General features: G+C 48.2%; 10 protein-coding genes, 1 long non-coding RNA gene and 3 other non-coding genes across 22 annotated transcripts; 7 read left to right on the forward strand and 7 right to left on the reverse strand.

Annotated features, from left to right (window-relative positions):
* The first annotated feature begins 9,566 nt into the window (after positions 1-9,566).
* On the forward strand, positions 9,567-54,900 carry EPHA10 (EPH receptor A10). Its single transcript, XM_061122345.1, has 17 exons — positions 9,567-9,672; positions 11,841-11,905; positions 12,599-13,277; positions 19,447-19,602; positions 20,212-20,562; positions 38,367-38,500; positions 40,867-41,038; positions 45,208-45,316; positions 48,863-48,924; positions 49,483-49,608; positions 50,655-50,840; positions 51,280-51,341; positions 51,579-51,782; positions 52,020-52,169; positions 52,416-52,609; positions 53,238-53,393; positions 53,568-54,900. The coding sequence occupies exons 1-17, from the start codon at positions 9,567-9,569 to the stop codon at positions 53,680-53,682; spliced, it is 3,027 nt and encodes a 1,008-aa protein (XP_060978328.1). The 3' UTR covers positions 53,683-54,900.
* Positions 54,901-58,038: 3,138 nt separating this feature from the next.
* On the reverse strand, positions 58,039-74,062 carry CDCA8 (cell division cycle associated 8). Its single transcript, XM_061122346.1, has 11 exons — positions 73,937-74,062; positions 73,670-73,782; positions 73,402-73,530; positions 70,745-70,785; positions 68,644-68,716; positions 66,301-66,383; positions 63,598-63,662; positions 62,634-62,729; positions 61,399-61,525; positions 60,547-60,633; positions 58,039-59,326 (listed from the first exon to the last, which is right to left on the reverse strand). The coding sequence occupies exons 2-11, from the start codon at positions 73,764-73,766 to the stop codon at positions 59,282-59,284; spliced, it is 843 nt and encodes a 280-aa protein (XP_060978329.1). The 5' UTR covers positions 73,767-73,782; positions 73,937-74,062; the 3' UTR covers positions 58,039-59,281.
* A 122-nt stretch (positions 74,063-74,184) lies between these two features.
* On the forward strand, positions 74,185-102,496 carry AIRIM (AFG2 interacting ribosome maturation factor). 4 transcript variants are annotated; one of them, XR_009689264.1, is made up of 7 exons: positions 74,185-74,459; positions 74,647-74,924; positions 76,837-77,016; positions 79,128-79,246; positions 79,416-79,491; positions 100,450-100,620; positions 101,163-102,496. XR_009689264.1 is itself a non-coding variant. In XM_061122349.1 (6 exons), the coding sequence occupies exons 2-5, from the start codon at positions 74,650-74,652 to the stop codon at positions 79,451-79,453; spliced, it is 612 nt and encodes a 203-aa protein (XP_060978332.1). In that variant the 5' UTR covers positions 74,185-74,459; positions 74,647-74,649; the 3' UTR covers positions 79,454-79,491; positions 100,450-100,743. The 4 variants fall into 4 exon arrangements, 3 of the variants coding, with proteins under 3 accessions (XP_060978332.1, XP_060978331.1, XP_060978330.1); XM_061122349.1 differs by lacking the exon at positions 101,163-102,496 and having other exon boundaries at positions 100,450-100,743; XM_061122348.1 differs by lacking the exons at positions 100,450-100,620; positions 101,163-102,496 and adding an exon at positions 81,741-82,544.
* A 20,716-nt stretch (positions 102,497-123,212) lies between these two features.
* Positions 123,213-123,285, reverse strand: TRNAE-UUC (transfer RNA glutamic acid (anticodon UUC)). The gene has a single exon. It is a non-coding gene; the product is annotated as a tRNA-Glu (tRNA).
* A 4,258-nt stretch (positions 123,286-127,543) lies between these two features.
* Positions 127,544-148,354, forward strand: RSPO1 (R-spondin 1). The gene is made up of 6 exons (XM_061120091.1): positions 127,544-127,609; positions 132,161-132,557; positions 144,072-144,263; positions 146,224-146,373; positions 146,642-146,830; positions 147,540-148,354. The coding sequence occupies exons 2-6, from the start codon at positions 132,464-132,466 to the stop codon at positions 147,698-147,700; spliced, it is 786 nt and encodes a 261-aa protein (XP_060976074.1). The 5' UTR covers positions 127,544-127,609; positions 132,161-132,463; the 3' UTR covers positions 147,701-148,354.
* A 16,785-nt stretch (positions 148,355-165,139) lies between these two features.
* On the forward strand, positions 165,140-189,920 carry GNL2 (G protein nucleolar 2). The gene is made up of 16 exons (XM_061122350.1): positions 165,140-165,332; positions 167,012-167,096; positions 168,279-168,373; positions 169,946-170,085; positions 173,481-173,665; positions 176,796-176,862; positions 177,778-177,936; positions 178,485-178,598; positions 181,817-181,945; positions 182,676-182,780; positions 183,559-183,717; positions 183,936-184,049; positions 186,993-187,453; positions 187,784-187,869; positions 188,967-189,052; positions 189,730-189,920. The coding sequence occupies exons 1-16, from the start codon at positions 165,269-165,271 to the stop codon at positions 189,877-189,879; spliced, it is 2,199 nt and encodes a 732-aa protein (XP_060978333.1). The 5' UTR covers positions 165,140-165,268; the 3' UTR covers positions 189,880-189,920.
* LOC133041576 (small EDRK-rich factor 2-like) lies at positions 171,866-172,974 on the reverse strand. Its single transcript, XM_061122359.1, has one exon. The coding sequence runs from the start codon at positions 172,184-172,186 to the stop codon at positions 172,010-172,012; it is 177 nt and encodes a 58-aa protein (XP_060978342.1). The 5' UTR covers positions 172,187-172,974; the 3' UTR covers positions 171,866-172,009.
* Positions 189,921-191,444: 1,524 nt separating the features above from the next.
* On the reverse strand, positions 191,445-198,342 carry DNALI1 (dynein axonemal light intermediate chain 1). Its single transcript, XM_061122354.1, has 6 exons — positions 198,174-198,342; positions 197,507-197,652; positions 195,371-195,540; positions 194,061-194,239; positions 193,597-193,761; positions 191,445-191,714 (listed from the first exon to the last, which is right to left on the reverse strand). Exons 1-6 carry the CDS (start codon positions 198,252-198,254, stop codon positions 191,679-191,681), a joined length of 777 nt encoding a protein of 258 aa, XP_060978337.1. The 5' UTR covers positions 198,255-198,342; the 3' UTR covers positions 191,445-191,678.
* A 175-nt stretch (positions 198,343-198,517) lies between these two features.
* On the forward strand, positions 198,518-213,135 carry SNIP1 (Smad nuclear interacting protein 1). Of its 3 annotated transcripts, XM_061122352.1 has the most exons (5): positions 198,518-198,646; positions 199,454-199,690; positions 201,100-201,202; positions 209,910-210,514; positions 211,647-213,135. In XM_061122352.1, exons 2-5 carry the CDS (start codon positions 199,464-199,466, stop codon positions 211,909-211,911), a joined length of 1,200 nt encoding a protein of 399 aa, XP_060978335.1. In that variant the 5' UTR covers positions 198,518-198,646; positions 199,454-199,463; the 3' UTR covers positions 211,912-213,135. The 3 variants fall into 3 exon arrangements, with proteins under 3 accessions (XP_060978335.1, XP_060978334.1, XP_060978336.1); XM_061122351.1 differs by lacking the exon at positions 198,518-198,646 and having other exon boundaries at positions 199,415-199,690; XM_061122353.1 differs by lacking the exon at positions 198,518-198,646 and having other exon boundaries at positions 199,415-199,690; positions 212,504-213,135.
* Positions 210,529-229,533, reverse strand: LOC133041577 (uncharacterized). The gene is made up of 3 exons (XR_009689265.1): positions 229,090-229,533; positions 220,303-220,477; positions 210,529-211,085 (listed from the first exon to the last, which is right to left on the reverse strand). It is a non-coding gene; the product is annotated as an uncharacterized LOC133041577 (long non-coding RNA).
* On the forward strand, positions 228,232-252,978 carry MEAF6 (MYST/Esa1 associated factor 6). 3 transcript variants are annotated; one of them, XM_061122355.1, is made up of 8 exons: positions 228,232-228,359; positions 229,556-229,671; positions 233,121-233,208; positions 233,397-233,442; positions 245,766-245,958; positions 249,993-250,022; positions 250,810-250,843; positions 251,347-252,978. In XM_061122355.1, exons 1-8 carry the CDS (start codon positions 228,270-228,272, stop codon positions 251,353-251,355), a joined length of 606 nt encoding a protein of 201 aa, XP_060978338.1. In that variant the 5' UTR covers positions 228,232-228,269; the 3' UTR covers positions 251,356-252,978. The 3 variants fall into 3 exon arrangements, with proteins under 3 accessions (XP_060978338.1, XP_060978339.1, XP_060978341.1); XM_061122356.1 differs by lacking the exon at positions 249,993-250,022; XM_061122358.1 differs by lacking the exons at positions 249,993-250,022; positions 250,810-250,843.
* LOC133041763 (U6 spliceosomal RNA) lies at positions 247,793-247,903 on the reverse strand. The gene has a single exon (XR_009689338.1). It is a non-coding gene; the product is annotated as a U6 spliceosomal RNA (small nuclear RNA).
* An 8,797-nt stretch (positions 252,979-261,775) lies between the features above and the next one.
* Positions 261,776-271,442, reverse strand: ZC3H12A (zinc finger CCCH-type containing 12A). 2 transcript variants are annotated; one of them, XM_061122360.1, is made up of 6 exons: positions 271,300-271,442; positions 269,959-270,433; positions 265,572-265,711; positions 264,374-264,608; positions 263,766-263,872; positions 261,776-263,378 (listed from the first exon to the last, which is right to left on the reverse strand). In XM_061122360.1, the coding sequence occupies exons 2-6, from the start codon at positions 270,351-270,353 to the stop codon at positions 262,504-262,506; spliced, it is 1,752 nt and encodes a 583-aa protein (XP_060978343.1). In that variant the 5' UTR covers positions 270,354-270,433; positions 271,300-271,442; the 3' UTR covers positions 261,776-262,503. The 2 variants fall into 2 exon arrangements, with proteins under 2 accessions (XP_060978343.1, XP_060978344.1); XM_061122361.1 differs by lacking the exon at positions 271,300-271,442 and adding an exon at positions 271,017-271,210.
* On the forward strand, positions 263,416-263,487 carry TRNAC-GCA (transfer RNA cysteine (anticodon GCA)). Its single transcript has one exon. It is a non-coding gene; the product is annotated as a tRNA-Cys (tRNA).
* Positions 271,443-281,358: the final 9,916 nt, after the last annotated feature.

Below are 281,358 nucleotides of genomic sequence, written 5' to 3' on the forward strand. Positions count from 1 at the left end.
GTGTCCCTTGAGATGAGATACTCTCCTGTGGACATGAGGAATTGAGCAGCTGTGTTGAGAATCTCACATGATAAAGAAATTCAGGCTTACAGTCAGGCTTCCCTGGTGGCTCAGCGGTAAAGAATCCGCCTGCTAATGTAGGAGCTACAGGTTCAATCCCTGGGTCAGGAAGATCCCCTGGAGAAGGAAATGGCAACCCACTCCAGTATTCTTGCCTGAGAAATCCCATGGGCAGAGGAGCCTGGCGGGCTATAACCAATAGGTTCACACAAAATCAGACATGACCGAGAATGCATGCAACTATGCACACGCATAGTTGTTTACAATGTTGTGTTAGTTTCAGGGGTACAGCCAGGTGGTTATATATATATATAATATGTATATATTATATATATATATTTTCAGAATATTTTCCTTTATAGGTTATCATAAGATACTGAATATAGTTGCCTATGCTATACAGTAGGTCCTTGTTATCTGTTTCATTTATAGTAGTGTATATCTGTAATTCCAAATTTCTAATTTATCCTTCCCCGTCTCCTAGGAGTTTTGAATAAGCTAAGGGAAGATGCTATGTGGGAGAAAAGGGAAAGAAGAAGGGAGTGATGGAGAGAGAGGGAGAGAGAGGTTGAAAAATGGATATTTTAAAGACACTGCGAGGTAACTGGGAAGGTAGAAGGCATGATTTTTTAAACATAATTTTCAAATAAAGTCATATACCAAGAGAGAATATATTTTCCTCTAAGGATTTAGGGAATCTGTGTGATATACAGAGCGCTCACTAAATATTCCGTGGGCTTCCCTACATTTCCCATTCTCCTTATGTAATAGGTAAGAACCTTCATGTTCTATTACAAGTTAATCACTAAAGGGATGTTGCCTATAAGCTTAAATTATACTTAATAGTCCATCTCTGGGAACCCTGCCTCTCAGGTAATGAGTGTTAAGCTAAATTACCTTTATTTAGCTCACAGGAAACATCCTGACCAGGACCACCTGTGAATGGCTGCAGGAAGGAAGAAAAGAACACATTCACTCTGCAATCTGGCTGGAACCAGGACTAAATTCTCCTCCCTTTTAGAAGCCTGAATTCTAACTCAGGGAAGATGATTCTTTCGGACACTGGCCCACCATTTTCTCCATCTGTCGGCTTTCCAAATAAAACTGCTATTCTTCACCCCAACAATATTTTGGCCCATCCTGCAATAGGCAGTAAGAGCTTAGACTCAGTAACACTTGCAGTTAGAAAGGGTCTATGTGACTGGATCTAGCCAATGATCCATGAGCGGACATGACTTTCACTACTTCTGAGCATTCACTTGTTAAGAGTTTGTGTGTCTCATCCATCACCCTCTTTCACTGTCACATGTTTGTTCCCAGCGGTGCCGGGTCAAGGTGTCAAAGCTTCTGTCAGCCTTGTTCCCTGAGGACTGTGAATAGAAAGTCCCTGTCTTACCAGACACGTAATGAAAACTAGAAATAAATTTGCTGTCACTGAAATTTGGAGGTTTGTCTGTTGCAGCAGCTGGCAGTTAAATTACATGGATACTCTTAGGCTATGTTCACATCCCTGGATGCACTCTCTTCCACATTCATTCCTCCACACAAATTCTTTTTTTCCCAGATTCCCAGGACTCTTAGTTCATTGCTCTTCATATTGCAGACCTGGAGGTGTGATATGTATGGTGTGCTTTTATATTCTTTGAGGATACTGTGTTAGTTGCATACAAACTTAGAGTTGTTTTCTTCCTAGTTTATTGGCATTTTAGTCATTATGCAGTATCTACTGATGCTTCTTGCCTTGAAATCTAATTTGTTGTATATTAGTTTAGCTTCACTGATTTTCCTTGAGCTACTCCTTGTATAGTATGTCTTTTACAACCTTTAACATACCTGTATCCTTATATTTCAGATTTTTTTAAAGCAATAAAAAGTTGCTTTGGGGGTCTTCCTTAGCGGTCCCATGGCTAAGACTCTGCACTCCCAATGCAGGGAGACCGGGTTCGATCCCTGGTCAGAAAACTAGATCCTGAGTGCTGTAGCTAAAGATCCCATATGCTGCAACTAAGACCCAGCACAACCAAATAAATTTAAAAAATAATTAAAAAACCAGTCTAACACTTTTGTTCTTTAAATTTATTCCACTTACGTTTAAAATATGTATTTATACTTTTGAGTTTCAAAATATCATAGTGCTTGTTTTCTGCTTCTCCCACATGTTCAGTGTTCCTTTTTTCCCTCTCTTCTTTTAAATCTTTTTTGGATTGTTTTTATTATTCCATATTTTCCTACATTCACTTGTTTCACGTACAGGTATAGTTTTTTAAACTATTTTTCCATGATTGCCATGGGTGATTACAGCAGGCATCCTTAATTTGTTAAAGTTTAATATAAATTAATTATTTTACTACTTCTTGAACAATGCAAGAATCTTAAAATACTTTAATCCCATTTATCAGTTCCCACACTGTGTGCCATTTTTGTGCTGTGTTTTAATTTTCTATATGTTTAAAGCTCTATCAGACATTTTTTGCTTTATACAGTCATTGTTCATTTATTTTTACCCATAGGTTTACCTTTTATATTGTTCTATATTTCTTCCTTCATAGTCATACTTCCTTTTGGGTTTATTTTCATTCTGCTTGAAAAATTCTCTTTAGCATTTCTTTTATTTTTATTTTTTTCCATTTACTTTTATTAGTTGGAGGCTAATTATTTTACACAGCATTTCTTTTAGTGTAGGTCTGTTGATGAGCAAATTTTTTTGTCAGATTTTGATTGTCTGAAAACACACATTTTTCTTTCATTTTTGAATGATATCTTCACTGGGTATAGAAGTTTAGATTAACTGTTATTTTCTTTCCACATTTCAAAGATATCATTTCAGAGACTTCCCTGGAGGTCCAGTGGTTAAGACTCCACATTCCCAATGCAGGCCGCACAGGTTTAATTCCTGGTTAGGGAACAAAGATCCTGCATGCTGCTCGGTGTGGCCAAACAACAAACAAACAAAAAATTCCATCATCTTCTGAATTGTATCATTTCTATTATAGAGTCAATTGTTAGTCGTAATGTTGTTCTTTTGGAGGTAATATGTCTCCCCCACCCTCCAATTGCTTTTAATACTTCGTTTTTGGTTTTCAGCAGTTTACTATGAAGTGCTTACAGTTTTCCTTGCCTTTATTCTGTGTAGGACTGGGTATATGTTTTTCATCAATCAGAAATTTTTAAGCTACTCTCTTCAAATATTGCTTCTTTCTCAGTCTCTCTCATATCTTTCCAGGACTCTAATTTATTGTATTAAGGCTTTTTCACCGTGTCCCACATGTCTGTTACTCTCTCTTTTATATATATATTTAATTTATTTCTCTTTCTGTATACTTCAGTAAGGATGTTATATACTGATTTGTCTTCTAGCTCTTTAGTCCTAGAATGAGCCATGTCTAATCTGATGTTAGATCCATTTATTGTATTAAATTCATTGTTGTATGTTTGAGTCTTAGGATTGCAATTGTACTTCTTTGGCCATCACCTAGCACCCTACCACAATCCCAATGGAAATGCTTGCTGTTCTACACAGATCTATCCCACTCAGTTACATGAACCAAAAAAAAATCCATAACTTTGTTTTAGCCAGTTTTACTCAGTTTTCCAGTTACATACAACTGAAAACTCTTAAAGTGTTGGGATATTTCTCTTGATGATGTCAAGATGACTGCAGCAGCAGCAGGTGTCAGATGCAGATATGATTTAGAGAAGAAGTGGGATATTGCTGGTCATATATCTCTTTTTATTAGGAGGGAAAACCTTTTCAAGAACCCCCAATCAGAATATCTGGGTTGTGTCACATACCCATGCCTAAGCTAACCATGACACATAGAATGGGATGAAAATGATTAGCCAGTAACAATCTTTACTCTTCCCTGAATTTGGTGAGAGGGTTGGTCATCTTCTCTGAGCAAAGAACCATAGAAGATGAACATCCAAACAAAGTTGGGGCTCTCTCAACAATTAAAAACATGAGAAGAGCAAGGTCTTGGGTAGATAATCAATGCTGTTTACCTGACTAACAGATTTATGTGTGTGTGTGTGTGTACAGAAAATACCAGAGGGTCTTCCATAGAGGTCCAGTGGTTAAGAGTCCACCTTCCAGTGTGAAGGACTCAGGTTCAATCCCTGGTTGGGGAACTAAGATCCCACATGCTGCAGGGCAACTGAGCCCTCCCTTTGCAATGAGAAGCCCTCACACTGCAAACAAAGACACACTGCAGCCAAAATAAAATAATTTAAAAAAAAGAAAATACCAGGTAGAGTATATATTAATATGTTAGCATGGTTTAAATATTGAAATGGGACTATATGGGATGGAATGAATGGATATTTTCACTTTTTACTTACAGCATTTTATTAGTTTATGTTATCTTGGTTATTTAAATTTACAAGGACTGGAATTCCCTGGTGGTCCAGTGGTTAGGACTAAGTGTTTTCTAAGTGTTTGCTAGAGGCCCGTTTCAATCCCACAAGCCACAGAGCAAAAGAGAAAATTAAATAATAAATAAATACATGTAAAAGGATTGCTTTGATCTTAAAATGGGCTCTAAGAAATGGAACAAGGATTTAAACGACAAACAAACAAACAGAGAGAGAGAGAGAGAAGCATATGTTAATGGATCCCATCCCCAGCTCTGGCCCCTGTAGAGTCACTAGGAGCCAGCAGCAGGATTATTCTTACCAGGGATTTGGAGGCACAAGGTTCTCAGAGCCTGATGCCATCAAATATTTAAACTATCCAACTCCCTTCTCACACACTTTCCAAGCAGCCGTCACATCATAAATTGACTTCCTATGCACATTTTCTACAGGAGAAGAATTTGCTGGACATGGCAATGTGAGCATTCTGGCCCCCTTGGCAGTTCCATTTTTCATCGTATATTAACGCTTTTTTTTTTTTCTCAAATAGCAGGCTAAGAGCTGAGCTAGTATTATCAATTTCCCCCCACACCCCCCCACCCCCACCCAATATATGGGCTCTCTGTTTGCGCTGTTAGTCAAGTTTATGAGCTTGGACCATGATGAATTCAGCAAGGTAAATGTCACCTCTGAGGCCACTTGGCAGCTGGCTAGCCAGTCTGCCCTGATGACATTCCTGTCTCTTCAAGCACATTTCCTTCAGACGCCTGTGCCTTCTAGCCACATTTATCCCAGTCAACTCTCTGTTTCTTTATCTTTCATTCTGTCTTTTCCTCTATGACTATCTCTCTCTTCCTACCTCACACCTAAACTTCCTTTACCCTTTCCTTTTTTCCTTCTGTTTTTTTTTTTTTTTTTACTTTAATTAACCATGGAGTTGAATCATAAAATATACCAGAAAAATGTGCCAGGCACTGAGCTGGGCCACGCATGTAAAATGTATTTTGACCTCACAATAACTCTGAAAAGTGTTTTTATCCCTATTTCACAGATGGGAAAGTAGAGGCACATAAAAGCTAAGCACTTGTGTTTGATAATTTAAAGTTTTACTGCTTAATTTTCAAAGCCAATAAATTTAATGTGTTATATTCCCTTTGTCTTAGACAATAAAATTTAAACTTTATGTTTTCCTGGGTGTCCTATGAAAAATTCACCTTTAGGTATGTTTATTTCTGGTCCCATCACTTCATGGGAAATAGATGGGGAAACAGTGGAAACAGTGGCTGACTTTATTTTTTGGGGCTCCAAAATCACTGCAGATGGTGACTGCAGCCATGAAATTAAAACACACTTACTCCTTGGAAGGAAAGTTATAACCAACCTAGACAGCATATTAAAAAGCAGAGACATTACTTTGCCAACAAAGGTCCATCTAGTCAAAGCTATGGTTTGTCCAGTAGTCATGTATGGATGTGAGAGTTGAACTATAAAGAAAGCTGAGCACCAAAGAATTGATGCTTTTGAATGGTGGTGTTGAAGAAGACTCTTGAGAGTCCCTTGGACTGCAAGGAGATCCAACTAGTTCGTCCTAAAGGAGATCAGTCCTGAGTATTCATTGGAAGGGCTGATGTGAAGCTGAAAGTCCAATACTTTGGCCACCTGATGCAAAGAGCTGACTTATTTGAAAAGCCCCTGATGCTGAGAAGGATTGAGGGCAGGAGGAGAAGGGGATGACAGAGGATGATATGGTTGGATGGCATCACCAACTCAATGGACATGAGTTTGAGTAGGCTCCTGGAGTTGGTGATAGACAGGGAGGCCTGGTGTGCTGCAGTTCATGGGGTTGCAAAGAGTCAGACACTACTGAGCGACTGAACTGAACTGATTTCTTTCTTAGGCTGGAGAGTGGGAGATGGAACAGAAGAGGAAAGAGACAAACTGGAAATGTTTCTTTGAGCAGTAGGGGCCCCCACTGATTTTTGCACCTTCCCTGTCCTTTTTCTTGAGAGCAAGTCTTGACCCTGATTTCTCTGGAGCAATCTTGGTCTTCTTCATGAAGGAGACGATCTCCTCTGTTCAGCCATGACAAATGTACTTTCTGCATCCGTGTGAAAGGAAGAAATAAAAATTTCAGCCCCTAGATGTGTAGCTTTCAACAATTTGGAGATGGAAGTTGCAGGAAAGTTGGATCTGCTCCCTGGAAGACCACTTCTCTGTATTTGGATGTTGAATTAAACGTCTCAGCTCCACCAAGTATTCTCTCAGCATCCTGGAGACAGTGAGGTAGCAGTAGAGAGAAGCATCCTTGCCATCATTACCTCACATGGGGTTTGAGAGGAGTAGCAGAGAAAACTGGCGTTTCTGGAAGAGTCCCAGGACCCTCCACTCTTATTCCAGGAAGTAAGGCTGATTGTCTTCCGGAGACTTGAATATTTGGATCTTGGTAATAGGCCGAAGGGGCAGGCAGAGAGACCTGGGCTGAGAATCAGTGCAGCAGCAGAGAAGTCCCAGGTCCAGTTGAAAATGGAGGGTCCAGACCCTGGTAGGTTCAGCACCATGGAAAGAAACAAGACTGCCATTAACCCTTGGTCTCATAATTAAGTACCATGGACAGAACCCCCTGCAGCACCCCCCCCCCCCCCCGACGGAGCACTGGTTTGCTGTTCTATGGAGGGATCTAACCTGGTTCCTGGTTGACTGCCTCTAGCACTTAAAGCTCACAATAAACCACAGTTCAGTTTCCATCTGAAGCCCTCCTGTATTTCTTTACTGAGATGTCTATTCCACAGCCTCCTGGTGAGAGTGGAGTCGCCTTAGAGCGATTCTTAAGATCCAGCTGATTTGCATATATCTGCATACACAGGGGGCTTCTCCGTTCTGCTTTTATTACAGATGAATTGTTCAGATGAAGAAAGACAAGGTTTATTTCATTTCTTCTTTTCCTCTTCTTTCCCTTATTCCTAGGGTCTTGATCTGGTGATTTCCCCAAGAAGCCTGCAGGGGTGTGTGATAGGAAAGATGGGAAACAGACTCCGGACAACCAGGGATTTGTTGGGTCATTCTATGTGGTTTTCCTCGGATAATTTCCTCCATCTGCTTGACTTCTGAAGGATCCTTGTGAAGATTATAGGGAGGCTGCATTTTGTTTTAGCACATGGGGTCAGAACCTCTGGGTTGAAGTCCCTGGAGTTCAGGGAAGAAGCCGTGGCTGGAGCCTTAGAGATTGCAAAAAGGATGGGACCCCGTTTTGAAGGGAGGGATGAGGAGTGGTTGAGTGAGGACTCATTTTGAAATGAAAGGAGTCCTGGGTCTCTAAGCAGCTTCTAAAAATACCAGCTCCCAGCGCTGGGGAAAGGGGGAGGGGAAAATCGAGCGTGTGGAGAATAAAGATGGGAAGGAGGTGGGGGTGTGAGAGCCCTTCTTCAGGTAGATCTGATTTCAGAGCCTCCGCCTGTATCCAAGGGCCGGCAGGATGCCACACCTCCCTATGCTTCTTCAGCGAGCTTCGGTCTTCTGCGGTCTCCGAGCCTCAGCCTCTCCTGATGACCTTTCTTTGTACGGGCGAAGGAACTCAATTCCTCCCAGCCTCTCTTCCTACTGTTGCTGTCCAGCAAGTATGTCTGTGAGTAAGCTTGTACACATACCACACACATACACACACGAAGTGACACATGAAAGTGGCTTGTAAATGACCAGTGCTCTATGATGTCAGAAATTTTCATTCCGTTTGGTGCTCAAAGAGGTATGGACTGTGCAGAGACAGGGTGATTCACTCAGGTATTCTCAGCACAGAACATGGCACCCAGTGAGTGATGGCTGAAGGATGTGGAATACATATATACAAAACGCACAGACATCCAGGCCATGCAGGACTCACATTCATTCTCAAGGCTTCTCTGGCTAATATAGCCTCCAAAGGAGAGGGGTTAGGCCCCCCAAGAAAAGAGGTCTGAAAAGCCACTGGGTGGGTGGAGCTTTCTCTGCTCAGGTTCAGTCCAGACGGTGGCGCTCAGTAGCCGCCTCCCTCATCCTGGAGGGCTCCAGCCCTTCCCACCATCAACGCCTTAAACCCTCAGCCAGCACATAAATGACCTTCACAAGACAGAGGTCGTGCTCCACATTTCCTTTCGACTCTTTCAACGCTGGGTGAACTCTGCGAAGATTACTCTCGCTGATGCCCGGGAGTCTGGCCGCTGCTTTCTTTACGAGTCCCTGGGGTGGGCGGAGAGCATTTATAAAGGGGGAAACTCCAGGCTCTGAGCAGACTGGGGAAAGGGGTGGTCGCGGAGAGGGCTGCCTGTGTCCTGGCTGCAGAAGCAAGAACCTGGGGAACCAGTCGTTCATGCAAAATCTATCAATCGCCCATCCTGGCGTCCACATGGTTCCCCAGCCTCGGAAGAGCTGCTGGTAGGGTGGCACTGTGTCTGCCACTTTACTCTCCTTTCTCATGTAGCTCTCGGGCTCGTGCTTGGCCTCTTCTTCCCCAGTGTGTGTGTGCGTGCGTGTGTGTGTGTGTGTGTGTGTGTGAGAGAGAGAGAGAGAGAGAGAGAGATGAGGGCGGGGAGAAAGGGGGCGGGGTGGAGCCACGAGATACCCAAAGCTGCAGATACAGGAAGAAGATAAGGGCTAGGAGATAGAGGAGCTTCCCAGAGCTTGGGGTCGGGACACCGACCCCAAAACCTCCTGCAAGTCCTGGGTACTAGGGGTCTTCCAGGTTAGCTCAGAGGTTGTAAGTGTCGCTGCCTCCCCGCGGTTTGCTCCTCCTTAAGCCACGCCCACATTGCCTATTTCTCACGAATGAGAGGCTAAGATTCAGCGCTCTGGGCCACCCACGCCAGGTCATCCCTCTCCCCGTGAACCAAACCGGGTCTCAGCGCTGCCCCACCCCCCATGGTTTGGAGACTGGCGGGACCCCTTCCTTCTCCCTCTCCAATTTGCTGTTCCGCCCCTGGCCTATGAAACTCCACCTCTCCACCTTCTGCTGGCGGGGATTGGTGGACTTCCCGCGGTGGTACATAGGGATTGGTGCCCATGGATGATGGTCACCGGCGAGATCCCGCCCCCCAGCCAGCGCTAGGGTCTGGGGGCACTGCTCAGCGGTGCTGGGGCTGGCGCGGCTTGAGCCGCCGCCGCACTGACAGCTCGGTCTGCGGACCATGGAGACCGGCGCCTGCCCACATCCGCTGCGCCTGTTCATCTGCCTGATGCCGCTGTGTCTCGCTTTGCTTTTGGGGCCGGGGAGGCCCGGGACCGCCGAGGAAGGTGAGATTGGTGGCTATTTGGGAGGCTTGGATGCCAAAAGATAGAAAGCTGAAGAACTGGGGTGCTTGGGGAAGGAGTCGTACGAAGAGACTGGAGTCTGTATTGGGGTTTGAAGCAAGCGGACAGCGAGAAAGCAAAGAACTGGAGAGAGAGGAAAAGGTGGCTAAACAACGGAGAAGAGAGGAGCACTGAGGAGCTAGGGGGCTGGAGACCTGGGAGGCTGGGGAAGAAAGAGACCAGGAACCGTGGGAGCCAGAGGCGACGGTTCAGGGGCCGGTGAGACGGACAGGCCGAGCAATTGGAGGTGGGAGGTGTGGGGGCAGGGAGATGCGGAGGTGAGATTGGAGTATAAGGAGACGGGATGGAGCCGGAACAGTGGGGAGTCTAGGGGACCACTGCGTGGCGAACAGAAGGTAGAGTGCTGGTGGGGCGACGGGGGCGGGGGGCGTCTGGTGGCGTGTTTCGGAGAGGGCGTGGGGTCGGGGATTGGGGGGAAAGAGTCTGGGAGCTGTCCGACGTGCTTACCAGGGAGCTGTCCGCAGTGCTGAATTTGGCGTGTAGACTAACCAGCGCGATATGCGTTGCCGGGTTCGAGGGTGCTCGCTGTACCAGCGACCGCGTCCTGCTTCTGACTCTGAATTTGGGGGGAGCTGTACACTCAGTTAAATCCAGAGGCGTAATATCCAGGTGCAGGAGCTGGAGGAGCTGGAATCTGAGGCGTTGGCCTCGGGGTTGTTCTGGGCGCTAGATCTCTGATGCTTTCCAATATGCAATTCCGATGTGTTGTCGGTTACACCGAAATCGGGAAGCTGTCAGTGATCCTGCCCATTGTCGCTGACACCTCTGGGGCCAGCCCCCTTAAAGGGCTCACCTTGGAGCCCCACCCCCTTGCTTAAGCTCCAGATGAGTAATCTCCAAAGATTTGGAGATGGCCTGGGCTTCTGGCTCTGAGCTGCTGCTGTGCTTCTAACCAGTGTTTCTCTGGGACCGATCCTGACAGCAGAATTCAGACTGCAGTTCAGATGCCTCATGGGGGAAGAAAGTGACCACATGCATCTCTGGTTTAGAATGGGTCATGTCTTTATGTATTAAAGGAATTTTGATAATATTTCAAAAGCAGTGGAGATGACAGCCCCTGGGAAAGGGGCTGGTTGAGGAGATAAAGATTTTTATTTCTTTTGCTGCTGGCAGGGTCTCTCTACTTCGTTTTCCCCAGAGGCCCTGGGAGTCAAACTAAAAAGTTCAAGTCTCCCCTATCCCTGGTGATCCTAGACCTCAAAAGAACCCATGAGCATGACTGAATTCAGGAATGTGTATAAGAATTCTCAGATATGATCACTTTCTCCCTCTTATTGACACTCACTTATAACTTGGGGGATCTGGGAAGGTGGGGGGGGGGGTCATTGATCCCATTTTAGAGCCAGTCCTAGAACACATCATGGATTCCACGCCAGCCTGAATAATGACTCTCCAAATATTTCCATACCCGAATCCCCAGAACCTGTGAATATTGTCGTAAATGGCAATAAACTTTGCAGGTGTGGCTAAGGATCTTGAGATGGAGAGGTTACACTGGATTATATGGGTCACCCAATCACAATCACAATGGTCCTTATAAGAGAGACACAGAAGTCAGAGTTCTTCTGTAGAGAAGGAAACAGAAGTAGAGAAGGAAACAGAAGTAGAGAAGGAAACAGAGGCTGGAATGATGTGTTTTGAAGATGCAGGAGGGGACCACAGGCCAAGGAATTCAGGTGGCCACTAGAAGCTGAAGGAGGCAAGGAAATGGATTCTCCCCTTTGAACCTCCAGAAGGGACCAGTCTTTCCAACACCCTGACTAGACCAGTGAAACTGATTTTCAACTTCTGACCTCCAGAACTATAATGGAATAAAGTTTTGTTGTTTTAAGCTACTAAATTTGTGGTAATTTGTTACAGCAGTCACAGAAAACTAATACAGGCTCCCTCCCTAATCATTGTGGCTACCTTTCTTTAGACTAGATTTACTCACGCCTTCTCATGGGGACATATGAAGTGGGAAAAACTTGTCTGTATCCTTCACCACATTCTCTGTTTTCTCAGTCAGCAAATTTAAAGTGAACTCACCAAAGGTTCTCACTGACCCCTGCCCCGAACTTTCTGATATTTCTGTTCTTCCCTCTCTCTAGTCATCCTCTTGGATTCCAAAGCTTCCCAAGCTGAGCTGGGCTGGACTGCACTGCCAAGTAATGGGGTAAGTGTAAACCTTTCCCTCTCTGTCCCAAGGAGCCCCTGGTGTCTAGGACTCAGCCCCTTTATCTCCCCATGGCTATATCAGATCAAAATGCTCCTGAGATTGTAGTCTCCAGAAGCCCTGGCTTCAAGCCAGAGTGGCCTATTAGAAAATGTTGACTCTTCAGTCAGACTGAAAAAAAAAAAAAAAAAAGTGATAAGAGAACTGGGTGTGTCTAGGAACAGACACAGCATTTGGATGGAGCCAATGCTGGATGGTGCCTTGCACCCAGTAGGTCCACTAAGCAATGTTGTTGATTGATGGACTGACAGGACAAGCAAGACTTGGAATCCTAAAAGAGGCTTGGAAACTTGGGGTAATGGGGGGAGATGTGATGGTGTGACAGCAGCTTGGTGTTGTGGAAAGAGCAGGAGGTGGAGAGCCAGGAGACTCCCTACTTCTGCTATAAGAGGACGTGTCTATCCGCTCAAGTCACCTCTCTGGAGCCTGTTTCCCTGTTAACGGGGGACCTCAGTCGTCTCCAAGGTTTTTCCCAGCTCTGCGTCTTATAATTTCAGGGGTGTGTATGGGGAAGGAGGAGAGAAGAGGATGCAGAATGATGGGGAAGGGGGGCTTCAGCCCCAGTCAACGCCAGGGCTCGACTTCTTGGGAGCGCCTTGGCTCTGAGATGCCCACGTTTGCTCTCTTCCCCAGTGGGAGGAGATCAGCGGCGTGGACGAGCACGACCGTCCCATCCGCACATACCAAGTGTGCCACGTGCTGGAGCCCAACCAGGACAACTGGCTGCAGACCGGCTGGATCAGCCGCGGGCGCGGGCAGCGCATCTTCGTGGAGCTGCAGTTCACACTGCGTGACTGCAGCAGCATCCCCGGAGCCGCGGGCACCTGCAAGGAGACTTTCAATGTCTACTACCTGGAAACCGAGGCCGATTTGGGCCGCGGGCGTACCCGCCCAGGGGGCAGCCGGCCCCGCAAGATCGACACGATCGCAGCAGACGAGAGCTTCACTCAGGGCGACCTGGGTGAGCGCAAGATGAAGCTGAACACGGAGGTGCGCGAGATCGGTCCGCTCAGCCGGCGGGGTTTCCACTTGGCCTTCCAGGACGTGGGCGCATGCGTGGCTCTAGTCTCTGTGCGCGTCTACTACAAGCAGTGCCGCGCCACGGTGCGGGGCCTGGCGGCGTTCCCAGCCACCGCAGCCGAGAGCGCCTTCTCCACGCTGGTGGAGGTGACCGGAACGTGCGTGGCACACTCAGAAGGGGAGCCCGGCAGCCCCCCGCGCATGCACTGCGGCGCCGATGGCGAGTGGCTGGTGCCCGTGGGCCGGTGCAGCTGCAGTGCGGGATTCCAAGAACGCGGTGACATCTGTGAAGGTATCCAGCGCCCTGGGGGTGTGGTGTGGGAGTGTAGCCCGCAGGTGGCAGTTGGGAGAGAGTGTGTCCTAGATGAAAGAGGCAGGAGGGGGAGTGGGGAAGTCATGGGGTATGGAGCCGGGAGTCCTGACTTTTTGTGGTGCTTCCAGTGGGTGCAGCCGGGACCAGTAAGTGAAGTTAATGAGAAATGGATTTGACTCCATACAAGGAGGCATCAGGGACCTGTATTTCAGGCACCATGATAAACACCTCACACAGGCCTTCTCATTTATTCACAGCAATAATATCACCTTTATCCCTGTTTTTCAGATAAGGGAACAGAGGCTCAGAGAGATTAACACCTCGCTTGCAGTTAAGAAACAGGGAACCGAGTTTTAAATCCAGATTTGCCCAACTCTCAGGTTCTTTCTACTACACCATGCTGCCTCCCCTGTGCATAGGAAAGAAAGAACTCTACAATAGCCTAACTCTATTAGCTAGAGGCTGCTGGGATTGGTTACATTAGAGGGAGTGAACTTCCTGTCACCAACAATATACAAGTCAGAGGCTGGCAGGAGGATTCTTGAGCTGGAGAGACAGATTGGGAAGTTGCACTAGGTGACTACTAAGATCCCACCCAACTCTCTGAACTAGAGTCACTGTGCCCCCAGGGGAGATCCTTCATATTGAGGGTTCTGTTAGACTCTCTGGTCTGTGGGGGCACCAGGAACGGGTCTCTCCTTCCCTATCTGTAGCTCTGAGGACAGGGTAAGAATGGGGTGTGGACCATGTGCACTTAATAAAGAAAGACCAAGTGAGACTTTTTCTAGGCCAGGTCCTTCTCTGGGTGCCAGGGGAACAGAGATGAATCAGGCATAATCTCAACTCTTGAGAAATTCATAGTCTAGGTGGAAAGAGGTAAACATTTAAAAGTCACAACAGGATGATGTATGAGCTAACAGAGAGATTGATACAGTGGTGGGAAGACACTGGGAGAAGTGACTAAACTTGCTCTCATTTCTTTGTTCAGTCATCCATTCAACATGAGTTAAGAACACCTCACCTGCATTTATTGAGGGTGTATGATATGTTTATAAATGAATGTCACTATCTTTTCCCTGGGGCTCTTGTGGTTCAGTAACAGACTTGGAGAGAAAAACTTTCCTGGACTCTTCAGGTAAGGTTGGGATCCACTTCTGGGCCCTCCAAACCTCTATTTCTACATGGTTATTTACCCCATGGTCTGCAGTGACCCCTAGTGTTTCTACCACTTGACTAGGAACTTCTTGAGCTCAGACAATGGGTTGTATTATCTTAGCAGCTCCAGTGTCCATAATGGGACATATAGTAGGTGCTCAATGGAAATGTACTGGGTGAGTGAGAAGTTAGCATAAAGGGTGATACATATCAATAGAAATCTGAGGAATCCTGGAGACAGGAGAACCCAATTCTAAGTGTAGAGAGAGATGCTGATAAGGCCTTTCTTCCAGGCAGCCAAGAGATTTCTGAGATAAGAGATTGTGTCTATAGAAGCATGGAGGAGGGAGAGAACAGGGCATGCTTGGGGCTCAGCAAGTCAGCATGAATACAGAAGAGGGCATTTGGGGATGTGAAGGTGATGGGGCTGGAGAAGAGGAGAGGCAATTCATGAAGGGCCTTGAGTGGGGATAAAGAAGGGATAAAGAGCTTAGACTTTATGCTTTAGACCATTAGGGAGAGTTTGAAGCAGAGATCTGACAAATTCAGATTTGTATTTTCAAAAGATCACTCGAGCTGCAATTACAAAGAAAAAGCTGGAGAAGGAAGGATTAGAGGCCAGATGTTGAGGAAGAAAGATGATGTAATAGTCCAGGAGAAAGAGCACAAGTTCTGAACCAAGGCAGAAGCAGAGCTCACTGAGTGACAAGGATGGATGTAATAACAAGATCTCCACAGCACTTGGTGACCATTGATTTAGAAGAAGGAGTCCTTGTTGACTTATCTGCATCCAGAGGATGGAATGCACAGATGGTAATTCACTGGAGTAGAGAACACAGGGCATGAATGCACAAAAAGATTTGATGGTGTCTATGGTGCACTCAAATAGAGGTAGCTAGAAAGTGGGTCTGGAACTCAGCAACAGAGAGATAGATGCTACTTGAAGCTATAGGTTTGGTTGGGACAGACCAGGGAGAATGTGTGGGGAAAGAAGCAAGGCGGCCAATGATGAAGTCTCACAGAACAGCAATATACAAAGGGGAGCTATAAAGAAGACTGCAAGGCAGTGATCAGAGGCTGGAGGAGAGTGTGATTTCATGGCAGCCAAGGATGATGGAGGGCTTTCTGGGTGGCTCAGTGGTAAAGAATCTGCCTGCCAAGTGGGAAACCTGGGTTTGTTCCCTGGGTCAGGCTGACCCCGTGGAGAAGGAAATGGCAATCCACTCCAGGTTTCTTGCCTGGAAAATCCCACGGACAGAGGAGCCTGGTGGGCTACAGTCCATGGAGTCAAAAAAGAGTCAGATGTGACTTAGCAGCTAAACAACAACAACAAGAGTGATGGAGGTTCCAGGAGAGGATGGCCTGCAGTGTTGGTGAGCCGTAGGGAACACGAAGATTGGTCAATGTCTGCCTAGTGGCCCTGGTGAGAGCAGTTTCAGCTGAGTGATGGAGGTCTTACCAGCTGCAGCAGGTAAGAGGATAAGGAAATTGAAGAGCTAAAGGCAGGGAATGTAAACACTCTCTGGAGGCTGGGTTTGAAAGGGGAGAAGAGGGCATGATGTCTTGAGGAGGACATTGGGTGGAGAGAGGATTTTTTTTTTTTTTTTTTTTTACTGTAGATGAGAGAGAGCCTTGTTTATACAGGAGGTGAGGAGCCAAAGGGTTACCAAGTGTGGGGCGGCAGTCGACCTCCAGGGAAGAAGTATTTTATTACTGATGTGGATCAGAATTGCTGATGCATGCTGCTAACAAAAAGCAGGCCATGTTTTAGTCAGTTTTATTGTTTTTAAATACAGTGCCCTGCTGCCCATGCCTTAAATGGACTGCTTTTATGGCTCTACTCCCTGTACTGTTACCGGAAAGAGCTGATAGAGAAGAGAATTACCAACCCATGGCCTCTCTTCTCCCTGTGGTTTAGGAGGGGGCACCTGTACCAGTGGATAGGGGAATCTTGCTCTGCTTTACTCACCGCTGCAGCTCCAGAGCCTAGAACAGCACCTGGCTCATAGCCATGCTAAAAAATTGTTGAATGAATGGATCAGGGACTGGAGGAGGGGATTTAGATATACATTCTAGGCAATCACAGTGAGAGAGAGAGAGAGAGAGAGAGAGAGAGACTCAGGAACCCAATCCCACTTCTGACTTTGGCTGAGACCAGACAAAGGCCATTTGTAATGGCATCAGCTCTGCCTTAGGGAGCAAGGACGTGGGGAGGATGCCAGGTAAAGCTTCACAGGGGAGGTATTATTTTGAACTAGGACTTGGAGAAACATAGGCGTTTGCCAGGAGAGAAGTTGCGTAAGACATTATGGGACAAGACGCAGAGGTGGAAAAGGAAAAGTTCAGTGTGGTATGGGTGGGGTTGGCATTGGGGAGCTGTTGGAGGGTTTTTTATAAAGGGAAATGAAATGGTCAGGTTTGTATTTAGAAAGGGAAGGCCTTGAAAGTATTTTCTGTAGCTATTATAGAGCCCTCTCTGAAGGCAGACAGACAAGGAGGCATCTCTCTTTAATGACCATGACTCTTGCTCCTCTCCCAGCCACCAGAGGAATTATTGAAAGATGTGGGGTTTCCCTTGGGGGAAAAAGTCAGAGTGTATGACTCGTGTCTTCAAATCTCTGTACTGCCCTGGAGCAGAGGGACTCAAGCAGACATGCTGAGGCTCCACAGGGTACATCAAGTCCCTGCGACAGACAGGCATGAGGCGGGTTACAAGCAGGGAGGCTGATTTGGGCTCAGCATGAAGGCATGAGTGCTCAGTCGCCAAGTCACTACGTTATGTCCAATTCTTTGTGACGCCAAGGACTGTAGCCCGCCAAGCTTCTCTGTCCATGGAATTTTCCAGGCAAAAATACTGGAGCAGGTTGTCATTTCCTTCTCCAGGGGATCTTCCTGACCCAGGGATCGAACCTGTGTCTTCTGCATTGCAGGTGGATTCTTTACTACTGAACCTGGGAAGCCCCACCACCTGCTTACTGAATGCCAGTGTGAGCCAGGTGGCAACCTAACTAACAGCTGTGACTTGCTATTCCCACTCCCCCACAGCGCCCCCTACAGGGGGCAGAGGCCCGCACTCAGATCCCAGCTCTGCCTGGTACTGAGGGGCTGTGAGAAGTTACTCAATCAATCTCTCTGGACCCCCCTTTCTTCTCAGAGCTGGGGGAAAGTACCCTAGGGGGCTGATGTGAAATTTAAATGGAAGCACTTTCAAACTGCCAGCATTGTTCAGCAGAGGCCGCCTCAGAAGGAGGTGGGGTCCCACTACCAGGTATCTGAGCAAAGACTGTGGAAAGCAGCTAGGAAAGCTGCTGCAAGATAGGCCAGAGGGCGTTCAACTAGAGCACCCCTGAAATTCTGACTCTGACCGTGAGGAAGAGAGGGAGGGGGCCGGTACTCAGGAGTCCCTTCCTGAGTCTGCTCCTCAATACAACCTCTTCTAAACAGAGCCTCTCAAAGTAGACATAAGCAATGCTGTCTCTGATTGGACCACCCACCTCTGGGACCCCAGACACACATACACACGGAGAAAGGAGCTTCCCACATTCTTTCTCTCCTGCTGTGCGATCCTGCAAACACATCCCTCTCTTACTTCCCGATGGAGGTGGGCAGGCCATGCCTAGTGTTTGCATTTGTCTGGTTTGTTGAGGCCAGAGAGGCATAGGAAGTAGCAAGGCTAACACTGGAACCAAGGCCTCCGGAGTCCCAGCCTGACTGCTATTGCCCAGACCAGATGTTCGCGAGCCCTGTGCTTTGTCTCAAAGGCAGGAACTCCCAAAGACTCCTGAGCTTTGGAGGCCCTGCCCAAAGCTGCCCAAAGCCCAGGGCTCTAGGCAACAGGGACCCATTGCCAGACCTAAGCTTCCAGATAATGAGAACCCTCAGCCCCCTGCCCTCTTCTCCCAGACAGCTGGAAGTTCTTCCCAAGGGCTAGTCTACATCCTTTCTGTTGTACTATGTCTTCTTGGGGCTGGAGAGCTGCCAGCCTTCCACAAAAAGCTAAACCAGAGGAGAGGGATAAAGAAATCCTGGCAGGGTCAGGGAACCAGGTGAGGACCACCCAAGCTCTGAGAGGAGGGCCAGAAGCCTTTGCCGCCCTCTCTGGCCCAGCTGGTGAGAAATTTTTTAAAGTGGGTGTTGAGCTGTTTCCACTTTAAGCCTGTGCTGGAGGAAGAGTAATTACTAGCATTAGTGTGCAAATGTTGTCTGTACTGGGCTCAGCGGTTTGCATCTTTTATCTCAATCCTCCAACCACCTTTTTGAGGTAGGTATTCTATGCAAGGCTCAGAGAAGTGGACCAACTTGCCCAAGGCCACGCAGCAAATAAGTCATGCAATTCAGCTGCAAACCCAGGTAGATAGAAAAGCCTGTGCTTTTAACCACCGACTTCTAGGGGAGGCGAGGGAAGTGAGAGAAGCCAAGTAACTGAGGAGGTGTCAGAACCAAGGAACTTTCATGGTCCCTCTTCTCACTCCACTTGAGTGGCTGGCTCCACTCTTAAATGGGGACCAAGTGCGTCAGTAGAGGATTTATGATGCATTAACCCTCAAACAGTGGAGGTGGGAGGAAGAGCTCTGACAAGTGTGTGTGTGTTTGTGTGTGACAATGTTTTTACTGGGAGTGTGTGGGTGTCTGTCCTTGAGTAACTGGGGAACAACCCTCAGAGGCCTCTCCCTTCTGTCCTCACATCAAAACTGGAAAAGCCTGGCTCCTTTTCTTCTAGTGGGCCTTAGGGCAGTGTGGTGTGGGCTCTGAACCAGTCGGCTGCAGTTGGAATCCCTCCATTTACTAGCTGTGGGACATCTGGCAAGTTACTTAACCTCTCTGAGCCTTAGTTCCCTCATTTTTTAAAATGAGGATAAAGTGCAGATCTTACAAGTTGTTATGAGCATTCAGTGAATTACTAAAAGCAGCAACGCAGCTCCACCCCAACCGGGAAAGTGGAGAAGAGACAGGCTCTGGTGTAGCCCCTTGCTCACGTAGTTCCTCCCCGCAGCCTGTCCCCCAGGGTTTTACAAGGTGTCCCCGAGGCGGCCCTTCTGCTCGCCGTGCCCAGAGCACAGCCGGGCCCTGGAAAACGCGTCTACGTTCTGCGTGTGCCAGGACAGCTACGCACGCTCGCCCACCGACCCGCCCTCGGCGTCCTGCACCCGTGAGTCCGGCTCCTGAATGCCTTACCACGGGCAGGGGGTGGGAGGCGGTCTGTAAAGGCGGAATGGAGGCGTGGTGAGGGCAGGGGTTCCACACTGGGAAGCGCCAGGGCGCACACGCGGGCCTGCCCCCCAGAAGGCAGAGTGGTGGGAGGGGTGGTGACCGCAGGCTGGGGCCTGAGGATGGAAGAACCAGGACAACCGAGAGAGTCCAGGCGAAGGGATGAGGTTAGGCTTGTTGGGCGGTCACCCTGTGGGCCACCGGCCACCGCTCCCGCCCTCACCTCTCCTCTCTCCAGTCAGGAGGGGGACTCCCGCCCCCGTACACTCTGTTGGGTCCCCAGATCCGTAACTTCATCCCCTCACTAACGTCCACCCCCACTCCCACATCCCGCCCCTCACCGGCCCCCGCCCCGCCCCACCCCCCGCCCCTCACTGGCCCACGCCGCGCCCCTTCCCGGCCCCGCCCCTCACTGGCCCACGCCCCTCCCCTCCCACCTGGCCCCGCCCTTTACTGGTCACACCCCGCCCATTCCCCGCCCCGCCCCCGCCCCCCTCTGCTACGCGGCCACCCACCCCCACCCCTGACTGCGCCCACCCATCTCCCCCAGGGCCGCCGTCAGCCCCGCGGGACCTGCAGTACAGCCTGAGCCGCTCGCCGCTGGCGCTGCGGCTGCGCTGGCTGCCGCCGGCCGACTCGGGCGGCCGCTCGGACGTCACGTACTCGCTGCTGTGCCTGCGCTGCGGCCGCGAGGGCCCGGCGGGCGCGTGCGAGCCATGCGGGCCGCGCGTGGCCTTCGTGCCGCGCCAGGTGGGGCTGCGGGAGCGCGCCGCCACGCTGCTGCACCTGCGGCCCGGCGCGCGCTACACCGTGCGCGTGGCCGCGCTCAACGGCGTGTCTGGCCCGGCGGCCGCCGCGGGAGCCACCTATGCGCAGGTCACGGTCTCCACCGGGCCCGGGGGTAAGATCTTCCGCACCTCGCGCGCTCCCCTGTGCCACCCACCGCGAGCATGCCCACAGCCCGCAACACCCCAAATAAACTGCGATCGCAGGTTTTACACGAAGATCCCCGACCCCGGCGACCCCCACCGAAGTCAGTCCCCTTCCCGAAGGCCACGCGGGAGGGACTGAAGATGCGGATGACTCTGTGCCTCGGGGCCACAGAGGTTATGAGTGTTCAGCGAGTCTGCGGGAGCCAGTGCGCTCTCCTCTTTCCTGACCTGGAGTGAGCCTTTTCCCCACACCCAGCTCTGCAGTTACCGGAAAAAAGAGGTGGAAGATTCTGCAATCTTTTGCCCTCTCTGTCCAAAAATTTCCGTGGGAAGCCAAATCATACCTCCCTATTTCCTTTCTCAGAAAGAGGGACCCTGTGTGTCCCTTGGCCTTTACAAGGATTCTACTGCCTCACCCTCTTTCCTGGCCCTGGAAAAGATCAAGGAAGCACGGAGGGTCGGAGGGTAGGAACAGTAGAATTCACAGGCCAACACATAACAGTCCCTTTTGGGAGTCTGGAATTTAGATGAATAAGTGAAGACCTGCACTCCTTTAATATCACATCTTCCTCATTCTTGACTTTTATTAATACTTTTGATTTGTCTTACTCAGCTGGGGTACAGCTTCAAGTAATCCTCCAAGTATCCTTTGCAAGAAAAGAGTGTATGATTTCTGAGTCTTTTTCATGTCTGAAAAGATATGATCCTTTTGTGACTCTGCTTCCTTGTCTAATGGCAGCTGTGTTGCAGAGAAGTCTGAGGCCAGGGTAATTTTCGTTGTTTTGTAGGTAACTTGGATACAAATGTGTACACACATGGATGTTTTTATAATCCTTTAGCCTACTGGTGAAAATAAAATCTAACCAATATTGATTTCTTTTCATTGAGTTTGGCTATAACATCATAAAACTTTCAATCTGCGTACCTCTTTTTATTTCTGAAAGTTTTTTTCAGTTATTACTTTGACTAGAACCTCTGATAACTCCAGTCTCTCTAAGAATCTCTCTAAGCCTTGAGTTGTACGTCCATTTTTCTGATTTTCAAATCTTGTCACTTCCTTTGTCATTTTCAGCTCTCAGTCCATTTCCTCTGCCTTTTAGGAGAGGGTTCCCAACTTGTCTGGTTTTCTGGAAGAACAGTTGTTGTTGTTTTTTTTTTTTAATTATCCCTACCTAACATTTGCTATTGCATTTACATTTAACAATTTTTTTTCTGTCTTCTTTTTTTTTTTTTTTGGCTGCCCTGAGTCTTTATTGCTGTGTGTGGGCTTTCTCTAGTTGCAGAGAGCAGGGGCTACTCTTCCCTGTGGTGGCTTCTCTTGCTGAGGCAGGCAGGGCTTTAGGGCCTCGAGCTTCAGTAGTTGTGGTGCAAGAGCTTAGTTGCCCCATGGCAAGTGGGATCTTCCCAGACCAGGAATCACACCTGTGTCCCCTGTATTGGCATGGGCCTTCAGGAAAGTCCTGCATTTACATTTAAAAAATTCAGTATAGAAAATGAAAGAAAGCACCCAGAATCCTGTTATCCAGAGATAAACACAACTACTAATACCTTGGAGTATATCCTTCCACAATTTTTTCTGTATTTATATACATACTTAGAATTATCTACTATAAATCCCCCACTGCATAATATATGTAACACAAATTTTTATCTAGTATTTCCTGATAACAATCATATTATGATATAGATGGATTTAAAAATCGTGTTAAGGAAATAATCTTCTGCTCCCATTTTATTAATAAAAACACTAAGCTTCCACTGATTGAGGGCTGCTCTGTGTTGGGTACCATGCAATATGATTTTCTACATTAATTCATTTAAATTGAATTATAATCATCTTTCAGATGATAAAAGTGAAGCCTGAGAGGCCAAGTGAATTATCCGAAGTCAGCCAGAACACAGGTCTGTCTATTACCAAAGCCCTGCTTTTAGCTCTTTGGCCATATAATGCTTTTGCTTTAAAAAAGTCAGCAATGGGTGTTAATTTTACAAAATGCTTCTTAAGCATCTTTCAAGATGACCACATGTATTTTCTCCTTTGAACTTTTGATATGATGAATTCTACTAATGGATTTTACAATGTGATTTTCTGCATTCCTAGATTATACCCTGCTGCAGATGAGTGTCTTATTCTTTTAATATTTGCTGAATTAATTTGCTTATATTTTAATATTTCCCATCTACATTTATAAAAGAGATTAGTTTTTGTGTTCTTTGTCGAGTTTTAGCATTTTGGTAATGCTGGCTTTGAAAAAGGCATCAGGGATAATCTTTTCTTTTTCTCTACTCTGGAATAGTTTAAATAGCATAGTTATCATTCTTTGGAGACAGGCAGAACTGCCTGGGAAACCACTTTTTTAGTGAAAGTTTGCTGATGGCCCAGTCTTTTCTGTAACTTCCTTTTGAATCAGTTTTGTTAATCTGTACTTCCACAGAACATCTTTTGATGATCTTTTTCTAACTTATTAGTCCAGAAATGCTGATTTAAAAACTTTCTGTAGTATCTAGAGTTTACTTTCTCTTTCTTTGTATTGTGCCCTGTGATTTCTTTTTAAAAAATTATTCTTGGAAGGAATTTATTTTATTGGTTATGACAGATAACCAGCTCTTGAACTCATCAATTTCACTGCTCTTTACTTTTGTCAATTATTTTATGATTTTATCTTTCTTAACACCATCCTCCTGCTTTCCTGAGGTCTTTTTCTAGGTAAGTTCAGTGCTTAATTGTTATATTATAGTTTTAATATTTTAAGTCTAAGAAATTTCCTCTGAGAATAGCTTTGGTCACATCTAGTATGTTTTTATACATAGCACATTGTTCATATTGTCATTTTCTTTCTAGATATAATTCACATACCATAAAATTTCACATACCTTTTAAAGTGTGCAATTTAGTCATTTTTTCCTATACAACTATCACAGACTCTAATTCCAGAACATTTTCATCACCCCCAAAAGAAACCCCATTAACAGTCACTCCCGATTCCTCCCACCCACTCTAGCCCCTAATAACCACTAATCCACTTTCTGTTTCTATGGATTTTCCTATTCTGATCATTTTATATACATGGAATTATACAATGTCTAGACGTTTGTGTCTGGCTTTTTTTTCACTTAGCATAATGTTTTCAAGGCTTGTCCATGTTGTAGCATGTATCAGTATTGCATTCCTTTTTATGGGTAATATTCCATTGTGTGGATATACCACAAGTTTGTTTATTCATTCATCAGTTTATGGGATTTGGACTGTTTCTGCTTTTTGGCTATTAGAGTAATGCTGCTATGAACATTCACGTACAAGTTTTGTGGAAACATAAGTTTTCAGTTCTCTTGGGTATAAACTTAGGAGTGGAATTGCTAGGTCATATGGTGTCATAGACTGAATTATCTCCCCCAAATTCATATATTGAAGCCTTAACCCCCAGTGTGACTATATTTGGAGACAGGGCCTTTAAGGAAATAATTAATGGTAATGAGCCCACCTTTGGCCTCCTGATGGGAAGAGCTGACTCTTTGGAAAAGACCCTCATGCTGGAAAAGACTGAAGGCAAAAGGAGAAGTGGGCAACAGAGTATGAGATGATTGGATGGAATCACTGACTCAATGGACATGAGTTTGAGCAAACTCAGGGAGATGGTGAAGGACAGGGAAGCCTGATGTGCTGCAGTTCATGGGGTCGCAAAAAGTTGGACATGGCTTAGCAACTCCGGCTGCGACAGACTGCGCAGAAGCATGGCTGTGAGGAGCTACCCCTCGCCCAAGGTCAGGGGCTGTGACTGAGATGAGCTACCCCACGCCCGAGGTCAGGGGCGGCGGCCGAGAGGAGCAGCCCCACATCCAAGGAGCGGCAGCTGCGTGGGCGCAGGAGGGCCGAGAGGAGCTGCTCCACGTTCAAGGTCAGGAGGGGCGGCCGTGAGGAGATACCCCTCGTCTAAGGTAAGGAGCAGCGGCTGCGCTTTGCTGGAGCAGCCGTGAAGAGATACCCCACGTCCAAGGTAAGAGAAACCCAAGTAAGACGGTGGTGTTGCGAGAGGGCATCAGAGGGCAGACACCCTGAAACCATAATCACAGACAACTAGCCAATCTGATCACACGGACCACAGTCCTGTCTAACTCAGTGAAACTAAGCCATGCCGTGTGGGGCCACCCAAGACGGCCGGGTCATGGTGGAGAGGTCTGACAGAATGTGGTCCACTGGAGAAGGGAATGGCAAACCACTTCAGTATTCTTGCCTTGAGAACCCCATGAACAGTATGAAAAGGCAAAATGATAGGATACTGAAAGAGGAACTCCCCAGGTCAGTAGGTGCCCAATCTGCTACTGGAGATCAGTGGAGAAATAACTCCAGAAAGAATGAAGGGATGGAGCCAAAGCAAAAACACTACCCAATTGTGGATGTGACTGGTGATAGAAGCAAGGTCTGATGCTGTAAAGAGCAATATTGCATAGGAACCTGGAATGTTAAGTCCATGAATCAAGGCAAATTGGAAGTGGCCAAACAGGAGATGGCAAGAGTGAACGTCAATATTCTAGGAATCAGCAAACTAAAATGGACTGGAATGGGTGAATTTAACTCAGAATGACCATTATATCTACTACTGTGGGCAGGAATCCCCTAGAAGAAATGGATTAGCCATCATGGTCAACAAAAGAGTCCAAAGTGCAGTACTTGGATGCAATCTCAAAAATGACAGAATGATCTTTGTTCGTTTCCAAGGCAAACCATTCAATATCATGGTAATCCAAGCCTATGCCCCAATCAGTAACGCTGAAGAAGCTGAAGTTGAATGGTTCTATGAAGACCTAAAAGACCTTTTAGAACTAACACGCCAAAAAGATGTCCTTTTCATTATAGGGGACTGGAATGCAAAAGTACGAAGTCAAGAAACACCTGGAGTAACAGGCAAATTTGGCCTTGAAGTACAGAATGAAGCAGGGCAAAGGCTAATAGAGTTTTGCCAAGAGAACGCATTGGTCATAGCAAACACGCTCTTCCAACAACACAAGAGAAGACTCTACACATGGACATCACCAGATGGTCAACACCGAAATCAGATTGATTATATTCTTTGCAGCCAAAGATGGAGAAGCTCTATACAGTCAGCAAAAACAAGACGGGGAGCTGACTGTGGCTCAGATCATGAACTCCTTATTGCCAAATTCAGACTTAAATTGAAGAAAGTAGGGAAAACCACTAGACCATTCAAGTATTACCTAAATCAAATCCCTTATGACTATACAGTGGAAGTGAGAAATAGATTTAAGGGACTAGATCTGATAGAGTGCCTGATGAACTATGGATGGAGGTTCGTGACATTGTACAGGAGACAGGGATCAGGACCATCCTCATGGAAAAGAAATGCAAAAAGGCAAAATGGTTGTCTGAGGAGGCCTTACAAATAGCTGTGAAGAGAAGAGAAGAGAAAAGGAAAGATATTCCCATTTGAATGCAGAGTTCCAAAGAAGAGCAAGGAGAGATAAGAAAGCCTTCCTCAGCGATCAGTGCAAAGAAATAGAGGAAAACAACAGAATGGGAAAGACTAGAGATCTCTTCAAGAAAATTAGAGATACCAAGGGAACATTTCATGCAAAGATGGGTTCAATAAAGGACAGAAATGGTATGGACCTAACAGAAGCAGAAGATATTAAGAAGAGGTGGCAAGAATACACAGAGGAACTGTACAAAAAAGATCTTCACGACCCAGATAATCACAATGGTGTGATCACTCACCTAGAGCCAGACATCCTGGAATGTGAAGTCAGGTGGGCCTTGGAAAGCATCACTATGAACAAAGCTAGTGGAAGTGATGGAATTCCAGTTGAGCTATTTCAAATGCTGAAAGATGATCCTGTGAAAGTGCTGCACTCAATATGCCAGCAAATTTGGAAAACTCAGCAGTGGCCACAGGACTGGAAAAGGTCAGTTTTCATTCCTGTCCCAAAGAATGCTCTAAACTACCGCACAATTGCACTCATCTCACATGCTAGTCAAGTAATGCTCAAAATTCTCCAAGCCAGGCTTCAGCAATATGTGAACCGTGAACTTCCAGATGTTCAAGCTGGTTTTAGAAAAGGCAGAGGAACCAGAGATCAAATTGCCAACATCCGCTGGGTCATCGAAAAAGCAAGAGAGTTCCAAAAAAACATCTATTTCTGCTTTATTGACTATGCCAGAGCCTTTGACTGTGTGGATCACAATAAACTGTGGAAAATTCTGAAAGAGATGGGCATACCAGACCACCTGACCTGGCTCTTGAGAAACCTATATGCAGGTCAGGAAGCAACAGTTAGAACTGGACATGGTACAACAGACTGGTTCCAAATAGGAAAAGGAGTACATCAAGGCTGTATATTGTCACCCTGCTTATTTAACTTATATGCAGAGTACATCATGAGAAACGCTGGGCTGGAAGAAGCACAAGCTGGAGTCAAGATTGCTGGGAGAAATATCAATAACCTCAGATATTCAGATGACACCACTCTTATGGCAGAAAGTGAGAGGAACTAAAAAGCCTCTTGATGAAAGTGAAAGAGGAGAGTGAAAAAGTTGGCTTAAAGCTCTACAGTAAGAAAACTAAGATCATGGTCCCATCACTTCATGGGAAAGAGATGGGGAAACAGTGGAAACAGTGGCTGACTTTATTTTTTGGGGTTCCAAAATCACTGGAGATGGTGATTGCAGTCATGAAATTAAAAGACACTTACTCCTTGGAAGGAAAGTTATGACCAACCTAGACAGCATATTTAAGAAGCAGAGACATTACTTTGCCAACAAAGGTCTGTCTGGTCAAGGCTATGGTTTTTCCAGTGGTCATGTATGGATGTGGGAGTTGGACTGTGAAGAAAGCTGAGCGCCGAAAAATTGATGCTTTTGAACTGTGGTGTTGGAGAAGACTCTTGAGAGACCCTTGGACTGCAAGGAGATCCAACCAGTCCATCCTAAAGGAGATCAATCCTGGGTGTTCATTGGAAGGACTGATGCTGAAGCTGAAACTCCAGTACTTTGGCCACCTCATGCGAAGAGTTGACTCTTTGGAAAAGCCCCTGATGTTGGGAGAGATTGAGGGCAGGAGGAGAAGGGGACGACAGAGGATGAGATGGCTGGATGGCATCACCAACTCGATGGACATGGGTTTGGGTAGACTCTGGGAGTTGGTGATGGACAGGGAGGCCTGGCGTGCTGTGATTCATGGGGTCGCAAAGAGTCGGACATGACTGAGCAACTGAACTGAACTGAACTGAACTAGCAACTGAACAACAACAGTGAGATCATAAGGGAGAGGCCTGAATCCCAGGGACTTACAAGGTGTCCTTCCAAGAAGAGGAACACACACCAGAACTCATTTATGCCCTTTATCCATACACAGGGGAAAGGACAGGTGAGGATACAGCAAGAAGGTGGCTGGGAGCAAGTCAGGAAGAGAACCCTTACCAGAATACAAATATGAATCTGCGAGCATCATCTGGAATTTCTAGTCTTTAGAACTGTAAGAAAATAAATTTTTGTTATTTAAGCTACCCAGTCTGTAGTATCTTGTTATGGCAGCCTGCATAGAGCAATATATATGGAAACTTTGAAAAAATCTTTCTGAGGAGCTGCTTAACTTTTTGAGGCATGCCAAACTGTCTTCCAAAGCAACTGTACCATTTTACATTCCCACCAGCAATGTACAAAGGTTCCAGTTTCTCCACATCCTCACCAACACTTGCTTGTCTTGCTGATTACAGCCATCCTAGTCGATGTGAAGTGCTACCTCACTGGGGTTTCAGTTTATTTTTCTGTAATGACTACGGATGTTGAACCTCTTTTCAATGTGCTGGGTTTTCTTTTCGTCATTGAGTTATAAGAGTTGTTTTTTTTTTTTTGTTTGTTTGTTTAATATATCCATATATTCTGGATACCTTTGTATTACTTCCTCGGATTGCTGTAACAAATTTCTAAAAGTTGGATGGCTTAAAACAAACTTATTGGTTCACACTTCTGGAAGCGAGAAGTTTGAAATCACGGTGTCAGCAGGGCCATGCTCTGTGTGACTGTTGCAGGGGAGAAGGGTTCCTTCCTTCCAGCCCTTGGAATTAGCTGGCAGTCCTTGGCCTTCCTTGGTTCACAGATGCATCACTCCAGTCACATGGCCTTCTTTTCCACATATGTCTTCATGTCATCTCCCCTCCATCAGTGCCTGCCTCTGTGTCTGAACTTCCTCCCTTTCAGAAGGACACCAGTCACACTGGATAAGTCCCACCTAAATGACTTCACGTTAACTTGATTACCTCTGTGAAGACCATATTTCCAAATAAAGTCACATTCTAGAGGTACTGGGCGTTAGGGCCTCAACATATCTTTTTGAGGGAACACAATTCCATACATAAGAACCATCATACACATGATTTGCAAGTATTTGCTCTGTGGATTGTCACCTACTTTCTTTTTGGCAATTGAGGCATATAACTTTAATTTTAGGTGTACAACATAATGATTTGATACTTGTATATACTGTAGAGTTACCACCACAATAAGTCTAGAGCATCCATAACTGTCCATAACCACACACAGTTATGAATTGTTTTTCTTATGATGAGAACTTTTAAGGCCTACTCTCAGCAATTTTCAAATATACAATATAGTATTTTTAATTGTAATCACCGCACTGGTTACCACCCTGTACATTACATTTCCAGGACTTATTTATTTTATAACAGTAAACTTGTCCAGTTTGACCACCTTCACCCATTTTGTCCACCTCTCACCCCCTGCCTCTGGCAACTAGTTGTCTTCCACTTTCTTTTTTTGTCTGAGCCCTTGGCAGTAAAAGTATGGAGTTCTAACCATTGGATCATCAGGGGATTCCCTGTCCTTCACTTTCTTAGTACCATCCTTTGAAACTCAACATTTTAAATTTTGATGAAGTCCAGTTTATTTTTTCAAGTTGCTTCTGCTTTTGGTTTCACATCTAAGACATCATTGCCTAAATCAAGGTAGTAAAGATTTGTACCTATGTTTTCTTCTAGTATTGTCATTTTGACTAAAAGTGTTTTGGAGAATGTATTTTAACTTCTGGATGACTTATTTTGTTGTTTTTGTTTCTGATTTTACTGCTTCATGTTTAGAGAAGGAGATTTGTACAGTGTTTACATTTTTATTTTATTTTTTGCTGCACGGTTTGTGGGATCTTAATTCCCCAAGTAGGGTTTGAACCCAGGCCCTGGCAGTGAAAGCACCAAGCCCTAACCACTGGACTGCCAGGGAATTCCCTGCAATGTTTACATTTTAAAGGAGCTGGTGGAGTTTTCTTTGTGGGTTAAGATATGGTGACCATTTTAACTATTCCATGGCTACTTTGAAGCGATGCATACTTCGCTTTTTTTTGTACTGCAGTGTTCTCTCTCTCCTCATATATACTAAGTACTATATTATTCAATTTTTCTATTTCCTTCTTACTGTCTACTTGACGTTCCAAAGACTAAGAAGTTTAAGTTTCCCATTCTGCTTATGATTTTGTTAGATTCCATGTACTTATAATGACTTTTAAATATTTCAATTTTGCTAACGCATTTTTAGTTTCCCTACAAGCGTTTCTCACCTTCTCCACTTTTATCTCATGTCATCCTGTTTCTTTTTCTTCTCCATCTGTTTTCCCTTCATTGCCTTCTGCTTCTATTTCAAGAGGCTGTGTTTTCTTTCATTTTCTTGAAGATGCCAAACAGTCTCCTTACTTGTTCTTCTAACTGTCATATTAATCACTCTTCAAGATCTGTTCCTCCTGAGTTTTCAGAGTAATACTTTTTTTTTTTTGCTAATTCAGAAATGTTTTTTCATATGCCCATTTTCTTAGTTTTTTTTTTCTCTTTAATTATTCTTGAACAAAGAAATAGCTGATATTAGCCCCCAAAACCCCAAAAACCAAACCAAGACCACAACACATGAATTGTCCTTTGGATTGGTTTGTGAAGCTTTCAGCCGCAAGTAACAATACAATTCAGTGCAAATGACCTTTGACTGAAATGACTTCTTAGCTTATCTAAGAAGAGTAAAATTGGAGCTTGGTTAATTCAGCAACTGAACAGTGCTCTCAAGGACCCAGGTTCTTTCTTTCTCTGCAGTTTTCTGTCCTTATAACCTAGGCTGGCTCCCTTATGGTGGCAAGATGGATATAGCCACTCCAGACATCACATCCGTACTGTGCAGGGCAGATAAATAACTGTTTCTTCCTTGTTGGTGTCTTTTTAAGAGCAGGAAGGCTTTCCCAGGCACTTCCCTGGTGGTGTAGTGGTTGAGACTTTGCATTCTAGTGCACGGGATATGGGTTCCATCCTGGGTTGGGGAGCTAAGATCCCCCATGCCTCGCAACCAAAAAACCAAAACTTAAAAAAGCAGAAGCAAAATTGTAACAAATTCATAAACACTTTTTTTTTTAAAGTAACCTTTCCCAGAATCCCTCCTCCTCTTAGGTGATTTCTCCTTTTCTTGGCCAGAATTGGATTATGAATCCAACCTTGATCCAATTATTGGCAAAGGGAATGAGTGCCCATGAATGTTTTAGGACAATCAGAATCAACCCGAGTCATCTGAGGGGAGACAGTAGACCCTGAATCCAAAACTGGGCTTGGTCACCAGGAAAGTGGGGCATGGCTGTTGAACAGCCAGTGTCTGCTGGACTCTTGGCCCCACTTGGGTGCTGGCTGAACCGCATCACAAATGTATGGTGGGAGAGCAGGTGCTGGGGCTCTGTTTTTAGCTTCATTCTCAGGGTTTATCAGGCTTTCATCTAATGTCACTCTGCAGGGCTGAAATGGAACCTTCTTCTGTCTCTATATCCTGGCCATCTGATAACATTCAGAAGATGTAGTTTTAAAAAATGGCATTCCTGGCTCTTTCCTATCTCTGCCCTCCTGTATCTACAAGAGGTTGCACCCCTTCCTAGGATGTCTCATCACTCCTCTTCCCTTTGTGCCTGCATCTTTTCTGGGAGCTGCCATCTCCAAGTGTATCTAGGCTGAGAGGCCCTCTCAGGGGACAGCGGAAGCAACTACGCAGTGAAGTGATGGCTGTGTGCTCATTGTCCAGTCGACAAAGACCTTGCTTTAAAAAAAAAAAAAAAAAAGGGTCAGACAGTGGGAGGAAGGATAAAGGATCTTTCAAGTTATTTTTAGGATGGGAGGCAATGTCACTCTGTGGGCAGCATAGCCTGGGGGTTCACTACAATTGTATTTTTCAATCCAGTCCCACTGGCTTTATCATAGGTGGAAATATGCCACTCTACTCCCCATCCTCCCATTCTGGCAATCAGCTGTCAAGACTTGTTTATGGTGACATTTCTGCATTTTCCATATATTTGGGTTTTAATTAGAATTTGGAAGAGAGAGCAATTAATGGGGGCTGTTAGATGGTGACCATTTAAAACTGGAAGCCATGTTTATATGCTTTTCAGAAACAGCTCCTTACGCCCTTGTCTCCATTTCCTTGACTCCTTGCTACCTGCTGTTTTGTTGTTGTTCAGTCACTAAGTTGTGTCTAACTCTTTGTGACCTCATGGACTGCAGCACACCAGGCTCCTCAATCCTTCGCTAGCTCCCAAAGTTTGCTCAAATTCATGTCCATTGAATTGGACGTGGTGGTGCTATCTAACCATCTCATCCTCTACCACCCCTTCTCCATTTGCCTTCAGTCTTTCCCAGCATCAGAATCCAATGAGTTTGCTCTTTGCATCGGGTGGTCAAAGTACTGGAGATTCAGCTTTAGTATCAGTCCTTACAGTGAATATTGAGGGTTGATTTCCTTTATGATTGACTGGTTTGATCTCCTTGCAGTCCAAGGGACTCTCACAGGTCTCCAGCACCACAATTTGAAAGCGTCAATTCTTTGGCACTCAACCTTCTTTACAGTCCAACTCTCACATCTGTACATGACTACTGGGAAAACCATAGCTTTCACTATATGGACCTTTGTCAGCAAAGTGATGTCTCTGCTTTTTGATATACTGTCTTTGTTTGTCATAGCTTTCTTTCCAAGAAGCAAGTGTCTTTTAATTTCATAACTGCAGTCTCCATCCACAGCGATTTTGGAGCCCGAGAAAACAAAATCTGTCCCTGTTTCCACTTTTCCCCCTTCTATTTGCCATGAAGTTATGGGACTAGATGCCATGATCTTCTTTTTTTGAATGTTGAGTTTTAAGCCAGCTTTTTCACTCCCCTCTTTCACTCTCATCAAGAGGCTCTTTAGTTCCTCTTCACTTTCTGCCATTAGAGTGGTAACATCTGCATATCTGAGGTTGTTGATATTTCTTCTGTCAGTTTTGATCCTAGCTTGTGATTCATCCAGCCCAGCATTTTGGACTACTCTGCACAGAAGTTAAATAAGCAGGATGACAATATACAGCCTTGGTGTACTCCTCTGCCAATTTTGAACCATTCTGTTCCATGTCTGGTTCTAACTGTTGCTTCTTGACCCAAATACAGGTTTCTCAGGAGACAGATAAGATGGTCTGGTATTCCCATCTCTTTAAGAGTTTTCCAGTTTCTTGTGATTCTCACAGTCAAAGGCTTTAGCATAGTCAGTGAAGCAGAAGTAGATGTTTTTCTGGAATTCCCTTGCTTTCCACATGACCCAGCAAATGTTGGCAATCTGATCTTCGGTTCCTCTGCCTTTTCTAAACCCAGCCTGTACATCTGAAAGTTCTCGGTGCACGTACTGCTGAAACCTAGCCTGAAGGATTTTGAGCATAACCTTGCTAGCATATGAAATGAGTGCAATTGTACATTCAAAGAATGTTTGAACATTCTTTGGCATTTCCCTTCTTTGGGGTTGGAATGAAAACTGACCTATTCCAGTCCTGTGGCTACTTCCTGCTGTCTACTTCCTCTGAATGCCCTGAAGACACTGAGAACCTCCACATTGTTAAAGCCAGTGGTACTTTGAATTGTTTTGTTACCTGTCTGCTCTGCATATGACACTGCCAACCAGCATCTCCTTTTGTTGGTAAACGTGGTATTGAGTGCTTGTTCTATGTCAAGTATAGGGCTAAGCTCTTTATATGTTATTAATTCATAAAATTCTCAAAGCAAGTATGAAGAGGTCATTATTGTTTCCTATCTACATGTAAGGAAACTGAGGCTCTTGCTTGTGGACCAGTAGCTAACAACAGGAAGAGTCAAGCAGGAACCTTCCTAAATGTTCTTTTTCCTGGGTTTCTGTAGCCTCGTTTGTTCCTGGTTTTTCCTCTCCTCTCTTTAGCTCCTCCTTCCCAAGCTTCTCTTTCTTTGCCTGCCTCTTAAGTGTGGTCATTGAAGGAGTCTTTTGGGCCTAGAAAAGAGAACAACAGTCTCAAAGGCCCCTTGCTGAATCATCTAACTTCGGAGAAAACAAAGCATAACTTTAGTTCCATCCTGATGCTCCAGGCCAGTTGCATCTATCTGGGACTTATCACCCCCTGTCCGGAAACCTACCACCCCCTACACCCGCCCAGAAGACTTATCACCCCCTGCCCAACTACAAGTGTCATCTCAACAAAAGAATACTCAAAATATCCCACCTGATTGACGTTTCCCTTATCACTTCCACAAACCTCCCTATAAGTATGAAGCCTCCCTGATCCCTTTCTGCGCTCAGCCTGGTCGTTAGGCCGACTGTCGCCCCTCCTTGCCTGAATAAAGGTAACCTACTTCTGTTGAGGTCGTCTTTCCTTTTCTGCCTCGCCGGAACTATGCCTTACAGTCATTTCTTGGGCTTGTTTCCTGATAGCTTTGCCTTCTCTCCCTTTCTGTGATTGCCCTGGGCAGTTTCATCAGATCTCCTTCAAATGGCTTTCAGATCTCCATCTCCCTCCTGGGTACCTCTTGTGAGCCTTGGAACCACTTGTGTGGTTAGTCGCTCATGTCTGACTCTGCGACCACGTGGACTGTAGCCCGCCAGGCTCCTCTGTCCATGGGATTCTCCAGGCAAGAATGCTGGAGTGGGTTGTCATGCCCTCCTTCAGGGGATCTTCCCGACCCAGGAATTGAACCCGCGTCTCCTGTGTCTCCTGCATTGCAGGTGGATTCTTTACCGACTGAGCCATCAGGGAAGACCTTGGAACCACTTACCCATCCACTTTCCTAGCGTCTTCTCTTGGGAAACCCTCTGTTCAACACATATCGGAATCACCGAGAAGCTTTTTAAAAAGATAGTAATGCCTGAGTCCCACTTCACAGAAACTGATTTAATTGCTTTGGGTTGTATGACCTGAGCGTTACTATTTTTTTTTTTTTTTGTTATGGTTAAAACAGGAAATTTTATAACAGGAAATTTATCAAATTAACCATTTTTAGTGTACAGTACAGTAGCATTAACTATATGCATGTCATCTTACAACAGACCCCTATAGACTTTTTCATCTTGCAAAATGCAAACTATTAAAATAAATGCACTCTATACTCCTTGAGCAGCAACTCCTCTTCCCCCATCCTCCCAGACCCTGGCAACCACATTCTACCTTCTAAGAGTTAAGTTACTTTAGATAGCTTACATAGAAGTGGAATCATGCAATATTTGTCTCTTTGTGACTGGCTTATTTCATTCAGCATAATGTCCTCAAAGTTGATCCATGTTATAGCATATGATGGGATTTCCTTTCTTTAAGCTGAGTAGTATTCCCTTGTATGTCTATATCGCTTTTTTTTTTCTTGCTGCCTTTTTTTTTTTTTTTTTTCTTGTTGCCTTTTTGAGACATCATTGACATATAACTCTGTAACTCTAAGGTATGATGATTTGGTGCATGTGTATATTGTGAAATGATTGCCATGGGAAGGTTAGTTAACACATCCGTCCTCTCACATAATTACATTTTGTGCATGGTGTGAACACTGATGATCTGTCTTAGCAGCTTTCAAGTGCACCATGGTATACACTAGATCCCCAGATTTTATTCTTCTTATAATTGGAAGTCTGGATCTTTGACCAACATCTCCCTGTTTCCCCCATGTCCTATCTCTTGGCAAAAATCCAATCTATTCTCTGTTCTCTGAGTTTGGCTTTTTTAGATTCTATGTATAAGTGACATCAGGCAATATTTGTCTCTCTGTTTTATTTTGCTTAGCATAATGCCCTCAGGGTTCATCTGTGTTTTTGCTAATGGCAGGATTTCTTTTTTTTTTTAAATGGCTGAATAACATATCGTTAAATATATATGTATACAATTTTGTCTTTATCCATTCACCTGTCAGCAGATACTTAGATTGTTTCTGTATCTTGGCTGTTGTCAATAATGCTGCAATGAACATGAGAGTGCAGTAGTCTGTACAAAACTGTGATTTTGTTTCCTTGGGCTGTATACTCAGAAGAAGGATTGCTTAAAAAAAAAGAAGAGGGATTGCTAGATCACATGGTAGTTCTGTCTTTATTTTGTTTTTATCAATATTTTCATTGAAGTTTAGTTGATTCACAATGTTAGTTTCTGCTCTACGGCAAAGTGATTCAGTTATATACATGTAAGAAGTACTCGTTTCCGTTGTGGTTTACTGGAGGATACTGACGATAGTTCCCTGTGCTATACAGTAGGACTTCGTTGTTGATCCATTCTCTATACACAAGCTTACATCTGCTACTCTAACCTCCCACTCTGCCGCTCTCCAGACTCTCTCCCACCGTGGCAACCACCGGTCTGACTTCCATATCTGAGATTCTGTTTCATAGATAGATTTATTGGTGTTGTATTTTAGATTCCGCATGTAAGCACTATCATGTGGCATTTGTCTTTCTCTTTCTGACTTACTTAATATGATTATCTCTAGTTGGATCCTGTTTTTATGTTTTTGTAAAGACCCTCCATATGTTTTCCGTAGTGTTGCACTAATTTACATTCCCACCAACAGGGTGAACAATACACAGGATTCCAGTCTCTCCACAGCCTCACTAACACTTGTTATTTCTGGCTTTTTGTTTATTTTTGATCCTAACAGGTACGAGGTGACATCTCATAGTTTTGACTTCCATTTCCCTGATGATTAGTGATATTGAACATCTTTTCATGTGGTTATTGGCCATTTGCACATCTTTGGAGAAATGTCTATTCAAGTTCTCTGCCCATTTTTAAAAAATTTACTATTTATTATTTTTGGCTCTGTTGGGTCTTTGTTGCTGTTCACGGGCTCTCTCTGGTCGAAGAGAGCAGGGACTCCTCTCTGTTGCGGCGTGCAGGCTTCTCACTGTGGAGGCTTCTCTTGTTGCGGAGCAGGGGCTCCAGAGCGCATGCTCACTAGTTGTGGCCTGCGGACTCCAGAGCGCATGCTCACTAGTTGTGGCGTGCGGACTCCAGAGCGCATGCTCACTAGTTGTGGCGTGCGGACTCCAGAGCGCATGCTCACTAGTTGTGGCGTGCGGACTCCAGAGCGCATGCTCACTAGTTGTGGCGTGCGGACTCCAGAGGGCATGCTCACTAGTTGTGGCAGGCGGTCCTCACCGCACGTGAAGTGTTCCGGGAGCAGGGATCGAACCCGTGTCCGCTGCACTGGCAGGTGGATTCTCAACACTGGACCACCAGGGAAGTCCCTGCCCATTTTTAAATTGGGTTATTTGTGGGGTTCGGTGTTGTTATTGTTGAATTGAAGGAGTCCTTTTTATATTCTGGGCATGAAACCCTTATCAGATATGCGGTTAGTAAATATTTCCCCCATTCCATAGGTTGCCTGTTCTGTCTGTTGATTGTTTCCTTTATTGTCCAGATGTTTTTAAGTTTGTAGGGCCATTTGTCGTTTTTACATTTGCTGTCTATGCTTTTTGCTTTTTGTGTCATATTCAAGAAATCTGCCAAATTCAGTATCATGAAGCTTTTTTCCTCTATATTTTCTTCTTTAAGTTTCAGGTCTTACATTTATGTCTGTAATTCATTTTGAGTTCATCTTAGTAGGTAGTATAAACTAAGGGCCCAACTTCATTCTTTTTCATGTGGGTGTTCAATTTTCCTACCACCATTTGTTAAGGAGACTTTTTTATTTTCTAATATTTAGGAATAAACTTAAGTAACTGGGATTGCTTTCTTGATTTTCACTTCATATTGTTCGTTGTTAGTGGGTGGAAACGTGAATGCTTTTCTGTGATTTGATTTTGTATCCTGCAATTTTGCTAGCAGTTTTTTCTGTGGAACCTTTAGTGTTTTCTACATATAAGATTATGTCATCTGTGGACAGAGATCATTTTACTTCCTCCATTCCAATCTGGAAGCCTTTTATTTCTTTTTCCTGCCTAATTGCTCTGTCTAGGACTTGCAGGATTGTGTTGAATAGAAGTGGCAAGATTCCTAATCTTCAAAAGAAAGCTCTCAGCTCTTCACCATTGAGTATGATGTTAGCTGGAGCTTTTCATATATGGCCTTTATTTTATTGAGGTAATTTCCTTCTATTCCTAGTTTATTTGAGTATATTACCTCTTGACCAGACTATTAGAATAGTTGAGTAGCTTGTCTTCCTGCCTGCTGTGCTTTCTAATATCTCCAAGCCACAGAGCGTGTAGAAATAGCCTGGGGGAATTAGAACCAGCCACCTGAAGGGAAGCTGGAGTGTAGGGGGTGGGCAAGCAGCACGTGGCCTGCTACTTTCCTGCTCAGAACCAGGGAAGCCAAGAGCTGTGGAGTCAGAGCTTTCTCTAGCCTCATGAGGAGGCTATCCCTCAGGCCCCGCCCCTCAGGAGCCTCTTGCCCCACCCACAGCCCCTTTGGCCCCGCCCCATTTGGCTCCCCCCGCCCCCCTGCCCTTCCAGCCCCCTGCCCCTGCCCAAGAGAACCTCGCATTATTCAACTTTCAGCGCCCTGGGAGGAGGATGAGATCCGCAGGGACCGAGTGGAGCCCCAGAGTGTGTCTCTGTCGTGGCGGGAACCCATCCCCGCGGGAGCCCCAGGGGCCAACGGCACCGAGTATGAGATCAGATACTTCGAGAAGGTGAGTCTGGGTCTGGGAGGGACCTGGGGTTGCATTGCCACCTGTGATCTGTCCCCCTCTTCTGCCGGCTTCCCTTTCTTTACAAGCCCCTCCCAAAGTAAATCCTCTTTGCTTTGTCTCTAAACGTCTCCACTGGCCCCCTAAGCGGCCTCCCCAGCTGGAGTTTCTCCCTGGCCGCCCCTCACCGTGGACACACAGCTCTCGCTCTTTCCTCTGGTCTTCTTTCGGTAACCCGTCATCGTGTCCATTTTCACCACTAATGCCTGGTGTTTACAGTTGACAAAAAGCTTCCTCTGGGGGCTGATCCAGACTTTCTGTGGCTGATTCGGTGCATAGTTTGCAACCCTTTTAAGAAAAAGAACGCAGAGACATATTGTTTCAAATTTTATGGAAAAGTACCACTGTGGGAATATGTTGCCAGGTCTGGTGGTGTGCCAGAGCTCAGCATAAATAATATGCTGATAAATAATGTACTGATAAATGTTTAACAGCCAGCTCTCACAGCAATGAATGTAGGCATTCACGTTTTAATTTTACTGATGTGGAGACTGTGTAACCAATCATTTACAAATACTAAGAGAAAGTATACAATGTTCCTTATCGTAAACTCTGTAGGGCCAGTTGATTCTCCTAGGACACTTTTTCTTGATTTTGGCTGACTTCTTGTATCTGTGATCAGTCTATAGTTGCAGCTCAAGGGTGGTTTAACAAGTGGACTTAGGTCCAGATCCACTATCTCTTTTCTGCATAAGTTTATTGTCTTTGAATTTGATAGGTAATCTACAGTTAAACTGTTCTCACTCTGGTGCCAATTGTATTTGTTAAAGCAAAACTTTGCTTTCAATTTAGCACTACATGTGTTAGAACTTCACTCCCTCCTCAGTGACTCCAGGGAGTTCTTTGCTGAATCGGATAACAGATTTTGAAAAGAGAAATCTGGAGAGCTGTGAGGTGAGAGAGAGAGAGAGGAAGTTGGGGGCTTTCAACCCAGAGAGAGTAGCTGAAGCCAGAGGACCTGAGGGGATGGCCAAGGGAGGGGGGCTTGAATGAGAGAAGCGGCTGAGACAGGGTTCTGGGGGTCCCTGACGTCGAGGAGACCACAGCAAAGGTCACTGGGAAGGAGCCAGGCAGGCAGCAGTTGCTTAGAAAGGGCTCACTGAACTGACACTCGGGGATCAGAGCATAGATACAGCCCGAGTGCTGAGCTGGGTGGACACTCCCTGGCACACAGGGAGTGTGAATTTGCTGGGAACAAAAACCCTTGAAAAGAGGAGCCAGTACAAAGGGGGCTGTGTTTGAAAGGCTTCAGGAGCGTCTCATGGAGCCTGAGGACCAGAAGCGTGGCAGGAGTCATCAGCCCCTCATCTCTGAGTTCTCTCCATACCAACCCCACCTCCTCTGCAGGGAGGGTTGTTCCTAGCACCTTGCAGCCGCCCAGGCTGGCAGCCCATTTTCCCTTCCCTTCCCCAAGCCTGCTTATAAGTTCTGCAGCTAGGGCCTCACTGTCTTTCCATGGTATGTTCAGACGCCCAGAAGGGAGATTCTGATTGGCCCAGCTTGGGCCAGAGTCTGCCCTGATTCCTGAATACCGGGACCATAGAAGTGGGGCCACAGGTATAGGGGAGCTGCACCTTTGGGGGCTGTGAGTATGGCAGGGGCTGTCATCAAGGGGTGTGCGCAGAGGTGAAATGATGGCAGCGTGTCCAGCACACACCATTATCGGATGTGTTGGGGGCAGGATGACATAGTGCACAGAGCACGGGACCTAAAGGAATTGAGAAGGTGTCTCCCCGCCCCTTCCCTGATGGGAGCATCACCTATACAAGGAGATAGGAATGCTGGCGTGAGGACTGGAGGATGTCGGCTCCTATAGGGTCTAGCCCAGCAGCGGGCAGTGAATGGGCCCTTGGTGGGGCCCCTCTGATCCGAATTCCTTATCTGTGAATCCACACCTTGCAGGACATTGTGAAAAGAAAAGCCAACAAGGGCCGGGTGGGTGTCAGGGCTCATTTCCTTCTTCTGTCCTCTGAGGGGTCAGGTGTAGCTCCTCCTCTAGACTGCCAGGCCCCAGGGACCTTCATCCTAGCACCCCTGAGAAGGCCAGCATCTTTTCTTACTTGGAGGTGGGACTGTTCTCAGTTAAGGTACTACCGAGTATAGGTGGAAAGTTGTGGTGGAGAAAGGGGCTGGGGATCTTCTGGAAGAAAGCTGTGTGATTCCCCCCAAGGTGAGTGGAGTTATTCCAGCAGCCCCGGCTCCTCCCCTCAGGGTACCTCTGCCACCTCCCTACCCCGTCCCCCCACGTTCTCCCAGGAGCATGGGGCCAGCCCTGGGTCTGGGCCTCATGTGTCTCTGTCCCTCCCCAGGGTCAGAGTGAGCAGACTTACTCGACGGTGAAGACAGGGGCACCTGCGGTCACTGTCACCAACCTGAAGCCGGCTACCCGCTACGTCTTTCAGATCCGGACGGCTTCCCCAGGGCCCTCCTGGGAGACCCAGAGCTTCAACCCCAGCATTGAAGTGCTGACCCCAGGGGAGGGTAAGTGACATGTGCAAGAGGAGAGAAAACCCAGCCTGGGGCTGGAGCAGGGAGGCAAATTGAGGGGTTATCTGTGCAATTAAGGGAAGCTGCAGAACCGTTTGGTTACAACCTAACAAATGAATGTGACTGGAATCCAGTAACTATGGCTTCGATTTGGTACCCGTCCCGAAAGAACTCAAAGAGGAGGGATCCATGAACAGCTGGAACCCAGGTCTCAGCTGGTGTCTCCCTCCCATGTCTTGAGGACATATCCTCTGCCCTCTCCAAGATTCCTCTCTTTTCTTGGGAGGACTTTTGTTTTCCTGGTCACTTCTTGTCCTCGACCACTAAATTCTTGTTCCCATCCTGCTGCTTTCTCTCTGTTGTGACACAGACTCAAACGTGGGCACTGTCCCTCTTCCCACTGCGCCTTACAGTGTGAAGCCGAGGGGTCAGCCCAGCTTACCCTCTGGACTGCCAGGCCCTGATGTCCATCACCCCAGCATCCAGCCTTCCCTGAGGGTTGGGGCACACCAAGGGAGTGTCACCTGCAGCAATAAACCAAACGAAAACACCAGAAGTGGTTAAGACTCCGAGCTTTCACTGCTGGGGCCTGGGTTCAATCCCTGGTCAGAGAACTAAGATCCCACAAGCTGCGTGGTGCGGCCAAAGGCAAACAAACCAACAAAATACCGAGAACTGCACACTTTGAATGGGCGAATTGTATGGTGTGAGAATAATTTCTCAATAAAGTTGTTATCAAAACAAAGCAAAACAAGAACTGAACATCAGATATTCCTGATCCTAAAACAGTTCCAGCTCTTGGCCATGGTGCGGTACCACCCCTCCTCCCCTGGTTTCCCTGCCCTGGTTCCTCCTCCCCCCCACCCCCCAACTCCCCAACCCCCCAGGACCCTTCCTGATGTGCACAGAGCATCTAGTGCTTTCTTCTGGTCTCCTGCCGCTAACCCAGCCCTCAGGATCTCACCCCTATCTACCCCGAGCAGCTCATGAAAGTATTTTTCTTGGACAAAAGGCAGTTTGCCCTAAGAGGCATCCTGGCACCAGCTGTCAAGATAATAATTCTTTCCAACCTGCTACACGAGTCGAATCCAAGATAGAAAGAGTTCTGAGCCCAGAGGGAGGTGGAGATAAAGTGTTGAGGGAGTTTGCCTTCTGGGAAGGAGACAGCACTTCTTGCTCGAATGCCTGTCTGTGCCAGACCCCGGCCAGGTGCTGGTGAGAGGGGATTAGAGCTGGGTCTTGAAGGCTGGGGAACGTTGGAGTTCTCCGTGGGGAGGAGGGCAGGGAAGGCATCTTGGAGCGTGAGAGGCATCAGAACAGAGGCTCGTGAGTTGGGCTGGAGTGGATGTGGTGGAGGGTGGGTGCTGGGGGCCGGTAGTTGAAGAGGACTGATGAGTTCTGTTAATCTGGTGCTTCTCTGTTAGTGGATCCCTGGGTCTGGAAGATCCCCTGGAGAAGGAAATGGCAGCCCACTCCAGTATTCTTGCCTGGGAAATCCCTTGGACAGAGGAGCTTGGCGGGCTGCAGTCCATGGGGCCACAAAGAGTCGGACCCAAATGAGCTACTGAGCGCACACAGTCGGCAGAGCACCGAGTCGGCTGTCAGAGTCGGAGTCGGCTGAGCACACACGCTGCTCAGCGCCTGGCCTCCTCTGCTGTGGCCCTGGCTACAGAGAGCAGTTCCCCAATCGCAGAGCACTTTTTCCAGTGAGCTGTGACCCCAAGTCAAGATCACGAGGAGGACCAGGCTGCACCGGCGTACTAGTTAAACCACTGCTGTGTGGCAAATTACCACTCAACAGCCAAAAACAACCTTCATTCATCATCTCATGGTTTCTGGGGGTCAGGGATATGCGCATGGCGTAGCTGGGTGCCCCTTGGGTAAGGCCTCTCACTGCAGTCCAGGTGTCCTCTAGGGCTGCGACCATCTCCAGGCTTACCTGGGGTGGAGTGGAGGGGACCTGAGGGAAGGAGTGTGTGCTTCCCTAGTTGGGCTCTTGCTGGCTGCTTGCTGGAGGCAGGCACAAGATTCCCAGGCTTCTCCAAGGGCTGCTCGTAACCCAGCAACTAGATTCTTGTAAAGACTGTGAGAGAGAGAGGGAGCAAGAGGGCGCCCAAGACAGAAGCTGGTCTCTTGTAACCTAATCATGGTGGTGACATCCCATCACTTGTGCTGTATTCTGTTCATTAGAAGTGAATGACTGTGTTCAGCCCAGGCTCATGGGGGAAGGAACACGGAACACCAGGGTGTGGAGAATCCTGCAGGGTCATCTCAGAGGCCGCCGGCCACACTGATTTTCTCTGCATCCTCTAATTCCATGTCCACCAGGACAGCTCATTTCAAACAGTCCTTGGCAACTGTTCTATCTTCTGCCACCAGCCAGGCCCGGGACCCTATTCCCCATCTCTGAAATCTGTTCTTTGACCCTGACCTTGTTGGCCTCTGACCCTCCCTTTCTCTCCTGTTGTTCTTCCTCACTTGCTGTGTGGCGTCCTAATAGCAGCTCTTGGGATCTGACCACATCTGTCGGGCTCCCAGCCCCTCCTGGCCCCACGATCATCTCTCCCCAGCCTCCGTGGACTCTCCTGGCTGAAGCGCTCTCCAGCCCTGCTGGCCCCCGTTCCCCAGACATTATTTTGCACCCACCCCACTGTCCCCAGAACTGGATCTCCTCTATCATCCCTTGCCAAGGCTGCCTGCTAAAGTGTCTTTTTCTTTTTTTTTATTATTTGTATTTTTAAAGTGTCTTTTTCTAATCCCAGTTTATTTGTCAGGGCTGTATAGCATCTTCCCCATTCCTGACAGTTATCCCAAACCTTTATCTCTTCCAAGCACCTCCTCTCCCTCCCCACTCCTGACCCAGCAGATTCCCTCATTCCTCTCCTTGTGGGAAGGAACTCTGTCCACCGCTCTGGGCTCCCTGATACCCTCAAGATAAAGCTCATCATCCTGGCCTAGCATTCAAGGCCCTTCTGGTTCTGTCTCCTCCCCCAGTTCCCTTCATCTTCCTGCCTTCCAACTTTATCTCTTCATATCTTGCATTTCTGCCTCCGTGCAGCCTGCCTTCCAGCCACATGGGATTCCCTGTTGTTTTCCAGACCCAGCAAGTGCGTCTAAGCGTCATCAACAACCCTGTCCATCTTCCAGGTCCAGTGCAGATGATGCCTCTTCTGCAAAGCCTTCCCCATTGACTTTAGGAAGAAATGATTGTGCCTCTGCTCAGCTCTGCTCCTGTTTCTGTTTCTTTTTCCCATTGATTTTTCATTTCTGTCTCCCCTGCTGGTCGGTACACCCCTCCAGGGCAGGGATTCTGGCTCATCCATTGCTGACTCCCCAGGACCACTGCCAGCCTGGCACATGTGTTGGATGGATGGATGGATGAGTGGATGGGGCTGAGGGCCTGGGGTCCTCTTGGCTCCTCTGCTGGAGAAATAGTTCAGTGCAGAGGCTTTGGGAATCAGGTTTGAATCTTAGGGTCACTGTTTATTGGCTTTGTGACCTTGGGCAAATTACACAACTTTTCTCAATGTCAGTTTCCTCAGCTGTAAAATGGGGATAGTTCACTTTCCTGGCTTCTTGTGATGATGAAACAGGATTGTTTAGTTATGGCACATAAGTGTGCATTAAATGTTAATTCATCATTATTATTGTTAGAGAGGATGAGGTGGTTAGGTAGCTTCACTGGCTCAATGGACATGAATTTGAGCAAACTCCAGGAGATAGTGGAGGACAGGGGAGCCTGGGCGTGCTACAGCCATGGGGTTGTAAAGAGTCGGACGTGACTAGCAACTGAACAACAACAAAAATTGTTGATGGCAGTTCTAGATTGGGGTTGGGGAGCTCAGAGAAAAGGCCATGCCCCTGCAGAGCCACTGTCCTTGTGCATCTATAAGGCAAAAAGGAAGGCCCGAGTCTGCCTATCTGGACGCCCGCTCCTCTCTCTGAGCTGGGCTGCAGTAGGAGTGCCCCGCCCTGGGAAAGGACGAAGCTCCAGGTGCCACTGCGGTTGGTGGGGGCAGCCTTGGTCCCTGGCCACTGGGAGGCCGGACCGAGGGTGGAGGTGCTGTGGAAATCCTGCTGTGGGGTGAGGACAGGCATCTGTTCTGGGGCTTACCCAGGAGCCTGGTCCTCTGCCTCTCTCAACCTCGTGGTTTTCCTCCCAGCCACCTCCGGGTCCAAGGACCAGAGCCCCGCGGTCGTCGTCACCGTGGTGACCATCTCAGCCCTCCTCGTCCTGGGCTCTGTGATGAGTGTGCTGGCCATTTGGAGGAGGTAGGTGACTGGTCCCAGCCTGGCTGTCCCCTAGCGGGCTGTGTCCCTGCCCTCAGGTGCCTGTACCTGTATCTGCATTTGCACACGTGTGGATTTGCACCGTGGGAGCATACCGCCATGTAGAGACAGGCCTGACTGGTGCTGTCCTGGCCCCTCCCCCCACGCCCTGCTCCTGCTCAGCTGCTGTGGGATGAAGGGGATTTAGCTTCTTCACTCATTAAATGTCAGAAGGCATCGCTGCGGAGGGAATCAAGCTCCGGCTGCTCCGGTGTGATTGGGAGCCTCCTGAGGTGCTCAGAGGCCCCCAGCCCCTGCCCCCAAGGGATCTGGAGGCCCTTGAACACAGGCAGAGGGAAGAAAGGCAGAAACTGTGTGTGTGTGTGTGTATGTGTATGGGAGCAGGGAGAACAGGGAGGGGAACTCATATACCAGAAACCCTCAAGCCCCAGAGGAAGGAGGCTGGCAGGAGAGTGGGCAGAGAGAGGGGATGGGCAGAGGGGGGAAGATATGGAGCTTGGGTCTGGCTCAGCAAAGATAGAGTCCCTCTGGCAGAGGCACCCCAGGTGGGTTCCAGGCTGGGGCTGAGGTTGGCAGACTGGAGGGGTTGGGAAGGCCGCATGTGACAGGCTGGAGTAGGGGGAGAAGAGAAGAGGCATGAGCTGGTCCGGGAGCCACACGTCAGCATCCTGGAACTGCCTGTGGGCCGGAGGGGCAGCGAGCTTTCATCTGGCTCAGATGGGATTATTTGCTTGGTCTTAAGTGAGGCGCTGAAAGTGACTGAGGAGGAGAGGATCTGAGAGCCAGCTCTGCCCTGGCCAGGTGAGTCAGGAAAGCAGGACAAGAGTAGAATCAAGTAGAATCAAGATCAAGCTCCTTGATCACGGAGCTTAAAGGTCCATAGATGAGACCCGTTAGAAAAGCGGGAATGGACAGGAGCTGGGAGCAGCTTGTGTTGGCCGTGAGCTCGGGAGAGGATGAGGGAAGGGTGAGCCAGAAGGGCATCTTTGGGCAGAGGCTGCAAGACAGGAGCGGCTGCCCAGGAGCACCTCGGAGACCGCTGCACTAGAGCAGGCGGGGCAGGCCAGGCGTGGATTTCAAAACCTACTCAAAATCAAACGGCACCAACATGGGAATCTGCCAGGTCTAGCACTGATGGGCAGGGACACACGTCTCCAACACGCATGTCCCAGCGTCCCTCGCCCATCTCCTCTGCTCCCCGTCTCTGCAGTGCCCGGCTCTGCACAGTGGGCTCCTCACCTCCACTTGCCCTCTCAGTCGATCCTGGCTCACCCCAGTTCTCACCAGGGGGTGTCGTCCTTAGGTGGAACTGTCTCGCTTTCTCTGCCACTTCTCCAGCCACCCGGCCTTGCCCCCTGCACCCCTCCTCAGCTCTCCCGGATGTTCGTGGAAGTCCTGTTCCCACGCTGGATGACCTCACTAGCCATTGGACAACCTGCCCCAGCCCTTGGCCTCTGGGGCCTTTGACTTCGTTTCCACAGACCCCCTCTCCTGTCTCCTGGCCATCACCCCAGTTCTGCTTGTGTCCTGCAGACTGCCGGTCCTCGCGGCTCGCTCTCTCAGCCGTGTCTGCTACACCTGCTCTTTACCTGCACCGCTGAGTCTGCACACCTGCCTGTCTCTGCATCCGTCCTCTCCCTCTGTTTCTCTAGAGGAAGTGCCACCCTCCCAGCCGGGATCAGTCCTTCTACCTGAGGCTGTAACCACCCCTTCCTACCTTCTCAGGAGCCCTTACTGCTGATCACGTCCACTTCTTCCCTGTACACTGGCTGACATTTGTTGAGTGCTTAGTAAGCTCTTGGCGCCAGTGTGATCAGGCAGGGCTGTCTTGATTCTCATCTTATTAAAGAGAAAACCAGCCACCTGGTCTGCAAACAGTGAGGGGCGGTCCTAGGAGGTGGTCCATGCCATCAGATTCCAGAGCCCATGCGGGGGACCACCATCATGACCACTCCATCCTGCATGATCACCTCCGCTGGTATTGACACGTGGCCATTTCTCTTGAGTCTCCCTCACCTCTCCTCCTTGAGTCTTCACATGACCTTGCTCTTCTGATCCTGTTTCCTGTGACATCACCCCCTCCCTTCCACCCCCCATTTCCCTCCTATTTCCCTCCAGTTTCTCTGGTGGTTCTTTCACAGTCTCCTCAGTGGCTTCCTTCTCTGTTGTGCTGTTAGTTGCTCAGCCCAACTCTTTGTGACCCCATAGATAATAGCCCACCAGGCTCCTCTGTCCATGGGATTCTCCAGGCAAGAATACTGAAGTGGGTAATCATTCCCTTCTCCAGGGGATCTTCCCAACCCAGAGATGGAACCCGGGTCTCCTGCACTGCAGGCAGATTCTTTACCATGTGAGCCACCAGGGAAGCCCTCCTCTCCTCTTCCCTATCTCTAGATGGTGGGGGTCCTCAGACTTGTTACCCATCCCACTTCTCAGGTTCCCTCCTCTCCCTGGACAATGCCCCCAGCTCCAGAACTTGTATCTCCAGAGCAGACCCTTCTAAACGGCCCCCACCACCCCACCCCCGCCACACATAGCTAACTCCCTGCTCACTGATCAGCCCTGCTTATCCCAGAGGTGCTGTGAACTCAAATGTCGAGACAGGAACTTGTCATCGCTCCATCTTGGTAAATGGTACCTGCCTGACTTCACTGGGCAAGCCGGAACACTACCGTGGTTCCTACCTTTCCCCTCTCCTTTTCTGACCTCTAGCCTTCCCCAAGCCCTGTGGCCCTGTCACCTCAATGTCACTCTTACTTTTCTCTATCCATGGTCACCCCATAGCCTGAGCCATCTCCTGCCATCTCCTGTGGGGACAATAGCAGCAGCTGGGATGATCTTTCTAAAGTGCTAATTGAACCGTGGCACCCCCCTGCTCAAACCTGCCTCCCCCCGGGGCTCTCCTCTTCCCCACCCCCAGAATAAAACCAAAGTCTTTATGTGGGCCTGCAGGACCCTGCCTCAGGGGGCCCCGGATGCCAGCCCATGGCTTTGTTGATCGTGATGCAGTCCTTTGGCCCGCGGTGGCCTCGCTCTCGGGAAGCCATCCTTGATGGTCTCAACCTTGTCTCAGCTACATGATCCCACAGTGCACTGCCCTTCTCCTTTGCTCGGACCTGTGAGTGGGTTTGTGGTTCCTTCTCAAGGTCTGTTTTCTTGACTAGACTGGAAGCTGCCCATGGGCACAAGGCCTGCCTGTTGTGTTCAGCTGTAGGCAGGGAGGCAGCTTGGGCTTGAAGTCAGGGCTTGGGCTTGAAGTCTCTGAATTTGCAAGAATTCATGGAGTCTCAAAGTGAAAGTAACTAGGAATGCGGAGGGGGTGAGTGGTTAGGTCTGGGGCTGGCGTTACATGTGTGCTGGGGGGAGAAGCTTCCAGACGGGCAGGACAAGAAAATCCCTCCCCCGGGGCACAAACCCTGTTGTTTTGGGACAAAGAGGTGCTGCCCTGGGTGCTGGTGAGATGGGAAGCTGGGACAGCCTGGCTCAAAGGATGACTGTGGACACCCTCACTCCCATCCCCTACCCCAGGCCCTGCAGCTATGGCAAAGGAGGTCGGGACGCCCACGATGAGGAGGAGCTGTATTTCCACTGTGAGTTGTCTGGGCCTGGCCCGGGGCGGGGCGGGCACCACCTCACCTTACTTCCTCAGTCCTCTTCCTGACTCCCCTTGCTTCAGTTCAGTTGCTCAGTCATGTCCAACTCTTTGCGACCCCATGGACTGCAGCACACCAGGCTTCCCTGCCCATCACCAACTCCTAGAGTTTACTCAAACTCATGTCCATTGAGTCGGTGATGCCATCCAACCATCTCATCCTCTGTTGTCCTCTTCTCCTCCTGCCTTCAATCTTTCCCAGTATCAGGGTCTTTTAATGAGTCAGTTTTTTGCATCATGTGGCCAAAGTATTGGAGTTTCAGCTTCAGCAGCAGTCCTTCCAATGAATATTCAGGACTGATTTCCTTTAGGATGGACTGGTTGGATATCCTTGCAGTCCAAGGGCCTCTCAAGAGTCTCCTCCAACACCACAGTTCAAAAGCATCAATTCTTTGGTGCTCATTCCTTGTATACCGCCCCCCCCCCCCCACCGCCCCCACTGCTCCAACTGCTGAGGCCCTTTTCCTCACTCCCATCTCTTTCTCCTCATTGCCAGTCAAAGTCCCAACTCGTCGCACATTCGTGGATCCCCAGAGCTGTGGGGACCCGCTGCAGGCCGTGCATCTGTTTGCCAAGGAGCTGGATGCGAAAAGTGTCACGCTGGAGAAGAGCCTTGGAACAGGCAAACTGGGCACCCGGGGAAGCCTTGTCTGTGGGGAAGCCCTGCCTCCACCACCTGCCAGCCCTCCCTGGAAGCCCCTCCTCCACCCCACCCCACCTCTATCCTGTTAGCCTGCCTCCACCCCAAGTCCTGTCCCCATTTCTGCAGGCCTGGCCTTCATCCAGTCCCCATGCTGTCCAGGAAGCTCCCGCCTCCACATCAAGCTGGGCCTCTGCCCACAGGGTCCAGGGAGGGAGGTGGCAGAGCAATCTGTGACCCTGCCTTCCTCCCCTTTGCCTGCCCCCAAGGTCAGAGCTCTCTCCCTTCAGGCCCTTTCAGGGCTGGCACTGCAGACTGCCACTGGCTGAAGTTTGGTCCCGGGCTTTCAAGGCCCGATGGGGAGGGGCGTTTGCAAGCTTGGGGTCCAGGCATACCTGAGTTCTAGCCCTGGCTCTTCCACTGCTTCATGATGGACGGGCTCATCCGTCTTCTGCTCCGAGCCTCAGTTTCTCGTCTGTTAAATGGGTGTGATGTCTGCCTCAGAGCTGATGTGGGAGCGTCCCAGCACTCAGCCCAGGGTCTGGCTCCTAGCAGGTGCGTGCTCTCTCGTGATCAGTGCCCTGGCTTCCTTGCTTCACGTCTGCAAGCCCCCCGCCCCTGTGCTGAGATGGCAGCGCTTTCACCAGGAGCCCAACACTCTATCCCAGCACTGTCGGCAGATTCGTTGGGCAGAGGCCAGAAAGGGGCAGCGTGGTGGAATAGATGTCATGGTCACCCAGCACGCCTTTGATCTGTGGGCACATGCATAGTCCTCTCTTTGAGGCTTTGAAATTTCCCACAGAGGGAGGCAGGGAGGACTCCCCATTTCACAGAGGAGAAAACTGAGGCCAGAAGAGGGGCAGAGCAGAAGTCCACATCAGGCGGTCAGTACTCAGTTCACCAGGATTGAACTCAGGAGGCCCGAGTCCCAGGCCAGAAAAGGCCTGTGAGCCAGACGCTGCTCACCCTGCCCGGGTTGGCCGAGGCAGCGGCCTCCGGGGGGTGTCTGAGGTGCTGTTCTCCCCCAGGGCGGTTTGGGGAGTTGTGCTGCGGCTGCCTGCAGCTCCCGGGCCGCCAGGAGCTCCCCGTGGCTGTGCACACACTGAGGGAGGGCTGCTCCGACTCGCAGAGGCTCAGCTTCCTGGCCGAGGCCCTCACCCTGGGCCAGTTCGACCACAGCCACGTGGTACGACTGGAGGGCGTGGTCACCCGAGGTAGGGCCGGTGCTCCACCAGCGTGGGGGGGGGAGGAGCCCCGGCGTGGGAGGTAGGGTGCGCCGCGCATCCAGGCCCTCTCTGCTCAGTCATGGGAGGGCGCCCTGACGCGGCCCAGCATGGGGAGAGCTCAGGTCTCCATCACTGACTCACGTGGCCTCTGACTCTGCGTGATCTCTGGATGCGTGGTGACACTCTGGGGGTGCATCCCCGGTGATGTCCCCCGGCTTACTTGCTGCGCATCCTCACCTTGGCCCTGTCCCCCTCAGATGCCACCTCTCCGGCTGTTCAGCAGAAGGGGGCAGGCAGGAGGGTGTTGAGACTCAGGGAGCTGGGCCTCGGTCCTGGCCACCTTGGCGCGGGTGGGGAGTGGGGAGCACGTGTGCTCACAGAGGGCAGCAGGCACCTTAGCGTGTGTGTCCCCCCTCCCTGACCACAGGAAGCACCTTGATGATTGTCACCGAATACATGAGCCATGGGGCCCTGGATGGCTTCCTCAGGGTGAGTGGCCTGGGCCCCAGGGGCTACCGATGACCGTGGTTCTCTTGGTCCCTCACTTTTCCCTTTGGTGGGACTTGGGGTCGGCCTCATCCTCTGTAGAGATGCCCTCTGGCCAGGCTGACCTGGCAGGTGACGCGGCCCGACTGAAGCCCAGAGCAGACCAGTGAGTTCCCTGGGGTCACACAGCACCAGGGAAGCGAGGGTGCAGCCGGGCCTCCGTCTCCTCCTCCCTCCCAGCGGCATGAGGGCCAGCTGGTGGCCGCACAGCTGATGGGGCTGCTGCCCGGCCTGGCGTCGGCCATGAAGTACCTGTCGGAAATGGGCTACGTCCACCGGGGCCTGGCGGCTCGCCGGGTGCTGGTCAGCAGCGAGCTCGTCTGCAAGATCTCTGGCTTCGGCCGGGGCCCCCGGGACCGAGCAGAGGCGGTCTACACCACCATGGTGAGGGAGCCCTCCCCCGTGTCCCCCTTCCCGGCTGTGGCAGGGTCATTCCCGCCCCTCCCTCCCGCTGTCCACGCCAGCATAGGCCTCGCCTGCGGTCCCCTTGTGGGTTCTCCCTTAGATGAGCAGCGGGGGGCACGGCAGGTGTGGCTGGTTCCCCTGGCGCTCTGCGGGTGGGGAATGCTGGCTGCGACCCCGGCCCCCCTGCCCCTGACCGGCTGGCCCGCCTGCCCGCAGAGTGGCCGGAGCCCGGCGCTGTGGGCCGCCCCCGAGACGCTTCAGTTTGGCCACTTCAGCTCCGCCAGCGACGTGTGGAGCTTCGGTGTCGTCATGTGGGAGGTGATGGCCTTCGGGGAGCGGCCCTACTGGGACATGTCTGGCCAAGATGTGAGTGACCGGGGTGGCTCCAGCTCCTTTGCCTTCTGATCCTGTTGCCCTCTGACCTCAGGCCCCGGCTCCCTGACCCCTGCCCACGAACCCTTGACCTCTTAGCCCCAGGCCCCTCTTCACTGTCTGTTGTTTCCAGTCCCTGCCTGGCCACCATTTGAGTCTTCCTGGGGATGGGGTAAGTGTGTGTACTGGGGAACCTAAAACCTCCTGTCTGCCCACCACTCCCCCCGCCCCACGGCCTAGGTGATCAAGGCCGTGGAGGATGGCTTCCGGCTGCCGCCCCCCAGGAACTGCCCCTCCCCGCTGCACCGGCTGATGCTTGACTGCTGGCAGAAGGACCCGGGCGAGCGGCCCAGGTTCTCCCAGATCCACGGCCTCCTGAGCAAGATGATGCAGGACCCGGAGCCCCCGAGGTGTGCCGACACCACCGGTGCCAGGTACAGCGTCCCCTCACCCGTCCCGGGGGCCTTCCCCACTGTGCCGGTCCCGCTGGGCTCTCACCTGGCCGCGCATGCCCTCCCACCCCAGGTCCAGCCACCCTCCTGTCCTCCCCCGCCTGTGCAGATACGACTGCTCGCTCAGCTGCCCCAGGCAGATCTAATACTCCCACCCGCCTCAGGCACACACAGCTTTTCATCTCAGTCATTTCTGCTTGCCCTGGGTTTTGCCCCACGTATCCCGGGTACAGTGACCACGTAAGTAAATGTGGTGATAGTCCTAACAAATCTGTAGTTCAGATAATAGCGGTCACCTCCCCAACCTGCCTGCTATATCCTACCCCAGACCGTGCCAGACACTCCCGGTGCCTTTAGCTGGATCCTGTGCGGCCCCCTCTCTGCCTCCCCTGGTGTCGTGAACCCCCGCCTGGCTCTGAGAATACCCGGAACCCAGTGTGAGCCAGGTCTGACCCGGGACTCGGTCATCTCCTCAGATATCCTGTCCTCAGATGACCCATCTGTTATCTCCTCAGATGACATCGCCTGTCCTTTCTCAGAGAGAGTGACTGGGTCTGGGCCCCAGGTCCCTACTGTTGACTGACCACAGCTCCTCCACCCCCCCACCCAGGCCTCCCACGCCCCTGGCGGACCGTGCCTTCTCCACCTTCCCCTCCTTTGGCTCCGTGGGCGCGTGGCTGGAGGCCCTGGACCTGGGCCGCTACAAAGACAGCTTCGCTGCTGCAGGCTATGGGAGCCTAGAGGCTGTGGCCGCCATGACTGCCCAGTGAGTCTGAGGAACCCGGGGGCCCTGCCCCTGCCTGCATGGGAGGCCCCACCTGTCCTCATTCTGGGTCTTTCCCCGGGCGGGGGGGAGGTGGAAGGGAGAGAAGATGGGGAGGTGGAAGGGGGAGAAGACAGTGGGGATGAGCCAGCCAGATCTGACCAGCCTTCTTCCCAGGGACCTGGTGAGCCTGGGCATCTCGTCGGCGGAACACCGGGAGGACCTCCTCAGCGGGATTGGTGCTCTGCGGGCCCGGGTGCTCCAGCTGCAGGGCCGGGGGGTGCAGGTGTGAGCAGCCCCACTCTCCCGGCCAGGACCCCAGGGGGGCCCCAGCCCCCAGCCCCACCCAGGACCCCTGCTGGCTGCGTTCCACCTGTGCGGAAGGGAGAGCCCAGAGCTTGAGTGGAGCCGCAGTCTTTCCCACCTCCCTGCCTGTTCTCACTGCCCCCGGTCTGAGCACCTTGGCTGACTCAGCCCCGCCCCCCGCCCCCATAGAAAAAAGGTTCAAATCCTGGGGAGGACCTCTGAGATACAGTGGGAGGAAATGCAGGGTCGCAGAGACCCAGGTGGGCAGGGGCAGGGAGGAGGACCTAGCTTTAAATGGCCTGATTCATGCCCTTCTGTCTTCTGCACCCACTGGAGTCTGGGGCCCACCCCAAAGGGTGCCACACTTTCCCTCAGAGCAGCAGGCAGCCTGGGTCCCCGAGGGATGGGCCGCTGTGGGACCTAGCAAGGATACCCGTCCTCGTGGGCCGTGGCTCTTCAGCTCCCTGTGGTCCAGCTGGGCCCTGTCTGGACCCTGGTCCTGAGACCCAGGCAGGCAGAGGTGGTGCTGAGGGCCCTGAGGACCCCAGACTCAGGAGCTGATTTCTGCATCCCCCACCCTTGGGCCGACCATTCTGGGTGAGGGTCCCGGTGCTCCCCTGAGGTCCCACTAGGCGTCCCCTGCTACTTTGCATTCCTTTTATAAACTCACTGGGCAGGACATCTGGGAGGAACATGAGGAGAGAGGTTTTCTGCCTGGGACTGCGAGAGCTTTGCTCCCAGCCCTGGGGATAATGAAGACGTGACTCTCAGAGGAGCTTCTCTAACGGGCCAGTTCAGTCCTCACTGTACCAGTGGGAAAACCAAGGCTCAGTGAGGAGTCCGGGCCAGAGCTGGGCTTGAGCCCACGGGCCGGACTCCTGATCCGGAGTGAGGCTAGCTCTGGAGAGACTCCTTGGTCCTCCGTGTGTCACCAACACTCTTCCCTGAGGCAGCCCAGGGGTACTCTGAGGTGACCCCTCTTGCAAGCTTCATCCCCTGTACCACCCAGCCCCCATGAAATGCCTCCTCATTCTGGGTCCTCTTCTGTGGGGCTTGCGCTGAGGAGTGGTTGCACTGAGCTGACTCCAGAGCTCCTCATCCAGGAGGGCTTCCTGGAGTTGGGGGTGATCATGAGGCCAGGGCTTTCGTAGGACAGAAGGAAGGCGACTGGCCCTGGATAGGGTCACCCCTGACATAAACCTGCTCTGGGGTGTGGCTATGTGTGGGTGGGATGGGATGGGGTGGGAAGGGTTCGAGGGCTACAGGAGGGGGTGAAGGAGACAGAGCCAGCCCTTGGAGGGCCCAGACGAGGCAGGGAGATGAGCTCAGGCTCCAGAAAGTACTGCACGCCCCCAATGGCAGACCTTGGGGCCTGAGGGTTGGTGGGCCAGAGGGGCAGATGGGCACTCTTGATGTGTGTACATGGAGGGGTGTCGGGGAAAGTTCCCTGGCTGAGTCTGATGCATCCATTGAATGGGACCTTGGAGGAGCCAGAGGAGGACTCTTTACTTAGGGTTGATGGAGGGCCTGGGACAAAAGGAGTCTAAGCAGAGGGGCCTGCAGAGGATCCTGGAGGGAGGATGAGGCAGCACATCCCTGGGAGTGCTCCATGGTGGGGGTGGAGCCTCCCAACAGTGCCTTTAGCCTCATCCTGCCAGCAGGGCAGGAATCCCCCAGCCCCACTCTCCCATCTCCTGAGCACCTGCCTCGGCTCAGTGTCCTGGGGGTGCCGGGAGAGGCTGAGACACTGCTTCTACCTTTGACAGAGCTGGAGGGTCCCTTGCCAGTGCCCTCCAGACTCTGCCCCCACTGCCCCCAGGAGAGCCTGGAAAGGACACACCAGCACCCCGTCTTGGTGGAGGGAGCCTCACCCCACCTACAGAGGCGTCATTCATGCTCTGGAGGCCAGGGTGTCCCCACCTCCACCAGCTGTTCTGCAGAGTCCCCTGGCTGTGTTGGCAGGACTTCGGTGTCCAGGGTAGACCTCCGTTCCCGTGAGGAGTGAGGTCCCAGCATCCTGACGGGTCCCAGGCCTCAGCCCCACACAGGTTGCCGGTGTGATGTGGGCTGACGGCTTCCTGGGAACCCTCTACAGATCTATTTTTATATGGAACTTATTCAATGGATAGAGAGAGTTGGCCTGCAACCTGCTCCCAGCACCCGTATCTGAGCCCATCCAGGGAGGGAAGGGGCTGGTTGGGGGTGGGGAGAGTGGTTCCTTTGACTAATTCTGGAGATGTTTTTATATTTCTTGGGATCTATATGCAGGACACAGTAATAAAAACTTGTCTGTGGTATGGTGCCTGTCAGTGACAATTGCTTAAACATTAAGCTTGTGTGGGAGGGTTTTACACCCTCCCCCACGAAGTGTTTGTCTGCGGTCTCAGCGAGAGACACACTTAGGAGATAGGGCAGTGTGATTGGGGCTACCATAGGGGTGAGTACTGGATGGCTTCCCCGAGGAGGCAGCACTCCGAGCTGCCATTCCCTGAGGTGGAAAAGACTTAAAGGGAGGGGAGCAGGTGGATAAGGGATGTGGAGGGAGCTTGGTTTTGGACAAGCTAAAATGTACATCCGATACTGTGAATAAAGGATGCCAGGGTGATGTCCTGTCACACCCTCCCCAAGAACTAGCTCCTCACATGAATAACTTAACCTAACCCTTCACAGGGCCTTCCCAGGTGGCGCTAGTGGGAAAGAATCCACAAACCAATGCAGGAGATGTAAGAGACGCGGGTTCGATCCCTGGGTCGGGAAGATCCCCTGGAGGAGGAAATGGCAACCCACTCCAGTGTTCTCGCCTGGAGAATCCCATGGATACAGGAGCCTGGCGGGCTACAGTCCATGGGGTCGCAAAGAGTCGGACACAATGGAAGCGACTTAGCACGCATACACGCAACCCTTCATAATGCAATACGTTTGCACTTCTTCCAACAGGAAGTCCCAAGTAGGGCTTCTGGAAAGATCAGGGGGTCTGTAATGGTAAAGCTTGACACTTGCTGTTCATTGGAACCCTAGGATTCTTTGAAACTCCCCTGGTGATGGGGAGGACGCCAGGCTGCCACGTCCTCCTCCTCCCTCGGCCCAGAGCAGCTCTGCTTTTTTCATACACAGCAGAGGCTACAAAGTAAACTGCCCACAGGGATGAGGTACGAATCCCCCTGCATGGGAAGAAGACTCGGAGGGTCAAGGAAAACTGCTACACAGCTCCTGTTGACTGTGGCCCCTGTTGCTGAATCTTATTTTTGGTGGCTAGTGAACATTTTTCTGAAAGCTCACAATTTTTAAATTGTTAGCAATTAATTTGGAAAAAAAAAACCTGTGAGAATATGTTTGCCGGACCTCTTTGATCTGGGTCTGGCAGTAAGACTGACTTTTCTTTGCAGCATCCCAGCCTGGTGACAGGTCAGCCCTTGCTTTAAATCCTGGGAAGGGAAGCTCGTTCTCGTCTCCAACCCTAACATGGGATGGACTGCTCCAACTTTGTCTATGACTGGTATTTACTTGGCACCTGTTACATACTACACATTCCCTGCAATTGGGTCTAGGCAGTGGTGCAAATGGAGTGAACTAGGGTGAGGTGGACCCACTCCAGTGTTCTTGCCTGGAGAATCCCAGGGATGGGGGAGCCTGGTGGGCTGATGTCTATGGGGTTGCACAGAGTCGGACATGACTGAAGTGACTTAGCAGCAGCAGCAGGGTGAGGTGGCCGTGAGTGAAGACTGTTGGATCCTGTGTTTCCTTGATGTCAAGCTGTACTTAACCCTGCACCCGATGATGCGGGAAAAGGTAGAAGCCTCAGCTTTGGTGACTTGATCTCTTGAAATGAGTAACCGCTACTCGGAATGCTGTCACTGACCGAAGGGCCTTCCCCAGAAACTGTCAACACCACGGACCTCCTAAACTGTGGCCCGAGTCTGTCTTCTCTTCCACTGTGAGCCCCACCTCGATCATTTCAGTGAAAATTCCAGGAAGGCAGATCTGCCAGAGCCTGAAGCTTGGGACCTGAGAAGCCCCATCAATCACTTGGGCCCCTGCTTTGTCCCTGGCTGACGAGACTTGCTACACAGGTAAACTGTAGATAGCCTGGATTGTTGTGCCCCCAAGATGTAAATTTCTAGCTCGTGGAAAGAAGGCGTTGGGAAAAAGCTTCCTGGGCTAGATTACCATGCCCTGCTTGGGAGAGGGCCTCCTTTTCAGATATCAGAGAGATTCTGCCTGAAGTAAAGGCTTTCACGTCTGTGGGAAGTAGCTGTCTGTGGACCCTCTGCTCTAATAGCTTCAGCCCCCAAACTGTCTTTAGTCCAGGTAGCACATTTTGGAGATGACAGGCAGGTGGAGTATCAGTTAAAAACAAATCCAAATCCATACTTTATTGAAAACTGGTACCTTTCGGTAGCTCTGATCAGAATAAATCAGCTTACAGATACCACGACTCAGGAAAACAATATGTACAAAAGTCTCAGGAAAGGGAGAATAAGACAACTTGAAAAGAACATATCTTGGACAGGACTGGATTACTAGGATGGTTGTGTAGCAAGATAGTACAAAGTACAACAAAGAACCACACACACCACTGTGCTCCCGAGCGCGGGGTGGGAACTCTCGGCTCCCACGTTCTTGGACCACGTCCCATGATTCTTCGGGGCAGCAGGGCTGGCTGGGGCGCAGGGGTCTCCGTGCCCACGGGACAGCCCACACCAGGGCAGAGGCCAAACGCACGGAATGGGGCCCCCAGACCAGCTACACTCGCTCCCCCATGAACCTAAGAAGAGAGAAGTGCTCTCGGAAAGTCTACAGAACTGGCAGAGACTAGACAGCTTTGAGTTCAACTGCAACCCGTCATGTAAAAACCCCACACTAATCTAAATCCTACAGTTCCCTTATCCAGATTCCCACTAACTGAACTAACTGGAGAGGTAGAGGAGCAAGACATGGAAACTGTCCTCAAACCAAGTTTTGGTCTTTGGTGAACAGGGATAATACACAATACTAGTCCACAAATCAACTGGAGACAAGACTCCTGGGGGGCATGGCAGGTATAAGACTGCAGAGCCCCAGCAGTACCCACCGCAGGAGGGAGAGGATGGGCACGGGAGGGGAGATGTGTCCTGCTGGGGTCACAGCTGTGGCTGGTCCTGGCCCCATCCGCACAGTTCCTTCCAGCTTCGGAGCTGCCCTCTCGTGGAGCTCCCTTCTTGGAGCTTACAGCTCCCAGCCTTCAGGCTGGGAGCCCAGCTGCACAGGGCTCCCTGCTGAGGGTGACTGACAGTCCTCCTGAGAACATGAGGTTCCTCCGAGTTGGGGCAGGGCAAAGAGCAGAGGCGGCCGCTCTAAGAGCAGGAAGGAGAATTCAGTTCAGAGAAGGCCCGGAAGTTGGGACTGTATGGATGCAGAGGCAGTGTCTTTGTCACTTGGATTTGGAGGTGCCAAAAGCAAAGCTTCCTGAGTTCTCCAAGAGGAACGCCACCCCCTGCGCTGGAACTTCACACTCAAACAAACAGTAAGCCAAAAGGAAGAGGTCTCTTCAGGGTTCCAGAAGTGCCCACTGAAGGCCCATCCTGTCCCGTCTTGGAATAGCAGCTTCATTTTTGAGTTCGTATGGTGCCGCAGATCTGAGCGAGACGGCTCTGAGAGGAAAAGGGGAGGTCGTTCAGTGGGTGGTGCCGGCAGGCGTGCCCCCCCGCCCCTTAGTCTACTCACGGAGCACTGACTGGGGCTGGGCCGGTCTGGCTGACTCTCAGCTCTCCATCCTCTATTCGGACATGAACGAACTAACCCTTCTGGAAGGCAGCTATGCTCACCACTAGACTACCAACGCACACTGAACTAAACTTTCTGTATCTCTGTTTCTCATCTGAACGAAGCAGCAAAATGCCGTCTCAGATGAGACAGTGAAGGTATCATTTGGGAACAGCAATGCTAGAGGTCTAGCTGATGAAGGATGTCACCAGGTTCGGGTGGCTGGCATGTGCCCAGTCTCAGCACTGGCCTGTTCCAAATGACACGGTTGAGAAAGCAGCTCCGCCCTCATCCGCTTCCTGGACATGCCCTTCACTGACCCTACCCCACCCCCCACCCAGAAGTGGGGGCCAAAAGCAGCCACGTTTGTGCTACGTGTTCCCGTCCACCACACTAAATCCAGCTGACAGGACCAGGGTGGCCCGTCTGACCAAAGCTGAGAACGGAATTGTCAGTTCTTCCTCAAGAACTTAAATGAGGACTAACCCTGGACAGCCCATGCTGGGCAATGGTGTAGGGAGTGCAACTATGCAGAGCCGCACCCAGACCCAAGGTAAGGGGGCGGGGAACCAAGGGCCTCATGGAGAAGGTGATATTCTGCTTAGGGAGGAAGGACTGGTGCAGGAGAAATGAGTGCTTGGGCCCCAAAGACAGAGGTGCTAACGGAGCTGATGCAGCAGAGCAGAGTCCCATCAACCTCTGGCATTGTGGTCCCACCACCCAGAGGGCCTGGCTGGTCAGCACTCTTTTCGCTTCTGTGGGATTCCTTGTAACAAGTTCCTCACCCTGTTCCTGAACTGCTGTGTGGAAGCTTCAGTTCCCAGAGGTCAACTGCTGTGCCGTAACATAAAGGCACCAACTGCCTGAATGAGGCAGAATTTTTTATTTTCTTGTGGAACTTCTGTGGTAGGCACTCTGGATTGGACCAAAACTCAACATCAGTTTAGGGACAGAATTGTTGCTAGGTAAGCAGGAGAACGTAGTGTCAAAATTCCTTGGGGGAAACAGTTGTAAGTGTAAAGCACCAGCCCAGACCCAAAAGGCAATCCTAAGAATGGCTAAACCCAGAAGGCTCCACCCTGTGTGTGGAGAGGAGCGTGAGACTTACGGAGAGCTTCTTAATGTTTCCCAGGGCCTCTGGATCCAGCTGTGCAATATCGATCCTCTGCAAGTCACTGGCCAATAACCGCATGCTCTGTGGAGAGGGGAGAGGGTTATAGTGGCAGGTCCCTCAGAGCAGGAACCTCTGCCAGCAGCCCAGGGTGCCCTGGGGGGGGTCCCCTTGATGTCCTGCACTTGTGGGTGGTGGTGGCAAGGCAGGCAGGAGGGGTGTTAGTCCCAAGGAGACAGTGATGTTGGCGTTTATCACTGGGCCAGTGGCTGGATCAGCCAAAGACAAGGGGTGCACATTAGCTTAGAAATGCCCTGCAGACCTCACGTGAGATAAACCATCCCCTCTGTCCCCGAGCGGAGGTCAGCAACTTGCTCTGCTCTGCCTGCTTCAGACTCCTTGAAGTTACACAAAGTGGAAGACTCTCGAGCTTCCCCTTCTAGACTAAGCGTGCACCCTGACAGTGCCCTCCTTTGCACACCCTTTAAAATCTCCTTTACTGCACACATCATATGTTATGTTATTGTTAATTGGGAGCCTAGCTTGACTACTGACCGCTACTCAAGGGCAGGAATGTCTTCCACATCTTGAACCTGCTGTTAATACAAGATACATGGGCCTATGTTAGCTGCTGAACAAATGGAACCCAGAGCTGGGCAAGAATCTTCTCAGTCTAGAGCTCTAACCTGGGAGAGGAAATGGTTCTGAGTTCTACAGAAGTGTGGAGATGACGAGCCAGGCAACCAAAGGACTTTGGGTTCCGGGAGAGAAATGGGTGATGGACAAGAGAAAGAAATGGTGAGTAAGCAGCACACTGTGGCTTGACCCACCCCTCCCCGGAACACTTACCTCTCCGCCTCCCACCGGCACAGTGAGGAATACCTCTTTGCTGTCAGCAAGAGGGCTGCCATTCACAGACACATTGTAAATCCGCTCTCTGGCCGCTGGAGTACGCAGGCCCGGGGTCTTGAAGATCCTATAAAGTGGGAAAATTTCTGTAAAGATGGCTTGGCAGATTGAATGACACCAGGCGCTACGAGCTCTTCCAAATCCCATCTGGCCTCAAGCTGCAGTTTTCAAATCACACATTTCTAAGAAGGAGCATTCTAAATTTAGGGTTAAAAAGCAGTAATGACTCAACACAGCTGGAGAAAGGAGGAGGTAATTATCAAACATACATCTAGTGAAAGTCAATTCTTATCCATGTAAATTTTAGGTCCAAAGCTCCATATGGAGAGCAGTCACCCATCCATCCATCCACCCACAAAGCCAGAAATAAACAGTGGCTAATATATTTCCAAGAGTGGCTATGTGTTTCCATCAGGAGAAATTTTCCAGGGTCAAAGGAGGATGGTTCAGTGATGACACCATTATATTAATTCCCAAACTGACTTTCTTGAGATCTTTAAAGTGCTTCCATCTCTTTTTCCCTAAATGTCCTTTGCTATATACTCATGCAAAAAAAAAAAAAAGTTAAGGAGGAGTGAGAATTAGAAATAGGAGGTAAGTCTTCCTCACTCTCCCACTCCAGAGATAAGCAGGCTCTTCCTTATCCGTCCTTCCAGAAACTATCAAATGGGATCATCTAGGTCACGCTGCTCTGCCACCTGTTTGGAGGGGCTCCTGACCATGAAGCTCTTCCCATCAGCACATGCAGAGCCACTTATTTTTTAATGGCTACACAGCATCTCCTATCCAGTTGACCAGCACTGTAGAAGGGATTAATTTATGCTGTAAGAACATCTGTATTTATATTGGTCTCCCAAAAGGTGGTGTTAATTTTCACTCCTACCAAGGGTATGGGAAGAGTACCTCCCAACTTAAAATAAACTTAATCAGAATCAGAAAAGACCAAAATAGTCACTAGAGGCCTCCAAGTCATCAGGGACAGACTGGTCTCCTCCCTTCCATCAGATAAACAATCATTTTGTCACTGAAAACAGGCGAACCTGCTCTCAGGGGAGAGGCAAACATTAGGAAACGCTCCCGAGAGAGGCTTTCCAGTATTTTCTTAAATCTCCGTCCTCTCCGACAAATGCCAAGCACTGGGCTCCCACCGAAATCCAAGTGCTGCCAGCACTCACCGTGAGTCAAACCTGGGTGTCAGGCCCGGGGTTGGTTTCACCAGAGACAGCTCCAGTCGGCCCACAGACGGGGTAACGGTGGCATAATGGCTTGACCTACGGGAGAGACACGGCCATTAGGTGTACCAAGTGTCAGGTCCAGTGACTGCAGCCATAGAGGCAGGTAACACTGAGCGTGTCAGAGCCTGTCCTGGGAGCCTTCCACGCGTTAGCTTGTGTAGCCTCCTCATCACCCTGTGAGAGGCACCATTATCCTCATTTCTGGATGCAGAAACTCAGGGATATGACGGCAGAGCCAGAACCCTGAACCCAGGCAGTCTGCCTCCAGAATCTGACTTCTCAGTCAAGCTAAGGGAATGAGAGGAAGGAGACAGCCCCTCTGCACCCTGTAGGCCCTCTAGTTGGAGCTCCTGTCCTCTTGCCAGGAAGCTCCCACTGCCCAGGGAGAAGAGAGAGGGGCTCACTCTTCACAGACATGCCCCAGTGACTCTATTCCTGAGCTTGTTAAGAGGCAGCCCTCTCCCCCACCCTCCCAGCATAAGAAATTGAAGTCCATGGTGATTCATTACTTAGCAGGACCAGGAGGAATTTTTCAAGAAACTAACCACAGGTAGGTGATAGCCACTTTGTGACTGACCATGTAGGTAGCTCTATACACTGACTGTCCGGAAACTGAACAAAATATGCAGTGCTTACTGTATGTTTCTGTATCTTATTAATCTCCCTGTTTGCATTAAAAAAAAAAAAAAGGTGGGGGAAGACAGAACATGGGCTGAAGAGCCAGAGAAGGTGTTGGGTCAGATGGTTTCTAGAGGTCCCCCAAGCTCAGATACTGGCGGGTTCGATGATGTGAAGCTCTACTTGAACACAAGTCACAAAAGCCCTTTTACCGCCCATTCCTGCCATGATGAATGTGGCTCTCCAATAAAACCAAAACCACATCTGAATCTGGAAAATCTGTTACCTTTTATTTTTGCCTTTTCCTTGTATGGACTGGGTTCTCTTCTTGGATGGAGGACACCTTTTAACCTGAAGTCACAAACAAATGAAACCGAGGTTACAAAAAGCCCCACAAAGGGGAAAGGTTAGGGAGAAGGATAGCAGCTCTGGAAAAGAGCTGAGTATCCGAATGTCAGAAGGTATACCTTACAGAACTCACAGTGACTTAAATAATTCAGAGCAGAACTGATCAACTAAGAATCATACTGCCCGAGTCTTCCAATTAGAGAACTCTGACCAGGATGAAAGGTCAGTGCCCGCTGAACTGAGTGCAGCTTGGCTGGTTCCCCTATCCTGCTCCCACCCCTCATACAGCGTTGCTGTGACAGTCACTAAGGGCACCCAGGTGCCCTACACAAGGAACCCTCAGCAGCCCTCACCCTTGCCGAGTCCTCGGAAGTACCTGACAAGAATCAGTTTTTACCTTCTGATGATCCTCCCTTGTTCAGAAGATTGAACAAGGTTGGCGGGACCACTCTTGCTTTTCTGGCTAGCCGTCTGCTCTGCAGGCTGCCTCACAAGCTCCTCTTTCTACCTTCCCTCCAGGGTCCACCCTCAGCCTCCCCTCCACATTCTCCCCGTACAGCCTCACGCTGGGACAACCACCTAAAGATCTGGGAGTCGGTGTCTCTCAATCTCTTTCTTCTGCCTGAGCTCCAGGCTGAGATTTCTGTCAGGGCTAGACATGCTGGAGAAGTATTACACTCAGCAGGTTGAAGCACTGACAGACTAACTGCTTCCCTTTGCCCTGACCCAGCACTCCTCCTCCCATGCCCCATTTCCACCAGAGGGCAGTTCCCTAAGCCAGAAACCACCTGTTCGTCTCAGGTCGCTCCTTCTCTCCACCAACCTTGCCCACTCTCCTTTGTAAAACATATCCCTTCTCTTTTTACAGGGTCAGGGCCTCAGTTCAAGAATTACAGCAGCCCCCGCATGTAAATCAATAAAGCTAGAACACGCTCTCACACCGTGCAAAAAAATAAATGCAAAACGACTTAAAGACAAACATAAGACATGACACCATAAAACTCTTAGAAGACAGCAAAGGCAAAATATTCTCTGACATAAATTGTACCAATGTTTTCTTAGGTCAGTCTCCCAAGGCAATAGAAATAAAAACAAAAATAAGCAAATGGGACTGAATTCTGGGACTTACAAATTTTGCATAGCAAAGAAAACATAAAAAAAACACAAACCTACAGAATGGAAGAAAATATTTGCAAATGATCTCACAGATAAGGGCTTAATTTCCAAAATGTACAAACAGCTCATACAACTCAATTCACAAAAAAACAAACAACCCAATCGAAAAATGGGCAGAACCTTAAGACCTTAACAGACATTTCTCCAAAGAGGACATACAGATGGCCAGTAGGCACATGAAAAGATGCTCATCATCACTAATTATTAGAGAAATGCAAATCAAAACTATGAGGTACCTCCTCACACTAATCAGAATGACCACCGTTAAAAAGTCTACAAATAATAAATGCTGGAGAGAGTGTGGAGAAAAGGGAACCCTTCTACACTGCTGGTGGGAATGTAAGTTGGTGCAGCCATTATGGAAAACAGTGTGAGGTTCCTCAGAAAACTAAAAACAGAATTACATTATGATCCAGCAATCCCACTCCTGGGCACATACCTGGACAAAATTATAATTCAAAAACACACGTGCACCCCTATGTTCATAGCAGCACTATTCACAATAGCCAAGACATGGAAGCAACCTAAATGTCCACTGACAAATGAATGGAGGAGGAAGATGTGGTATATACGCAATGGAATACTACTTGGCCATAAAAAAGAACAAAACAATGCCATCTGCAGCAACATGGATGCAACTAGAGACTATCATACTAAGTGAATAAGTCAGAGAAAGACCACATATATATCACATGTGGATACCATGTATCACATGTGGTATCTAAAATACGGCAGAAATGAACATACCTATAAAACAGAAACAGACTCACAGATGCAGAGAACTGAACTGTGGTTGCCAAGGGGGAGGTGGGTGGAGGACAGAAGGACTCGGAGTTGGGGTTAGCATATGTAAACTATTATATATAAGATGGATGAACAAGGTCCTACTGTATAGCACAGGGAACTATATTCAATACCCTGTGACAAATCATAATGGAAAAAAGTATTAAAAAAGAATGCCTATAGTATATAACTGAGTCACACTGCTATACAGCGGAGATTTGCACAACACTGTAAATCAGCTATACTTCAATTAAACAAAAATAATAAAGCTTCCCAACTGGTTCCCTTGTCTCTAATTTTCTCTCTCTTGTTTCTCCTGAATGCTGTTCTGAAATACCTATCCATTATGTCACTTACCATGACCTACCTCATGAAATCGCAGCCTCTAAGCTTGGCTCACAAGACCCCTGCTTTTCCCCGATTACTCTCACAGCTTATGTCCTTGCCACCACACCAAACTGCTTCCTGTTCCTCAAAGGGCACTTTCATACCTCTTCCTGGAATTCCCTTCCTTTTCTTCTCCAGCTAGTGAAATTTCACTCATTTTAAAGGCTGTGTCCTAAAAGGAATGGTAAAACTTCCAGGGGCAGTGGGATAGGGAGTGATAAAAGAGGCATACTATATTTTAAGTATTTCCTTGTCTGCTGACAGGGTCCCGCCCCAAAACTGAGTGCCTACTTACTCTTGCAGTTTGACGATTCTTATTGTTATTTTCTTCCTCTTCTTCTTCCATTATCATCTCATCCACTTGCATTACCTTTCGTGCTATAAGAAAGTTTAAACAGAGTGATATTTCTCATGGGAATAAACTTTTATGCATTCATATTTCTTATAGGAAATAAAACTTAAGCAATTTTAGGTTGTAATTAAGAAATAGATCCAATATAAAGATGATTTAAAAAAAGAGAGAATTTAGCCAAAAAAAAAAAAAAAGTCTCAGAGTGGTTAAAAAACCCTATATCGTGCTTTGTATGGGCAGCCCAGCATTTTGATTAAGAATGCAGACCCCAGAGTCAGACAGCCTTGAGTGTGAGGCCTGATCCTGCCTCTGACTATGTCACATGGTTTTTGCCATGATCCTCAATTTCTTCTTCTATAAGAGGAGACACTTCATGGGGATATGAGACATGGAATGTGTGCTCAACGAAAATGACGTCTTTGTTATTCATCCCAAACTCTAGAATTGTGCCTACAAGTGCTTATTAAATATTTGTGGGATGAAGGAATGTAAAGTCCCTTGAGTGATACTGAACACATTATAAGTATTAATGTTGTTCAGTCGCTAAGTCATGTCCAATTCTTTTCGACCCCATGGACTGCTGTATGCCAGGCTTCCTAGTCCTTTACTATCTTTCAAGATTGCTCAAATTCACATCCATTGAGTCAGTGATGCTATCTAACCATCTCATCCTCTGTAGCCCTCTTCTTCAATCCTTCCCAGTATCAGGGTCTTTTCTAATGAGTTAGCTCTTCGCATCAGGTGGCCAAAATACTGGAACTTCAGCTTCAGCTCAGGCCTTCCAGTAAATATTCAGGGTTGATTTCCTTTAGGATTGACTGGTTTGATCTCCTTGCTGTCCACGGAATTATCGAGTCTTCTCCAACACCACAATTCTAAAGCATCAATTCTTCCGTGAGCTTTCTTTATGGTCCAGCTCTCACATCTGTACATGACTACTGGAAAAACCATAGCTTTGACTATATGGACCTTTGTTGGCAAAGTGATGTCTTTACTTTTTAACATACTGTCTAGGTTAGTCATAGCTTTCCTTCCAAGGAGCAAGTATCTTTTAATTTCAAGGTTGAAGTAAGCATCCACAGTGATTTTGGAGCCCAAGAAAATAAAGTCTGTCACTGCTTCTACTTTTTCCCCTTCTAATTACCATGAAGTGATGGGACTGGATGCCATGATCTTAGTTTTTTTTTTTAATGTTATTACTATTTATTATAATAAAATACTATTTATAAACAATAAATTATTATAATTTTCATTTTAGATGGGAAGGGAATATGAAGGATATTTAAGATGGATGATTTAAGAGGAAATACCAGTTTTTAATATTTAAGGGGTTGTCATATGGAAGGCAGCTCTATGGGACCTCAAAGAACAGAAGCAGTATCAGTATGTAGGTACCACAAGGAAACTTTGGTTCAAAATTAGAAAAAAATGTTCTAACCATTCCAGCTGTCCATCATTGAAAGGGAGTGTCTCATTGCTAAATACATACAACCACAGGCTAGAAAATCCGAAGCAGGGATTCCATAGAGAAATTTAACAGTGGGGAAAGACTTCAGACTCAATGAATTTTAAGCTTTTTTCTCCCTGACACAAATAAGAAGACAAATATATTTACCTTTAAAAAAGAAAAGGTAAGCTGGAGTAAGCACTGGGTGGTATTTTAGGTGTGGCCCAGTAGAGAAGGTGCTGCCTGATGGGCAGCCTGAAATCCAGAGCTTAAGGTCAGTGGCAGCATGTCCATTAGAGAGCCCATCCTGGCTTGAATCTATGCTCACTAATTACAATCAGCTTCCCCAAACTTTCCCTCTAAGATAGTGTTTCTCCGAGTGTGGGGCGTGTATGGGAGAGAATTTTACACAGATGGGTCACTGAACTGAGTAGCATGGAGTGACACGCTGAGAAAGTGGGTCCTTTCACAATTCTCTCTCAACCCTTCTGCTCACATCAGGGAGTCTTGGCCAGCACTCTACGTCTTGTCACACCTCTCCAAACCTTGCTCGCCTCTCTCTCAGGGAAGGAAGCAGGCAACAGTGTTTGGTTTCCAGCACAGCCTTTTGTTTTTTTTCTTTCACTTTAGCTCACAAATTGGTCTGAAGAGTTTGGTTAGTTATCAGTCCTGCATATAATTAACTGAATGCAGAGGACAAAATCAAATTTTTGGATTTTCGAGACTGAGGACCAGGCATTAGAGGGAAGAGACTCCTCCAAGGAGGCCTCCCCGAGCAGCCAGCCAACTACACTGGGTCTTCGCTCTCACTGCAACAAGGGATCTTGAAAAGTACTCACTTTTGGCAGGTTTCAGGGGTGTTCGAGTAGCTTCTGCTGTTAATTTGTTTATTTCTGTGATATCCAAGTCAGCCTGTGCCAAACACAGTCAGAAAACACCAGGTATATTTCATCAAATGTGAGGAACAACATTTTAATATTAAAAACAACTTAAAAAACCATATCTTTGATATATACAAAAGATTATGTAAATTATAACACAAAATACTGAACTCCCATAAATCCACCATACAACCAAAGACCCAAAACATTGCCAATTACTTGCTTCTAGCTATGTACTTCTCCCTGTGCTATTTCTTTGCCTCTCCTCAGAAGGTGACTAGTGTCCTAATTCTGTCATTCCTTAGAGATAACCACTATCATTCCATTTGCCTGAAAGAAAGTGTGGGCGTATGTATATTTCACCACAAATGTCTATGTGCTTAAACAATATTTTACTTGGTTCTGCTTTTGACCACTATTTGTGACTGTAGTTGATTTGTTCTCACTGCTATGTAATACCTGTCACAATGGATTTGTCTAGTCTCCTGTCAATAGTATTTTGCTATTACAAACACTGCTACTTTGAACTGTCTTATAGCTGTGTCTGATGCACACATGTCCAGGCTTACTCTTGACTGTATACTTAGGGATAGGGCATCAGAGAGTTGCAGGGTACACAGGTGTTCAGGCTTAATACTATGCAAAATTGTTTTGCAAAGTGATTGTACTTGTTTACATGCCAGGAGCAAACAGTACAAGTTTCAAATGACCCATATTCTCTACAACACTTGATGCTATGTCAGTCTTCTCATTCCACCCCCAGCTTTATTGAGGTATAACTGACAAATATGATACTAACACATTCAAAGTGTTATGAGGGTGAGATGTATGGAAAGAGTAACATGGAAACTTACATTACCATATGTAAAACAGATAGCCAATGGAAATTAGTTGTATGTCTTAGGGAACTCAAACAGGGGCTCTGTACCAAACTAAAGGTGTGGGATGGGGAGGAAAATAGGAGGGACGTTCAAGAGGAAGGGGATATACGTATACCTATGGCTGATTCATGTTAAGGTTTAACAGAAAACAACAAAATTCTGAAAGCAATTATCCTCCAATTAAAAAATAAATTTAAAAAAATGCCTACATATATAAAAAAGTGTTACACATACACACTGTGAAATAGTTATCACAATCAAGTTAATTAATGCACCCATCACACAGTTACCTTAAAAGGATTTTTTTTTTAAGTCTAGATGGCCAAATGTTTTTCTCTATGCTCCTGTACCCTTCAAAAAGGCTTCCAGTCACCATTCTAATTAAGTTTATTCCCAGTGGTAACTATCTATATGTATGGGAATAGCCAAAAGCAGGCATGCTTCACAAGCCTTTTCTTGTGGGGCACATTAAGTATTAGAATAGCCATTACAGACAAGAAATGACACAGTTTCACCTCTGGATTGGTAGAGACTACATGGAGTACTCAGACAAGGACTCTGAGGCTGTCAGGGCTTAGCAAGAAGCTGTGCTGTCCTAGAGATGAGAGGTGTCTGAAATGGAGGATGATTCAGTAGTCATAGTGGCTACTGAACATATGACTCATGGCTAATGTGTCTGAGGAACTGAATATTTTATTAATTTTAATTAAAGTTACACGTGGCTGGTGGCTATTATAACAGACAGTACTGATCTAAACTCTATTCTGCCTCCCCATCATACTGCCTTCAGTCCTAGCAATCATGCCGGGAGGAAGGAAGTGAGAAGGAGTGGGGAATCCTGAGAGTCCCACTCAAGAGCACAGCTTCTAGAGTATGATGTGAAAAGGCAACAGTCTCTCTGTCCCCTAGCAGGCCAGGGGTTTAAAGGAACTTGGCTTTCTACTTCACCTGCAAAGGTCAGGGCAAAGAGCTGCAAGGAACCTGCCCAAAACAGGACTATTTCTCTATAAACCTTGGAACTACTTGGCCTTCATGTACTCAGCATTCAACAACTATAATCTTTTAGTTGACATCAGTAATGTCCCCCCTGGAACCTGTTCCATAGTCAGCACCCACAAGTGAATTTTGTGGATGGACTAAAAAAACTAACCAAGAGTTCAAAAATAGAAGTCACTTACTGTTGCTGCTTCTTCCAGGGCCTGCTTGTTTCCTCCAAGGGCTTTGAAAAGAACAATTTGCTTGGTTACTAGATTTTAATAATTTAATCAACAAACTATCTTCCCTAATATGACCACTTATCTTACACTGGACCAGATTAAGTCCTTGGTCCAACATTCAGGAGCCTCTACAACCTAGTCTAATCTTTCTCCAAGCTTGACTGTTCCCTTCATGACTTACTACAAGTTCCACTACACCAAAGTGACTGTTATTTCCCAAATGTGCCACTGTCTCTCATGACTCAGTGTTCTGATAGTTATTTCTCCTGCCTGAAATAATCCCCTGCACTCCACAAATTTGGAATTCATCTTTCAAAACCCAGCTCAAACCCAAAACTCTGCTTATTTTTCTCTCACTGCAGATTGCTGCGATGTGTTGAGTTAGTTGCTCACTATCATCATATCCAACAACTACTCAAAGCTGTAGAAGTACCCAACCCTGCCTTGAACTGAACTTGAGGACAAAAATAATATCCACAGCCTCCGGCGAAAAATATGTCATCAGTATATATGGTGTAAATGTGTATTGAATGAAGACATCTTTGCAAGATTTAGATGTAGAATAAAAACTTAGGTTAGAGTCCTCCTGCTGGAAATGTTGGTAGTATCCTGTATAACAGTTAAGGACTTTGGAAGCAGAATGCCTACATTCAAATCTGTCACTAATTGGCTAATGAGACTTTGAGCAAAGTAAACAATCTCTGTGCTTTAATCTTGTCATCTATAAAGCAGGAATAAAATCAACAACTAATATGTTTGTTATGAGGATGAAATCATTAATATATGGAAAACATCTGGTTTTTCAGTTAACATTGGAAAACACAGTGCCTGTCTGGCATAGAAAGCACTATATAAATGTGCTTATTGACCACTACTTTACTCTCTTCTGTAGTACTTATAAATTTAAATATATAATCATGCCCAAATTTTTAGAACAATTCTTCTCTATTAACTTATAAGTTCCTGGAGGCAAGGATAATGTCTGTTTTATTTCCCAATGCATCTTCAGCACCAATATTGTGACTAACACATGCTCAATGAATATTTACAGAAATGTACAAATAGATTAATAAATAAAAGAGAAAGTCCAAAAGGATCATTAAATGACATCTATGTGAGCAGAACGTGCATTTCTATCCAGGTGGCAGGCTACCTGAAAGTGAAAGTGAAGTCGCTCAGTCATATCTGACTCTTTGCAACCCCATGGACTGACTATAGCCTACCAGGCTCTTCTGTCCATGGGATTTTCCAGGCAAGAATACTGGAGTGGGTTGCCAACAGGCTACCTAGTGGGTAATTAATCATCAGAAAAAAGTAAAAGTAAGGGTAACCCAGCAAAAGGACAGCCTCTTGCATTTCATGGCAAATAGATGGGGAAACAGTGGAAACAGCACCTGACTTTATTTTTCTGGGCTCCAAAATCACTGCAGATGGTGATTGCAGCCACGAAATTAAAAGACACTTACTCCTTGGAAGGAAAGTTATGACCAACCTAGACAGCATATTAAAAAGCAAAGACATTACTTTGCCAACAAAGGTCCATCTAGTCAAGGCTATGTTTTTCCAGTGGTCATGTATGGATGTGAGAGTTGGACTATAAAGAAAGCTGAGCACCGAAGAATTGATCCTTTTGAACTGTGGTGTTGGAGAAGACTCTTGAGAGTCCCTTGGACTGCAAGGAGATCCAACCAGTCTATCCTAAAGGAGATCAGTCCTGGTTGTTCATGTTGAAGCTGAAACTCCAATACTTTGGCCACCTGACATGAAGAGCTGACTCATTGGAAAAGACCCTGATGCTGGGAAAGATTGAGGGCAAAAGAAGGGGATAACCGAGAATGAGATGGTTGGATGGCATCACCGACTCAATGGACATGGGTTTGGGTGGACTCTGGGAGTTGGTGATGGACAGGGAGGCCTGGCGTGCTGCGGTTCATGGGGTTGCAAAGAGTCGGACATGACTGAGCGACTGAACTGAACTTGCATTTCCTTGTACATTTAACCAGGCGGTAGGGTAGGGAACAGGCTGGGGTTTTCCTCTGGCCAGGAAAACTCTTTGAGTCCTTGCACTTCACAATTTGTTTGCCCATTTATAAATTGGTGATTTCCATAAGCTGCAGAAAGAGTTGGTTGGAGTTATCCTTCCATCTGAGCTCTGGTAACAAACTATTCATTCATTCACTTTTAAATGGATAGATAAAATACCACCCCTCTCAAAAAAAGAGTATTTCATGACACATGAAATCTGAAATCTGTCAAATTCACATTTCAGTGTTTCCACAAATCGATTTCTGTTGGAAAACAGCTATGCCCATTCATTACAGCTGTTTTGGAACTATGTAACAGCAAAATTGAGTAGTTTGGACAGAGAACCTCTGGCCTACAAAGCCTTAAATAGTTATTATCTCTTCCTTTAGAGAAAACATTTGCCTGCCCGCAGAGGAAGATGAGGGAAAGTGCTAAGAAGAAAAGCAGGGAGGTGAGACAGGGATTGGGGAGGAGTAGGACTGCAATTTCCTCCTAAGGTGATCTTGGAAGACCTCACTGAGAAGATAAAAGCTGCCATGGTAACCACAGAAGGGCTCCAGGCCGAGGCCTGGGGAAAGACCAGGAGCTCTTACCGAAGTATTCGAGCCAGTTCATCTCGCGCAGAGCCTTGGGGAGTCGCAGGATCTCAATGTTGTACAAATTATCCAACTCTTTGAGGAGGTTCTGCCTGTCTGACTGAATTTGCTTGGATCGCATTTGCACTGCGAGAGGGCAGAGAGGACATGGTATGGGTCACCCAGCGGGCAAAAGGTTCCCGGAATCCCTGCCGCCCGCGTCCCAATCCTCCAGCACCCCGCGACTGCCCCAGGTGACCGCGACCACCCAGGCTCCGCCCCTTACCTTCACGGTCGAAGTCCTTAAGAAAGGAGGCGAGCTTTCGGTTCCGCAGCGCGTTGGTCTTGGCCACCCGACTGCCGCCCTTCCTAGACGGAGCCATGGCGCTTCGATGGAGGCTGCGGGGAGTGAGGGGCGGAGGCACAAGGCGTCAGCGGAGAGATAGTGAAGGAGAGGGGGCCGCAAGGGGGCGGGAGAGGCCCCCCCCATGGGGTTTGAATGGGGACCCCTGCCCTTCCGGGCCCGGGCATAAAGGATTCGCGAGGCGCCCACCTGCAGGTTCTGATACTCGGGCTGAGGAAAAACCTGGTTGCTTTAGCTGAGAAGGAGCGGCTCCGGGACGAACGCGATGTGAGACCGCCGCCACCAAATTCAAACTGCCAAAGGCTGACCAATAAAAAGCCGCCGTCTTAGGAGTGTCTTATAACAGCCAATCACAGGGAAGCTTCTCAATCGGGCAGCCAGTCCACACGTAAACTACAGCACCCAGAAGGCATTGCGGCCCGACCGCTTGGGTTTCGCGACTCAGTAGCCACGTCTGGGCATGCGCAGAGAAACAGCGGAGGCATGTGGGGGTCTTGGAATTTCCTTAAAATTTTATTGCTTTAGTTTTGTTTTCCCACTGGTTTAGAAGAGCGACCGGAAACCTCAAGTAGAGGAGACAGGGTTCTGGTTCCGGAAGCACGGGTTGGCCTGGTGAACCTTCAGTCTGAAATTACCCGAAGCCAAAGAGTAGTCAGGAAAGCCTTCTCGAGGTGGGAAACGAAGGTTCTGCCTTCCGAAAGCCTGGCTGAAGGTAAGACTCGCGCTAGAAACACCTGCCGGGAGGGATAGACGGCCCTACCTGAGGAAACTTTGTTTCGCTGGACCTCCCCTGAGAACGGAAATAACTCCCACCCTTGACTCGGTCCTTTCCCTATGGGACCCTAATGATTTTTATTTTTTCCTGTTTTTTTTTTTTTTTTTCCCCACCCCCACAATAGAAGATGACTGAAGATCAGACTTTGCTTGCCGTGCAGGAGGCCCTGAGAAAGTGCTTTCCCGTGGTGGAGGAGCAGCAGGGCCTGTGGCAGAGTGCTCTGAGAGAGTGCCCGCCCCTCCTGGCCTCTCTCAGCAACCTGGCAGAGCAGCTGCAAGCCGCGCAGAACCTGCGATTTGAGGATGTGCCCTCACTTCGGGCCTTCCCGGACTTAAAGGAGCGGCTGAGGCGCAAGCAGCTGGCGGCTGGTGACACTATCCTGGACAAGCTAGGAGAGAGGCTGTAAGAGGCACAGTGGCGCTCTTTCTTGGCCTAGAGATGTTAAAACTGGATATTTAATAATCTAGGATCAGTGAGAAGGGGGTTTTTCTCCTTACTTAAGAGAATGGTATTCGGGGATGTGTCAACCTTACCCCCTTTCCATCTGTTGCAGTGGGACCTCTCTCTGTCAAAAAGCCATTTTCTGGCACTTCCCTTATCAGCTAGGCATGACAGTGGTGGACTTAGTAAAAGTTATCAAAGTAGAACAGAAAAGCAGTGGAGAAAGCTTATTGGCCCTCCACTGTAGTTTTCCTTAGGTAGAAAACAGCAGGAGTTACACTGTAAACTTAGTAGGTGCCAGCAGCAAGGATTCTACATATATTATCTCATAAAATCTTTTCAGCAACTCTGTGACTTAACCTCACTTAATCCCATTTTTCAGGTAAGGAAACTGAGGCTCACACAAATTGCCTGTGCTCAGGCAGTTAGTAAATAGTAAAGCTGGGATGCTAACCCAAGTGTCTCTGGCACTGGGGCCAGAAGCTACTAACCACTGCTTTGTTCTGCTGTACGTTGGTGTCTGTGCCAGGAGGAGCACCAATGTTAGGCCCTCTGTCTTAGAGTTATAGGTAATTGGGGATAGAGAAAAGACAGGGCACATATGGCCTTCCCTTAACCAGGATGAAAGAAGGTTCTAGTGTGTAGGGTTTGCCATAGACTGATAGGAAACTCAAAGATGGGGGCCTTCTTTGTATTTTTCTGTACAAAAAACATTATTAAGAACCTATGGGATGCAAAACACAGGTGCTAGGAATACAGCAGTAAGGCCGGTTTAGTTCCTAAGTTGAGTAAGAGAGTCAATTAAGTTAGGTTATTATACATTCTAAGGTAGTGAACTTTTATTTCAATTGATTACATGTTTCTATGTGGGTATTGGGCTGTTATTTTTAGCTTAGTTTTTAATTGTGAGTCACAGTCAAACTTGAAAGCTGCAGTTCTAGGCTAGGGAGTGCCTTGCCCTTTGCGAAGTTGTAGCCTTTGTCTTGGTGGCTGGACCTCTTGGAGTCACCAATGGAATAATAATTTTTAAAATAATTATATAATAATTTTAAAAATAAATTATATAAAAATAATATAATAAAATTTGCCATAAGCTAGGCACTTCGCTAATGGCTTAATATGCATTATTGCATTTACTCTTCACAACAGTCCTTTTCATTCACTGGACAAATGTTTGTTACTTTGTCTGCCAGTCTCAGTGTTTTAGGTACTTAGGATGCACAGTGAACAAAAGAGACTTGTTTTTGTTCATGATTGAGAATAAGTAACTTTCCTAAGATCCACAATAATCTGTGTGTGTCAAGAGCCCAGATTTTACCCATTCAAGAATTCACTAGGTTGGAGCACGATATAGCGTGAGCACAGTACTGCTCTATTGCCGTAGTTCCCTCTTGCTTATTCCTTTCACGTACGTGGCATTAGACTATGGGTGAACCTTTCCTCTCCTTTATGGGAGTCCTAGAAAGCCTGCTTGGTCTTTACTGTCTTTGGCAGCTGGGCTCATCACACAGCTTTTGAGAGAGATCACTTCAGCCTCCTCATCTTTAAGTCAATTCTTAATTGTTAAGCCACCCCTCCATCCAAGGCACCTGGGACCAGTAGATCTCCTTCGGAGGCAGTTTTTCCCATAGGATGTGTGGCAGTATCTGGAGACATTATTGATTGCCATACCTTGAGATGGGTGGGGACATAGTTTGCTCTTGTTGTCTAATAGATAGAGGGCAAGGTTGTTGCTGAACAACCTACGAGGCACAGGGCAGCCCTCCACCACAAAGAATCATCTGGTCCAAGATGTCCTTGGTACCGAGGTTGAGGAACCTGGCCTTAGGCCTTTCTCATCATATTAGCTAATATCAGACTCCCCCCCACCCAGAGCCACCCTCCTCAAGGTGCGTGATGTGGTCAGCAGCCACGTGGAGCATGTGCTTCAGATCTATGAGCAGCACGCAGACACGATTGGCCTCGATGCTGTCCTACAGGCTTCAGCTGCGAGCCCCTCTGTGGCTGAAATGTTGGAGTGGTTGCAGGACATTGAGAGGCATTATCGGAATTCATATCCTTTGCACACGTTTCACAGGGCTGTTCCAGGAAGTCGTTAATTTCAGTTTTTCACCAGATTACACAAAAATCCATAGTTTAAGTCAGTTCTCTTTGGTTCCTGGACTTGGATTCCTCCTGCATTCCTTTGTACAGTCATTCCTCAAATCATTTATTGAGCAGATGCTACCTTCCAGGCTTTGTTCTAGGTGGTGGGAGATAGGCATTAAAAAAGGGAAAATGTATACAATGTCAGATGATATTAAGTGCCTTTAAGAAAAATAAAGCAGGGAGTAGGGAAAGCAAGGGTTAAGGGTGGGCTTGTAATTTTAAGTAGGGTGGTCAGGGCAGGCCTCACTGAGAAAGTGGTTTCTAAGAAAAGACATGAAGAGAGTGAGGGGAAGAATCGTGTGGATGATTGGGGGAAGAGTGTTCCAAGTAGAAGGAGTAGCAAGTGCAAAGGCCCTGAGGTGACAGCGAGCTTGGTCGGTTCAGGAAATAGCAAGGCAGCCAATAGGGCTCGAGCTGAGTGAAAGGGGGCTGGTCTAACAGGTGATGCTGTCGGGAATCAGGGCTAGGGCTGGTAGGGCCTCCAAGGTCTTTGGAAAGATTTGGGCTTATTATTCTGAGTTTAAAAAAAAAAAATTATTATTTTGTCTACAGACAAAAGCTGTAGAAAGTTTTGAGTAGAGGAGTAATCTGATCAGACCTATGCAAAGGACCAGTTAGTTGGAGTCCTCTACCTTTTTCTCTCCAGTCTTGCCTGATAGTCGCATGTACTCTCTGGCTGGAGTTTCTACTTTCATTTATTCTTGCCTCTAATTTTGATTTTCAGTTTCCTGCAGCTGCCTCCCAATTGAAATCTCATGGAACTGCAGGCTCAAATGGAGAACTGGATGGAGACCCAACCCCACCCCACCCCATTCAGCTCCCTTTTCCTTCAGTTGTAGCGTCAACCCTGTCTGATCACCTAGTCTGTAAACTTGAGGGCTGTCCCCCCATGCCACTGTTTGCTAATTGCGTCAGCAGCAGCGTCAGCGCGTTGGTGGCAACAGCAGTGTGGGCAGTGAGAGCAGTAGCTGGAGCTGCCCTCAGGGAGCGCTTACTGTGTGCCAGGGGCTGTTGTGAGGGTGTTTGCATTCCACTGTCAGATCCTTCCGTTGTTTCCCTGGTGTTTCTCAGAGTTTCCTTCTATATGCGCACTGCCTGTGCCATAGTCTCTCACTTGGACCCTTCGTCGCATGCCATCTCTAGGCAGGTTTCTCTGACCCTGGCTTCTTTCCTTAGAAGGAAGAAGCTACCTCCAGGTAGTGGCCACGCTCTACAGATTTATCTTCAGGAAGTCTTGTTCTGATCCTACTGGGTAGGACTTCTCCGTAGCTTCTTGTGTCCCTAGGGTGAGACCTCCCACATTGGTCTGTGTTTTCTCCCTCCACCTGCCTGCTCAGCTGCCTCGCCTGCCCCTCTACACGCTATTCCATTCTGCACCTCGTTGGAAGATGTACTGTCCTGAATCCATTCCATGCTTCCCCTCTTCTTTGTCTTGGTTGAAGCTCTTCCTACCAGCTGGAATCTTCCTACTATCCTCTGAAGCAGCGGTTCCCCAACTTTCTTGGCACCAGGGACTGGTTTCGTGAAAGTCAGTTTTTCCACAGTCGGGGGTGGGAGGGATGGTTCAGGTGGTGATGTGAGCAGTGGGGAGTGGCAGATGAATCTTTGCTTTCTGGACCACCGCTCACCTCCTGCTGTGAGCCTCAGTTCCTGACAGGCCACAGATGGGTACCAGAGATGGGGGACCCCTGCTCTAAGGGGGATGAATTTATCCTCTCAACTTCTGCTGAGTTTTATCTCCTCTCATTTAGAGTCTTTTCAGTTTCTGTTTTGTTTTTTCTCACTATAGTGAGATCCCAGTTTGCAGGGGCAGAGTTTCATCCCTTCCCTGGAGCCCAGAACCTTGTATATAGAGGGGCTCAGTAAAGATCTGCAGCAGAGGTGAGCCTGCCCACTAGTAAATGTAATGAGAGCTGTGCTTTTGCTCTTCTAGCTCCTAGGAGTGCTCTCAAGGGTATTTTCTTCCTTTAGCATATTTCATTGTCTTTTTGAGCACCTTCCTTAACTCCCAGGAAAGTACCTGAAGAGGAAGTACCTCCTGTCCTCGATCCAGTGGGAAGACTTGGGAAACATCCAAACTTTGCCGAGAGCCTGGGACCGAATCTCAGAAGATGAACACCCGGACCTTGTACGAGGTGCTGATTTTCATGTAGTCCTTCGTGTCTGCTCCTCTCCTTTCTGTGTCTAGCCTCTATGGAAGCATGAAGAAGTTCCCCCTCCTGGTGCCTCTAGCTTTTACAAATCTGGCGTTTTGTGTTTTCTGGAGAGCTGGTGTGCCACATGTTCTCTCTCTTCCTGTTCTAGATGTCCTCTTGAATGTTTCCTTCTTCCTGGAAGAGTGAAGAAGCTGTGTGTTTATCGGGAGACTAGGGGGACACAGGTAAAGACTGACATTGCTGCCCTCTGATATGTCTAAAGAAATGTCAGTACGGCGTCCTGACTTACTGGAAGTGTCAGTGCCCAGCGCCTGAGGACTGGCTCTTCAGAGGATTCTGCTGGACATTCCTGATGTTGGGGCTGCTTCATGCTGGGTCATGGGTGAGGGTACATGGTCACCCCTTGCCCTTTCCTAAGACTCAGGAGAGTGGACAGAGGCAGAGAGGATGCAGGAAAGGCGGTGCAGAAGAACGCCAGGGACAGAAGCAACAGCCACAGAAGTGGTGAGGAAGGAAAGGGCCGGGTAGAGTCGGCTCCTCCCCCAGCATCATCCAAATCCCTGAGCCTCGTTGACCCCAGGGCCTGGTCGCCTCTCCTTTTGTCAGTACCTGACTCCTTGATGGAAAAAAGTGTGGCTTTGATGATTTAAAGAAGTGGAGGTGATGTTGATGGAAAACTCATTGTTTTCCAGTTGCAACGGCTCCTTATCGTCAGGACACTTTCTAGAGCCTTCCACCAGGGGGAGGTGGTGCAGCATGAATTCTGAGTGTTTTGTGTTTGGAGCTGTTCCCTTGTTGCTCTTACTGACAGTAAGTAACTAGGGATAGTGGGGATCTTAAAATAACAGGGTTTTCTTTTTACCAAAGCCAGCAGCCAATTTGCTACAGGCCCCTGATCTTGGAGTAGCTGCATGGATGGGAGGTCACTAGCCCAGAGTCAGGCAATCAGGATTGTGTTTCTGAGGCCCAGTGCCTTCATCTGTGAAATGGTCATGGTCCTTGCAGACCTGTCAGCTTCCTGGGCTGGTTAAAAATCTTGGTCATTGGATGTAAAGGGACTTAAGAAAGAATATAAATATTTTTCAAAGTGAAAATGACTTTTTAAGTTACAAAAGTGATGATATGCTTTTTAAGAAATTATAGAAAAATTGTGGAAAACATTTAAAATGTAGAAAAGCATAAAACGAACTCTATCAGAGATATTTTATATGTATCTTTTCAGCGTCCATAGTCACAATTTTTTTAACAAAACAATTTGGGTATCATTGATACATACTGTTTTTCAAATTGTCTTTAAAAAGCACCTTTATATAGTTTGGCTAGTTTTTCATATCTCTCTCTGAATATAGCTCAACACAATTATATATACCATTCTATGGATTATTATAGTCTTATGTTTTACATGTATTTTTTAAGTCTTCATGTTTTTCTACCTGTGCGTGCATGCTAAGTCACTTCAGTCGTGTCCGACTCTTTGCGACCCTATGGACTATAGCCTGCCAGGCTCCTCTGTCCATTGGATTCTCTAAGCAAGAATACTGGAGTAGGTTGCCATGCCCTCCTCCAGGGGATCTTCCTGACCCAGGGATTGAACCCATGTCTCTTGTGGCTCCTGCATTGCAGGTGGATTCTTTATGACTGAGCCACCAAGGAAGCCCATCATGTATATAATAATTGTAAATAACCTTAAGGCCTTTAGGTATTTAGGTCTTAGGATGTACTCTGGGGACAGAGGTAAAGGAGATCCCAGAAAGATTTATAGTTCAACCAGGGAAAGATTTAGTGTTTCTCAAGCTTGAGTTCAGTTTGGTTCAGTTGCTCAGTCATGTCCAACTCTTTGCGACCCCATGGACTGCAGCACGCCAGGCTTCCCTGTCCGTCACCAACTCCCAGAGCTTACTCAAACTCATGTCCATTGAGTCAGTGATGCCATCCAACCATTTCATCCTCTGTCGTCCGCTTCTCCCGCCTTCAATCTTTCCCAGCATCAGGGTCTTTTCCAGTGAGTCAGTTCTTCACCATCAGGTGGCCAAAGTATTGGAGTTTCAGCTTCAGCATCAGTCCTTCCAATGAATATTCAGGACTGATTTCCTTTAGGATTGACTGGTTTGATCTTGCAGTCCAAAGGACTCTCAAGAGTCTTCTCCAACACCACCGTTCAAAAGCATCAATTCTTTGGTGCTTAGCTTTCTTTATAGTCCAACTCTCACATCCATACATGACTACCAGAAAAACCGTATCTTTGACTAGATGGACTTTTGTCAGCAAAGTAATGTCTCTGCTTTTTAGTATGCTCTCTATGTTGGTCATAGCTTTTGTTCCAAGAAGCAAGCGTCTGTTAATTTCATGGCTGCAGTCACCATCTGTAGTGATTTTGGAGCCCAAGAAAATAAACTCTGTCACTGTTTCCATTGTTTCCCCATCTATTTACCATGAAGTGATGGGACCAGATGCCGTAATCTTTGTCTTCCAGGCCCTGATGCTGGGAAAAATTGAAGGCAGGAGGAGAAGGGGACGTCAGAGGATGAGATGTTGGATGGCATATAAATCACTGGTATCTTGTTAAAATTTAGCTTCCTACTCTGTAGGTCCAGGGTGGGGCCCTGGACTCTGCATTTCTAACAAGGTCCCAAGTGATGCTGATGATCCAGGGACCAGACTTTAAGTTGAAGAGATTTACATTGTCATACAATAGTGAAAGTGTATTTGCAGTCAAAACAGAGTTCTGTGGGAGGATAGAGGTGACAACCAACTGCTTGGGGGGCTACTTCACAGTGACCGTGACATCTCAGTCGGGCCTTGAGGCTTGGAGAGGAGTGCAGGGTGCTCCACACCCGGGGACAGTGTAATCACAGGCAGTATTTGAGAAAGAATGGAAGCTGACACCTGCTGGGGGTTTGCTGTGTGTGGGCATCGTGTTTGTGGCTTGTACACCCTAGAACTGGAAGCGTTAACAGTTGAGTATAGCCAGTCACTGGGGTTCACAGGGGGATGTAAGAGTAATGGGTCTGTAAGGGCAGACTGGAATGAATTTGTGAAGAGCCCTGAATACCTTGCTCAAGAGTATGTATTTTGCAAATAGGAGTTGCTCATCTGTGTATGTGTGTGTCTGTGTGAGTATAGTGAAGAGCTTGTTAAACCTCCCTCATTTAAACAAGTAATCATGACTGTGAATAGCTACAAGTATGTTTATGGTGCTAAGTAATAACTATGTATTATTTAGGTATAATTGTCCCTTCTTAGCCATTCTTATGGTATTAAATTGCTATCCTTCTAATTGTTCTTTTTAAATGTATAATTAATTTGGTTAATTTTTTAAGTAAGTGATACGTTCACATTGTACAAAATTCAAAGGGCACAGGTGCATATTCAGTGAAAAGTTCCCCTCCCCCATTACTCAGGCCACCTCGCTGGAGGCAACCAACGTTAAATGTTTCACGTGTCCTTCCAAAAATATTCTTCACCTCTTTGAGCACAGGGGTGGGTACCCTCCAAGATAGCCCCAGTGATCCCAAGGACCCACATCCTTGTATAGTCCCTCCCCCTTCAGTGTGGGCTGCCCTTACAGATTTGCTTCTAACGAACAAAAAACAGTGGAAGTGGTGGGATGTCGTTTCTGGAAGTAGGTTGTAAGGAGAGGCTGTGGCTTCCATTGAGGGCGCTGCCACTCTCTCCCTTGGGGGAAGTCCACTGTGAGGCTGGGAGGCAGCCCCATGGCGACCTCATGTGAGAGCTTGATGCTTGCCAGAACCCTGCCAGAGCTTAGAAGCAGACCTTCTCCCCAAGCTGAGCCTTTAGATGAGCCCACAGCCCCAGCTAACAGCTGACTGTAACCTCGTGAGGACCTAAGCCAAAGGCAACCCAGCTCGGCTGGGTTGACCCATGGAAACAAGATGTTTAAGTCATTTGAGTTTGGGGGTAATTCGTTCCACAGTGATAGATGACTTATACAAGCAAATATTGTTGTATTTTCTCCATAACTTCCTACAAGTAGTAGCATGCTGTATATCCAAGTTTTATACCTTCTTTTTTCCACCTACTGTATCTTAGAGATCATTCTTTATGAATATGGAAAGGGCTTCCTCAGTTTTTTCTGTAAGAGTTCTATAGTTTTCTGTTGTGTGAGTATAACATTTATTTAGCCCCTTTGTTGTTGTTATTTAGTTACTTGAGTTGTGTCCAACTGTTTTGTGACCCCATGGACTATAGCCTGCCAGACTCCTCTGTTCACGGGATTTCCTAGGCAAGAATACTGGAATGGGTTGCCATTTCCTTCTCCACGGGATCTTCCTGACCCAGGGATTGAACCTGAGTCTCATACATTGGCAAGTGGGATGGGGGGGTGCTTTTCTTTTTAACCACTGAGACACCAGGGAAGCCCCATTTAGCCCCATACTGATGGCCATTTAGGTTGTTTCCAAAGCCTTAACACCTGTTAGATTTTGGCAGCCTTCTCTCTCATTCCCACCACTGCTCATGGTTTTTTCCCCTGGAATTTTCAATTAGCTAATACCACCCTATCCACTCTCCCACAGTAAAAAAAAAAAAAAAAGAATTGTTGATATTTTTACTGGAATCATATTAAATTTATAAACTAATTTAGGGAGAATCATCATAGTGGGAATCCTAGCTCTCCTCCTCCAACCATGCCACTGGCTCGTTGGTTATCAATGTGAGTTCTTTTCTCTGTTTCCCTCAGGTGGGGAAATAGGCTCTTGGTGTTCAGAACCCTCTTCCCTGTCGGTGAGACAATCTATTGGGATGGAATGAAGAATTTGTGTTTCTTTCCTGCCCCTACCCCATCCACCTTTAGCATGGACTTCAAGACTGTTCCCTCAGGCAGAGTAGGGCATCCTGACTTCCCTCAGGATGATGGGGGCTGGGTGCCATCTCCAGCTTGTTCAGGCACTGGGGTGTTTGAAATTCCTTCTCCCTGTCAGAAGGCAGGGAGAGCGCACATTTGGAGGAGCAGATTCAGGGATGTGGGGAACGAAGCTAGGATGCTGACAGCCAGCTCAGGGGAAACCTTGCTGAATTCAGGTGGCCCGGACCAAGCCTCAGGTCAGCCTCTGACCAGCCAGGTGATCTTGGGCAAGTCGTTTCCCCTCCTCTGAGTTTCAGCTTCTTCACCTGTGCCATAAAATAATGGTGTATGTCCTTACTGAGTTAGGCTCAAGCCCACAAGTGAGGGCTTGTGGGAAATTCATGAACATTGGAAGGGATGAAATTCACTTGAAACTGATTAGTCACCTACTAAGTGCATAGGGTTATTGGAAAAGGTCCTGACGCTAGAGAAGATTGAGGAGGGCAGGAGGAGAAGGCGGCGACAGAGAATGAGATGGTTAGATAGCATCACTGACTCAACAGACATGAGTTTGAGCAAACTCCGGGAGATAGTGAAGGAGAGGGAAGCCTGCTGTGCTGCAGCCCATGGAGTGGCAAAAAGTTGGGTAGGACTTAGCGACTGAACAACAAACAACAGAAGTGCATAGCTTTGGGCTTTGCCCTTTTAACATCTTCCTCAACCCTTAACAAGAGATGATACGAGTATGCTTTATGAGATGGCGAGTTCCCCAAGTGGCCACAGCTTACCAGTGGCATTGCCAGTATTCGTACCAGGGTTTTCTTGGTCCTGGTGAAAGGGGTTTCTCCCTTACACACGGCTGTTTCCTCTCGGCCACAGAAGGCAGAAGCACCCCCTGACACTTCCTCAGCTGTGACAAGAGTTGGTTTCCCGAATGCCCAGCTGCGCCCGGGACGTGAGTCCTCCAGACGCAGCCATGAGCGCGGCACTGCGCCCATCTGGCTTGGCAGGGCACACGAGGCTGCCAAGGCTCAGGGCGCTGCAACCTTGCCAGTTACCTCCCTTCTGATCCCAGAGCCAGGAGGGCTGGAGCGTGTCCTGGGGCCGGCTGCCAGAGCCTTACTCTTGTGCCCCGTGTGCCAGGGGCTGGGAGGAGAAGCCAGTCCTTCCAGGCACTCTCCCTCCTCCCCATCGTTCCTGGAAGGCGCCTTCTTGGTTTCTGCCGGGTGCAAAGGAAAGTCGCTTTTCCTGAGGCTGGTACCTGGTACAGCGTAGGAGGGTGCCCCAGAGATTCTGATCCAGCACGTGTGGGCAGGGCCAAGGTAGCTGGATCTTCATCAAGAACCCCCTCGTTTTCTTGCGGGGTCATTCTTGAAGAAATAGCCTTAAGCCTAGGAAAAAAGCAGCGTAGAGAGAGTGAGCTGAGTAGGATGGCCACAAAGATTGCACTGCTCGAGGAAAGAAACCAGCCTTAATAACTTCCTCATAGCGCCGCCTCTTCCCTTTTTGTAGCTGGCCCTCAATTTCAACAGGCACCTCGGCTCTGATCCCCCAACCCCTCTGTGCTGTTTGGAGCAAGGTAGTAGTCACATAAGTACACAACACCTTATCTGCCACATCCGTATTCTTTCACTTGGAAGCATCCCTGCATGCCCAGCACAGAACAAACTGCCGTGACACAAAGATAAGCAAGAGAGACGTACACAGTAGGTCTGCAGATATGTAAGGCCGCTGTGATACGCGCTATCACAAAGATGCGCTGGCGATGCAGTGAATGGAGATGGACCCTTTCTCTGGGCTCTTGTGGGATGCAAGGAAAGTGAGCGTTAAGAATAGGCGATGTTCTCCAGCAACTTAAATTCAGCTTCCCCTTGGTCTGTAACGGAGTGAGTGATGGGGGAGGGAGGGGGCTGACCTGGCCTGTGTGCCATCATATGAAGCAGGGAGCAACATCTTCCCAGTTCAGACGTGTGCAGTACTTCTTAGTTTGCACAGAGAGCCCAGACTAATAAATCCACCACTCAATTGCAATCCCCACAGCGTGTTTATAGGCAGCAGCTGACTTTTATCAGCTCGTTTGTTCTTTCATATAAGCAGAGTTTTATGAGGGTCTCCTGAGCTGGCTCGTAACGCGATGAAACGGCTGCAAAACTCGACCATAAACCCCCAGCACCTGCCAAGCAGAGGATGCTGTTTTCCAGGCACATTTTGTCCAGCTGGCGGCTCTGTCCCCTTGCCCAGTTTGCATTTTTGCACTTGTCTCTTTAAACTTGGGTTTGTTTTTCAGCTCTCTGTGGCCTCTTTTAAAGGCAACTGAAAAATGAGGGGTAGGAAAAAGGAACTAGAAAGTTACGTCTGTGCTAAAAATTACGTCTGGCTTATGTTGCCCTGAAAGCTGGTTTTGATCCCACTGCTGAAATGGAGACCAGGCTTCCCAGCCACACGAACCCCAGGGCTGGGGACTGGCGGACGGTGCCAGCCAAGCCCGTTATTAATACTCTGGTTCTCTTCTGGGCCATTACTGTTTGTGCTTGCCAAAGGCCCCAATCCTCCATTGTCATCTGTAAATTCAAGGAACAGCTCCAGAGGCCGTTTCCCCAGATGGTCTCCAAGCATGACATCTTTTTCCAGTGTTTCTAGAGCTCCCCCAAGACAGGATATTTGGATGCCCTCTTCTCCTCCAAATAAGGCAAGACTTGGCCTCTTTGAGGATGCTGGTTGACTGAGGTGGACTGGGTCCTTGGGAAACTGCCTCCACAGAGCAGGCTGTCTATCTAGAAAATGCCTTGTGGCCCCAGGTTGTGTCCTCAGAATTATTCACCTTTCTGTTTACAGGGTTTTGGTCAGGAGACCAGTAGGCCCAAAGAAGACCCCCAGGGCTGCCCTTCATGTGACCCCATCTCTGACTCACTTTCCCTAGGCCCCCCTTGAGGGCGGCTACCTGGGTGTGTGACCTATGCTTACAAGGGTCCTCCAACTCAGCCTAATGCTCTGCCATCACCCTCTTTAAATTCCTAATAGTTTTTGAATAATAGACAGGACTTTCATTTCACCTGGAGCCCTGCAAATGACATTGCCAGCCCCACTTCACTTCTCTCTGGTCTTACTGCACGGAGCTGCACCAGAGCTTGGACAGATCCCCTTTCTCCTCCCAAGTCCCAGTCTGAGCCTGTGGAGAGCAGGTTCTGTGCCTGTCCATGAGGAATCTGGCCATATTCCACTCCCCAAGGCTCTCATTACCCAGTCTTCTGGTTTCAGCCACTCCCCTGTCTTGTGACAGCATCTTTAAAAGCCCGGAAGAGGCCTCTTCCAAGCCTAACTCATTAAGTGTCGTCACCTACTCCTGGCCCCTCATCACCTTCCAGAAAAGATTTTGGGTTCATGCACACTGCTAGAAGGAAGCTGCCTGCTCTGATGGAGGGACTGAGGCCTCTGATAGAAAAGATGGCTGCTCACCCCCACCCCCGCTTCCCGGAGACAAGATACAGTTCCCTGCCACGAGAAAGGGAACCCACCTTCTTTCTCCAAGCCCAACTGGAATACCATCTACTCCATGGTGTCTTCATATTCTCCTACTCAGAACAACCCTTCACAATCAGCATGTTCCTCATGTCTACCACGTCATTTCTTTTATCCATCCTACGTCTGAACCAGCCCAGTGAGAGGATCAGCACCTCTGGGGATTGAACTGGGTGGCAGAAATGCTGGGGAGGCCTTTGCATCTTCCTGACCTGGAAAAGGTGGACCTACCACGTCTGGGGGCTGGGGTGGAGGTGCGGGGAGTGGGGCTGCTGGTCCTTGGCCAGCCCCTGGTGGCCATGGCCTCTGGTAAAGACACGGTGTCCTGGAAAGATCACGAGCTTTGGCAGAATGCTGGCTCTATCACCTAGGACCCTGGGGCCTTGGCTTTACCTCTCTTTCTGTGAAATAAGGATAACACCTCACCATACTATTATGAAAAAAGAGCGTGCGTGCTAAGTCACTTCAGTCGTGTCTGACTCTTTGCAGCCCTGTGGACCGTAGACCGCCAGGCTCCTCTGTCTGTGGGGATTCTCCAGGGAAGAATACTGGAGTGGGTTGCCATGCCTTCCTCCAGGGGATCTATTGAGCTTATTTCTTCAAAGCACAGAGAAATTAGGCCCAGCACACAGTAGGTTCTTAGTAACTGTCAGTTTTATTCTGACCCCCCTCCACCCTCTGAATGACTTGAGGCCAAGGCCTTTTCTCCTGTTGCATACCAGCTGGGCTGAGGGTATGGTCCCTGGCTACTCTGGCCTGGGAGCTGGGCTGCTGATGGACGTGAAACAGGGCAGGAGTGGACCCCCACCCCAATGACACAGAGCCACAGGCCAGGCGAGGCAAAACATCCTGGCTTCCCAACCCTGCCTGGCTTGGGTTCCCAGACCCACCCGGCATTACCACACCAACGGAAACGGTGGTTGCCGCATGGTGGTTGCTATTCCAGCCAAGCCCCAGGACTGTGGCGACAGCCCTAACTGGGCCCAGCCGCCACATCAAGGACACAGCTCCACCCTCTTTTCTGCACCCCCTCCCACCTCAGGCTTCCCCGCCCTTCTCCTTCCCAGAGAAGCCTGGGCGGGGCCTCCCCCTGGGCCAGGGTCAGCCTCTGGCCCCTGTGGCTGCTGCTTCTGGGGCTGTGTAGTGGAGAAGGTTCTGGACAAGGAGTCGGGACATCTGCCACTCGCCCCAGTGGGCCCTGAGCAGGTGACACAATGTCTCAGGCCCCCAGTGTCTCCATCAAACAAGCGAAAACACAGCAGGGTGGTAGACAAAAGTTTCAACTTCACAAGGATTCTGCTGCAGCAAGAATTAAATGGGCTGGATTTCCTGGGTGGTCCAGTGATTAAGAATCCACCTGCTGGGCTTCCCTGGTGGCTCAGTGATAAAGAATCTGCCTGCCAATGCGGGAGACACAGTCTGATCCCTAATCTGGGAAGATCCCACATGCTGTGGAGCAACTCAGCCCGCGTGCCGCAACCATTGAGCCTACACACTGCAGCTACTGAAGCCCATATGCCCTGGAGCCGGTGCTCCACAGCAAGAGAAGCCACTGCAGTGAGAAGCCCATGCACCGCATCAAAGTGTAGCCCCCGCTCGCTGCAGCTAAGAGAAAGCTAGCAGGCGTCAACAAAGGCCCAGCGAAGCCAAAAATAGTACTTATTTTAAAAAAGAACTCGATGGGCTAATAAACGTTAAAGAAGTTCAAGTCATATACAAATAGAAGTGATGTTCCTCTGAGGAGCAGCAGGGTGTGATGGAAGGAAGAGGAATTTGGGAATCCACCAAGATTATACTGTAATCACTATTTACTGAGCAGTTTCTCCTCTTCAGGTGATTTGACTCCCCAAGGTCACATAGCTGATCTGGGGTTTAATCCTTGAGGAACTCCTGTGTTCCAATTTGCTACATAGCCATCTGAGACAGCCCTGGCCAGTGTCCTTAGACCAGTCAACAAGACCTCTCTGAGCCTCAGTTTCCTGCTCTGTTAAATGAAGACCTCTGTCCCTCTGACGGGCACTGGGAGGAAGTGAGCCCAGGAGTGGAACGGAGCTGGTACAGAGCAGGGCGGGAGGGATGCTGACTGCTCCCCCACACCCCCCAACCCACCCCAGCAGTGGTTCCCAGCAAGTCTTCCAACTCCCCATTGCAGGCAGGGGTTCAGGGGACTGCTCAGTGAGGGAAGTCTGGCTCAGGTGGGAGGTTTGTCATTTCCTGGCGACGCTCGGCAACTCTTGAGAGGCAAGGCCAGTGGATGTGAGCTGCCCAGGGTGGTCTGGGACCAGCCTCATTTATGTCTCTAGTCACTGAAATCTCCATCACGCACCAGGAGTCATGCAAGCACCAGAATTCCACACCACTGCTTGGAGGAAAGTACCCAGTGACAAGCCCCATAGACCTGTTTGTGAGAATAACCAGCACCTCCCTTGTGAGTTGTGGATCCCAGTGCACTAATCCAAGGCTCAGGGTCTGAGGAGGGAGGGCACTTCTTTACAGCCTAGGGCCCCAGTCTAGCACAGTAGGTCCCCTACATAAATTCCCCCTTTCAAGTTGCAAACTTTCAAAGATGTGAACATGTGTTCGCATGCCAGTCACGTAAGTTAGTTCACGTGTCTGTAAGACTGCTGTACTGTAAGATTAAAAATGTTTATTTTGTGTGTCTGTTTTTTATCTGTTTGTGTGAAAAGTATTATAAACCTGTTATAGTACAGTTCTATATAGCCAACTGTGTTAGTTGTGTATGTAGACTAACTTTGTTGGACTTATGAACAAATGGGACTTACAAACATGCTCTCAGAATGGAACTCGTTTGTATGTAGGGGACTTAATGTAGCTTTCTCCATCTAGTTCCCCTTGACCTAGCTGCTGACCCAGAAGGAAACAGGAAAGAGGTGGAGTGGCCATCCTTTAGATTCCGTGTAACTTCAACCAAGCGAGGAATAAGCTGTCTCTCCCTAGGGATTGAGACGACTGGGTCATTTGGGGAGCTTTATAAAGCACTGATGCCTATGCCCACCCCCAGATTCTCATTTAATTGGCTGGGATGTAAGCATTGTAAAAGCACCCTCTCCCATGACTTTAATAGGCAGCGAAGGCAGAGAACAACTGCTTTGATTCGATTCATTCATTGAAGAGCCTTGGTTTTGAGTGTCACCCTGTATCATGCATTGTGCTAAGCTCTGAGTGAACAAGAGTCTGGGTCTGTACCTCATGGGTCCTGTATTCTAGTGGGGAGACAAAATAAGCAAGCGAGCAAGTGGATAATGGCAGGTAGTAATGAGTGCTCTAAGGGACATGGATCAGTAATGCAATGAAAGAAATGGGTATTCTCTGTGGCTTCAGTTCTCGAAGTGGTGTTTGCAGACTCTGAGACCCTGTTGGGATCTGCAAGGTGGAAACATGTTATAACACAGTGGTCCCTTGGTACCCATGGGGGATTGGTTCCAGGACCCATGAGGGCACCAAAATCCACAGGTACTCAAGTCCCTTATATAAAACAGCATATTATTTGAATATAACCTGCTCACATCCTCATGTACACTTCAGATCACCTCTAGATTACTTATAATACCTGATACAGCATAAATGGTATATAAATAGTTGCCAGGGAGACAAATTCAAGTTTTGCTTTTTGGAACTTTCTTAAATTTTTTCCCCCAACTATTTTCAGTCCTCGGTTGGTTAATTTTGCAGATGCAGAACTGTGGATACAGAGGGCTGATGATACTAAGATACTGTTCGCCTTTTCTTCTCATGCTCTCCCCAGTGTGCAACAGAGATTTCAGATACCCTGTGAGTGTGTGATGACCTTCTCACTCTGACAGCTACTGAGGCTATGTGTTCCACTCTTTTAAAACATTCTTGTATTTAATGTCTGTTTTGGCAAATGTTGATAGATACAAGCCATGTGAACACAAACACAAGCTCTTTGGGGTCCTCAAATTTTAAGAATGTAATTGAGTCATCAGCTATTTAAAATCCTAAAATATGATGCTGTTTAAGTGCCACACTTGTTATGCCGGCAAATTTGGAAAATTCAGCAATAGCCACAGGACTGGAAAAGGTCAGTTTTCATTTCAATCCCAAACAAAGGCAATGCCAAAAAATGTTCAAACTACCATACTATTGCACTCATCTCACATGCTAGCAAGGTAATGCTCAGAACCCTTCAAGCTGGGCTTCAACAGTACATGAACCAAGAACTTCCAGATATACGAGCTGGATTTAGAAAAGACAGAGGAACCAGTAATCAAATGCCAACATCCATTGGATCATTGAAAAAGCAAGGGAATTCCAAAAAACATCTACTTCTGCTTCATTGACTCCTTCAAAGCCATTAACCGTGTGGATCACAGCAAACTGTGGAAAAATTACCAGACCACCTTACCTGCCTCTTGAGAAACTTGTATGCAGGTCAAGAAGCAACAGTTAGAACAGGTCATGGAACAATGGACTGGTTCAAAACTGGGAAAGGAGTACATCAAGGCTATACATTGTTACCCTGCTTATTTAACTTATGTGCAGACTACATCATGCAAAGTGCCAGGCTGGATGAATCACAAGTAATCAAGACTGCTATGAGAAATATCAACAACTTCAGATATGCAGATGATACCACAGATGGCAGAAAGTGAAGAGGAACTAAAGAGCCTCTTGATGAAAGTGAAAAAGGAGCATGAAAAGACTTGCTTAAAACTCAATATTCAAAAAAGTAAGATCATGGCATCCAATCCCATCACTTCATGGCTAATAGATGAGGAAAAAGTGGAAACAGTGACAGATTTTATTTTCTTGGGCTCCAAAATCACTGCAGATGTTGACTGCAGCCATGAAATTAAAAGATGCTCATTCCTTAGAAGGAAAGCTATGACAAACCTAGACAGCATATTAAAAAGCAGAGACATCAATTTGCTGACAAAGATCTGTCTAGTCAGAGCTACGGGTTTTCCAGTAGTCATTACAGATGTGAGAGCTGGACCATTAAGAAGGCTGAATGCAGAAGAATTTATGATTTCAAATTGTGGTGTTGGAGAAAACTCTCGAGAGTCCCTTGGACAGCAAGGAGATCAAACCAATCAATCTTAAAGGAAACAGTCCTGAATATTCATTGGAAGGACTGATGATGAAGCTGAAGCTCCAATACTTTGGCCACCTGATGTGAAGAGCTGACTCATTGGAAAAGACCCTGATGCTGGGAAAGATTGAGGGCAGAAGGAGAAGGGGGTGACAGAGAATGAGATGGTTGGATGGCATCACCAACTCGATGGACATGAGTTTGAGCAAGCTCTAGGAGATGGTGAAGGACAGAGAAGCCTGATGTGCTGCAGTTCGTGAGGTTGTAAAGAGTCGGACATGACTTTAGTGACTGGACAACAACAACAATGATGGAGCCATGAGACCAAAAAGTTTGAAAACTGCTGATCCTGTGGACAAGGCTACCAGAGGGTGCTGAGATGTGGGAACCATCTTGATATGTCTGAGAAAGGACAGAAAGGCAAGGGAACTAGGGTGAAGAGAGAAAGGGGTTGTTGGGAGATGAGGCTGGAGGGAGAGAGAGACCAGGCATGCAGGGATCTGGAGGGAGGAATACTTCAGGCAGAGGAGGACCGGGAGGCTGTCCAGGTATGAGATAAAAGATTGAACCAGGATAACAGCCATGGAGATTGAGTGAAGTTAATTCCAGAGAGGGAAGGTGGAGTTAACGGGTGTTATGTTAGTTGTTCAGTAGTGTCTGATTCTTTTGAGACTCTGTGGACTGAAGTCCGCCAGGCTCCTCTGTCCATGGGATTCTCCAGGCAAGAATACTGGAGTGGGTTGGCGTGCCCTCTGCCAGGGGATCTTCCCAACCCAGGGATGGAACCCACATCTCCTGCATCTCCTGCATTGGCTGGTGGGTTCTTTACCACTTGCACCATCTGGGAAGCCCAGAGTCAGCAGGATCTGGTGATAAATCAATGTAGAGCATAGAGAAGGATGGCTCTGGCTTGATGGCCATTCATGAAGGCAGGGGCCACAGGAGCTGGATGAGTTTTAGGGTGGGTGGTGGAGGACAGGGTTGGGGATGTCCCTCTGGCTTCAGCAGAGATGGGTTTGGATGTCACTGGAGGAGTCAGGACTACAGTGACCAAGCTTTGGGAGAGTGTGTGCCGAAAGGAGACAAGGTACCTGAGGAGCTTTGCTGGGGAACCCCAGGCTGCAGGACATGGCCCAAGTTGATGTCAGAGCAAGTCAGGGGAGAACTGAAAGGTCCTGGGGGCCAGGAGCCAAAGAAGAAGACCACTTCAAGAAGGAAGGAAGGTCTGAGCTGTGAAGAGTGCAAAGGCGTCATGTGGGATGAGGCTGGCTGGTAGGAGCTTCTTGGGTTGGGTTGGGAGGAACACTAGTTTGCAGCGGGGCTGAGGGATGAAAAGAGATGATGTGGAAGTGATGCACTTAGAAAGACTTTCAGGAAGGAAAGGAGGAAAGTGGCCTGAAGGAGATGCAGAGGGGGTCTTTTAGGATGGAGGGGACAGGACCTTTTTGTGTAGGCTCGGAGGGGATAGTTCGTGGCACCAAGTCCCTGATGCGGTGGCGAGGCTGGTTCAGGGCCTGGGGAGGGAAGGGCAGAAACAGTCACAGCGAGTTGGGGGGAGGGTGGCGAGTGGAGGGGGGTCATCTGGGTGGCAGGCAGCGGGCAAGGTGGTTTGCGATTAGGTTTGTAAAGGGGCGATTAGGCAGGTGGTGGGTTGGAGAGGGAAGGGCAAGTTTGGACAGCCACCAAGGATGCTGGGTGAGGAAGCTGCTGGGCTCAGCAGCAAGGCTGGGCTTGAGACTTCTCTTCCCTCACCCAGAGTGGACCCAGGGGGCTCAGAAAACACCAAATAGGTTGGCTCTCAGCAGTGATTCCCCTCTAAGAGCTCCTCATGTCTTTCCCCAGATGTTTCCCAATTATTTTCACCATATTGAGGGGAAATAAACAGAAGAGGAGTGGGAATTAACATTCTGACTTGATATGGGGAAAGAGCAGAGAAGCCCTCAAATCACTTCTCAGAGCAGCCAGGATCATAAGGCAGAAATCCTCGTTCCTTGAACCAGACCATCAGGCGGCAGTGACTTGACGGTCCTCCTCCGTTCTCCCTGCCCTCATGGCTCCCTTCCTCCCACCATCAGCCTTGACGCCTCCCTCTCTTCTGCCTCTGGTCCCCCTCCCCTTGCCCTGGCTCCAGCATCTCAATCCCCAACATGGTAGCACTGTCCAGGCCTCTCATGAGTCTGTCCTTGCCCCTCCTTCCTGACTGCTGGGACTACTGCCGGCCTCTGCCTCCAGCCTCTCCTTCCAGTCCACCCTCGCCAAGAGGCTTGTTCTAGAATATGCATAAATCTAACCAAAGATTCCCAGGGTGTCTAGGTAGAGACCCAGACTCTTCAGCACAGTGTTCCAGGCCCATCATTGGCCCACCAACCCCACTTCATCTCCCAGAGCTCCTTGGGTCTCCTCTGCCCCCATGCTTTTGTTTGAGGGGGTTCTCCTGAGGGGGAAGCCCTGTTCCCTTCTTCCGCATTTCAGGGCTCAGCTGAAACATCACCTCCTCCGTAAAGTCGGCGTTGACCACCTAGGCTGAGTCTCCTCCCTCATCTAAGTCCCTGTAGTTCCTTGCACTCCAGTAGCATGGCCCCTCCCAAGTGTGATAGCAGGCTGTTCTTACATCCGTCTCCTTCCTCTGGACTGTGAGCTCCTCCAGGACAGGGGCCAGGGTGGATCCTCTATTATGTTCCAGCAAGGAACAGAGCTTGGAGCCTCGTGGGCGTCGAAATGAATGAATGAGTCAATATTCTCCTGGATCTTGTGTCATCAGTGTGGGAACCACTGCTCTAGTTATCTCTATTTTTCTTAATGTGTCATTCAGTTTTATACAACAAAATGCACAAAGATTCACAGACCCAGGAGGTGGGCTTTGCAGAGCATGTGGAAAAGGATTCTTGGCAGCCTGCACAGGGGACCACCAGCTCCTGGCTTCCCGATGTGCCTGCAGAAGCTCTCCATGAGGCCATTCACCAGGAGCCCTGCCAGCTGGGTCTCTGGACAACCTGGGGCCGAGAAGCACTGATGGCTGGGAAGCTGGAAAGAGGTAGCCATCTCTCATCAACTCAGGCTGGCCCATGGCTGCCCTGCCCAGAGGCATTTCACTGCGTGAAATGAATCCTGCTCTAAGAGGCCCTGGCTCCCCGCGTCTGCGTGACAGCCCGGACGGTTAAGATGGTTGTGCATAGTCACATCTGCAGGTAATTTCTGCATCCATCTGCATTGGAACAGATCTCATTCAATTAATGAGAACAACACCCACTGTCCCAGCACCATCTCTTGGGCAGGAGGGGCCCTCGTATCCCCGGACAGCACATTGCTCAGGCTGTCGGAACCCACACTCTTCTAGCGGGTTCTGATTGCCTTAAGAGTAACCATGAGGTCAGCGGGCATGCTTGTTATGGGCGGCCTGGCCTCCAGCCGCCTGGGTGCGTGCACAAGGAGCCCTGAGGCCGTGCTGCCTGACATTTGCAATCGTTTAATGGGAATAAGTTCCATCTCTGAGCTCTGCTCAGCCTTTCATTCAGCAGCCAAACTGTCCACCCTGGACAGGACATAAATCCTGTTGGCAAGTCACTGGGCCAGCTCTCCTCCTTGAGTTGCTTCTTCCCTGTAGCTTGCCAGGGGCAGCTGTTTGCACCCCAATTTTGGAAAGACCCCAGGAAACTGATGGGGTGCAGGGGAGGAGACCACTGCAGTAGGAGCCAAATTCCAGAGGACTAGTCCAGGTTGGGTGAGTTACTTAACTCTCTGAGCTTTGGTTTCTCATTTGTCAAAATGGGATGATACTTACTTCTCTTAATTATTCTAAGAATTAAAGGCCTTGACTATACCAGACACCCTATAGATACACAGAAAAGTGCTTCTTTCCCTCTCTGAACTAGCTGTGTGAACTTGGGTTACTATACGTAACCCCTGGGCTTCGCTTTTCTCATATGTAACATAAGACTATGATAGAGCCCATTTCATATGACCGCTGTGAGGACTAAATGATGTAACCTATGCAAAGTGATCAGAAAGGGGCCTGGCATGTGGCAATCGGTAGCTGTCAGCTGCCATTGTTTTTACTTCTTTGTAGGACATAGTTATAGGGGAAAGGTCTGGTCAATACATCATTTAGGGTGCTTTGGAGGTTAATCCTCTTCTTGGTGGAGTCTGAGCCACATTGCAGTTTGGGAGGAGAAACAACGAGTGGGAGGGCTGAGTTCCAGACCGACCAAATGTCCTCTTCGTTTAATGAATATTTATGGAGGTACTACTATGTGCCAAGCACTGGGCTAAAAATATAGTGTTGATAGGAACACCTATACAGGTTTCTGTCATTTGTGTGGTCTGGTGATTTTCTCTTTACTGGGTTATTCATTAAAAAAAAAAAAAAATCATCAGTGAAAGGGAAGAGGTTCCTTGACACCACCCTAGCTGAGTTTCTGGGGGTATTTCAAGGGACTTGGGTCAAGGGTGACTACTTTCTAGGATCTTCCTCTGTTTATGCCTTCCTCTTTTTCTAGTGGTAGCTGAGAATCTTTTCCTCCAGGAAGTCTGTCCTAATTCCCCTCTGGACTGGATCACGTGGCCTGTCCTTAGCTCCTGACTCTTTGTCTATCATATCTTGAAGTTGCCCAGTTCTTTGTCCATGACTGAGAAGGTCATGCCCTATGTCTCTTGCTTTCTGCTCTTCTCCAGAATCTAGTGGGTGCCCGGTGTGGAACAGATGCTGGACAGATAATTGTCAAACAGAAGGGTGAGGCATGGACTTTGGGCCTGTGGCCAGGTGTAAGACTGGGGCCTCTAAGAGGTAACCTATCTCCACTTTGGACAGCTCCTTGGCCTCCCCTTGGCCCTAGAATGTCTCCAGGGCCAGTGATTTCACTGTCTTCCTGTGGTTCCCTTTCCAGATGCTAAGTCCTGTTGACCAGGAGGTTCTGCTCCATGTCTGCCTAAATCTCTAGGAATAACTTAAGCCTGTTGTCCCAGAGCCAGGCAGCTCAGGAGGCAGACGAGTGTCCTCCCCGAATGCCTCTCCTTGCTCCCCGAAGGATAAGACTACTGCATGAGGGACCAGAACAGGAAAGCGAATGGGGATGGGAGTTGGAAACAGGACTGACAAATGTCAAGCACGTGTTCCTGAGGAAATAGAATGTAGTTGTGAGCAGGGCTTGGCAGCGGGGGCTTGCATCTGACCAGAATCTTAAGAGCTTTCCTGGCGGAGAGGGGCTGGCAACCAAGAGGGGTGAGCTCTCACCATTTGGGGTGTGGAGCATCAGAGATCATGGAACACCTGCCCTGGGTGGTGTCTCCCAGGGCGTCTGGGCGGGCGTCTCCAGAGACTCAGGTTTTCCCTGGCGTGGACCGGGACAATTTGCCACCACCCAGCAGTCCATTGAGAAGGTGCCTACAGCAGGGGTAACTCTGCAAGAAGGAAGGGGCTCATTCTCAGTCCATGCTTGGGTGCATGCTAAGTTGCCTCAGTAGTGTCTGATTCTTTGTGACCCCAGGGACTGTAGCCTGCCAGGCTCCTCTGTCCATGGGATTCTCTAGATAAGAATACTGGAGTAGGTTGCCATGCCCTCCTCCAGGGAATCTTCTCAATCCAGGGATCGAACCCATGTCTTTTATGTCTCCTACAGTGGCAGGTGGGTTCTTTACCACTAGCGCTGCCTGGGAAGCCCCATTCTCAGTCCAGGTCAGTCCCAAAGGCAGAGGCACCCCCAGCAGGACCTCAGACCGGTCACTGTGTCCTCTCCTCTCTGCCCTCACCCTGGTGTTCACTGTCACCTCTGCTGCACAGGTCTCACGCAGCTCAGAGGGATGAAGCAAAAACCTCACAAGGGCCCAGGGAATACCAACCTGCACCCTCCTTCCTGCCTCTTCACATTCAGAAAGGCTGTTTTCCATCTCTCTCTGGTTTTCCCAAAGTCACACTGGTTACTCCAGCGGAGGGTGGAGGGACAGCTCTGGGCCAGGAGGCAGGTGACTTGCAGACAGTTTCCAGCGTTCTGTGACCCTGGGCCAGTCTCTTCTGTCTGGACCTTGAGTTATTTCCCTGCACAGAGTGGCCAAGGGCAAGGATATTTAAATGCTTTTGGTTTGTTACAGTAACAGACACTTGGGTATTTTGGCAAAAAATCTGAGTTGGAATATCAATGTATAAAGCACATAAAAGCAAAACTGTCTAGTTGGAGTGGGGGAGGGTCTGGGGTCCCATCTGCTCAGCCTCCCTCAAACCCAAGACTGAAAGCCACAGGACCACGTGACCTCTAAGAGACTTATTGCCCTCGAGTTCAACTGGGGCTCCTAAGTGGGTTAGGACTGGGAGGTATAAGGGCAGCGCTGTCGACTAGAAAGGTGTTGACAACTAGTTCAACTGCAGAGATGGGGGAGGCTAGGCTCGTTGTGCTTTGATCACAAAATAGAAGTAGCTTTCTGCGATGGTCCCAGCTCCAGCTAATGGAGCACTAGAACAACCCGCCTTCGTCCTGAAGCTAGGCATAGAAGGAGATGAGTCCCCAGGCTTTCCTCCGGAGGGGCTGAAGACATGCTGCCTGGAGTCAGGAGATCAATTTGATGGCCTCATAGGGGCTGGCACCTTGTGTAGACAGAGCAGGTGTGGGGGAGAGCTCAGAGAACGAGTTCTCCTACCAAGAAGTGACTCGAGTGCTCAGGCCAGCCTTGCCCTCTCCAGGGGGATTGACTTTGAGACACCCGACCAGACCCTGCCTCCAGCCTCTGCTCCGGAAACCCCCTCATTCCACCGTGTCTGCTTAATCCCTGTTCACAGCAGGCTGACCTCCCGCCTCCGTGGCCTCACACTGCGCCTGCCCCAGAGTCTCGCAGGCCTCCTTCGAAAAATAAATAAATACTTTCTCCATTATCCCATTAACAGCTTCACAGGTTTTTCTGCTATTAGTTCCCAACTCCGGTGAAAGTGGAAACACGTGTCCTGAAGAACCTCGCTTGCCTACCAGCCGCTATGGGGCTGGTGCTAAACTCCAGGTGCGAGCTGTGCCCGTCCACCTGCAGCTGCCCACTGCAGAGAGGTGGGGTCAGAACCGGCTCTGTTCCTCCACCCTTGAGTTCTGCCAACCTCAGTATATAGCAGCCACCGCCCTCAACACACACACACACCAGATATGCCGCAGCTTTTGTGCACTGCTCCTCGGAGGCTGTGCATCTTCAAACAAAGCTCTCTACCTCTCTGGACCTCAGGTTCTTTTTTTCTTTTTGTTTATATTTATTTATTTATCTGGCTGCAGCACATGGGACCTTCAATCTTCACTTCGGCCTGCGGAAACTTTAGTTGCTGCGTGTGGGGTCTAGTTCCCTGATCAGGAATCAAACTGGCCCCCCTGCACTGAAAGCTCGGAGTCTTAGCCACCAGACTATTAGGGAAGTCCCAGATCCTTTTTTCAAAGGGAGCCTATAATTCCTGGCTTGCAAGATTGGAGGACCAAAATAATCTGAGAGAAAAAATGAAGTGAAAGTCACTCAGTTGTGTCCGACTCTTTGCGACCCCATGGACTACACAGTCCATGGAATTCTCCAGGCCAGAATACTGGAGTAGGTAGCTTTTCCCTTCTCCAGGGGATCTTCCCAACCCAGGGATTGAAGCCAGGTCTCCCACATTGCAGACAGATTCTTTACCAGCTGAGCCACCAGGGAAGACCCCTGAGAGAACAAGGGACGGTCTTTTTTTTTTTTTTTTTTTTTTTAAGGGACGGTCTTAAAAGTCACAGAGTACTTTACCAGTTGGTAGGGTGTTTGGGAAATATTTTACTTTTCTGACCTTTGCTCCTACAGGTTTAAAAGAGGAAGTGGCCAGGCCTTCCCTATAACTGAAGATGGGCTTTTGGTAGCTCAGACTGTCTGACTTTGGCTCATCTACCTTCCCTATGTGCACACCTCAGTCTACTTCCTGTGGCCAGAGCTCTCTGAGAAGATTCTAGGATGCCGGATCACCAGCTCCTCAAGGTGGGGCAGGGAGCTGCCCGGAGGCCTCATCAAACACCCCCACAATGCCCAGGACGGGCCCTGGTCCAGAGCAGAGTCAGGCTGGGAGCTGGGGCTGTGCTTGTCTCTTTATTCTATCTTTTGGCCCCTTTCTCTCCTCTTCTGCCTGTGGCCCCAGGGGAGGGGGCCCAGGAGAGGTCAGGCCAGCCCTTCAACCCAGGTGTGCAAGAGTGTGAGCTGTTTCTGGCTGCCCACTGGGCACAAAGCTGCCCTGTTCATCTGGGCAGAGCTTGTCAGCAGCTGGCATCTGTCTGCAACGCCTGTGAGGTCACTGCTCTGCCTTCCTGTTTCTAATAAACTAGGACTAAGTCTGGCTCAAGTCATCTCGGAAACCCTCTGTCCCTTGGCTTCCACTCTAGTGCCCCTCCCAATCCCTCCCAGTACCCCAGTCCTGCTTCATGTCTCTCTTTTTCTTTTTTTTAATATTTATTTATTTACTTGGCTGCACTGGGTCTTAGCTGTGGCACATGGGCTCTTTTTCTTCTTTCTTTTTTTTGTTGCAGAATGTGGGATCTAGTTCCCTGACCAGGAATCGAACCCGGGCTGCCTGCATTGGGAGCATGGAGCTTTAACCGCTGGACCACAAGGGAAGTGTCCTGCTTCACTTCTCTTGTCTTTGAGCTTTGTGAGACAGGGAGGATGTCTTGTGATCCCTAGGTGAGCAGTGTTGCCCAGGCCTTGGAGTTAGCCATGCTCCATCCATGAATTGAGGCTCTCTTCTTAATGAGCTGTTTAGCCTTAGACAAAGGCCCTGACTTCTCTGTACCTCTGATTTTCTCATCTTTAAAGTGCAGGCAGCACATTGGTTTGCTGTGAGGATCTAGTGAGATGATGCATTAACGGAGTACCTGTCACTTTGCAAGCCCTCTGAGGAATACGCTGTTAGTTACTTTCTCCCATTCCTGCAACTCAGCACCAGGCCTGGGGGAGTGAGCAAATGTCCTGTCCCAGGCCCCAGGTCCCCAACTCCCTGGCCCCTCCTGATTCCTGGCCAGGTGAGAGATGCTGTCAGCTCTGCCAGGTGTGGTTCCCTTGCCCCAGAAAGGTTTCCAGACACCAGGGAGCAGTGGGATGACTATGCCCAGGAAGCCTCACGACCACAGCCTCTCTCGGCAGACAGGACCCTGAGGCTCATTCCTGGACAGGCAGCTGGATATACCCACCTACACCACTGATCTTGGCCTCAACGTCCTGTCTGATGAGCTGGCGCACCTTACCAGTGCCCTGCTCCTCACTGTGGGTCCGGCCACCGGTATGGCAGCTCCTGGCCTTCCTTTCCCTGCCCATCAGAAGAAGTCCCTTCTCGTCCATCAGCCAGCCACTCTTGCCCCCTCGGTTCCTCCAAAAGTTGCAGGATGAGATTGGACCAGGGCATTCTGTCACTTCTGAACTGCTGAGCCCCTCTCCACGTCACCCTTGGAGCAGGTGAAGTGAGGCTGGGAACTGGCTGAGGGCCACCTGTAACCTGCTGTCTCTTGTCTTGGCCAATGCTGGTCCTCAAGGGAGCAGGTGAGGGCTGAATCTTATCACCCCCGGATCCTGGGCTCTGTGGTCAGGGCCTGGGGGCCTTTGGGGAGGGTCTTGGGGCCAGCTAAATACTTTGGCCTCAGGTTCCATGCAAGCCAGGATGGGGGCGGGCAGGCCCAGCCCCCTCTTGCCAGACACTGGTGGGGGGCTGGGCTTGGCCTTGTGGGGGAGCTGGCCTGAACATAGCAGAAGCAGGGGCTGGGCCGCCTGACCTCCTGTGAGCCCAGAGGCTACAATTCCTGAGCTCCTCTCCCCTCTGAGCAGCTCTGCTGGGAAAGCTGGCAGGTCTGGGTCAAGGGGAGGGAGTCTGGTATGGACCATATTCAGGGGCGGATTAGCTGGGGGAGCTGCTCCCACCAGCAGGGAGGGGAGAGATAAAGCCTGGGAGCTGGAGGAGGGGGGCTCAGCACGGAGACATTCCCTCCCCTGACCCCAGGCCCGTGCAGAGCTGTGTCTGTGTTGGGGGAGGGGGCTGCCCCCTTTCCCAGGGTACTGGCCGGCCCTGGAGCCCAGCACTTTCTCAGGCCCTTTATTAAATTTCTCAGGAGCAAGAGGGGAGGTTATCCCTCCCCTTCTTCCCCAGGCTCCCCTCCTTTTGTCTCCCTCCCCAGGAGGGTCGGAAAGGAGCTTTTCTCATTATTGTGGTTATTAAAAAATAAATGAGCCAGGGACAGAGACACACACACAGAGACAGAGACAGAGAGACTGAGAGACAGGCAAGCAAAGAGAGACAAAGAAAAGACAGACTGATCGAAGAGGGAGCTGGGAAGACAGAGACAGAAGGAGGTTGGCACAGAGACCTTGAGAGCCTGGGAGAAATAGATGGAGAGATCAGGGCTGCTGGGTGTAGGAGGCAGAACGGAGGCTTTGGAACTTTCAGCTGCATTTCATGTCTCACCTGTACACAGCTGTGTGGCCTGGGGCAAGCTTCTTTACCTCGCTGGGCCTCACTTATCTCATCTGCAAAATGGAAATAATAACTTAGTTTGTAGCATCACCTTGAAGCATAGAAATAACATCTGTCCAAAGCTGAGTGCAAAGCCTAGAACTTAATGGGTGCTCAAAACACAGCCTTATATATATTACTTGTTCTGTGTGTATGTATGGGCTGCGGGACAATGGCAGAGAACTAGGTGGTGCCCGGGGAAGCGCCCAAGGTCCATGGGGTAGGACTGGGAGTGTTAGAACGCCTCACCCAGGGAATGACTGTTCAGGGGTCCGGTACCCACTCCTTGCTCCTCACCTCACTCCTCTGAGCCAGTTCTTGATTCTTAAGCAGGAAGGAAACTGGAATCGGAGACCGTCCATCTCAGAGTGTTTTCCTTTCTCTACCAAATGAAAAGCTCTGGAAGCAAACAGACCTGGCATCGAATTCCAGAAATTTACTATTAAGTTTTTTAAGGGCAAAGAGCTAATAATGTTTAGGTTTTTTTTTTTTTTAAAATTGACTTATAAAATTCTCTTATAAAACCCACTCACTTTGAGTGTACAACTCAATGATCTTTAAGTAAATGTACAGGGTTGTGCTACCATCACCCCAGTCCAATTTTAGAACATTTCCTTCACCCCCAAATTATCCTTCATGCCTATGTAAGTCTCTTTGAACTCCAGGCACCTACTAATCTATTTTCTCTCTCTATGGATTTGCCTTTTCTGGATATTTCCTATGAACAGAATCATATAGTGGCTGATCTTTGGTGTCTGACTTCTCTCACTTAGCATCGTGTTTTGAGATGCATCTGTGTCGAAAGAGGTAGCAGGCCTTCACCCTCTTTTAACTGCTGTGTAGTTTTCTGTTTACGGGTACACCCTGTATTGTCCATTCATCCACCAGGTGATGGACACTTGGGTTGTTGATAGGGTATTTTAAGGGTTAAATAAAATAGTGTACGTAAAGTGACTAGATCAATGAATAGCAGATCATTTTAAATAGATTAAGAGGAGAGAGAGAGAGAGATTTCCTTGAAGGCTTACCCAGCAGCAGTCAGAGGCAGGAGCTTTTTGTAGTAACTTATTCTCACTTCACCACCCTGGAGTTATCCTCTCTGCTTTAGGGAGAAGAAAACCACCCCTTGGAGGACTGTCTGTGGTCACACCCAGTAAGTGCAGAGCTGGGACTGTGTGAACCCGGGCTGAGGGCCCCAGCCGGGCAGCAGCCACTCCACAGTCCAGGACCTGCCCTTGGGCCCCCCAGGGAGCACAGGGCAGGGCTGGGATTCCCGCCAGCCCTAGCTCTCAGCGCCCAGCGTTTACTCCACCCACGGTGGCCTGCTGGTGCCTAACCTACAAATCCCTGCCCCCCACCCCACCCCCGTGTCTCCTGTCTCCTCTCCGTCCCTGCAGAGTCTCCAAGCATGGCCCATCTGCTGTGTTGGACACTGCTTCACCATCTACTTTAATCTTCCACAACCCTTGAGCATTGGTGTGAAGGCTCAGAGAGGTTCGGAAACTTGTCCAAGATCACACAGTCTGTGTGCAAGTGGTGGAACCCAGATTCCAGTGTCTCCATCTGTTTGATTCCAAGGCCATTCTCTCTCTCTCTCTCTCCTTCTGCTCCCCTCCCTTGCAGAGGCTGGAGCTCCACATCTGGCTCCCAAATGACCAACCCCCCCAGGAGGGAAGGCAAAGGCCTGGGGACCCCACTGCAGGGAAGTGGGGAGGGCAGGGGTGGGCAGAGGGACAGAGCTGGCCTTCTTCCCTCCAACTCGGCTCAGAGGCCCTGTCTAGGGTGCCCGGGAGCTGAGCTGCCCTCTTCTGTCCTCCTAGCTTCTTTTGGGAGGCAATGTGCTTCTCATTAGGCTGGTGTTGGGTTTTGCAAACCGCACGGTCTAATTGTGAAGCGTTGGGGGTGTGAGTAAGTGTGCATCTCGTGTGAGAAGAGCAGTCAGGCCTCTCCCACCTCTTGCAGAGGGGGGCTTCCAACGCACTGGACACAGCTGTGCCCCAGCCCTCATGGAACGCCAGCCCAGAGGGGCACGGAAGGGGCTTCCTGAGAGAAAACCTTTTGAGCAGGGGCCGATGAGGGCGAGACCAGGCCCACAGTCTTCTCTGCATCCACTGGGTGGTGGAAGAGACAACCAGCTCCAGGCTCCTCTAGTTACCTCCCCTCTGATTAGGGCTCCCCCAGGGCAGGGCTGGGCCCCCTCAGGACAGTCTCCCAGCCCTGGGGCTCCCTCCGCTGCCTGTGCCCACACCCAGCAGGAGGGAAGCAAAGGGGCTGCACCCCCGCCCTGTTCCGCAATGCAGGGCTCACAGTGGAGAAGCTGGGTAATGAGCATGTAACTGAGTCAGGCCCACGGGAGCCTCCGAAGGCTCCAGTTTCCTCCCCACCCAGCGGGTCTGTCTGGGTGATGGCAAAAGGGCCGTGGACGCCGCCTTCTTAAACGTTCCGAAATCTCTGTGAGTGTGAGCCAGGCCCCCCTTCCCTGCCCACCCCCCACTGCCGGGGGACCGGGCAGACTGTGACTGTTCTGCTTCCCGAGCTCCCGTCCCTTCCCACAGCACACACACGCCTGTCCCAGCCTCATGAGCACATGGAGATCCACTGAGACCCTCAGTCCCAATTCCTGCCATGCGCACACGCAGATGTGCGCTCACAGACGCTATCCCCGGGACACACAGATGTCTGCACCTCCGTCACACACACGGACACACACCCAGATCCCCTGTGTAGGCGCTTAGAGTCACTTACTCACTCAAACACACTTCTGGGACATACATTCAGGCATGTGCACGTCCATAGGCACACTTGCAGCTACACACACTGCCATCTGTTTGCAGACACACGCAGGCATGTCCTCATTCTCAGGTTAGGATTTCATGCAAGGAACGCTAGAATTCTAGCCTTGGAAGGGCCCTTGAAAATGCACTTGCCCAGCGCGCCCACCCCTACCCTACAGGCCCTCCCCAGCGGCTACAGTATCACCCATGGAGAGACCCAGCTCTTCCTATAGGCTCCAAGGTCAAGGGGTTCTCATGACATCTGAAGTGTGGTCCTTTGGGAATCACTTCCGGCAACTCAAAACCTCAGGTGCTGAAGCCCGGAAGCTTGCTCTCAAAAGGAAGGGGTTTCTAGTGGGAGGTGGGCGGGGAGGAGGATTCACAGGGGGCCTTGCCAAAGAGAAGCATTGGTTTGGATTAGGGAGGACACCTTGTCCCATCCAAGCTGAGAACATCGGGCTTGTTTGTTTGCTTGGACCAAAGGCGGAGGAGGAGGAGCAAGCAGCCCCTGTCTTATGATGCTGTCAGCAGACACGGCAAGTGTGGGGTGGGGACCAGGCAGGGGCAGGTCAGCAAACCAGAGCTGGATGGCTGGTGTGGCCCACCCCTAGTCTGGGCAGGATGGCTAGGAGGGGAGAGGCAGGGTACGGGCTTTGAGGGAGTGGGAGGGAATGGACCAGGGTGTCTAAAGGAAGAGAGGCCCCACCTGTCCGAGGCCAGAGGGACCGGAACGAGCACCTTACGAGTGATCTGGAATAAGACTCACCTTGACTGGGGCCCGAGACCTGAGTCCCACGTCACCCGACTTTCTGACTTGGTGTGCGTGCTCAGTTGTGTCCGGCTTTTTGTGAACCCATGGACTATAGCCCGCAAGGCTCCTCTGTCCATGGAGTTTTCTGGGCAAGAATACTGAAGTGGGTTGTCATTTCCTCCTCCAGGGGAATCTTCCCGACCCAGGGGATGACCCGAGTCTCTTGCATCTCCTTCAGGATCTCTTCAGGCAGGCAGGATCTTTACTGCTTGTGCCACCTGGATAGACACCTCTGCTCCATTCATTACTCCCCTCCGTTCCTGGGTTAGAGCCTTCCTTTGGGCTCATCCCATGGCTCCTAGGCTGCAACTTATCTCTCTGTATTGTAACCAATTACCTGCCTCCCTCACTAAATGGTGATCTTATTTTATGTTATTCATTCATTCATTTGTTATTAGCTGCATAACGTGGAGTCCTTCATTTTCTTCTCTAGAAGATGGATAATGACAGCATCCTCCTCAGGATTGCTAAGGTCGAATGAGTTATTATATATGTAAAGTTCACACATCACCTGGCACAGAGTAAGTGCCATGTGCGTGCTAAGTCACTTCAGTCGTGTCCGACTCTTTGTGACCCCATGAACTGTAGCCCACCAGGCTTCCCTGTCCATGGGAGTTTCCCAGCAAGAATACTGGAGGGGGTTGCCATTTCCTTCTCCAAGTGCCATGTAAATCCAGCTTAAAAAGATGTAGAGCTACACACCAGACATTGCGGCTGGGGACACAGCAGTGAGTAAGGTGGACACAGAGCTCAGTCAAAACTTGGCCATCTTAATCAAGTAGTCACAATGATGTTGAAGGGGAAGGCGGGCTCTTAGGGGAGCCCAAGTCACTAACCTGGGTCCTAACCTGGGCAGAGGGTTGGAGAGGGGTCTCCTGAGGCAGGGACATTCAAGGAGAGACCTGAAGCGTGAGGGGGAGTAGTCAGGTAAAGAGCCGAAGAAGGGTGTTGCAAGCAGAGGGAAAAGCTGTGCAAAGGCCTGGAGGCAGGATGTCTAGATTGTAGTTACAAACTCCAGGGTTTCCTCCCAAGCCTGGCCCAGGGTAAACCCTTGGTTGTTATTTGTTGAACGGAGCGCTGATCTTTTTCTAGCTCCTGGAGTGGACACTCACACTTCATTCCATGGAATCTTTGTGGCAGCCTTGCAAGGTACCCCATTTCACAGAGAGACAATGAGGCCCAGCGGTTTCAGTGATGTGATCAGTGGCCCAAGTCACGCAGTTGAGTGGTGACTCAGTGACAGACTCAGGATGCTTTATCTTTCAGGGGGCTTTGGCAGGTCAGGGGGATGTTTCTCTGCTGCTACTGCAGAGGATCCCTGAACAAAAACCCAGGCATGAATAGGCAGGCTGGGGGCAGGCCTCCAAGGCCCTCGTTGCTGAGCTGTAGCCCCTGGGGCCTGAGATAAAAATGCCTGGAGCCCAAATTTCTGCCCACCTTTGTCCATCCTGAGCCTGTGGTCTGACTCTCTCGCATACCCAGCCTGTCGATGGTATGACCTGGAGACCCTGGCTCGGGGGCCCACCCCTCCCATCTCTCCTTCCCTGGAATTCCTGGGTGCTGCATCTGGCTCCTGTCAGAATGAGGCCTCTGGGCCTCCGCTCCCTGGGCAGTGCTCAGGAACTTGTGTCTGTAGCTGCAGCAGATGTGAGCCTGGGAAGGAGCCATCGTGAGGGGTGAGGGTGAGGCCTGCCAGGACACCGCATGTGCCCTTCTCCAAGCCCCTGCCTGCCCGCACCAGGCCTGCTGCACTTTTCTTATCAGACCCTTAAACAGACACGGCTGGGCACAGGCAAGACAGAGTGTCTTCCTTTGGAGAGCTCAAGTCCTGGAGGAGGCCTTGCCTGTGCGGTGTTGGGGAGCAGGGGCCAGGCCCAAGGACTGCAGGGCCAGGGAGCCAAGGTACCGGCTTGTCTGAGGGCTGCTCAATCCTGGCTGATGGCCCTCAGCCCCATGCCTGGCCAACTGTCAGCCTGTTTCCAAATTAAAAATGCTTATTCTGTAGGGTTCCAGGTTTCTGACCCCAGAAAAAATACCAAGCTCCCTACACAGATAAGAAAACCGAGGCCCTGTGGATGTTAGGAGGGACCAGGGGCAGATCTCTCTTCCCATCTTCCTGGGGCAGAGGAAGGGAGGCCCATCTGTCTGTCCTTCCACGCATCCATCCTCAAGCCACTCTCAACCCCCGACCCCTCTAAATGCTCCCCGGAGCCTGTCCCCAGCCACCCCCTTCCAGGGAATGTGATGAAAGCCCTATTTATTATACTTCAGCTCGGACAGTTGTTTCAGATGGTTCCAATTCGTTAGCCTGCTCACACATCTGTTCCTGGTTGAAGTCAGAGAAGAGAAAGAAAAAAGGAAAACTCGACGTGTTTCACACACACTCACTCAAATGCACATGGACTGGCATTACCCCCTGCCCCCTGCCACCACAGCAGACCTTCACAATCCACCTCGGCTTCCCTGCCATACTCACATCCCACTCACTTCCACTCCCCTGCTCACACTGGCCCGGCTTCCACAGCTGTGCTCACATTCAACATACCCAGTTGACACACACACCCCAGTGTGCACACTCATGCCTACACAGCCCTGCACCTGCCCCTTGTCCACCCCCCCCCTCCCCGCCACAGGTCCTGCGCTGTCTGCACACCTCCCAGGTCAAAGGTAAGCCTCACAGCACCGGAGTGGGGGCCCCGGATGGAGTCTCGGCTTCCAGTCTAGGTGCTGACTCTCTGAGTCCAGAGTCTATGCCTGTCCTCTGGGCCTCAGTTCCCTTGTTTACAGAAGGACGTTGTCTGCTTCCTAACCTCAAGGGCTATCATGCTGGTTCGGATTTTGCACATGAGCACCCAGCCTGATGCCAGGCAGTGAGCTGGGGCTCCCAGATCAGAACACGGGTCCTTGTTACTGAGTCTGCTTCCGTCTTCCCTCCACACACGTGCTCCCACACACTGATCTGCTCCTATGCTGAGTGCGCAGGTATGGGGTGGGATGGAAAGATTTCCAGGGTCCCTGGGAACCTTGAGGTCCTGCGATTCTTGACACTCGGCCTCCACATGTATACAGCTGCATGTGCCTGAGTGCTCAGCAACCCAGGACAACACACACACACACACACACACACACACACACGTGCAGGGGTAAACAAAAGCATGTGTGCTCAGAAGCAAAACCTCCCCCATACACAATCCTTAACACACCCACCCTTCCCTACACACTCACAGGCACCCCCACCCTCTCCGCAGGGCACAATTCCCTTCTCAACTGATTCACACATTCACACCCAGCTCGGCACACTGGTGGAAGAGCCAGGATCAGCTGGGAAGGGGCAGGTCTGGGTTCCTAGGGCCAAGGCTGGACATCTGGGGTGGAGGCTGAGGGAGGAAGTCAATCTCTCCTGCTTCTGGGCAGGCTGGGGGCCCTATTGCAGGGGGAGGGGAGCAGAGCCCCACCCAACTCTAGGGACCTAGGGTGGGCAGGGCGGGGAGATGTGTGGCAATGCTGGGCTGCAACTAAGACCCCCCAACACACTCAAATGCTGAGCTGGCTGCTCTGGGCTCATTGAGGTCTAACAAGGAAGACCCTTTTTCCCACCTGCTATGGGGTCTGGGTTGGGTCAGCAAGTGACTGTGGTTCACAGCTGGAGGGCCAGCTTGTGGAAAGTGGAGGGAGGCAGGGTGGGCCTTGGAGACCCCCTTTCTTGCTCTCTGGTCGTCAGAGCTCTTCTGCCTCACAGCAGTCCACCCCATGTCTACCCCTCTGTGGGGCCCAAGGGATCTGGTGGAGGGGTCAGCTAAGCCCACCGGACCGCTGGTCTGGTCTGGCTGAGCTGTGATGGAAGCCACGTGTAGTTGGTGGGAAGTGGGATAGATGGGAAGGCAGAGAGAAAGGGGTTCTTATTTCCAAGTTCATGGCCCAGATCTGGGGGTTGGGGTTGGTGAACAGGAGCTGCCAATCAGGGGACCATTTGGGCAGAGGAGTCATCATCCTGATCTTTCATCCCATCCCCTGCCATCTTCCTTTCACCTGGGGCTGCTTGAGAGTTCCTTCAGAGGTTGGGGAACTCCAGAGGGGCTCCTCCCTTGCCCCTCACCAAGAAATTACATCAGGTGGGAGGAGAGAGTAAGAAGTAAATATTTATTGAGTCCCTACTGTATGCCAGGCCTTGCCTGAGGGGAATGCATGTATTAGTCTGTATGTACCAGAAAGTAACTCCACAAGGGTAGATCTTTATCTTAGTTTTGTTCAGTGTTACAATCCTAGTGTCTAGCACAGTGCATGCCATGGGGTAGACACTCGATATATATTGAAAGAATGAATGTGTACCTGTCACTGTCTCGTAACTCTATGAGGGAGATACAGTTACTATCTCCATGTTACATTATCTTCACCAGAGGCTCAGAGAGGGTAAGCAACTTGCTGAAGATCACACAGCCAACTAAATAGAAGAACAGGGCCTGTCTTGCTGTCAGTCCCTCACTCTGTCCACTTCATTCGTGAGCAGGCGCAGGGGATCACAGTCACTCTGCGTGCACAGGTGCCCTGGCATGGGGCACTTTGCTCCTATAGTCCCTTGGACACACATAGACATCCTTGTGTGTTCTGGTGCCTCAGGGTACCTGTGAGGGCACCTCTGTATGCTCTGCACGCAGAAACCTGCCTCTCCACCTGTCCCAGCATCCGTGTACCTGGACACCCACTGAAGCTGGATATGGGATGCATGATACAAGACACTGGACAGGGCAACCAGGCCTCCTTGGGGCACACTGGACCTGGCCGGCTCTTCCTGTCTCCCTTGGACCAGTGCCCAGAGGATGTGAATGCCTGTGCATAATTGTACTTGCACCGGTGTATGTGTGTGCAGACATTTCTGTGCACACGTGTATCAGGTGTGTGTGTGTATGCATGTGAACCTGAGTTGCTTCTGCCTCAGGGACCCTGGGCTGCCCCACCTCAGGGTTCAGCTCTTCACAAACAACATGAGGTCCTGGGAATGCTGAACACAGAAGCTGGAAGAAGTCAGCTCTTGGCCTGGTGTCACTGGGTGGGAGTGCGTCACAGAGCGGGCAGTAGGGGTGGGCACGAGCCTGGGGAGTTGGGGGGTGGGGAGTAGTGCTTGGGCTGGTGATTAGCAAATTCCCACTGTCCTCCCCCATCCCAGAAAAGGAGGACATCAGTGCTAGAGTTATGTGAGAACACATACACACATGTACACAGACATACGAACACACACATTGATACAAGCACACAACCATAACCACTGACTCCCATGCAGACAAACACAGATGGCTTCACAGACGGGACACACAGATGTGCCTGGACATACGCACTGACTCGGCCTCCTATGCACACAGACACATGCACACACACACACCTGATGAACACACAGATCTACAGACATACATGCTACAATGAGCAGATCCGGTCTCATCGTAAGAGCTCCTGCCTGACCCCTCTACCTGGCCTGTTCACCCTCTCCCTCTGCCCGTCCCCTCCTTTTCCCTGAGCTCACCTGAGCCGGACCGAACTGAACTGAGGGTTCACTCGGCAGGCTGAGTGAGGGCTGTCTCTCCTTTGTCTGTCCACTCCCCAAAGAGTCCAGGGCCCGGAGCACCTGAATCTTCTTGGCTCTCCAGCCTGCTCTGTGTAAGTCCCCCCTGGGGCAGGCTAGCACAGAGAGGACAGCCCTCTGTGGACTCAGACTTAGGCCCACCACCTGATGCTGCTTATGGAACATCATCTGTCATTACACCAACCTCACAGTGCACACTCAGCCACTTCCTGCTTCCTCTGGGCCTGTGATGATGACTTACTCTCCACTTTCCCTGAAATGTAATTGCTGCCTGGCTTATTCCTCTCCCCTTCTGGACTTCCCTCAAGGACAGGAGCCAAATCTTTCTTATCTTTCATTGTTTTCTAGTTTTGTTTTGTTTTAGTTTGCGTGCATGCTCAGTTGCGACCGACTCTTTGTGACCCTATGGACTCTAGCCCACCAGGCTCCTCTGTTAATGGGATTCTCCAGGCAAGAAAACTGGAGTAGGTATCATGCCCTCCTCCAGAGGATCTTTCTGACCCAGGGATCAAACCCATATTGCTTATGTCTCCTGCATTTGCAGATGGATTCTTTACCCACTGAGCCACCTGCGAGGCCCTTGTTTTAGTTTAGAACTTGACATATAGTAAGTGCTTCATAAATACTAATTGAATACATGAAATGAGTGAATGAATGAATGAGAGCTTCAGCCCAGTCTCCCAGACACTCTTGGTTTTGCTTGGAGGGGCTGGGTGATTAGAAGGTGGGGTCTTTAGCTGGGAGTTGGGACACCTGGCTTCTAATCTCTAAGTGATAAAGTGACCTTGGGCAAGTCACTTCCCCTCACTGGGCCTGGTCCCCTCCTCTGTGAGGTGGAGGGGAGCTGATGGCCAGGTGCTTCCTGACATCTTTCCAGCTCTGCCACCAATCATGGGCGATGCTGTCTGGGTGGCCTGGCTCCAGTTTTCTGGGAGGGGCAGGGACATGAGAGGAGAATCTGAATATCCTTTACTGCAAAGAATAAACTCTGACCCTGGATTGGCATTCAAGGCCTTTCACCATCCAGTCTCAGTCTCAACTTCTTCCTTATTTCATTCCCTTCCCTCACCCCATACAACATGCATACACACACACTCTCTCTCTCTCTCATGGACACTGGGCAAAACAACACACTCACAAGAAAAAAAGGGCTTGGGCCTGTACCTGCTGTCAGCATCTCGGTGTGATGGAGGAGGTACTGGCCATCAAGTCAGGCGATGTGGGTTCAGATCCAGGCTTGAGCACTCATGGGCAGGGCACTTAGCCTTTCTGTGCCTCAGTGTCCTCATCAGAAAGTTGGAAACAGTAATATTTTCCCTGTGGGGACGCTTCTGATCCAAGGAAGCTAGTGTCTGTGAGGCACACTGAATGTTGTGTGACCCTCAAGAAGGATTTATTAGAAACCTGCCTTGTGCGCAGTCCCCTGACAAGGAGCTGAGAGATTTGGGAAAGTTGCTGCCAATTTTGGGGGACTCATGATCTAACCAAGAGGATGGAGGCATAGCCAGGAACCCCATGGGAAAAAATAATGTAACTGGAAGTAAAGGGCAAATGACAGGCTGGGGGAAATAGTTGCAATGGATATGACAAATAATGAATATTCTTGCCATCTATCAGTCTCATTCAACCTAAGGGGGAAACTCCCCACATAGACCTCAATAGATTAGTGGGATACGGATACAAAATTTACAGGACAGAATATAATACTGTATATCAACTATTACTCAATAAAATTTTTTTTTAATTCACAGGAGAGAAATTATAAATGTTTAGTGGTAGACATATGTAAAATATATTCTGTCCATATCAGTCATCAAAGAAAGGCAAATTAAAGCAATGGTCACACTTCTACCTATCAAATTAGCAAAGTTTTTTTTTTCCTTTAAAGAGAACACCCAGTGGAGGTAAAATCATAATGAGAAGGACAGCCTCAAACACAACCACCTTTTCTTTACTCATCATTCAATACTTCTCGGGGACATGTGACATGGTGGGTGCTGGAAAGCAGGCTGACAGTGTCCATGAGGATCCTTCAAAGCAGGTGCACCAGCAGTGCAGCTAGAACTCGTGTCCACAGCACTGACTGACCCAGTTGAGCCGGGTGTTGAGTCACAGAGAGGTGGATGCAAACCTGGGTGTCGTTAGTGGCACCTGAGCAGAGCTGCCTGAGTGGCCAAGCCCTGACCTTGTCTGTACAGTGAGGATGGACTTCCCTGGTGGCTCAGAGGGAAAGAATCCACTTGCCGAGGCAGGAGACATGGGATCGATCCCTGGGTCAGAAAAATCCCCTGGAAAAGGAAACGACAACCCACTCCAGTATTCTTGCCTGGGAAATCCTACGGACAGGGAGCCTCATAGGCCATGGTCTGTGGGGTCGCAAAAGAGTTGGACGTGACTTAGCGACTAAACAACGAGGATGATCATATCCAGCCCACAGCATTGTCGAGCACTAAGACAGCCAACAAATGTATGACATCAGACCTCAAGTGACTTCCCCACGGGTGGCAGAGCCTATGGACATGTGATGTCCACTGTGCATTGTTTATCATGGGGGGAAATACCCACCCAAGTGTCTAAAAATGGAAGAGGGGCAAATATATGTTGTTCCATTGACTACATCACCTATAGAAGCCATTCAAAATGGTACAGCAAAAGATCTTTAATGACATAGCCCAATACTTGCAAAATGTCTGTTGATGGTACGTGACAAGTGACATAATCGCTGCAAAGCAGCATCCCCAGAAGGTATGAGTTCTATCACAATGAGGTGATTAAGGATGAGTCTACGCCTGCTTTGTTTTCTAAATGATCATAATTGCTCTCATAACCAGGAACTAGTTAAACATAATTAATGTTACATACTATAATTCACAGTTGGTGTATTGCCAGAAGGACCTTGTCAGGCAAGGAGTCAAAAGGCTATCACAGTGAGTAACGCCGATCCATGAAGAAACTTCAGGCTTCTTAAAAGCCAGGGATCCTTTCCTGCTTATCTGTGTTTTCCTAGCACACTGCTGATCCTAATCAATCAGTCATTGAGAAACTATGTATTTGCCTGCTTTACAAGCATCCTTTATATGTCATTTCTCCCAACAACCCTGTAAGTGGGGGAGCTATAATTACTTTCATTCTACACATGGGGAAACAGAAGTTGTCAACTTCAAGAGACTTGCCAAGGTCACAAAATTAACCGGGCAGAGTTGAGATTTGAACTCAGTTCAGTCTGGCTCCAAAGCACTGGGTTTAGCCACTTTGCCCTGCCATGCTGTGAGAGAACAAACACCCATTTATTCTCTGGTGCTGGAGACCAGAGGTGGGAGATGACTAACCGCAGCAGGAAAAGTAGAGGAAGGCACATACTACTTCCATAGGCCTGAGACACGAGACAAGAGGCACGGGAATGCGGAGCCTGGCTTCCTGCAAGAGGTCGGCGAGTCAGACAGGGGTGCTAGGGACATGAGCTCGTTTCTCCAGGAGGAGTGATCTGACTCTTTGTAGGCTGGATTTGAAGAGATGGCAGGTAGCTGGACGTATCGACCCATGTGAGGTGAGGAGGAGAGAGCTGAAGAGAGATATATGGAGGAGCCCCAGGGCGCTGGGTTAGGAGGCTGGCAGGGCACTTGGGGAAGGGAGAGTGTTTGCTGAGGATGTGCTATGTGTTGTTTTATGTCAGCTGTGTTTTGGGGTGCTGGGGTGCCTGTCCAGTCATACCCCTTTAAGAATTGTCCTCTATCCACAATTCCTCTTGAAGGCACATGTGCCCTATGACCTCATCATCCGACCTCATCATCTGTGGTTTGTACCAGGGGTCAACCACAGATTCAACTGAGGGGCAGTAAACACCTCTCCCTGGAATGGGTTGGGACCCTGGGAGATAGAAGTAGATACTGGGCAGCCAAGCTATCAAGTCACAGAGAGGGAAATTACACATATTTAGTGGTAGACATTTGTAAAATATATCCCATCCTATCAATCATCAAAGAAAGGCAAATTAAAGCAATGATAACACTTCTGCCTATCAAATTAGCAAAGTTTGGAGAAGTCCCTGGTGGTCCAGTGGTTAGGACTCAGTGCTTTCTTTGCAGGAGTGTGGGTTCTGCCCCTGGTATCCTGCAAGCCAGATGGTTCAGCCAAGAGAAAATATTGAGGCTGGGTTGGGCCATGAGTGGCATTGTGGAAGCCAGTCTTCAGAAAGAAGACACAGCTGCCCAGACAGAAGAGGTAATAAGGGGCCACGTGGCCCCATAGAGGGACAGAGGGAGCGTGATGACCATCACCCTCTGGTTCCCAGGAGACATCCTGTATCTCCTGCATTTTATTCCTCTCCTTGGAGCCTCATGAAGTTATTGGAGGTAGCATTCCGATCAGCCTCGTTTCCCTTGTGCTGGCTTTAGAGGGTTTCTGTTCTTTGCCACCAAATGACATTGAACTAACACAAGAACATTCTGTCTTAAGTGTATAGTGCCTAATGTAGTGCTTGGCACATTATTGGCACAACAAAAAAGGTAACTTTTACTATCTCATTTACTCCTCAAAGTAAACTGATGAGACAGAAGGTCCTGTTTTATCCATTGGAAAAATGAGGAAATTGGGGCTAACGGATGTTTTCTACAAATACTAGTTGAGTTCCAGTGCTGGGGATACTGGAGAGACAAAGGCTGGCTTTAAAGATGCCTATATTCCCATGGGAGAGACAAACAACAAACAAATAAATAAGAAATAAGAAACCATCAGGCAGAAATAAAATGCCATGCATCTGAGGTTCTAATTGTCTCAGAGCAATGTATGCAAGGTGGATTAAGGCCATGCCAGGAACTGGATGTCACAGACAAGTCACTGGGATTGTGGAGGGTTCGCTGGGCAGTGCTGAGGACCCAGGAGAGGTTGGAGACCAGGAATACCCAGTGGCGTCTGTCTCCAGGCTGGGTGACTTCCCCTGGTAATGCACTTCAGCCTGGGTTTGGAGCAAAGAAGGTTAACATCTGGACCAATGTGGGTTGTGATTTTGCTGAGCTGGTGCAGCAGAATGTCCAAAGGAGTAAGGATGCTGAGAGCACAGGCAAGAGGTTGGGTCCAGTGATGTATCTGGGGATTCTAGCTGGTGGTCGGGAAGGGAAGATAGATAAGAGTTCTTGGGGGTCTGGGAGGGACTGGGTGGGAGAAAACGAAGCCGTAAAGGTCCTGGAAGGAGATCAAACCAGTCAATCCTAAAGGAAATCAACTCTGAATAATCACTGGAAGGACTGATGCTGAAGCTGAAGCTCCAACACCTTGGCCATCTGATGCGAAGAGCTGACTCATTGGAAGAGGAAAAAAAAAGAGAGAGAGAGAGAGAAAAAATAAAGAAATAAAGTGCTATGAAGAAAATGATACAAAATGGCCTTTCAGAGCTCCTTTAGGCAGGAGAAAGCCTCTCCAAGGAGATGACATTTGAGCCGAGACATAAATGACGAGAAGAGTAGGCCACATGTGGACTGCAAGAAGAATGTTCAAGGAAGAAGAAAAAGCAAGAGAAAGACTGTCCAGCAGGATCAGGTTTGGGGCTCTCATAGGATAGCAAGAGGTCACCACAGGGAGAGTCAGCAAGCAGGGGCAGGCCACCAAAGATCTGGTGGAAATGTTTGACTTTAATTCTGAGTGCAGTAGGAAGATTTAAGAGTGCCATGGTACACAGCCCCCCAGAGATGCCGACTTGATAATCCTCCAAAACTGTGAATGTGTTACCTGACCTGGAAAAAGGGATTTCACAGCTATGATTAACATGGAGAGATAATCTCGAATCATCCAGGTGGGCCCTGTATAATCACAGGGATCCTTATAAAAGGAAAGCAGGAGGCTCAGAGAACAAAATGTGATGACAGCAACTAGAGGTCAAAGTGATGCAAGGAAGGGGCCATGAGCCAAGGAATGTGGGTGGCCTCTAGAAGATGAAAAGGCAAGGAAACAGAGCCTCCAGAAGGAACGAAGCCCTAATCACTTATATTGGGCTTCTGATTCCTAGAACCATAAGATAATGCATTCGTGTTACTTTAAGCTACTGAAGTTGTGGTACTTTGTTACAGCAGCAATAGGAAACTCATACAAGTGCTATGATTTGATTTTTAAAAGGAAACATTTATATATTTGGCTGCACCAGGTCATGGTTGCAACACCCAGGATCTTCAGTCTTTGTTCTGGCATGAGCACTCTTTGTTGCAGCATGTGGGATCTAGGTCCCTGACCAGGGATCAGACTCAGGCTCCCTGCACTGAGGGCATGGAGTGTTAGCCAATGGACCACTAGGGAAGTCCCTGATTTGATTTGTATTTTTTTAAAAAAAATCACCCTGGCTGCTGTGGATTGTGGGGACAAAAGGGAAGCTGGGAGACCAACACCACCAGACAGGAGATGACAGTGCCTGGACCAGGGTGATGGGAGGAGAGATGGAGCCCAGTGTCTGGATCCAGACACCGTCTGGAGGTGGAAGTGCAACAGCTTGTTGATGGATCAGATGGAGGGAGTAAGGAGATGGCAACCTAGGATGCTTTGGGTTTTACCTTTAGCGCTTGGGTTCTGGAGGGGCTGTTTATTGATATGGGAAAGGCTATGGGAGAAATAAGTTTAGAAGTGTCAAGGGACTCGGATAAGGTCACCCAGCCAGAAAATGGGAGACCCGGAACTAGAACCTGGGTGCGCTGACCCTCAGGCCCAACATGTTTGGACCTGTGAGATGATCTCACTAAGGAAAAGAGTTTGGGAGATGTTTTAGTTAACATTTAGTTAACACTATTAGCGGAGCTCTCAGGAGAAGCAGAACCAATGTATTCTCTCTGTGTGTGTGTATAGTATAAGGAACTGGCTCACATGATTGCAGAGACATGGCAAATCTAAAATCTTCAGGGTAGGCTGGAGGCAGACCTAGGAAAGAGTTGCTATTGTAGTTCAATTCCAAAGGCTAGCAGAATTCCTTCTTGCTCAGTAGAGGTCAGTTTTTATTTTATTAAGTCCTTCAACTGGTTGAATGAGACCCACCCACATTATGGTGGTAATCTGCTTTCCTAAAAGTCTTAAATGTTTATCTCATATGAAAAATACCTTCATAAAAATATTTAGAATAATGTTTGCACCACGGCCTTCCCAAGTTGATGCACAAAATTAACCCTCACACTTACTTTTCTAACTATCACACATTGTGCTTTTTATCTATATGAGCTCCTAGTCAAAGAGAAGAACATAGGGCAAGGAATTACTTTAAGCCTTGGGAAGAAAGGTTGGCAAAGGACAAAGAACGGGAGCCAGGAACCTGGAGAGAAACCTTCTAAGAAAGAGGGGGTCACGAGAGTAGCAGAGAGGAAAGTCCAGTGGTTGGGACTTTGAGCTCCCACTGCTGGGGGCACAGGTTTGATCCCTGGTCAGGAAACTAAGAGCCCACAAGCCACATGGTGAGGCCAAAAATAAATAAATAAATAAGACAGAAGAGACAGAAGAGGAAGACAAAGGACTTACAGAATTCGGCAATTAGGAGGTTGCTGGTGACCTTAGCAATGGGTCATGCGGGGAAAGCAAGGATTACAAAAGGAAGAAGTCTCTTCACTTGCGAGCAATGGGAACTCGGGTCCCACAGGGGAGGCAGCGAGTGAATGATTACAAAATAGAACATCCACTAGAGATTGTCATACTGAGTGAAGTCAATTAGAAAAAGACAGATACTGCTTACATGTGGAATCTAAAAAAGTGGCACAAATGAACTTAGTTACAGAACAGAAATAGTCACAGATGTAGAAAGACTTATGGTTACTAGGAGGGAAGGGTCAGCTCAGTTCAGTCGCTCAGTCATGTCCGACTATTTGCGACCCCATGAACCGCAGCACGCCAGGCCTCCCTGTCCATCACCAACTCCTGGAGTCCACCCAAACGCATGTCCATTGAGTTGGTGATGCCATCCAACCATCTCATCCTCTGTCGTCCCCTTCTCCTCCTGCCCTCAATCTTTCCCAGCATCAAGGTCTTTTCCAATGAGTCAGCTCTTCTTATCAGGTGGCCAAAGTATTGGCGTCCTTCAGCATCAGTCCTTCAACATCAGTCCTTCCAATGAACATCAGTCCTTCCAATGAACTTCAGCATCAGTCCTTCCAGTGAACACCCAGGAGGGAAGGGTAGGGAGGAATAAATTGGGAGACTGGGATTGATGTACATACACTGCTATATAAAACAGGTAACAAACAAGGACCTATTATATAGCACAGGGAAACCTTCTCAATACTCTGTAATGACCTAAAGGGGAATAGAATCTAAAAAAGACTGGATATATAACTGATCCACTTTAGTGTACAGCAGAAACTCACACAGCATTGTAAATCAACTGTACTTCAATAAAAATGTTTTTAATGCATAATTAAAATTTTAAAATAAATTTTAAAAATACAGCATCCACTAAAGCAGAAAGAAAACTGTGATAGGGAATACTAGTAAGGGAACCACTTGGATAGAGTGGTCAGGAAAGGCCATTTGAACAAAATGATGTTTAAACTGAGATTGGGAGGCAGAAAAGAAGCTGCCCACATGAAGGGCTTTGGGAACTGTGAGCTGGCGAGGGGCCTGTGCAAAGGCCCTGAGACAAGAAAGAGTTTGGAGTGATCAGCGAGCTAAAAGAAGCTTGGTAACACTGAAGCCAGGAGAGAGGCGATAGATGAAGCTGAGGGATGTGGCCTTATAAGGGATGGTGTTTGGGTTTGATTCTAAGTGCGATGGAAAATCACTGGAAGGTTTAAGCAGGGGAGTGAGTGATGGGATCTGCTTTACAACTTTTAAAGTTTATTCTGGCTACTGTGTGAAGGCTGTGTTGGGGGTGGGGTGGGGACAGAGGGGAGGCTGTCAGAGATACGTACGTGTGGGCCAGGTAAGCCGCAAACATGGCATAAATGGTAGAGAGAGGTGAGCAGTGGATGGGTTTGGGAAATGGTCTGGAGGGAGAACCGACAAAATTTGCCAATGGAGTGAATGTGGGAGGTGAGAGAGGGAGAAGAATGAAAAACAACTCCCAGTTTCCTGTTTATCAGGTTCACTGCTATTTACCAAAGGGAAATCTGCAGAGAAAGAGGTTCTAGGTAGGGGATCACGAGTTTAGTTTTTTATGTGTGTGCTTGTAAAAAATATTTATTCTATTTATTTGGCTGTGCTGGGTCTTAGTTGTGGCATGCAGAATCTTTCAGCTGCAGCAGGCGAACTCTTAGTTGCGGGATGTGGGATCTAGTTCTCCGAACAGGGATCAAACCTGGGCCCCCTGTGTTGGGAGCAGGAGGTCTTAGCCACTGGACCACCAGGGAAGTCCCACGAGTTTAGTTTTAGGGACGGGAAATTAAAGGAGTCACTCTTGGCTGTCTCAGCTGTCTTGATGAGGCTGGGTGGCTTGAGGGGTGGATACCTGTGGCTGTGTGCCCAGTGGAAGCTGCAGGTTAGCTGGGAAGATTCTCCTCCAGAACTCAGCGGGAACGGATGGAGGGTTTGCAGGGCAGGGGAGATGTTGAGGCAAGGACAGGGCAGAAATCAGGATCAAGTACTTGAAATGTCAGGAATCTGAATTAGGGGGAAGGGGGTCTCATGGGGGCCTGGTTGGGGGGGTGTCTAGGATCTCAGAGATGGAGCAGTTCAGGTGAGGCCAAGAGGGAGTGGTCCTGTGGACAGGAGGCTGAAGGGACTATTGACATTGGGAGGTCTGGGAGGTGTTGAAAGTGGCATTGACATGGAGCATGAAGTCCCCGAGATGCTGGTTGTGCCTCTGATGGAAAAGAGCACCTTGAGATAGACATCAAAGTCCTGGGTAACCAAAGACATCACTGGAGGGTGGGAAACCCCAGTGAGGAGAGGAGGGAGGCAGAACAGCAAGAATGAAGAGCAGGAAGTTCCCAAGACGGTAGAGGGATGACCACAAAGGGTGGCCGAGGGGAAGAATGAAGGAGTGGGTTTTCCAGACCCCAAGGGGTGAGAGCTGTGGCATCCCAAGGGTTTTGCTAGGGGAGCCCAAGTTCCCCACAAGTCAGAGACTCTGGGAGGGTGGGCCTGTGGTGGGAGCGGGCTTCCAGAGGACACACTGGCCCTCAGGCAGGGAGGGCTGAGCAAGGAAAGAGGAGGAGCAGAGCTGTGTTCTTGGGCATTTCCCTCCTTACCCTCTCTCACTGGGGCTGCTAATCTCCTCCAGGCTCTCAGCTTCAAATCCAGCCTTCACCAGAGCTGCCAGGGACTTCCCTGGTGGTTCAGTGGCTAAGCCTCCGGGCTTCCAGTGCAAGGGGCTCAGGTTCGATTCCCGGTCAGGAGCTAGATCACACATGCTGCAACGAAGGATTTGAATGCCACAACTATAGATCCTGTGTGCTGCAACTAAGACCCATGCAGCCAAAAAATAAATAATTAAAAAATAAATATTTTTTTTGCAAAAGAGCTGCCAGGCACTTCTTCTAAAGTACAACTCCATCCTGCCTCTTATCCGTGTCACAAGCCCCACTGCCCTTGAGCCGAAGTCCCTGCTCTTTAGCCTGGTACACAGGCCCTTCCAGAAGGATCTTACCTGCTGCCCTACTTCTCACCTCTCTCATCCTAAATCCCTACAAAGCAGGATGACTTATGCCTCTAAGGGCACCATGACCCATCAGGTCTTTGGGCCTTTGCACATACCATTCCCTCTGCCTAGAACACCTTTTTAATCTCACATTCTCACATGATTAGAAAATGCCAAGTCTTTCAAGCAAGAATTTCCTCTTTGGAGAAGCTTCTCTGACGCCCTCAAGGAGTCACGATTGCCCCTTTCATTGTGCCATCTGTCTTTCTCATCTACCTGGTCTCATAAATGTATCCCCAACTAGACCAGAAATACCTTAGAAAGATAGTATAAAACCCGTTTCCCTCTCTCTTTTTGGTTGCACCATGAAGATTGTGGGATCTTAGTTCCCTGACCGGGGATTGAACCCGGGACCACTGTAGTGAAAGTGCTGAGTCCTAACCTCTGGACCAGCAGGGAATTCCTTGATATTCATTTGTCTGTTCTCCATCCCCAGCCCAATGCCTGGGATACAATAGCAGTTAATACTTATAAACAACAGGACAAAATTACAGCTAATTATAAAAACTAGCATTACTAAGTAGTCAGTACTAATCCTAGCACTGTGTGAGCTCTGTATTTTATATATTGACTGCAGCCATGAAATTAAAAGACGCTTACTCCTTGGAAGGAACGTTATGACCAACCTAGACAGCATATTAAAAAGCAGAGACCTTACTTTGCCAACAAAGGTCTGTATAGTCAAGGCTATGGTTTTTCCAGTAGACACATATGAATGTGAGAGTTGGACTATAAAGAAAGCTGAGTGCCAAAGAATTGATGCTTTTGAACTATGGTGTTGGAGAAGACCCTTGAGAGTTCCTTGGACTGCAGAGATCCAACCTGTCCATCCTAAAGGAGATTAGTTGTGAGTGTTCATTGGAAGGACTGATGTTGAAGGTGAAACTCCAATACTTTGGCCAGTTGATGCAAAGAGCCAATTTATTGGAAAAGACTCTGATGCTAGGAAAGACTGAAGGCAGGAGGAGAAGGGGACGGCAGAGGATGAGATGGTTGGATGGCATCACCAACTCAATGGACATGAATTTGGGTAAATTCCAGGAGTTGGTGATGGACAGGGAGGCCTGGTGTGCTGCGGTCCATGGGGTTACAAAGAGTTGGACATGACTGAGCGACTGAGCTGAACTGAACTGAACTGATTTATTTATTTGGCTGTGCCATGTCTTAGTTTGGAGTGCAGAGTCTTAGCCACTGGGCCACCTGGGAAGTCCTGCCATGAGCTCTTTATTTAAATGCATCACCTTATATTAGGCCCATAACAACTGTGGTGGGGCACAGTGTTTCTATACCCATTTTACAGATGAGGACATTGAGGCTCAGGGACGTGAAGTGACTGGCCCAAGGACGTTGGGCTAGTTGGTGGCAGAGGTAGGTTTTGAACTCCAATAACGTTAATTCCAGTGTCTGTGCACTTAAGCACTATCCTATATTGCTTCCATGAAAGAGAGACAGAAGACACAATCTCAGAGAACAATGGGGTCACAGAGACTAAGGTTTGCAAGAAAGTCTGCAATAAATTGACAATAACAAAGTCATCTTTTCTTTGAGTCACAGTGTGATCACATTGTGTAGGTTGGTTGCCTACCCAAAAGCCTATCTCCCCTTCTTCAGAGCTGTCAGTTTTGCTTTTGTCTGTGAACACTGTTTCCCTCATAGTTCAAGTAAATCCTGACTGGTCTATGCTAATTTTAGTAGCATCATCCCTCTGGTCTGTGGTTGGTTCAGTGATGGGCATGTGATCCAGTTAGCTCCTTTAACTTTTTTTCAATTGGGATAAAACAACTCAAATGCTATCCTTTTAACCATTTTCAAATGCCACATAACTCTTTAAGTGATTGCTGGACTTGGCTGGAGATGCAGTGTCTGGAGCTGCTACAGCCATCTTGGGATCTTGAGGATAGTAGCCAAGATACTGAGGGTGGTGGAATGAGACTAGAGGACAGAATCTGATGTGTGTGGCTCCTCAACTGCTCGATCATTCCCGCCTCAGCTCTTCCTGATACATGAGATAATACACCACCCTGCTGTCTAACATTGTGAGCTGGTCTTCTATTACTTGTAGCTGAAAGTATATTGATAACGACACTGCAGTTGGTAGAACGGTTCTTGCCTGGCAGAGGATGACATGAATTATGAAGAACTTCACTAATCTCTAGGAGCTACTGCCCTAACCTGACCTTAGGTCTTCTAATAAGAATGATGATCTTGGCCTGGGTTAATAGCAATAGTGACCTGGGACATCATCTGAATAAGCTTGTAGGAACTGTAAAAGATGCAATCATGGCCATACCCAACATTAGTTAAGTATGCTTGTGGTGCTGGGATCATAAGGCTGAATCAGATGCAACATTTGTCCTTAAAGGGCTCACACTGCAGCGGGAGAGAGAATTGCAGGCCAGTGATGAGTAACGAAAAGCTCTGCATGAGGTCCTGAGGTGGACGTGCAAGGTGGCCGGGTGAAACTTCACGTAGGCATTTTGAAGGCTGGTAAGAGAAAGGTCAGAGAAGGCCTTTCTAGGCAGAAAGACCAGCATAGACAAACTCAGGGCAATATGATGACACTTCCAGGGAAATCACAAGTCATTTAACATAGTGAAAACTGGACTGGCCACTTACAGGCTGTTTGTCTCTAAGCAAATTACTTGATGTCTCTGAGGCTTCGAATTCACATTTGTGAGAAAAAGAAAGAAAGTAAAATGGTTGCAAAATTAGGTAACAGAATTTAGATGCAAAGCACAGTGCTTGGCATATATTAGGTGCACAAGAAATGGTCTTTATTATTCATCCATTTTTGTCACATGGTTCTAATTCATTATCTTCTCTGACCCAGGTGGCTGTCTTCCCTTTCTTGCTCATTCCTGAGCCTAGTAGCGAGCCCCCCCTCCCCAACTCCCACAGACTTTTCCTCAGGCAGGAAACCCGACCCACTGCCTGGCCTGGGACAGCTTCTAGGGCTGGGTGGTTTGTGTTATTCATTCTCTCTCTCTCTCTCTTTTTTTCCCCCTAAATGCAACAAAATAAAACCAAACAAAAAGCCCAACGCCTGGCGTGGCTTGTCAGGGAGTTATGCAAGTGTGTAAAAAAATAAAATAAAATAAACATTGAGTTTTCAGCATTTGGGGCTGTTTGATTAGGCACAGAGCAGGGCCAAGGGCCGGTGAGATGGGGGAGAGGCTGAGGGTAGGGGGGAGGGGGTGGGGCTTGGGGAGGTGGTGGATGGGACCCAGGACCAAACTCAGAAATGGCTGTTTGCCCCCTGCAAACTTGGCAAGGATCTGATCGAATAAGCCCAGACCCTGGTACTGCTCTGCTTTCTCTGGCCATCCATCCACCATCTCTGCTGTCTGCCCATCATAATACACCAGAGGTCATTCCATCCATCCCCCTGTCACTGTAAACGGCCCTGTGCCCTTGTCTCCATAGTCAGGGCTGCCCCTTCCTCTCCGGAGAAGGAGAGTCCACAGCCTGTCTTGATTACTCACCACCACCCCCACCCCACTCCCCGCATCAGTATAGCTTTTCTGCTCTAACTTAACTCCTGCTAACTACAGTTTAAGCCCAGTTCCCTTTACCCAATCTGAAGTGACACTGAAGAACAGCTGTTTGCCACCCCCAGGAAGTGAGTCTCCCTCCTTCTCCCCTTCAGGCTTGACTTCAACAGCACCTGGGTCACTACAGGTGTCAGCTGCCCTTCAAGACCCATTCCACAAACATTAGCAGGGTCCCTACCATTCTACCTGGCATTTGCATCCTTCATTTCACCACCTCTCAAAGCAGATGAGAGCGCTGAAGCTCAGAGAGGTTAAGTAATTTCGGAATGGCCACACAGCTGGTAAGTGTTGGAGCAGGGATTTGGTATCTAGGCTTTGCTTCAAGATCTGCCTGGCTATCCTGCACCAGCTCCCAGTGGAGGGTCCTCACCTGGGTTCCCTGGAGGTTAGAGCCTCACATTTCGTCTGAACTGGGAAAATGCTCTGAAGAGTTGACTGCTGAGAAGAGGAGAGTGTGGACGGGACCCCAGACTCCCTCGGAGCCTGTTCTTGTCACTTTCCAGGTTCCTGATGGGGAAACTGAGATCTTGCTAGGCTCACGGGCCTGTTGTGACCCCAGGATGCCTGCAGCTGTGCCGGTGCTCTGGCAGCTTGGAATCGCCGGGGATGCAGGGTTGGGGAAGGAGAGGAGGGAGGACAGAGGCTCTGCCCCAGAGTCCAGACCAAGGGTGCAGTTGCCAGCCCTGCGCTCCGAGCGCAGCGCCCCAGCGGAGGCAAGGGCGTGCGGGAGGGGGGCGACGAACTCCCAGGCCTGGCGCTCCAGTCCGTTTTTTGCTGCGGATCCCGGGAAGGGGGGCCGGCTCGGGGGTGGGACTGAAAAGGGGGGGGATTCCCTCCCTCGTGCGCGCGGAGGACTAGCCCCTCTCCCGGCTGGGAGCTCCGGCGGAGCCGAAGCGCAACGGAGAGCCCCAGCGCGGGCGGAGAGCCCGGCGCGGATCGCCCGAGTGGGGACTGTGGAGAGGAGGGCCGAACCGGGCTGCCCCAGAGGACCGATGCGCCGGGTGGGGCGCTGGCCCCGGAGGGCGTGAGCCGCCCGCAGATTGAGCAACTTGGAAACCGGCGGGCGGAGCGCGGGCGCGCTGGGCGCCCAGGACAGTTCCGCGGCGGGCGGGTGAGCCGGCCGCGCCCTCACCCCTCCCGGGCCTGCCCCCGCCGCGGCTGGCAGCGCGGAGGTGAGTCCCCCCGGGAGCTGCCCTGTCCTCCTCCTTAGCGCCCCCTTCCCCTGGGACCTGGGGCGCTTTGGGCCCTCTCTTCGGGGCTTGGCCGAGATGAGTGCCGGGATAGGGGGAGACCGTGAGAGGCAGGGGACTTCTGACTACTCTCGAATCAGCGAGAGCGGAAGAGGGCACCTTTTGGGGCCCCTTCTGCAAGTCCTGCCGCCCCCACCCTTAGCATCCCTCAAGCTCTTAGGCAGCCTCCTAGCGATGCCGCCACCGGTTTGCCCTCAACCCCGCAACCCCCTGCGATCGTCCTCACTCGGAGTTCCGAACTCCCCAAATTCACCAGACCTATTTATTCTCCACCGCCCCCAACCGCAAACCCCCGAAGCAGAAGCTCTTGATTCCTAGTGTCTTCGCCTTGGACTCCCCCGAATCCCACGGCTCCCTGTTACCATCCCCATAACCCCCAGTGCCGCAGCCCGGGCCCGGGTCCGACGTGGCAGACGGTGTGTGCTGCGCCCCTCGGGGCGCTGCGAGGCGGCGCGGTTCACTGTCCCGAGGGTTCGGGCGCCGAGGGACCGTCTTGCTTGGTTGGGGAGAGGTGGCCGCTGTGTGTTAACCCAGGGCTCCCAGGAGGGCTAGGTCGCGCACTTGGGGCAAGGGTTTTCTAGTGAAGCCCGCCTCTCAGAATTGGAGAGTCCTCTTGGATTTGGGGCGGGAGGGGTCAGGCGGGGGACTTCAGGTCCACCTCCCCCTCTCCCCCCTGCACCTGCTGGACCTCTCTAGATGATAGGGAGGAAGACTTTGAGCGCTTGGAGTCGTGTTGCAGGGACGTGAAGGAACACTTCCCCGCTGCCTCTTGGTGTTGGGGGGCGGGGGTTGGCTCGACCCCCACACCTGGCCAGGCTCTGGCGGACAGGTCGGGCGGGCACGTACTTGGTCCCGCCCCCAGCCCAGCAATTCTGCCCCCGTTGGCTGGTCCTCTCCACCATAGCTGATCCCGGGGAAAGCTAATGAGAAATTATCGGAATGGTTTACATTTTTGGGTCTGTATCCGGCCCCGGACCGAGTACCAATTTATCCAAATAGTGTTGCAGGGAAGAAGGTGAAAGTTATTGCAAACTTCTGGGGGCGTTGAGTCTCCGCCCTGCGCCCCACCCCTCGGCTGTGTCCCCCTCCCCCGTGTGTCCTCCCCTCCTGGACCACCTAGTAGGCGGGCCTCTCTCCTTGGCCCCAGCTCTGCCCCTGCCTCCCACTCCTTCCTCAAGCTGGGTCATGCCCTACACCTCTCAGCTCCCTGCCTCTTGCTCTGCCCTCCAGAGTCCCCGCCCGAGCAGCAAACCTTGAGCGGCTCACTGACTGTGTTTATAACCCCGAGACCCTAACCTTTCTGTCTCCATAAAGTGGGACTAACTGTACTTTCCTCCTAGCGTGGTGGTGAGGAGTCAATGAGAACCTCCCGCGTGGCAGGTGGTGCAAGCATGCCATGAATGTGGATCCCTCACCCCAACCCTGGCAGAGACAAAGTGCCCTTCCTCACCCCCACGGATGCCTGAGACCGTGATCACTGCCAGCAGTTCCCATTGCTGGCTCTGCCGGTGTAGAGTGATGGGCCTCCCAAAAGAACCTGCCTGTGCCTTGTAGCCCAGGGGGCAAAGGAAATCAGCCAGAGGAACCAATACAAATGAGGCCGGCTGCTTAAAAGAAAGTCATTAGCTCCTATCCCCTCTCTCAGCTGTGACCCCGCTGCAGGTGTCTATGTGTGTATCACTGCACGTGTGTGGGTGGGGATGAAGAGGGTGGGAACCTCTTATCTGGAGGGACGTGGAGTCAGAGACCTGGGATCTTCTGAGGCTTGCTACTGCAATGTTTCTAGTCTGAGACCTGTCCTGCTTTTAAAATCAGATATATGCAATCCAGAGTTTTCAACTTAAAAAAAAACAAACAGAAGATCTAGTAATGTGGAGCCAGTCTTTGCGCCCATCAACCATCAGCTGGAATGGAATAGCAGATGCTCCCTTTAGATGGGGCATTTGTCTTCCAGTTCACCCCCTCCACACTCTGCGTCCCTCCCATCTGTTGCTTGTATCCCTGACAGAGTGAACACAACCCCTTTGGAGAGTTGATTGTGTATTGAAACTCATCCCATCCCGTGATGGTTGAGGAAGGCCAGAGCCACTTTTCCAGTGGAATTCAGATCGGGAGCCTCCTCCCCACTTCCCCACTGAGATAGGTGGGGATACAGGTGGGAGTGGGTCTGAAGAGCCTCCCTGGCAGGGGGCAGACTGAAAGCTAAGACCGGGGAGGACTGAGGGGGAATTCAGAGGGAAGTAGAGGGTAGGGGAGGAAGGGTGCTAGCCTTTGCTGAGCCCTGAAGCTTGGCATGCTGCAGTCCATGGGGTCGCAAAGAGTCGGACACAACTGAGCGACTGAACTGAACTCAATTGAACTTACTCGGAAGTGCTAGGCGCCTTGCCCTGCAGGCACATGGAGTGCAGAGACGCATAGATCTGTTCTGCCCCAGGACCCCAGGCATACAGTGAGACCAAAGCCTCACAGACCCAGGGTTTAACACCAGCTTTGTCCAATGTGGTCTTCTCCTTCAATGTTTGTCAGGTGGAAAGACTCAGGGCACCCTGAGAATGTATCTGCCAGGGGTCCTCAGACCTTAGTGTGAGAAAGTCCAGCATTAGGGGTTAACTGGATCACTCTGAGCAATCCCTCGGGCCAAGGCAATCAACCATAAAGATAAATGCAAATATGGAAATTGCATCATAGTGCTCAGTGTTACGATTGGTATCCAGATGGTATGAAAACTGTCTTATTGCTTTTTAGATGACCACTGGAATGTAGACACAAAATATAGTCTTGGTCGAAGAAATTGCAACATTTATTGAGTCCTAGTGTGCCAAGCACCTTTCTAAGCAGTTTCATATATTAACTCATTTAAGCTATAAAAAACAACCACCACTCTCCTGTAGATAAGGAAACTGAGGCTCAAACCAGCTAAGCAACTAGGCTAAAGTAACAGCTAATAAGTAGCAGAGGCAACATTCAAAGCCAGGCAGCCTGACTCTGAAGTTTACACCCTTAACCATCATGGTCGACGGCCAGACTCTGGGACTGGGGGCTGAAGACCCCAGTTTGATACACTCGGCCGGACGTCTGTAATCTGTGGGTGGTGAAAGAGTGTGGTGGGGGCTGGGGCAGATGAGAAGGTTCTGGCAGGTCACGCAAGGAGTACTGGAGGGGCAGGTGGGGGCTGGCAGCTGACGGGGCACTGGGGGGTGGCTGGGGGCATCTCCACAGGCTCCGGCCACGGCTCCAGGTGGGATCCATCAGTCTCGTGTAAACACTTCTCACAGGCAGCTTAACCACTTGAGTGTGTCTGGCCTTCAAAGCCAGTGGGAGAGACCGAGGAGGGGTTGCTAAACTCCCTCGTGGGATAATGATTTATCTCCCATGCAGGTGGGCTCCCCTGGGGCCTCCCTGGAGGCGAAGGGGGAAAGACCGGGACACGGTTGGGAGGGGCACTTTCACTCAAGCGTTTCAACTTTCTCATTAGTTAGGCCGAAAGGCAGACAACTCTCAGACCAAACCTGTGAAGTAGGCATATTTATCCCCATTTAATAGATGGGGAAACGGAGAGGCTAAGGGATTCTTTCAAAGGCATCTTAATCAGCCAGTGGGAGAGCGACACTGCCCTGGCGTCTCCAAAGCTTCCTGAAGACTTGCTGTCTCCTCCCATCCCTGTATGAGTGTGGGTGCGTGTGCAGGCCTCATTGTGAAAGTGTGAAGCAAGCTGTGAGTGGGAAGCGGGCTTTCATCTCCTGACTCCCAGGTTGGGCTCCAACTTCCCAGACACATTTCACTGGGGAGGGATCGGTTTCCCCTGCCCCCATCACCCGGGCCAGTGGGTCCAGAGACCTGGCTCTCGCTGGGCTGGGGGATTATCCCCATTCTCTGTGTCTCTGGCCAGGGCGGGCATCGCTGCCTCTTTTATCCTCTCACAAAGGCCAGGCCCGCCGGGCCTGCTGTGTCAGAGTTTCTGTGGCTGGGGGAAGCCTTACTTCCTTTTCTCCCGCCAAGCCCAGAGGGCCACGCTGGGTCTGCCAGCTTGTCGGGGGCCACTGCTCTAGCTCCAGACAGGTGAAAGGCACAGGGGTCACTTGCCGAAGGACAGAGAGAGCTGCTCTTTAAGAGTCATGATGTTACTGCAGCATGAAGTCTGTAGGCTAGACCTAATGAAGGACTTCCAGATAGAGCTGGCTCACTTTGGGCAGGGTGAAAGCCAGGCAGCCAGTTTCCAGTGATCCACAACTTTGATTTGAGTGTCCACCATATTCCAACTACTTGGGTAGCCAACTCCCATCCCACATCAGGGACTTTTGCCAGATAGGAAAAGGAGTCAGTCTCTTCTACAGGGGTGCCAGGTGGGTGACTTGTAATGTTCAAACACTCTGAGTTGTCTCCTGGTAGTGCACCAGATGGGAGGGCAAGAAGCCTAGGTTGGGGGGGCCCACTGGTACCCCAGAATTAACCCTTCTCTCTCCTCCCCAACAGGTTGGTTTTTGGAGGTGTCCTGGCTGAAGTGACAAAGAGTTCTCCCCATGTGACACCCCGAGGTGCCTTTGAGGAAAGCTCTCTGGATCTCTTTATTGGCTGATGGAGAAGTAGGCTCCCCACACCCTCTCTGTCCCCAGCTGAGATTATGGTGGATTTGGAATACAGGGCAGATTTGGGATACAGCCCAGGCCTGGACATCCTGCTGCTGACCCAGCCCCGGAGGCGTTAGCAAGAGCCCTGCGCCGTCCACCCCCGCAGAGACCACCCCTCCTACCAGGGGCCTGGAGCCGGCGAGTGACTATGCGGCTTGGACTGTGTGTGGTGGCCCTGGTTCTGAGCTGGATGCATTTGGCCACCGGCAGCCGGGGGATCAAGGGGAAGAGGCAGAGGCGGAGTAAGTAACGGATGGGGCTGGACCACCGTGGCCCTTGGGAGTGGTGGTGGGGAGGGCACTGTCTGGGGACTGCAACCTTCGGCCGTTGCATTCTGTGATGACCATTGCAGATTTCTGCTTTGTCTATTACAGCTTTGTACATCACTCAGTAGATTATCCAGTTTGTGGATTAATTTATTGAGATTACCCATCCTGTAGATAACTCACTTTGTCTGTTTTCCCCTTTGTAGACGCTGTTTTCTAGATTAACCCCTCTCCTGTGAGGATCCAGTTTGTGGATTATGCCCTTTGATATCACACCAGCTTTGTGTGGTATCCATGGAGATGCTTCCCAGCCCGGTGCCCCTGGGGTCCTCAGTGTCCCTCTTTCACAGACAGGAGTTCAGGGTTCCTTTCATTTAGAGGTCTGAAATACAGCCCTCAGCCTCTTGGGGGCCAGGAAACCCACACAGACAGGCAGTGGGCAACAGACTGCCCAGGTCGTGGGGCAGGGATGGTGGAGCCGAGTATCCGTGGGACTGTCCAGCACTGTGGCTTTTAACCCCGCCCAGTGGGATTCGGGAAGCTGCGCTGAGGGGCGATAGGAGGCAGTGGGCACAAGGCCGGCCCCGCCTCCCTTCAAACCAGAGCGGCGGCACTCTTCCTTGCTCTCAGGAAGATTCCACATAAGGTGTCATTGGAAGAAGAGGGTTCTCACGGCCTAAATAAAATCCCATCATTGTGCAAATAGGAAAACTGAAGCTACGAACAGGGAAGAGACGGCAGTCTAAAAGACACACAGTCAGTGTTGGAACCTAGGTCTGCTGGTTCCTGTGAGCCCAGTCTTCTTGACAACAGAGCCTGATGGAGTATTTACCTGTCCTCACCATTCTCCCTGTCTCTCCCAGGATCCTGCCCTAGGCCGTCCTGAGAGCAGGTCCCCCATCCTTCCCTCAGCACCTTCAGCGATGGAGGTTCGGGACATGCCATCATGTCATGGGAGTGGCCCCTGGGTGTGTGGTGGAGGCCCGACCCAAGTCTGCCTGTCTCTCAGCATCCCCCAGAAGAGATGTCGTGCCCCCAGATGGGCAGCTCCTCTCACGTCTAGCCCCACCACCTCTTGCTTCACTTCTTAGGCCTTCAGCCCAAGGCCCACCAGGAAGGGCTGAAAAGCAATGGAGTTCTGTCGGGTCTCCACGGGAGTGGCCGAGGCCAGACTCCAACCCAGAGAGAGACGCTCAGGGAACTGGTGAAGCTGAAAATCCCCGGCTTAACAAACAATTAGAGACGGTTAGGTTTAATCAGCAGCGAGGCCTTGATTTTCCTCCCTTCTCGTCTGTTGTGGCCAGTATTTTGGTCTCCACTGGCCAGATGCGGTTTAGCGATTTATAATCAGTCTCCTCTATTTCCGAGAGGAGAGAGAAAACGAGAAAGGCCACTCACCATCATGTGATGTGCATTAATGGTCACACTTCCGCTGCTGAGCCACACACTCACCTACACCAGAGGGTCAGGAGACCTGGGTTCATCTTTTGTACTTAGGAAAAAAAAAAAAAAGTACTGGCCTGGCCATCAGAATGGGCCGGTCCTAGCAACAGCCAATCAAATGCAGTCATTTTGATGTTTCCACTTTTGATACAGCCACATCCCACAGCCTTGGTAGCACGTAGCCCAGTGTCTATTACCAAGCAGTATGAGTGACAGACATCCTTAATGGTGAGATGCAAGGACAGGGGGAGAGGTGGGTAAGACTCAGGGTGCAACGAGGGTCCAAAATGGACAGAGGCTCAGAGAGAGGTGACTCTTCTCTTCCTCTCTTTAAATTAATTTTTATTGGAGTATAGTTGATCTACAATGCTGTAAGCTTCCACTGCACAGCAAAGTGCACCAACCACATGTATACATAGATCCACTCTTTTCCAGTTTCTGTTCCCATACAGGTCACCACAGAGCATTCAGTAGAGTTCCCTGTGCTATAGAGTAGGTCATAATTTGTTATCTATGCTATATACAGTAGTGTGTATATGTTAATCCCAATCTCCCAATTTATCCCTCTCCCCACTGTCCCTCTTGTTAACGCTCTTGGGAACCTAGATGTTGCTAGGCAATACTCGTGAAATTGTAACCATAAAACTGCAAGTATGATTGTATAGGAATACAGTGAGGGTTACATGAGATAATAGACATACTGTGAAACATTTGTGAAATATGAAGCTCTGTATGGCTGGGATGCATGTCATTTAAAACAATTTTTATTGGAATATAGTTGACTTACAATGTTGGGTTAGTTTCAGGGGTACAGCAAAATGAATCAGTTATACATGTACATACATCCATTCTTTTTAGATGCATGTCATTGTTGTATAAACAACGTGTGGGCCATTTTGCCCCAGAGTTTCCAGGGGAGTTAGGGGAGGGATGCAAGGATGGAGACAGCATGTGTGGCTGCTCTGGTCCCCACCACATGCAAAGGTAGTGGGCAGCCTCGGGGGCAGGGGTAGGCTTGCTGTATATACAAGCCTCAGGTCTGTCGACCCTGTCACTGTGTGACTGCCTGCTGGTGGGACCACCAGAAGTCACCTGATAGAGCTCTGATCTAGAACCACACACCAGTTTTGAGTCCAGAAGCATATGGTCTCGGCTGTGAGTGATGGTGTCCCTGCAGGAGGTAAGACATGCAGCTGTGAGTCCTGAGCCCTGGCAGAGCATTCCCCACCCCTTCCCACTCACGAGGACCCCTCCCCTTCCCCGAGCCCTCTGTCCACTCACCCTCACTGCCCCTCGTCCTCTCCTGACCCCCTTTCCCCCTGGACTTCCTGCCCTTCATGGGGATCGCACTTGCTCTCACCATGCCTCACGCTGAGTGCCCCTCCTACTGAGACCCTCTCGCATCTGATTCCTGGGCCTTTTTACTCAGTCCTGCCCCCACCTCCCCATGAAGCCTGCATTCCTTCACTGAATCCTGACTCTTCTTCCATTTCTCTAACTTTTATTGGAGCATAGTTGATCTACAATGCTGTAAGCTTCCGCTGCACGGCAAAGGGCACCAACCACATGTATACATAGATCCACTCTCTTCCAGACTCTCTTCCCATACAGGTCACCACAGGGCGCCGAGTGGAGTCCCCTGTGTAATAGAGCAGGTCATCGTTCGTCATCTGTGCTATATGTAGTCATGTGTATATGTCAGTCCCAATCTCCCAATTTATCCCTCTCCACTGTCCCTCTTGGTAACCATATGCTTGTTTTCTACATCTGTGACTCTATTTCTGTTTTGTAAATAAGTTCATTTGTACCATGTTTTTACCTTCCACATATAAATGATATCATATGATATTTGTCTTTCTCTGGACTCCCCTTTTTTGGCTCCTTCTCACTGCCCCGTCCTGCATCTGAAGCCTTCACCTCCTCCCCCAGAAGAGGGTCTGTAGAGTCTCTCTTCCATGGCTGAAGCCTCGTTCACTCCTCTCTTCATTAATTTCTATTGGAGTATAGTTGCTTTACAATGCTAGTCTCTGTGACACAGCAAAGTGAATCGGTTATGTGAATACACATATCCCCTCCTTTTTAGACTTCCTTCCCATCTGGGTCACCGCAGAGCACTGGATAGAGTTTCCTGTGGTATAAAGTAGGTTCTCATTAGTTATGCATTTTGTATGGAGTCGCGTATATATGTCTTGGGCCCTTCCTCATGAGTCCGTTTCGAACCCACAGAGCCTGGTCCTGGGTGCAGAGATGGATTTTGAAGCACCCACAGGTGATGGGGAGCAGACAGTTTCAACCTAGTGTGCTCGTGAGAGCCCCAAGAGTGACTCTTGAGATGTAATTTTAACGATGAGATAGTAAGGAATCTGCCTGAAATGTGGGAGACCTGGATTTGATCCCTGGGTTGGGAAGATCCCCTGAAGCAGGGCATGCCAACCCACTCCAGTATTCTTGCCTGGAGAATCGTCATGGACAGAGGAGCCCAGTGGGCTACAGCCCACGGGGTCACAAAGAGTCAGACACGCCTGGGCGACTAAGCACAGCACAGGTGATCTGCAGGCCAGGGAGTGGGGCTGGGGGGAGTGAGGGGGAACCCAGGCAGCATCCAAAGGTGAGGAGCTGGGACTGTGCAGGAAATGGGGTGCAGCTGTGGGGAGAGCTGGAGAAGTGGTTTCTGGGTGCAGTTCTCGGGAGCCCTGGGGTTTTCACTAGAACTGCTCTGCTTGGTTTGCTTTATACATGGAGGCTCTTGTCTACAGAAAAGAAGGGTTGTGCTCTTAAAACAAAAAGCCGAACACCCATGGGGGTAGAGCAATGAAAGCTGCCCGGGAGCTGAGGGAGTGCTGCGGGCCATGCTGCAGAAATGGGCAGAGGTCAGAGGGTGGAGCTCTTGGTACCTGCCAGGCTGGGAGTTGGCCCTTGACCCTGACTTGAGCTGCCGGTAATGAGGACACCCCCTGAGAGGTTTGAATCAGAGGAGTAGCGCTTGATCCAGCTGTAGTGGGGCGTGAGGGGAGGGAGCTTGAGGTGGGAGACCAACAGACCAGTTAAAGGCTATGTGGACCCAGGTGAGAAAAAAGTGCAGGGAAACTTAGCTCATTCTTCAACAGTTGAGTTGAAGAATGCCAGTCTTCCCAGGGGGATGTGCCCGGGCACCAGGGCACCAGGAATGGAGAGCATGTGGCCTCTGCCTGCTCAGTGAGGCCCTGGGTCCTGTCATCCCAGACTTCACTTCACCTCCACCCACTTAACTCAGGGGTCTCTCCTGGAAACTAATTCCTCCAAGACTAGATACCACCCTAAACCACGGTCAACCCTCTGTGTCGTGGAGCTTTTCCCTCCCCTGCCGTTGATCCTCACCCAACCCCCAACCACTCATTTCTATCCTGTCCCACGCCCCATACTTTATCAAACACCCAGTGAGCTCTGCTCATATAGCCACTTTCCTGAGCCTCTGTCTCACTCGCCACATCCTCAGCCCTACATTCTGGGAGAGTCCTATCCTTTGGTGGAGCCTCACCCCTTACTGGGCTCCCATTTAGAAACAAGGCAGGCTGCACTCTCCAAAAACTCTTTCCAATGGGAGAAAAAGACATATTAGCTGATAATAATGAAGCATGGCAGTGTCTACTCTGATGGATTCAAGTACTGGGGGCAGGGAACACAGAGAAATACTCTGTATCCAGATTTTACCAGGAGGCAAGATCAAGGGAGACTTCTTGGAGGAGGTGACTTTAGTTCTGAGGCTTGAAAGTGTTAGGTTTAGGAAGTGATAGAGGGTGTTCCAGACAGAAGGACCAACTTGAGCAAAGACACAGAGATGTGAAGTAGTGTGATGTGTTCAGAGAAACGAAAATAGTTCCCTATTGCTTAGAGGTAGTGTTAAGAGATAAAGTGGGTGGGATCAGCTCATGAAAGTTTTTAGGCCAGGTGGAAGAGCTGAGTCTTAATTCTGCTGCAGATAGGGAGCTATTGATGGGTTGTGGGCTTCCCTCGTAGCTTAGTTGGTAAAGAATCTGCCTGCAATTCAGGAGACCTGGGTTTGATCCCTGGGTCAGGAAGATACCCTGGAGAAGGAAATTGCAACCCACTCCAGTATTCTTGCCCGGAGAATCCCATGGACAGAGGAGCCTGGGAGGGCTTGCAAGTCCTTGGGCTTGCAAAGAGCTGGATACAACTTAGCGATTAAACCACCGACCACCAACAGGCAGGGGCACGACGCCATGAATTTGAGTTTTGGAAAGATCTAAGATGAGAAATTCGGGGACTTGAAACAAGTGAAGTCCCTAGAGAAGAGGCTCTGTGGCCAGAAGCCATTCTTCAAGGGGCAGGGCTGAGTCACCCTGGGGCAATGCCTGATTACAGAAAAATCAGCTTGAAAGGAGTTTGCACAAGGATGAAGGAGGCAAGAAACAGCAGGGAATGGAGGAGACAGCCTTGACTTCCTGGCTCAGTGCAGTGGGCTCCATGGAGTGCTTAGGAGGTGGGAGGCAGTGAGGAGTGGAGAGTATGGTGGGGGTAAGAAGAGCAGAACTTTAATGAGTGAGTTTTGTGAAGAAGTTGGAAGGAGGCCCCCTGAGCTCTTTGAGCACCCTCCCCATCACTGAGCCCACCCATCCTCAACCAGGCTCCGTCCCTGCAAGGCACACGCCTTCCCATCATAGGCAGAGAAGCCAGAGGGAGTGTTTCAAATTGTGAACCAATCATGCCCTTCTGAGGTCCTTCCATTGCCGGTTAGAATAAAGCTCTATTTTCCATTTCACGGATGCACTAGGATGGTTGGGGCCTCAGAGCTTTTGCCCAGGCTTCTCTGGTCTGCACACCCTCTTCACCTAGCCTGCTTGGTAAGGGTTCATCCTCCAGTGCTCCTCCATTCCCCAAAATGTGCAGCCAGCCCTAGGTGGGCATCTGTTGCTGTTGCTCCATATCCCCAACTCCTAGCAATTCTGGACACACATTAGGTGTGCAGTGAACGTCTGTGGAATGAATAAGCCTCAGTTTCTCCCTTTGAATCATTATGTAACCTCTGCCCACACCCAGCATCTCCTTGGACACCCCCTCTCCCAGCACACACAGCCCCCTTCCCTCTGGCTCTCCATCCCCTCACTGCTTATCTTTTTGCCTTACTAAGCTGAGAACTCTCTTTGATTCCCATCCCCCTGGATAAGTGTTCCTTTCCTCACTGAACTGCCCCTGCCCATCCTGGAGCCCCTCTCCTCCTTGCTCAGCACCCCTCTCCTTCCTGAACCCCCAGACCTCACGGAGCCCAGCTTCTAGTCCCCTGTCCCTGACCCCAGTCTCAAGCCTCAAGGCTGGTCCTACTGGCTGAGTTCTGTGTCTTGACCCTCTCGTATCCTTGGGTCTTCACCATCACTCCCTGCCTCTGTCTTGTGATCACAGTCCCCGCTCCCAGCGGGTCTCTCCTTACTGTCTCTTTCTGTGTTCTCTGACCTTCTCCTCACTTTATCCCTCACCTCCATCCCCTCCACTAACTGTTCAGCCCCCTGTGGTTTGGCCTGAATCCCACCACTCCACCAGAAATGCCCTTCTTGAGGTCACCCAATCATCTCTTCCTGCATGTGTCATAGGTTTTCCCAGAGGTCCTGGCTGTGGTCTCCTCCCAGCATGGGCCCTGCAGATCTCACCCTCTTCCACTCAATTTCCATCTCCCACCCCAGGGTCCTCCCATCTCCCCAACAATTCCTTCTCAGCTTCTTTCCAGGCCCTTCCTCTGCTTGTGTGTTTAATGCGAGTATTGCCCAGGACTCAGCTCTTGGTCCTCTTCTCAAGCTGCACCACTTCTTCCCCGGGATGCTTTCCCCTCCCACAGATTTAATCCCCAATGACAGCTCCCAGCATGGATCCCTGAGTTCTCTCCCCCTTTCCACAGCCTGCCTCTTAAATGAGATGGTTCTCCACCTTCCTTTACTCCTTAACCACTGCCCTCCCCTCTCCACCTCAACCAGGGATGCCAACAGCCTGTTTGTGGCTGGGTCCTTACATGACATCTCAGCAGCACTTGGCGTTGGGCTCCCCTCTCCTCCCTTGAGTGTCCTCTTCTCTCGACTTCCATGATGCAGCATGCTCTGAGTGTCCCTACCTGTCTGGGTGCTTCTCCTCGACCTCTTAGCTAACCCTTCTTCTTCTTCTGTCCTTCTCTTCAATGTCTAATGCCTTTTCTCACTGTCTGCTCCCACGTCCCTAGCCATCTCATTGATGTCCTGGCCTTTGATGACTGTTTTATATTAAGGACTCCATGTGTCAGTCTCCAGCCAAAATGTTTCTCTTGAGTTCCAGACCCACAGGTTCTGCTGCCTACTAGATACCTTCCCAAGGGCATCCCACAAGAACCACAAACTCAACCCAACTCATCATTTCCTCCACTTGAATCTGCTCCTTCTCCTGTGGGCCCTCTCTTGCTGAAGAGCCAGTGGCTATCCCATTACCCAAGCTCAACATCTGGGCATCATCCTTGACCTGTGCTTTCCCCCAGCCCTCACCCCCATGTCCAGTCCATCACCTAGTCTCCTTGATTCTACCGCCTGAATATCTTATGTGCGTCTATACCTTTCTACCTTTCCATCCTCCTGGTTCAGCTCCATCTCTTGGAACCTGGAAGTCCCCCTCCCTCCAGGTTTGCCATCTGTACAATGCATTCTCCACACTACAGAGGGATCTTTCTAAAATGGAACCCTGGCCATGTCTCCTGTTTTAAAGCCCCTAGGGACTACTTGTGGCCTTTAGAATAATATCTATACTCCTTTTTTTTTACAGGTGCAAGGCCCTTCCTCCTCTGCCCCCTGCTTTCCTCTCCACTCACTCCATGCACCAGCCATGCTGAATGAATTTCAGATGCCCATGGGCTGTACTTTCTCTTACATGTCATTGAGGCCTCTGCAGGGAAATGCACACAGAGATTTGTTGTTGGTTGTGTGCGAGGCAGACAGCAGGATTCTAAGAAGGCCCTTTGCAAATGTGCCCTTCACTAAAGTAATAAGGAAGGAATATATGAGTTATGGGAATATAACCATAGACACCTACAAATGGAGCACCTGGATGACTTTGGTTCTTTTTGTTCAGTTTCTCATTTGTGTCTGACTCTGTGACCCCATGGACTGCAACATGCCAGGCTTCCCTGTCCTTCACCATCTCCCGGAGTTTGCTCAAACTCATGTCCATTGAGTCAGTGATGCCATCCAACCACCTCATTCTCTGTCATCCCCTTCTCCTCCTGCCTTCCACCTTTCCCAGCATCAGGGCAAGCCAAAAACCTAGAGGGAGCCTTCATTTCAGCCACAAATTGAATAAAAACCTTGAGTCATAGACAACTTAGTATCTTTGGAGTGGAAGTGGTACCTAAAATCTACAGTGACTTATTCATGTGGAATATAGCTGAATAACAGCCCAAAGTAGAAAACCAGTCCCAAGCAGGCTCCCTCATAACTCTGATACCACATTTGGAGTCCTTTCCTCTTACAATGACCCAACCAACGAGAGCGATATTAAGTTTTAAATTTGTTGATTAGCTAAATGGTAACACTGACTCTATGTAAATAAGTTCTTTATTTGAACAATCAGTCTGGTCAAACCTTCAGTTTCCCTGTCACCCCTGGTTTTCATAAACTTTTTCTCACTGCCTGGAATTCATACTGGCTGTGAAGCCTTGTTTAAGTAATTCAGCCTTTCTTATTTCCTCATCTGTGAAAAAGAGGAGGAAAAAAAAGTAGTATCACCCACTTCATGGGTTTTAAGGATCAAATGAGCTAATACTTGCAAAGCACTGAGAGCAGTGCCTGCAACAGAATAAGTGCTCAGCCTTTAGGAGTAAGCTACAGAGGTTATGATTAAGATTTTGTTGTTGTTGTTTATCATTATTGTGTTTACTATTCCGCTTTTCTCCTCTGCTCACCTTTCTCATCCTCATTCTCTTGTTCTGAAATCAGGGATCATTCCTAGAGCTGGAGCTCTCCCCCTCAGCCCTCCAGAGCAAGCATCTTCATCTCCCTTTTTAGGTGGTGGGAAGAGAGGCCCACAGGATGCAGAGTTTCGCCCAGGGTCATAGGCTAGGCATTTGACTTCAGGTCCAACCAGCGAAGTCTAAGCCATGCGTCCTCCATTGCTGCACGATCTTCTGTGATCTCTGCTCTGATTCCGCTGGCTGGCTGCCTCCAGCCTGTGTACAACTCCTCACTGCCTGGTTCCTCTTTTAATGACTGGTCCCACCCATCCCCTAAGCCAGAACCCTGGGAAGTACCCCAGCCTCTGATTGGTCACAATGGCCATACTGATTGTATTTCCTAAGTATCTCTCAAATCATTTTCTCTCCATCTCCACTGAACAGAACTTGGTTTTGGACTCTCTCATCTTTCTCACCTGGATGATCTGCTCAGCTTCCTCCCAAATGGTCCTCCAGTCTCTGGTCTCTCCCCAGGCTGCAGAGGAGGCTTCCCAACCTGTAAATCAGACTGGATCTTGCTCCTGCTTAAAACTTGCTGATGACTTTTTTATTTCATCAGTTCTGAGAAAGGTCCCCCTAAAACATTGTGAAACAAGGGTTCTGTGGCCAAAATGTCTTGGAAGTGCAGCTCATGCTGTCTCCCTCTTAGAAAGTCACTTAAAATCACAGAAGCATAATGAAATGAAATGAAACATTAATCACTCCCAGTCGTGTTCGACTCTTTGCGATCCCATGGACCATAGCCAGTCAGTGTCCTCTGTCCATGGGATTCTCCAGGCAAGAATACTGGATTGAGTTGCCATTCCCTTCTCCAGGGGATCCACAAAGGCTGCAAAAAGCCCTGGAGTAGAAAAAATCCAGTTTAGACTTGTTGGACACGGTGGTTCTTAGATATATTCTCAGATATATCTAATGCAATGGCCTTTTCTCCACATCTTCCTATGAACATTCAGGGGAATCCTGTTCCAAGAAATATTCTTTGGAAAATGCTGCAAGATAGAATTCAAGTCCATTGCCATGACATAAAAGGTGCTTAAAAATAAGACTACTTATCTTTCACCACTCCCCTCCCCACCTCTCATGTACCCCCAATCTTCCTGTTTCCTTCAGGTCACTTTACACCTCTGTGGTCTTGCCCCTAGAGGGCCCTAGTCTCTACTTCCCGATGGACAAATCCTTATTCATTCTTGAAGAGTTGACCCAAATGGCCCCTCTTCTGTGATTCCTTCCTTCTTTCTGGATTCTCTTGATCCTCGTGGCTGCCAGCATGTGTCTGTTTGTAGGTCTGTCTGTTCCTTGGAGAGATCAGTTCAGGATAGCCAGGGGTCTTTGCTTCCATGTCCCTAGCACTTGCACTGCTTGTGGTACCTGGGTGGGGCCAGGTGAGTGTTGGCTGAACAAGTGAAGGAGGAAACGAGATCATAGGTCTGAAACTCAACCCTGGGGTTGGGGACCTCACTGGCTCAAAGGATGGTTCCAACCTCAGCACCTTTGACATCTTGGACCAGATTGCTGTTGTGGGGGCTGCCCCACACATTGTAGGATGTTTAGCAGCATCCCTGGCCTCTGTCTCCCAGAGGCCACTAGCAACCCCCTCCCCAGTGTGATCACCAAAATGCCTCCAGACTTTGCCAAAAAGTCTGCTGCCCTGAGGAGCAGACTCATGTCTGGTTGAGACCACTGTTCTAGACATAGGTTATTCCAGTTGTCTTCCTGTCTCAGGGTAGGTGGCCTTTTTCTCATTATCCCTCTTGTCCTTAAAATTTTCTCAGGGCTGTGTAAATTTCAGGCTTCAGCACCTTCTCTGAAGATGGTGGAGCAAGTCTGGGGGGTGAGCCTGTGTTGCTCCTGGAGCTAAGGGGGCGTTTAGGGTGGATGGCAGCTCTTGCTGTGCTAGTTCCCTTGAAAGCACATGCTGGGAAGGTCTATAAAGGAGCCTTGCAGAGAGCTGCTAGCCTGGCCTGCACTTTCAGAGAAGCACATTCATTCTGTAGGCTGAAACTCCTGTCTACTCACTTTCCATCCTTGTGGGAGCCTGGGAAAGACGGAGGCCTCTCCCAGAGCTGCCTCTCACCCTTGCTCCATCCTTGCAGTCAGCACCGAGGGAAGCCAGGCCTGTGCCAAAGGCTGTGAGCTCTGCTCGGAGGTCAACGGCTGCCTCAAGTGCTCGCCTAAGCTGTTCATCCTGCTGGAGAGGAACGACATCCGCCAAGTGGGCGTCTGCTTGCCGTCCTGCCCACCTGGATACTTTGATGCCCGCAACCCTGACATGAACAAGTGCATCAGTGAGTGTGGGCAGGGCTGGGGAAGGGTGCTGGAAACTCTGGATATGGGGCGGAGGTGCTTGGAACTGTTGATGGGCTGCAAGAGGAGTGAAGGAGATGTTGAGGAGGGGAGTTCCTGATTCAAATATCCAACTGCTGGCCAGACATTTCCCCAGACATCCACCCACATTTCCAGCCTGTAACGAAGCTGCATCTCCTCCCTCCAAACCTGCACTGACTTGTGTTCCCACAGGTGACTCTCAGTGTCCCAACCCATCACCCAAGGCACAGACCTAAGAGCCAACCTCTCATCTATGCCCCCACCTTAGCCATTCAATAACCACATTGTGCCTCCTCCAGCTCCTTTCCTTCATCACTGCCATTGTCTTATCCAGGTTCCCATCCCCTCTTTCCTGGACCACTGCAATAACCTCCATCTGTCCCCCAACCCTCATCTCGTTCCCTTTGACCCTCCCTCTGCCCTGCAGCCAGAAAGATGCTTCTGAGACATATAACCTAAAAAAATCGCTGCTGACTCCACTGACTGCAGGGAAATTCAAGCCCTGGTCAGCCTTCTCTCCCCATCCTCCCCACCCCCCATCTCACTCTGCTCTGCTCTCTCACACCAGCTACAGTTTCACGTGCCCCGAAGCATGTGCTGTCACACCTCTCTCTCAGCTGGGGGCCACGTGGTGAACCCTCTCCCATAAACAATGCCAGTGACCCTCTCATTTTGTTCAGAGCCTTGGAGTTTAGCATGCTTTTCCAGACCTTCTATCGGTTCAGCCACATGAGCACCTTGGGAGGGAGACAGACCTAAGTGATGGTACCCTTTTCATAGCTGATAACATCAAGGTCCCAGGGAAATGTCTGAGGGGAGTTCAGCCGACTTGGGTTCTAAATCCCAACTCTGCTGCTTGTTCATTGTGTGACCTTGGGCAAGTTGCAGCCTCTCCAAACCTCATCTTCAAAATGTGGGTGTTCATTTTTACCCCCAGGATTGTTGTGAGAGGCGTATGTCAGCCCTGAGTGTCTGGCACAAAATAAATTGAGCAGCTCTTATTCTTATTTTTGTTTGTGTTTTGCCTGCCACCAAACCCAGGACTCAGAGGCCAGGAGGCACAGAGGAGGGTGGGGTGGGGGTGGGGAGCTTATGAGGATGTAGGTGGGACCCCAGGACTGCCCTCTCGGTCCTCGGTCCTCGGGGATCTGGGTAGGGCATTCCTTGCTATGCCTGCTCCTGGGAAACTGGCAGCCCAGGCTTCAGAGGCGGGACTGGGAGGAAGTCAGCTCCGCCCACAGTCCGGGAGGGGAGAGATTGTGAAAGACCCCTCCGGCTTCCAGCCTAGCCCAGCCACCCTCACCCCCCACCTCCCCGCAGGAGGGAGAGCTGGCAGGAGGGCATCAGGGAGGGACCCAGGAGTCTGACCAAGGTGGTTCCTGGAACTCGGCCTTGCAGAGGCAGAGGAATTTGCCCCAGGATGGCTCCCCATCCTCCAGGCAGATTCTTGCTTCCCTGGGCAGGAGGAGAACCAGGCTTTGGGGTGTTGTGGATGCCCAGCAGTAGGGGAAGAGGAGACCACACAGCCACTCTCAGGGTGTCATTGTATCCCTCAGTTTGGCTCTGATTAGGTGGTCCTTAGGGTGCCCTGAGATGCTAGGACCCTCCTCTCGCCCCCACCAATCTCCTGTCCTCCGAACCCAGCTCTCTTGGGCCTCCCCTTCCCTTCCGGGCCTGCAGGGGGGCTGGGTTGGGCAGCTGGGGGGTGGGGAGAGTCCCAGCCGGCCTTCAGGAGGGGCTGTTTTGGCCTCCTCTCTCCCCACCTCTTGCTTTCATTTCTCTCCCTCCCAAGACTCCACTGCGGTAGTGGCAGCTCCAGGCCACTGTCCTGCCCTGTGTGGGTGGGTGGGCACGGGGATGAGGGGAGGGGTCCGTCTGGGGCTGGGACAGAGCCCCACCCCCGGTCTGGCCCCCCCTCAGAATGCAAGATTGAGCACTGCGAGGCCTGCTTCAGCCACAACTTCTGCACCAAGTGTCAGGAGAGCCTGTACCTGCACAAAGGCCGCTGCTACCCCGCCTGTCCCGAGGGCTCTGCGCCTGCTGACGGCACCATGGAGTGCAGCAGCCCGGGTAAGGGGCAGGGTCTGGGCCGGAGAAGGGGCGGCCCGGGTGGGAGCGGCCCCCAGGGAGAGCGTGGTGCAGAGAAAGCTCATGACCACCACGCCCTGAGTTTCTCTGGGGACTTTTATACGCTCTCGACTATCAGGATGCCTCTGGCCTGGGGCTGAGACCGAGAGCAGGTGGGAGAGGCTCCCCGGGGCGCACCCTGGTGCCAGGCGATGGGCCAGGCGAGGAGCCGTGACCCCTTCCTCCCCTTGCTTCCCTCCCCTCCCACCAGCACAATGTGAAATGAGTGAGTGGTCTCTGTGGGGGCCTTGCTCCAAGAAGAAGAAGCTCTGTGGCTTCAGGAGGGGCTTGGAGGAGCGGACGCGGAGGGTGCTCCACGCCCCCGGGGGAGACCACGCCTTATGCTCCGACACCAAGGAGACGCGGAGGTGCACGGTGCGGAGGACGCCCTGTCCGGAGGGTGAGCTGCGGCCTGGGGGTCAGCGGCCAGCTACGGGAGGTCTGAGCGCCTCTGTTTCCTACCTGTGACCCAGAAGAGTGCTCGGGCCAGGGCCAGATGAGGCATCCTCAACTCAGGACCCCATGCTGTGCAAACCCGTGCCAGGCAGACAGGGCTGCCCGCGGCTGCGTGGGGTGGCGGGAAGATTGTGTGGTCCTATCCCTCCCCACTGCTTCTGATTCAGGGGATGTTGGCACCGGACCGGCCCTTAGAAGGGGAGCTTGGAAGTGGGGTGCGAAGGCCCAGAGAGGGGCAGTGATTTGGCCGAGGTCACACAGCCCGCCCGTGGCAATGATGTGGCAGTGGTGTGGGATGGAGGCCTGGGGAGCCGTCCTGCCTGTCCCCAGAGCTGCAGTGACTGGTTGGGAGATGCCTCGGGCCATTGGGATCCAAGGTCTGAGGAAACGTGAGGAAAGAGGAGCCGGTTCCGTTCAGGTGGAGAGTGGAAAGGTTCATGTGGGACCCCCCTCAGTACCCATGTTGCAGGGCCCTGTGCAGGGCCCGCTGGTCCGAGGAGGCCGGGAGGGCGCCCCGACCGCCTCTGGGCCTCCTCCCCAGCCCCCCTGCCCCACTTCCTCACCACATTCTTCCTCCCGCTCTTGGCCTTGCCCAGGGCCTCCTGCTGGGTCAGGACGCCCTTGGTTGACTCTTCCTGCTGTTGGGGTTCCAGGGCAGAAGAGGAGGAAGGGCGGCCAGGGCCGGCGGGAGAACGCCAACAGGAACCCCGGCCGCAAGGAGAGCAAGGAGGCGGGCACCGGCGCTCGGAGACGCAAAGGCCAGCAGCAGCAGCAAGGGACAGTGGGACCGGTCACCTCCACGGGGCCCACCTAGGGACCCTGTTCAGCCTCCCGGTCCATGCAGGAGTCCAGTGCCGCTCTGTGTGATGAGAGCTTCACTGAACTTGAGCACTGGGGGCAATGCGTACACACCCTCTCCATACATACAGGAACACACAGACACATGCACACAGACCCCATGTCCAAACAGGTAACTGACATACGTGCAAACATGTGTGCATGCATGCACGCACGCACACACACACATCGAGGCTACTGGCAGACACTTCTGTCCCTCGGACATCACTGTGTGAGCAGGGCGGGGAGGCAGAGGGGTCATCTCTGCCCCTCAGAGGTCCAAGAGGCACACACTTGGTTTGTGACGCAACCAGTGGACGCATCAGAGAGAATGTTGACCAGCATCCAAGCTCAGACTCTGCAGAGTGGAACCTTCTGGAGGAGTTCATAGGACCAGCCTGCGTGGCAGACAGCAGCCAAAGCTTGAGGACTGGTCAGCATCTCCAGCTGTGTGACTTTATCCTTGGAGAGTACTGTTACACATTCATATCAGGGCTTTCCTGACTCTGAAAACTGCTTAAAGGTTTATTTCAAATTAAAAACGAAAACCTACTGACCACAGTAGCCACAGGTACTATGTTTCTTTTCTGGGTACAGGGTTTGGTGGAGTGCGTAGGAGAGCAGGAAGAGACAGGGCTGAATTTTAAGAGACCCCTGCTGGCCTCCTCCACAGAGGGTCTGGAACAGCAGGAAAATTGGAGGGGGGGGGGTGATATGCGGGGCAGTAACCAGATTCTCTACATCTTTGTTACTCAGAGGGTGGCCTGTGGACCAGCATCAACATTATAAGCAGGCAGCTTGTTAGAAATGAGAATTAACAGGTCCCATCCCAGACCTGATGAACCGGAGCCTGCATTTTAACAAGGTTCCAGGTAACGGGCATGTACATTCGAGCCTGAGAAGCACCATTCTCACTCCCTAGAAGGATGGAATAGAGGTCTTGGCCAGCTTGCAGCAGGAAGGATTCTGGTCAGCTCTAAAGGAAGACTTCCCATCTGGGAGCGGTAGAATCTATATACTGAAGGGTTATCATGGCACTTTAGTGGGAGGGAGTGTCCAGGACCCTGAGATGGCTGGGGACCAATGGACCCCAGTGGTGGGGTGGATGGCAGAAGAGTAGATGGAATCCTTTCTTGTCATTCTGAAGTGTCCACTGGCAGCCATCTGGTCACTAAGCTCTGGGAGGATGTTTGGTTTCCAGCGGGGAGCTGGACAGGGGCCTTGCTCTCGTGGAGCTTAGGGGTTGGTGGGGGGACAGGCGTGAATCAAGTAATCCTTCCAATAAATGTGTAGTTATAGATGGGTGTAGTTAAAGGCAGACAACCACTGAAACACACACATAACTATGAAAGTAAATAAAAATAAATAAAAATAAAAGCTATCTCAGGGAAGTTTTTCAGAAGAGGTAACATTTGAGCTAAGCTCTGAAGGATGAAGAGGAGTTAACACAAAGACAAGGAATGGTATTTAGACCAGTGCTGTCTAATAGAAATACAATGTGAGCCACTTATCTAATTTAATACTTTTCTAGTAGCCACATTTAAAGAGTAAAAAGAAACAGGTGCAGTTCATTTTATCTTATATTTAACCAAATGTATACAAGCTGTTGTCTTTTTAACATGTAATCAATATAAAAAATGATTAGTGAGCTCTTTTACGTTCTTTTCTTAAACTGTCTTCAACATTCTGTGTATATATTTACCCTTTACAGCATATCAATTCAGACACTAAATTTTCACCAGAAATACATGATATGTGTTTAGATTGAATAAAAATTCAAATTAAAGAGTAGATTCAGGACTTCCCTAGTGGTCTAGCGGTTGAGAATCTGCCTGCCAATGCAGGGGATAGGGTTTCAATCCTGTTCCGGGAAGATCCCACATGCCATGGGGCAACTGAACCCATGCACTGCAACTCCTGAAGCCCTCACACCCTAGAGCCTGTGCTCCACAACAAGAGAAGCCACCACAATGAGAAGCCTGAGCACTGCAACAAAGACCCAACACAGCCGAAATAAAAAATTTTTAAAAAGTAGATTCACCTACCACATACCCAAGTTGTTTAAAAAGTAGATTAATATTTTCTGATAGCTGAATTGAATACATTTAAAATGTTTAAATTTAACTAATTGAAATGAAATTATGTTAACAATTCCATTCTTCAGTTGTGCTGGCCATGTTTCAAGTGCTTGCTAGCCATATTGGACAGCATAGTCCTATACTGAGGACACAGAACATGCAAATGTCCTGTGGCAGAAAGGAGCTTGGTGTTCAATGAACTGAAAGAAAACCAATATAGCTGGGAGGCCTGGAGGGCAAGGGAGGTGAGATGTTTCCAGAAAGGTCCACCTAGAGTAGGGACTTTACTCTCAGAGCCAAAGGAAGCTTCTGAAGACTTAAGCAGCAAGCCAGCATGATCAGATGTGAAGTTTTGCAAATTTAGAAAGACTGAGCATGTTGGCTGTGGTATAGAAGACAGGTTTTCAAAAAGCTGTTTGGAAGGCTGTCGTCATCCAGGTGACATGTGTTGGTGAAGGTGACAGTGGTAATGGAGACAGGAGGACAAAGTCAGAGGTATTTGGGGAGCAAAGTTGGCAGAGTTTGGTGATGAACTGGACATGGACAAGGGGAGAAAAGAGAGGGAGGTGTCAAGGACTAAGTCCCCATTTCTGGCTCAGACATCCAGACAGAGGATGATGCTGTGTTCTGAGATGGGGAATCCACGAGGAAGACCAGTTCAGGAAGAGAAAGAACAAAACTTTGGTTTTGACCAAGTTGAATTTGAGAAACCAATGATGTCCTGGTGACGGTGGTTGGTAGACACTCAGTTCAGTTCCGTCGCTCAGTCATGTCCGACTCTTTGCAACCTTGTGGACTGCAGCATGCCAGGCCTCCCTGTCCATCACCAACTCCCTGAATTTACTCAGACTCATGTCCATTGAGTCGGTGATGCCATCCAACCATCTCATCTTCTGTCGTCCCCTTCTCCTCCCGTGTTCAATCTTTCCCAGAAAGGAAATGTCAAGGTAGACATTGCCTTGCCACAAATGCAGGCCTAGCACACAGGGGACATCTGAGCTGGAATGCTGGCTGCTATAGAGAAGATCCTTGGGGTTGTGGGTTGGGAAGCACCCTGGGTAAAGAGAAGTCTCAGGACCCAGCTCTGCAGCCCTCTGAGGATAAAGCTCAGATAACGGAGGATCAGCAGGCCAAGGAGTCAGAGAAGGAGCAGGCAAAGGGAAACCAGGGGAGTGGCATATCCCGAAAGCCAGCAAAGCAGGGGGAGCGATCAAGAGGACCAAAAGCTGCTAGAGACAAATGAATGAGGCCTAGAAACTGACCCCTGGACTTACTGACCAACCGTGGCCTCCCCCAGAGCTTTTTGGAGAGGGTGATGGAGGCAGAATTCAGCACAAATTCTTTCTGGAAGTTTAGCTCAGAAACCGAGAGAAATAAAATAGGGGCTAGAAAGAGATATGTTGTCAAGAAAGAGTTGTTTGTTTTGTTTGTTTGTTTTAGATGGGGAAGACGTGACAATGTTTAAAGCCTGCTGGGAAGGGTGCAGTTCAAAGGTAGAGGTTGAACACACAGGAGAGAGAAGGGGGAAATCAGTAGTGGAAGGCTCTGAGCGGGGGATGGTTCCACAGGAGCAAGGAGATGGCAGTACTGGTGTGGGAAGGCTGGAAGGTTTGGAAGATGGGGGTCTCAGATCTGTGCATCTGCCACATTGTGGGGCTTGGCCCACTCAGATCTCTGAACCCCTTCACTGCTTGTCAGGAGTCTGGGTGATCACGGCTGGCTCCAGCCTCTACCCAATCCCGTTACTTTGCCTTTTCTCTCTGCCCCAACTCTGTCAGTCTCTTGGGCCCTATGCCTCACCCATCTCTCATTTGATTTCTCTGCTTTTGCCCTTCCCTGTTTCTCTGACTCTGTCCTTTCTCTGTCCTGCTTTTTGTCACTGTGTCTTTCTCTGTTCCCAGCCTCTAGTTCTACGTGTGTGTACCATTGTTTTTCTGCTTTTCTCTCCGGGCATCAGGCTCATCTTGGCCATCTCTGGCACTGATTTGTCCTCATCTCCTAGAACCTAGGTCTTTGCTACTCGAAGGGTGGCCGTGTATCAGCAACGTCAGCCTCATCTGGGAGCTTGCTAAAAATGCAGACTCTCCAGCCCCTCCCAGACCTAGAAATTGGAATCTGGCTTGAAACAGATCCCCCCGGTAATTCACATGCATGTTAAACACTTCAGAAGCATTGCCTTCAGTTTTCCTCTAAAACATCAAAACCGAAACCCAGAATCTTAGACTCAAAGAAGGAGCTGAATCACCCATATCTCCTGCATCACCTGGGTGATGCTGAGGCATTCTGCTCCTCTTCATCTCTCCTCGAGCCACTCCTGGTGCTCTAGGCATTTAAAGGAGGGAACTTAATAGGGGCTCCAGGTGGTTCTGAGCTGCCACATCTATAGAATTACTCATAGGAGCAAATTCTGAGGCTGATAGGCTGGTGTGTCCAGGTGCAATTCCAGTGCATCCTTACCCTGGTCTGTCTCACTCTGTCCTTTCAAGACTAACAATGTGTTTTTGAGCTGGAGATAAGTATGGCTTTCAAGGTGGGGAGTGGTTACCTGCTCACAGCCTTGGAAGCAGCCCACTTGAGGCTGGAGACCATCAGGATGGATGAGAAGTCACACTTTGTGATTTTCAGATTGAGGGGCTGCTGGAGAGAGGAGTCAGGTCAGGATTGCCAACTCTACTCCTAGGTTTAGGCAACAACAGCGTGGGATGTGTATACGGCTGTTATCTGGCCATAGTGTCATTTGGAAAATGTTAGCTTCTTCCTCTGCAGGGTCACAGATTCTCTCAGACTAGCACATTTCTGTCTACCTTGCCCAATGCCAGCCCTGGTATGTTTCAGACCAATTCTCCAGGGAAAGCATTTGTTTTCCATTTCAATATTTTGGGTGATGGGACTGTGTTTGCTGAATTTGTTGTTGTTGTTGTTTTTTAAGTAGGTTTCCCCCCACCCCCTTCCCTCGTGTGTTTGGTTTGGTTTAGAAGGACAGAGGGAATTTAGGGAAAGGGTCAGCTTCCTGGGCCCCGATTCAAGTCCCTGACACAGGGCCAGGAATCCAGGTGCAGGTGTTTTTTTGCCCCTGACTCCTCCAGCTGTGGTCCAGAGTACATTGAAACAGACAACAGGTGGAAAGCCTGGTGAAGGGTGGTAAGAAAGGAGAAAGACCACCAGAGAGAACAGATTCCATTTTGAAGGATTAGATGGATTTATTGCAAAGGGGCTGGAGTGCTGCCTGACTAGTAAAAGTGAGCCGGAACAAAAGCCTCGTTACAGGGGAGTAGGGAAGATCTGGAGATTAGGTGCCCCAGGGGCTGCTGAGACCAGCATACCTGAGCTGGGTGCACCTGCTTTGGTGTGGCATCCTTCCTGGCTTTCCCGAGGGAAGGAGCCGACACAGGGTGAGGAATAAACAGGTTTTGTCTGAAGCCTCGCTTGGCTTCAGCATCAAATAGACCATGGATCAGCAGCCCTGATGGGGGAGGGTGGAAGGGTTGCTCAACTTGGATCCACACCTTTCTCTCCTACCTCTGGCCTACAACATCGTTGGTGAGGAGGAGGAGGAGGGACCCGGCCAGTGGCTGGAGAAGGTGGCTTGGGTCCTACCCTAGAGCCTTCCAGAACTTAAGTAGGAAATTGCGAAACAGGGCTACATTTTGAAAGAGAAAGTATGTGAAATATGGTTCCTCCCTCGCCTGTTCGCTCTCCCGGAGCTTGGTGCAGGGTGGTGGGTGAGATGGATTCCTGGCTGGACTCAGTCCTGTGCAGGGAAGAGGGCAGAGCCAAGCCCCCAAGGGCCCCTCAAGCTAGGCCACAGCAGCTGCCAGCCTTTGGTTATTGATTATTGTTATTGGGAGGCACTTTTTCCATCTGCGGAGCACCAGCCTAGCCCACGGAGAAGGCCGGCTCCTTCCTCTGGCTGAGTTTCATCTCCTGAAAGGGCTGGCTTCTGAGGGCTCCCTCTGCAACCCAATATGTACCATGGGCTGCTGATTAAATACTTGGAATGTCTTCAGGTCGATCCAGGCCTGTCCATAAAAATGGGAGGCATTTTGGCAGTTCCAAGGCCCCTGGCACCCCATCTTGGCACTGGCCCTGCTGTCTTCTTCTAGGAGCTGGGGTGGGCCTCTCGCCAGCATGCTTCCCTGGGAAACATCGAAGTGAGTTAAAGTCAACAATGAGTTCATCTCCAAAAGGAATAAGCCGGCAGCCTTCAGGGCAGGGGAATGGGAGGAGGGGGAACAGGGATTCGGGGGCAGTGGAGGGGGTTAAGTGATGCTGGAACAGCCAGACCAGATCCAAGCCTGTCAAACAAGCTGGCAGTTCAAGGAACAAAGAAAAGTGCTTTCCCAGGCCAGCCCTGGATGGCTCCCTTGGCAATGGTGGTGACAATGAGGGTGTCACAATCTCAGGGATCATGAGAAGAGTCCTCTCAAGGGAGCTGAAGTAAGACACTGACTTTGAAAGAGGCTGGGGCAGTTGAGATGGTGGCCTCAAGAGCTCTGGCTCTGCTGGCCCCAGGACTGCCAGGAGGGCATGTGCAGATGGCCATGTAGGCCATTGAACCCACTGTCTCATCTTGGAAGATTCAAAGGGGGAGGACCCAGGGCCAGTGAAGAGCAGGCTCATGATTGCAGAACTCGACATTTTCACCTGAATGTCTCTATCATTAGAGTCATCTTGGAGGGCTTTATGTTTGGATAAAGCTTTCTGGTTTGGGCCAGTGTCCCTCCTCTGTGCTCTTCACTGCCTGGGGCATGAGGAAACCACATCCTGTAGGGCACTGGCCTGCTCTCTACTCATTTGATCTGATGTGCCATGGGGCTGGGGAGTCAAAGGCAGGGTAAAGTCCAAAGTGAGCCTTACTCTGGGACTGGCCTAAAGCTGGAACCACCTGTCTTTGGCCACCACGTGGAATCCTGGCCTCTCAGGCCACCTTCCAAGGAGGGCCAAGCTCCACAAAGAACGGGGGGAGCAAACCAAAAAGCCTCACGAAGGCCCATCAGCTGTGTGTGCCAGTTGAGATTCACAGAAAACCCATCTGGTTCAGACTTCGGATCTGCCCCGGGGCTGGGAGACTGACAGCAACTGCCTTGAATGTATACTTGGCCTGTCTCCCAAGGGCAGAACCACCGCTGAAGACTGTGTTTGATTTCTCTCCTGCCTCACATCCATTCTCACAAGGTATTTTGTTGTATGAGGTATTTGCCGACCATGCATATTTACAATTCTTTTCTTGCCACCAAACCAACAAAATGTCCACAGACATTGCATCTGAGTTTCTTACAAACACATTCTCTTTGCATTCCCATGGTTTCCCCCTCCCTATTTCTCTCATTTTCTAAAAAACCTTCTTCCCTCTTTTGGTCCTTCTGATTCCTCTCCATAATGACCAACTGTGACACTTCTGCTCCCCCCACAGCTCTTCCAGCCCCCTCCCACCCCTACCCTGTATCTTTCTTCCCCTTCCATGTGCTGCCTCACATTCTTCACACCCAGCCCTTGCTCAGTCCATATGTCCCCTGTATTTTCCACCAATTGCATGCGTCTCTTGTTATTGCATGCTAGATGTTTGTTGAATGAATGAAAAAAAAAAAAAAGTGAATGAATGAAAAGGTCTCATTTGAATGTCTTTAGTCTCATGATATTCCTGGAGATGGTAGTTATCAATAGGGTTTTCTCCTTTTTCCTTCTGGGAGGAAAAATAAGACCAGCATCAAAGTTCATTAGGGCACTGGACCAAAGCAACCAGACTTTGATCTCTTTGTCATTGGCCACCACTGGTGTGACAACTCAGTTCTCCAGAGTCACCTCCCTTCACTCCCCTCCCCCATCCCATCTTCTCTTCTACCCAGAACTATTCAGTGGTACCTAGTTCAAATTTTCAAAAATTTAAGTGCCTTTGTCCTTGCTGTTCCCTCCCCCTATAATGTGATCCCTACGCTGTCCTCTGTGGATCTATTCATATGTCATCTTTAGATTTAATCTGCATGTGAAGGTGCTCCCTGACCTCTGTGTTTCCTATGGACTGTCTATAAACCTTTATCACATCCACGTGTCCCCAGCCCAATGTCAGCTCCTGAGAGCAGAGATTGTGGGATTCGTTCTTGCATTTCCCAAGTCTCACAAAGCTATGGGTACAGTTGGAGACATACTCAAGATAACAATGGCTGACACTTATATAGCACTTAGACTATCTTAAGTCCTTTGCTTGCATTGCCTTACTTCATCCTCAGCACAGCCCTGTGACTTGGGTACCTTTATTATGCCCATTTTATAGAAGAGACACCTGAGCATGAAGAGGTCAAGGGGAGTGAGCAGGGGCACGGGGCTAATAATGGAGCCAAGACTTGAACTCAAGGAGTTTGGCTGCACTGCTGCTGAGCTGTGTGAAAACTTACATTTTGCATTTTTGCACTCACATTTGCACTTTCCCCCACCCAGCCTGTTCAAGTTTCACTTGTTTATCGAGGAGGGAGATCCAGGGCACAGACCCTGTGTGCTCACAAGCAACACCACAGGGTTCTTACAGGCACCCACCAGGCCCTGCCTCTCTGGCCATACCCTCAGCAGTCATTGCCGTGAGGCTGCTCAGGGCAGCCTTGACCTGCAGGACTGCCAGCATGTGCACCAGCCTTGGGCCCCAGGGGGGCTGCCTCGGAATGCTCCTGAAACTGCCCAGCCTAGCTGCAGACCTTGAAGACCCCAAAGTACCTAAATCTCCCAGGACAAAGCAGAGATTCTCTCTTCTCTACTTGTGTGGTGTTTGCCTCAAGATCGCTGAAACAAGTCTCATAAAGGCTCTGGACAAAGGGGCTCTTTGGATTTGTGCCTGAAGCTGCTTCTCCTTTAGACTGACAAAGACAGGCCAGCATTGCTCTTCCCAGACTCTGGTTTCACCTCTGTGCAGGCTCCCTCTGCCTCCTCCCCTTGAAATGTAAACCTCTGCAGAGAGCCCCCTGCTGGCCCACTAAAGCATCAGCTACACTCAGATGTGTAGGGAACCCCATCGTTTGAATTCCCAGGGCAGAAAAAAAATAACTATCTCCATGTTGAGACAGGCAACTTTCACTCTGGGAGAGTAATGGAAACACACAGTCAGCTCTAAGTCAGTTGGATGCCTGTTCAATGCACAGAACACACACCAGAGACCAGGACAGAGTCGTGGGCAAGCTTCTTCTGTAAAGACCCAGATGGTAAGTATTTTAGGCTTTGCAGAATGGCGCTTCATCTCTGCTGATGTAGTGCAAAAGCAGTTGTAGACCATTTAAAAAAAAAATTTTTTTTTTTTTTTTTTTGCCACACGTGTAGCACCCAAGTTCCCCAACCAGGGATCAAACCTATAGCCCCTGCAGTGGAAGCATAGAATCACAATCACTAGACTGCCAGGAAAGTCCCCAGACCATTTTTAAACAAACGGGGTGGCTGTGTTCCAATAAAACCTTATTAATGAACTCTGAAATTTGCATGTCTTAACAGCTTCACGTGTCACAACATATTGTTATTTTTTATTTTTTTTGATCACTGCAAAATGTGAAGACCGTTTTTAGCTTGTGAGCTCTGTGAAAACAGGCACCTGGCGGATTTGACAGGAGATCCCTGCCCTCAGAAATAAGCTACTTGGTTTATGCCTAGTGTACTGGGGAGGTGAGGGAGGGCGGAGCACAGTAGAAATCTGAGTCCCCAAGTGTTGGGCACAGTGGCCAAGCATCTGAGGGATTTGTCCATCCCTGGCTGGAAGTGAAACTGACAGTTCTAAATTCTCTCTAATAGACATAGAAAGCATCTAGAAGATTCCTCCAGCCTTGATACAGTGAGTTGGAAGGATTGATTTTTCCCGAGATGAGGAAGTTGGCAAATCTTTTTCTAATCAAGTTTCTAAAAAATTACATAAATCAAGGTTTTGATCTCTTCTTCCTTCGCTGCTTGAGAAAGTATTTGTCCTAACTTTCTTCCATACCTCAGTCTGTGTCTCTTCTCTGGAAGCCAGATTTTGTTCCCCGTCTAGACTAGACGAAGGAGCAAGAGGGATGCAGGAGGCCAAGGAAAACCTCAGTGTCTTGCTGAGCAGAAGCTTCCCCCAGGGCAAGGCTGACCTTCTGACAGACAGAGGTTCCCCCGACACATCAGCTTCAGGAGTAGAGTTCAGATGCTTCAACGTGACATTCTTCTGGAAACAATCTAAGGTACCTGGTTAACATTTTAAAAACGTGTTTTTCTAAGGAAAAGGGGGGAGGTGGGCAGGAGAAGAATGGGGAAAGAATTACACAAAGATTTAGTCTAACAGCTTAACAATCAAAAGGATCATTGGACAGATAGATATCAAGTGTAATAGGAAACACACTGATCCTGGGGAGATGACTTAATATGGGCCCTCCAGTCTCCTTGGAGTTTAAACAATTATCTACGATTTGGAATTATCCTTCAGATTCCCACATCAGTGTGTGTTCTGGGTCCACTTCTCAGGATGCAGTCAGCAATCTTGAGTTATCTAAACCAGGCTGAAAGTTAGAGGCCATTAATAGCATCTCGAAAAATTACTTCTCGGATTTTCTTCAGTGGAATATGCTGAGGACCACAGGGACTCACTGATAGGAAGGAGCAAAATGCTGCTAGTTATTTTTCCAAAGTTTAATCTAGGGATCTTTTTGAAGAGCTCCTTACCCAGTAATGAGATGAATGCCAAGAACAATATAGACTCTGTTTTTCCCCCTTAGAAGTGGTGACCAGATACATCATCCATGAAGAGAATTTTCTTGGGGTTCCCAGGGGTGAATCTCTCAGCTTTTAATACCTTTCCATAGCCACCCAGCCCATCAGCTGGCTATATGCTTGTCTAAAACCTCCCTGGAACTCTAGACTGAAACTGGGGTTGGGGGGCAGTTTGGTCCATAAAGCTCCAGTTGAACACACCTTATTTTTCTTATATTCCCTTGTAAACTATTGAGGGTGTCTGAAGAAGGACTCTGTCTTTTTGTTTTCAGCAAATGTAACAAAACCCTAAAAATTTATTTAGAGTGCTTCTCTGTTCTTCCAGAGTCCCAGAGCATCTGCATGGGGTGGGGGGCTGGTAACTCTTTCACACTGAGAAGCAGCCACCCCAGGGGCCCAACTCTTGGCCCCATGAGGCAGGAGTCACTTCATCAGGACTTGCCAGAGAGACACAGGAGGCTGAACAGAGAAGCCTCTGCTCTCAGTTCAGCTGGGAAGCCTACACCAACAAGCTGGCACTAATTAAGAGCTAATGGCCTTAAAATGGAGCATTGCCAAAGGATACCGACCCTCTGGCTGCAGCATAAATATCAAGGCATTTGGGGCAGAGCCAAGACATATATTTTCAGAGCGCAGGAGACATTGCTGCAGCCTTTCTCACCCTGCTCTGCTGAGAAAAAGGAGAGGATTTAAGATAGGTGGGAAAGGAACTAGGTCTTACTTGGACTGGTCTTACCAGTTCCGGTCAGTGCATCGGAAAACCCCAGGGGGACTTTGGGGAAAGACTTTGCTTTTCAGATCTCAAATTTTTATGTACACAGGAATCATTACAGAAGTTTTTTAAGGTACATGTTCTCTGAACTCCACCTCCAGAGGGTCTGGTTTCAGTAGCTCTTGGGTGAAACTCAAGAGTCTGCATAATTTAGAGTTGCCATATGATTCAGCAATTCCACTCCTGGGCTTCTATCTGGAGAAAACTATCATTCAGAAAGATATTTGTACTTCTGTGTTCATAGCACCACTATTCACAATAGCCAAGACATGATAAAAGGACTGTGGTGTATATACATATATATATGTGTGTGTGTGTGTGTGTGTATATACATACAGCTTTAACTACCCAGCAAGACTGCAGTGCAATCATACAAATTATAATACATGAAAGCATTGTATACCCAGCACGTGCCATGTAGATGGAGGCTTTCTCTTTCCCTCTGGACCCAGGGTTAGCTCCTCACTCCCTGGAGTCTTGCTCCCAGTAAGCACAGGTTTATGTGATTGGGAAGATCCCAACAGGAATAGAGTAGGAAGGTGGTTCAAAATCAAGCTTTGTGCCAAGTGCTGACAGGACTTATATATATATATATAAGTATATATATATATACACACACACACACACAATGGAATATTACTGAGCCTTAAAAAGAATGAAATAATGGCATTTGCAGCAACATGGAGGGGCCTAGAGATGATCATACTAAATGAAGTAAATCAGAAAGAAAAAGACAAATACCATATGATATCACTTATATGTGGAATCTGAAATATGACACAAATGAACTTACATATGAAACAGAAACGGACTCACAGACATAGAGAACAGATGTGTTGTTACCAAGGAGTTGAGGGGGGAGTGGGAGTTTGGGTTAGCAGATGCAGACTACTACATGTAGAATAAATAAACAACAAGGTCCTACTGTATAGCACAGGGAACTATATTTAATATCCACTAAAGCCATAATGGGCTTTCAGTGATAGAGAACCTGCACGCCAATGCAGGAGACTCAGGTTCAATCCCAGGGTCAGGAGGATCCCCTGGAGGAGGAAATGGCAACCCCTCCAGCATTCTTGCCTGGATAATCCCATGGACAGAGGAGCCTGGTGGGCTGTAGTCCATGGGGTCCCAAAGAGTCAGACATGCCTGAGCAATTGGCATATGAACACATGATAAACTATAATGGAAAAGAATATTTAAAAAGAACGTGTGTGTGTGTGTGTGTGTGTGTGTGTGTGACCAAATCAGTTTGCTGTAGAGCAAAAACTAACACAACATTGTAAATCAACTGTACTTCAAAGAGTCAGGGGACTGCCCTGGTGGTCCAGTGGCCAAAACTCCTTGCTCCCAGTGCAGGGGGGCCTAGGTTCGATCCCTGATCAGGGAACTAAATCCAACATGTCACAACTAAGAGTTTGCTTGCCTCAACTAACGATCCCTCATGCCACAAGCAAGACCCAGCACAGCCAAATAGATAAGTAAATAAATAAATACATTTTTTTTAAAGTCTGCATTTTTCATCAACTCCCCCAAGTGTTTCTGATGCTGGTGGTCCTCAGATCACGCTTTGAAGAAAACAGCTCATGAAAAGCTGCTGCTACTTGTCCATTAGACCCCAATGAAAAAGTTTTTATAGAATGAAGGAGGAAGTGAGGTCGAGATTCTCTGCTTCCCTGCTGTATATAGCACAGGGAGCTCAGATGGGTGCTCCTTGATGACGGAGAGGGTGGTATGAGGGGAAGGCTCAAGAGGGAGGGGGATTTGTATACGTATGCTGATCTACATTGTTGTGCAGCACAAACTAACACAAAATTGTAAAGCAATTGTACTCCAATAAAAAAATTAAATGACAACAACCAAAAAAAGATTCTCTGCTTCCCATGAAAACACCAGTCCATTTTTTCCTGTCAGCACTTGGCACAAAGCTTGATTTTGAACCACCTTCCTACTCTATTCCTGTTGGGATCTTCCCAATCACATAAACCTGTGCTTACTGGGAGCAAGACTCCAGGGAGTGAGGAGCTAACCCTGGGTCCAGAGGGAAAGAGAAAGCCTCCATCTACATGGCACGTGCTGGGTATACAATGCTTTCATGTATTATAATTTGTATGATTGCACTGCAGTCTTGCTGGGTAGTTAAATTAACATGTCAGTTTTAAAGCTGAGAAATTATAGGCCTGGAGGTATGCTTTCCCTCTTCTGGTCACCATGACATCAGGAAGGATGTATGTGAAAAATGTATTACACATGCAGTGAGCAGAGCAGGCACACCAAACCCATAACTTTAGCCTGACCTTCTTGATGAGGCTTTTTATCTGCTGGTAGAACTGAAATTGGTTGTCAGGATCAGCAAATACTGTTGCAAAAGAATTGATGGGTCACATGATAAAAATAGATGGAAAGTTCATATGTTAAATGCGAGTAGAGTATGAGAACAGGAGAGAAACAACCCACCATATCATCTGGGAAAATGAAACTCCTTGGCAAGACTTCACAACAGCCTGATTCAAAATTTCATAATGAAATTATGTCTCTGATCAAAGCCTGAATGAGCTCATGGGCTGATTTTTGCCATTCGTGTTTATTCTTGTTTGAACCAAATTGAGGCATCAGAAACACATTATCCTAGTCTCGTCTCCAGAAATGGGCTCTTGCATCTCTGTTTGAGGGACCAAAGGGACAGGGTAAGGCAGATGGGGACACCTTTGGGTCTTCACTGGGTGTCAAGTTGCTTCTGACCAGCTCTTAGAAACTTTCCTCAAACACCATGGCAGAGGTAGGGACATTCTAGCAAAGCTGTGTTTAAGCTCATGATACTTGCCCTGGGGGTAACAAAAGTGAGTCTCAAGGGAGGGAGGTATTTCCCGCTCTTGTCTAGGACATGGCCTGGTTTTCCTCTAGAAAGAATAGTTTGGGGTTTGTTTGTTTCAGACTCAGAGAAATAAGGACTCAATCATCCGTCCCACAATGAGAGAACCTCGCTTTATACCAAGTTGTTTGTTTTTACAGAATGAGCTACCCCACAGCCCAAGGTCCACTTTCTTCCTGCCTAACCACCTCTTCACAGGTAATCCTCCTGTAAAGGCAGAGCGAGGGACACTTCCTGACAACTTGAGGTGCTCCCCCAAAAAGGGAGGCTTCTTGGTCACAGCACAGACATCTAGAGACTTTATTTTGACTAGTAAAAACAGAAACTGCTGGGTCTTATTGCCCTCATTCCCCCTCAGGAGTGCAGAGACATTTCCAACTGCTATTGACTAAATGTCTGTGTCCTCCTAAAACTCACGTCATTGAGATTCTAATCCCCAGTGTGATGGTATTTGGAGGAGGAGGGGAAGATTAGGTCTAGATGAGGTCGTGAGGATGGAGCCCCCATGATGGAATTAGTGCCCTTATAAGAAGAGAAAGATGGGGGTCCAGTGGCTAAGACTCCACACTCCCAATGCAGGGGGCCCCAGGTCCCATCCCTGGTCAGTGAACTAGATCCCACATGCCGCAGCTAAGGGTTTGCATGCCACATCTAAGAGTTCTCATGCAGCCGCTAAAGAATGAAGATCCTGCATGCCTCAAGTAAGACTTCATGCAGTCAAATAAATAAATATTTTAAAAAAATAATAAGAATAAGAGCCCTCATCCTTTCCCCAGCATGTGAGGACACAGTGAAAAGACAGCTGTCTATAAGCCAGGAAGAGAGTTCTCACTAGAAAGGCAACCATATGGGCACTCTGACCTTAGACTTCCCAGCTGCCAGAATTGTGAGAAATGAATGTTTGTGGTTTAAGTCACTCAGTCTATGGTATTTTGCTACAGCAGCCCCAGCTAAGATGCCATCTATTCATTCCTTACTTCAGTGAATATTTATTTAGTCCTTACTATGTTTCAAATGCCTTTCAAAGTCTTGAAGATACAGTTGTGAACAAATTTTCAAGGTCCCTGCTCTCAAGACGCTTACATTCTAGTTTTGGGGAAGCAACTGATCAACTTGTACATAAAATAATTTCAGCTAGTAATAAATGCCATGAAGTAAACAAAACAGAATTCCATAATGGAATAACTGCAGAAGAATGAGAGATTGTGATTTAGACAGATTAGACTGGAAAGACTTACCCTAGGAGGAAGAGTTGCTAGATAAAATACAGGATACCCAATCATTTGCCATCACTTCATGGCAAATAGGTGGGAAAACAATGGAAACAGTGACAGACTTTATTTTCCTGGGCTCCAGAATCACTGCAGATGGTGACTGCAGCCATGAAATTAAAAGATGCTTGCTCCTTGGAAGAAAAGCTATGACAAACCCAGACAGCATATTAAAAAGCAGAGCCATTACTTTGCCGACAAAGGTCTGTCTAGTCAAAGCTCTGGTTTTTCCTAGTCATGTATGAATGTGAGAGTTGGACCATAAAGAAAGCTAAAGAACTTCAATGCTTTTGAACTGTGGTGTTGGAGAAGACTCTTGAGAGTCCCTTGGACTGCAAGGAGATCAAACCAGTCAATCTGAAAGGAAGTCAACCCTGAATATTCATTGGGGGGACTGATGTTGAAGCGGAAGCTCCAATACTTTGGCCACCTGATGCAAAGAGCCAACTCATTGGAAAAGACCCTGATGCTGGGAAAGACTGAAGGCAGGAGGAGAAGGGGACAACAGAGGATGAGATGGTTGCATGGCATCACTGACTCAATGAACACGAATTTGAACAAGCTCTGGAAGATGGTGAAAGACAGGGAAGCCTGGCATGCTGTAGTTCATGGGATCACAAAGAGTTGGACATGACTGAGCGACTGAACAACAAAAACCCTATCATATTTTTAATTAAATCATGCAATAATTTTTAAAATTTAATTAATTTATTTATTTTTGGTTGCCCTGGGTCTTCATTGCTGCATGTGGGCTTTCTCTAGTTGCTGAGAGCAGGCTTCTCATTGCGGTAGCTTCTCTTGTCTTGGAGCATGGGCTGTAGAGTGCAGGCTCAGTAGTTGTGGTTTATGGGCTTAGTTGCCCCATAGCATGTGGAATCTTTCCAGACCAGGGCTTGAACCTGTGTCCCCTGCATTGGTAGGCAAATTCTTAACCACTGGGATCACCAAGGAAGTCTTCCCAATCACATCTGAATTTCACATAAACAATGAATTTTTTTAGTATAAGTATGTCCCAAATATTACATGGGACATACTTATACTAAAATGTATTATTGCATTGCTTGTCTGAAATTCAAATTTAACTAAGCATCCTGTATTTTTATTTGCTAACTCTTGCAACCTTACCTGTAGGTGAAATTTGAGCTGAAACCTGAATGACCAAAAGGAAGTAGCCACGCAAAGGTTTAGGAAAATGATGATTCAGGCAGAAGGAACATTCAGCAAAAATGACCAGAGGGAGGAAGGTACAAATGAGGTTAAATAAGTAGGCAGGGGCCAGATCATGCAAAATTCTGTAGGGATAGCAAAGAGTTTGAGTTTCTCTTTCTCTCCTTTAACCCTGAGAGTGATAGGCTAGTGGAGTTTTCGGAGGGATGACAAGATCTGATTGGTATTTGGCTGTTGGGTAGTTGGCCACTTTTGGAAGGGCTTAGAGGACAAATTCAGAAGATAATTAAACTTAAGTTTGCGTCATTGGCTTAGGAAGGGGCATCTACGTTTGCGGGCAGGACTCCTAGACTTAGGAGTTCTAGGCCGTAAGTCCAGGGTAACTGGGTGGTTGCTACATAGGGCAGCTTGGCGGTTGCTAGGGAGTCAGAGGGGCGGGGCTCGACGCTGGGAAATGTCTAAGAGGCGGGGCGGGGGCGGAACTAGGAGTGCGGCGGCGCGCGCCTCGCGATCGCAGGAAGTCGCGCGGGGTATAGAAGGAGTGCGAGCGGAAGTGACGTCGTCCCTCACACGCGGTCCAGCGTGGTTCGAGCGGGTGTCTTCGGTCCGGCTTGAGAAGTTACGAGCTTTCTTACCCCACGCAGGCCGGGCCCAACGGTCTGGTACCAGTCCTGTCGGCAAGATGGTGAAGCCCAAGTACAAAGGACGGAGCACCATCAACCCCTCTAATGCCAGCACAAATCCCGGTACAGTCGGCTGGGCTTGCGGAGGGTGGGGCTTGGAGGAAGCTTGGGGTTAGGGACTCCGAGTGCCTTGCTTGGAGTGACTTCAAGCGCTGTCGCCTTTGGGTATGGGAAGGGCGAAGGTGATTCCTTGTTCAGAGGCACTGAGGAGGGCTGAGTCTTGCGAGCCTTTCAACCGTAGATGCCGGACACCAGGTCTAAAGCCGGGAAAGCGAACTCGTGGGCCTGGCAGCCTTGGGGCGTTTCCAGGGTGAGACTGGGAAGCTCAGAGTTGGAAGGGGCACTTAAATTTGACCTTTTCTTGTTTTCCTGTGTGTGTCGGGTGTTGGAGCCCCTCCCCCAATATAGTTAAGTCTTGTATAAGTCTAGCTCAAGGAATTGCTAGAAGTAAGTTAGATAAAGCCAGATAAAAGTCATGTCGGCCAACCCAACTGGCCTTTTATATTTCGCCACACTTGCCTGCCACCTTAGCTTTGGCCGTTTAAATGAGAAAAGGACTGTAGATTTGGCTCTTGGAATCGTCCAAGTGCATAGAAAACGTTACGGATAAATAAATATGGTCGTGTCAGTAAAGATGTTTTTGGAGATGTGTATGGATTTTGAGGTTCCACCACGGAGTGAACAAGATAGCCCTTGTGAGAGTCCTTTCCATTTGGGTTTAGTTAATAAAACATATTAAAATATGGCTTAAAGGTTTTGGTTTTGATTCATGTTGAATGTTTTTCCTGGACTGCTGCTAAATTATTCAATTTGAGTAGATGGGCATCTTACAGTATTAAGCCTGAAAAGGCCCTTAGAGATCATGATGTTATAGGTGAAGAGACTGAGCCAAAATAGGTGAAGTGGCTTCTCACAGTTGACAAGTTAGTGAGCAGTAGACCCACCAGTCCTGTGGTCTCAGCCTGTTTTCTACTGCATGACTTCAGGAGTAGATAGACAGGCGACTTGATGCGCAGTTGATAGTCACGTCGGACTCTGCAACCCTGTGGACTGTAGCCCACCAGGGAAGGCATCCCCAAATGTGAAGCTAGTGTTACTATGCTAGTTTGTCCTTCTCTTTCTCTCTGAGATGTAAGGCAAAAATTGCTATCTATTTTTCTGTTGAATAAACTAAGATCAAGCATTAGGAAATTAAGAATCTGGTACATTGGGAACACTTAGGTTTCAGAAGCTTCACAATGCTTTTCCTGGAGCAGGTACTCAATATTTGTTCCACTGAAACCCAGAGCTAGGCATCTTAGTGGTTAACAGCAGAGATGGTGATCCAGTGCTTTTGTTCAAATTCTGTCTGTGCCATCTTTGTACAGGATGGCTGCCCACTGTGCCTCAGTTTCTTAAGCTGCACAATGGGGATAATGTGTCCCTCTTTATAGGATTGTTGTATGGATTACAAGACGATGCCTGTAGTATGGACAGCACAGTGCCATTGCTAGTGCTCAGAAACCTTACCTGTTATCATTTTCAAAACAATCCTATGGAGGAGTCAAGATTAGGTCAGCTTTGTCATACCATGTAGCTTCCAGGAATGATTCTGTTGGAGCAACACGTGGAGAAAGTGGAGATTTTGCAGTGAGGTGGAAGCTTGCCTACTTTAAATGAACTGGTTGGTGTGCTTAAACCAATGGCTATAGTTAGACTTGTTGGTTATCAAATAGTGTTCAGACTACTTTTGTGTTTCCTAGATCGAGTGCAGGGAGCAGGAGGCCACAACATGAGGGACCGGGCCACAATTCGACGCCTGAATATGTACAGACAAAAGGAGCGCAGGTGAGCCTGGACACTATTGTCCCCTCCCCCTTCCCTTCCTGCCCTGGACTTGTAGCTGTACCTGTGAAGTCCTTGATACTCCCACCTCCACTTTCCCCAAATAGGCATCCCCAAATGTGACGCCAAGCCGGCATTGCTATCCTAACTTGTCCTTCTCTTTCTCTCTGAGATGTAAAGCAAGAATTACTGTCTATTTTGCTGTTGATTAAACTAAGATCAAACATTAGGAGATTAAGAAACTGGTACATTAGGAACAGTTAGGTGTCAGAATCATACAGACTCTTCCTGATGCTTTGCCTGGAGCAGGCACTCAGCATTTGTTCAGCTGAGCGTGTTTTTCAAATACTGTTTTATATGATCAACTGTCAATTTTGAGTTAGAGACATGAGTAGTGGGTGGTGAAGTAGTGATCGTGTCACAGTCCTTACCCTGCAACAGCCCTGTTGCTCACAGCCTCGGCCTCCACGAATGGTGTGTTACATCTCAGGGTAAATGTCTGTCGGATAGAAATCTGCTTTTCTTGAACAAGGCATATAGAGCAGTGTCATGAAAGCAGCCAAAAAAGTTGCTTTTTGAGGCCAGACTTTAGATCACCACACTGTGGCACTTGGACACTCATCACAACTCAGAGTTCTGCTGAGGCAGCCTCGACCGCAGGGACTTGCTGAGTGTGACATTTTGTGAACTGGTCTTAATTTGTTTGGTAATTGGATTCTTCATCTGTTCTAAAAGATGTGTCTAAAACACAAACGTCAATGAACTTAATCTGCCTTAGTCACCTACTCTGCAGTTTGTTTTAAAATTTCGAGTTCCAGCATAAATCACCCTCTACTTAAAATTCATTTAAACCAGCCTTCAAATAATTATCCCCAAAAGGCTCAAGTATGTGATTTTTTTTTTTTAAAGCAAACAGTAAACAGATTTTTAAACATGGGCATTAGTTGTTATTCATCGAGCAAATATCATTACGTGCTCTGTTGCAAGAGGTTAAATGGCTTGGGGCAATCTGTTTTGAATGTCAAAGGACTTTTTGGTTACCAAAATCTGTATTTCATGATTGCTTAAAACCCGGAAAAGGGGGGAAAAAAGAGGTCCTTTTGATGGGAAGGGTATTCTGTAAACCCAAATTTGCCCTTGTCTTTCTTCTGTCCTCAAACCAAATCTGTTATTTCCTCCATTTAGGAACAGCCGTGGTAAAGTGATTAAGCCTCTGCAGTATCAGTCAACGGTGGCATCTGGCACAGTGGCAAGAGTGGAGCCGAACATTAAGTGGTTTGGTGAGTATGATCCTCTGCTACTTTTGCCCTAGAAAATGTGCACTGTTTGGGAAAGGGTAGAATGTTCAGGTGTCTAAAAGGTATTCGGGTTTTGGGAAACTGTCAAGGACAGTATGAGAAAGGAATGAGCTAAGAAGTCCCTGCCATGGGGAAAATGCAAAGAAAAGTGGTACCGGTGGCTTTCATAAATGACTTCCTTTTTTGAAAAGAGCTCATCATTGTTCACTGAGAGTAAACGTCTTAGATGAGATCGTCCTGAATGACTAGCATTCACAGACCTTGGAGCGCTCCCATGCTCCTCTTCTAATTTCTGATCACCTGGAGAGATGACTGTTTGAGAGGTGTCTTGAGGTGTGTTTGTGCCTTTAGCCTGAAGTTCCTCTGAAACCTTTTTTCTTAGTGCAGTTGTATTTGGACTGAGTGAAAATGAAAGGACCTCTCGTTAGTCCTTCCCAGGAGTGAGTAGTGTGTCTCCAGAGGCAGTGGGAAGGCAGAATGTCTTCCTTTGGAAACCCCACGTTCATCTCCGTCGGGGCTCTCAGCCTTTCCCTCAGCACTGCCAGCTGTGTGGACGTGTCAGGTGGTCAGACCCCATTGTTTGCCTGCTGTTTGAACTGTAGTTGATCATCTCTTAACATCTCTGGGTGGGGCGGGTATCCCCTAGAAAACTGCAACACAGGAAAGTGTCTGAGAGGCCTTCAAGAGGCCTTTAGCATGGTGGCAAGGTCCTGTGACTCTAGATCCAGACCTCCTGGGTGTGAGTCCTCATTCTACCCTGTCTGGGACCATGAGCAAGTTCTTAAGTGTGCTCATCAGTTTTCCATCTGCAAAATGAAGACAAAAGTAGCACCTGTTTTGTAGGTCTGCTGTGATAATTAAGTGAGTTAACACGTGATGTAAAGTGTCTAGAATAGTGTCCAGTAAGTAGTACAGTGGAAGCATTAACTGCTGTCGCTGTCGCCGTCCCCGCCGGTGTGGTCTTCACCGTGAGTTTGGCATGTGTGCCGCCATGTGCCTTTTCGTGAACAGGCTCTCACTTCCAGGTGTGCTCCAGGAGGTGTTTCGTAGTTTTATTTTGTTCCCTTGCAGGGCTTGGTTGGTTGATGGAACAGTCCCTTCAAGCTTTCATCATCCTCAGAACAGGAGCTACGCCTCTTAGGAGGCGCTGTGCTTCGGGACCCTCTGAGTACACTAACTGATTAGCTGCGATTGGCTCCATATTTCTTTGCCACGTCTAGCCGGAAGTAGGATGTCTGTCAAATCCCAGTTCCATTCAGTGATGTTTATTTTTCAGTTTTGTCCAGTCAGGAAATTGGACTTGGAAAACTACTGAAACCCTTTGTGTGTCTGGGTTGGTGATTTAGTTCGTAGTGTATGAGTGCAGGAGAGGCAGTTTTTGTGTTTTTTGGTGTTTGCCTTTTAAGTTTGAAAATGGCTTTAGGGTAAATGTGTCAGGTGTTTGGGTAAGTGAGGGCAATTTAAAAATCTTGCCTTTCACTGTGTCAGTGGGAACGTGGAGGCGAAAGCAATAAGGAGCAATTTATTAAATGGTAACATTCTTTTGTAAAACAGGAAATACACGTGTGATTAAGCAGTCATCATTACAAAAATTTCAAGAGGAAATGGACACAGTCTTGAAGGATCCATACAAAGTTGTCATGAAGCAAAGCAAGTTACCCATGTCTCTTCTCCATGATCGAATCCGGCCTCATGTAAGACGGAGGATGTCCCCGGCAGACCACACAGATCCCTCTCTACTGTATTTAGCTCTTGTTTTTTCTATAGAGAATAGTGCCTGATGCAGTACTGATGAGCTTTCTGAGACTTCTCCTTTCGCCGCTATTAAGGGTCTCACCTTTAGCATGAATTGAATTCTATCGGAGAGGTTCAGTAGCATGGTGGACCAGAGTACAGGCCTGACTTTTAACCTTTTTGCTGTGGCCCTTTCTGCAGCCTTAAAGTCAGGATGGGCCACCTCCTTGGGTGATTGGATGCAGATGAAACATCCATTAAGGCTCTTGGCACAAAGCAAGCAGTTAGGCCACCGTTGATTAGAGCTAAATAGATCATGGCTATTACCGATATCATTTTTAAATGTTTTTGCAGGCAAACTTGTTTAGTAATTCCATCAAACTTTGGGGAAGTGTAGAATTAGGACTGGGTTGGTAGGAAAGGAGACTTTGGTGTTGAGTACTTTCAGCTTCAGTGAATTCCTTTAAGAGTCTTGTCCCCTGAAGGAAAGGGTGCCTGTCAGATTGGTTGTTAAAATCGATGAAGTTCAGCGTGCAGAAAGGACTGAATCTGGCTTGAGTGGAGTGAGTTTCACAGGGAACCAGAGAAGTGGCCTAAAGCTTGGCTGCACATTTTTACGTGAACTGAATAATAATTTCCCCAAACATCCATCAGTTACAGCACAGAGCTTCGGTTCCAGTATCAGGAGGGGAAGAAAACATTGACATACATACAAGAATTAAACAGTTCAAAGAGAAGTGTTTACTTGCAGAACAGAATAAAACCCAGGGCCTGGTTATTGCCCCAGGTTTTGTCAATTATGCTTTGTTTTATGACGGACTAGAAGAATGGCACCTATTAGTGGAGGGACTGTTTTCTGTCAGGGAAACACATGAGTGTAATTCGTGAAACACAGACAAGTTGCTCATTTCTCTTGTTCTCTCTGTCTGTTCTCCCTAAAGCCATCTTTTAACAAACTGTTGGATCCTGTTTATGAGAAGAACAGAGAAGAAGCTCTGTTGTGGATTTATTGCTTTGTTGCACATGCCGGCTGTTCAGTGCTTTTAAAACGCAGCGCTTAAATGCCTGATAGTGTAGAGTGGGGGGCCCACGACTGCAGCAGCCGGCTTGTATTTTGGTGTCAGTACTCGGAGTAACTGATGAGTTTTCTGCTTTGGCCTTGAAAAACCTTGTGTGTGTTTGTGTATGCTCAGTCGCTCAGTCATGTCTGACTCTCTGTGATCCCAGGGACTGTAGCCCTCCAGACTCCTCTGTCCATGGGATTTCCCAGGCAAGAATACTGGAGTGGGTTACCATTTCCTTCTACAGGGGATCTTCCCAACCCAGGGATCAAACTCAAGTCTTTTGCATCTCCGGCATTGGCAAGTGGATTCTTTACTTTCCACTGCACTACTTCAGTATCCACTGCTCATAAAATCTGATTCTGAGATTGGCTTCACAGTGTGGTCAAATCCTGGGGATTTGAGGAGCCGGTGGGCTACAGTCCACGGAGCTGCAAACAGTTGAACATGACTGAGCTCGCACATGCGTGCACACATGTAGTCAAATCAGATATACTTTTAACTTTTGCACATTCACCTGTATGTGCATAATAATTACTGTGGTTTTTATTTTTTAACAAAGCTACTTTTAATACTTTGGGGTGAGCCCCACAGGAATGAAAAACACTGGGAAGGGGTAACCCCCTCACCCCTAGGAGTGGCCCAGGGGGAAGGAGGCTACCTGGGGGGTAGGAAGCACAAAAGGGACCCGCTGCAGACTCGGGGCGAAGGGCGTGCCATCCGAGCTGGGACCCGTGAGCGCCACAGGAGAAACCGCGAGCGTGGTGGGACTGGCTCCAGGCACACAGGTGACGGGCGAGAGGGTTGGATCGAAGCCACGAAGCTACTTGGGTTCCTCCTTCTCGTTTGCCTTTTTCTGCTTCTGCTGCGTGATCTCCGAGTCCCTCCGCTTGCAGGCGGCAGCAGAAAGCCCATCATCTCGGTGCTTTCCCTTAACCGAGTTGCTCTGCTTTTTCATATTCTTCTGGCGGGCGAGCTCGCGCTGGTTACCACGGGTCATGCAACGGCTCCGGCCTGCCTCTGTTGCGTCCCCTCGTTCAGTACCAGTGTTTCTATGGCAATACTACAGTCAAAATACTGTAACTTACTTTGCCTGTGTATTTTATTGTACCCTGCATATTACTACATTGTACTTCCTGAGGTATAGGTTTATAGACACAGATCCAGGTATACTATATTTTATAGGCTAAGAGATTTTTAAGGATAATTTTGGTCATGATTTTCCCAGTGACTTTAGAACCTAATTCTCATGTGAAACGTGACTGTTCTGTGTGGGGGTGTTCCCTTGTTGGAGTGTAGTGAGTAAAAGTAAACTAAGAGATGGGTTAGAGACTCTGAGAAAATGCTAATATCTTAAGGATCTTTAGGAGTTGGAGGGGATTCTGTTTAGAAGCCATGGGGTTGTTCTGTCTTCTGAGTTTAGTAGCTGGTGCTTACAGAGGAGCCTGTACTGAGGGCAGAAGGTGATTTTTTTTTTTTTAACTGAGGATATACTCTGCCGGCTATTAACAACATACTGTTACGTGATAGATCCTAACTCAGACTGTGACTTTCATCCTGCTTCAAAAATTCCTCTGCTCGTAACTGCTTTATAGGCACATCAAATTCTAGTTAGGATCAGGTTCCCTTTATCACATCTAAACTATTATTTTGGACTTTTGCTAGATGTTTTTCATCTGAAGACTTTCCATGTGCATTTAATAAAAAATGTTACCTAAATTAGGGAAAATGTTATCTGAAACTAAAATGCATCTTACAAAACAAGCAATTCCTTTTAGCCATGAAAGAAATTAACTTCCAAGAAAAAGTTGGCATTTACAGTTGGTTTAAAAAAAAAACACAAATTCAAGCATGATCGTCCTTGACAAAATCTGTGAATTTGGCGAATTTTATGCACTTACTTGAAAACTTAAAAAAAAAAGAGGGGGTCAGAAAAGAGAAGCTAATTTTCAGTATTGTAACCTTAATTACATTTGACTAAAAGTTTATGATAAATGAAATAAAGCTGAGTTTTTGGCAAGTCTTACACACAGCTCTTCATATTTGCTTTGCTTATTTGTATTTTGTATTTCTCTAAGGAAGCTTACAGAACTTGAAGAAGAGGGGAACAAGTGTGTTTGCTATTGAAATAAGCATTTCTGATGAGAAGTCAGGCTGTATTCCTGTTACATATTTTGGTATGGGTTGAGCTTTGTAAAAATGAGAGCAGAAAGCCTTTCCTGGGTAGGTTTTGAACTTTATGCTTTTGCTCTGTGCTTTGTTTGGTGTTACCTATAATTTTCCTCTCTCTTTAGAATGCAAAGGTGCACATCCTTGATACTGAAAGCTTCGAAACAACATTTGGCCCTAAAGCACACAGGAAGCGGCCAAATTTATTTGCAAGTGATATGCAGTCACTTATAGAAAATGCAGAAACATCCACTGAGAGCTATGACCAGGGCAAGGATCGTGACTTGGTAGCTGAAGACACTGGTGTGAGGTACTGTTTTGAAGTTCATGCACATTTCATCATTTGCTCTTTTGTAAAACAAACATCTTCTGTACAGTTATTTACCTGCAAGAAGCTCAGTAATTTATCTCATAGATGGAGTTAGCCTCTTCCCTTATACTAGAAAAATTAGTGAAATTGGTTGGGGCCAGATGGAAGTTAATTTAAGATAGATGATTTACTATTGGCCTCTTAATCCCCCCAAATAAAAATAAGTGACATTTACTTTGTAATAATAGCAGTATATTCTGTCACAGGCAATTTTTCAAAATATAGTTAAATTGGAAATACAGTAGAAAGAAAAGAAGCACTCCTAATTCCACCACCTCTGTTGTTATTAATATTTTGGTGACTATCAGGATTTCCTTAACCAGAGTCTCTGGATTACTGAGAGGGGTTCATGGATGGCCTTTGAGGTTTCTGTGACCATCTGAAGATAATATGGAAAACTTTTGTGCATACATAAAAGTAGTGAGGTTTTGTTGTTTTTTGGGAAGAGGAGGGAGAGGAAAAGGATCCGTAACTTTCATCGTACTTTCATAGGCATTCATACCCAAAAGGAGATCAAGAATCATTCGAGGGTATATGTATATGTGTGTATGTATATATATGTGTGTGTGTGTGCATGCTAAGTTGTGTCTCTGTCCATGGGATCCTCCAGGGAAGAACGATGGGGTGGGTTGCCATGCCCTCCTCCAGGGGCTCTTCCCAGCCCAGGGATGGAACCTGCATCCCATGTCTCCAGCCCTGTCAGTCGGGTTCTTTACCACCAGTGCCACATGGGAAGCATACACACACATACACATTAATCTAGACGTTTCTAATGTGGCGTTTTTACTTACAAATGTAATACTTGAAGACTGTATTTTAACTTGCTTTGACTTTAATGTATTTTTCTCAATTATTAAGAATATATTTCCATGTCAGTACTTAGTCAACAGCAGTATAATGTTTCATGTCAGAGTAGGTTTTTGTTGTGGCCAGTTCCATGTTTGGACATTTATACTGTTCAGAGTTTTCCCCTGTGGTAGACGACTGTAGGGTAAAACGTCAGTGTGACTAATTCTTTCTTATCCTGAATTGTTCCACAAGGATAAATTCTTAGGGCAAAGGACAATGTCCAAGAGTACGCAGGTTTTTGATCGGTGGCTACCCCATTGCCCTCCGGGAAGGGTCTTCCAGTTTGGTGCTCCCGGTTCCCCCTCCTGTATCCCTCAGGCGCCCTCGTGGAGACATGCTGTCCCTGCCTCAGCCCCACCGCCTCGGTGCTGTCCTCAGCCCATTGTTAGCGCTGGGACTCCTGGAGGTAAAGTCAAGCCACTTGAGGCCAAGCAGGAAGAGGCAGCGAGTGCATTTTTTCCTAGAGCTTTTTGAACTTTGTATGTTTCTGCTGATTTGAATTTTTTCCACCTCGAAAAGGTACAGTCAGCAGTAGTGTTAGTTCTCGGTCGTGTCTAACTCTTTGCAAGCCCCCATGGGCTCCTCTGTCCATGGAATTCTCTAGGCAAGAATACTGGAGTGTATGGCCATTCCCTTCTCCAGGGGGTTCTTCCCCACCCAGGAATTGAACCTGGGTCTCCAGCATTGCAGGCATATTCTTTACTCTCTGAGCCACCAGGGAAGCCCTCAGTCAGCAATAGGGGAGACAAAACTATTTTTTTATGTCAGAGACATTGGGTAGATATCCTTGAGGCTAGTAAACAGATTCTCAACCTTACCAGCAGAGTTTCACTCTCCTTGGGAGCTGTGGCGTGTGAATTACATTGCAGGTCCTGCTGATTCCCTTTTCATAATTCTCTGTGACAGACTGCCTAAGTTAAAGCTGCTTCTTAAAATTTTTTTAATATATATTTATTATGTATTTTTGCTGCACTGGGTCTTGGTTGCTGCGCTTGGCCTTTCTCTAGTGTGGCGAGTGGAGGCTTCTCTAGTTGCGGTGCACAGGCTTCTCATTGCGGTGGCTTCTCTCACTGTGGAGCACGGGCTCTAGGGCGCGCAGGCCCCAGTGGTTGCAGCTCATGGGCTCAGTAAGTGTCACCTGGGCTTTGTTGCCCCACAGCATGTGGGATCTTAGTTCCTCGATTGAACTCACGTCCCCTGCTTTGCAGGGCAGATTCTTAACCACTGGACCACCAGGGAAGTCCCACCACAGAGCTTTGAGTAGAGTTCCCTGTGCTATACAGTAAGTAAGTAAAGTCTCTCAGTTGTGTCCGACTCTTTGCGACCCCATGGACTGTAGCCTACCAGGCTCCTCTGTCCATGGGATTTTCCAGGCAAGAGTACTGGAGTGGGTTGCCATTTCCCTCTCCAGTGCTGCATAGTGGGTTCTCATTTAGTTGTCTGTATTACGCATAGTAGTATATATGTGTCTGTCCCAATCTCCTAACTCATCCCACCCCCCTTCCCCACTTGGTGACCATAAGTTTGCTTTCTGTGTGTGTGGCTCTGTGTCTGCTTTACAAATAAATTCATCTGTACCATTTTTCTAGATTCTGCACACAAGCAATATTATACAGTATTTATCTCTGTCTTACTTCAGTCTGTATGACAGTCTCTGGGTACATCCACGTCTCTGCACATGGCACTGTTTTGTTCCTTTTTGTGGCTGAGCAGTAGTCCATTGTATGTACGTACCACACCTTTATCTGTTCCTCTGCCAGTGGACATTTAGGTTGCTTCCACATCCTGGCTGTTGTGAATAGTGCCTCATTGAACATTGAGGTTCATCCATCCTTTTGAATTATGATTTTCTCCAGATATATGCCTAGGAATGGGACTGCTGGGTCATGTGGTGACTCTCTTTTTAGTTTTTTACGGAACCTGTGTACTGTTCTCCATAGTGGCTGTATCAGTTTACATTTCTGTGAACAGTGTCGGAGGGGTCCTTTTTCTCAAACCCCTCTCCAGCATTTATTTTTTGTAAACTTGATGATGGCCATTCTCACTGGTGTGAGATATACCTCACTGTAGTTACAATTTGCATTTCTCTAATCATCAGCCGTGTTGATAACAACTAGTCTTTTTATACCCCTTTCCCTGGGCACATGGTTGATTTTTCCTTAAAACATCCTTTAATCTTTATAGCGCATCACTTGCTCACTTTGGTTGCTTTCTCATTTAGAAATGAAGCCCAAGAAGAGATATTTAAAAAGGGACAGTCTAAAAGAATATGGGGTGAGCTCTACAAGGTAAGACTTTAAATTTTCTCTTGTTGAGTGGTTCCTTTGGCCTTCATGATCTTGTGAGAAAATGGACTTGGACCTACTGATGCTCTGTCCGTCCACCCATCCTTTTTCCATGGAGAGACCAGGATGGATATGGCTTTGCACATACTACTGTTGTTTTAGATAACTGCGTTTTTTTTTTTTTTTTATTACTCACTTAGCAGTAACAACCACATTACATGGATTCATATATTCTCTGTTGATATTTCTTTGGATTACCTGCTGAAATGAAATTTCTGCTGAGATTTATTATACATGGTTAGAGCTGCATAAAAATTTTTGAGTTCCTTAGTCTAGCCGTCTTTGTTTTATAGACAAGAATGCATGTCTCGAAAGCTTGAGTACCTTCCCCAGCTCACCCAGGTAGTTAGTGCAGGAGGCTTTGTGTCTGCTGAGTCCTGGTCCAGTGCTGTTCAGCTGGCTGAGTTGCATTTGAGTAATGTTCTCAGTAACAGAGTCTTTCAAGTATAGTCACGTAATCAAACGGTAACGTAATAGGAAACTAGTACCATGAAAGCAAACTAAATTTCTTAGGTTTTTTGGTAAAATGCAAAACACTTATAACATAGAAACTTAAGAGGTTTAAGAAGTAAATGATTCTACTCGCTATTGCATAGCAGTCATGAAATAGACTGGTTTCATCCAAGCCAGTTCTGTTTGAAATTTTGACAAGTTTCAGATACCCACAGAGTGAAAAACACTTTTTAGAATACTGATCGCTGGGTGTTGAGATTGGCTCAACCTGTTCTCCTCATAAGACTGTTGAGAGGTTATCCCTGTTATTGCTTTATTTTTCCCAGGTTCCCTTAAATGCCTTCTCTCTTTAATTTTGCCTGTGTACTACTGTAGCAAATCATTTTCGCCTCTTTGAATTTGCAGGTGATAGATTCATCAGATGTCGTGGTTCAAGTTCTTGATGCTAGAGATCCAATGGGTACACGTTCCCCTCACATTGAGACTTACTTGAAAAAAGAGAAACCCTGGAAACATCTCATTTTTGTTCTTAACAAATGTGACCTTGTTCCAACCTGGGCAACGGTAAGTACAGCTGCTAATGCAAAACAGATTACCAAGGCCGCATGGCTCGTTATCCATGAATAAGTAGGTGTCATGATAGGGTTTGGGGCAGCAGATGGGGCAGCAGTGTTGCACTGTTGAGGTTGTAGTCACTGAAGTGTCTTCATTGAAAGCAAAACTAAAATGGGCCCATCAATGCCCATCATTGATGATGGGCAGTTACCTTTGATCCCTGGTTGTTGGCAGTGGCGCAGCTGCGGTGCCCACGGGAGGACTAGTGTGGGCCTTTAGAAGGGGCGGCAGCTGCGGCCCCTGGCCCGTTTCACATTATGTTAGGTTAATTGCCTTTAGTAACAGTGAAGGCATTTTGGGAATACTATTCTGTGTTTATAAGGCAGAAAACAGCATCAACTGTCATACTTGAAAAAAATATTTCAAAGAAGTACAGCTAACATTTTCCTTGGACAGCTGTACGTGTGAAGTACTGTCCTGTCATTCACGCTCTGGTTCTTCCTGTGCTGTAAATAAACAACTTCCAATTTACCAGCTTCTTTCTTTTCTCCCTTTAGAAACGATGGGTTGCCGTCCTCTCCCAGGATTACCCGACACTTGCTTTCCACGCGAGTCTTACTAACCCCTTTGGCAAAGGAGCATTTATTCAGCTTCTGCGGCAGTTTGGAAAGGTATCGAAACCTGGCCTGCCCCTCCTGGAGTTGGGGGGCTGTGGGTTGGTGTGAGAATTTCTCTTCCCAGAGTGTGTCTCATCTCCTGCATCTTCTCAGTAGTGAGAACGCTGTGTTCTGAGCTGTAACCACTCACAGAGCCTCAGGATTACAGGGGATCCTCAGATGCTCAGCCTGTACCCCCTTCCCCAGCGAACATCGCTTTCCTTTCTGCCGTGTCCCTGGCATCAAATGGTCCACCCTCTGCTTGGTGGTGATGACCTGCCCCCTCCCAGCACTCTCTCCACTCTGGGCTCCTAGGCCATGCAATTCGCTCCCCTCTGCCTAGAAGGGATCCTGCTGGACTCCAGCCTCTGATCCCTGGTCAGACGCCAGTTCCTCAGGGAGGCCCTGAAAGCAAACCTTCTTGAAATTTCCTGTTCTGTACCTGCAACTGTGTATTCATGTGTTCGGTTCATCTTACGTGGCCTTTTTTTTTTTTTTCTTACCTGGCTTCTAACAAAGGATACATGATCTCTGTCCTACCCTTCCCTGCTTCCCAGAGGAAATTCATGGCTGTTAACTTCTGGCATTTTCTTCCATATTTTTGTACACGCTTATGAGTTTTTGTTTCATTCCCCACCCCACTCAGTTTTACGTGTTTGTTAAGTTCCTGCTGTGGAAAATGAGAGTTAGGTTTCTTACCCCTGTCCTCTCTCTCCACTTCCTGTGTACTTGTACGGCATTTGGCTAAACTACCATTTGTTCAGTGTTTACAATATTACGACCGAAGTGTCAGTTCCTGCTGATCCATAGTGCTATGATTATAATTCCTTTCCAGCAGGACCTTCTGTTTTATCTGGTGTTAAGTAGCTCCGCTTTATTTGTCACTGACGTGTCACTAAATCCTCGATAGTGTGGGAACTTTCAGAGTGTCCAGCACCTCCCGTCCAGGTGGGGCCACGTCCCAGACTACAGCCGGGTCTTCCTGGGATCTCCTGTCACCATCATCTGAGAATTCACAGGGCTGTTCCCTGTGTTGGCTCCCTTGTTCATTGAATCCTTTTTCTTTCTTGGTTTACTCCTTTTGATGGAATGTGTTTTCCAAAAGCTTTCTGAGGAAGAGTACTTTGGGGGAACATTTTTTTGAGACCTTGCCTTCTCCAAATTTCTTCATTCTACCCTCACACCATTTGTTCTTAGAATGTTGAAGGTACCACATTGCATCTTCATTTTTTATTTTTGGCCTTGCCACATGGCTGTATGGTTTTAGTTCCCCAACCAGGGATTAAACCCATGCCCCCTGCAGTGGAAGCATGGAATTCTAACCACTAGACTGCCAGGGAAGTCCCAATTGTTGAATTTTCTTTGCTTCAGTACATTTATGACATTTTGTCCAATTTTCTGGGCAGTTACCTTGATTCGGTCATTTAGTTGTTCTATCACGAAATGTGTTTTGCCTCTCACTTTTAATTTTTAACTTCTGAAAGCCCTTGTTTAACTCCAAGTCGCCCTCCCCCCTTTTATAGCCTGTTCGTGTTTCACGGATGCACTAGCTTCTCTGTCTCTGAGGACGATGAGGATAGTGGTATTTGGGAATTTTCCTCTACATTTTCTTACATTGACACTGTCTCCTCCAAGTTGCTGTTTTGCTGTTTTTTCTACTAGAGTCACATTTCAGTGTCTGGTTATTCTTGGTTCTCCATTCATTTTTAAGAGTGAGCTACAGACAAAAGGCTATAGAAGCTTTATGCAGGGGTTGGGCTTGTTGAGAGGCTTCACTGTAGGGTGACTGGGAAGAAACCCAGGATTTCGTTGGGGGACACTCTAGATGGCGCTATCTGCAGGTCTATTATTCTTCGTCTTATTTTAGCTGCCCCATGCAGCGTGCAGAATCTTAGTTCCCTGACCAGGGATTAGACCTGTGCCCCCTGCAGTGAAAGTGCTGAGCCCTAAGCACTGAATCATCATGGGAGTCCCCGTCTGTAGGTCTTCCTCTTGGACCTGTGAGTTTCCCTAGAAGGGAGTCTTCCCGTCTCCAGCTCAGGGGTGTGTGGACCTGGTTGCCAGGATTCTAGGAAAACAGTGGGAGTAGGGGCCTGGGGTTGCACTATTCAGTATTTAGACGTTCAGCTCTCTGGGAACACATGCTTTCAGCAACTATTCTGTGTAAATCTAGGGTCCTTGTCAGGCCTGAAATTAGAAACATTTTCAAAGATGTAGGGTTCCAAAGCAGTTATTGTCTTCTAAGCCTCCGGGGCACAGAACTTGGGGCCCCTGTGCTGGGCAGGGGAGGGAGAGGTGTGACTCTTTGTACAGACAGTCCACTGGTCAGTCCTCTGGATTTCAGGCCCACCCTTAGAGCGGGCTGTACTGCCTATTCCCAAGGCCTGTATTCACTGCATTTTGCAGTGTATTTGCTGCATTTTTAGCCTTTCTACCTTTGCAGCCATGTAGCTTTCACATTTTGTAGTGGGCCAAGTTAGATACTACTTTTTAACTGGTAGTATTCTGTTGACATCACACATTAGTTTGTTTTGTCTCATCTCTAGCTTATGCTTCCGTTCTGTGTGTTTGGCTCTCCGGGGATGGGGGTGGGGTGTGAATTCCCACTTTTGTCTCTGTGGGTGTGGGGGTGTGTGTGTGAATTCTCACTGCTGTGGTCCCAGGGGTTTGTGGAGGGCGTGGGGCAGTCATGGATGTTCAGTCCTCTGTCTCTACTCAGAAGCCCCCATTCATTTGTAGACTCTTCTTGAGCTCTGCCTCCATGAGACTCTCACCCAGCTGTCTAGCTTTTGATGCTGCCTTTCTTTTCTCTTGTCGTTTGTTTTTGGCAATGAGTATGCAAAATGTGTGCAGAGAAGAGGAGGGGTGGGTCATGGGATTGGTGCATCTGGTAAGGTTCTCTTCCCTGAAGACATTGTATCAGTGGACAGCATTCTTCTAAACTGATGACTAACGAGCTATTTCTTCCTTTGTTTCTCAACCTACATACTTTCAACCTTAAAACATTCAAGAATAATTTCATATGAGTGACTGAGGCGCTGACTCACCTCTGATTTATTAATGAGGACGGGTATGCAGCCCACTCAGACTAGGCAGGTGGTGCGTGTCTGGGCTTTAAATCAAGTTGTATTGGTAGTTTGTACTGTGTTCTTTATGGCAGCAAAGTAGCACAACCTGTTTGTCCCAAAGATACTCACTCCAGGTGTGTGTGGTGTGTATTTTTTTTTTAACAGTTGCACACGGACAAGAAACAGATCAGCGTGGGGTTCATTGGCTATCCAAACGTTGGCAAGAGCTCTGTGATAAACACGCTGCGCTCCAAGAAGGTTTGCAACGTGGCCCCCATCGCAGGTGAAACAAAGGTACCTCTGGCTCGGGGGGTCTGTCTGTCTTTGACTTATTTCCACAGAGGGTGATAACTTAGGACATGGAAACGTCTGTCTGCTTCTCTTGGATGAGATCTCCGTTGGGCGTTTAGTCCCCTTGTCTCAAGTGGGAATGTCTTGGAGCTGTTTCTGCCCTTTGGATAAGACTTTATGTGCCACTGCCTGATCTTGGCACGGTTTGCTGTGTGCCCCTTGAGTCTTGTTTTCATGTCACTTCAGCCTTTTGTTTTGATAAACAAAACTGGAGAATATTTGATGTCTGGCTTAAGAAAGAACAATTCAAGTTTAAGATACATTGTGCTGATTAGAGGGCCTACCCTAGAACACGGAGTGTGGGGTGCAGCATGGTTCTGGTGAAAGGAACTGGGGCCAAGCAGCATGAAGCTTCCAGAAGTACTTTTCGAGAAGTCAGAGAACGCTTTACTGGACGTTATTGCACAATCCTAGATGGAGAGCCTGCCTCTGCATTATTTTTAGACCCTTAGCTGATGGAAGCTATAGTTTATGCCTCGTGGAAGTGCCTCGTGCATGGCATACGGAGGAGGGGCTTGGAGCTTCACTACCTGGCAGGCTGCTCCTCTGTGACCGCCCCCACACCCGACCCCCAGCCCCAGCCCCCTGTCTTGTTAGGTGAGCATCAGGGCTTTGTGAAACCCCTCTCCGGGACTGACCCGAAATAGTCAGAAACAGAAGTCTCTGCTTTTAGGTCTGGCAGTACATTACCTTGATGCGTCGGATCTTCCTCATTGACTGTCCGGGTGTGGTTTACCCCTCCGAGGACTCGGAGACAGACATTGTGCTGAAAGGAGTCGTGAGTATTTTGGTCCCGGGAGGCTCTGTGTTTGCCTTCGAGGGGAGCGTGCTGTGGGGAGCTCTGGAGACCTCTGCTTTTTACTCATTCAGCAGGCAGTTTGGGGTCAGCCTGTCTGACCAGACTAGAGGAACATGACACTGAGCAGGGCGGCCTCCCTGCTCCACTTCAGCCTGTCTGAGGAGGCTGAGGGGCATATCTGGTCAGTGTCATCCCACAAAAGCGTTTGTCGTTTACACACGGGATCCAGAGGGAAGCAGGGCCTGTTTATGTTTAGCAATAATTCATCTTCGTGGGTTTATGGGTTGAGTCATTTTGGAACTCGGTCATTTCCTCACTTGTTTCTGAAGACGACCTAGAGCTTTAAATGATTCCACTTAACCTTCGCCAGTGTTTCTGGCTATATACATCCTGGGGGGCTCCTCCCCTCCTTCCTTAAACTATTTATTCCCTTCTCTTTGTGTGCTGGAATTGGCAGACTTTTAACCATTTCTGCAAGTCAGTAGCACAGAGCATTCGGAGTTTAAAGTGCTTGCGGAAGCCATGCTGTCCGTTTGTGCTGAGCCGGATTAGAGCCAGATCAGAGAGGGGTTCTGGGTTCCCGGCTGCGGTCGGCTTTCCATGGCACTCCTTCCAGCCAACCATGTCTCGCCACCTCTGGGCCCTGCTTGCTTTGAGGCATTGAAATCTATTTTCAGACACGATTACAAAGAACCCTCGGAGCTTCACTCCTTCCATAGTCAAGCTTATAAGCAGGAGCTTTCCTATCAATATTTAGGTTCAAGTTGAAAAAATTAAGACTCCTGAAGACCACGTTGGTGCTGTACTTGAACGAGCAAAACCAGAATATATCAGCAAGACATACAAGATTGATTCTTGGGAGAACGCTGAGGACTTTCTGGAGAAGCTAGCTTTCCGGACAGGGAAGTTATTAAAGGTGAGCCAAGGTTTGTGAGAATTCAGACTGGGACCTGCTTCAGGCCTGTGTGCGCGGTGTGTGCTGTGGCCCTTTTTTTTTTTTGGTACATGTGTGTGAGCAGTGTGAAGTATGAACCTTGGCAGCCAGGTGGTGACGGACAGCTGGGACAGCGATGTGCCAGCAAAGCGGGAGGCGGCTTTGTGCTTTGAATTGGGCATCTTTCTGCAACGTTTCAGGGTGGAGAGCCTGACCTGCGGACTGTAGGGAAGATGGTCCTCAATGACTGGCAGAGGGGCCGGATTCCCTTCTTTGTCAAGCCGCCCAATGCAGAAGCCCCAGCAGCCCCCGAGGTAAGACAGAGGTGGACCCACCTCTCTGGAAGTGGGGTTAATGGACCCACATGTCTTTGGACTACTGTCATCTTCCTTTGGGGTATAACTTTCAACTGCGGTGTCTCCCATCCCAGGTGCCACTGGCTGTGACCTTGGCGGGGGGGGGGGGGGGGGGTGGTGACCTGGAAGTAGAGGTGTGATAGAAGACTGAGTGTAAATGCCAGTCTTCAGGGCTTTGAAAAAGGAGAGCTCGTTACCTGTGAGTGCTCGCTTACGGTTTTGTGTCTTGTCTTCTGCTTGAAGAACAGAGATGTTTCCAAGGTTTATTTTGTTTCACAAACCCAATCAGGTGCTGGGCACTGGGAGCACGGGATTAGGTAACATGGTCCTTGCCCTCAGGAAGCTCGTGATCAGGCAGGAAAGGAGAGTGGTACGGTGGATGCTCAGGGAAAGTCTTAGGTCTGGGGGCTCTGAGCTACCCCGAGAAGCTTCCCAACCGTTTCATGTCCCTCCCGGCAGTGGACTGCACAAGGCTCCAACTTGAGTACTTTGCCTTTCCATTTTAGGGTCTTCTTCAGAGCTCAGCCAAGTCTCTTGAAGAGATGGCTTTAAGTTTTGCTTTAAGGTAGTCTTTGGGGTCCATATTTCTTTGATATCCTCTCACCTGGCTCCAGTCCCAGAGTTTCCATTGTCAGCTAGAAATTTCCATTTGAATATTTTCTCTGGCATTTCAAAATCAACATACCTGAAACTGATGTTACTCAACCTTTTCTCCTCTTCCCCTAAAACCACCAGACAACCAGTACTGCAGGACAAGGCCCCGCCCTCCTGTACACGCGCATGCACACACATGCACATGTCCACGTGCCAGTGGAGGAGTACCTGGTGTTTCTGATCCTAGATGGGCCTCATCTTTCTGTACCTGTTACACAAGCTCCGGAACCAGCTGGGTAGCTGCCAGAGTCAGTGCAGACCCCACAGGTTGAGGGCTAAAACCCACAAGCCTGCCCCCACCTCACGTGCCAGCATAGATGGGGTTCTCAGGCTACCCACACATCTGCCCAGCTGACTACGAATTCAGTGCTTCCCATGTGTGGTCATTTGCTGAAAGGACTTGCAGAACTCAGGAAAGTGATTTGCTTGTGATGGCTGGTTTATTATAAAAGATACAAGTCAGGAATAGCTGAATGTCAGGTGCATAGGGCATCTGTGGGGTGGAGGGTGGCATGGAGTGTCCACACCCTCTCCAGGCAGGCCACCCTCCCAGCACGTCAGGGTGCTCACCAGCCCGGAGGCTTCCTTACAGGTGCGGTTGACAGGCTCGTTAGCCATGGGTGATTGAACTGAATTTCCAGCCCTCTCAGCAATTGCTTGGGCTCTCGGTCGCCAGCTCCTAGTCTGAAGCTGGGTCCCAGCACAGTCGTCTCGATAGCATAAACTGATTTGGGGCAGAGGGACTTAGGAAGAATAACAAGAGACACCAAACGTTTTAGGAGCTCTTGTGCCAGGAATTGGGGGTCAAAGGCCAAATGCATATTTTTATGACACTATTGGAAGACATGTAGCGCACAGATAAATATGTGATGTCAGGATGTACTGACTGCCGTGAGGGAGACTAAACCAGGTTGAGGGGTTTGTGGGAGACAGGGGTGCTTTGTGAGTGAGGCGGTTAGGGCTGGCCTCCGGGGAAGTGGCCTTTTAGGGGAGACCTTGGTGACCTGAGGCAGGAGCTCCGTGGATGTCACAGGAGAGGTTCCAGGTGCTGGGAGCGGTACCCCCAACACCTGAGGCAAGGTGAGCCTGGAGTGCCGTGGTTCTGGAGGGAGGCCGTGGGGCAGGCAGCACTGTGGCTGGTGGGGCCGAGGCCTCTGGTCCAAGGAGACCATCTTTGCCCCCAGGTGACCCTGTGTGGAAACGGCGGGATTTTCTCTCACTCTTCCTCCGTGTCTAGTTGTTAAGTTGAGGTAGTCAATTATCCCCGCTCTGTGACTCACCCTTCCCTCTTTTTGGTGGTGGCAGAAACTCCCTTGAAAATCCCAAGGCTAAAAAACTACCTTAATAGAAAAACGTATGAGAACATACGTAGGAATTTTGTATAGTGTTTCCTGAATTTCATGGGTTCCTGATGTATTTAGTGCTTTGTGCAGCCACCTCGCCTGTGGAAAATGCCGTGAGTTCTTCCAGCCTCAGCTGTAAGTGTCCATACTTGAGGCCTCGCACTGCCAGCCCACGTTTCCCTCGGCCCCTTCCCCGAAACATGCTTTGGCATCTGAGTGTTCACCACCTCAGGGCTGGTTCTGAACCCTCCATTTCCTCCCACCCTCCTTTCGAGCCGCTTCCTCAGTGCCTCTCCTCCACCCTCAGCACTTTCTAAACTAGCGCCTCCTTGGCCCCTCAGCATTCTGCCGGGCCTCCATTCTTCCCCCGGGGTGTGCGCTCCCTGTGACGTGCTTTCTCAGCAGCCCCTGTTCGTCCAGTCCTCAGGGGTGGTGTAGGCGACCTCCTGTGTCTGCAGTGTGTCTAGGGTTTCAGTTTTGATGGCTGAGTACTGTGATTGGCTCACCCTTTCGGATTGTAGCTGTATTCCTCTCATCCTTGCATGCTGGGTTCAGGGCTTAATGCACACTGATTTAATGATACGTTAACAACATGACTGAGATGTGCATGTTTCTGACACTTTCCCTTAGTCCTGAGAAGAGGACTGCCTCGTTTGAGAGCATGATGTGAAAGTTCAGAAATTCAGCAGGGATAATGCACAGTATTATAAATTGGGAAAAAAATTTTTGAAAAAGAAGAGATACAAGAATATGTGTAACTGAATCACTCAGCTCTACACCTGAAACTGACACAATACTGTTAATCAACTATACTCCAATGTAACAAAATAAAAATTAAAAGAAATTCAGTTTTCATTTTCTGATTCCATTTCTCTCCCCACCCCCACCCTTCTGTCCTGATTAGCTTCCATCCTCCGCATCTTTGGAAGTTGCCACAGAAACAACCCAGAACAACCCAGAAGAGGAAGTCACAGAAATTGTAGGTGAGGAGTCGGAATCCATCCTCGAGAAGGAAAAAGAGGAGCCCCAGCACTGTGGCATCGATTCAGAAATGCAGCAGATTCTGGCGCGGGTCCGGCAGAACTTTGGCAAGATCAATGTTACACCTCAGTTTTCTGGGGATGACCTGGTTCCTCTGGAGATGTCCGATATTGATGACGAGCTGGAGAGCCTTTCTGCAGAGAGGGAGGAGGAGGAGGAGGAACAGGAGCACCCAGGAGACGATGAGGACGAGTCTTACGCAGAGTCCCAGGAGGAACACACAGGACGCACCACTAAGGCCGTTATTCAAGCCCTGGATGAAAAGATCGCCAAGTACCAGAGGTTTTTAAACAAAGCCAAAGCTAAGAAGTTTTCAGCAATCAGGTAGCATCCTCTTGATCTCACAGATTGCTGTGTGCTTATTCATTTTCCCAGAAACTTGCCATAAGGAGTTTTTTATAGGGTAGGGGAAGGTGTCGCTATACATTTTAAAAATGTACAGCTGCCTGAACCTTGGGAAACTTAGTGGTTGAGTCTTACAAATGTCCAGGGGCTGCAGAAATGGTGTTGCTTCTACCAGTGGTGTTAACCACATACATGAAGAAGAGCAGGTTTCTTTCATCTGGGAGCTTGTCACCATCCTCACGTTTGCGTGAGCTGTGGGCAGTGGAGGGAAATGTCAGACAGTTTCATTACCGGACTCTTCCTTTTCAGGATATCCAAGGGACTGAGTGAAATGGTTTTTGCAAAATCTGAAGGACAAAAAAAAAGAAAAGCTGAAGAAGATGTAGACAATACAGGTACAGTTAAATTACTGAAATCAGGTAGATGCGATATGCATCTTCAGAACTTTGGGAAATTTAAGTTTTATCTTGGGAATTATCTCTTGTACTGTCATCCTGACATTTATCATATCTGGCAGATCACCCTGGTTCCACTTACTATTTATCACACAAATTGTCTTTATATATTTTTTTAATATCTGTCTGTTTATTTTTGTATGGCTGCTCTGGGTCTTTGTTGCTGCTCTTAGGCTTTCTCTAGTGTGGCGCGCGGTGGCTCCTCTTGGTTGCAATGTGCAGGTTCTCATTTCGGTGGTTTCTCTTATTGCAGAGCTCCAGCTCAGTAGTTGTGGTGGCTTAATGGCCCCATGGCCTGTGGGATCCTCCCAGATCAGTCATAGAACCCTTCAACCCAGTCGTGTCCCAACTCTGCGACCCCATGGACTATATCGTCCATGGAATTCTCCAGGCCAGAATACTGGAGAGGGTAGCCTTTCCCTTCTCCAGGGGATCTTCCCAACCCAGGGATCGAACTCAGGTCTCCCGCATTTCAGGCAGATTCTTTACCAGCTGAGCCACAAGGGAAGCCCAAGAATACTGGAGTAGGTAGCCTATCCCTTCTCCAGGGGATCTTCCTGACCCAGGAATCCAACCGGGTCTTCTGCATTGCAGGCAGATTCTTTACCATCTGAGCTCTCAGGGGAGTCCTTATCGTTTTTTTATTCTGCACATTTCTTGGGGTTAAATTGGTAATTCAAGAAACTTCCTCTAAAAAGAATACATTATTAAACTTGGAATCTAAGGGTGGATCCAAAGACAAGTTTTTTTGGGCGGGCAGATGGTTCATATATTTATTCTTTATGCAGTCATTCTAATAACTTCTACATCAAGTATGTTTTCAAGATAAACTGGAGGCCTGGGATTACTACCCCCGATCTGGCAGCCTTCTGGCGTCTTCCTGGTTTTATCTGTGTCTCACACCACACTGTATTCACACCAGCCTTCTGCCTTCCTCCTCCAGTATATCAAGTTCTTTCCAACCTTAGGATTCACAGGCACATTTTAAATAAAAAATTCCCATTTCTTTTCTGTGTGTGTGCATGTTTTGTTTCCAGCACCGACCAAAAAGGGAAAGAAGAGGAAAGCACAGAGGGAAGAGGGGCAGTCAGACAAAACTCGCAGGACGCTTACATCTAAGGAGGTACGTGTTTTGGTCCTCAGCATCACCCAGTTTTAGAGTAGAGAGGGGAAGTGCGTTTCTTACAACTCACACTTTATGAAATTAATGCTCTAGAGTTTAAGTCACGGAACCCGAGTCCTAAGTGACCTGGTTGAGGTCAGTGAAATAGGATTAAGAGTTGACCTTGACTGCATGAAGGTCAGCTGAGTGTATGTCTTGTTTCAAGAATGCCAGTCGCTGCCCTCAAACTTGGGGACTACCGTTAGGAGGCATCTGCTGGGTTTATGTGGCCTCAGGGAAGTGACACATGATGAGCCGAGTTGTGCAGGCAGATTGCTGCCATCTGTGAAGCTCAGCTCCGTAACCAGGCTCTTGAGAGCTGGAGGGGTCCCCTTTGGGAGTTGGAGAGCTTGTTATGAGTGTCCAGCCTTAGACCAGAGGACCACTTGGCAGGAGTGCAGAGGAAAAGATGCAGGCATCGGCCGAGGGTTGGGCCACGTGACAGCCTGTCACTTGGAGCTGCAGTGGAAGTGCGGGCTTGAGTCCGGGAGGTGAACCCTCGCTCGTTGTTAGTGCTGCCGCCAGGTGTTGTGGGAGCAGTCTGGGAACGGAGCACAGAGAAACAGGGGCCTCTTCTGTGACTTTCAGCGTTTGTTTGATTGGTTTTTTGCCTCTTGGTGTGTGTGCTGTTTTTGCAGAGGCGGCGAGAAGCACGGCAGCAGAGATCCAAGAAAGTCGGTGTCCGCTACTATGAGACACACAACGTGAAAAACAGGAACCGGAACAGAAAGACCACCGACCCAGAAGGGCAGAAACACAGGCACAAGAAAGCCAGACAGAAGCAGTAACGTGTTAAACGTTGTTTATTAAATTATACAAAAACATGCAACTAGACACTGTTCATTGTCTTCATGCCCAGTTGGCATTTCAAAGGCCAGGATGCCTCTGTTCTGAGATTGGACGGTTGAAACCACCCACCAGTACTAGTGAAAGTAAAGAGAACTCCTCACCCCCAAGGATCTCAGTGATGGAGTCCACTCGAACTCCTGACAAATGAGTTAGTCCTCTGAGTTCCTAAGAGTATAACCCTGGCATGAAGGTGTCTGACAGAAACAGGGCCAAGGTCTAGAAAATACGGAGTGTGATATTTCTTCTGTACTAGCAATGAGCGATTTAGTTTGGAATGGAACTGTTTTATTTTTGTTTTAATTTTGTAGATGTTGTGTACAGAGCCTAGGCTTTAAAATATGAAGAAAAAGCCACAGCAGCTTGCGATGTTCCTCATTGGGTCTGTTAGGAGAACCCAGTTAGGACGTGACTGCTCTACAGTCAGGGAGTTGTGGATCTAGCACATCTCCATGACCACAGCTCTTTGCCATGAAGATAACAGGGCACAGACAGGCTGTTCCAGTGGAATCTGGGGACTAGTTTCTCAGGACACCTGGATGAGGGTAAAAGCTGTGACGAGATTTGAGATGAAAGTGTACAGGGCTTGTTGGACTCAGTGGAACACAGTTCTTGTTGGCCTGTAGTTCTCTGAGGGAGCCTGGAAGCCCTTGCCAGACAGGCGTCAGGTCCGAGCACCTCTTCATGGCAGTACTGAGCACCTAACGCCTTCCAACGAGGGGAGATGTTAGTGCCTTCTAAGTTATGCTACTTGGGAAGTTTGAATGATGGAACTTAATCATTTTGCTAGTCTGCCCTGAATCAGATTTATGTCGCTAATTTAGTCTTCTGGGTCTGTGAAACCAGAAGAGTTCTGAGCCTCCGAACTTTGAGTCTAGCTTATAAGGAAGAGTAAAATGCAGTTGTCTCCTCACCATGGCCTGGTCACTAATAATGAGAACTGCATGTGAGGTCTGGGCTAGTCAGAGGGTTGTAGGGTTGGGGTTTGATTTTCTGCAGAGTAAGGTGAAAAGATCCAGTCGGTGGGGGAGGAGCCAAGGTCCAGGCAGCTCACAGTGGACACCTCAACCTGTATTTCTTTCCAGCAGACACTCGCTTTTTTGAAACTCGTGGGTTTGACTCCCTGCCATTGCCTCTTACCCAGCAGTAGGCAGTGGCAGGGAGGAAAGGGCCCAGTGACTTGGTGAGCAGGGATAAGATGAAACAGTATCAACTGAAAACATTTTGGAGAAATCAACATTTTGGAGAAATGAGGTGTTTTAGAACTTCATTGGAGTATGAAGGATGAAAAGACATTAAATAAAGACAAGACTGAGTCCAGAAGAACCCAGGTCAAGGTTAAGGGACAAGATGAGCTGTGGACCAGAAACGGGGTAGAGAAGCAGCTTCCTATGACTGGAAATAAGTGATAGGGTGGAGAGACGACAAGAAAGCAGCTGCTCCACTCGAGACAGGTACAGCCAAACGGGTGAGTTCTGAGTCTCACTGTCGGAGCCGGCAAGTCCCAAGGTTGGCTGCATGTGGAGACTGCCTGGGCTGCACTGCCTTCCGTTGTCCAGCCTGGAGCCTGGCTGTCAGATCTGAGGTGTTGAACACCACTTGGGGGCAGTGGTGTGACTTCTGACAGATACGTAGGTGGTGCTAAGGGCGGGAGTATGGCTTCTTCACTCAGGAAACGCTTTTTATTACAAAGGGCTTATGATGGGGTCGTTGGTGCTTGCCGAGACCCACATGGAAATTATCACTTCTTTGGTGCAATAATGCCTTCCAGTTGGGCCTGAAAAACAGAAACAAACTCCATTAATATTTGAAACATGCAGCCTAACACAAATAGCCGAGAGGTGACAAAAGTCTCCTGGAAGAAGGATCCAAATGCCGCCACTCCAATTATTTTTCCCCTTCATTCCCAACTCCATGTTTTCTGGATTAGCTGGTTTCTGGCTTGGCATTCAGTCTTGCTGCATTAGGAGAAATCAGAGCTGGCCTGCTTTCCATACAATAGCTGCTCAGTGTATAATATAAGGCATTGAAAAGGAAATTGAATAAAAAAGTTGTTGAAATAGTGTTTTTTTCATGGCTCACATTTCAGGCCTGAATACTTCTGCTAAGTTAAACATTTGGCTCTCTCGTTTGGGAGCCTGGGAGCTCTGTGCTGGGACAAGAGGTTTGGGAAACAGCAAATTTTCAGCCACTGAGACAACTTGCCACCCAATTAGAGAAAATTGCTACCGGTGAGTAGGGAGTTGTCCATCTTGTATGTGAAGCTTCAGACGCTTGGGAGTTACTTACTCTGCTCCTGTGGCAGCCAGAAAAATAATTCACTCTCATAGTGTGTGGACAGACCTTTTAGTAGGTCTATGCTGGGGACTGCAAACAGTGCTTTATTTGGAGTGCAGCTTTGAGCCAATAAAAATAACTCACTTCTAAAGAGCCCTTTGCCCTGGGGATAACAGGGTTGCTTGTAAGTGTTAGAAGCCAAGGCATTCTGCTTTGCACTTGCCGCCAGTACCATAGGAGGCACCGGGGAACTTGGGCTTACGATGAAAGAATATGGCAGATAAGGGAGGCAGCCTCAGAGACTGCTAAGTAAACAGATTCACATCTGGCTGCGAAAGTTTGTTTTGTTCAACTTGCCAAGGAGAAAATCTGTCATCCTCCACTAGCAATTAACACAAGCCCTTCTTTATCTCAAATGCTTGGCCTTCTTGGCTTGTAGCACCCACAAGCCTGCCAATCGCAAGAATGTAAGCTTCTGTGAAACTAGGGAGGAGAGGGAGATACATCCAGGGGCCCCTCCGAGCCAGGGCCATGGGAGACGGACGTTATACACTAATAGGCCATTTGTCTAGAGCAGTGGTTCTCAAACTTTAGCAAGGATCAGAATCACCTGGCTTGCTGGCCCCCAACCCCAAAGTTTCTGATTGATTGGGCAGCTCTGGACCAGGCCCAACGATTTGTATTTCTAAAAGCTGTGGTGATGAGGATGATGCTGTCTGGAACCCAACCTCTGAGAACCTCTCAACCAGACAGACAGCCTGGAGTTTCAGAGGCCTGGCCCCCTGCCCAGACTTTTTCACTAGTCCCCCTCCCTCCCTTCAGCTCTGTCAGATTAAAGTATACTGTCAGCAAAAGGGCTTTGATGAAAAACACCTACACCTGAGTTCTCTGATCATGTACCAGGGGAAGTTTCATGATTTGATTGGGCCTTCCCTTACCCCCCACCCTCCCAAATGCAGTGCCTCCTCTCTAGGCAACTGCAATAGGAAAGCACACCCACTAAAGCCCACTGGAGAGACCCAGCCCCCTCTGAGGAGGCTCCGAAATGCCAGCTGCCACAGGACAGAAGTTCCACCTTTGACATACCCACCTCTCCCAGACGATAGGCAACTTTTACCCAAGGGGAAACAAAAATCCACAGGAGAGCCAGGCTGAGGAGTCATGACTCCTCATGAGTTGAGAACAGAACCCATTTCCAGAACCAGATGGACACAGAATCTGCGTTCTGATCCCTCACCCCTCCCCAAAAGAGCTTCCTTCACTCCTTGGCAGTATTGAAAGTCAGTGTAGGGCAAAATGCTTGGGCTGCTTTGTTTGGCTAGCAAGGGCAGGGCCTGGGGCTGGGGCTGGGGGCACTCCACCTGGGCCGGTGCAACGATTACCTTCAGCTGCTGATTCGTCCGCTTCAGGAACTGTATCTCCTCATTGTGCTTCTTCTCCTCCACCTGTCTCCTCTCGCTCTCCCGCTTCTCAACAGCCTCACATTTTGCCTTCTGCTCGTTCACTTGCCTCTCCAGATCTCGCTTTTCCGTTTCTAACTCTGCAATCTGCGGACAGAAGCGCCAGTCATCCTGCGACGTCGCCAAGTGGATGGGGCAGTGTGAGTCCCTGGGTAGAGGGGACCTGGGACACAGCTGCCCGACCCAGGGCATTGCCAGGATCTGTACTGCCACCCAGTGGGAGGCCAGTGACTGGCAGGGCTTGTCCAAGGGGAGACAGTTCTGTCACCCCAGGACCGGCCATGACACTGAACCAAAGGTCCTTGCTGAGGTGACGGGGGAGCTGTGGCCCCGAGATGGACAGAAGAGTCGCAGAGGCTCGGGGGGCTCCTGGTGAACCCACTCACTTTCCTCTCCATGTCTGACTTCCCCTGCTCGGCCTGCAGCGCTTTCCTCATGCCAAACGCCACGCTGCTCTCATACAGGGTCTGGTAGGCGGCAATGGTCATGCGGATCTCGTCCCGCACCCGCAGCAGCAGCAGCCCCCGCTCCGCACAGTTGATGGTGACCTCGCGGATCAGCTCATCTGCCAAGGTGCACACAGCGAGGTGGGAGAAAGCAGGCGGGAGGGGAAATGCCAACCGTCCTACTGCAAACCGCCTTCCTGCCGGGAAGGGCAATACGGTGTGTCCTCACTTGCAGACAGGCAGGTCTCAGGGGCCCTGTCATGACTTCTCTGAACTTGGCACTTGGGAGCACAGGCCATCAGCAGGCCTGGCTTGGCCAGGGCAAACGGAGACAAGAGCTGTGTGTGTCTACAGCCAGGGGGCTCTTCTGGTCCACTCTTAGGCAGAGACTGGGTACTATTCAAAGCAATCTGACTTTTTCAATATAAAGATGGTGGCTGTTTTAAAGCAGTTGGGAAATCCTCTGTGCCCACTTGGCTGGACTGGTTTAGGGCTGGAAACATCTCCTCCATAAATGCTGACGGGGAGCACAAGCCAGAATCACCCTCAAACTGAAGTGAACCTGCCAGCCCCCCGGCAGCAGGGTTTGGACGTGCTCTGCATGTCCAAGTCCACATGGGCCAGTGAGACTTGACTGAGGGCCAGTCATCTGACACCAGCACCCAAGGAGGGAGATCTCAAATCTCTGGGTCTGGGGACTTCCCTGGTGGTCCAGTGGTTAACACTCCATGCTCCCAACGCAGGGAGCCTGGGTTCGATCCTTGGTTAGGGAACTAAGATCCCACATGCCACACGGTATGGGCTAAAAAACAAAAAGTCCCTGGGTCTGTTGAGTCACAACGAATCACCCTGAAATACTTTTCTGGACCAAGGCCTGATGTTGATAGGTGGATATAAATATAGCACATGAAATTTTTCTGATTAAAAAATTAATCTCTGTTTATTATAGAAACCTTTGAAAAGAACCAAATGGAAGCGGTCCCATGGAACTGGGAAGTTCTCATCTCACTCCAAGCAGTTGCTGAGGGGTGAGGAACCAAGTCATCACGAATACGGTGACTGACAAGGTGGGGACTGGTAGGAGAGATGGGCAGGAGGGGGAAGACGGTGCTGGGTGGGGTAGGCGGGGGGAGACAGACATTCCAGGATGGGATGGGCTCAGCTTGGGGGGACTCAGGGCCTGGGTCTCTACTGAAGGGAAGGGAAGGAGGCAGTAGAGGGTTGTGTAGCCTCCCTCTTGGACCACTCACCGAAACACTGTGAGTACAGCTCCCGGCGCACTGGGCAGATGCCGGTCTCCCGGGCCTGCCGCTGCTGCAGCTTCAGGTCCAGCTGCTCCTGAAGGTGCACCACGTCCATCCTGGTGCTGGGGGTGCTGGACACCTGCTGGATCCATAGCTGCGTGTCCTCCACCCACTCCCTGTGGGATAGACACAGCCAGGCTGAGCCAGCCCCATTCACCACACAAGGTCCTCAGGACCTGAGCAGAGGTGGCCCTTGGCACTCTCTGCCTGAGAGGAGGGAGGGGCAGCTCTGTCCCCGACCCCCCCGGAATCCCCCATCTCTCTCTTCCTTGAAGAGGGTGTGGCTCCAAAGCCACACCCACGGTGCCACCTCCATAGGGCCCCTACCTTGGGGCTGGACAGTCTTCATTCTCCCACGATCCTCTGTGAAGTCATCACCCACTTTCCAGATCTCCCACTCCTAACATGCTGAGCACAGATTTATGGTGGATGTTGCTTGATCTGAATGGGAGGCCCAGCGGCAATACCCACTGACTTGGGGGGTAGGAGACACAGGAGACCATAAGCCTTGTGTCAACAAAAAGAGGTGAAGGTATGAATTGAGGGGGGGGGTGTACCTATATGGACGCCCATAGTGAACCTTGTATCAGAGACCCAGCCAGGTTCTGGAATCACAAGGGGCAGTCTGAGGGCAGAGTCACCTTGAGGGAGAGGATTCCATGCATTGTTGAGAGGGAAGCAAGTGAAAATCACCCTCAGAACTTCTATCACCTTATTACATAAAAATAGTTGAAAAGGATGTTTGCGATCAATGTGGCTGCAGAAGAAAGAAGCAGGGTAAGAAGGGAGCTCTCCTTTTATTTATTTATTTAAAAAATTTATTTTATTTTATTTTTATTATTTATTTATTTTTTATATTTATTATTTATATTTATATTTTATGTTTTATTTTGTTTATTTTTGTTTATTTATTTTATTTATTTTTTTTGGGGGGGGGAGCTCTCCTTTTATAAAGGAGTCTGCAGAAGGTTTCCTTGAGGAGAGGACATTTGAGCAAGACTTGAGTGAAGGAACAAGGAGGATATCAGGGGAAGAGGATCCCTGGCGGTGAGAAGGTCCTATGGTGGGAAAGTCATTGATGTGTTTCAGAAACAGCAAGCAGAGGCTCTCGTGGCATTAGCCCGTAAACTAGGAAGAGAATAACCAGAGAGACGATCTCGGATACCTCAGGGGCCAGGTTGTGCCAGGTCTTCTGGGTTGTTGTAAGGACTTTGGATTTCAGTCTGAGTGAGATGGGATAGTCTGACTTGTGATTTTGGGGTTGCATGGGGAATAGATTGTAGGGGCAGAGAGTGGAAGCAGAATTTTCAGGTAGGAGGCCATCGCAGTAATGCAGGTGACAGCGACTAGGAATAAGACGGTGGCAGCAAAGTGAAAAGCAGTCAGATTTGGAAAGTAATTTGAAGGTAGAGGCAAAAGGAGAAAGGGGTGGCAGAAGATAAGATGGTTAGATAGCATCACTGACTCAATGGACATGAATCTGAGCAAACTCCGGGAGATAGTGGAGGACGGAGGAGCCTGGCGTGTTACAGTCCATGAGGTTACAAAGAATCAGATATGACTTAGTGTCTGAAAACAAGAACAATGGAGACAAGAGAATGTGATGAAGGGCAGGACATGTGACTGGAGAGATCAAGGGGAATGAAAATTTGCCTGATCCCCGAGTGGAAAGGAGAAGACTGAGAATGAGCTGGTTAGGGGAAGAAAGACATTGTGATTTAATTTGAACATGTTGAGTTTGAGATGTTCCTTGGACATCTTCATGAAGGTAATGAGTAAGTAGCAGAATATATACGTTTGGAGTTTAGGGGGGAGGACAGGGCTGCAAAAAGACCTGTGGGAACCATTAGTATACAGATGATATTTAAAGCCATGAGCCTGGGTGAGAGCACTCAGGAAATGATGGCAAATAGCGAAGAGGTCTCCCTGGACCCTCCCAGGATCTAGCCATCTGCAAGTTCTAGAAACTCTGGGATGTTGGGAAGAAATCTCAGTCAGAAACAGAGTCAGGGTGCCTCCTCTCACATTCCCAAGTTCCGGGAAGCAAAAGCCTGGGCCTCCTCCTAGCCACTACTTGTTTACCTTGGGGGCAGGATGGCATTCAAGATTTCTTCTGCTTGCTTTGTAGGATCTGGGACACAGGAAGTTGAGGGGAGCTTGGTCTTGGGTGGCTGTGGGACGGGACCCGAGGGTCCAGGTTGCTGGGGGCTGACTTTCAGTGGCCGAGCCTGAGAAGAAGGGACAAGTTGGGGCAGGAGGCGACTCAGACACTCAGCTCCACACTCCCTGGGCCCCTGGATTGCTCCAGGTTCCTGCACATCCCTCCCCTAACCCCAGCTCACTTTTCCCCATCTGTCCTCTCAGCAGAAGTTATGTTTCAGAGCTGAAGGAGGCCATGCAGCGTCTCTGGTTCCACCCCGACCCAGTGCTTGCATCTCCTTGAACAGATGTTTCTGGCCCAGCTGCTCAGGCCTCTGCTCTAGGGATGGGGCATCACTATCAGATCTATTCTGGGACCCTGCGACCCTAAAAAGACTTGTCACATCGCCCTGTGACTTTCTTCCCCATACTAATCTGCCCTTTGGGATCACCCAGCATTTGGTCTTCTTTGGCGTCTCTCCTCAGGTTCCAGTTCCCTTTACTCCCAGTGACTGCAGCCTCTGTCCCTCGGGACTCCCGACTTCAGCGCAGCCCCTGTCTTACCCCAACGGAATTTCGTGCTCCCCCACCCTCTGAGACTCGTCCTTACTTTGGGGCTCCGTTTCTCAGTATTCCGGCTGACCAACACCGGGGTATCATACTTAAGCAGAGAGTCTGCTGGGGGAATCATGGTGGCGGCGCGAGTAGCAGCCCAGCAGCCGCCCTCCAGTCAGGGCCGTGTTTGCCGTCGCCATGGAAACCTCCGCTCCGCCCTCATGGCCTGGGCGGGGCTTCGGGGTGGGGCCAGCAGCGCGCGAGTTCAAACTCTGCCTTCGCAGAAAGTTTTCCAGTGCTTATCAGACCGCCTGCTCAACAGGGTCCCTCTGTACTCTTGGAAGCAGGGAGAAAAACATCAGTTCTGAATCCGTGGGCTGCGTCTAGCTCGCAATTTGAATTAGATGCTTACCACCTTCGTTGACCCTCCATTTTGTCATATGCAAAATGGGGAGTCGTCTGACTCCTTAGCGAAGGGTTGGGAAAGATTCTCAGTGGAAGGCATCTGAAGTTCTCACGTTATAAAAGGTATTTGTTTTTAATTAAATGGAGAAATGACAACATATCAGACAGTGCAGGAACAGAGAGGAAATGCTAATGATTTGCCCACGGGCTACCATCTGTGATTGCATCTTCTTCCTCTTTCCTTGGTGTTTCCAAACTTAAATGTAATCACAATCTGTGCACAGTTTTGTTTAACAAGTCAGGTTTGTTTCCATTTGTCATATAGTCTGTAAATAGCAAACTGCAATTCAAATGGGCTTCTCCGGTGGCGGTAAAGAATCTTCCTGCAGTGTCGGACACTTTCACTTTTCTTGTAAATAGCATTGCGAATGGCGACATAGTATCTTTCCTACCGCTAGGAGTGCAGGTTGTCTCTGTTTAGTAATTACTAGTTACACATCCTTGAAAGTGAGTGAAGTTAAAGTCGCTGAGTCGTGTAGCCGGGCCAGGCTCCTCTGTCCTTGGAATTCTCCAGGATACTGGCTGGAGTATCCAGAATAGTGGAGTGGGTAGCCGTTCCCTTCTCCAAAGGATCTTCCCAACCCAGGCGTCGAACCCAGGTCTTCCTCATTGTAGGCGGATTCTTTACCGTCTGAGCCACCAGGGAAGCCGTCCTCGAGAGCAGTTTTCCCTAAGTTTGCTTTTGAAACTTGAATCTCCCGCCTCTCGAGACCGGTCACTAAGGCCCCGCCCACTCTGGAATCTTGTCACGTTATCTCCGCTGTAAGGGCTTCTGGGAGAGCGCTCAGCCGGAAGCGGAAGTACTGGAGGCAAGTCCGTCATTTCCTTTGGGACAGGAGGGCAACGGACCTATTTTTCTTGGCTCCGCAGATCTCTCGGCATGAAGGAGGTGAAGAGCGAGCGGGAGCGGGGGGGTCGGCGAAGGCACCGGGACGGGGACGTGGTGGGGATAGCGCCGGCGGTAGTGGTGAAGCAGGAGCGACTCAGCCCGGAGTCCGCGCCTCCGGTCCACCGCCGTCCGGATTCCTCCGGCGGTAGCCCGTCCCCACCGGCCGGCGAGTCGGGCCGCCCAAGTCACCGCGGGAACCGAGCCCGAGGAGGTAGCCGGTAAGTGGGAAGCATCTCGGGGTGAGTCTTAGATAGGGCTCGTTGAGAAGGGAGGACAGGGCTAGCGTCAGAAACACACCTTAACGCGGCAGCTTGGACTTAATCCTAAAGCGATAGAAGTGATCAGCTGTGCTTGTGTGGAAGAATGTTTACTCCGGCACCTAGCACTTGGGTTACAGCTGGACGTTAAGCGCTCGATGCCTGCTGCGCAGTCTCTCGCCCCTTCATTTCTGTGTCCCCAGCATTTCACCGAGTATGGTCCAGTTGATAGCAGTGATAATTTAGTTGAAAGATTTCCCCCATCTGCCTGCAAATGGAGTGCAGGCGTTATCTTTTCAGTTATCTGTCCCAGGAAGTTTACATATCGAGGGCTTAGGCAATCTACCTGATATTCTTGCGGGGGGAGAATGTCTCTTTATAGACACCTTCATTTGTTCATTCATTCGACGTAGTTTTACTGAGGACCTATTATGTGCTAAAGACCGTTCTAGGTTATAAAATAATGTGGGAAAATATACAACATTTAAAAAAATACATACAAGCGTATATGTGGAATTTGACTTAAAATAGTATAGAATTATATGCAGAAATATAATGGTGAAAATGGTGGGGGATTGGGGAAGAAGAGAGTCCTAGGTTCTGGGGCTGCAAGGGTGAACTTAGATGGTCTGCCTCTAGATGGTGCTCCTAGATGGTGCTGTAGCCCTGAGACAAAATAACAAGCAAATTTGGAAAAGTAGTCTCAGTTAGTAACAAGTATTTGGGGGTAGGTTAATGTGATAGTGAGAGAGTGGAGGGAGGTGGTTTTCCCTGAGTTGCTGTCTGGAAAGTCCACTGTTTGACCTAAGACTTGAATGATAGGAATAATCTGCCTTGTTGAAGATCTAAGCAGAGGGAACAACCCATACACAGAACCTGAAGTGGAATTAATTGTGTTCTTCTAGAAAAGGGGGTGAGAGGGGAAATCCAGTGTAGTAATCAAGGAGAATGGTAAGAATGACATTGGCGAGTGAGGAGATAGAGCCAGAGACTTTGCTGATAGATTATGATTGTGTGGGGAAGGAGCATGGAGGGCTGTTGATCGAGGGGAGAAAAATAATCAAGGGTGACTCCTAGGTTTTTTGCCTGAGGAACAGGGTGGATGGTGGCACTAATTACCCAGCTGGCAGAAAACAGAGGAAAGTGGCTTGGGTGGTTGGGAATCCACAGTTGTTATCTAAGTGAGAAGTTCTAGTAGGCAGTTACGTATGTGGAAGACATAGGACCAGAAAAGTGAAGTTCCTGATCCTTTTAGTGTGATCAGCAAAGACTTACACAGACATGGTGTTTGTGAGTATGCCTGACACTTGGAGCTGTTTCGTATGAGGGAATGAAAGTTGAGATAAATGTGTGTACCATTTTCTGAACAGGTCCCCAGCCAAAAAGAAAAACAAATCCTCAGGAAGAAGGAGCAAGTCTCCCCGGAGTAAGAGAAGCCGAAGTCCTCACCACTCAGCAATCAAAGTAAAGCAGGTAAGTGGATTGAGATGTTTTCATATTGGCTCCAAACCTAGAGCCTCTCCATCATAGCTAAAGTGTTATGTATGTGTTTTCCTGTACCTGCAACGGGCTTCTCCAAAAACTGGGCTTTTTTTTTTTTTTTTCCTTTTTTGTTCTTTCTTTGTTAACTTAAACTTTTCATTTTGAGATAATTGTTGATTCACATGCAGTTGTAAAAGGTAATACAAAAGTAACTGTTTGTCCCAATGGTAACATCTTACAGAATTATAGAACAATATCACAACCAGAATGTTGACATCAATTCTGTCAGGATACAAAACATTTCCATCACCACAAGGATTCCTCAAGTAGTTCTTTTATATCACACCCAGTTCCCTCCCACCCTTACCCCTCCACCTCCTGGCAGCTTCTAATCACTTCTCCATTTCTGTAATTTTGTTTCTTCAAGAATGCTGTGAAAATAGAATTGCACAGTATGTAGCCTTTCTGGATTGGCTTTTTCCACTCAGCTAAATTCTTTTGGAGTTCATTTATATTGTTGCTTCTATCTGTAGTTCCTTCCTTTTTATTGCTGAATGGTATTCAGTCATATGGATTTAACCATTTGCCCATTAAAGTATATCTGGGTTGTTAGCAGTTTTTGGCTATTAGACATAAGACTGCTGTGTACACATTTCTTTACAGGTTTTTGTGTGAACATAAGTTTTCGTTTCTCTGGGATAGATGCCCAGGAGTGCACTTTCTAGATGGTATGGTAGTTGTGTTTTGTTTTTTTCCCTAAGAAATTGTTTTCCAGAGTGCTATGTTAGTTTGCCAGGTCTTCCATAACAAAATACCATAGACTGGTTGCATTAAGCAGTGGAAACTATAATTTTCACACAGTTCTAGAGGCTAGAAGTCAGAGATGAAAGTTTCAGCAGTTTGGTTTCTCCTGAGGCCTTTCTCCTTGGCTTGCCTTCTCTGTTGGGTCCTCACAGTCTTTCCCTCTGTGCGCTCCCATCTCTGACTCACATCTTCTTTAACCACATCAGCTATATTGGATTAGGGGCTTAGTCATTTTAACTCAATCAGTTCTTCAAAGACCTTACCTGCAAAAAATCTGGTTACAGTCTGAGATGTGGGGGTTGAGACTTCAGTATATAAATTTGGAGGGGGCACAATTCAGTCCTTACAGTGGCTGTCCCTTTTTATAATGTGAGTGATCCAGCATTTGGTATTGTGACCATTTTGACCATCTGACAAGTATGATAGTGATACTGTGACTTTAATTTGCATGTCCCTGGTGGCTAACGATGTTGAGCATCTTTTCATGCATTTATTTGCCATCTGTGTTTCCTCTTAGGTAAAATGTCTCTTCATATCTTTTGCCTATTTTCTAGTTGGATTGTTTTGGTTTTGTTTTACTATCGAGTTTTAAGAGTTCTTTTTTTTTTTTGTAATATATTCTTAGATACCAGGCCTTTTGGAGTGAGAGGTTTTAATATTTTCTTTCCATCTGTATCTTGTCTGTTTATTCTCTTAAAAGAGTTTTCCTCAGAGCAAAAGTTTCTGATTTGTTTGGAGTCCAGCTTGTCTGTTTTTCCTCTTACAGATTATGCTTTTGGTGTTATGTCTAAGAACTTCTCTGGCCCTAGAACCTGAAAATATGTTTTTTTTTTTTTAATGTTCATTTAAGTCCATGATCTGTTTTGAGTTTGTTTTAATATAAGACAGGAGCTTTAAATCGAATTTCCTTTTTCACCCATGGATATCCATTTACTCCAGCACTAGGTGTTGAAGGGACTATTTTTCCTCCCTTTAATTGCTTTTGCTTCTTTGTCAAAAATCAAAAGTAGTGTGTGCCTTTATTTCTGGGTCCTCTGTTCTGTGTCATTGATCTGTCATTCTGCCAGTACCACAGTCTTGATTACTGTAGCTATATACTAAGTCTTAAAATTGGACAGACTGATTCTTTCTTCTTTTTAAAACTTGCTGGGACTTCCCTGGCAGGCCAGTGGTTAAGACTCTGAGGCACAGGTTCAATCCCTGCTGGGCGGAACTAAGATGGCACATGCCACAGGACATGGCCAAATAAATAAATAATTGTTTTAGGAATTCTCGTTCCTTTGTCTTTCCATATACATTTTAGAACAATCTTGTTTATATCTTTAAAAAAAACTTGCTAGGATTTTGATTGAAATTGTCTTAAACTTGTACTTTTTGAGAATTTTTAAAACATTATATAGTCTTCCAATCTTTGAATATAGATGTGTCTCTCTTTATTTAGATCTTTGATTTCTTTCATCAGTGTTTCAGTGTACAAGTCCTGTATGCGTTTTGTTAGATTTACACTTAAGTAATTTTTTTAAGTTATCATTAAGTGATATTTTGAATTTCAGCATTTACTTGTTCATTGCTAGTACATAGAAATATGATCGATTTTTGTATGTTTATCTTATATCCTGTGACCTTACTGAACTCATTTATTTTACCTAAATAAATCCCAACCTAAAACTTGGGATTTTCTACATAGATAATCATATCTGCAAAGAGACAGTTTTGTTTGTCTTCCTTTACAGTGTATATTCATTTTATTTCCTCTTGCCGCATGGCTGGGACTCTAGCACTAAGTGGAATAAGAGTAGTAAGAGCAGACACTTTTGCCGTGTCCTCAGTCCTGATGGCCAGGCATTCAGTCATCGTCTTGTTCTTTTTCCTTGAAGTTTTATTTAATTTTTGACAGTTCTTGGTCTTCGTTGCTGCGTGTGGGCTTTCTCTAGTTGCAGTGAGCAGAGGCTATACTCTTGTTGTATGCAGGCTTAGTTGCCTTGTGGCATGTGGAATCTTCCCGGACCAGGGATCAAACCCGTGTTCCCTGCATGGGCAGGCAGATTCTTAACCACTGGACCACCAGGGAAGTCCTCAGTCTTCTTTTTAAAGAACCTCTGGGTTACAAAGTGCAAATAGAGACACTGGCATTAAGAAATGTATTTTCCTATGAATTTGAGCCAACTTCCTGCTACCTAAAAAGATTCAGAGCCAGTCTTGATGATCTGTTGTATGAGTTGGTCAGCCATCACCTTCATTATCTCAGAATTCAGCCACTGGAACCACAATACCCAGATTAAACCTCTCAAACCACTTGTAGCTTTGTGTGTGTGTGTGTGTGTATGTGTGTACAGCTTGCCACTATTGTGATTTAATAATTTTGGCATGTTAACATTTTGTAGATTTAAAAGTACAGTATATAGCCTGTTAGTTGGATACATTGATATATTGTAATATGACTGCCATGGAAGCAGTATTTACCAAGCTAGATCATTATAGAGTAGTGTTACTGTCTATATTCATTTTTCTGGGCATTAGATCTCTGTCTGTGGCTTATTTGCTATTCGTTACTGTTAGTACACTTAAATACCATCAGTCTATCCTCCTGCCTCCCATCTCTGGTGACCACCGTTTTCCTCCCTGACTGTTTATATATATAGGAGATAGATATAAAGGAGCTTCCCTGGAGGCTCAGACAGCAAAAATCTGCCTGCAGTGTAGGAGACCTAGGTTTTATCCCTGGGTCAGGAAGATCCCCTGGAGAAAGGTGTGTGTGTGAGACTTTTTTCAGCTTGCAGTTTTTTACCTCTGGTTTCTAAATCAGCAACTTACAGTAAATCCTGGGGCCTATCATATGGAACTGTTTTGTGATTACTGTTACTTTGGAGTGGCTTAGTTTGCCTATCTATGCTAACTTCCCTCCTGACCTCAAATAATCTCTTAAAAAGCTGATTTCGTTGTATCAGCTAGAAACTTGTAAATGGCTCTCAAGCAGAGGGGATTGAGGACTTGACAGGCAGTTGAAAATCAGTGACTTTCACCTGGGTTGTAAGAGCACACACAGCCTCTGACTTGTACTTAGAGATATCCTTTTCTGCACTATTCAGCCACCATTAAAAAAAAAAAAAGTTCAACACAGAGTTATATTCAATATAATTTAATAACCTAATATGGAAAACAATTTGAAAAAGAATGTGTATATGTGTGTAACTGAATCACTTTGCATATGCCTGAAATGAATACAACATTGTAAATCAACTATACTTCGATTTTTTTTTTTTAAAGGAGGTAGGGGACAGGATTGTGGAAACCTGAGGAAAAAATTTATCAATTGCTTATTCATCATCATAACACAGAAGTCTCTAAAATAAAAAAGTGAGAGTATGGTTTACATAGTATATGGTTACTTCTCTCATTAGCCCCAGAATCACACCCCTCCCCATGAACAAAAAAAAACCACCTCAGTCCCCAGAGGTCACCTTTTTAATAGTTTGGTATTTATACTTTAGCGTTCTATAATGCTTATGTTCTCTTCTTTTCCTTTATATTTTGGTGTGTGTGTGTATTCTGTGCAAAGATGTTAATTAACAAAAAGAATCATGTTGTATCTGTTATCCTACTTGACTTATCAATAGTTGAGAGTGTATGTTGAAATCTTAGTTATTTTGTGTTGTCTGGTTATGTAATTTGTCATATTCTCTCCAAAGCTTCTACTGATTTTTGCCTAGTATACATACATGTACTGGAAACGAAGACAGAATTGCCCATTGGATTTAGCAATATGTAGGTCATTGGTGACCTTGACCAGCAATTTTAGTGGAGTAGTAAGGGTGAAGCCTAATTGGAGAATTCAGAAAAAGATGGAAAAAGAATTGGAGACTGTTTAAAACCAAACTCTTTAAGGAATTTCACTCAGAGAGTGAAGAGATAGAGTGGAAGCCAGCATGGGAAACGGGCTTTGGGAAGAGCAGATGCCGGTGCTGACAGGGCTGGTCCAGTGCAGACCAGGAAAGGGGACAGTGCACGGGGAGGGGGGGGCGGTGGCAGGGGTCACTGCAGCAATGCTCTGGGTGCGAGGGGAGCTCCCCAGTGTGGGGACTGGCTTCAGATAGAAGCACAGAGAATGAGCAAACTACCGCACAACTGCACTCATCTCACACGCTAGTAAAGTAATGCTTAAAATTCTCCAAGCCAGGCTTCAGCAATACGTGACCCGTGAACTTCCAGATGTTCAAGCTGGATTTAGAAAAGGCAGAGGAACCAGAGGTCAAATTGCCAACATCCGCTGGATCATCGAAAAAGCAAGAGAGTTCCAGAAAAACATTTATTTCTGCTTTATTGACTATTTCAAAGCCTTTGACTGTGGATCACAATAAACTGTGGAAAATTCTGAAAGAGATGGGCATACCAGACCCCTTCCTCTCGAGAAATCTGTATGCAGGTCAGGAAGCAACAGTTAGAACTGGACACGAACCAACAGTCTGGTTCCAAATAGGAAAAGGAGTACGTCAAGGCTGTATGTTGTCACCCTGCTTATTTAACTTATATGCAGAAGTACATCATGAGAAACGCTGGGCTGGAGGAAGCACAAGCTGGAATCAAGATTGCTGGGAGAAATATCAATAACCTCAGATATGCAGATGACACCACCCTTATGGCAGAAAGTGAGGAAGAACTAAAGAACCTCTTGATGAAAGTGAAAGAGGAGAGTGAAAAAGTTGGCTTAAAGCTCAGCATTCAGAAAACTAAGATGATAGCATCCGGTCCCATCACTTCATGGCAGATAGATGGGGAAACAGTGCCTGACTTTATTTTTCTGGTTTCCAAAATCACTGCAGATGGTGATTGCAGCAATGAAATTAAAACACACTTGCTCCTTGGAAGGATAGTTATGACCAACCTAGACAGCATATTAAAAAGCAGAGACATTACTTTGCCAACAAAGGTCCATCTAGTCAAGGCTGTGTTTTTTCTAGTGGTCGTATATGGATGTGAGTGTTGGACTATAAAGAAGGCTGAGTGCTGAAGAGTTGATGCTTTTGAACTGTGGTGTTGGAGAAGACTCTTGAGAGTCCCTTGAACTGCAAGGAGATCCAATCAGTCTGTCCTAAAGGAGATCAGTCCTGAGTGTTCACTGGAAGGACTGATGTTGAAGCTGAAACTCCAACACTTTGGCCACCTGATGCGAAGAGCTGACTCATTGGAAAAGACCCTGATGCTGGGTAAGATTGAGGGCAGGAGGAGAAGGGGACGACAGAGGATGAGATTGTTGGATGGCATCATCGACTCGATGGACATGGGTTTGGGTAAACTCCGGAAGTTGGTGATGGACAGGGAGGCCTGGCGTGCTGCGGTTCATGGGGCAGTTGCAAAGAGTCGGACACGACTGAGTGACTGAACTGAACACATAGTTTCATTATGGGCACAGGAAGGGAAAGAGCATATGGGTGTAGAGAGTGGTAAGGGGGCAGACATAGAAAACCCCTTTTGAGTAAATAAGACATGTAGAGGACCATGTAGGATGAGAGAGAAGGGGTGAAACAGTCATCTGGGAGGAGGACTAGATCAGGAAAATGTAGGATGGTTGCTGGGCATCATTAAGGAGGCTTAGGTCATGCTTCTGAAGTGGGACCCGTCAGAACGGCTTGTGCTTCTCTCTTGCCACTTTGATGTGCTCGATGCTGGTTGTGGTGTTGCCGGGACAGTGCAACAAGAATGGCATTGGACACGGGATTGAGGGGGTGCTCATACCGCTTGGCCCTGGAATTTCAGCTCGAGGGGAGGGCAGAGAGCACATCAAGAGAGTGAGGGACTGTGCAGAGGCGAGAGCATCAAAGGCTTGGATGAGTCTTAGTGGCATGATTGTTAGAGTTGGGTAAAATGTGAGCTGGAAAGATGGGCAGAAAGAGGACTGCTTGAAATTGAAATTATAGAGGGGCTGCAGTTCTTAGAAGTGAAGAGGTCTGTGTAACCATGAGGTGAGTGGCTGAGGAGAAAGGAGGTGGCAGATAAGATAACGGGGAGAGAGCAATGCGAAGAGTGGAGAGGGGAGCGTGGTACTGAAATCAGCAAGGGCAGTGCTTTAGAGAGTGACGAGCTAGAAGTGAGACGGTGACGTGAAGGGGCGTGATGTAGGGTTAGCAAATGACAGCAACAGTGAGAGTGGTGGCTGACAGTGGTCTTACATGAGAGTCACTGCCGCATCTTTCCAGGGAGAAAGAAGAGGTGGGGAGTGTTCTAGAATTGGCAGTGAGAGGAAAGGGCATTCCCTGCCGTATGTCCAGGCCTGAAGATGCTGGGAGCTGAGGGGAGGTTGGAAGGAGAAAACCAGCTCCTTTGAGAGAGCTGGGGGGGGAACAGAGACGGGAACTATCTGAGAAGACATGGAGGATGTAGGTTGGTTTTGCCAAGCTTCCCATTTCCAGAGGAAATAGAAAGTACAGTGGCTTTAGGAGTTGAAAAAGGATGGAATTTGGGGACAGAATCCTTCATATACAGAGCCTTATGGGAATTAGAGTACAAGGGAGGTGGAGGTGATGGCCTGGAGTCTGTGACTTCTTACAGTGACTCATTTAATCAGGGATAAAGGGCATAATGAGATTAGTTCTGGTGAACTCAAGGCAGATGGTGGTGGCAAGCTTGTGACTGTCTTGGGGTAGGAGGGATGGGTGTCTGAGGCTCCCTTCTTCTTGGTACTTGTCTTTGGAGGTTAGGAAGTCTAGGAAAACTGGGTCCAGCTCTGAGCAAGCAGACCCCTACTTGACCTCTATGGTTGGTAGGGAGAAGGCCTTGAGGCAGGGGCTAGGGATGAGGGTCGGCGAGGAAGTGGGGGCAAGGTCCCAGTCCTGATGCTCGGGATTTCCTCTCCACCCCTTCCCAGGAGGGGAGCCTCACTTAATAGTGGCAGGGCTCCCTCTTGAACTCTGATACTTTAGCTATAAGATTAGTAAGGATAAACCTATCTTCACGTGTTCATTAAATATTTATTAATACTTCTTCTGAAGATTGCTTGTTACTATCCTTTGCCCATTATCTACTAGGCTGATTTTCAGTACTGTTTTTAAAGAAGCCGTGGTATGTTTCTTCATTTCTTCAAATCTTTAAAAAATATATCTGTTACAGTTGACCCTTGGACAACATGGGTTTGAGTTGCACTGGTCCACTTATATGTAGATTGTTTTCAATAGTAGAGGCTGCAGTACTCCGTGTCCCGAGTTGGTTGAATTTGCGGATGCAGACCCTCAAATACAGAGGGACCACATATACAGAGGGACCACGTATACAGATCGCCAACTACAGCTGCCTGGAGGGTCAGTTCCCCTGTGCCCCAGCTGCAGTCAATTTTTACAGGTTTCTTCTTATATAGTTCTTAATTTTATTCCTAGGTATTGAGTAATCTTTGTTACTGTTGAAATAAGATCTTTCAAAATTACTATTAATACATTTTTATTTCTGGCATAAGAGAAAGGTAGCTTTTTTCTTTATGTAATTATCTTGTATGTGACTACTTAATTCTCTCTGTGAGTTGTGTTTTCCCTAAATTTGCCTGTAGGTATTCTTGTTTCTTAGGCTCTGAACATGGGTGTGCACTGTTAGAGCTATATTTGGGCAGCAGCCTGGGGTACCTTGGAGAAGGAGATGGCAACCCACTCCAGTATTCTTGCCTGGGAAATCTCATGGACAGAGGAGCCTGGCAGGCCAAAGTCTGTGGGATTGCAAAGAGTCGGACACAGCTGAGCGGCTAACACTTTGACTGGGTGGTGGCCTTGCAAGGGGAACATGACCACCACCGGTAACCTTATTTCTGTGGGACATTTTGCTCTGAACACCAAATCACAAATGACTTCTCAAATGCAGCTCTGTTTAGAGACTGTGAACTGCCTTTACTTTCCTGAATCTGTTCGAATTTCAGGAACGTGAGGACCATCCTCGGAGAGGCCGGGAGGATCGGCCACACCGAGAACCCTCAGGACAGGAACACAAGCGAGCTCGGAACAGCGACCGGGACAGGCACCGCGGCCATTCCCACCAGAGGAGAAGCTCGGGAGAGAGGCCTGGCGGCGGGCAGCCTCAGGGACGTGATCGCGATGCTCAGAACCTGCAGGCTCAGGAAGCCGAGCGGGAGTTCCATAACGCCCGGCGCCGCGAGCACCGCCAGAAGAATGAAGTTAGTGCTGGCAGTAACGCGTCTCAGGACGTGCTGCCCCGGCCTGGACCTGGAGGCAACAGCAAGGACAAAGAGGCGCCTGTTAAAGAGAAGCCAAGCTTCGAACTTTCTGGGGCACTTCTTGAGGACACTAACACTTTTCGGGGTGTGGTTATTAAATACAGCGAGCCCCCGGAAGCACGTATCCCCAAAAAACGGTGGCGTCTCTACCCCTTTAAAAATGATGAAGTGCTTCCAGTGATGTACATCCACCGACAGAGCGCTTACCTCCTGGGCCGGCACCGCCGCATCGCAGACATTCCCATCGATCACCCCTCCTGCTCAAAGCAGCATGCCGTCTTTCAGTACCGGTAAGTGTCCATCTGTGGAGGAAACCAAGGTGCCAGCAGAAGCCCGCCGTCTTGGCTAGTTAGGATTACTGAGATCTGTGCACGTGTGTGTGCACAAGAAGCCCATATCCCTCATACCTAATAGTATTTTTTTAATTTTTATTTTTTGGCTGAACCTGCATGGTTTATGGGATTTTAGTTCCCCATCCGGGGATCGAAACCAGGCCCTTGTCAGTGAGAGCGTGGAGTTCTAGCCCCTGGACTGGCAGGGAATTCCTTCTAATATTAGTCTTAAGGAGTATTATTCCTCTAATGTGTAATCACTTTATATAAATAATTGCCAACACTTGTGTAAGAGGATTGAAGTTGGTGTCCGAAATCCAGATTTTGAATCCTGCCAATGCCACTTACCTGGGGCCAGCTGCTTTTCTGGGCCTCAGTTTCTACGTCCCTCGCAGGGCTGTTATGATAGGTAAATGGAAATAAAGCTGAGAATGGAAATAAAGCTGAGAATGCCTGGCATATGTTAGCCGAATCTCTCTCTTGGCAGTTTCTGTAGTACATCTGTTATTGTTGGATGCTCACAACAATCCTGTGGGGAGGCGAGGACTAGTATTAATACCCCATTTAACAGATGAGATGATGAAGCTCAGCAAAGCCAGGTGGCCTGCCTAATAAATAATCACTGAGGTAGCATGCTGGCTCAAATTGGTTTTGATCTGAACAATTTTGATCATCTTATCTGTCCCCTTGACTCCAAAGTCCAAATACACTGGTTTATTCCTATTGGGACAGAAGCTAAAATATGTTGAAATATAGGTAAAAGAAGCATTATGTTGATTATTAACAATACAAAAAATGTCAAATTTTTAAAAATACAAAAAAAAAGTATTTCTTAACCATGGCAAGAGGCTTTGGATTCTGCATTTTAAGCTTTGGTCTACCATGAATCCCTTCCTCCCAGTGACCAGTTCTCACTGATTTAACTTGCTCCCAATTTCAAAATCCATGACTGTGCCTTCCCATTGATTTCTACAGTTTGAACTTGAACTGAGTCTAAGCCAGGTATTTACGTTGTCCAGACTGTTAGCAAAGAGCTGGAGGATCTGAGGCTGGATTTCCCTCACAGATTTCTCTACTTTGCCTCCACTAGGCTTGTGGAGTATACCCGTGCTGATGGGACAGTTGGCCGCAGGGTGAAGCCCTACATCATTGACCTTGGCTCAGGCAATGGAACATTCCTGAACAACAAACGAATTGAGCCACAGAGATACTATGAACTGAAGGAAAAGGATGTCCTTAAGTTTGGGTTCAGCAGTAGAGAGTATGTTCTGCTCCACGAGTCCTCTGACACCTCTGAAGTAGACAGGAAAGAAGACGAGGATGACGAGGAAGAGGAGGAGGTGTCTGACAGCTAGCAAACTGAAAACAACCCAGACTCTCGGGAGACCTTTTCTTTGTGCGAAGGCTTTGGGACTGACTCACGGGGCACCACTGTGCTCTCTGTAATGCCTCTTACTGCCTTAAGTCTTTCTTCTGTTGCTGACCAGCTTATGTTTCAGTGTAAAAAAAAATGGCTTAGGTTTGGTTGAACTTCTTTCTGTGACACATTGGCCACATGCCTGTGGGCATTTATTTCCCAAACAGTCTCACCGACACATCGTGTTTTAGTAGAAGCATCGTGGCTTGAGTTGGTGCTTTCAGAACTGCTGCCTAGGAAACTATAAACCCTTGGTTAAGGGGGAATTGTGGCTTGTTTTCTTTGTACAGTTACTTTATTTATATAGTTGTTAAGCTTTGTGGACCGGGTTTGTTTTTATCTCGGGGGCAAACCCCTGAACAGAGAATCTTACTAAGCTTTGGTTATCACCAAAATAGCCTCCAGAATATACCAAAGCTTTGACCTGGGTGAGCTCTTGAGTCATAGAAATTGATTTTGCACTTGGTTGGTTTGGGTGGGTGGGTGGGATTTACCACATGACCTCATTATTGACTGTTGGACTCAAACAGATACTTATGGAGCCTGCTTCAGCTCACCACTGTACAGGAGGACCGTGGCCACTGCCAGCGGGTGCTGACTGCATGTCACAGGAGGCCGAGATGGGTCGTGGATGTGTTTCCTGGGAGACAACTCTGACTTCTCCACGGAACGTGTACAGAACAATTTTGATCATTGTAGCTGTTCTTCAGCTTCATGTCTTTATTTAGAGGTTATCTCCATTCTTTCTTCTTTGAGAGAAGCAGTCATTTTTGTAGCAGGGTCTTTGCTTTATCCTAACAACGTATACATGTCAAAAGACGGTTGTGTGGTTTACACGTTTCATCTTTTTAAAACAACATTCAGAGAGGTTGTATTTACCTTCCCAAGGCTGGAAAGTATGGGAATTGCCCAGTTTTCTCATTTTCCACCAGAGGACTATGTGTAAGTAGAAAAGTCACAACTGCTTACATCTGTTGTGTGTATGTATATATGTACATATTTAAAAAAGTGTGTGAAAGAACCGCATACTGATTTTCCTATGAGAATGTTTTGTGACGTAAATGTAATACAATATTATAGGCAAAGGCCTCCCTGCATTTGAGGAGCAGGTTTTCATTTATATGTATTTTTGGAATAAAAAATAATAAAATTTGTAAATATAGCCCCCTTTCAAAATGTACTTCTTTGCTTGCACAGAAGACCTTGTGTTCACGGGTGTATTCTGGTGCTAAGGACATCTCTGAGTCAGTATTGTGGAGTAGAAGTTGACAGTTGTGGAGGGTGTTGTGGGAGTGATAGGGCCCACACCTGCCTTGGAATCCAGATCTTCACATCTCAGCGACTTGAGTGGTGGTCCTGATGAAGCAGCAGTGCTTTCTGAGTTGGCAGCGGAGGGCTTTTCCTTCCCAGAAGAGTCAGAGTTGGGGCAGGGTATCCGTCGTGGGCCTCCTACCGCTGACACCTGTCCCTGCTTCCTCACCCTCAGGTGGTGATGGGGGTGTGAGATGGGAAGGAGAGATGATGCAAGTCAGTCAGTGCTGCTGCTAGCTGGTCCTCTTGGGTGGAAACTAATGATCTCTACTGGGCTTCTCTGGTGGCTCAGTGGTAAAAGACTCCACCTGCCAATGCAGGAAACTCGGATTCCATCCCTGGGTTGGGAAGATCACCTGTAGAAGGAAGTGGCAACCCATTCAAGTATTCTTGCCTAGAAAATCCCATGGACAGAGGAGCCTGGCAGACTATAGAGTCCATGGGGTTGCAAAAGAGTTGGGATACAAGTGACTTAGTGACTAGACAACATTAACGTTACCTGATCTTGCTTACCATTGTATTTCCATTGAGGTCTCATACCTGTATGTACTCAACATTAAATGTTGACTAGTACCTAGTGTGGAGAGGAGCAGCTGACTAATTTTATTCAAAAGAAATGAAAAGATCCTCTTTGGGGACTTCCCTGGCAGTCCAGTGGTTAGGACTCTCCTGTCCACTACAGGGAGTACATGTTCTATCCTTGGTGGGGGAACTAAGATCCCACATTGTTGTTCAGTCACCAAGTCGTGTCCAATTATTTTTAACCCCATGGACTGTAGCACTGCAGGCCTCCCTGTCCCTCAACATCTGGAGTTGGCCCCAGTTCATGCCCATTGAATCGGTGATGGCGTCCAATCATTTCATCCTCTGTCTCCCTCTTCTTCTGCCTTCAGTCTTTCTCAGCATCAGGGTCTTTTCCAGTGAGTCGGCTCTTCACATCAGGTGGACAAAGTATTGGAGCTTCAGCCTCAGCATCAGTCCCTCCAATGAATATTCAGGATTGACTTTCTTTCGGATTGACTGGCTTGATCTCCTTGTAGCCCAAGGGACTCTCAAGAGTCTTCCCCAGCACCACAGTTCAAAAGCATCAATTCTTTGGCACTCTGCCTTCTTTATGGTCCAACTTTCACATCTGTACATGACTACTGGAAAGACCATAGCCTTGACTTTATGGACCTTTGTCAGCAAAGTGATGTCTTTGCTTTTTAAATATGCTATCTAGGTTTGTCATAACTTTTCTTCCGAGAAGCAATCATTGTCTAATTTCATGGCTGCAGTCACCATCGGCAGTGATTTTATCTGTCACTGCTTCCACCTTTTCCCCTTTTAATTGCCATGAAGTGATGGGATTGAATGCTGTGATCTTAGTTTTGTTTTTGTTTTTCTTAGTTTTTTTAATACTGAGTTTTTTTTTTTCCCAATTATTTTTATTAGTTGGAGGCTAATTACTTCACAACATTGCAGTGGGTTTTGTCATACATTGACATGAATCAGCCATAGAGTTACATGTATTCCCCATCCCGACCCCCCCTCCCAACTCCGCGCCCCCCCCCCCCCCCCGATTCCCCTGGGTCCTCCCAGTGCACCTGGCCCGAGCACCTGTCTCATGCATCCCACCTGGGCCGGTGGTCTGTTTCACCATAGATAATATACATGCTGTTCTCTCGAAACATCCCACCCTCGCCTTCTCCCACAGAGTCCAAAAGTCTGTTCTGTACTTCTGTGTCTCTTTTTCTGTTTTGCATATAGGGTTATCATTACCGTCTTTCTAAATTCCATATATATGTGTTAGTATGCTGTAATGATCTTTATCTTTCTGGCTTACTTCACTCTAATGGGCTCCAGTTTCATCCATCTCATTAGAACTGATTCAAATGAATTCTTTTTAACAGCTGAGTAATATTCCATGGTGTATATGTACCACAGCTTCCTTATCCATTCGTCTGCTGATGGGCATCTAGGTTGCTTCCATGTCCTGGCTATTATAAATAGTGCTGCGATGAACATTGGGGTGCACATGTCTCTTTCAGATCTGGTTTCCTCAGTGTGTATGCCCAAGAGTGGTATTGCTGGGTCATATGGCAGTTCTATTTCCAGTTTTTTAAGAAATCTCCACACTGTTTTCCATAGTGGCTGTACTAGTTTGCATTCCCACCAACAGTGTAAGAGGGTTCCCTTTTCTCCACACCCTCTCCAGAATTTATTGCTTGTAGACTTTTGGATAGCAGCCATCCTGATTGGCGTGTAATGGTACCTCATTGTGGTTTTGATTTGCATTTCTCTGATAATGAGTGATGTTGAGCATCTTTTCATGTATTTGTTAGCCATCTGTATGTCTTCTTTGGAGAAATGTCTGTTTAGTTCTTTGGCCCATTTTTTGATTGGGTCATTTATTTTTCTGGAATTGAGCTTCAGGAGTTGCTTGTATATTTTTGAGATTAATCCTTTGTCTGTTTCTTCATTTGCTATTATTTTCTCCCAATCTGAGGGCTGTCTTTTCACCTTACTTATAGTTTCCTTTGTTGTGCAAAAGCTTTTAAGTTTCATTAGGTCCCATTTGTTTAGTTTTGCTTTTATTTCCAATATTCTGGGAGGTGGGTCGTAGAGGATCCTGCTGTGATTCATGTCGGAGAGTGTTTTGCCTATGTTCTCCTCTAGGAGTTTTATAGTTTCTGTTCTTACATTTAGATCTTTCATCCATTTTGAGTTTATTTTTGTGTATGGTGTTAGAAAGTGTTCTAGTTTCATTCTTTTACAAGTGGTTGACCAGTTTTCCCAGCACCACTTGTTGAAGAGGTTATCTTTTTTCCATTGTATATCCTTGCCTCCTTTGTCAAAGATAAGGTGTCCATAGGTTCATGGATTTATCTCTGGGCTTTCTGTTCTATTCCATTGGTCTATATTTCTGTCTTTGTGCCAGTACCACACTGTCTTGATGACTGTGGCTTTGTAGTAGAGTCTGAAGTCAGGCAGGCTGATTCCTCCAGTTCCATTCTTCTTTCTCAAGATTACTTTGGCTATTCGAGGTTTTTTGTATTTCCATACAAATTGTGAAATTATTTGTTCTAGTTCTGTGAAAAATACCGTTGGTAGCTTGATAGGGAGTGCGTTGAATCTATAGATTGCTTTGGGTAGAATAGCCATTTTGACAATATTGATTCTTCCAATCCATGAACACGGTATGTTTCTCCATCTGTTTGTGTCCTCTTTGATTTCTTTCATCAGTGTTTTATAGTTTTCTATGTATAGGTCTTTTGTTTCTTTAGGTAGATGTACTCCTAAGTATTTTATTCTTTTTGTTGCAATGGTGAATGGTATTGTTTCCTTAATTTCTCTTTCTGTTTTTTCATTGTTAGTGTATAGGAATGCAAGGGATTTCTGTGTGTTAATTTTATATCCTGCAACTTTATTATATTCATTGATTAGCTCTAGTAATTTTCTGGTAGAGTCTTTAGGGTTTTCTATGTAGAGGATCATGTCATCTGCAAACAGCGAGAGTTTCACTTCTTCTTTTCCTATCTGGATTCCTTTTACTTCTTTTTCTGCTCTGATTGCTGTGGCCAAAACTTCCAACAATATGTTGAATAGTAGTGGTGAGAGTGGGCACCCTTGTCTTGTTCCTGATTTCAGGGGAAATGCTTTCAATTTTTCACCATTGAGGGTAATGCTTGCTGTGGGTTTGTCATATATGGCTTTTATTTAATACTGAGTTTTAAGCCCACTTTTTCACTCTTCTCTTTCACCCTCATAAAGAGGCTCTTTAGTTCCTCTTCACTTTCTGCCATTAAAGTGTATCTGCATATCTGAGGTTGTTTATTTCTCCCAGAATCCTTGATTCTAGCTTGTAACTCATCCAGCCTGGCATTTTGCATGACGCACTCTGCATATAAGTTAAATAAACAGGGTGACAGATAAACCTTGTCCTTCTTTCTCAATTCTGAACCAGTCGGTTGTTCCATATAAGGTTCTAACTGTTGCTTCTTGACCTGCATACAGGCTTCTCAGGAGACAGGTAAGATGATCTGTCTAAGATAGTATCTCTTTAAGATATTTTTCCACAGTTTGTTATGATCCACAACAGTCAAAGACTTTAGCATAGTCAATGAAACAGATGTTTTTCTGGAATTCCCTTGCTTTCTGTATGATCCAGTCAATGTTGGCAATTTGATCTCTGGTTTCTCTACCATTTCTAAACCCAGCTTGGACGTCTAGAAGTTCTCGGTTCACATACTGCTAAAACCTAGCTTGAAGGATTTTGAGCATAACCTTACTAGAATGGGAAGTGAGTGCAACTGTCTAGTAGTTTGAACATTCTTTAGTACCACCCTTCTTGGGAATTGGGATGAAGATTGACCTTTTCCTGTGGCCACTGCAATCTCCAAATTTCCAGTCCAAATTTGCTGACATATTGAGTGCTGCACTTTAACAGAATCATCTAGGATTTTAAATTGCTCTGCTGGAATTTCATTGCCTCCACTAGCTCTATTGGCAGCAGTACTTGCTAAGGTCCACTTGACTTCACACTCCTGGATGTCTGGCTCTAGGTGAGTGACCATACCACTGTGGTTATCAGGGTCATTAAGATCTTTTTTGTACAGTTCCTCTGTGTATTCTTGCTCTTCTTGATCTCTTCTGCTTCTATTAGGTCTTCCCCGTTTCTGTCCTTTATTGTGCCCATCTTTGCATGAAATCTAGAGATCTCCAAGAAAATTGGAGATCTCAAAGCAACATTTCATGCAAAGATGGGCACAATAAAGATCTCACATGACTTGGGGCAAAAACTAAAAAAAAAAAAAGATCCCCTTTGAAGAGTGAATACTTAAGGGTTAATTAGGTAGAAGCTTACCTGAGGGAAGAAGCAATGTAAGAGCAATTAGCATCCTCACCCAAAGTGCTCTAATTTGGCCCGTGGATGTGCATATTACATGCGTGCAGGTCTAAAAGCTTATGTTTGGGTGAGTTTTTCTCTTGATCCTGACGAATGGTTTTCTCCTCCTGGAATGAGGTACTTACCTGACATCTCATTCCAGGGCCTTCTTGTTCAGTCTGTGCAACTACTTCTGCTTCCTGGCAGCTTTTGGCTTGACTTCATGCACCATCCTGGTGGACACTGATCGATGACCACTTTGCTTATATTTTTCAATTAGAGGTGCCAGTTGTATAGTTAACTTTTGCTTCCTGGATTAAGAGATGTTTCATGCCAAATATATGGGACGTTGTTTCCCGCCCATACTCACATTTTTTTTTAAGAGCGTGAAAGAAAAAAACTACTCATCTCTGAGGCCAGGCCAGGTATCAGCAAGTAGACCTCTCATCTGAAGTTGATGAGTTAATCCTAAAGGTTTCTTTAAAAAAAGAAAAAAACCCACAACTTCGTTTTGGCTGGGTCTTAGTTTTGGCACATGGGATTTTCATTGCAGTGCCAGGTTTCTAGTGTGAGCTCAGTAACTGAGGTGCAGCACTGTGGGATCTTAGTTCCCTGACCAGGGATGGAACCTGTCACCCCTGCATTGGAGGTTGGGCCACCAGGGAGGTCCTAATTCTAAAGCTTTCTTCTTTTTTTTTTTTCTTTTTTTTTATTATTATTATTTTTTTTTTCCAGTGGGTTTTGTCATACATTGATATGAATCAGCCATGGATTTACATGTATTCCCAATCCCGATCCCCCCTCCCACCTCCCTCTCCACCCGATTCCTCTGGGTCTTCCCAGTGCACCAGGCCGGAGCACTTGTCTCGTGCATCCCACCTGGGCTGGTGATCTGTTTCACCATAGATAGTATACATGCTGTTCTTTTGAAATATCCCACCCTCACATTCTCCCACAAAGTTCAAAAGTCTGTTCTGTATTTCTGTGTCTCTTTTTCTGTTCTGCATATAGGGTTATCGTTATCACCTTTCTAAATTCCATATACATGTGTCAGTATGCTGTAATGTTCTTTATCTTTCTGGCTTACTTCACTCTGTATAATGGGCTCCAGCTTCATCCATCTCATTAGGACTGGTTCAAATGAATTCTTTTTAATGGCTGAGTAATATTCCATGGTGTATATGTACCACAGCTTCCTTATCCATTCATCTGCTGATGGGCATCTAGGTTGCTTCCATGTCCTGGCTATTATAAACAGTGCTGCGATGAACATTGGGGTGCACGTGTCTCTTTCAGATCTGGTTTCCTCAGTGTGTATGCCCAGTAAAGCTTTCTTCTTGAATTAATTCGTTGCTTAGAAACTCATGTTCATGTTAGCTGTTGGCAATGGCTTTACTCCCCACCCTTTCTCCACTCTGGCGTCCTTGTCTGCAAGTCACAGCTGTCAAAATCGAGCCATCTGCAGAACAACTCTGTGCTTCTGAGCCTCTCCCTCAAATCCTCTGTGGTCTATGGTTCTGCCGAGGTATGGGACAGAATCTTCAGATTTCCCCCATAAGCCTCGTTCCAATCATCTTCTAGTTTCCTTTTTCTGACGCTGACAAAGGATAGCTCATTAAGTGTAACCAGTGATATAACTTTTTTCCCCACTGTGCAGCACAGCATGGGAGATTTTAGTTCCCTGACCAGAGATAAAACCTGTGCCCCCTACATTGGAAGGGCAGAGTCCTAACCACTGGACTGCCAGGGAATTCTCTTACTGTATTTTTAAATACTCTTTTACTTATTTGAAAGTTTAAAAGTATTTAAATTTTAAATACTCTTATTGTATCCTGATGATAAGGGAAAGCTGAGTAATCAATTCAGATAACTGTGAAAAATTTTTTTAACTTTTTACTTTATTTTGGAGTATAGATGATTAACAATGTTGTGATCGTTTCAGGTTTTACAACAAAGTGCTTCAGTGATACATACGCATGTATCTATTTTTCCTCCCGGTTAGGTTGCCCTCCGAGATTCGAAAACTTCCCCCAGACCCACCGGTGAGAGGGTTTCCTGGTGTTTGGAAACTTTCTCTATTAGGACTCCCTTCCCGGGACGGATCTCCATCCCTAACTCTTTTGTCTTTCTATCTTTTATATTTTGTCCTACCTCCTTTTGAAGACGATGGGCTGCTTTTCTGGGTGCCTGATGTCCTCTGCTAGGGATCAGAAGTTGTTTTGTGGAGTTTGCTCAGTGTTCAAATGATCTTTCGATGAATTTGTGGGGGAGAAATTGGTCTCTCCATCCTATTCCTCCGCCATCCTAGCTCCTCCCTCGCATGTATCTAAAAAATTTAAAAAAATTTTTTTGTATTATTGTATTAAGGTGCCACAGTATAGCTTGGTTTTTAAAGTCTTAGAAGTTATTTATATATTCTTATATATAATTATGATTTTATATGGTACACACATTTTTTTTTTTTAAGTATTTTATTTATTTTAATTGGAGGCTAATTACTTTACAGTATTGTAGTGGTTTTTGCCATACATTGACATGAATCAGCCGTGGGTGTACATATGTTCCCCATCCTGAACCCCCCTCCCACCTCCTTCCCCATCCCACCCCTCAGGGTCATCCCAGTGCACCAGCCCTGAGCACCCTGTCTCATGCATCGAGCCTGGACTGGCGATCTGTTTCACAATTGGTAATATACATGTTTCAATGCTATTCTCTCAAATCATCCCACCCTCGCCTTTTCCCACAGAGTCCAAAAGACTGTTCTATACATATGTGTCTCTTTTGCTGTCTCGCATATAGGGTCATCGTTACCATGTTTCTAAATTCCGTATATATGTATAGTATACTATATTGGTGCTTTTCTTTCTGACTTACTTCACTCTGTATAATAGGCTCGAGTTTCATCCACTTCATTAGAACTGATTCAAATGTATTCTTTTTAATGGCTGAGTAATATTTCATTGTATATATGTACCACAACTTTCTTATCCATTTGTCTGCCGATGGACATCTAGGTTGCTTCCATGTCCTGTCTATTATAAACAGTGCTGCGATGAACATTGGGGTACACATGTCTCTTTCAATTCTGGTTTCCTCAGTGTGTAATCCCAGCAGTGGGATTTCTGGGTCATATGGGAGTTCTATTTCCAGTTTTTTAAGGAATCTCCACACTGTTCTCCATAGCGGCTGTACTAGTTTGCATTCCCACCAACAGTGTAAGAGGGTTCCCTTTTCTCCACACCCTCTCCAGCATTTATTGCTTGTAGACTTTTGGATAGCAGCCATCCTGACTGGCGTGTAATGGTACCTCATTGTGGTTTTGATTTGCATTTCTTTGAGTGATGTTGAGTGATGTTGAGCATCTTTTCATGTGTTCGTTAGCCATCTGTATATCTTCTTTGGAGAAATGTCTGTTTAGTTCTTTGGCCTATTTTTTGATTGGGTCGTTTATTTTTCTGAAATTGAGCTGCAGGAGCTGCTTGTATATTTTTAAGATTAATTCTTTGTCAGTTGTTTCATTTGCTATTATTTTCTCCCATTCTGAAGGCTGTCTTCTCACCTTGCTTATAGTTTCCTTTGTTGTGCAAAAGCTTTTAAGTTTAATTAGTTCCCATTTGTTTATTTTTGCTTTTATTTCCATTACTTTGGGAGGTGGGTCACAGAGGATCCTGCTGTGACTCATGTCGGAGAGTGTTTTGCCTATGTTTTCCTCTAGTTTTATAGTTTCTGGTCTTATGTTTAGATCCTTAATCCATTTTGAGTTTATTTTTGTGTACACACACAGGTATATTTGTTGACACCCTTCCATTTGTGGAAATTAGTAGTTGACGAGGAGTGAAATGATGCCACGTTAATCAGAGTCTAAGTGTGACACGCACGTAACACGCCAGTAATGCCTGCTTGTGAGAGAACGTTCTGGACCCTCAGGGTTCCCGGATGTGTGAGTTTATACAGAAGTGCTATTGATTTAAATCAAATGTTTGGAATTCAAAGCTTCATTCAGTCTCCTGGGTCAACTTTCCAGTATATTTATCAAGTGGGAGACAATTTTAAAAGACAGTTGATTTGTTTATATTACTCTAAAGTTGGGGCTTCCCTGGTGGCTGCAATAAAGAACCATCTGCAGTGCAGGACACGCGGGTTCGATTCCTAGACTGGGAAAATCCCATGGGGGAGGCAATGGCTACCCACCACAGTATTCTTGCCTGGAGAATTCCATGCATAGAGGAACCTGGTGGGCTACAGTCCATGGGGTCACAGAGAGTTGGACACTACTGAGCGACTAACACTTTCACACTTTTACACTGAAGTTAAAGTGAATTAATCCAATCAATGATTGCATAAAATTCCTATGCTAGCAATTGGCGTACAGATGAGTTAGAGCAGTACGTTGGAGGTGCCATGCAGCTTGTAAAAGAGATGGTATTTGTTTTTAGTTTTTATTTGGTTGAAGTGTATTTGATTTACAATGTTAGTTTCAGGTGTACAACACAGTGATTCAGTTGTACACACACACACATACACACACACATAAAACAGGTAACCAGCAGTGGCCTACTGTATAGCACAGGGAACTATACTCAATATTTTGTAATAACCTATAAGGGAAAATAACCTGAAAAAGATTATATATATACGTGTGTGTGTGTGTGTGTGTGTGTGTGTGTGTGTTGTTGCTGTTCAGTCTCTCAGTCGTGTCCAACTCTTTGCTACCCCATGGACTGCAGCATGCCAAGCTTCCCTGTCCCTTACAATCTCCTGGAGTTTGTTCAGACTCATGTCCATTGAACCAGTGATGCCATCCAACCACCTTATCCTCTGTTGCTGCCTTCTCCTGCCTTCAATCTTTCCCAGCACCAGGGTCTTTTCCAATGAGCTGGCTCTTTGCATCAGGTGGCCAAAGTATTGAAGCTTCAGCTTTAGCCTCAGTCCTTCCAATGAATATTCAGGGTTGATTTCCTTTTGGATTGACTGGTTTGATCTTGCTGTCCAAGGGACTCTCAAGAGTCTTCTCCAACACCACAGTTTGAAAGCATCAGTTCTTCGGTGCTCAGCCTTCTTTGTAGTCCAGCGTTCACATCTACACATGACTACTGGAAAAACCATAGCCTTGACTAGATGGAGCATTTAACATGTGCACAACAAGCACATACATTAACTCATTTCACCCACCTAACCTTAGGAGTAGGGCTTCTATTATCATTATATTTTGCAGACGCCAAAACAGGAAAATAATTTCTAGACTTGATGTGAAGAGCTGACTCATTGGAAAAGACCCTGATGGGAAAGATTGAAGGCAGGAGGTGAAGGGGGCAACAGAGGATGAGATGGTTGTATGGCATCATTGACTCAATGGACATGAGTTTGAGCAAACTCTGGGAGATAGTGAAAGACAGGAAGCCTGGCATGCTGCAGTCCATGGGGATGCAAAGTGTGGGAAATGACTGTACAACACCAACAATTTCTAGACAGAGACTATCACTCAGAAATGCTTAAGGTGTTCAGTGAGGCTTTGAAAGCACTTGAAGTTCAGTAGGGGAAAGAAGGTGATTGACACTTCTGGTTTCTATTAATGACTGCCTAAGTTATTTTTATGAATCCTGCTGAAAACAGCTAAAATTTCTGAATAAAAGATAAATTTAAAAAAATCTCTTGGGCTTCCCGTGTAGTCTAGCAGTTAGGAATTCGTCAGCCAATGCAGGGGACATAGGTTCAATCCCTGGTCTGGGAAGATCCAACGTACCAAAGGGCAACTAAGCCTGAGGACATAACTAGTAAGTCAGTGCTCTAGAGCCTGTGCTCTGCAACAAGAGAAGCCACCACAATTAGAAGCCCATGCACTGCAAGTAGAGAGTATGCCCTACTCACCACAACTAGAGAAATCCTGTGCACAGCCACAAAGACCCAGTGCAGCCAAAAATAAAAGAAACTTAAAAAAAAAAAAAAAACAAACTTAAAAAAAATTTCTTAAGGCATCCAGGAACTGACAAGTAGAGTTATCAAGCCCAAAGTGAAGATACTAATCCAGACAGCAATGGAGCACTGACGCCTGGAAACCACTTTCAATATAAAGGCAAACCGTACTCAATTCCAGCATATCAGACCTTACCCTGGATGGAATGGGACAAACATCAAAACCAAGAGCACACATACCATGAGTCTAATAGAACATCTTTCCAACAAAAATCTGGCACACCAAAGGGCTATATCTTTCAGAATAAAAGAGCAGATCAGAAATTGAATCCTCCCAGGGATTTGCAGGCTGGGAGCTCAGAAAACCTCAAGTCTTGAACTTGGCTTAAGATGACCCTGTACTAAATACAAAGGAAAAAAAGAAGAAAAGAAAATGATCCTGTACTATTTGTGCCTCCAGATGTCTGATATAAATAAATAAATGAGATTAGTCTTTGGAGGAAGAGATATATTATCTCCCTTCCAGTTATTTCCACCTCTTACTCTGCAAAGAACCAATTATTTTTTAAAGTATGCGAGTAAAGATTATTGCCAACAGAAATAATGGATAAAATAAACTGATTGTCAAAGGCTTCAAATACTTGAATTCAAGGTACTATATATAAAATGTTCATGGTTGCTATTTTCAAAGAAATATATGACAAGCTTAAAAATACCCACAGGGAACAAGAATGGCAATGAGTGAAATGAGAGTTATTCAAAAGACCAACTAGAACCTTTTTAGAAATGAAAAATACAATAACTAAATCCATCTATGAACTCCTTTAACAGAAGCTTCAGGGAGAATTAGTGAACTGGAAGATAGGTCAAAAGAAATTATCCATGCACATAAATTTAACAACTTAGAGAAAATGGATCAATTCCTCAAAACCCATAAAATTACCAAAATTCACCTGATATTAAATAGATCATCTGAATAATCCTGTAACTATTTTAAAAATTGAATTTATAATTTAAAAACTTAAAAAAAAAATCCAGGCCCAGTTGGTGATAGTTTCATTGAAGTAATCTACCAATCATTACAAGAGGAATTAGCACCATTCTATATAATCTCCAGAAATTAGAAAAGTAAGGAATACCTCTCAGCTCACTTTATAATGCCATTATTATTTTGATATGAAAACTAGACTGGACAGTACAAAACAAAAAACTACAGATCAATATCCCATGAACTTAGCTACTAAAATCTTCAGTAAAATATTAGCAAATTGAATCTAGCAATACATAACAAGAATTATGCAAGATGGCCAAGGGGTTTATTCCGGATATGTAAGGCTGGTTCAACATGTGAAAATGAATTGATTTAACATTTGAAAATATACTGATGTAGTAATCCATTGTATCAAGAAGCTTCAGATAAATAAAAATCATATGATCATGTCAATTAGTTTTGAATAACAAAATTCAACACCCATTCTTTGGCTGCCCTGGGTTTCATTGCTGCGCATGGGCTGTTTTGTTGTGGAACAAGGGTTTCTCGTGTGTGGCATGGATTCTAGCGTACGCAGGCTCAGTAGTTGTGGGGCATGGGCTTAGTTACCCCTTGGCAAGTGGAATCATCCCAGACCAGAGATCAAACCTGTGTTCCCTGCACTGGTAGGTGGATTCTTAGCCACTGGACCACCAGAAAAGTACCTCAACACCCATTTATGATAAAAAACTATCAGTAAACCAGAAATACAGGGGAACTTCCTCAACTTGATAAGACTGAATACCTTCCTCTTAAGGAATAAGTCAAGGCTATCTGCTCTGGCCATTCTTATTCAACAGAGTACTGGAAGTCTATCCAGCACAGTAAGACAAGAAAAGGAAATAGGAAGCACATAGATTGAAAAGGGGGGGAAAAGAACTTCCCTATTTGCAGATGAAATGACTGTCTATTTAAAAAAGTCCCAGTGGAGGATTTGAACATTGCTGCAGAGCAACTAAGGCCGTGTGCCACAACTCTAGAGCCTGTGAGCCCAAACTAGGAAGCCCGCGCTCGGCAACAAAGAAGCCACTGCAATGAGGAGTCTGTGTACTGCAAGTAAGAGTAGTTCCTGCTCACTGCAACGAGAGAAAACCCTCTGCAGCAACAAAAGACCCAGTACAACCAAAAATAAATCAACAGAGGCTTCCCTGGTGGCTCAGTGATAAAATACCTGCCTGCCAATGCAGTGTTGAGTCCTGCCCCCAAGGCCACAGAAGTGGAGCCCAGAACCAAGGTCACCTCTGAAGCTGACTGAGCCCCTTTGTAACTGAGCCCCTTTTGTTTCCAAAAGCCCCCCTGACTTCCTGACTCCCAATTAGGCAAAGATGTCCACTTCAGCAAACACCCTATAGCACCCCAACTAATCACCTAACACCAACCTTCCAGGAGGAATTTTCTTTGGCTTGAGGCTATAAAAGTTGGCTATTCACCCACAAAAGCTGTCAACTCTCCCTGGTCTGTCAGGAGGTTGGCCCACTGCGCTCTCAGTACCCACTTTATCTCTGCTCTTTGTTCTTAATATACTTGCTCCCTGCTGGAATACCGTGTGTCTGGAAGTTCTTTACCAACCTACACTCAAACTGCTCATCATGCAGGAGATACTTGTTCGGTTCCTGGTCCACGAAGATTTCACATGCTGCAGGACAACTAAATCCGTGTGCCTCAACTGCTGAGCCTGTGTTCTCGAGCCCAGGAGCCACAGCTGCTGAGCCCATGTGCTGCAACTACTGAAACTTGAACTCTCTAGATAGAGCCTGTGCTCCGCAACAAGAGGAGCCACCACAAGGAGAAGCCTTAGCACCACAATTAGAGAGTAGTTCTGAATTATTGTTATAAAACCCTTCATCACATCCTCCCAGGGTGGAACACAGAAGACCAGTTTGTCTCCCCTTTGCCTGGCAAAGTGATAGAGCTATCCTTTTCTACTTCACTCAAAACTCTGTCTCCCAAGATTTGATTTGGCACAAGTGTACGGAGAGGCCAAGCTTTCCATAACAACATTAGACTTACAGCAATTGTATTAGGTATGCACTATTATTACCTCCATTATGCAGATGAGGAAATTGAGACAAGTGAAATTTAGCTACCTGCTCAAGGTGGCACAGCCTCATCAGTGGTAGAGGTAGGATTTTTAAAATTTTAATTTTTTATTGAAGTATAGTTGATTCACAGTATTGTATTACTTTCAGTACATGTGCTGCCGAAGCGAGCACTGCAATGTTGTATTACTTTCAAGTGTACGGAAAAGCGATTCACATATATAGAATCTTTTTCGGATTCTTTTCCTTTATAAGTTATTACAATATAATGAGTATAGTTTGCTGTGCTATAGAGTAGGTCCTTGTTGGTTATCTATATTATATATAGTAGTGCGTATATATCAATCCTAAACTCCTAATTTATTCCTTGCCCCCTTCCCCCTTTGGTAATCGTAAATTTGTTTTCTGTGTCTGAAAACACAACAGAATAATCATCTTCCAGACCTCAGCTTTGTTCCTCCTCCTCCATTTCTGCCACCAGCCAGGTGTCTGTTCTGGCTCGTTTGCGCCCTTAACCACCACGCATATTTGTCTCTCTAAAGGGCATTAGGGAGCCACTGAAAGGTTTTTACCCAGAAAGTGACACATTTGTTTTATAAAAACAAGTCATCCTGGCACCACTTTGGATAATGGATTAAATTGAGCTAAGGATAGAAACAGAAGGCTGTTGGAATAATGTCTCCAAAAATGAGAGCCTGGATGAATGAGGGAGGTGGCAGGCAAAAGAAAAAACAGATTGGCGAGCTTTGTTGGAGTCAAGTCCACAGGACTTGGTTTTGGATCGGATTAAGGGGGTGAAGAAGGGTGAGGTTGGTACACAGGTTTCTGACTCAAGTAATTCCGCGGACACTAACAGTCATTCACTGACGAGACTTCCGAGAAGTCTTATTTTGGACACGGTGAATCCTCAGTGCAGAAACGCGGCCAGGACCTAGGGCAGAGGCCACCCCCGGGGTCCTACTGGCAGGGGCGAGCTGAGCCCGCTGGCGGGAGCTCTGCGGGGGCGCCCAGCGCGCCTCCGGAAACCGCGCGCGCAGGCGCAGTGTGGCGGCGGGCGCCCCCTGGCGGGCGGTGGCGCGAAGGGCCCGCCCCCAGCCTGGCGCCGCCGCCGCCGCCGCCGCCCGCCTCAGCCCAACATGGCGATGCACAACAAGGCGGCGCCGCCGCAGATCCCCGACACCCGGCGGGAGCTGGCGGAGCTCGTGAAGCGGAAGCAGGAGCTGGCGGTGAGGGCCGGCACCGGGGGTGCCCGGGTGGGGGCCCCCGCGCTTGCCCCCGTCTCCGGGCCCGGGCCCAGCCGCTCCGGGCCGTTCGTTACTCCCCGGGCGCAGCGCGGCGGCTCGGAGTCCGCCGGCCTGAGGACGGCTGCGCATTGCGCGGCCCGCCGGCGCCTCAGCTTCCCGGCCGGGCGGATCTGGAGCCGGGAGCCGGGGGCGGGGCGCGGAGCGGGGGAGGGGGAGGGAGGCTAGGCCGGCGGAGGCGTGGAGGGAGGATGGCGCCCGCGGGTGGGGGCTGCCGTGTGGGAGCCCTGCAGCGGCGAGGGTCCGCGAGCTCCGCGGGCTGGATGAGGGCGGGCGGCTCTGGGCTCTTGGAGCGATTGGGCGGCAAGCGTGCCGGCAGGGTGGAGGAGATCGGCTCGGGCTTGGCGATGGGCTCTGGGGAGGTGTGGTAGGAGACGGATGTGGGAGGGGAGACCCGCACATCCATTCTGACCTTTGGAGGATGGAGGGGCGTTAGTGTCTTTGCGGGGAATAGGAGTAGATCCGTTGGATGGGGCTTTTGATGGGCAGGCGTGGGATGTGTTTGGGGACATCTTAGAAGATGACAGGTGAGGGGGAGCAGACTCAGTCTAGGGAATTAGGAATTGTGACACGCGCCCGGGGCCCCTTGCTCCCTGGTGGCTAAGCCCTCCCTCCCCTTGCGTTTTTGGCTGGAGCACCGGGAGGCGCATCTTACCTGAAGCTGCCCTTCCAGGTTTCCATAGCAACCGGCAGCCCAGTGCAGGCGGCCTTTCGGAGCTTGCAGGGAGGGGAGCGAGTTGGCGCTGGAAGGCTGCTCACCCTTCGCTCTCCGGTAGCGGTATCTTTTATGCGTGGGAGTGGAGACTGCTCACCTTCTTCCTCCGCGGAGTTTCTTGACAGCTGGGTTTCCACGAAGCCTCTGAGTATATGCAGACGTTTGCCTGGGTGTACATTTTCCTGGGGACAGACTCTGTTTCATTTTATTCTTAAAGGCACCCAGCAAGACAGGTGTAGACCGTCTTGTCTAAAACAGCCTGCCCCTGCCTACGTCATCCTTCTCCACACGGCTGGCTCGGTGTCGTTGAACTTGAATTTCCAAGCCTGATACCAGGTGTTCAGTTTGGTCCGACTTAATGCTTGCATGTAAAAGGCCTCAACTGCTTCCTTGTCTTTCATCTCAGGAAACACTGGCAAACTTGGAGAGACAGATCTATGCCTTTGAAGGAAGCTACCTGGAAGACACGCAGATGTATGGCAACATTATTCGTGGCTGGGATCGGTATCTGACCAACCAAAAGTGAGTGATAGAGGCCTGTAGTGTTGCTTTGTGCCCTAGTAATGTTTGCGTTTGCGGCTTCCCTGGTGGCTCAGTGGTAAAGAACCCCCCTGCCAATGCAGGAGATGTGGGTTCCTTCCCTGGGTCAGGAGGATCCCCTGGAGAAGGAAATGCCAACCCACTCCAGTATTCTTGCCTGGAAAACCCTATGGACAGAGGAGCCTGGTGTGCTGCAGTCCATGGGATCTCAAAGCATCTGACACGACTTGCAACTAAGCAACAACAACTGTATTTGTGATTAGGACTATGTATGTATTCTTGGTAGTAGCTTTGGAGGGAAGCAGTAGTAAGGTGGGGTGGACAGAGGTCTGCATTTGAGCTTGGACTCTGGTTCAGCCCCTGCCTTACTGAGTAACCCTGGACAAATTCTACATCTGTATAGTAGGGGAAGTCTGGCCAATGGCACAGGGTTGTATGAGGCTTAAATGGAATACAGCATATAATACTTTATATACCAGCATGCCTCTTGGTATTTTGTACATTTTAATCAGTCAAGAGTTCCACCCTCACAGGATTTGCCCTACCTATATGCCAACTGTGCCATGGTTTATTTAGTAATATTATTCTTAAAAACTTTCTAATTTTTTTGAAAATTTTCGAATCTAGAGAAAAACTGAAAGAATAGTTCATGATCTTTTGGTACCCTTCACCGATCACCAGTTGTTAACTTGTTGCCACATTTGCTTTCTCGCTTTTCTCTTTGTGTAATTTATAAGCACACACCCCTCTGCAGGCATGCCTGCTTAGTCGCTCAGTGGTGTCCAACTCTTTGTGACCCCATGGACTATAGCCTGCCAGGCTCCTCTGTCCATGGGATTCTCCAGACAAGAATACTGGAGTGGGTAGTCATTACCTTTTCCAGGGGGTCTTCCTGACCCAGAGATCGAACCTTGGTCTCCTGCATTGCAGGCAGATTCTTTACCATCTGAGCCACCAGGGAAGCCCATACATCCCCATATCTATAGGTAAAATTAAAAACATTTTTTTTTTGGAAATAATTATAGATACATAGGCAAAAAACAATACAGAGAGGTTCCATATACCCTTCACTCAGTTTTCCCCAGTGGTTGGGTTTTATGTAACCATATAGTACAATGGTAAAACCAGGAAATTGACATTGGTACAATGTGTATGTTTAGTTCTGTCATTTTATTAAGTGGGTAGCTTCCTATAGCCACCACTGCAGTAAAGATATAGAACTCTTCTGTCACCACAAAGATCTCCCTCATGCCACCCCCTGTAGTCGTATCTCTCCTTTCTTCCATATATATGTATATATACTTTTTGCTAACCATTCAGAAATTAAAAGCAGATCTTGCGACACTTCGTCCCTAATTGTGTCAGCAGATACCTCCTAAGAATAAGAACATCTTTCTTAACGTAACCACAATTATGCCTAGAAAATTAGCACTGCATTAATAGTATTATCTAATATACAGTCTTTATTCATATTTCCCCTAATGCATTGCTATAGCTTGTTTTGAACCAGGTAGTGTTTGTGCATTGCATTTGGCTGTTATGTGTCTTTAGTCTCTTAATTTAGGATCTTCCCAACCTTTTCATGGAGAAGGCAATGGCGCCCCACTCCAGTACTCTTGCCTGGAAAATCCTATGGAGGGAGGAGCCTGGTAGGCTGCAGTCCATGGGATCGCTAAGAGTCAGACACGATTGAGCAATTTCACTTTCACTTTTCACTTTCATGCATTGGAGAAGGAAATGGCAACCCACTCCAGTATTCTTATCTGGAGAATCCCAGGGATGGGGGAGCCTGGTGGGCTGCTGTCTATGGGGTTGCACAGAGTCGGACACGACTGAAGTGACTTAGCAGCAGCAGCAGCAGCAGCAACCTTTTCAGTGGTGAGCTTGTTTATGACATTATCTTGTAGAATGTACAAATTCTAGGTTTTTCTTGTTGTGACTTCATGAGGGATCCTTTAAATATTTTTGGCAAAAATGTTGAATTACTGATTGTGTACCTCTTGTTTGCCTCTAAGTTGTTTTTTCTTTTTTTGACTGCCCCATGCCGTATGCCGGATCTTAGTTCCCTGACCAGGGACCGAACCTGTGCTCCTGCACTGGAAGCATGGAGTTCTAACCACTGGACCACCAGGGGAGTCCCTGTTTACCTCTGTGTTATCATACAGCTCATAATGACAGATTGCCCCATTGTTGGTGCTGCTAAGTTTGATTCTGTAATTTCACAATTGCCAAAGTTATTTTTTTCTCTTCATGATTAACAATTTCAGAGGTTATACTTTTTTAGAAGTGTGAATATGCTACTCCCCCAATTTTTGTCACTGGTTTTAGTGTCCGTTGTTGATTCATATCTGAATCAGTTATTATAATGGAGGTTGCAAAATGATGATTCTAATTTTAGTGTTCCTTTTACATTTGTTACTAGCATTCCGAAAGAAGAGTCGTCCCTTTTTATCTTCTTTCCCTTTCATTCTGTCTTTCTCTCTCTCTTTAGAATCCTTGTAGATGCATGGATATAAAAACAAAACAAAACCCAAAAAACCCCCCAGTGTATTAGGGTCTAGTACTGTCACTTTTTTACGCTAGAGGTTTATTATTTAGTGTAAATTCATTTATTGAAATCTATACAAAGAAGTACATAAATCATGAATTTACAACCCACTGACTGTTCACATCGCAACACACCCATCATTATTGTTCTTGATGCTTGTTTGTCACTCAGTTGGGTTCAACTCTGCGACCCTGTGGACTGTGGCCCACCAGGCCCCTCTGTCCATGAGATTCTCCAGGCAAGAATACTAGAGTGGGTTGCCATTCCCTTCTCCAGGGGATCTTCCCGACCCAGGGATCGAACCGCAGTCTCCCACATTGCAGGTGGATTCTTTACCAGCTGAGCCGCCAGGAAAGCTTAATTTGTCCAAAAAGTGGCTGGAGGGAGCCTCCCCAAGCCGATTCCTTTGACATGACCCTGTTATCTGAGCACTTTGTTGTTTTCTGTCACCTTGTACTTTGCTTGTCCCAGGCCTGGTATCAGTCATTTCTCTGAGGAACCCTGGTTCTTTCTTTAAATTTTTAAATTCAGGTTATTAAACAGAGATACTTCATAGCACTAGTCTGTGCTAGATGTTTTTAATAATAGGCATTAAAATAAATACATTTTAAATACATATTGAATACATGAAAATGACTCTGAACTTTAAAGCTAAAGTAATCCCGTGTGTCACAGTGGATCACATACCATACATTGGAAAACACTGCTATGTATGTAGGCATTCAGCATGAATGTCATTTTGGTCAATCCAGGTGGTGTGGAGGTGTTTCCGTAATGAACTTCATAATTAAAAAAAAGACTTCCTTATATTTGTCCTGGGGCGTCCTCAGCTTAAACCATAGGAGTAGCTTGGTGCTTACAATGAGTTTCTTGTGTGTTTTAGAAACTCCAATAGCAAAAACGATAGAAGGAACCGGAAGTTTAAGGAAGCAGAGCGGCTCTTCAGTAAATCCTCAGTTACTTCAGCAGCTGTAAGTGAGGTGGGGATGGGGGGGAGGATCTTTCTGTGGCCCATTGTTAAGGAAGCCCTCAGTTAAACTCCTGTGAGTTTTCCCTTTCCCTTCTGTCTGTGAGTAGGTTGTCTCTTTCCTTTCTGTCTGTGAGTGCTCTCCTGAGACCTGTAATAATTTTTTTGGTAACTGGTAGTTTTTTCTTTTAGGCAGTGAGTGCTTTGGCAGGAGTTCAGGACCAGCTCATTGAAAAGAGTAAGTTTATTTATTTATTTTTTTACTTTTTCATAAATTTATATTTGAGCTACCATCACTCCTGTATTTAACTTCAGTCCAACTGTGTATCTGAAGACTGCATGTGTTTTTCTTGCCTCTTTCTGGAAGTTAGGAGCCCTTTTGGATATCCTTAATCATGTCTTTCTCTGTGGAAGAAACTACCATGTCCCTCCTGCCTTTTCAGTCACTTGAAGATTCACTTTAGCTGCTCAAAGACACAGAAATATGTTTTCACTCCTGTGAAGTCTTAGGAAATTTTTTTTTTAGTTAAAAATAACCCTTTTTGTCATGGAAAAGTTCAGACATATCTAATAAATTCCCGTGTACCCAATTTAATCATTCTTAGGAAATTCTGATGCTATGAATGGAATGTACCTGTGTGTTCTTAAATTTAAAATGGAGAGCAGATTGTATTTACTTTGTAGAGAAATTGTATCATTCTCTGTCCTTAAGCCACACAGTCTAACTCCTTTCTAATTTCTAGTAATGAGACTTAGAGCTGCAGGTTTACCTTTCTGCATCAGACTCTAGGCAGATGCACTGGGTGCTCTCCCTGTGGGTCGGGTCACTCTGAAACTCACCCTGCTTTTTGTACTGTGGCTGGGTACTTGCCCACAGCATGTCTCGGTGTGGGATCCAGTTGTTTTGTTTGCATTAGGGCACTGGTTTGAGGAAAATGGGTTTTGGTAGTTTGGTAGTTTCTAATTAGAACTACCCAGTGACTTCTATTCTTATCTCTATATACAGATTTCTGAGTTTTTAGCCTCGTCCCTAACTCACTTCCCTGAGCTTTAGTCCTACATTTCTAGAAAATTCTATAAAGTGTCTGCTAGACATTTCCACTCAGTCAGACTCATTTTGTCTAAAACTGAGCCATGCCATTTTCTTCAAAGTGTGTCTGCCCAATTCTTTTGTTAGAGTACTCTATTCTCCCGCCTTCAAAACTTGGTAGATGGCTTTGACTCCTTTATACCAACGTCATCCGTTGGACTAAGTCCTTTTTTTTTTCCCCTTCAGTATGACTGTCAGAATGATTTGCTTTGCCTTTCACTCTTTTTTCCTTGGTATAGAATCTCTCCCTTATCCCCAGATTTTTGTATAACAGATTCTATGGAATGATTCCTGTGTTCTTGATCTTTGGTGGCAATGGAGGAAACAACCTTTTCTCTCAGAATTTGTACTTTTATGTCTTCAGCTCTCAAGGATTTTGGAGTTTTGGAGTTTTGTATTTGGGGCATTTGTTTTCAAACTGTTTTGAAAGTTTTCCTCAAACATGCATTGCTTTTGTTTCCTTTGGCTTCTTATGTACCTGCACTAGGAAGAGAATGGATTAGCATAGTCCCAAAGGGGAATTGTATGCTAATTAGTGAAGCATTGTATATTTTTGTTAAAAGAATAAAGTAAAACAAGAATGAAAAACAAAACAGGCAGATTTTATCCAGTTCTCCTGTAAAAGGACCAGCAGTCTCCCCTGTCTGTTTTACTGGGCTTCTCTGAAGCTTTCATCAAAGCAAACCCCTCCAGCGTCTGCATCCTTGCGCAGGTAAGTGATGCTTGAGTGTAGTTCTCGGTGTCTTACTTTCTGCCTTGTAAAGTTTCATGTTGATCTGAAGTCACTGCCTCAGACTGTTCAGTAGCTAGTCTTTCAAGTAGAGTGTCTCATTTGTGGATTTATTTAACTTAAAGTCTGATGTTACTTGCTCTAAGAATGAGTCGCTCAGTTTTGTGTCAATGAGAGGCAGACTCGTGTGTGTTTTCATGGTGGCAGCGTCAGTCAACTGACCACCTTACTGTTGTACCCTGAGATATTGTAACCCAGTTCTCTTGCTGCCACTTGCGTTCTCCTTCCATGAGCTGAGGAAGAAAACGATTACTACTTTGTGGTTTCACTTTGTACTTTAACCGTGGTTAATCTAGTCTCCTTAGCTCCAGTCCCTCTTACAAACTGCTTCTAGCCTAAAAATCCTAAAACACAGATTTGCACAAAGAATGTAATACATACTAGTTGTTTGGTGTTACTTCCCTGTTCTGAAATTCAGGATGACTTCCTCTCCTTCTCGCAGCTCTTTTACTGCACATAACCTTGACTGATTGTTTGGAATTTGACTTGTGTGTTTGTAGATCTCAAACATGTTGAGATTTGAACACTTACTTCTGTTCTGGACACGAAGGAAACACTAGTTTGCATTATCTCATTTAATCTAAAGCTACTCCTTGAGGATACACATAGATTGTCAGTTCCTTGAAAGTAGGGAACATGGCTATAGCCCCCAGTGTCTAACTCAATGTCTTAATCATAAGAGATACTCAACACATGAGAGACAGAATTCCTGTTTTAAAGACGAGAAAACAGGCTCAGAAAGGTTAAACAACAAATCAGTTCTTTTAACATCAGTTTGTATTGTCCCCCTAGATTAGATCTCCTAGTCTGATAGTTATGACTTCTCTCAACTGCCACTTCTCAAGCTCTCTGTTTAAGAGGTGGTGTTTGACTTATTTGTTCCAAGTACACCTTGTGTTTTCCCACCTCTGTGCTTTTGCTCGCGCTATTTTTTGTACTTATTTTGGCCTCTTGTTTCTTTCAAGGTCCAGTGTAGATTCCACCCCTGCAGTGAAGCTTTTCCAGAATAATCCACTCTTTTTTCTCTGACTCCCATAATACTTAGTATCCATATCAACCATTTAGAACATCACTTACTGCATAGGCTCTCAATTCTTAGGGCTTTGATTTGATGAAGGCAGCTTTGTGTTTGCACGTGTGTGGGGGTACATGTGTACTGGCTTTATAGAATATGACCAACTCATGCATCCGTTGACTCAGAATTCCCGTAGCAACTGCCCCCAAATGAGTCAGCAGTTGATTTTGCTCCCGAATGTATTTGACTAGAACTGCAACATAGACAAAATTTGCCGTATCTAATTTGCCTTTTTCTTAACTTGTCTCCCACCTTTTTAGTTAAACCTTCTCTCCCCTGTGCCTAGCCCCTCCTCCATTAGTCCCATGTCCCTTCTTTCATACTGGGATCCAAAGCTTTCTTATTTTTTTAAATTTTATTTTTAATTGGAGGATAATTATTTTACAGTATTGCAATGGTTTCTGCCATACATTACCGTGAATCAGCCATAGGTATACCACGTCCTCTCCCACTCACCTCCCTCCCCATCCCACCCCTCTAGGTTATCACAGAGCACCGGATGCAAATTTTTTGTGACCACATGCCCTGTCAGCCTAGTCCCTCCCCAGCCAGCGCCTCCACCACTTACGTTTCCAGTGATGGTTATTTTATTTTTTTAAATTTTGGCCGTGCTGGGTCTTTGTTGTGGTGCACAGGCTGTCTCTAGCTTTGGAGAGTGGGCTTCTCTTGTTCTGGCACTCGGGCTTTCGAGTGCGTGGGCTCACTAGTTGTGGTGTGCGGGCTTTTCTAGTTGCAGCGTGCTGGCTTCGTTGACCCACTGCATAGACAAGTGTGGATTCTTAACCACTAGACCTCCAGGGAAGTCCCGGGAGATGATAAATTTTTACTTGAATAAATAGAATTGGATAACAGAAAGAAAGACTGTCCTAACCATACTTCTCCATCTTACACTCATCTTTTTATATTTCATTAGATTTTTTTGGACTTCCCTGGTGGCTTAGACGGTAAGGAGTCTCCCTACAATGCAGGAGACCTGGGTTTGATCCCTGGGTCAGGAAGATCCCATAGAGAAGGGAATGGCCACTCACTCCATTATTCTTGCCTGGAGAATTCCGTGGACAGAGGAGTCTGGCGGGCTACAGTGGGGTCGCAAAGAGTCGGATACAACTGAGCCGGAAAAATAACATGTTCTCATTACGAGTGAGGCTATTCAGAGGTGAATGTGAAAGAGGTTATTTGTTTCCCTAGCTGCCCAGCATTAACAGCTTGGTTTTAATCTAACATATATTTCTGGACATAATCACACACACAGAGCTGGAGTTTTTTTTTTTTAAATAGAGATAGTGGATCGGTGCATACTGTCTGCTTTTTACTGTTTTGTCACACATGGCCCTGCTAGTTCAGTACACACATTGAGAGCAGTGTTGAGTTGTGATTAAAGAGTGTGATTTGGAATCAAGCCATCTGGTTTGAATCCCAGCTCTACAGCTTCTGAGCTGTGTAACTCTAGGCAGGTTCCTTAACCTCTCCAGCCCTCCGTTCCTTTCTCTGTAAAATGGACATCGTAACTGTAGAGCTTTTGTGAGGGTTCCGTGTATTAATATATTTAAAGTGTGTGCAGCAGTACCTGGCTTATGGTAAGGACCGTCGTGTCAGCTGTTGTTAGTGTCTTATATTCTTTTCTGTCTTTTTTTTTCTGGCCATGCCATGTGGCATGTGGGATCTTAGTTCCCTGACCAGGGACAGCTAGGGAAGTCCCATAAGATTTCTTTTTTTTTTTTTTGGCTGCACTGCTCGACATGTGGAAATTCCCCAACTAAGGATTGAACCCATGCCCTCGGAACCCATGCCCTTTGCAATGTAAGCATGGAGTCTTAACCACTGGACTACCAGGGAGGTCTTAGCATCTTGCACTCGTTTTAAAAGCTGAAAAATACCTGCCAGTCTGGTTGTGCTTCCTCTGTTGATGAATATTCCCATCATCTCTGTTTTCCCCACTGTGAACAGTGTCACAGTAAATATCCTTGTAACCATATGCTTTTTTATAATGCAGTTTTAATTTCTGTATGACAGTATCCCAGAAGTGGCATTACCGTATCAGAGTGATATTCATAAATATAGTCCAGTTACTGTCCGTGGCATCAAGGGCAAGGTGTATGTGGTCTTTGTCCCCTTTCCTGGCACAGAGCTCCTAAAACTCTAGGATGTTCCAGAATATAAAGAATGACTAGTATGCAAAAGAGCAGTCAGAGAGCTTCAGATGGGGGCTGTTTCCCTGAAAGACCAATCCTTGATTAGAAACTTGGAACTTTGAGCCTTACCCCTGAAAACTCTAGGGAGTGGTGAGTTTGAGATTGGAGATTGAGTTAATTAATCATACCTGCATAGTGAATGGAAAAGGAAATGGCAACCCACTCCAGTATTCTTGCCTAGAAAATCTCATGGACAGAAGAGCCTGATGGACTGCAGTCCATGGGGTCACAAAGAGTTGGACATGACTGAGCAACTGACCACGAGCAGTGAAACTTCTGTGAAAACCCCTAAATGATGGAGTTACTGTTAGTGAACACGATGCGGCGCTGGAAAGGTTCCCAACCCAGAGAAGGCAAGGGACTCTACGCGCCTTCCCATGCCTGGTCCTGTGTGCCTCCTCCTCTGGCCTGTTTCTGACTTGTATCCTTTATAATTAACCAGTGACAGGAAGTAGTGTTCCTGAGTTTTGTGAGCTATTCTAGTGAATCATCGACCTCTGATTTATAGCTGGTCTGTTGGAGGTACAGGAGGCCCAGGATTGTGGTGTCCAAAGTAGGGAGCTCTCTTGTGGGACTGAGCCCTTAAACTGTCAGGTCTGCTGTGACTTCAGTAGTTAGGGTCAGAATTAAGTTAAATTGTTGGTATCTGGGAAATTAGAGAATTGGTTGCCGGTGTTGGGAAACAACCGTGGACTTACCAAAAAGAATCTTGTCATTCCCATTCTTAAAGGCATACCTTGGGAGGAGTCATTGGGATAAAATAAGAGAGAAAAAGACCATTTTATTATTACTCTTTATTAGAGTAAATTTTCAGTCTACACAAATAGAGACAAAATAACGAACCCCTGTGTACCCGTCACACTGCCTCCCAAGCATCACACCATGGCTCATCCTGTCTCTTCCACACCCTGCCTGCCCTCAGCCCCACCGCCTGTGTCGTGTTGAAAATCCCAGAAATCTACACCTGCTTCTTGTGTACACTTCACCGTGTGTCTCCTGATGGTCGTTTTTAACTTGTGGTGAGAACACTAAGCAGAAGATTTACAGATTTTTAAGCGCACGACGTGCTGTTGATACCTGTGCAGAGTTGCAGTGCAGATCTCTCATCAAAGAATGATACCCCACTCACCCCCTCCCCCAGCCAGCTGTGTCCCCCGCTTCTGCTCTCTGCCTCTGCGAGTTTGACTGTTTTAGATTCCTCATAAAAGTGGAATCGTGCAGTATTCATTTTACTGTGACTGGCTTATTTCATTTAGTATGATTTCCTCCAGGTTCATCCATGTTATGGCACATGACAGGATTTCCTTCTTTTTAAGGCTGAATACTGTATTCCATTGTTATGTGTATATCATATTTTATTTACCCAGTCATCTGTTGACAGACAGTTATATCCTCATCTGGGCTATTGAATGATGCTGCAGTGAACACAATGAGAGTGAAAAAGCTCACTTAAAACTCAACATTCAGAAAACCAAGATCATGGCATCTGGTCCCATCACTTCATGGCAAATAGATGGGGAAACAATGGAAACAGTGACAGACTTTATTTTTTTGGGCTCCAAAATCACCGCAGATGGTGACTACAGACATGAAATTAAAAGACACTTGCTCCTTGGAAGAACACCTATGACGAACTTAGATGGCATATTAAAAAGCAAAGACATTACTGCCAACAAAGGTCCATCTAGTCAAAACTATGGTTTTTCCACTAGTCATGTATGGATGTGAGAGTTGGACTGTAAAGAAAGCTGAGTGACGAAGAATTGATGATTTTGAACTGTGGTGTTGGAGAAGACTTTAAAGTCCCTTGGACTGCAAGGAGATCCAACCAGTCAATCCTAAAGGAAATCAGTCCTGAATATTCATTGGAAGGACTGATGCTGAAGCTGAAACTCCAATACTTTGGCCACCTGATGCAAAGAACTGACTCATTTGAAAAGACTCTGATACTGAGAAAGATTGAAGGCAGGAGGAGAAGGGGACAACAGAGGATGAGATGGTTGGATGGCATCACCGGCTCAATGGACATGAGTTTGAACAAGCTCCAGGTGTTGTTGATGGACAGGGAAGCCTGGTGTGCTGCAGTCCATGGGGTCACAAAGAGTCGGACACGACTGAGCGACTGAACTGAACTGCAGTGAACACGGGAGTACAGATACCTCTTCAAGATCCTGATTCAGTTCTTTTGGATAAATACTCACAAGTAAGATTACTGGAGCATATGTTACTTATGTAAACGGTACACCCTTTATACTGTAATTGCACTTTAAAAACCCTAAACATAGCATGTATTAGTACTGCATTTGTTTATTTGTTTAGTTTGGGCTGCATGGATCTTTGTTGTTGCTCACGGGCTTCCTCCAGTTGCAGTGAGCAAGGCTGCTCTTCACTGCGGTGCACAGGTCTCTCACTGGGGTGGCTTCTCTCGTTGCGGAGCGCCAGCTCTAGACTCTCAGGTTCGGTAGTTTGGTACCAGCACGGGCTTAGTTGTCTCATGGCATGTGGAGTCTTCCCGGACCAGGGGTCCAACCTGTGTCCCCCTGCATTGGCAGGTGGATTCTTATCAACCGGAGAAGTCCTGCATCTCTTTAATGCTGAATAATACAGGCATGCTTTTGTTTTATTGCACTTTGCAGATACTACACTTTTTACAAATTGAACATTTGTGGCAACCCTGTGCAAACCATCTGACAGATGATGGTTTAACATTGTTTAGCAGTAAATAATCAAATTGCCAACATCCCCTGGATCATGGAAAAAGCAAGAGAGTTCCAGGAAAAACATCTACTTTTGTTTTATTGACTGTGCCAAAGCCTTGGACTGTGTGGATCACAACAAACTGGAAAATTCTTCAAGAGATGGGAATACCAGACTGCCTGACCTGCCTCCTGAGAAATCTTTATGCAGGTCAGGAAGCAACAGCTAGAACCGGACATGGAAAAAGCGACTGGTTCCAAATTGGGAAAGGAGTATGTCAAAGCTGTATATTGTCACCCTGCTTATTTAACTTACATGCAGAGTACATCATGCGAAATGCTGGGCTGGATAAAGCACAAGCTGGAATCAAGACTACTTGGGGAAATATCAGTAACCTCAGATACACAGATGACACCACCCTTATGGCAGAAAACAAAGAAGAACTAAAGAGCCTCTTGATGAAAGTGAAAGAGGAGGGTGAAAAAATTGGTTTAAAACTCAACATTCAGCAAACTAAGATCAAGGCATCTGGTCCCATCGCTTCATGGCAAATAGATGGGGAAACAATGGAAACAGTGTCAGACTATTTTTGGGGGCTCCAAAATCCCTGCAGATGGTGACTGCAGCCATGAAATTAAAAGACACTTGCTCCTTGGAACAAAAGCTATGACCAACCTAGACAGCATATTAAAAAGCAGAGACATTACTTTACCAACAGAGGTCTGTCTAGTCAAAGCTATGGTTCTCCCAGTAGTCATATATGGAGTTGGACCATATAGTGAGAGCTGGACTATAAAGAAAGCTGAGTGATGAAGAATTGATGGTTTTGAACTGTGGTGTTGTAGAAGACTCTTGAGAGTCCCTTGGACTGCAAGGAGATCCAACCAGTCAATCCTAAAGGAAATCAGTCCTGACTATTCATTGGAAGGACTGATGCTGAAGCTGAAACTTTGACCACCTGATGCGAAGAACTGACTCATTGGAAAAGACCCTGATGCTGGGAAAGATTGAAGGCGGGAAGAGAAGGGGACGACAGAGGATGAGATGGTTGGATGGTATCACCAACTCGGTAGACATGAGTTTGAGCAAGCTCTGGGAGTTGTTGATGGACAGGGAAGCCTGGTGTGCTGCAGTCCATGGGGTCGCAAAGAGTCGGACACAACTGAGCGACTGAACTGAACTGATTTTTAAGTTAAGATATGTACATTTCTTTAGACTTAATGCTGTTTCACACTTACTAGACTACAGTATAGTATAAATATAACTTACATGCATTGGGAAACCAAGAAATTTGTGTAATTCTCATTATTTTGATACTTGCTCTGTTGTGGTGATCTGGAACCGAATCCACAAGATATGCCTGTATTCCATTGCATGGATATACCATTTTTATTTATTTATGTATTCATCAGTTGACAGACTTGCATGCTTAAGTTGCTCAGTCGTGTCCAACTCTGTGACCCCATTGATTGTAGCCCACCAGGGTCCTCTGTGTGTGGAATTTCCCAGGCAAGAATACTGGAGTGGGTTGCCATTTCCTTCTCCAGAAGATCTTCCCAACCCAGGGATTGAACCCATGTCTCCTGTGTCTCTTGCATTGCAGGTGGATTCTTTACCCACTGAGCCATCAGGGAAGCCCACGGTGAATAATGCTTCTGTGAACATTTATGACCAGTTATGTGTGAACATGTTACCACTTCTCTTGGATATGTACTCAGGTGTAAAGTTGCTGGTGGTTTTTAACTCAATGTTTAACCTCTTGAGGTGTTTTCCAAGGTGATGGTACAAGTTTACATTCCCATCAGCCCTGTTGAAAGGTTCCAGTTTCTCCACATCCTCACCAACACTTGTTACTGTTTGTCTTTATATTATAGCCACCCTAGTGTTAGGAAGGGCTATCTACTTGTAGTTTTGTTTTGCATTTCCCTAATGACTAATGGGAGAAGGCATGGCACCCCACTCCACTACTCTTGCCTGGAAAATCCCATGGATGGAGGAGCCTGGTAGGCTGCAGTCCATGGGGTCACTAAGAGTGGGACACGACTGAGTGACTTCACTTTCACTTTTCACTTTTATGCACTGGAGAAGGAAATGGCAACCCATTCCAGTGTTCCTGCCTGGAGAATCCCAGGGACTGGGGAGCCTGGTGGGCTGCTGTCTGTGGGGTCGCACAGAGTCGGACACGACTGAAGCGACTTAGTAGCAGCAGCAGCAATGACTAATGATGTTGAGCATCTTTTTCTGTGCATATTGACCATTTGTGTATCTTCTTTTGAGAGCTATCTATTCAAATCCATTGCTAAACTGTTTATAATAGCCAGGACATGGAAGCAACCTAGATGCCCATCAGCAGACGAATGGATAAGGAAGCTGTGGTACATATACACCATGGAATATTACTCAGCCATTAAAAAGAATTCATTTGAATCAGTTCTAATGAGATGGATGAAACTGGAGCCCATTATACAGAGTGAAGTAAGCCAGAAAGATAAAGACCAATACAGTATACTAACACATATATATGGAATTTAAAAACATGGTAACGATAACCCTATATGCAAAACAGAAAAAGAGACACAGATGTACAGAACAGACTTTTAGACTCTGTGGGAAAAGGCGAGGGTGGGATGATTTGAGAGAACAGCACTGTAACAAGTATACTATCAAGGGCGAAACAGATCACCAGCCCAGGTTGGATGCATGAGACGGGTGCTCAGGGCTGGTGCACTGGGAAGACCCAGAGGGATGGGATGGGGAAGGAGGTGGGAGGGGGGATCGGGATGGGGAACACATGTAAATCCATGGCTGATTCATGTCAGTGTATGGCAAAAACCACTACAATATTGTAATTAGCCTCCAACGAATAAAAATAAATGGAAAACAAAAACAAACAAACAAAAACAAATCCATTGCTGATGTTTTTAATTTTTTTTATCTTCTTGAGTTCTAAGAATTCTTCATATATTCTAGATACAAGTCTTTTTCAGATATATGATTTGCAAATATATTTTCTCCCATTCTGTGGGTTGTGTTTTTTTTAAGGTAGCATTGATTTATAAGTGCAATATGTACAACATTATATTTTGACTTGTGTATATACTACAGCATGCTCACTACCAAAATTTAGTTTCCGTATGTGACCATATACTTGACCCCATTTGCCCATTTTGCCCCTGCCTCACTCCTGTGGGTTGTGTTTTTACTTTTTGGGTGTAATTTGCATTTCAAGAGTTGTATATAAATGATATAGTTCACTTTACTTATTTTTTCTTTGGTTAAGCTTGGTTTTGTGGTCTTATCTAAGAAACCATTGCCTAATCCAGTGAGTTCTAAGAGTTTTACAGCTTCTACATATAAGTCTCTGGTTCAGTCTGAGTTAATTTTTATATATGGTATGAGATAGTGTTCCAACTTCATTCTTTTGAGTGTGGATATCCAGTTATCTCAACACCATTTGTCAAAAAGACTGTTCTTTTCTCATTGAACTATCTTGTCACCCTTGCTGAAAATCAGTTGACCACAAATGTAAGGGTTTATACCCTGACTCTGAACTCTGCTCTCTTGCCCTACATGTCTGGTCTTAGGGCAGTGTACCACACAGTCTTGGTTAACTGGAGCTTTGTGCAGTAAGTTCTGAAGTTCTTGTGATAGTTTTTTATGAAATCCACTTTTGATTTCAGGACAGGATTGGTTAGTACACTTTTTCTAGCTTAATAGTATTAGAGCTGCCTCTTCTGTTTTCATATAGTGTTCAAAGGCAAGGATTTGTCACTGCTGAGATCTGCTTCCATTTCTCCCTTCTGCTTTTTGGGGACTGCCTGTTTGTTTTAGCTCTCATATCCTTGTGCTGCTCAATTTGAAATCTCTTCCTAGAAGTTTATATTACAAAGATGTAACAAGAAGAAAACTAATCCTTGGCTCTGCTGTTCACCTAACTACTTTTGAAAATTTTTAGAAACAGGTAATTTACACATATTTAGGATTCTTCATCAGTTCAGTAAAGTGCAAGTCTTCTCCTCCCCCATCCTTTTATATTAACAGTTTCAAGGAATTCCTTTCTGGAAGAAAAAGTGTACCTTTACCAAAGTATGTGTAGTTTTTCTTAAAAACATGTATTTATACAAATTGTTCTTGAATTTGGTTATTTAATGTATCTGAGGGATATTTTAAAATTGGGAATATGTGTCAACTGAAAGGTATTATTACCACTTTTAAAATAATATTCTTAAGGCTTCTCAGAGTAACTTAGGTGGTGGAGCTCTTTTCCTCCTTGGCCCTTTGTCTTGATGGAAAGTCAAAATTCCTGTGTAGTTTGGCAAGAAATCAGGGCCAGCTGTAGGATCTTTTCCCAAGGTCATCTCTCACCTCCTGGAGACCTATGTAATGTTTTTGATAATGCTTTTTGTATAATTGTTAATCCCATTAGTGTATTCTGTGTTTCAGTAACTGCTATGTAGCAAGGTTATCTTGTATGGTCCAATCTCTCAGCTGTCCTTAGATCTGTTGCCTCTGGTTACACTGTTTCAGATTACAAGTTTTTTAGCACTCTGGTAACTTTGATGCTTTGACTGAATGTATCTTCCTGTCAGTTGGAATATGTGGTCCTTGAGAGTAGTACCATATATTTTGGTGCTCGAAATTTCTTTTCCAGACTCATGGACAAACTGCCTGAGGAGTACTGATGATGCTTTGGGGGCCTTGTGTTTCTTCCCTCCAGGGGAGCCAGGAAGTGGGACGGAAAGTGACACTTCTCCAGACTTCCACAATCAGGAAAACGAGCCCAGCCAGGAGGACCCTGAGGATCTGGATGGATCTGTGCAGGGAGTGAAACCTCAGAAGGCTGCTTCTTCCACCTCCACAGGGAGTCATCACAGCAGCCATAAAAAGCGAAAGAATAAAAACCGGCACAGGTCAGTGGCAGGGACCACACTTCCCCAGCCCCTGCACCTCTGCCCCGTTCCCAGCCACTTAGAGCTTCCACCGATCATTGCCGTGAAGGGTCTTTACTGGAATAAACATTCTTCAGGATTAGTGTGGTCTTTCTGTTGCTGATGGGAAGAGACTCATTTGGTCCAAATGAAGCAGGCTGATTTTTCTCTAAGGAAGGAGTTGGTGGGGATTAGAGTAACTGTGAAGGGGGACATCCTGCTTACTGCTTCTAGTGTGAAAAGTGAGAGTCACTCAGTCCTGTCTGACTCTTTGTGACCCCATGGACTGTAGCCCGCCAGGCTGCTCTGTCCATGGAATTCTCCAGGCAAGAATCCTGGAGTGGGTTGCCATTCCCTTCTCCAGGGGATCTTCCAGACCATAAAACTTTTGTTTAGTACAGTGAATTTGAAATCCTTGCAGAGGAGGAAAAGGGAACTAGAAATGGAATCTGTGTACTGGCATTTGGAAAATGCCACTAGCATGTGTTGGCAAGCTGTGTGCATGCGTGCCAAGTCGCTTCAGTCCTGTCCAACTCTTTGGGACCCTGTGGGCTGTAGCCACCCAGGCTCCGCTGTCCGTGGAATTCTCCAGGCAAGAATACTGGAGTGGGTTGCCATGCCCTCCTCCAGGTGATCTTCCTGACCCAGGGATTGAACCTGTGTCTCTTATGTCTCCTGCATTGGTAGACGGGTTCTTTACCACTAGCGCCACCTGGGAAGCCTGTTGGGAAGCTGCAGAATGGGCTAAGTCATTTGCTCCTAGTCCTGATCCCTGCCTACCGTTATTCCCTGGAGGATGGAGTGAATGAGCTGATGAGCCTTTTTGCTTTTTAAATACAAGGTTTGTGATTGCTTATGATTTCTCTGTATATCTTCACAAATTGCTGATTTGAGTGTCAGAGGAACAATATAAAGGCTCTTAAGATACAAGAGCTCCTTCCTAGATAATGTTTGTTCACTGTGTTTTTTTGTAGTGCCTAATGAGCTAGGAATCACACCAGTGGGCAGAGAGGTCAGGTGTTACCCAGAGAGGATTTCAGCATTCACTTTGCTTGGGGTTTGTATGATAGTGCCGGGGCCTCCTAGCTCAGGTAATTTGAACTTGTCCAGTTGCACTCAGAGAGGGAAATTCTTAGTTTTTCCAGGAAGGAATCTTGTCCTGGCCTCAAACCTTCTCCTGGGAGGTATGCAAACCAGACATCCAACAGGCTGACTTTTGTCCTGCCCTCTTAGGAGCCTGCATGCTGAGGAGATGAAGGGGGTGTGCAAGGGATGGGGTGGTCCCCTGTCTTTCAGTTTGCCTCTGGCTGAGCGCTCCTGTAGAACATGCCCTCACGCACCCGGGGTGTTACGTTGTTAGCTTGATGGATGTGGCAAGCAGGGATAATATAGAATTAACTCTTAACAGGTTTAAGCCTCCTTGGCATCACTGATTCTTTAATTCTTTTAAGAGTTTTTCTTGTCATTGGTGGTGGTGGTTTTTAGATGCAGGAGCAGTATATACTCCAGACAGTGACTGAGAACTGCAACTTAACCTTTTCCTGCAAACCAAAAATCACCACGCCAATCTCATAAGCGTAGTAAGAGAGAGCAAAAGTTGCATCGCTCTGCCTCCCTTTTTTTTCTTAAATAAGGCTACAGGTTATTTGATTACCATGACAGGACCAATGCCAGTTTATCATGAATAGCAGAGAACCATACTCTGAAAAGTATTTTTTTTTAATTGTCAAGATAAAAAGGTTATGCTCTATGTTGCTTTCGTTAAGTTTACTCCAGTGTAATTTTATTTTATTTATTTATTTATTTTTTCCTTTTTAAAAATATGGAACGCCTCACGAATCTGCGTGTCATCCTTGCGCAGGGGCCATGCTAATCTTCTCTGTATCTATTGTTCCAATTTTAGTATATGTGCTGCCGAAGCGAGCACTACTCCAGTGTAATTTTAAATGTAATAATTTATTTTCCTATTTCAGAGTATCTAGAGGAGGGGATAAATTCCTTGAAAGTTTCTGGGACATTTTTTTTCCATTCCTGGTACAACAGACTCTCTATAGCTGTTGTGTATTTCAGGTTATACCTTATTTTCCTTAATGATAACAAACAGCTGATAAGAAGGAGTTAGACATCGAACTTAACTTTCTCCTTGCAGATTGCTAGTAGATTTCTATAGGAACAGCTTTTCCTGCCTTTCTTCTCCTGGCCTTAGGAGCTAACTCCTTCCAGAAAAATACTAGGATTTAAAAAGATCTTCGGTGTTAGTTATTGCCTTCACAGTGGGGCTTTTTGTTTGGAAAGCAGAATCCTTTTGTCATCCCCCTGGTTTAGTATCTGGCTGGATTTCTCTGTGGGCCTTAGGGACGACTCACCTGCCACAAGGGAAGAGAATGGAGTTGATGTCCCTTCCTTCTGGAGAAAACATGTTTAGCACACCTCGGATTCCTGCCATCTTTAGTCTGGAACTGTGTGTGGCCCGAAGCCCTCGTCCCTGACCAGTGTCTTAGTGGGTCTGACAGATTGGGGTGGGTGGGGGTGGGAGGAGCACTTTGTCTGCACATGTTTGTGATTTTGCTCCCAGAACAGTATTGTTTCTCCTCCAGTGTTCCACACTCCGTATCGTCAGCTAAAAGTCAATGGTAAATTATTTCAACAAAGGTATGAATACCCACCATGTGCCAAGGCATTGTTTAGTGATGAGTAAACAGAGTGGAAGTAAATAGGTGCCTTAGCAAAAGAAATAACTTTTATTTGACCTTTTCAAGAATATGAAAGTCTATCAAATAATCTTTAGCATTCATAAATGATCACAAGATTCTAAATTCTTATGCTTTACATGATATCAGAACAGTAAATCACAGTGTGTTTAAAGAAAAAAGTTGAAATTACAACCTATAGCTGCTCTGACAGGTTTTTACTACTATACCAAGCTCTAGAATTCTAGGTAGTTTATGAAATTTTCATTAAGTAGGTACAGTCTACTTCTTTAGTTTCTGATCAAAGTTAGACTGAAAGTTAAATTTCTGACAGTTCCTAGCTTGTACACTTAACTGTATACTTTTCCCAAATGTCTTAAGTGAAACTGTTGCATAAAGGATGTTGAAGTTAAGCTTTATTCCAGCTTTGCTCTTGCAAACATTAGCTAGGAGGAAATAACAGTAGTTTTGCATATTGTTTTACCATCTGTCTACAGCCTGTAAGGTTCTGGAACCAGCTAAGGACGGGTGTCATGCCCCTGGTTAATGTCTGCTTTGGAGGTCTGCCCCAGCCCATTGTCCTTTAGCAGCGATGGCCCAAAGTCGCCTCCTCTGGGCTTTTCCCAGTTAGACTCCTGTGGCTTGGGTGCTTGTAGATGTTAACTTCCCTGCAGACTTTGGTGTTCCATAATAGTGGTGCTGACATAGACCGTTAACTTGCCTTCCACCATTTCAGGGGCACGGTAATATGGTCCTGTGATTTATGGAATAAGACTCTGATTCGACCCTTGGCTTCTAGCACGAATGCTGGGAAAAGTAATACCATGTTTGGACACAGATATAAAACCTGAGTCAGAAATTGCGAAATGTTTTTTATCTCCAAAAATTTATGATGTTTTAATCTTTCATTTTGGTGAAAGTACATTATGCTGAGTTGTTGTTACTGTCTTCAAAGCCCCTTTCATTATGTGACTAAACCCTTCTTTCTCTTTTTCTTCTAATCCCCTGTTTATTTTTCATTACAATTAAATATTTTAAAAGTTCTAACTCTCAATCTAGCAGCTAATAGAAGGCCTGTAGGTATCTATAGTTTTCTAATGAAATAACTTTTATTATAGTCTTTTCTTCTGATATGGAATCCACTGAAGGAAGGGAGTCTCCCAACCCCAGAATCTTTGGTGCTTTGATGTTTGAAACTTTGTGGCTTAAGATTCTTAAAACTGATATTGTTTCTACAACCTTGCTAGGGTGGCTAATCAACTAATTTATTCAATTAGTATATTATTAACGTCTATTGCTTTCTTCCTTTCAAATGCTGCCCCTCAGCCCGTCTGGCATGTTTGATTATGACTTTGAGTAAGTTTGATTTGAACTAGTCTTTGTGCTGTGTTGTCTAGTGTGTAGAGACAAGTATGCCTTTTCGAGACCTTTCTAACCCATAGTTTATCTGTTTAATTATAGGTATGTATATTAGGTTAGGCTGGGAAGTTTTTTTAAAACAAAAACGTGATGGAGGTAACATTTTATTTAATAAGTTGAGCAAAATTAAGTAAACTTCACTTTTATGCATTTCGATTTCTTGAAAAATAAGATAACCTTTACTTTAATTCATATTTAAATTGATGTCCCGGCTTTGCTTCATAAGGAGGTTAATAGTTTAAGATCTTGATATTTTGCTGTGGGAAGATTTAAAAATTGAAATTTGTTTAATTTCTTTTGTGTTTCATGTCCAGAAATACAAACTCCTAGTCTCTTTCCTGTTCTTAATTACTCTGTGTCTCAGACAGTGATGTAGTTGCAGAACTAGTATCTTAACGTAGAGCATGTCCTCTTAATCCAAGCCCTTTAACATGTCATTTTGGAATAATTTCTAAAAATTGTATGGCATTCATAACTGCTGTTGTATATTTCTCTTTGAGTCATCTAAGTTTACCTTGTGGTAAGAGTTTCTGCTCATGTTTTTAATAAATACTTGCTCAGTAATATCTGGGTAAACAACTAAGTATGACTTAGTCTAATGGAGAATGTGGATTTTACTTAACTAAATAGTCTTTGTTATAGCTTGTGCCCTATGCAGTAGCTGGTTCTTGGACCCTTTTTCTGTAAATTAAAATGCAAATATCTTTTATCTTTCCCATCACAGGATTGATCTGAAGTTAAACAAAAAACCACGAGCTGTAAGTATCAGCCAGACCATTTCAGAGAGGCTGGTAAATTTTGAAAATGGTTAGAAAGATGCATTTGCCTTCAGAGCTTGAGTGTTCTTAATCTGGGGTCACAGTTCTTGTTTTAAAGTCTGGGGTGTCCATGTGGACACAGTTCAACTTTTAGATTGATGTTCTTTTGTTATATTTTGAAGAGAGAAAGGGTCACACATTTTTAACTGAAGAAAAACTCCATTTGATTAATTAATCAACTGTTCATACTAATCTTTCTCACATCCTCATCCTCCCCACCCCCCGCCATGCCTCTGACTGGTGAGTTCTCAGGTCTAATTAGTAAGAATTGATGCTTCCGTCCCTTTGTGGGACTCAGAAGACAGGCCACTTTCAGATGTGAAATGTCCATTGCATTTGAAACAGAATCTTGATTACAGAACAGTCGCCTGGCAGGGTTGTTGGTGAGAATTTATCAATGTTCTGCTGAGGGTAAGTTGGGACTTTTGTTTTTCTCTCTTCAGGACTATTAGAAGACTCATTAGTGCAGACGCTTCCAGGCTGTAGAGCCCTGCTTCCCTCCTCCGACCTCACAAAGATGAGCATCCTTCACCTGAGTGCGTGGCCATCCACCTCTGCTTTCCCAGACCCCAGTGCCTGTGACTTTTGAGTCGTTTGTTCTGAAATGTGGTGACAAACAAGTCATTTCCATAAGACCACATTGGATCATTTACTTTGTGTCATTTTTAGTAACTGAACTGCAGGAAGACACACGACATGGTTATACTCCCAACAAGTTGCTAACCGTGCATTCCTCCCTTCTTGGAATGAATGTCTCCCCCCACCCCCCCGAACTGGCTGGCACCAGCTTCATCCGTCATGCGCATGGAAAAATGTTCTCTGGGTTTGTTTTATGCTGAATGTAGAACACAGGTCACATTTCAGAGGGAGGCTGTAAATATCTGACGTTTTCTTATTTTGTTTGTGTTTTATCATTTTTCTATTATTGTTTTTACCATCTTATTTTCTTTGGGGACTTTTTGTAATGCCATTGTACAGCGCATACCTTCCTGCTGACATATCTGATAATCTCTTTTGTGCAGTTGCCAATATTCTTAACTGAATATAATCTGGTTTACCATAAATAGAATGGGACTTGGCTTTTTGTTTTTCTGCAGAGGGAAGGTAAAGAGTGTTTATTTAATAATTACCTACCTGAAATCTTTCTGAGTTGAAAGCAGTTTCATGTTCAAGGAACAAGAAAAACTGAAAAACATAAGTTTGAATCAACCCTTTTAAAATATTTTTATTCTTTTGTATAAATAAAATTTCACAGGCTTTGACTTCTCATGCTTTACTTTTTAAAAAAACTTTTTAATTGAAGGATAATTGCTTTACAGAATTTTGTGTCCTGCTTTACTTTTAAACCTGAGATTGTTTTTTGTTTATTTTCACTTATTTATTCGTATCATGCCTTATGGAAATTTCTCTTTTTCCAGCTTTTCTTTCTTTGATGGTATTTGCCTGGTTAAATACTGCTGTAAAAATCACTAAGGCAAATGGAAGGGCTCCAAATTGTACCCAGAACTGGTAACGCCTGGAGTTCTAGAGCAGAGTAAATGACAGGTTCATGGAGAGGCCACGACACCAGCAGATGCCCCTTCCTAATGGAGTGGATGGGCTGAGGCGCCTGCTGGTGGTCGTTGCCTGCCTCTGGAGCAGTGGCCACCCACCTTGGCTGCGCATTGGAACCACCTGGGATGCTTAGAGAAACACCGATGCCGGGTCCTACCCGCCCCGCCAGGACTCTTATTCGCGTAGAGTCTGATAGTGGAGGTATTCTTCCCAAGAGTCCCTGGCATTCTGATAGGAAGCCAGGATGAGAGCCCCTGCATTAGGAGACTGGATTGTTCGGGTTAAGTCCTATGTCTTGTATCAGTCTAAGGGATAAGCTGTGGGGCCTCGACTTTCCTTTGACTCTATTTAGTCATAGCCCTTTACATACGTCCATATCTTTGTTAGAAAAAATATGTCCCATTTGTGGTAATATTGGTAGAGTTAAAATATGGATGGTGGCTATTATCAAGACACATCTACCTTGTCAAATGTTTGCAGAAGCTTTCACTCTTGTTCTCAAATAAACTTTCTTTTTTTGACTCTGTGGCTATTTAGATGTCTTTACTTATGTCTTTGGTAGTAGAACTTTAGGGATCTTTTTAGGAAATAGTTACGGCTTCCCTGGTGGCTCAGAGGGTAAAGCGTCTGCCTGCAATGCAGGAAACCCGGGTTCGATTCCTGGGTCGGGAAGATCCCCTGGAGAAGGAAATAGCAACCCACTCCAGTACCCTTGCTTGGAAAATCCCATGGACGGAGAAGCCTTGTAGGCTACAGTCCATGGGGTCACAAAGAATCGGACACGACTGAGCGACTTCACTTCACTCACTTTCTTATATATAGACCTTTCCAAAAAACACAGGCAAACCCCACTAAGCTGAAGACAATGGAAACCAGAAACTTTCTGCATCCTTTTTTTTTTTTTCTGTTTCTCCTTTCCCAGAAGGAAAAGATGGGATCTCTGCGGTTTCCTTAACCCGGAGGACAGCACGCAGCAATCCTGAAGATAGTTTTGACTCTCATAATTTGACATTTGCTAGAGACAGAATAAGTGAAAATTGCTCAGTCCTGTCTGACTCTGGGCAACACCATGGACTGTAGCCTGCCAGGCTCCTCTGTCCATAGAATTCTCCAGGCCAGAATACTGGAGTGGGTAGCTGTTCCCTCCTCCAGAGAATCTTCCCACTCCAGCTCTCCAGCGTTGCAGGCGGTTTCTTTACTGTCTGAACCACCAGGGGAGCCAGAGATAGAATGCCTACTCTTAAAAAGGTATATTACTAAGAGCATATCTATGTATATGAATACCTCTGTATATATATAAAGTCATGATTAGAGACACAGGTAGCTTTATACATATTTTCTCTGTGAAGTTCCGTCATTGATTAGGAGACCTCCAAACTTTTCTGTAAGTTGGCCAGGCGTACTGAAGATACAAGAGCTTTAGAGGTTATCTAGATTCCCTGGTTTAGGAAAAAACCATCAGGAGGTCTCTGTCTACCGTGCCTGTGATATTTGTAACTTTGGTTATCGGCTAAGTTTAAGTTTGCTTGACTTTATATAAAAAGAGGATAAGGTCATGACTTTGACCTTAGCGACCATGCTAGTGGAGGAACTTGTTTATTGAGGTGGCAGTTGCCTTCAAAAGCTCCCCTGTGTAACATGTGGTAGAGGTGGTCTGCTGGGTGGCCTGCATCTTCCCATCCTAGCAACCCCACCAGCGACCCCTGCCCTGAAATGGCTGCCAGGACCACCGGAGAAGTGCTGCCTTCTCCAAGTTGGTTGTGTTTGGAGTTCTACTTGGTTTCCTGTCTTTAACCTTCTCATCTCTAAGGTGGGAATAGGGTGTCCTTTGCTCCTTACAGTAGTTATAAAACATGGACAAGCCCAAGCACTTTATGTCTTATTCTGGGAGGATGGTGCCTGTACAAAGCTTCCGAGGGAGTCTCAAATGCATATCTTTCAGGAGCTGAGGACTAGCTCACAGTGTTGTAAACACCATCAGACCCTCAAAGTTGAACATGGAGAGTGGGAACAACCCAGAAAGTAGAAGCTGAGAAGCTCTTTGGGGCCTGGGGAGAGACCGAGGGAAGTGTCATGAGGGCCAGGGAGGGTGGAGTACATGGTCTATCCAAGATGCTGTCCCCATCTTGGGGGCTTTCGGAGTGCTGTTGGAAATTGATCTGGAAATAGGTGAAATGTTTTCACAATAATGAAGTTTATTCTCTTTACTTAGAAGAAAATCCCTTGTGGAAGAGGAGGAAGCAGGCATTAGCATTACTTCTGATTCCCAGGCTGGATCTTTGCGTGCTGGGGTAATGTGGGTACCCTGTAAGTGTGTATTCTAAGAAGGGCAAAGTTGACATCTTGAGCTATGTGGTAAGTAAGGGAACTGAAACCCGGATTACAGGGCCTAAGCTTGAGAGCAGTAAGTATGCTGTTTTGAAACACTGTGACTTAGTTTTTGCTTTTATTCTGACTCCTCTGCCCCTTAGCCTTACTCCAAATTACTGAGGCATCATTACACTTAAAAACTCACATCAGGGGGACTTTCCTGGTGGTCCAGTGGCTAACACTCCGAGCTCCCAATGCAGGGGGCCCGGGTTCAATCCCTGGTCAGGGAACTAGATCCCACATGCCACAACCAAAGACCCTGCATGCTGCAGCTAAGACCCAGTGCGGACAATTACAGAAATAAAAACTAAGGCCTCACATTGGAAGCCTGACTCAGGGTGCTGCCCTGGTTTGGCCGTGGTGTGGAGAGGGAGTTGGACTGTACTTTTGTACACATTTACTTTTCCCGGGCTGGGCTCCTGTTCAGTGCCTGCGAGGGCCATGTGCATTAGAGATGCAGAGATAAGAAGAAGGGGTTGGGGTCCTTATTCCTGTGTTAATCTAAATTAATGTTATCAAGCCTGCAGTTTATTAAGTGGCAAGCTCTGTAATTTGAAACAATTTTCCCATCTGTGGAGTAACTATTTTCTCCCACTGAGATGGGCTGTAACAAAGTTGATTCTGATCCCCACTTCAAAGGGTGGTGGTCCCCAAGGGGGGTGGTGGGGGCTGGGAAGAACATGGGAGCCTTTGGTTTATGTTGACTTTCAGGCTCAGTCTTATTTAGCTCTTCACTTTGTGTTATAGAATATACAGAAATATTCATTTATTAGTACTTGTAAGAGAATTTATAAGTAATTATTAGGGTTGAACCACAAACAGTCAACCATGTTGATCTTCCAAAATGGCAGTTATCATGGTTTAATAACATACATGTGTTGGGGGTAAGTGTGCACCAAGTTTTCACTGATCATGCACAAAAATAAACAATAGCTGGGAATTCCCTGGAGGTCCAGCAGTTAAGACTTTGAGCTTTCATTGCTGTGGACCTGGGTTCAATCCCTGATTGGGGAACTAAGATCTAATAAGCTTCGCAGTGACAGGAAGAAGGAAAAAAAAAAGAGACCCCTGGCCAGTACGGCTCTCCTCAGACTCCCATCCCCACCCCCATAACTTATTTCTCTGCCCAAGGGTGTGCTTAGTCACTCAGTCATGTCTGACTCTGATGCCAGGGACAGTAGCCCCCCAGGCTCCTCTGTCCGTGGGGATTCTCCAGGCAAGAATACTGGAATGGGTTGCCATGCCCGCCTCCGGGGATCTTCCCAACGCAGGGATTGAACCCAGGTCTCCCGCATTGCAGGCGGATTCTTTACCATCTGAGCTACCAGGGAAGGTCCTACCCAAGGATACTTTAAAATATCTAACTTGAATAATACATTCAAATGACATGTATTCAAATGGTACTAAAGTCAATGGAAAGTTGGTCCACCTGCTCTCGGCTCCCAGTTGTCCTTCCAGAAGAAACTTGTACTTATATGAGCAACATTCACACATATAACAGAAGTGGTAGCATACTCTTTTAAAAATTAAACAACTTATTTATTTTTGACTGTGCTGGGTCTTTGTTGCTGCCTGCGGGCTTTCTCTAGTTGGGGGCCCCTTGCTTCCCAGACTGTCATACCGGGAGGGGCCAGCAGGTGGCAGGCAGAGCACCCCAGCGCCCCTGGCCTTCGCTAGGCTCTTCCCTGGAGAAGAGCCAGGATAGGAGCCTTTGGACCTTCCCAGTGACCTGCCTCCCAGCAACAAGCCTAACTCTTGTGTGGTGGGTGGGTTGCCCAATTCTTCCCCCCGCCCCCCACCCCCACGTTTTACAGCCGTTTCTTAAATGAGTGAGCCGTTTGAGATCACCAGCGGCGACCTTGAGCTGGGCTTTGAGGCCGCACCCGAGAATGAGCCCGGGCCCTCCTCCCCCTCCAGGAACTAGCCGGAAGGATTTACATACCGTGGCCTGGCAGGGCTCCAGTTTCCTTAATTGTAGGGCTCCACTTCCTGTCCCTTTTTAGCCAAATCTCCCACACCCTTCCATGAAATAGGAGGTCCCCAGAACAGGCTCTTACTCACCACCCTTTACCCACTCTACTGTGTATATGGTCTAGGGAAAAATAATAAATAAACCAGAGGTTTGAGGATCCCTGCGGCAAAAATGCTAGGACCCCAGGACCACTTTCTTGAGGGGTGGGGCCCCGATGATCAGCTGGGTCCAGGGCTTGGGCTGGTGGCCCTCCCCCTCCCCCCAACTCTAGATTCGTGACTTACTGAATCCCAGTTTCTCTGTGGCTTGCTCTCTGAGATAGAGACCCGCCCAGCACCTCCTTCAGGGCAGGCAGGGGGCTTGCTCTTCTGAAGGGCAGGGGAGACACTCTCTGGCTTTCCCAGGAGACTTGAGGGGAGAAGGGAGGGCACAGAACATCACTGGTGGGAACGGGGAGGGCGTGGCAGCTGCGATGGTGACTGGTGACCTCTCCCAGCCACTGCCCATGCCACCCTGCAGAAGACCAGTGTTGTTCGGGGCTCTTAGCAGCCCTGGGGGTTGGGGACGGGAGATGTACCTAGTTTAGGTCCCCAGATCTTTAGGGACTGCTGGAGTCCCTCAGGCGGGCTCCGTGGGATGGGGACAAGAGTGGGCAGGGACATCCAGGCAGGGAATTTCATCCAGTTCTCTGCCAGGGGGTGGCCGAAGTTTCCGTAGTCGTCCTGCGCTCCCGGAGTGTGGTTAACCCGTGCGCGGGACAGAACTTGCAAGAAGACTCAGGGTCAGGCCCCAGCTGGTGAGAGCCCAGGGTGGGGTGGGTGGGGTGGGGGGGCCTGCAGGGTTCCAGGAAGGGCTGGCAGGAGGCCGTCCTCCGTGAGTGCCCCAGGATCATTTCCCAATGCAGGGATTTGCATATGCTCTGTTTTCCCCATTGGCTTCTCAAGTCTCTGGAACCAGGAAAACAAAAGCAGGAAAGAGGAGGCTGGGCAGTGCCCGAAGCACCTCAGTGACTCGAGCTCCTGTCTCAGGGTCACGTTCTGGCCTTCCTGCCCTCCACTTCACACCTTTTTCCCCCAAGTGTTTATTTTTTAAAATTTTTCTTGGAGTATAGTTGATTTACGATGTGTTGGTTTCAGGTATATAGCAAAATGATTCGGTTATATATATATATACACCCACTCTTTTTTAGATTCTCTTCCCATCCAGATCATCCAGAGTATTGAGCAGTGTTGCCTGTGCTATACGGCAGGTCCTTAATAGTTACTTATTTTATATATAATAGTGTGTATGTCACGCCCAGCCTCCCAATTTACCCCTCCCTACCACCCCTTTCCCCCTGGCTAACCATTAAGCTTGTTGTCTACATCTGTGACTCAAACTTCTGTTTTCTAAATAAGTTCGTTTGTACCCTTTTTTAGATTCCGCATGCAAGTGACATCATATGATCTTTGTCTTTCTTTCACACTTCACAACCAAGTAGTGTGTGGCTCAAGAAAGCCAGGCTGTGAGAGAGGTGAGTGCGGTGGCCAGAGCCATAGAGCCAGTGGCGGGGACCTGGACCCAGGGCTGCTTTATTCTGAGCTACTACCACACAGACTGAGGTGTCCTCTTGCCAATTCTAGGGAGAAGCAGGGACCATCACGTCCCTGTCATGGGAGGGGACGCTGAAGCCTTGTGAACAAAGATGTTTCAGCGGGTGGGGCGGGAGTTGGTGGGGAGAACGTCACAGTTAAAAACCCAACTCGTGGGAAAGAAACATGCTGGGCATTGGGTCTGGCAGCCTCTAAGCAGCTCTGCCTGGAAGCCAGATTGAGAAAGAGGCCTGGAGGGGAGGCTCCGAACCTCAGATGGCCCCAGCCAGGTCGAGGCTGCCGGGAAAGTACAGATGACAGGGCACTGAACTGACTCAGTCCTCCAAGAGCCTGGCCCCAGCTGGCACTGGCTGTTCGGGCTCTGCTGCCCTTGTCTGTGCCTGCCAGAGAAACAGCAAGGCCAGGCATGGCCCCTAGACGGCCCACCAGCACCCAGACCTGCCGCCCCTGCCCACTGCCCGCCTGCCTGTGAGACCTGCTTCCCCAGATACGGCTCCTAGACAGTCTACTAGCACCCAGACCTCCTGCCCCTGCCCCCTGCCCACCTGCCTGTGAGACCAACTTTCCCAGATACGGCCCCTAGCCAGTCTACCAGCACCCAGACCTGCCGGCCCTGTCCACCTGCCTGCCTGTGAGACCTGCTGCCCGCCCGCTCCTTACAGAGCAGAAGCAGTGAAAGACCAGAGTTCAGCTCTGTGCTGAGGACCCAGGGGGAGCCTTCGAGTCTATGGATGCAGGCTGCTGGGACGGGCGGAGGGGTGAAGGTACCCTACTTCTCCTTCCAGGCCTCCCTTGGGGCTCAGGGCCTTCACACCCCCACCCCGCCCTGTGGTATGCAGCGGGGTCAGGGGGCTGCATGGGTGGAGCTGCTGGGCCGGGAGGGTGTCAGGTCAACTCTCGTGTTAGAGGTTACCATGTAGGTGTAAGGGCTTTCCTGGTAGCTCAGCTGGTAAAGAATCTGCCTGCAATGCAGGAGACCCCGGTTTGATTCCCGGGTTGGGAAGATCCCCTGGAGGAAGGATAGGCTGTCTACTCCAGTATACTTGAGTAGCCACTCCCCAGTGACTCAGACAGTCAAGAATCCACTTGCAATACGGGAGACCTGGGTTTGATCCCTGAGTTGGGAAGATCCCCTGGAGGAGGGCATGGCAACCCACTCTAGCATTCTTGCTCGGAGAATCCCCATGGACAGAGGAGCCTGGTGGGCTACATACAGTCCATGGGGTCGTAAAGAGTTGGACACGACTGAGCGACTAAGCCCAGCACAGGCAGATGCAAACCTGTGTGGTTGTGAGGCGCAGGGCTGCGGGCACCCCCACCACCTCCATCCCTCTCGGGGGCCTGGAGTCACTGAGGACCAGTGTCTGGAGCATCCCGCCTCCCTCAGGTTTGTGGGACCAGGGAGCCCAAGCTGAGGCCCTGCCCGGTTTGTCTTCCTCCATGGGACCTTGGGCAAGTCAGCTTTGTCAGTGGCTGATAATGAACTGGACAGTCTGGTATTTTAGCTTCCCGTCTCTAAACATGAAGGCCTGTAAAGGGCCTTTAATCTGGAATACAGTTCTTGACTGGTAAAGCTATTTTATAAATAAGGCAACAACCTTTCTTGGTTGCAGATACAGCCTCCCGAGGTGGCCGGACGTCACAGGCCCAGGGCACCTACCTGGATGAGCACTGTGTGGGGACTTGGAAGTCTTGCTTGCTGAAGTCACTGCCATGTCATGCCTGGCTTCTTGCCTCAAGTGCAGGCTTCTACAGGGTGTTCAGCCAAGGACAACAGGGTGGGGTGGGAGGGCTGACAAGCAGAGAGATGGCCAGCGTCGCCTTTCCTACCACAGGCGCCATGGTTGTTCTGTGGGAAACCTATTTCTAGGGAAGGAAAGAAAAAAGTAGTATAAAAGCTTCACAGGGCTTCCCTGGTGGTCCAGTGATTAAGCCTGCCAAAGCAACGGGACATGGGTTTGATCCCTGGTCCAGGAAGATCCCACGCGCCAAGGAGCAACTGCATCTGTGAGCCACAACTACTGAGTCCACGGCGCTGTGACTGCTGAAGCCTATGCGCCTAGAGAAGTCACTGCAACCAGAAGCTTGTGCCTGGCAACAAAGAGTGCCCCGCCCCCCCCCCCCCCCCCCCCCCCCCCCCCCCCCCCGCTCGCTGCAACTAGACAAAGCCTGCACGCAGCATGAAGGCCCAGCGCAGCCAAAATGAATAATCTTCTCCGAAAAAAAGAAAGTTTCACAAAGAGGAAGTGCAAATTAGTGAGATGCTCGAAGATATAATTATTAGAACTATTTTTGCCATTGCTGATGGTGTTTAGGGCTCATCTGACAAGTCTAGTTTTTCACTTACAGTATTTAACATTTATACCTCCTTTTTAAAACACGTTTTTTTATTTGGCTGTGCCGGGTCTTAGTTGCGGCACGCTTGATCTTTGATCTTCATTTTGGCATGTGGGATCTTTAGCTGTGGCGTGCGGATCTAGTTCCCCGCCCAGGGATAGAACCTGGGCCACCTGCACTTGGGAGTGTGGAGTCTTAGCCACCGGACCTCCAGGGAAGCCCCTATACCTCATTTATCTGGAAAAACAAACAAAAACCCCAAACCCAAAAAACGAAGAACAAAATCCTGCCTGGCCTCTTCCCTTCCAGGGGCAGATGGGAAGGTTGAGACGATGGGGGGAGGTGAACACAACATGGGGCCCTTTAATGAGCATCCAACATGAATGACCTCATGTCCTCTCTGTAAGGCACAACCCTGTAAGGTAGGTATATCATCATCCCCACTTCATAGATGTGGAAACTGAGACCCAGCGAGAAGTAGTCACTGCCCTAGGGGACATGCGTGGTGGCAGAGCCTATTCTTGGGTTTGGGGCCAGGACCCCTAACCTCCTGCTTGGTGGTTACCCTGGCAGGGCCTCTTCAGGACGGTTCTGCCCCAGGGCCTCCTACTCGGCTCCTTGCCTGGAGCAGGGCAACATCTGGGAGGATGGGGCAGAGCTGAGTCCTACAGCCACTCCCCAAGCTCGCCGAACGCTCGGCCTGGTCTCAGGGCAGAAGAAAGGGGACGGCCTGGTCCACCCCCCAGTCCCCCCAGTAGCACCCCTGCCCCCCCACGCTGCAGCCTCAGGACTCCACGATCTACGCTGCTGCTTTCTGACTCCCTGCCCGTGAGTCCACAGCCACCTCCTCCCAGGGCCTGACACAAGCCTCAGGAAGGATGCTTCTGCCCCAAAGGACAGACCGCTCTTCGTGGAACTCGGCAAACTTCCTTCTGAGAAGGGTCAGAGAGCAGGTGTGGAGGCAGACCCAGGGTGCCCACCTGCTGACCTTCCGTCACCCAGAAGCCAGCTCCACCCCCGAGCAACAAAGACCATCACCTCTTAGAGCGCTCACATTGTACTTTATTGAAGTGTGAAGAGAGGCAAGGGCTTTCTGTGTAAAATATTTAACGTTTATACCTGTACACACACGTATACATGTCCACCCCCCTTGGGGAAGGGTGAGACGGCTCTGAATACAGAGGAAATGGGGGCGGAGAGGGTGGGACAGACTGCCCTGGACCCCCGCAGGCACGGGGTCAGGCGCACAGAGTGGGACGGAGGTGGGTTATTAAGAAGCATCTTGCTTACTAACATGAAGCCGCGTACCGCACAGTGAGCGCGGATGAGGCCTCATTGGCTTAAGAGGAGAGCCCACGGAGGGCGGGCACACGGTGCCCAACGAGCCAGCCAAGGCCGGCGTCCCAGGGGCGGGGCGGAGGTGGGGGTGCCGTGCACAGGGCCCCCAGCCCAGGCCTCTGCTCCCCCCTGCCTCCCTCCCCGCCCTCTGAGAGAAAGGAGGGTTTGGGCCTCAGCCACGGACTGACAGCCGTTACTGGCAGCGTCTCCTGAAACTACAGATACAATGTGCATCAACAGGCTGATCGCTCCTGACCCCTCGGGCAGGGGCGGCCAGAAGGGCCAGAAGCAATCCTACAGGATCTTTGGTTTGGGGTTCCCTTCCCTACTCGGGTCCTCCCTCTGTCTGGCCTCTTGCAGTGGGCCTCGGGGCCGGGCTGCTCAAGGGCCCAGGCCCAGCCTGGCAGCTCTCAGAGGTCTCAGAGGCCGGGCCGGCTTTATTCACTGAGGTGCTGGGACTTGTAGGAGAGGATCTCGGCAGCCAGCTGCTGGGGGTCCAGGAGCTGCGGGAAGCGCGCCATCACGGCCTCCACCAGGTGTGGGGGGAAGACTCCACACAGTTTAGTGTACACGCTGGCTCGCTCCTTCGCCAGCCTGCCTGCCCCGCCCCAGGGGCCCCTATCAGCCCCTGGGCCTGGCGCCCGGGGCTCCTGCAGGCCTGGGGTGGGTGGGGGCAGCTGGTACGGCTCAGACCAGTATTCCCGAGGTGGAAAGGCGGCCGGCGGGGGCGCGTAGTCAGCGGGGACGCTGAAGTGGCCAGCACCCAGGGCCCGGCTGAAGGCCGAGAAGGCCGGGGTGGCGGGGAGCTCTGCCCCGTAGGTGCGGTAGCCGGCATAAGGGCCCCGAGGCGGGCCCGGCTCGCCAGGGCCCCCTCCTCGAACCCCCCAGAGTTCTGACATCTGGCTCTCCAGGGAGCCGATGCCCGAGTCCAGGCAGTCCTGGGAGGTGTAGGGGAGCGAGTCCGGGGTCTGCGAGAACCAGTCCGAGGGCCCAAAGCTGCCGCTGCTGCTCCCACCAGGTGGGAGGCTCCTGCCTGTCGGGGTGAAGGTCTGCATCAGGCCCTCCCGGGGGACTCCGGGGGAGGCCTGGGCCCCCAGCTTCTTCCCGTCCGGGCTGCACTGCTCCTGCTCTGTTGGCAGAGAGCCGGGCTGAGAGGAGGGTGAAGGCCGCCGGCCACTTTTGTCCTTGCTCGTGGCCCTGGAGGGCGGCAGCAGGGCGTTGGCGCGGAGCTCGTCAGCCACGGAGCGCTGGGGCCGGCTTGGTCGCTCGGGGTGGAAGAATCGGCACTTGATCCCGTAGGTGCATTTCCTCCCTGGGAGAGAATTCAGGGGGGATCTAGAACCAGGGCTTCCCTGGTGGCTCAGAGGTTAAAGCGCCTGCCTGCAATGCAGGAGACCCGGGTTCGATCCCTGGGTTGGGAAGATCCTGGAGAAGGAAATGGCAACCCACACCAGTACTCTTGCCTGGAAAATTCCATGGACTAAGGACTATTCCTGGTGGGCTACAGTCCATGGGGTCGCAAAGACTTAACTTTCACCCTCACCTAGAACCAGGGGGTGGGAGACGGAAGGGGCCAGTCCAAGAAACATGGGGTGGGGGTAGGGGTCCCTGAGACAAAGAACATGGGTGCAGGCTGATTTGGGCGAAAGATCAGGGGATGCTGTGAGGATGGCCTGGGCGGCTGGGGCCAGGCTCTTACCATAGGGACACGGCTGCTTCCTGTGCTCCGTCGTGAGTGGCTTCTTACGCAGAAAGTTGTCCAGGCTCGGCCCGTGACGGCCCAAGGGGTCATCGGGGGGCATGAACCTGCAGAGGATGGGGGAGAGGTGATGGGGGACTTCCCAGTGCTGGGGAGGGGATGGACAGGGAGCCTCACTAGGACAAAGAGGGGGCAGCTCCTAAAATCAGTGTCCACCCAGCAGGATACCCCCAGACTCTGGGGGGGACTGTCCCGAGGCAGGGAGGAGGTCCCAGTCCAGAGGGTCACAGTCTGGGGTGACTCTCCTGCTGGGAGCTTGCTGAGGCCTGAAGTCTGGATCTAAGGCTGCATCCGCGGGCCTCTGGTCAGAGCCTCGGGGCTGGGAACTGGAGAGACCATCTTGAAGCACTGACCACATCCTGTCCCAAAGGCTCCTGACCCAGCCCCTAAATGAGAAAGCCCCGCCCTCTCCCAGCCCGGTCTGTGGGGTCCTGTCCATCTCGCGCTCGGAGCTGCCCAGGCCCAAGGCCACACGGCTCAGCCACAGAGCCGCCCCGGCCCGGTCCCTCCCCTGAGCCCCTCCTGCAGCGGCAGTGGCGGGGACCTACTTGTCATTGACGAAGGAGTACATGAGCAGCCGCTCCTCGATGAAGCGCTTCCACTCCTGCCGCTCGCCCTGCAGGTCCCGGTACGTGTCGTTGGAGACCACGATGCCGTCCGACTCGAAGGCCAGCTTCACGATGAAGCGGTCGTCGTAACAGACCACCCGCTTGCCGCCCACCCGCCGCGACGGCGTGAACACCAAGATCTTCTTCTTCTCCAGGTCCCTCAGGATGTGCTGGTCTGGGAGGCGGCAGGGGCACACGCGGGTCAGGGCCCAGCCTGGACTCGCGGCCAGCCCGCGTGGCTCCCCGACGCCTGGCAGCCAGGCTCTCAACTCCAGGGTCACGGGAGCAGGAAGGGGCTCTGTGGAGGCCAAGGACCCCCGCGCCTTGCTGGGCCTGGTGCCTTGTTTCCTGCCCAGAGACCAAGAACCCCCGAGAACAGGCTGGCGGGTCGTGCTCAGTGAAGGCTGGGCTGCCTCCTTCTCTCCCCTGGACGCCAGGCCTGGTCGCACCCAGCCTGTCCTGGGGGGATCTGGCAATGAGCTCTGGCTTGAGCTGAGGCCAGATGAGTGTCTCAGCCAGAACAGACGGACCCACCCAGAAGGGGCCTCTTTTCCTCGAATGCGCGACCCTAGCCAGCCTGCCCGCAGATCGAGACGTCCAGAGAAACAAACGTGGGCTCTCCCCACAAAGGTCGGGAGCTCGTGTAAGAGCAATGGTAGCAGCCGGAATCCGTTACGTGCCAGCAGCTGGCATCCGCTATGTGCCAGGCGCTCTGCTGAGCATTTACGTCTATTAACTGCTGTGAGGCTGACACCCACCCTGCAAAGTTATCAAGCCCTCACCCCATCCCGTGTCTCAGATGAGGGGCAAGTGGCCTAGCTAGAAGGGACTGAGCCAGGATTACAGAGCCCAGGGACTTAGCCGCTATGTCACCCTGCCCCTGTGCCGCAGGGGATGTGGCGAGAGCGTGCCACCATTAGGTGAGGGAGGTGCCTGCTACCCGGAAGTAGAGGCTGCCCAGGGTTACCTCCAAGGACCACTGTTCAGAGCAGGGATGCTGAAGACAGCAAAAGCCGGGGAAAGAAATGCTGGTTCCTGCTTGGGGCCTGGAAGCTATTGCTCATACCCAAAGGGTCTCGCTGGAGGAGAACCGGCTCCTGCGGCAGTGAGACCGCGCCCCGTCCGAGATGCCACTCACCAGTGATGGGCACATCTGCCCGAGGCTGCTCCTTCCTCCAGGATGGTACGAACACGGTGATGTCTGTGTGGCCCCGCTCCAGGAACCAGTTCACTGCCAGGAGGATCCCCCGGCAGGAGAAGACCTCCTTGTTCCCATGGCTGGTGGGGAGAGGAGGGCAGGGTCAGCCTGCTGTCTCCTAGGTCTGCACAGGAAGGGGGCAGGCCCTCCAGCCCCCGCCCTGGCTGGGGGTCCAGCACCTGTATTCCCTGCTGGTTCCCACACAGGCTGCGATGGCCAGACCTGCGGCTTTTTTTTTTTTTTCCTGAGGTTCCATCTCCCGACAGACAGCGAGGAGACGCCCAGGAATCTGGCAGCACCTGCTCCCCACGTGGGGGAGGGTCAGGCCGCTTACGACACATCTGGGGGTGGGGGAAAGGCGCTGGGACCACAGGGACACAGATGTCCACAGGCGGACTGAGTCACCACCCCTCCCTCGCCGCTCGGCAGGGCTGTGGGTGGGGGCTGGGGAGGAGAAACCAGATTGCTCTGGATTAAAGTGGGATTAGAGTTCAGGCCTGCTCCAACCACAGGGAGTGGGACTGAGGAGGGTGAGGGGGGAGCCTTGTGGGACTGAGGAGGGTGAGGGGGGAGCCTCGAGTCAACCTTCAATTAGGGGCTGGAGGCGGCCACGGGGCCCTTCAGTGTGAAAGTGAAAGGAGACTGCCTTTCCTCCCACGGACTGCCCCGATTCCCTAGATCGAACGCCTGAATGGCCTCACCCCTCCCAGGAGGGCGTGACCCGAGGTGAAAAGACGGGTCTGGAAGACTCTGGGGACTCTGCCAGCAGCCGAGCTGAGAGAGGGGACACCTCCCTTGCCGTGGGCTGTGGACTAGACCTCAGCCCATCCAAACAAGGCTGCATCCAGAAGCAAGCCCTGAGGTTGCCCTGGCTCAGTTTCTCTATCTGAAAAATGGGCCTGGGGGTCCGCGGTCTCCTTCAGGAGGGCCCCCTGTCAGTGGACAACAGTCCTGTCTGCCTGCGGCCAGAGACAGTCCACCGAAGTGGAGGTTCCATCTGGCTTCCCAGGAGGGGACGGGGCCTCCCAGGTAATATTGGATGTCATGGCAGGGCTCCAGGACCAGGCGAGGGGATGGGAAGGGGCCAGTTGGGCCTCCCTCCCCAACAGCCCCTGCCCCTCCAGTGAACAACTCAGACTCATATTTGGCAAATAAAACAGAATAAGCATTACGCAAAAGAGGCAACTCCATGGCCGACCACATCCTGTGGGTGGGTTTGGGTTGGGGGTGGGCAGGCGATAGCTAGAGCCCCAAGAGAAATAGAAAGGGAGGTGGGGCGGGCATAGGGGCTGTCTAGGAGTGAGGCTGGGGCGCCCAGGGCTGAAGGTCTCTGTAAATTGGAGATGAGTCAAAGTCCAAACTCAAGGCAGAGCTCATCCCTGCCAGGTGGGGCCTCCTCGCTGCCATCCACTGGCCCGCTATAATAAAAGTTAACATTTACTGAGAGCTGTGAGCCAGGCCCTGATCTCCGTGCTCAGTACTGAATCATCAGTAAGTCTCTGAGGAGGGGGACTGTCATGAGAGGACCTTTGCCCTTTTATTCAGGTGAGGAAACTGGTCCACAGAAGGCAGCCAGTTGCCAGCATCACAAGTAGCGATGGTCAAACAGAGATGCACCCCCAGAGGCTGTGCTGTTAACCCCTACGGGTGCTGATGCCCGCATCGTCCAAAGACAAGTGACAGCCCTCTCAGCAGGCCTGGATGGATGGGCACCAAGCCCCTACCGGAGCCCAGGTGCACTGCATACCTCCTTGGCTTCATCCTTACAAGGCTCTGAGACGCATCTAAAGCTCCCTGGCTACTGGTAAAAGGTAGAACCTGAACCACATCAGACTGCCTTCTGATCCCTAACAGGAGAGCTAAGGTTTCTTTAGGAGAGGAAAAAAAGCCCAACCAACTCCCAAACTTGAGTTTGAACAAAAGGGTTCAGTGGGTGGGGCAGGCTGGGAACAGGGAAAATCATGCATCTGGCAAACTCCTGCTCCTCTGTCAGGACCCCAGGTGGGGTGTCACTGCCTTGGAGAAGCCTTCCCTGACCTGGCAGGATGGCTCAGGCCCCTGGTCTGTCTGTGTGGTGCCCAGCGCTTCCCCCTGCCCTGGCCTTCTGCGGTCTCCCCAGAACCATGGCAGGGTGATCCCCTTGGGCCTGGGTCTCTGTCTCACGTCCGCAGTCTGAATCTACAGACACATCTACCTGCCTCCTTCTGTGCACACGTGTGTACCTGCACACGCCCCCTCCCAGGCCAGTACCCGCAAGCCCTGGGGCTTCAGCGTCCACTAGGGCTTCCGGGACAGAGCACTGCTTCTGGGAACCAGAAACTTTAGCTGGGGACAAGTCTGCTGTCAGTCATCCCAGCCCCCAGAATATTCCTTAAGCAGGCGGCCAGAGCCTTACTCTTGGCAGAAGTCGAACACGTGTGGTGGTCCCTCGAGTCAAGCCCAGATCCTGCCCTCCCAAGCCAGGAGCTCCTGTCTGCAGCTAACTTCAGTCCTTCTCACTGCTGTGGAGGAAGCTCTGCTGGCAGAGGAAAACCAGACATCCTCTCACCCTCACTGCAGTCCTGCTGGCCCAGAAAGTCAGGGCCCCTCAGTCTAACGAGACACTGGAAGTGCTTCTGCTGGAGACTCCAGACTCCCGCCCTGGGTTGAGGGCAGGGCCAAGGCAGGCTACCCAGGTGAAAAGATCGGCCTGGGCCCAGCGAGTGGAGAAAAATTCCCTTAGAAGGAAACAAGGGGTGAATTTCCCCACGATTTGCATATGGTAGGGGCTGGCCCGCCTGCCCTGGGGCGGGAGGGGGCAGAAGGGTAGGAACCCAGCAGCAGCTGAGACAGGAAGCTAGAGGCTGGAATTCCCCTTTTGCTACTGCCCCAGCTCAGAAAACCCCGAGCGGCTCGGCCTCTGGCCAGCCCCTCCACCACCTGCCCCTCCTCCTGCCCGGCCCCTCCTCCTCCGGCCAAGATACAAACACACACTGCACATGGCTGCCCCCGGGGCTCAGCCGACGGGCCCACGCCCCCCAGAGGAGGGAGTCGCTGAGGGATCCCAACTCCTCACCCAGTCAAATGCTACTGCAGCCTGAGAGGGGGCCCCCCAACTCTTAAAGCACGTAGGGTGACCAGCTGCTGCAGGCCTGTGGATGCCAGCTTGCCTCAGTTTCCACCTAGGCTCAAATCATTTCAGAGATGGGATGGCTGACCCAGAAGTGGCTGTAGGAGGGCCACCTGCACATCTACTGCGCTGGGACGGGACCCCAGCCAGACAGCTGGGCTCGGCCAGGTATGGGAGCGGCAGACAGGGGGTGGGCAGAGGTGCAGAGGCCTCATGAAGCCCATTTGGGAGAGCCCTCAGGGAAGCGGGGGAAGGAGCCCTTCCCGCCCCACACCCATGTCTGGGGTCCCCCCATCCACACCCACAGGAACTTTTCCTTGTGAACTGGCCACCCAACCCTGACTCACCAGCCTGCCTTGAAAGGACAGGGAGAAAGTGAGGCCAGAGGGCAGGGCCTAAATGGAAGGGAGGTCTGGGTTCTCTGGAGTCAGCGGCAGCACCCCCAGCCCCCCCAGGAGAGCCTGCATGGCGGGGGAGATGGTTACTGGGGCCCAGGCCTAGCTCCGGTCCCTGGGGGGCCCCAAGAGCCCAGTCCAGCCTAGGCGGCTCCAGCAGAAGCAAAGGTGACCCAAGCCATCAAGCCCCTGGAGCCAAAGCATCAAGCTACCCGCCCACACCCCTGATGTCACCAGATCCTCAAGGTTACTCTTGGTCACAGCTGCAAAGGCCTCAGTAGCTGGGCCAGCTTCCACGCGAGCCCAGGTCTGAGACAACAAGGCCCCAGCAGTCCCAGACCCTGAATAACAGTAATGATAACAACAACTACCAATGATGAACAAGCCCTTCTCTCCAGGTTCCCAGCATTCATTCCTCACAAGCACCACCTGAGGGGTGGGTGAGCCCTATCTCATAGAGGAGGAAGGCTCCTATGTGAATAAGCTGGAGCCCACAGTCTGATCTCTCATGGAGAGCATAAGGCAGCTCTGGAGTCAGAAGGACCCGAGTTCGAATCCCTGCTCCGGCACTTACGAGAAGTGGGTCCCAGATTAACTCTTTGAATCCCCTCAAACAGCCCTAAAACCCACTTCCAAGAAGCCACAAGGATTAAGGGAGACTCCTGGCACACAGTAGGGCCTCCATAAAGGGCTTTCCCTTCCTCTAGATCAGTCTGGAGAAGAGACCAAACTCCTTCCTGAAGTCCTCTATACCAGAAGTGTAGAGACATGGCCACCAATCCCGGCCAGAGGCCACGGTCTTGGACACAGAAGTGACATGTACCTCATGGCCACGTTGCTCCCATCGATGACCACGGGTCTCAGGTCACTGCCCTCCTTGTCTTCCTCGGGTGGAGAAGTCTCCACGGTGGAAGTCTTGGGTGTGCCCCCGCCCCGGGGGACCAGAGGCAGCTGAGGGCAGGGGTCTGGCGATGCCTGGCGCTCCCGCTCGGCCACTGACCCATGTTTCACCAGCTCCCCCAGCACTGTGTTGGTGTCTGCCTGGACGCCCAGCTTCTGCAGGACACTATGGATCTCTGCAGATGAGTAGCCCAGCTTCCGGAAGAAGTCAACCTTCATCTGCAGTTCTGCAGTCGTTGCCTCCTCGGCCGTGGGCTCCTGGGCCAGCCTGGGGGTCCCCTGGCAGCTGCGGCGGTCTTCAAGTTCCCACAGGCTCATGGTGGGGCTGGCTTCCTGCCTGGGCCTCTCTTCACTGGCCACTCACAGCTCAGATTGGTGGAAGGCACTTTTCACAGCTCCTGTAGGACAACCACGAGGGTTAGGGATGGGATTGGATTTCCTGCTCACCCCCTCTCCTGTCCCTCCCTCTCCATCCAACAGTATGAGCTGCAGTATGCAAAGCCATCTTGGCCTGTTACCTCTATCATCCTCTACAAAGCCTTCCCAGCTAGAGAGCATCACTCCCATCTTATAAAGGAGGAAAGTTCAGCTACAGACATTAAGAACTTGCTCAAGGTCATCCAGCTGTTAGTTGGTGGCGCAAGGATTTGAACTTGGGCAGTCTTACTCCTCCTCCCACTCCACCCCCAGCAACAACTCCCCCCCCCCCGCCCCCCACCCCCGACCCGCCAACCCAGGGGACTCAGAAATCGTGGGAGGCCTCCGAGGACCTGGCCGCGCCCCCATAGCAAGCGGGGCGGGGCTCTCAGGTGGAAACCCGCTGGGTTGGAAGTGCGCTGGAAGGGGGTGGCGGGGGCTTCCCCGTTGAAGCCATCGCCTCCTCGCGTCCGCCTGCCCACTGCTCGAAGCCCAGGCCGGGAGGCGCGGGGCCCGTGGCCGGACTCCCGGACCGGGGGAGGGGAAGTTTCCAGGGCGACTCACCAGCGAGAAAAGTTGCTGGGAAACTCTGGTTGGCCTCCGGGCTCGGTGACGCGGAGGGTGTCCCGGCCCAGAACCTCGCTCTCGCCCGATTCCCACTCCGGACCTCGGTCTCCCAGGATCCTCCGACTTGGGCAAAGTTGGAGGAGGCCCCGGGGATCGGCAAGGCCGGAGTGGACTGGCCCCACGTCCCTCCCGCTCCGGTCGGTCTCAGCTAGAGCCCTTCCCACCCCCTCCTCCTCCCGCCCCGGAGGCCTGCTCCCCCTCCCAGCCGCGCGCGCCTCACCCTGCCGTGCGCCAGCCGCGGCCGGCGGCGTCTCCATGGGGCCGAGTCCCGGGGGCCAGGCCGCCGGCGACTTTATACGGGGCGAGTGGGCGGGCAGGTGGCGCCCGGGACCGTGACGCGGAAGCCGGGCAGGGGAGGCGAGAGCGGAGAGCCGGCTCGGGCGGCGAGGGGCGGAGCGGCCACCGCCCCTTCCTGCTCCGCCCCCGCGCCGCGCCGCCCCGCCCCGTCCTGGCCTCCGGCCCCGCCCCCGCTGCCCCAGAGCAGCCGGCCCGGCCTGGAATGGGGGCAGGGGGCGCGGGCAGCAGCCCCTTACGCTGAACGTCTGGGCCCTGGCGGTGGGGAGATCTTCAGGGCAGGAGTGCACGGCTCGCAGGCGTGAGGTAAGCCCAGGCTAAACCAGGTACGCACATCGAGTCAGCCACGGGCGGACCGAGTGTACGGCTACACAGGCACAGATCGGCTTACGTTCAGACCTAAGTGTGCAGAAGGTACCGTCCGGGACGATCGAGTGAACTGGGTATACAGTTTGGTTCACACACGGTTGGACGCAGAGCCATAGTTATCAAGACAGGTACACCCAGGCAAGTACTTTTCACATTGAGAATCAGGAACACTCAACAGGTACACCGTGACTGGAACAGGTACACACAGAACTGGGCCCCACCCAGGGCCAGGCACAGTTTTTTTTTCTGAAATAAGGACCTCGCCAGAATAGAAAGGCAGGTACAACCTGCCTTGTCCCAGCTGGAAAGACTTGCACCCAGGACCAGGAACTTCTATTCCAGTGCTCCAGGTGCTGCGTTTGTCGCTTTTGAAACCCCCAGTGACCCCACCTGGCCAAGTCCCTGCTTTGTTGGCCGGTCATCTTAAAAAACCCCCAAATATCTCTTCTTTTGTGCCTCCCAGGCACAGCAACCCCAGGGGCTGGCCTCCAGGAGAGGGAGAAAATGAAGCCCCCTCCCAAGTTGCTCACCGCCACTCCTGCCCCGTGCTGTGTGCCATAGACCTAATCTTCACAACAGCCCCTTTTATAGTTGAGAAAAGTTCAGTGAAAAGTGCAGTATAGTTAGACATTTATTCATAGTAGTCACTCCTTTATGGTAGTAAAAATATTAAGTAATGAGTCCAGGTTAATAGCCATAATGAAGATAAGCCAACCACGGCGATAATGCCTGGCATTTATGGAGTGCTCACTGGGTGGTGGGCACTGCGCCAACGCTGTGTAGACACTTCCGTGCCTTTGCATCTCCTATCGGGGCCGGGAGTGCCCTCCCCTTCTTCCCCCGCTGCTGCTGCCTGGCCAATTCTATTCCTCTTTTTGATGATGTCACCTCCTCTGTGAGGCCTGCCCAGACTCCTTTGGTGCTGAGTTGCTTCCTCCTCGGTGCCCCCGCAGCACCCTGCCTGTGTCCCTACGTGCTGGATGTAATCGCTGGCCAGGGACCGCCTTCTGGGCCGGGACTGGGATGGGACTCTGCCTGTACTCCCGGGCCCCGTGCCCCTCAGCGCTGCCAGAGGGAGCCGGCAGTGCTGGGCGATGAGTCACACAGCTCTGTGTCCTCCCTGAGTGAGCCGCAGTCTCGCTCTCTTCCGGCTCATGGAGGCGGCTCTTTCCCAAGAAGCTGACTCTGTTCTGCTGAACCCAGGACTGCTCCTGGGGAAACCCTGCTCCACTTGTAGCTGGAATGGCCTCAATCCCCAGGAGCCCTCTGGATCTAATGTGCCCAGCCTTTCTCCCTCCCCCAACCATTCTTTGCACACCTGTCTTGCCAACTTCCTTCCTGGAGCCTTCCTGCTCTCCTGCCACCTGGCCAGCCTGGGTGGGGTCTGCAGAGGTTCAGGACGGGTCACCCATGGGTGGGGGACAAGGAGAGGCTGCAGAGGGAAGGGTCCCAGGAATTACCTTGGCCTTTGGAAACTTTCCCCTACAATGGCTCAGTGGATGAAGAACCTGCCTGCAATGCAGGAGACACGGGAGTCTGAGGTTCGGATCCCTGGTTTGGGAAGACCCCCTGAAGGAGGAAATGGCAACCCACTCCAGTATTCTTGCCTGGGAAATCCCATGGACAGAGGAGCCTGGTGGGCTACAGTCCATGAGGTCACAAGGAGTCGGACACAACTGAGCAACTGAGCCCACCCGAGATGAAGAAGAGAGGCTGGACTAAATATGTTTTTTTTTTTTTTGGAAGCTCCACTGGGCAGCTCAGACTGGGAATGACACAGGAGCTAGATCCCTGCTCTAGGAAGGGTGGGCAGGCTGCCCCCAAGTCTTGACGGTGGGCTGCAGAGGTTCAGTTCCACAGGGCCTCCTGGAAATGCAGAAAGGGCCAGTTCCCTCCAGTGTTTTGAGGCTCCTAATATACCTTAAAAAGACTTGTCACACTAGAGCTATAAAAATTGAAGTATGTTTTAACATTTAATTGAGCAAATTAACTCTTTCATCACCTGTTCAAATTCAGTGCAATGTATTTGGACTACTGGACAAGACAATTGGAGGATTTGTTTTTAAAAATATATTATTTCCTTGGCAAAATGGCTGATTCTTCAGCAGGGACAGGGCAAAAAGTGAGCCTTGGAGGGTCCTGTGATGCCAGAGTTAGGAAGTGGTCCAAACTCAAAAGGATAGGGTTGTGTCATAGGGTCTCAGGAGCCTGAAGCTCCCAATGGCCAAAGCTGCAACAATTAGAGCAATAAAATGTGTAACTGAGTGTTTGGTTGTAACCCAGAGTATAAAAATCTGTATCCCTGAGTAGGCACTGGTAGAAATAAATTATTGGATAAATAACTAGCTGGAGGAGGAGAGACAAATCTTCCAAATAACATGTGGAGGTTCTCACTCCTCCAGGTTAATTATCCCTTCCTCTTCACTTGAATGTAGACTGGGCTTGCACGAGGGCATGCTAAGTCGCTTCAGTTATGTCTGACTCTTGGTGACCCTATGGACTGTAGCCCGCCAGGTTCCTCTGTCCAAGGGATTCTCCAGGCTAGAATAATGGAGTGGGTTGCCATGCCCTCCTTCAGGGGATCTTCCCAACACAGGGATCAAACCTGCATCTCTTATGTCTCCTGCATTGACAGGAGGGTTCTTTACCACTAGCTCCACCTGGGAAGCCCCACATTGGGCTTAATGACTTCTAAATAATAGAGTAGGGAAAGGGAACAATATTAAGTTTACAGTGGAGACACCTGGCAGACACCACCTGGACCGAGTGATCAAAGTTACCACCCTATCATGTGCCCCCATCAGTACGTGATGAGGTGCGTGTGAGCTAAGTCGTGTCAGTCGTGTCCGACTCTTTGCAACTCCAGGGACTGTAGCCTGCCAGGCTCCTCTGTCCATGGGATTCTCCAAGCAAGAATACTGGAGTGGGTTGCCATGCCCTTCTCCAGGGGATCTTCCCAATCCTGGGATCGAACCTGTGTCTCATATCTCCTGCTCTGGCAGGTAGATCCTTAACCACTGTACCACCAAGGAAGTCCTCAAACGCTGACTGAAGGACATTATACAAAATACTTGACCAGGACTTCTCAAAACTGAAAAAGATCTCAAAAAGCACAGAGAGACAGAAACAGGCACAGACCAGAGAACCCAAGGAGACACAGCAGATGGATGCAGTGTGGTTCCTGGGTGGATCCTGGAACAGGGAGTGCATTCATGGAAAAGCTGGCAAAATCCAAATAAGGTCTGGACATTTTTGTTTGTTTGCTTTGGCAAGCAGCATCTCATTTCCCTGACTAGGGATCGAACTCACGGCCCTTGCATTGGAAGTGCAGAGTGTCAACCTCTGGACCACAAGGCAAGTCCCGGGGTCTGGATTTTAGATAATAGAGATGTACCAGTGTTGTTTTTTTCCCTGGCTTTGACAAATGTACCACAGTGGTGTGAGATGTGGGAACTCTGTGTACTATCTTTGCAATTCTTCTGTAAATTGAAAATTAAATCTGAAATTAAAAATTTATTTTAAAAACCCCTAATTCATGGGTACCGTAGGTGGTCTGTTTTGGTAGGAAGTTCAGAAGGCTTTGTTCACTTCTGTTGGTGTCTGTTTGTCTGTCTGTCTGTCTATCTCTCCTGTGGTTGAGTATTATCATTTGGACATAGCCTCCAAAGTCTAAACATAGAGGCTTTTGGTTCATGAGGCCCTGGCCAGACCGTTCCCCTGCCACCCCCCTTCCCCCACTTCAGCCACTCTTGCTCCCTCTTTGCTGAACCTTGAATGCTTACATTCTGGACTGTTAGAGCTGGAAAGCCCCAAAGAGACTGGCTAGCCCAGAACCTTGGTTTTATAGATGGAAACACAAAGCAGGAAAGAGATTTGCATCTGGCCACATGGCAGGTTAATTTTGGCAAAGCTGAGAAAGGCATTAGCCAGGCTTTCTCCATTCCAGGCATCCCTGGGCCCCTTTGCCAGACACAATGGGGGTCAGACCTACACAGGTGCTCAGAAATACTGGTGACTTACTTAAGAACCTGATAAGGGCAATGTCTTGTTTAAAGGATTGGTCTTGTTCAGGTGTCTGTTGGAGGGAGCTGTTGCAGGGGACCCCTTTGGCCTCATCATGCGCTCTCTTAACCAGTGAGTCCCATCTGGTTTTGAAGTTCCAGAAAGAGGCCGAGCTAAAGGTGGGCAAAAAAGGTGATTTGGCTTGTCCCCCCTCTCCACTGCCCGCTCCTTCCCAGTCCCAGAGCCACTGGGGCCAGAGAGAATCCTGTAAGGCCCTGATGGTGTGCAGAGGCTTGGGTCTTCAGTCCTGTGGTTGAACCCTCCCCAGTCCTTCCTGGAGGGCACAACTTTGGTGATATCCTTGAACCAGAGCTAGCTTCCCTCAGGTCAGGAGAGTCCGGGCTAGGCTGGGTGGACATTCATGCTCTGTGGCCTGGCCTGGGGAGGGCCTGTTCCTGTCCTTTGCTGTCCACCTCACTGTGTTTCCACACCAAACTGTAATATTCTGGGGCGCCACTGCCTCCCACCCCACTGTGGCTCCTTGAAGACAGGTTCCCAGGACAGGTCCTGGCACAGAAGTTGGTAAACCTGTGGTGAGTCAGTGAACCAGGCAACTGGGGTACTTTCAGGCATGTTTTGCTGTGGGCATCACTGTTGCATCCTCTTTTCAAGTCCAGCTCACAGATGTCACCTTATATCTGAAAAGAGCAGGCATAGACTGGGAGCTGGGGAGTCCGGGGTTCACCTGGGCCTCCAGCTGAGCCATCTCTGAAGGTCTGGGTGGGAGTAGAGAACTAGACGTTTCAGAGATGAATTTGCGTCTGGGCCAGGTCTAACCACAGCTAGGCTGACATCTGTTCACACGGCCAAAGTGGGCATCCACATATGGGGTTGTCACTGAGACCAGTTCATAAGGCCCTGGAGGTCATTAATGTGCAGCTCACATGCTGGTCAGAGGTTCTGATGGGCTGTTTGAGATATCACTGGTCTATAAACATGCCACAGGAAACTGGCTGGTGTCTCTCCAGCACATTTCACCCGATTCCCCCTTCCTAATAGTGCTGGGAATTTCCCAGTCATGTGATCTGGTTAGAAATGACCCCATTCCAGATAACTAACAAAGACCTACTATATAACACAGCAAACTCTGATCAATGTTATGTGCAGCCTAGATGGGAGGGGAGTTTGGGAGAGAATGGAGACATGTACATGTGTGGCTGAGTCCTTTTGCTGTCCTCCTGAAACTATCACAACATTGTTAATTGACCATACTCCAAAACAAAATAAAAAGCTTAATAAAAAATGATTAAAAACAAACAAACAAAAGGCCCCATTTCAGCAGCAGGTCCTAACTGGCTTAAGCAAATCAATATATCTTATCATCCAGACTATGGCAATTGGTCAGGAAAGGTTACGTGACCCAAATTAGGCCAACCAGGATAATGAGTCTCAATCCTGTGTCTTTTCTTCATGTTAACTGGGCAGCAAGCTCTCTGTTTCTTATACCAGTCACGCATGATAAAAGCAAGTAGTCCCAAGAGTTTCTGGAAGCTACCTTGTGACACTTCAGAGGAGGCAGAGCCAAGAGACTGGAAGAACATTGGTCCTTAGTAACAGCTGCTGGATCAAGCCTTGCCTGAAGCTATTCCAAGTTCTAGACGTTTTATCTGTGTGAGTCCATAAATTCCGTCAATCACAACCAAAAATATCCTTTATGATGGTAACAATAATTGCTTAATAGCTCTTAAGTATATACTAATTATCTAAATACAGCTTGGGATTTCCCTGATAGCTCAGTTGGTAAAGAATTTGCCTGGAATGCTGGAGACTCCACTTCGATTCTTGAGTCGGGAAGATCTGCTGGAGAAGGGATAGGCTACCCACTCCAGTATCCTTGGGCTTTCCTTGTGGCTCGGCTGGTAAAGAATCCACCTGCAATGTGGGAGACCTGGGTTTGATCCCTGGGTTGGGAAGATCCCCTGGAGAAGGGAAAGCTATCCACTCCAGTGTTCCATCTATGGACTGTATACTCCATGGAGTTGCAAAGAGTCGGATAGGACTGAGCAACTTGCACTTCATTTTACTTCAAATACAGCTTAGGGGATAAAATCTTACAAAATATGAGGTCTGTGGGGGTGGTTTGGCAATAATAAAATAGTGGTGAAAAGGTCAGCAAACTGCTGATCTAATTCAAGCTCTGACGTTTGTTGTTCAGTTGCTCAGTTGTGTCTGACTCTTTGGGGCCCCATGAACTGCAGCACATGTACCAGGCTTCCCTGTCCTTTACCATCTCCTGGAGTTTGCTCAAACTCATGTCTGTTGAATCGGTGATGCCATCCAACCATCTCATCCTTTGTCATCCCCTTCTCGTCTTACCCTCAATCTTTCCCACCATCAGGGTCTTTTCCAATGAGTTGGCCCTTTGAGTCAGGTGGCCAAAGTACTGGAACTTCAGCGTCAGTCCTTCCAGTGAATATTCAGGGTTGATTTCCTTGGCACATGGTAAACCGAAGGCCCAAGGAGAGGTCATGAGATTTGCTTGAGGTTTTATAGCTGCTCGGTAGAGCCTCCAGACTCATTCTTGTTGTTTAATGGTAATAATTGGAATGCTTGAATTTCTGTGCATTTCCTGTGAAATCATGACTTTATGTTTTTCCTCTCTTTTTCTAAAAGGCAGAGAAAGAATGGCAGTAATCTTCTTCATTTTGTAAATAAGGAGGCAGAAGCCCAGAAACTTAAAGATTTGCCAAGATCACACAGAAAGGCAGGGGTAGAACTAGTCCCAGAAGCCAAAGGTCCTGAATGTCACTCAGGTTCAGCGGCTTCCACCTGTCCCCTTGTGCTCATCACCTCTGCCTCCTTTAGGGTAGGAGTAAAATGAAGGGCCTGGAGGGGCCCCTTCTTCTGGCCTTGCTTCTAAGCTGCAAAGTGATTAAGGAGGACTTTGAGTTGTATATTTGAAGGAGGTGATTCTCAACCCAGGCAGATGGTCCTCCCCACCCAACCTTAGGAAAACCAAGGCTCTGAGGCTCAGAGAAAACTTCGGCTATTTCTGTTGCCAGAGCTTCCAAAAGGGAGGCTAGTCTGGAGAGATGGGAGGTTGCATGCATGAGTTTCTGGCCTCCCAATCTATGTGACCACAGCCCTGACACCTACAATTCCTTGTTCGAAAGCCTGCCACAGTCCCCATTGTTTTCAGTAGCCACAGGATTGATATGCCCAGTTGCACAGGCAGTGCATTGCACAATTTGAATTATGATCTGAATGGCATCCCCTGGAGTTGTACAGTTCGCAGCTTACACAACCATACACGATGAGCCCAGGTTACATTTCTCAACATATTTGAAGACTCAGATTGTTTTCATAGTGATCAGTGACCTCGAAAACCCTTTTTTGAATAAAGAAGATAATTTCATTTTTCTGCAAGATGAAAAGGTATTTTGAGAAAATTTATTTTAGATCAGTCTGATTCCAAAGATTGTATTAGAAAGTTTGTATTTAACAAGACTTGTTATTTTAAAGGCTACTTTGGATCCTCTCCTATTTAATAAATGATGCCAACTGTTTAATAGAATTTAAATTAATTTTATAGGGAAAAATTGAGATTTACAGACAAATGAATTGAAAATATCTTGTTAGCCTTGGATTGGAGACTGAATGTATGCTGAAATTGTCATTATATATTGAAATTTAACTACATGCTATGAATTAAAAAATATATTTGTTTTCAATACAGAGGAGTTTAGAATGTTTGCATCTTGTGCTTCATTTTTTGTGATCTATTTGGTTATTTTCAAAACACATTTTATGCCTTGTTTCCAAATGAAAAGATGAGAGAGAAAATATCATCTCCTCAAATAAACCATTTCAGGTATGAATAGCTGTTATTTTGAAAGATGAAAAGCTAAAATGGCTATATTTTCTCTTTTTCCTGCAGTTTTTGAAGTACTAGAGGCATCTTGATGTTGTACATAGATTATTTTGTTTGTTTGTTTGTTTGAGCAGGTGTTACATAAACAGTGTAAAAGATTCAAAACGTACAGGTGTGCTTTTTTTTTTTTTAATGAGACATTTACTTTTTAAAAATAACATGTTTATCTATTTATTTTGGTTGTGCTGGGTCTTAGTTGTGGCATGCAGAATCTCTCCTTGCTCATGTGGCAACTTTAGTTGCGGTATGTGGGATCTAGTTCCCCAGCCAGGGATCAAACCCTACCCCCCTGCATTGGGAGCTTGGAGTCTTTGCCACTGGACCACCAGGGAAGGCCTGGTACAGGTGTGTTTTGAGTAGAACCCAAATCTCCTTTCCATGGTCCTTAAAGTGATTCTATTCTCTAGGAACAGCTGAAGATAGCAATTCCTTATGTATCTTTCTAGATAGAATCTGTGCAGCTACAAGCATATACTTGCTTAAATACGTTCTACTTTGTCTCTATTTTTATACAGAGGAAGCCCTCTCTATAACCAACTGCACCTTGGCTTGTTTTTTTTTTTTTTTTTTTACCTCCTAATAGACCTTTGAGATAATTCCAATCAGTATGTGTTATGCTGCCTCATTACTAAAAAAAATTTCAGCTGAAGAAGATTCCATTGTAAGAATGTACGATCATTTATTTAGGCTATATGTGACTGATAGACATTTAGGTTGTTTCTGACCTTTAGCTATTACAAACAACACTGCAAGTAGCTGCCATCTGCTCACCACTTTGCAACTGTGCAAATACAAAGCAGGATGAATTCATCTTACCGGGTCAAAGAACGTCTTAGGGACTTCCCTGGTGGCCCAGTGGTTAAGAATCTGCCTGCAAGTGCAGGGTACACAGGTTTGATCTCTGGTCTGGGAGGCTCCCAACTACCTGGTGGCTTAGATGGTAAAGCGCCTGCCTGCAATGCGAGAGATCTGGGTTCGATCCCTGAGTTGGGAAGATCCCCTGGAGAAGGAACTGGCAACCCACTCCAGAACTCTGGCCTGGAAAATTCCATGGACAGAGGAGCCTGGTAGGCTACAGTCCATGGGGTCGTAAAGAGTCGGACATAACTGAGTAACTTCACTTTCACTGGGAAGCTCCCAAATGCCTCAGGACAGCTAAGCCCGGGAGCTGCAACTACTGAAGACCCCCCTGCCCGAGAACTGTGCTCCACGAGAAGCCACCGCAATGAGAAACTGGAGCTCTGAAACTAGAGTGTAGCCTCCACTTTCTGCAACCAGAGAAAGCCCGCACACAGCAAGGAAGACCCAGGGGAGCCAAAAATAAGTAGATAAAATAAAATAAAATAAAATAAGAGTGCTTTAGTTTGCTAGGCTCCTGTAACAAAGTACTACAAACTGAGTAGTTAAGCAGAAGAAATTTATTATTTCACAGTTCGGGAGGTGGGATGTTTGAGATCAGGTAGGGGCAGGGTGGCTCCTTCTGAGAGCTGTCGGGAACATCTGTTCCAGATCTCTCCTGTGGTTCCTGATGGTTTGCTGACACTTTTTGGTGTCCCTTGGCTTGTAGCTGCATCACCTCATTTCTGCCTTGATGTTCACATGGCATTCTTCTTGTGTGTGTATGTCTGTGTCCAAATCTCTCCTTTTTATAAGCATAACAGTCATATTGGATGAGAAGCCTCC

This window comes from Dama dama, chromosome 20 (assembly GCF_033118175.1).
Source record: "Dama dama isolate Ldn47 chromosome 20, ASM3311817v1, whole genome shotgun sequence".
In the NCBI taxonomy this organism is placed as follows: Eukaryota; Metazoa; Chordata; class Mammalia; order Artiodactyla; family Cervidae; genus Dama; species Dama dama.

Bases quoted from the DNA above. Each gene is read 5' to 3' on its own strand.
- RSPO1 (XM_061120091.1), top strand. From the start codon at position 132,464: ATGCGGCTTGGACTGTGTGTGGTGGCCCTGGTTCTGAGCTGGATGCAT. The intron at 144,264-146,223 runs GTGAGTGTGGGC...GCCCCCCCTCAG, and splicing joins TGACATGAACAAGTGCATCA to AATGCAAGATTGAGCACTGC. The intron at 146,831-147,539 runs GTGAGCTGCGGC...TTGGGGTTCCAG, and splicing joins GAGGACGCCCTGTCCGGAGG to GGCAGAAGAGGAGGAAGGGC.
- DNALI1 (XM_061122354.1), bottom strand. From the start codon at position 198,254: ATGATTCCCCCAGCAGACTCTCTGCTTAAGTATGATACCCCGGTGTTG. The intron at 195,541-197,506 runs GTAAACAAGTAG...TCTATCCCACAG, and splicing joins AATGCCATCCTGCCCCCAAG to GGAGTGGGTGGAGGACACGC. The intron at 193,762-194,060 runs GTGAGTGGGTTC...TTCTGTCCGCAG, and splicing joins AGTCAGACATGGAGAGGAAA to ATTGCAGAGTTAGAAACGGA.
- EPHA10 (XM_061122345.1), top strand. From the start codon at position 9,567: ATGGAGACCGGCGCCTGCCCACATCCGCTGCGCCTGTTCATCTGCCTG. The intron at 45,317-48,862 runs GTAGGTGACTGG...CCCCTACCCCAG, and splicing joins GTGCTGGCCATTTGGAGGAG to GCCCTGCAGCTATGGCAAAG. The intron at 52,610-53,237 runs GTACAGCGTCCC...CCCCCCACCCAG, and splicing joins GCCGACACCACCGGTGCCAG to GCCTCCCACGCCCCTGGCGG.
- SNIP1 (XM_061122352.1), top strand. From the start codon at position 199,464: ATGAAGGAGGTGAAGAGCGAGCGGGAGCGGGGGGGTCGGCGAAGGCAC. The intron at 201,203-209,909 runs GTAAGTGGATTG...TTCGAATTTCAG, and splicing joins CAGCAATCAAAGTAAAGCAG to GAACGTGAGGACCATCCTCG. The intron at 210,515-211,646 runs GTAAGTGTCCAT...TGCCTCCACTAG, and splicing joins CATGCCGTCTTTCAGTACCG to GCTTGTGGAGTATACCCGTG.
- ZC3H12A (XM_061122360.1), bottom strand. From the start codon at position 270,353: ATGAGCCTGTGGGAACTTGAAGACCGCCGCAGCTGCCAGGGGACCCCC. The intron at 264,609-265,571 runs GTGAGTGGCATC...GCCGCCTCCCAG, and splicing joins GGCAGATGTGCCCATCACTG to ACCAGCACATCCTGAGGGAC. The intron at 263,379-263,765 runs GTAAGAGCCTGG...ATTCTCTCCCAG, and splicing joins GAAGCAGCCGTGTCCCTATG to GGAGGAAATGCACCTACGGG.
- CDCA8 (XM_061122346.1), bottom strand. From the start codon at position 73,766: ATGGCTCCGTCTAGGAAGGGCGGCAGTCGGGTGGCCAAGACCAACGCG. The intron at 73,531-73,669 runs GTAAGGGGCGGA...GCCCTCTCGCAG, and splicing joins TAAGGACTTCGACCGTGAAG to TGCAAATGCGATCCAAGCAA. The intron at 61,526-62,633 runs GTGAGTGCTGGC...CCCACTTTATAG, and splicing joins ACACCCAGGTTTGACTCACG to GATCTTCAAGACCCCGGGCC.
- MEAF6 (XM_061122355.1), top strand. From the start codon at position 228,270: ATGGCGATGCACAACAAGGCGGCGCCGCCGCAGATCCCCGACACCCGG. The intron at 233,443-245,765 runs GTAAGTTTATTT...TCTTCCCTCCAG, and splicing joins GGACCAGCTCATTGAAAAGA to GGGAGCCAGGAAGTGGGACG. The intron at 250,023-250,809 runs GTAAGTTTGATT...TTCCCATCACAG, and splicing joins ATGTTTGATTATGACTTTGA to GATTGATCTGAAGTTAAACA.
- GNL2 (XM_061122350.1), top strand. From the start codon at position 165,269: ATGGTGAAGCCCAAGTACAAAGGACGGAGCACCATCAACCCCTCTAAT. The intron at 165,333-167,011 runs GTACAGTCGGCT...TGTGTTTCCTAG, and splicing joins TAATGCCAGCACAAATCCCG to ATCGAGTGCAGGGAGCAGGA. The intron at 183,718-183,935 runs GTGAGCCAAGGT...GCAACGTTTCAG, and splicing joins GGACAGGGAAGTTATTAAAG to GGTGGAGAGCCTGACCTGCG.
- AIRIM (XM_061122349.1), top strand. From the start codon at position 74,650: ATGACTGAAGATCAGACTTTGCTTGCCGTGCAGGAGGCCCTGAGAAAG. The intron at 77,017-79,127 runs ATATCCTTTGCA...ACTCCCAGGAAA, and splicing joins GAGAGGCATTATCGGAATTC to GTACCTGAAGAGGAAGTACC. The intron at 79,247-79,415 runs GTGCTGATTTTC...TTCCTGTTCTAG, and splicing joins ACACCCGGACCTTGTACGAG to ATGTCCTCTTGAATGTTTCC.
- LOC133041576 (XM_061122359.1), bottom strand. From the start codon at position 172,186: ATGACCCGTGGTAACCAGCGCGAGCTCGCCCGCCAGAAGAATATGAAA.